At 50.1% G+C, this 251402-nt stretch overlaps 11 protein-coding genes, 2 long non-coding RNA genes and 1 pseudogene across 24 annotated transcripts; 9 read left to right on the top strand and 5 right to left on the bottom strand.

Moving 5' to 3' along the window:
- Positions 1-35674: 35674 nt before the first annotated feature.
- On the bottom strand, positions 35675-41441 carry C5H16orf54 (chromosome 5 C16orf54 homolog). The gene is made up of 2 exons (XM_007989926.3): positions 39117-41441; positions 35675-38146 (listed from the first exon to the last, which is right to left on the bottom strand). The coding sequence occupies exon 2, from the start codon at positions 38144-38146 to the stop codon at positions 37472-37474; it is 675 nt and encodes a 224-aa protein (XP_007988117.3). The 5' UTR covers positions 39117-41441; the 3' UTR covers positions 35675-37471.
- A 12497-nt stretch (positions 41442-53938) lies between these two features.
- Positions 53939-54730, top strand: LOC103230832 (elongation factor 1-beta pseudogene; annotated as a pseudogene).
- An 18590-nt stretch (positions 54731-73320) lies between these two features.
- On the top strand, positions 73321-74538 carry ZG16 (zymogen granule protein 16). The gene is made up of 3 exons (XM_007989914.3): positions 73321-73377; positions 73556-73688; positions 74134-74538. Exons 1-3 carry the CDS (start codon positions 73323-73325, stop codon positions 74447-74449), a joined length of 504 nt encoding a protein of 167 aa, XP_007988105.3. The 5' UTR covers positions 73321-73322; the 3' UTR covers positions 74450-74538.
- A 9611-nt stretch (positions 74539-84149) lies between these two features.
- Positions 84150-99361, top strand: KIF22 (kinesin family member 22). Of its 2 annotated transcripts, XM_037989642.2 has the most exons (15): positions 84196-84274; positions 85888-85936; positions 90608-90803; positions 92094-92221; positions 92313-92467; positions 92693-92902; positions 92979-93209; positions 93343-93496; positions 93628-93763; positions 96445-96613; positions 97129-97297; positions 97666-97733; positions 98789-99001; positions 99091-99150; positions 99239-99361. In XM_037989642.2, exons 3-15 carry the CDS (start codon positions 90742-90744, stop codon positions 99284-99286), a joined length of 1803 nt encoding a protein of 600 aa, XP_037845570.1. In that variant the 5' UTR covers positions 84196-84274; positions 85888-85936; positions 90608-90741; the 3' UTR covers positions 99287-99361. The 2 variants fall into 2 exon arrangements, with proteins under 2 accessions (XP_007988077.2, XP_037845570.1); XM_007989886.3 differs by lacking the exon at positions 85888-85936 and having other exon boundaries at positions 84150-84274.
- On the bottom strand, positions 91328-98878 carry LOC103230809 (uncharacterized). The gene is made up of 3 exons (XR_496702.3): positions 98772-98878; positions 96006-96808; positions 91328-92218 (listed from the first exon to the last, which is right to left on the bottom strand). It is a non-coding gene; the product is annotated as an uncharacterized lncRNA (long non-coding RNA).
- Positions 99362-100062: 701 nt separating the features above from the next.
- On the top strand, positions 100063-105150 carry MAZ (MYC associated zinc finger protein). Of its 4 annotated transcripts, XM_073015305.1 has the most exons (7): positions 100063-100149; positions 100789-100875; positions 100958-101808; positions 102204-102267; positions 102545-102716; positions 103521-103744; positions 104060-105150. In XM_073015305.1, the coding sequence occupies exons 1-6, from the start codon at positions 100114-100116 to the stop codon at positions 103721-103723; spliced, it is 1413 nt and encodes a 470-aa protein (XP_072871406.1). In that variant the 5' UTR covers positions 100063-100113; the 3' UTR covers positions 103724-103744; positions 104060-105150. The 4 variants fall into 4 exon arrangements, with proteins under 4 accessions (XP_072871406.1, XP_072871407.1, XP_072871404.1 ...); XM_073015306.1 differs by lacking the exon at positions 103521-103744 and having other exon boundaries at positions 100065-100149; XM_073015303.1 differs by lacking the exon at positions 100063-100149 and having other exon boundaries at positions 100518-100875.
- A 1057-nt stretch (positions 105151-106207) lies between these two features.
- Positions 106208-108728, top strand: PRRT2 (proline rich transmembrane protein 2). Of its 3 annotated transcripts, XM_007989819.3 has the most exons (4): positions 106208-106316; positions 106978-107921; positions 108320-108452; positions 108616-108722. In XM_007989819.3, the coding sequence occupies exons 2-4, from the start codon at positions 107043-107045 to the stop codon at positions 108624-108626; spliced, it is 1023 nt and encodes a 340-aa protein (XP_007988010.1). In that variant the 5' UTR covers positions 106208-106316; positions 106978-107042; the 3' UTR covers positions 108627-108722. The 3 variants fall into 3 exon arrangements, with proteins under 3 accessions (XP_007988010.1, XP_007987993.1, XP_007988000.1); XM_007989802.3 differs by having other exon boundaries at positions 108320-108728; XM_007989809.3 differs by having other exon boundaries at positions 106248-106344; positions 108320-108728.
- Positions 108729-110057: 1329 nt separating this feature from the next.
- PAGR1 (PAXIP1 associated glutamate rich protein 1) lies at positions 110058-114717 on the top strand. Its single transcript, XM_007989825.3, has 3 exons — positions 110058-110919; positions 111122-111204; positions 114217-114717. Exons 1-3 carry the CDS (start codon positions 110438-110440, stop codon positions 114414-114416), a joined length of 765 nt encoding a protein of 254 aa, XP_007988016.1. The 5' UTR covers positions 110058-110437; the 3' UTR covers positions 114417-114717.
- A 283-nt stretch (positions 114718-115000) lies between these two features.
- MVP (major vault protein) lies at positions 115001-143182 on the top strand. Its single transcript, XM_007989792.3, has 15 exons — positions 115001-115108; positions 125424-125583; positions 125791-125986; positions 128884-129007; positions 129086-129217; positions 130864-130958; positions 131860-132096; positions 135317-135598; positions 136733-136977; positions 137052-137249; positions 139182-139568; positions 140581-140697; positions 140879-141005; positions 142346-142534; positions 142910-143182. The coding sequence occupies exons 2-15, from the start codon at positions 125459-125461 to the stop codon at positions 143135-143137; spliced, it is 2682 nt and encodes an 893-aa protein (XP_007987983.1). The 5' UTR covers positions 115001-115108; positions 125424-125458; the 3' UTR covers positions 143138-143182.
- Positions 143183-153808: 10626 nt separating this feature from the next.
- On the bottom strand, positions 153809-158722 carry CDIPT (CDP-diacylglycerol--inositol 3-phosphatidyltransferase). 2 transcript variants are annotated; one of them, XM_007989761.3, is made up of 6 exons: positions 158270-158716; positions 158041-158175; positions 156581-156734; positions 156058-156139; positions 154892-154973; positions 153809-154784 (listed from the first exon to the last, which is right to left on the bottom strand). In XM_007989761.3, exons 1-6 carry the CDS (start codon positions 158310-158312, stop codon positions 154639-154641), a joined length of 642 nt encoding a protein of 213 aa, XP_007987952.1. In that variant the 5' UTR covers positions 158313-158716; the 3' UTR covers positions 153809-154638. The 2 variants fall into 2 exon arrangements, with proteins under 2 accessions (XP_007987952.1, XP_007987956.1); XM_007989765.3 differs by lacking the exon at positions 158041-158175 and having other exon boundaries at positions 158270-158722.
- Positions 158723-158996: 274 nt separating this feature from the next.
- On the top strand, positions 158997-163473 carry LOC103230741 (uncharacterized). The gene is made up of 6 exons (XR_005237685.2): positions 158997-159144; positions 159707-159794; positions 160130-160277; positions 160546-160579; positions 160780-160828; positions 163279-163473. It is a non-coding gene; the product is annotated as an uncharacterized lncRNA (long non-coding RNA).
- Positions 163474-166284: 2811 nt separating this feature from the next.
- SEZ6L2 (seizure related 6 homolog like 2) lies at positions 166285-195474 on the bottom strand. 4 transcript variants are annotated; one of them, XM_007989705.3, is made up of 18 exons: positions 194868-195474; positions 193760-193891; positions 192722-193021; positions 191647-191786; positions 191185-191386; positions 184324-184509; positions 183439-183607; positions 181366-181529; positions 175523-175723; positions 173621-173759; positions 172675-172871; positions 172158-172352; positions 168650-168841; positions 168352-168543; positions 167807-167845; positions 167511-167628; positions 167316-167412; positions 166285-166839 (listed from the first exon to the last, which is right to left on the bottom strand). In XM_007989705.3, the coding sequence occupies exons 1-18, from the start codon at positions 194944-194946 to the stop codon at positions 166810-166812; spliced, it is 2772 nt and encodes a 923-aa protein (XP_007987896.1). In that variant the 5' UTR covers positions 194947-195474; the 3' UTR covers positions 166285-166809. The 4 variants fall into 4 exon arrangements, with proteins under 4 accessions (XP_007987896.1, XP_007987908.1, XP_007987919.1 ...); XM_007989717.3 differs by lacking the exon at positions 167807-167845; XM_007989728.3 differs by lacking the exons at positions 191185-191386; positions 191647-191786.
- Positions 195475-196312: 838 nt separating this feature from the next.
- On the top strand, positions 196313-201892 carry ASPHD1 (aspartate beta-hydroxylase domain containing 1). Its single transcript, XM_007989698.3, is given in 4 exon segments — positions 196313-196964; positions 196966-197855; positions 200735-200848; positions 201656-201892. Coding segments are annotated over 4 exon segments (1170 nt in total). The 5' UTR covers positions 196313-196908; the 3' UTR covers positions 201766-201892.
- A 318-nt stretch (positions 201893-202210) lies between these two features.
- Positions 202211-223101, bottom strand: KCTD13 (potassium channel tetramerization domain containing 13). 2 transcript variants are annotated; one of them, XM_007989747.3, is made up of 6 exons: positions 222658-223101; positions 219762-219931; positions 208090-208179; positions 207945-207997; positions 207117-207312; positions 202211-202965 (listed from the first exon to the last, which is right to left on the bottom strand). In XM_007989747.3, exons 1-6 carry the CDS (start codon positions 222899-222901, stop codon positions 202729-202731), a joined length of 990 nt encoding a protein of 329 aa, XP_007987938.1. In that variant the 5' UTR covers positions 222902-223101; the 3' UTR covers positions 202211-202728. The 2 variants fall into 2 exon arrangements, with proteins under 2 accessions (XP_007987938.1, XP_072871403.1); XM_073015302.1 differs by lacking the exons at positions 202211-202965; positions 207117-207312; positions 207945-207997; positions 208090-208179 and adding an exon at positions 215320-218533 and having other exon boundaries at positions 222658-223080.
- Positions 223102-251402: the final 28301 nt, after the last annotated feature.

The following is a 251402-nucleotide window of genomic DNA, read 5'->3' as shown; positions in this document are numbered from 1 at the left end:
CCTAGTCTACTGATGTTTAGGGATGGTCTCGGAGATTGGGCCTACTAGAATAAACTGAGCCCGATACCTCTACACAGTTATGTTTAACTGGGCTCTCTGATACCAGAAGTAACGTGACAGGGTTTAAGGTGTTGCAAACTTCAATGATTCTGTGGGGATTTTCACAGAGCAAGCTTTGGTATCTAGTTAGTCTAGCATTCATTAGCTAATGATGTCCTTTGTTATTTATTAAAGTCGCCACAGCATGGGGGGACTTTATGTGTAGGTTTTTCTTGTTTTTTTGTTTTATTTTTTGAGACGGAGTCTCACTCTGTCGCCCAGGCTGGAGTGCAGTGGCCGGATCTCAGCTCACTGCAAGCTCCGCCTCCTGGGTTTTTACGCCATTCTCCTGCCTCAGCCTCCCAAGTAGCTGGGACTACAGGTGCCCGCCACCTCACCTGGCTAGTTTTTTGTATTTTTTAGTAGAGACGGGGTTTCACTGTGTTAGCCAGGATGGTCTCGAACTCCTGACCTCGTGATCCACCCGTCTCGGCCTCCCAAAATGCTGGGATTACAGGCTTGAGCCACCGCACCTGGCCTATGTTTAGGTTTTGCCTAAGAGTTAGCTCATCTGCTTCTTGTGCTAACAGGGCCATTGCTGCCAGGGCCCTTAGATATCGGGGGCCAGCCTTTGGAAACCCTGTCTAGTTGTTTTGAGAGATAGGCCACTGGCCTTGGCCAGGATCCCACAGTCTGGGTTAAAACTCCAACTGCCATTTTTTTTTTTTTTTTGACACATGGAGTGTAAAAGTTTTGTCAGGTCAGGTAGCCCCAGGACTGGGGCAGACCTGAGTTTTTCTTTTAACTCATGAAAAGCTTGTTGCTGTTGGTTGTAATAGATGTAGCTTATCTGATTTACATTTTTATTAACTGTTACCTACTAAAATATTGACTTAAATCCTGTAGCTATTTGATTTCAAACTTTAAATTGATCTGGTATTCCTCATGGACTCCAATTGCTTCTAAATGGACGTAAGAGTTGAAAGACCTAAAAGGGGCTTCTCTCACTTTACGATGTCTTGTTTTTCATCCCTCTTGTAGATGAAATGCCAGGGTGAAAGGGATAGCCAATTGGACTAAAGTATAAGCGCCACTCCAGTTACTTGGCAGAGTGCCCAGTAAAGGTCCACCACAATACCACCACACATCCGCTTGGGGATGAACAAGTGCTGACTGATTGATAAATTCTTGAAAATTCTTAAGCTCATCACATCCCTTCAGGTCTCCAAGGAATGCTAAGTTTCCTCCCTGTCGTGAGAGACATGAAGTGAACTTAGTGTTGGGAGATGAATTCTGGATGGCCCTTGGGGTCTGACCCACAGGGTACTGGACTTTGGGATATAGCAGAGAGAGCTTGGCATGACTTATTACTCCAGGCTGTAGAATCCTGGAAAAGAGCTACCATGCAGCCCACGCCTGGTCGACTGGAGGACCACCTTAGTGGAAAGGGGGACAATCAGACCCTCTGGCTGCCATGTGCACAAGCATAACAACTGCTTTTGTTTAACGTGCGGGTGGAATATTTGATCCATTTCAACCAGGCATTTGCATCTTGGTATGCTGTCTTAATTGCCAAAGTTTATTTTAAGTTTTTAACTTTTATGATCTTCTAGTAAAATGAATGTTTCCTTTAGCACCTATTTTTATTAGTTTTTAAACCAGAGAAAGTAAAATACCATTTTACATATAACAATGCTTTTTGTATGATCTTTATACTAGACAAGCTAAATTTTACCTTTATATTAGTGTGTTATTAATGTTAAATTTAATTTTAATAAAACCTTGTAGACATATTTATCTAATTTTTAATGTTTGACCATAAGGTAAGATTTTATAGACTCTTTTTAACCTTTTATAATTTTTGTTAAAGAGCAGGTTGGTGCTTTAAGAAAAACCTGTTGCGTTTTGACTTTAATGTCCAGTTCACAGAAAAACTGGATATATCTTTTTAACTTTAGCTAATATGTTTATACACAGAATTTACACGCAATTAATGGTTTTAAAACTTGCTTAAACTTTTAAAACAAAATATACATATTTTTAACATTTTAATGTAGGTAAAAATCCACATTCTTATGCCTCCTCATAATCCTTTTATCAAAGGTATACTTTACTTTCCTTATACACCTTGCACATAAACTGTCTCTTCAATAGTTTTACATTTAGGAGGCCTAATTGCTTTTAAATTATACAACATTTCTTGCATAAATTATTTTTTAAGACACTTTTTTTAATATAACTTTTTTTTTCTTTCATGACTTTTACAGGCAATTTTTCGACATGCCTTAACTTTCTGAGTTACTACAAACATTTCTTTCTTTAAACAATCAGTTAATTTATTTATTTCAGGACAAGAATTTACCATATAACACTCTTTTTATATAAATCCCATCCCCCCCTTTTTCCCCCTTTTTTTCGAAGATGATAACCATTCTTTTCTAAAGTGAATCTTTTTTTTTTTTTTTTTGTCTGTGGACTCGACTGTCTAAGGCCACAAGAATAGAAGTTACTATAATACATGTTGCACTGTTAACTTTTACCAAACTTTACTTTGGTTGAAAACCTTACAAGTTTGTGATTTTAATCATCCTTTGCTATTAATAAGACCTTGTTTTGTCCAAATTAACTTAGAATTGGTATATATGGCCTTTTTTTTTAAACTCCTCGTGTATCTCTTTCTCTCTTTTTTTGTCTCTGACTTTGTCTCCCTCTCTGACTTTCCTTTTGACTCTGTCTCTTCCTCTCTCTCTCTGCCTCTCTCTTTCTCTCTCTCTCCTTGAGTCTCTCTTTGTCTCTTCCTCTCTGTCTCTTTCTCTCTCTTTGCCTCTTTTCCTCTCTGTCTCTTTTCTTTCTCTCTCTCTGCTGGTCTTTCCTTGCCTTTGCCAGCCGCTTATGCTGCTGTTCTCTCAACCACTGTGTGTTGGGGGCCGGGGGTCTAAATCCAGCTGTAACCAGTGTCTATGCATAGGAGCTGGTCTGGGTGCCCTGGCTTACAGGTTACCTTGTGCCATACCTTTGAAACAAGGGACCTGTCTAGGCTTCCTTTTAATGGCCAACCTATCTCTAATGCTGGCCAGTCTATCTTACACAAAGTTTTAAGTTTTCCTGGTGTCATAGTACTCCATAGTCTCCCTTAAATCCTTTTTTGAAATTTTTCAACATAGTTCCTAGGAGGGTGGGCTTATTTGTGACTGACCCATGCTTTTTCGAGACAAAACACCATGCTCACATCACATGCACAGCACAAAACAAAGAACGGGTGAAAAAGGCACATGCATACTTTTGCAGTTTACACCAAACAAAAATCAAAACTAAAATAAGAGTATCCAGAAATCTAAGCCAGGTCAAAACCAAAACCAAAGTATCAAGCAATCCAAGTCAAGTCAAAAACAAAAACCAAAGTGCCAGTACAGGCGCACCATGGGTGATCAGGCCACGCTTCCACTCAAATGGAGTGGGCAAGTTCCTAAGACCGGTCCTGTCAAGCAATTCAAACCAAGTCAAAACCAAAACCAAAACCAAAGTGCCAATAAAGGCATGCCGTGGGTGATCAGGCCACGCTTCCACTCAAACGGAGTGGGCAAGTTACAAAGACTAGTCTTACCAAGTTTTAGATGTCCAGACTCCTGGTGCCCATTCCTTCCTGGTGTTCAGCCACTGTGTTGATCCTCCATGGGGACCTGCCACACACTGCTCTGGCGAGGCGTCCCACTGGGGCAAATGCCTACCCGGGAGCGCTCTCAGGATCCGTGTCGCTCCGGCTGGTCAGAGTCCCCCACAGGGATGTTCCACAGGGCAGGCTTAAGCTGCCTAAGGAGCTGCCTTAACCATCGCCAATCACCTCGCTTCCCGATCAGGGAACCAAGAAATATAGCAGGACAAGCCACAGACAAAACTCCTCAGACATCGAGTTAAGGAAGGAAGAGGTTTATTCGGTCACGAATATCGGCAGGACTCAAGAGTCTCAAGAGTCGAGCTCCCCGAGTGAGCAATTCCTGTCCCTTTTAAGGGCTCCCAACTCTAAGGGGGTCTGCATGAGGGTCGTGATCAATTGAGCAAGCAGGGGGTGTGTGACAGGGGCTTCATGCACCAGTGGTCAGAGTGAAACAGGACAGACCCGGAAGTTTTACAATGTCTCTCTATAATCTATAGATAACATCAGTTGCTAGGTCAGGGGTTGAATTTTAACTACCTAGGCTTAGGTCAGGCAGGCCCAGGCCTGGTTTTGGGTCTGGTTCCTTGGTTTTGGGTCCGATTCCTAGACGCCAGGCTACCTGCCTTTAGTTTTGCTTCTCTTTCCTTTTCTGAGTATAAAACAATATGAGAGGGTCTCTCTCTTCCCTCAGTATAGTAACTTCCCCAATGGATGTAAAATTTTGAGGACTAAACCAAGTCCTGCACTTTCCATTCCAACCTAATTAATTCCAGTGAATGAAACGTTCATTGGGGAAAACATAGAAGATGCAGAAGAGTTGCTTACATGACCTGAGTCAACAATTCAGTGACGCTCTGCATATAATAATCAAAATAGGGCCAGGTGCAGTGGTTCATGCCTGTAATCCCAGCACTTTGGGAGGCCGAAGAGGGCGGATCACAAGGTCAGGAGATCGAGACCATCCTGGCTAACACGGCGAAACCCCGTCTCTACTAAAAATACAAAAATTAGCCAGGTGTGGTGGTGGGCGCCTGTAGTCCCAGCTACTTGGGGGGTTGAGGCAGGAGAATGGTGTGAACCCGGGAGGCGGAGCTTGTGTGAGCTGAGATCGTGCCACTGCACTCCAGCCTAGGCGACAGAGTGAGACTGTCTCAAAAAAAAAAAAAAAAAAAAAGTAATGTTTTACTTTTTCAGGAACTGCCACACTGGCTTTCCAAGCTGCTGCTTTGTACATTCCACTAGCAATGCACAAGGGTTCCTATGTCTCCACATCCTTGTCAACACTTGTTATTGTTCATCTTTTTAATTATAGCCATCCTAGTGAGTGTGATGCCGTATCTAATTGTGGTTTTGATCTGTGTTTTCCTAATGATTGATGATATTGAACATCTTTTCATGTACTTATAGAAGTTATTAAAAAATTACTTTAGGTAGATGGAGAGAAAAAGGGGTCCTTGGAAACTTGTTTATTTTAAATCAACTCCAGAAACATTTCTGGTTTACCAGGAAAGCCCCGGCTCTTAGAGCCCAGCCAGCAACCTTTGATATGCAAATGCAGGCCGTTAGAAACTGGGTCCCCCCAAACATGGCGATTCCCACCTTGGTCCTCTTGCCCTTGCCCCCACATGTGCCTGGCAACAGGGCTGCCCCCACTTATCCCCACCTGTGTAAAACATCATGGTGCCCTGTATTTGCATATTAAAAGGCTAGGGTGAGAGGGCCAGTTTTTTCGTGGGCTATGTGAATGTCATGTCTGGTTAAACCAATCCCTAAGCCCTATGCAAATTAGGCACCACCTCCTCCAGCCTCCTCATACACCTGGCTGGTATCCCCGCACTTGGGGTCTCCTCTCTTGGCTTTGGAGCCCCCCTCCCCCTCTCTCTGTACAGGAGACCTTCTTCCTTTTTTCTTCTCCTTTCTTGCCTATTAAACTCTCCACTCCTTAACACCACTTCACGTGTATCTGTGTCATTTCATCCAATGTGTGTGAGACAAGAGCCCTGGTGTTCCTCCACTTATCAGAGCCGTATCATTTTGGTGCATGGGTCAGGAAAATGCAAAGTATAGCCTTCGTTGGAGTGGTGAGTTTGGGAGCAATCCTAAAATCTGTTTTATCATTGCGAGGCGCTCTTAGCCTCTATATTAAAATAAATTAAACGGACGTCCGTCAGCCTAATATATACGCTTAGCATTGGCTGCAGTACTAAAGACTCGGATGTGAGGCTTGCTGGGGAGAACATGAAGAACCCCCCCATTACCCACAGGTACTGGGAATGTTGGCCATGTTTGAACTAGCTTCTTTTGTTAGGGATAATGCTCAAAATCCTAAGGAAATTGAACACTAGAACAAAGGATTCTTAGCAAAGCAATTTTACTTCTGTGCAGAGGGTTGCCTCCTTGGCCAGTTGCCATGAGAGCACACCTGAACAAAGGGTCATAAGAGCCTTTACTCCTGACGCAAGTCCTGCCCCTGTACCCTTTCCCCATTGGCCGGGATTGGGTCATACAGTCTAAACTGATCCTGGTTGGCTAAACATTACTTTTTTTTTTTTTAGACGAGTCTCGCTGTCTCCTAGGCTGGAGTGCAGTGGCGCGATCTCGGCTCACTGTAAGCTCTACCTCCCCGGTTCACACCATTCTCCTGCCTCAGCCTCCCGTGTAGCTGGGACTACAGGCGTCCGCCATCATGCTCGGCTAATTTTTTGTAATTTTAGTAGAGACGGGGTTTCACTGTGTTAGCCAGAATCGTCTCGATCTCCTGACCTTGTGATCCGCCCACCTCGGCCTCCCAAAGTGCTGGGATTACCAGCGTGAGCCACCACCGGCCCATTTCATTTTTTAAGATAGGGTGGGCTCCCAAAATCAAGTGGAGAGGAAGGGCAACGGGTGTCTGTAATGAGGTAGAAAGTTAGTCCTCTTTCCAAATAAGGAAAGGAATGTGAGCTGGTACTGATAATGCTTGGTACTGTGGTGTGTCTGGGCATCTAACAAAGGCAAAAAGGAAAAAAGGAAAAAAAAGGCGGGGAGTACTATGAATTAAAGAATAAAAGATTGATCAGATTATGTGAAGAGAAACCTCATCATATCCCACATTTTCGCAGGGACACGTTGCCATCATGTGAGGCTGGGAAAAGTTCTGAGGCAACTGGGAATTTCTGGCCAGGGCACATCCTGGCATGATTCAAAGGCCTCTGGACCGGACGCAGCCTGCAACAGCCGGGTGTTGGCAGAGAATCTTCAACTATCCTGTGGCCAAACTTTCTGTCTCTATCCATGGTCTCTTACCCTCTGTGTGTCTAATGTGCAGGAGTCTTTACGGTTCAGGGAAACAGGTCTGTTAGAAGAGATCGCGAATCACGGCAGCCAGTGACTCAATAAACGTCTCTCTACGGTTTCTCTGGCAAGCACGTGGTATTTCTAAGCCACCTAGTGGAAATAAAAATCCTCTTCATGAGACACATTGCTGGTTCTCTATGGTACATTGTAGCTTCACAACTTTTCCATTTTGCGCTTTTCTACTGCTACTTCTGTGAACGGGAAAGCTCTGCTTTTAACAGTTAGGAGTAAAATGTCTTCTGCAGCCAGATGTTCGTCCTGATATTGTCCCATCAATAGAAAAATGGTCATTTGGTTCCTACATTCTTTTAAGGCACCTATTCTGTCTCCAGTTAAGATGGTACTTCATTAGTAAGGAAATTTTAAATCTGGAAGTTAACCAGAACCATTTTCCTATGGGTAAATGCTTTATCATAGGCCGTAACAGCAGGATATAGAGTTCAATCTAGCATGCCCTCTCCATTAAAGGGTTCTTGCCCAATTACATGATTTTTCTTGAAATGCATTTTTTTTAGGAAGGCACAAAGACCACACCAGTCTAGGAGGTCAAAGGGAAACAAAAGGCAGAGGACTGAGACTGCTTGGGGAAAGCATGACTAAGGCCCAAAAGTTGACTTCCTCTGGTGTCATGGCTTGGAGGGTCACATCTGCAGTCACAGGTCACAGGCAGCACATTTAAAGAGGTGCTGGGAATCCAGAAACCGTGGAGAGAAGGTAGTTGGGGGAACGCCCCCTACTGCTTTTGTCTCCATCCTGGATCACATACCGAAAGGAAGGAGACCAAAAGAACGCTTTTATTCTCACCTTTCTTTCTAGATGGGAAATAGATCGTGTATAACATGCACTCCCTTGAGTGTATTTTAAAGCACTGGGACTCCTTTGACCCTGAAACTTTGAAGAAAAAGTGGCTTATTTTCTTTCACACAGGGCATGGCCTTTCTTTTTTTTTTTGAAATGGAGTCTCACTCTGTTGCCCAGACTGGGCGCAATCTCGGCTCACTGCAACCTCCGCCTCCCAGGTCCACGCTATTCTCCTGCCTCAGCCTTCCAAGCAGCTGGGACTACAGGTGCCTGCCATCACGCCCGGCTAATTTTTTTTGTATTTTTAGTAGAGACGGGGTTTCACCGTGTTAGCCAGCATGGTCTCGACCTCCTGACCTCGTGATCCACCCGTCTTGGCCTCCCATAGTGCTGGGATTATAGGTGTGAGCCACCGCGTCCGGCCAGGCATGGCCGTTTTACTAAACTTTTGCAAATGTTGCAAAATCAAGCCAGCTCTTTTAGCAATCACATCAGGCGGGCCCAAAGAGAATAATTACCCAAAATTAGAGAAGCCAGTTCCAGGGGAACCATCTGAGGATTCCTTTATTTGGGGCCCCTTCAAGTTCCCTTCTCATTATAGGACCTTAGGCAAGTAAAGGGAGACTTAGGCCGATTTTCTTTTTCTTTTTTGAAACATAGTTTTGCTCTTGTTGCCCAGGCTAGAGTGCAATGGCATGATCTTGGCTCACTGCAACCTCTGCCTCCCGGGTTCAAGCAGTTCTCCTGCCTCTGTCTCCCAAGTAGCTAGGATTTACAGGCATGCGCCACCATGCCCAGCTAATTTTGTGGGTTTTTTTTTTTTTTTTTTAATGGAGACGGTTTCACCATGTTGGTTAGGCTGGTCTTGAACTCCTGACCTCAGATGATCCACCTGCCTCGGCCTCCCAAAGTGCTGGGATTACAGGTGTGAGCCACCACGCCCGGCCAATCTTCTAATGACCCTGATAGGTATACAGAAGCTTTCCAAAATTTAACTCAGGTATTTAACCTCTCATGGAGGAATGTTATGCTGCTCCTAAGCCAAACCCTAACTGTAGCTAAAACAGGCAGCACTGCAAGCAGAAGAAAATTTTGGAGATAAGCAATAGGCCTCCTACAGTAGGCCAAAAGGGGAAAGAAAAAATAGGGAAGGCGAAGAAATAGGGGAAACAGTATTTCCACAGGAAAAGAGGCAATACCTCTTGGCAACCCTAATTGGAATTCCTTTCTATGGTATTTTTCCTTCTTTCATGGTTTAAAATGGCCTCTATCTCTTTTTTTTTTTTTTTTTTTTGAGATGGAGTCTTGCTCTGTCGCCCAGGCTGGAGTGCAGTGGCCGGATCTCTGCTCACTGCAAGCTCCGTCTCCCGGGTTTACGCCATTCTCCTGCCTCAGCCTCCCGAGTAGCTGGGACTACAGACGCCCGCCACCTCGCCTGGCTAGTTTTTTGTATTTCTTAGTAGAGACGGGGTTTCACCGTGTTAGCCAGGATGGTCTCGATCTCCTGATCTCGTGATCCGCCCGTCTCGGCCACCCAAAGTGCTGGGATTACAGGCTTGAGCCACCGCGCCCGGCCCTATCTCTTTTACAATGTTCTTCCAACCTGGGAAAAGTTAATTTTCCAAACGTTAAAATGCTTGGCTTACAGTTGAGCTAGGGGGAAGGGAACACAGAAGCCTGGTATGCTGGCAAAAGGGTAAACGTTTTTTATCAGATGGGCTTTTGGCTTCTCTCTGTGCAAACCGGTAAAAGGGATAATAAGGATCATTGTTTATAGTCTCTGTACATTTATAATTAATATAAAAGGATTTGTGAGGTTGGTCTTAAGCTGTAAACCATCTGGTGTGCTTTTCATGTCTTTCTGTATAGTTCTGTCAAAGAGAGGGTATCTTAGGTTAGGATGCAGGCCCAGGACCCCATAAGCCTGGTGTTCGAGCTAGCCCAACAATACGGTCACTAACACACTTGGTTACAGGCCTTCATCTTGTTTCATGTCCTTGGAAACATGACCTGTGACCACATGGCAATACTTTGTTTGAGTCTCCGCCATTTTACAATGGTGGCTGTCTTCTGGTGCTAAGTCAGTTCCTGGGTGAGGCCCACAAAATCAGATAAACCAGTTTGTCAGTCTGGGTGGTGCCAGCTTATCCATCAAGGGCAGGGTTTACAAAATGTCTTAAGCACTCATTTTAAGAGTAGTTTAGGGAGTGTCAAAATCTTGTAGCCTCCAGGTACATAGTTTTTTTTAAGATTGAGTCTTGCACTGTTGCCCAGGCTGGAGTGCAGTGATGCGATCTCAGCTCACTACAACCTCCGCCTCCCAGGTTCAAGCGATTCTCCTTGCCTTAGCCTCACAAGTAGCTGGGATTACAGGCGCGCACCACTACACCTGGCTAACTTTTGTATTTTCAGGAGAGATGGGGTTTCACTATGTTGGCCAGACTGGTCTCAAACTCCTGACCTTGTGATTCGCCCGCCTCGGCCTCCCAAAGTGCTAGGATTACAGGTGTGAGCCACCATGCCCAGCCCAGTTTTTAATCTTATGGCTAGTTTCTTGGTCTGGTCCCTAGGCGAGAGGGAAGTATATCTTTAAAAGGGGCCGTTATCATCTTTGTTTCAAGCCATAGACTGTAAACTCTCCCCTCCCAAAGTTGGTCTAGCCTATGCCCAGGGATGGGCAAGAACGGCTTGGGGGCTGGAAACAAAATGGAGTTGTTTGGGTCGGATCTCTTGCACTGTTTCAGTCACAATTTTGCAATGACAATTTCAAAAGCTGCCTATCACTCCTTTGAAAATACTTGTACACTTGTGGTTAAGTCATAACCTAATTAAGGCTCATTAGTTTCACCTGTGAGGTTACTTTTTGTAAAGTTCAAAAGCCAAAAATCTTACTGCTTGGCATGGTTAAAGTCAAGTAACGGGATTTTGAAGGCTTTTCTTAGGGTACTTAGCTTAATTAAAAGTGGATATTCAAGTTTTAGGTATACTTAAAAGGCCTTTATGTTTTTCTCTTCTTGAATCTTGTTTTCTGGAAAAAGGCTCTTCTCAGTCAGCTGAATTATTTTTCTCCATTTTTATCTTAACTACTCTTAATGCATACATGGGAGTCCCTAAGATAAATTCTGACAGCATGGGACTCCTTGGGAAAAACAGAGGAGGTGCCATAAATCCCATTTTGGAAAAAAACCTGTTTTTCTCATGAAACCCCCAAAATTAAAAGCAGATAGTTCTCTCTCAAAATCAAAGGCTCTGTTCTGTTATATATTGTGTTATCTAACGTTCTGAGTTTTGGGGGTATCAAATTACTTAACATTATAAAAGAGCTTTGATGTGTAATAACTAGGTAGAAAATACACCGTAAAGGATGCCTAATAGTAGTTATAAATCAGAAAAGCATGCTCTTGGGCACCTAAAAAAAATGAAAACATCCCCACCCCCCTTAAGAGATGAGACTTCCATGAGGAATGGACTGATTACCAAAATAAGCCAATTGGCTTTGGGTTGCCTTGTAATGCAATGCATGGTAGAAGCATTACGCTGTCTTCTCTCATAGTATCTATATGGTCTTTTCATAAATTGAGCATTGAAAAGCATAGCAAGGAGGTCTTAAAACACTAATCTGTCCTTTGGTAAAAAGGTTATAAAAGATTTGTAAAGATTTAACTGTAACTATCCTGAAAATTTTGTCATTTGCTAACAATTGTCTTGCTTTCTCCTTCTCAAGAAATGATTTATAATCGAGCTATATTAAGGACTTTAACAGGTGTTCTCAAATGCAGGTTTTTAATAGCTTTGAAGATTGTAACATTGGAATAAAAAAAGTACGGGACTCATAAAAAATGGACGTATTCACAAATATCAAGCAAAACAAAAGTTAACTAAATGGACTGCACTCAAAAAGTTAAAGCAACTTTTTTTTTTTTTTGGTGATAAAGTCTCGTTCTGTCGCCCAGGCTAGAGTGCAGTGGTGCAATCTTGGCTCACTGCAAACGCCGCCTCCTAGGTTCAAGCAATTCTTCTGCCTCAGCCTCCCAAGTAGCTGGGATTACAGGTGTCCACAACCGCACTCGACTAATTTTTGTATTTTTAGTAGAGACTGGGTTTCACCATGTTGGCCAGGCTGGTCTTGAACTCCTGACTTCATGATCCACCCGCCTCGGCCTCCCAAAGTGCTGGGATTACAGGTGTGAGCTGCTGCACCCGGCCAAAGCAACCTTTTTCACTTTTGCTTGGAATATTGCTGATCCTTGTTTTGTTTTTCAGAGTCAATACAACTTATTTTGAACTATTTATGGCCTTCAGTAATTAAGTAAGGTGCCGGGTGCAGAGGCTCACACGTGTAAAACCAGCACTTTGGGAGGCAGGTGGATCACCTGAGGCTGGGAGTTTGAGACCAGTCTGACCAACTTGGAGAAACCCCATCTCTACTAAAAATACAAAATTAGCCAGGCATGGTGGCACATGCCTGTAATCCCACCTACTCGGGAGCCTTAGGCAGGAGAGTTGCTTGAACCCAGGAGGCGGAGGTTGCAGTGAGCCGAGATCTCGCCATTGCACTCCAACCTGGGCAACAAGAGCGAAACTCCATCTCAAAACAAAACAAAACAAAACAAAACAAAATAAAATAAAATAAAATAAAATAAAATAAATAAGTAAGGTATAAGCCTGTGAACAAAATTTGGAGCATGTTTGTTTTTCTCTGCCTGGTTCCTCTAGAATGTGGAGACTATCTGTGAGTCCTCTTAACTTATGGCAATAAAATTGTTTGCATCAGTGCAATAAGAGTCAATTTTCTTTGTCAACAGGACACAATTGGAAAAGCTGGTTATTTTACCAAGGCTTTCACTGAAAGGGTGTGTTTCCCTTTAAGGAATCAAGCTTGACATGCAGACCCAATAAAAGCCCATTGGAGAGAACTGGCCTGATACCTAGTCTACATTCTCCCTTCACAGAGTTCCTAACCTATGGTCAGTAAAGAATGTCACTTTCTAACAGGCCTGGGAGCTCCAAGTTTATCTTGGAACCTCAAGAGGAGAGGATCACCCAACTCACAGGTATTTGAGGATACAAACCCATAGCTGGGCTCGGCTTTAAAGGTCTTATCTGAAATTCCTTGTGGAACAAAGTTTCATCAAAGCCAATCCAAAAGGCCTATGTAGAAATAATAGAAATAACCATTCCTGGCTTGGCACAGTGGCTCATGCCTGTAATCCCAGCACTTTGGGAAGCCAAGCTGGGAGGGTGAATCACCTGAGGTCGAGAGTTCGAGACCAGCCTGACCAACATGGAGAAACCCTGGTCTCTACTAAAAATACAAAATTAGCTGAGCATGGTGGCGCACGCCTGTGACCCCAGCTACTCGGGAGACTGAGGTTTCGGTGAGCCAAGATTGCGCCATTGCACTCCAGCCTGGGTAACAAGAGCAAAACTCCATCTCAAAAAAAGAAAAAGAAAAGAAATAACCATTCTTGCTGAACTTCATGCAAATAATCAGGCCAAGTATAAACCTAAAATTTATTCTACAAACAACACACATGGTCCTATCATAATTTGTTTTTATCAAAAATGAGACCTGGAGAGAGAAACTGTGCTCCAAAGCTAATCATACATTTGTCATTAAATCCTAGTCTCATTCATTGTTTTTAAGCGTTTTGCCTACATTTTAGACTAACCCTGTTTATTCCTGTAAATCAAGTGGTGATCTGCAGCTTGGAAGAAAAAAAAAGGAATGGAGAATGTAAAACTCTGAATCAATATACTAGTTCTGGGCAATTATCCTATAAATTCTGCCAGGTAATAAAAGTGAGTAGGGGCCAGGCATGGTAGCTCACACCTGTAATCCCAGCACTTTGGGAGGCCGAGGCGAGCAGATGACCTGAGGTCAGGAGTTTGAGACCAGCCTGGCCAACATGGTGAAACCCCATCTCTACTAAACACACACAAAAATTATCCGGCCATGGCGGTGGGCGCCTGTAATCCCAGCTACTAGGAAGGCCGAGGCAGGAGAATAGCTTAAACCCAGGAGATGGAGGTTGCAGTGAGCCAAGATCGCACCATTGCACTCCAGCGTGGGTGACAAGGCAAGACTCCATCTTTAAAAAAAAAAAAAAAAAAAAAGCCGGGCACGGTGGCTCATGCCTGTAATCCCAGCACTTTGGGAGGCAGAGGCGGGCGGATCACGAGGTCAGGAGATCGAGACCTTTCTGGCTAGCACGGTGAAACTCCGTCTCTACTAAAAATACAAAAAATTAGCCAGGCATGGTTCTGGACACCTGTAGTTCCTGCTACTCGGGAGACTGAGGCAGGAGAATGGTGTGAACCCAGAAGGCGGAGCTTGCAGTGAGCCAAGATGGTGCCACTGCCTCCAGCCTGGGTGACAGAGCAAGACTCTGTCTCAAAAAAAAAAAAAAAAAAAAAAAAAGTGAGTAGGGTGCCCATAGCCTAGAGGTTTCTTTGTTTGGGAAAATAAAACCAAAGAACTTCATAAACCCCCAAAGGGAAATTCTATATCTTGGCAAGTGAAATTTTAAATGGAAATTATCTACTACACCACACTTGTGGGAATTGCTGTACTCACCCCACTATTTTCTTTCTTTCTTTCTTTCTTTTTTTTTTGAGACAGAGTCTCGCTCTGTCGCCCAGGCTGGAGTGCAGTGGCCGGATCTCAGCTCACTGCAAGCTCCGCCTCTCGGGTTTACGCCATTCTCCTGCCTCAGCCTCCCGAGTGGCTGGGACTACAGGCGCCCGCCACCTCGCCTGGCTAGTTTTTTTTTTTTTGCATTTTTTAGTAGAGACGGGGTTTCACCGTGTTAGCCAGGATGGTCTCGATCTCCTGGCCTCGTGATCCGCCCGTCTAGGCCTCCCAAAGTGCTGGGATTACAGGCTTGAGCCACCGGGCCCGGCCCACTATTTTCAATAGGGTTATACATGGTAGCACCTTAAAACTGAAATATTGGACAGAGTTTTTATTGCTGCATTGCTGTAGTATTCTGCTTAATTATTATCCTTATAGCTGGAATAATAGTTACTAACGAAAAGGAAGCATAAAAGTTTTACTATCACCCGCTGGGCGCAGTGGCTCAGGCCTGCAAACCCAGCACTTTGGGAGGCCCAGGCTGGCGGATCATGAGGTCAGGAGACCATCCTGGCTAACACAGTGAAACCCCGTCTCTACTAAAAATACAAAAAAAATTAGCCGGGCGTGGTGGCGAGTGCCTGCAGTCCCTCCAGCTACTCAGGAGGCTGAGGCAGGAGAATGGCTTGAACCCAGGAGGCGGAGCTTGAAGTGAGCCGAGACCGCGCCACTGCATTCCAGTCTGGGAGACAGAGCAAGACTCCAACTCAAAAAAAAAAAAAAAAAAAAGTTTTACTATCACTGAATCTGCTAGGACTTTTTACTGGGTTTAGTTATGCACTTTTAAATGAAACATGCTGCTTCTGTATTAAAACCTCTACTAAAGTAGAGGAAAATCTACAGGTACTTAAAGATGAAATAAAAATCATTGACAGGCTCAGGGAAAATGCCGACTTCAGCCCTGGGTGGCTACAATCCCTCTTTAATGAATTCCTGTCTTCTTTATGGAATCGGTTAATCCCTTTATTAAGCCCTCTCTTGTTTATATGTCTTGTATTAATATTTGAACCCAGTATACTCAGTACTGTAACTCAAATTGTTTCCTCTTTCCTAGAAGCCATCTAACTCCAAATGGTGCTGCAAACTGAACCACCCAAGGACATGCCCCCACATGTGCCTGGCAACATGGCTGCCCCCACATATCCCCACCTGTGTAAAACATCATTGCACCCTGTATTTGCATATTAAAAGGCCAGGGTGGGAGGGCCACTTTTTTCAAGGACTGCATGAATAAAATGCCTGGTCAAACCAATCCCCTGAGCCCTATGCAAATCAGACACCACCTCCTCCAGCCTACTCACATAACTGGCTGGTATTCGCCGCAGTTGGGGTCTCCTCTCTCGGCTTTGGAGCCCCCCTCCCTCTGTCTCTGTACAGGGAAGCTTCTTCCTTCTTTCTTCTCTCTTCTTTCTTGCCTATTAAACTCTCCGCTCCTTAAAACCACTCCACCTGTGTTATGTCCGTGTGGGTTTATCCAATTCCCATGAGACAGGAGCCCTGGTGTTCCTCCACTCATAGAAGCTTTATTACTCATATATATTCTATATATCCACATGCATCCTACAAAGTCAAAGTAACTTTTTTCTTTTTTTTGAGACAAAGTCTCACTATGTCACCCAGGCTGGAGTGCAATGGCACGGTCTTGGATCACTGCAACCTCTGCCTCCCGGGTTCAAGTGATTCTCCCACCTCAGCCTCCCGAGTAGCTGGCACTACAGGCGCGTGCCACCACAGCCAGCTAATTTTTGTATTTTTAGTACACAGGGTTTTACCACGTTGGCCAGGCTGGTCTCGAACTCTCGACCTCGTGATCCGCCTGCCTCGGCCTCCCAAAGTGCTGGGATTACAGGTGTGAGCCACCAAGCCCAGCCAAAGTAATTTATTAATTCTGATAATTTTTCCCTCCCTCCCTCCCTCCCTCCCTCCCTCTCTCTCCCCATCTCTCCCTCCCTTCCTTCCTTCGTTTTGTTTTGTTTTTTGAGATGGAGTCTTGCTCTATCGCCTAGGCTGGAGTGCAGTGGCATGATTTCGGCTCACTCAACCTCCTCCTCCCAGGTTCAAGTGATTCTCCTGCCTCAGCCACCCGAGTACATGGGATTACAGGCGTGTGCCACCACACTCGTTTTTGTTTGTTTGTTTGTTTTTAAGACGGAGTCTTGCTCTGTCACCCTGGCTGGAGTGCAGTGGCCTGGGATTACAGGCGTGAGCCACCGCGCCGAGCCTACACACTCAGTTTTTGTTTTTGTTTTTGTTTTTTCTTAATTAGCTGGGCCTGGTTTGGTACGGTGGCTCACGTCTGTAATCCCAGCACTTTGGGAGGCCGAGGCTGGCGGATCAACTGAGGTCGGGAGTTAGAGACCAGCCTGACCAACATGAAGAAACCCCGTCTCTAAAAATACAAAATTAGCCAGGCGTGGTGGCGCAAGCCTGTAATCCCAGCTACTCCAGAGGCTGAGGCAGGAGAATGGCTTGAATCTGAGAGGTGGAGGTTGCTGTGAGCCAAGATCGCACCATTGCACTCCAGCCTGGGCAACAAGAACGAAACTCCGTCTCCAAAAAAAAAAAAAAAATTAACTGTGCCTGTAGTCCTAGCTACTGTGGAGGGTGAGGCAGGAGGATTGGTTGAGCCCAGTTCAAGGATGCAGTGAGCTATGATTGCACCATTGTACTCCAGTCTGGGCAACAGAGTGAGACACTACCTTAAAAAAAAAAAAAAAAAAAAAAAAGGCCAGGCATGGTGGCTCATGCCTGTAATCCCAGCACTTTGGGAGGCCGAGACAGGTGGATCACGAGGTCAGGAGATCAAGACCATCCTGGCTAACATGGTGAAACCCCGTCTCTACTAAAAATATAAAAAATTAGCCAGGTGTGGTGGCGGGCACCTGTAGTCCCAGCTACTTGGGAGGCTGAGGCAGGAGAATGGCGTGAACCCTGGAGGCGGAGCTTGTGGTGAGCCGAGACGAAGCCACTGCACTCCAGCCTGGGCGACAAAGCGAGATTCCGTCTCAAAAAAAAACAAAAAGAAAAGTACAGTTCAGTGGTTTTTAGTATATTCACAAAGTTGTGCAACCATTGCCACTATCCAGAACATTTTAATCAACTCAAAAAGAAAGTCTATGCCCAATAGTCACTGCCAATTCCCTTCTCTTCCCTAACCATGCCAACCACTAATCCACTCTCTTGCCGGGCGCGGTGGCTCAAGCCTGTAATCCCAGCACTTTGGGAGGCCGAGACGGGCGGATCACGAGGTCAGGAGATCGAGACCATCCTGGCTAACACGGTGAAACCCTGTCTCTACTAAAAAATACAAAAAAAACTAGCCAGGCGAGGTGGCGGGCACCTGTAATCCCAGCTACTCGGGAGGCTGAGGCAGGAGAATGGCGTAAACCCGGGAGGCGGAGCCTGCAGTGAGCTGAGATCCGGCCACTGCACTCCAGCCTGGGCGACAGAGCGAGACTCCGTCTCAAAAAAAAAAAAAAAAAAAATCCACTCTCTTAACACCCCTCCCTTTTTTTTTTTTTTTTTTTTTTTAAGAGATGGGGGTCTCATTATGTTGCTTAGGCTGGCTTCAAACTCCTGGGCTCAAATGATCCTCTTACCTCAACCTCCCGACTAGCTGGCACATGCCACCACTTCTGGCTTTTTTTTTTTGAGACAGAATCTCATTCTCTTCACCCAGGCTGGAGTGCAGTGATGGTGTGATTTTGTCTGACTGCAACCTTGACCTCCCCGGTTCAAGCGATTCTCCTGCCTCAGCCTCCCAAGTAGCTGGGATTACAGGCGTGCACCACCACGCCCGGCTAATTTTTGTATTTTTAGTAGAGATGGGGTTTCTCCGTGTTGGTCAGGCTGGTCTCAAACTCCCGACCTCAGATAATCCTCCCACCTGGCCTCCCAAAGTGCTGGGATTACAGGTGTGAGTCACTGCGCCTCGCCTAATTCTTGTATTTTTAGTAGAGACAAGGTTTCTCCATGTTGGTTTTTAAGATGGAGTCTTGCTCTGTCGCCTAGGCTGGAGTGCAGTGGCGTGATTTCAACTCACTCAACCTCTTCCTCCCAGGTTCAAGCGATTCTCCTGCCTCAACTACTCGAGTAGATGGGAATACAGGCGTGTGCCACCACACTTATTTTTTTTCTTCTTTTCTTTTTTTTTTTTTTTAAGACGGAGTCTCTGTCACCCCAGCTGCAGTGCCCAGACTGTTGTTGGGCCCAGCCTAGGATGGTCGTGATCCTGTTGCCCAGACTGGTCTCAAACGCCTGGCCTCAATGATCAACCCACCTCGGCTTTCCAAAGTGAAGGGATTACAGGTGTGAGCCACTGCACTCAGTCTATTTTTTTTTTTTTGTAAAGACAAAGGTCTTGCTACATTGCCCAGGCTGGTCTTGAACTCTTATCTTGGACTCCCAGAGTGCCAGGATTACAAGCATGAGCCACCGCACCTAGATGCTTGCTACTTTAAGATATTCACTTTATCACTGGTTTTGAGCAATTTGATTATGATGTGCCTTGGTGTAGTTTCTTGCGTTAGAGAATTGTTGAGCTTCTTGGATGTGTAGATTTATGATTTTCATCAGATTTGGAAACTGTTAAGCTATTAGTCCTTAAAGTATATTTTCTATGCCCCTCTCTCTCTCCTTTCCTTCAACTCCAATTACTCACATATTAGCCTGCTTCAAGTTATTCCACAGCTCACTGCTGTGGTTTTCTTTTTATTTTCCAGACAGGGTCTCACTCTGTCACCCAGGCTGGAGTGCAGTGGCACAATCATAGCTCACTGCAACCTTTGCCTCCTAGGCTCAAGACAACCTCCCATCTCAGCCTCCTGAGTAGCTGGGACTACGGGTGCACACCACCATGCCTGGCTGATTTTTTCTTTTTTGTAGATGTGGGGTCTCGCTGTGTTGCCCAGCTCGGTCTCAAATTCCTGGCCTCAAGTGATCGTCATGCCTTGACCTCCCAGAGTGTTGGGATTACAGGCGTGAGCTACTGTGCCCAGCCATGCTTTTCATTCTTTAACATTGTTTTTTCGGCCTGGCCCTGTGGCTCACGCCTGTAATCCCCACTCTTAAGAAAAGATTACCAGGCAGGCAAAGAGGCAGAAAACGTGATTATATTAAGAAGTTAAACCAATCTCATCTTTTGGGTTAAAAAGAATTTTTTTGACATTGAAGTTCACCTTCATATTCTAATTTTTAAAAAGCATTCTACAAATTTTAATCATGTACAATTATGGGGTACACCATGCTGTTATGATATATAGATACAGCATAGAGTAATTGAATCAAGCTAATTAACATGTTTATCATCTTAAATACTCATCATTTTTCCTGTCTGGCTGCAACTTCGTACGCTTTGACCAAAGTCACTCCATTTCCTCCCCAACTCCAGTTTCTGCTAACTACCATTCTAGTCTGCTAGTTCAATTATTTCAGATTACACATTTAAGTGAGAACATGCCGGAATGCGGTATTTGTCTTTCTAGGCCTGGTTTATTTCACTCAGCCTAATGTCCTCCAGGTTCATCCATGTAGTTGCAAATCACAGGATTTACTTCTTACTTCTTTTTAAAGTTGAATGGTATTCTATTCAAATGTGTATACATATACATTTTCTTTATCATCTCCTTTTTTTTTTTTGAGACAGAGTCTTGCTCTGTCACCCAGGCTGGAGTGCAGTGACTCGATCTTGGCTCACTGCAACCTCCGCCCCCCTGGGTTCAAGCAATTCTCATGCTTCAGCCTCCTGAGTAGCTGGAATTACAGGCGTGCACCGTACCACACCCAGCTAATTTTTATATTTTTATTGGAGACAGAGTTTCACCCTGTTGGCCAGACTGGTCTCAAACTCCTGACCTCAGGTGATCTGCCTGCCTCAGCCTCCCAAAGTGCTGGGATTACACGCGTGAACAACTACGTCCAGCCTCTTTTTTGTTTGTTTTTTGTTTTCGAGATGGAGTCTCACTCTGTCAGCCAGGCCGGAGTGCAGTGGTGCAATCTCAGCTCACTGCAGCCTCTGCCTCGTAGGTTCAAGTGATTCTCGTGCCTCTACCTTCCGAGTAACTGGAATTACAGGCGCCTGCCACCATACCCAGCTAATTTTTGTATTTTTAGTAGAGATGGGGGTTTCACCATGTTGGTCAGGCTGGTCTCAAACTCCTTACCTCAAGTGATCTGCCTACTTTGGTCTCCCAAAGCGTTGGGATTACAGGCATGAGCCCCAGTGCCTGGCCACATTTTCTTTATCCTTTCATCTGCTGATGGATGCTTAGGTTGATTTCATGATTTGCCTGTTGTAAATAACACTGCAGTGAACCTAGAAGTGCAGATATCTCTGACACACTGATTTTTCAATTCCTTTGGATATATACCCAGAAGTGGGATTGCTGGATCATTTGGTAAGTCTAATTTTAGTTTTTAGTATTTTGTTTTGTTGGTTTTTTTTTTTTTTTTTTTTTAAATGGGTCTGGCTCTATTGCCCAGGCTGGAGTGCAGTGGCACTATCTTGGCTTACTGCAAACCTCCACCTCTCCCCTGCTCAAGCAGTCCTCCCACCTCAGTCTCCTGAGTAGCTGGGACTATGGTGCGTGCCACCATGCCTGGCTAATTTTTGTATTTTTTGTAGAGACGGGGGTTTTACCATGTTGCCCAGGCTGATCTCAAACTCCTGGGCTCAACTGATCTGCCCACTTCAGCCTCCCAAAGTGCTGAGATTACAGATGCAAGCCACCACACGCAGTCTATATTTTGAGGAACTTCCATATAATTTTCCAGAATGACTGTACTAATTTACATTCCCATGAACAGTGGGTAAGGGTTCCCTTTTCTCCATATCTTCACCAACACCAACAGGTGATATCTCATCGTGCTTTTAATTTGCATTTTCCTGGTGGTTAGTGCTGTTGAACATTTTTTCATATATTTGTTGGCCATTTCTGTGTCTTTTTTTTTTTTTTTTTAATATCTATTCAGGTCCTTTGCCCATTTTTAAATCAGCCTATTTGTGTTTTTCACTCTGAGTTTTTTGAGTTTCTTATATATTTTGGGTATTAACACCTTATTGGATGTATTGCTTACAAATGTTTTCTCCCAATCTGTAAGTTATCACTTCATTCTGTTAATTTTTTCCTTATGCCTGGTAATCCTTGATTGCTTATCAGACATTGTAAATTTTACCTTGTAGAACACCAAATATTTGTGTAATCTTTATGATTTGTTAGACAGGTCCAGACCAATGCTCAGTGTAAGCTTAATTTTTTTTTTTTTTTTAGATAGAGTCTTGCTGTCGCCCAGGCTGCGGTGCAGTTGTGTCATTTCGGTGTGCTGTAGCCTCCGCCTCTGGGGTTCAAGTGATTCTCCTGTCTCAGCCTCCTGAGTAGCTGGGACTAGAGGCACACACCACCATACCCGGCTAATTTTTGTATTTTTAATAGAGAGTGGGTTTCACCACTTTGGCCAGGCTGCTCTTGAACTCCTGGCCTCAAGTGATCTACCCACCTTGGCTTCCCACAGTGTGATTACAGGCGTGAACCACCGTGCCTGCCCGGCCTTTTTAAGAGATGTGGTCTTGCTGTGTTGCCTGGCCTTGTCTCAAAGTCCTGACCTCAAGTGATCCACCCTCTCAGCCTCCCACAGTGCTGGGATTACAGGCATGAGCCACTGCACCAGAAGTCTAGGTTTAATTATTCCCCAGTACCGAGACAAGACCTTCCTGAGCGCTCCACCCCATGCCTAGCGAATGATCAGTTTTTCCAGCTGGCTGGTGGTAAGAGGTCCTGGCCCTGCCTTGTGTGAATCTTGGGCATTGCTTCCTCAAATCCTTTCAGCTGGTTCTTTCCCTGGCCTTGAAGAGTTTCTTCACACACGTGCTGATTAGTTCTTTGCTGAATCCTCTGAAGTTCTCTGGGGTTCTCTGTGCAGCTCTGTCTTGTAGGTGTTCCATTATCTAAGCTGTAGCTGCTGTGGTCTCCTTGGACTCAGCCACTCCATTTCCTCCACTTTGCAAATTCTCTGGGCTCCAATCCACATCCCCCTTGCCCTGCCCCACACTTTGGAAACGCTCTCGAAGCGGTAAGCCGCGCAGTCCTAAAAGCGCTGTTGATGTCTTTTCTCTCTAGGATTTCATCGCTGTTGTTACTTTCTCTCATTGCTTGATATTCAGCGTTTTGAACACCGTTGTTCCATGTATTGGGTCTGTTTTTGTCACTGTGGTGGTGATGATAGTTTCAGACAGGTGGGCAGACCCAGCCCCTGTGACTCCATCTTGGCTGGAAGCAGGAAAGATCAGTGGTTTCAAAGCTCCTCAGGTGATTCCAGGGTCTGCTGAGGTGAGGACCACTTGCAGAGACTCCTCTGCTTGAAATATCTCTCAATCAAATGGAATCTTCTTTCGTTGTTCCCTCCCCTTCATTTTCTCTGTTCTCTCTTTCTGAGTTTTGTCTTTGTTTTGAATTTTTGAGACAAGGTCATGCTGTGTTGCCCGGGATGGAGTGCAGTGGTCCCATCACGGCTCACTGTAGCCTCAACCTCCCAGGCTCGAACAGTCCTCCTGCCCCAGCCTCCTGAGTAGCTGGGACCACAGGCACGTCCCATCACGTCCAGCTATGTTCTCTCTTTCTGGAACTTCTGTTAAACAAATATGGATTGAATTGATCCTCCATCTCTTTTCTTTCATATTTTCCTTTTTTTTTTTTTTTTTTTTGGCATTTTGCTCTACATCCTGAGAGGTATTTCAAAATTTTTCTACCCATAACTTCCTTTGATTACTTTTTTATTTAACTTAATGAATTAATTTTTGAGACAAGGTCTCACTCTGTCACCCAGGCTGGAGTGCAGTGGTGCAATCTCAGTTCACTGCAGACTCAACCTCCTGGGCTCAAGCGATCCTCCTACCTCAGCCTCCCTAGTAGCTGGGAGTACAGATGCACTCCACCATGCCCGGCTAATTATTTTATTTTTTGTAGAGATGGGGTTTTGCCATGTTGTCCAGGCTGTGATGGATTTTTTAATTTGGTCAATCATATTTGTAACGTCCAGAACTTTGTCTTGTTCTCCAATTGCAGCATCTTCCCGGAAGCCTCTTCTTGGTTCATGGTGCATTATCTTATTCATTCCTTTCCTCCAGGGCTAGTGTTCTGCTATTCTTCTTTCTTTCTTTTTTTTTTTTTTTGAGACGGAGTCTCGCTCTGTTGCCCAGGCTGGAGCACAGTGGCGTGATCTCGGCTCACTGCAAACTCTGCCTCCTGGGTTCACACCATTCTCCTGCCTCAGCCTCCCAAGTAGCTGGGACTACAGGCGCCCACCACCACTCCCAGCTAATTTTTTTGTATTTTCATTAAAGATGGGGTTTCACCATGTTAGCCAGGATGGTCTTGATCTCCTGACCTCATGATCCGCCTGCCTTGGCCTCCCAAAGTGTTGGGATTACAGGCTGCAGCCAAGTGATCTTGGCTCCCTGCAACCTCTGCCTCCTGGGTTCAAGCAATTTTTGTGCCTCAGCCTCCTGAGCAGCTGGGATTGCAGTCACGTGCCACCATGCCCAGCTAATTTTGTATTTTTACTAGAGATGGGGTTTCACCATGTTGGCCAGGCTGGTCTCAAATTCCTGACCTCAGGTGATCCACCCACCTCAGCCTCCCAAAGTGCGGGCATTACAGGTGTAAGCCACTGCACCCAACCATCTGCTATTAATCTTACTCCTCTCTGGTGGCATTGAAATGAAGAGGAGACCCAAGTGGATCTCTCTGGCAGCCGGGTGGGTCTGGTTCCCCAGGAGGCCTGTTCCTGAACTGGCTGCAAGCTCCATGGGCAGGTCTGTTAATTGGTTAAAATGCTTCATTCAGATAGGTGGGTTTTGTTCCTTTCTCCCCCGGCCCCAGGGGACATTTGGGAATGTCGGGAGATATTTTTGGTTATGGCAGCTAGGGGGATTCTTCTGACACCTAGTGGGTGGAGGCCAGAAATGCTACTAAGTATCCTGGGACATGCAGGAGAGCCTCTTACGATTGAGAATCAGCTGTCCCAACATGTTAATAGCACAGCTGTCCCAACATGTTAATAGCACGTAGGTTGGAGACACCCTGATTTAAAGCCATCTGAGTACAGGCTCCCCAGCTCTCACCACCAAAGGCCAAGATAAGGATGGTCCCTCCACAGCCACTTCAGGAAACTTCCAAGGGAGCTTGTTCAATTGTGTTTATTTATTTTATTTTATTTTATTTATTTTTTTGAGACGGAGTCTTGCTGTGTTGCCCAGGCTGGAATGCAACCTCTGCCTCCCAGGTTCAAACGATTCTCCTGCCTCAGCCTCCCAAGTAGCTGGGATTACAGGTGCCTGCCACCACACCCAGCTAATTTTTGTATTTTTTTGTAGAGAAGAGGTTTCATCATGTTGCCCAGGTTGGTCTTGAACACCATGACTGCCCCCAGTTGTGTTTAGAAGACATCTCCAACAGGCCGGGTACGGTGGCTCATGCCTGTAATCCCAGTACTTTGGGAGGCTGAGGTGGGTGGATCAGGAGGTCAAGAGTTTGAGACCAGCCTGGCTAACACGGTGAAACCTCATCTCTACTAAAAATACAAAAAGTTGGCCAGGCATGGTGGCACACGCCTGTAGTCCCAGCTACTCAGGAGGCTGAGGCAGGAGAATCACTTGAACCCAAGAGGTGGAGGTTGCAGTGAGCCAAGATCACACCACTGCACTCCAGCCTGGGCAACAGAGCGAGACTCCATCTCAAAATAAATAAATAAATGAATAAAATAGGCCAGGCGCAGTGACTCATGCCTGTACTCCCAGCACTTTGGGAGGCCGAGGTGGGCGGATCATGAGGTCAGGAGATCAAGACCATCTTGGCTAACACGGTGAAACCCCCTCTCTACTAAAAATACAAAAAAATTAGCCAGGCGTGGTGGCAGGCGGAGCTTGCAGTGAGCCGAGATTGTGCCACTGCACTCTAGCCTGGGCGACAGAGCGAGACTCAGTCACAAATAAATAAATAAATAAATAAATATACACATAAAAATACAAAAATTAGCCAGGCAAGGTGGTGAGCACCTGTAATCCCAGCTACTCAGGAGGCTGAGGTAGGAGAATCGCTTGAACCTGGGAGACGGAGGTTGCAATGAGCCGAGATTGCGCCACTGCACTCCAGCCTGGGTAACAGAGCAAGGCTCCGTCTCAAAAAAAGAAAGACACCTCCAGGTGACAGATCATGAGCCACATGTAGCCACATGTGGCCCAGGCTTGTCTTGTTTGGCTTTTATACGTAGAGATATATATATATATATATCTAGAGAGAGAGAGAGAGAGAGAGATTTATATATATTTAGTTTTTAATTTGTTCTGGGTCAGGCGTGTAATCCCAGTAGTTTGTGCAGCTGAGATTGGAGGATCGCTTGATCCCAGGAGTTCAAGACCAACCTGTGTGACATAGTGAGACACTCATCTCTACAAAAAATTAAAAATTATTGGGGCATGGTGGCATGCACCTGTGGTCCCAGCTGAGATGGAAGAATTGCTTGAGCACACGAGGTCAAGGCTGCAGTGAGCCAAGATCGCACCACTGCACTCCAGCCTGGGCAACAGAGCAAGATCCTGTCTCAAAACAGAAACAAAAACAAAAGTAAAACTACAATGTGAATGCAAGTTTTCTCAGAAAACACATCCTTTATTATTTTGATCTTTGAATTTTCCATCAGTATCTACCACAGAATGTTCCCTTTCCAAATTACAACTAATTTATAACTTGGTAAGGAACACTCTGGGACAAGTTCTTTTTTTTCTTTCTTTTTTCCAACTCCAGATACAGATTGACAGACAGCAGTCTCGAGAGCTTGTTGGGAGGGTCTAGCAGGGGAGCACAGCTACTTGTATGCCCTTGACAGAAGACTGGTTCTCGTCTATCGGGGATGGTTGTCCTCTTCGACTGAGCACACAGCTTCAGGAGGTTGCACATGGAGCGGTGAGGGAGGAAGAGGACACCCACCTAGCTAGCCAGGTCAGCTGAATAAACCCTGGCGATCAATGGGGTAACAGATGTTGCAGCCAGATCGCCCTCACATCCAGGAAGCAGTCTTTAGTGAAGTGCTAACATTGTTCAACAGAGAAACACCCAATAGCTGGGTTGGAGGTAGGCAGAGAAAGGGAAGTCATAAAACTCACCAAGGCCGGGCACGGTGGCTCAAGCCTGTAATCCCAGCACTTTGGGAGGCCGAGATGGGCGGATCACGAGGTCAGGAGATCAAGACCATCCTGGCTAACCCGGTGAAACCCCGTCTCTAGTAAAAAATACAAAAAAATAGCTGGGCGAGGTGGCGAGCGTCTGTAGTCCCAGCTACTCAGGAGGCTGAGGCAGGAGAATGGCGTGAACCCGGGAGGCAGAGCTTGCAGTGAGCCGAGATCCGGCCACTGTACTCCAGCCTGGGCAACAGAGCGAGACTCCGTCTCAACAAAAAAAAAAAAAAAAAAAAAAAAAAAACTCACCAAATATTTGGCTAACATCAAATCAAAAGGAGTATTCTCATTTTACTTGAAATGCCCACATTTGTTTTTGTTTTGTTTTGTTTTGAAACAGAATTTCACTCTTGTTGCCCAAGCTGGAGTACAATGGTGCGATCTTGGCTCACTGCAACCTCCGCCTGCCCAGTTGAAATGATTCTCCTGCCTCAGCCTCCTGAGTAGCTGGGATGACAGGTGTGCCCCACCATGCCCGGCTAATTTTTTGTATTTTTAGTAGAGATGGGGTTTCACCATGTTGGCCAGGTTGGTCTTAAACTCCTGACCTCAGGTGATCTACTTGCCTTGGCCTCCCAAAGTGCTGGGATTACAGGCGTGAGCCACCGCACTCGGCCCCACATTTGTTTTTATGATAGAATATTTTCATAATTTATTATATCACTAAGTCGTGTTTTAGATTTTTCAGTTTCAAGTTTGGTTTCTAAAATAAATGAGTACAAACGACAAGCTCAGTTTCACCTGAAACTCTCACAGCCTGCTTCTGACGTCAGATGTGTGTGGGTTGCACACTGCATTAGTCCATTCTCACACTGCTATAAAGAAATACCTGAGACTGGGTAATTTATAAAGAAAAGAGGTTTAATTGGCTCACGGTTCTGCAGGTTGTAAAGGAAGCATCTGCTCAGCTTCCAGAGAGGCCTCAGGAAACTTACAGTTATGCACTCCAGCCTGGGCAACAGAGCGAGACTCTGTCTCAAAACAACAACAACAAAGGAAACCAAAGTGATCCACCCACTTTGGACTCCCAAAGTGCTGGGATTATAGGCATGAGCCACCATGCCCTGCCTTTTTTTTTTTTTTTCCCAGACAGGATCTCTCTCTGTTACCCAGGCTGCAGTGAAATAGTGTGATAATGTGATCACAGCTTACTGCATCCTTGACCCCTCAGCCTCAAGTGTTCCTTCCACCTCAGCCTCCTGAGTGGCTGGGACTACAGGTGCACGCCATCATGCCTGGCTAATTTTTGTTTTTTTCTTTTTTTAGAGATGGGGTTTTGCCATGTTGTCCAGGTTGGTCTCGAACTCCTGGTCTCAAGTGATCCTCCTGCCTCAGCCTTCCAAAGTGCTGAGCTTACAGGCTATGAGCCTCTGTGCCTGGCCCCTAAACTTTTTCCAACCCACCATTCCACCATGCTCCATGTATCAGCTCTCCACACTTTATGACTTCATTACGTTAGTCATTGTTCTGCTACTTGCAGCCTAGGGCATTCATAATGACACAGGGTCCACATTAGACTTTACAGATAGCCTCATTTTCTACTAGTTTTGACTATAAGGAAGACAGCCCTAGAAAGTGACAGCTAGGTTGAGACCTAAAGAGTAAGAATTAGCCAAGACAAAGTAGTGGGAGGGAGGAAGATGGATGTTCCAAAAGGAAGAGAGTGTTTGTTGAAATGATCAGGAGCTGGAAAATCTTTTAAGTATTTTTCTTTTCTTTAGAGATGAGTTCTCTGTCACCCACACTGGAGTGTAGTGGTATGATCATAGCTCAGTGTAGCCTTGAACTCCTGACCTCAAGGAATCCTCCTCTTCAGCCTCCTGGAATTACAGGCATGAGCCATCATGCTTGGCTAATTTATTTTTAATTTTTTTTTGTATAGACCTGACCAGGTGTGGGGCTCATACCTGTAATCCCAGCATTTTGGGAGGCCTAGACGGGTGGATCACCTGAGGTCAGGAGTTGGAGACCAGCCTGGCCAACATGGAGAAACCCTGTCTGTACTAAAAATACAAAAATTTGCCGGGTGTGCTAGTGCACACCTGTAATTCCAGTTATTTGGGAGGCTGAGGCAGGAGAATCGCTTGAACTCGGGATGTGGAGGCTGCAGTGAGCCAAGATTGCACCACTGCACTCCAGCCTGGGTGACAGACCATGACTCTGTCTCAAAAAATAAAAATTAAAATAAATAAAATAAATAAATATAAATTTTTTGTAGAGACCAGGTCTCGCTACGTTGCCTAGGCTGGTCTCGAACTCCTGGCCTCAAGTAATCCTCCCACCTCAGCCTCCCAAGTAGCTGGGATTACAGGTGCGAGCCACACATCCAACCCTTCTAAGCATTTTTTTTTTGAGGCTTACTCCAGGTGCAATGTGGAAAATGGAGACAGGGACTATTTAGGCGCACTTTAGGAGCAATGGGTGGAGCAGAACCAGGGTGGAAGAAGTAAGCACGAGGAGAAGCAGGCAGAAGCTAGGGGTGTTTGGAGGTGCTGACGGGGCAGAAAGGAGCCGAGGAGAAAGGAGGGGATCAGGCTTGGTGGGGGTGGTCACGCATCCTAAGATAATTTTGAGGTCTTCACAGGGGGATATTGAGGCGGCTGTTAGAGAGATAGGGTTTGAAGTCAGGAGACAGACACAGGTTAAGATGTAGGTGTGGGTTGATGTTACAGAGACCCAGGATGACAGTGATTTATACAAAAGAAAGCGTTAGTTCTCTGTTGTGTAATTACACTGAGGCAGGCAGTTTAGGGCTGCTGTGCTGGCCACAGGGATTCAGGCTCCTTCCATCTCCTGGCTCAGCCAACCCTGGGATGTTGCCCTTGTCCACGATATCTCACCATCCTGTCTGGATTCTAAATAGCAGGAGACAGAAAGAGGAGTGGGGAAGAGGGGCCAGAACCAGTCATATGGATGCCCTTAGCCACAAGGGGGTCTAGGAAATGCAGCTTTTCCTCTGGGTGGCCACAAGCCCAGTTAAAAATAATGGTGCTGGCATTGTGCATGGCACACAGCTGGAATCCCAGCACTTTGGGAGGCTGAGGCAGGTGGATCACTTGAGCCCAGGAGCTCAACACCAGCCTGGCCAACATAGTGGGACCCCATCTCTACAAGAAATACAAAAATTAGCCAGGTGTTGTGGCACATGTCTGTAGTCCCAGCTACTTGGAAGGCTGACACGGGAGGATTACCTGAACCTGAGGAGGTGGAGGCTGCAGTGAGCTGTGATTGCACCATAGCGCTCGTCTCGGCAACAGAGCAAGACTCTGTCTCGAAAAAGAAAGAAACAAAGAAGAGGTTGTATTAGTCTATTCTGATGCTATTAGTAAAGATATACCCGAGACTGTGTAATTCATAAAGGAAAGAGGTTTAATTGACTCACAATTAAGTACAGCTGGGGAGGCATCAGGAAACTTACATAGTCATGGCAGAAGGGGAAGCAAACACATCCTTCTTCACATGGCGGCAGCAAGGAAAAGTGCTGAGCAAAAGGGGGAAAAGCACCTTATAAAACCAGCAGATCTTGTGACAACTCGCACTATCACGAGAACAGCATGGAGGTAACCGCCCCCATGATTCAATTGCCTCCTACAACACGTGGGGATTACAGGAACTACAGTTCAAGATGAGATTTGGGTGGGGACACAGCCAAACCATATCAGAGGTAGTGCTGTTCCTTTAAAATAATGGGAGAATAGATCTAGGAGGACCACATCTGCCACCGTTGGAGATGGAGACATGGGGATCATCAGGGTATGAGATAGCAATTGGGGTCAGGTGCAGTGGCTCACGCCTGTAATCCCAGCACTTTGGGAGGCTGAGGTGGGTGGATCACTTGAGGTCAGGAGTTCAAGACCAGCCTGACCAACACGGTGCAACCCCATCTCTAGTAAAAAAATACAAAATTAGGCTGGACGCTGTGGCTCACGCCTGAAATCCCAGCACTTTGGAAGGACGGGGCGGGCGGATCACCTGAGGTCCAGAGTTCAAGACCAATCTGGCCAACATGTTGAAACCCTGTCTCTACTAAAAATATAAAAATAACACGGGTGTGGTGGTGGACGCCTGTAATCCCAGCTACTTGGGAGGCTGAGGCAGGAAAATTGCTCAAACCTGGGAGGTGGAGGTTGCAATGAGCTGAGATCATGCCATTGCACACCAGCTTGGGAGACAAGAGGGAGACTCCATCTCAAAAAAAAAAAAGCTGGATATGGTGATGTGCGCCTGTAACCCCAGATACTTGGGAGGCTGAGGCAGGAGAATTGCTTGAGCCCAGGAGGCGGAGGTTGCAGTGAGCTGAGATCATGCCATTGTGCTCCAGCTTTGGCAACAAGAGTGAAACTCCATCTCAAAAAAAAAAAAGAGAGATAGCAATTGGAGCCTTGGTCCTGGTTGAAATTTCCCAGAAGGAGTGCAGAGGGAGGGGAGAAGCAGCCCAGGACTGACCTCTGAGAAGGCATGCTGCCAGCAAAGAGAGTCAGGGAGGACGGCTGGGGAGCAGGGAGGGAAAGCAGGTGTGTGTAAAGCCACAGAGCCATGGGGAGAGAACATTTCCAGAAGCGTCCAATGTTGTCTGCAGGAGGCTTGAAAGTGTCCTTTGATTAAAATAGGAGGTCATGATTTTAATGGCAGTCGTTTCTGTAGAGTGCTGGAAGCCTACAACCAGTTGCAGAGAGAGGGGAAAATGAGAAAGTGTAGACTGCTGGGACAGATGGCTCTTCCCAGACATTTGGCTGTGAAGGAGGTGAGAGGTCGTGCTGTGTGTGAGGGGTAGGGAATGAGTTGCTGGAGCTGGACACGGTGGCTCACCCCTGTAATCCCAGCACTTTGGGAGGCTGAGGAGGGAGGATCGCTTGAGGCTAGGCAACATAGTGAGACCCTATGCCTACAAAAGTCAAAATACTAGCTGGATCTGGTGGCATGTACCTGTAACCAGGTACTTGGGAGGCCAAGGCAAAGATGGCTTGAGCCTACGAGGTTGAGGCTGCAGTGAGCCGTGACTACACCACTGCACTCCAGGCTGGGTGACAGAGTGAGACCCCATCTCTGGAAAAAAAAAAAAAGAGTTGTTGGTTGGCTGGTTGTTTTAAGGTGGGAGAGATATAAACTTATTTATATGGGGAAGTAGCTTTTTCAGTGATATTGTGAATGGAATAACCTGATAAGCATGTCCTCAACACTATGCATCTAGAAGCGCTGCATAAAACCAAACATCCTTTAAAATGTGCAGCTTAGTTGCAAGAAAGAAAGGAAATCCCCATGAGGCATGAAGAGGACATCAAACACTAGAGCTGTGCAAGCTGCTGGGTGGCTGTGATCTTGGCATTGAAGGGCCTAGGGCTTTACACCTACCTAGAGATTGGAGATGAGGCCTTGTCTGGGGAACTGAAAACATAGACACTAATAGAAAGCTTGTACCCTTAAGGGGTGACATCCTTGATGAAAGAGTAAACTAGGAAAAAAATCTGCCTCCAGTTCAGGAAGCATAAAAGGACCTTGTCTGTTTCACTCTGAGATTTGGTGACAATAAACAGTCTCTTTTGAGAATTCATAACCAAAGGCTTGACCTCACTTGGATTTGGGGTTCAAGTTTACATCATCTGCATGGTCTGGGAAGCCCAAATGTCAACAAATAATATAGTCCAGGCCAGGTGAGGTGGCTCGTGCCTATAATCCTAGCACTTTGGGAGGCTGAGGCGGGCGGGTCACCTGAGGTCAGGAGTTCAAGACCAGCTGGCCAACATGGTGAGACTACATATCTATTAAAAATACAAAAATTAGCTGGGCATGTTGGTGGGCACCTGTAATCCCAGCTACTCAAGAGACTGAGGCAGGAGAATTGATTGACCCTCGGAGATGGAGGTTGCAGAGAGCTGAGATCGTACCACTGCACTCCAGCCTAAGCAATAGAGCGAGACTCTGTCTCAAAAAAATTAAAAAATACATAATAATAATAATAAGAATAATGCAGTCCAGGGTTGGTAACACCCATGAAGAGCTCTTGGCAGAAGCAGATATGAAACCTCTTCGAACCTTGGCGGGCATGTACGTTCCCACTGATAACGCCCTGCTGAAGCTGAATTCACAGCTCAAAATTACAAAACATAAGAGGAAACAATCTTCATGAATGACAGTAAGCAGACACAGCATATAGCAGGATTAGCTCCAATTCCAAAACTCCAGAGAATAGCATTATTTGGTAAAGAACCATACAGCAAGTGTAGTTTAAATTTCTAAAGATGTAAAAGAAGGCATCAATATGAGAAAGAAATAAGATGGTGTTAAAAATAAGCGGGATTCTGGTCATTGAATACATCTAAAAAAAGTGATAGGAGCGGTTTAAAATAAAAAGAAGAAAGAGTAAAACGAATGCATCTGTTAATCTATGAACTTATTCATTCCCCATTCATTAGGCTCCTATTATGTTTTAGACCATGTTCTGGGTCTGGAAATATAAAGATGACTCTGCAGATAGCAAGTTAGACTCTGCCTCAGGAAGATCTCATGCACAAATCCATGTATCGATGCATCCATTATCTATCCATCCATTCATCCATCCATCCATTTATCCATCCATCCACCCATCCATCCATTCATCCATCTATTTATCCATCTATCCATCCATCCATTTATTCATCCATCCATCCATCCATCCATCTATCGAGTCATCCATCCATTAATTTATTTATCCATCCATCCATCCACCCATCCATCCAACCATCTTTCATTTTACTCATTGTGGGGGAAAGAGAGATCAGACTGTTACCGTGTCTATATAGAAAGAAGACATAAGAAACTCCATTTTGTTCTGTACTAGGAAAAATTATTCTGCCTTGAGATGCTGTTAATCTATAACCCTAGCCCCAACCCTGTGCTCACAGAAACATGTGCTGTGTTGACTCAAGGTTTAATGGATTTAGGGCTGTGCAGGATGTGCTTTGTTAAAAATGTGTTTGCAGGCAGTATGCTTGGTAAAAGTCATTGCCATTCTCCGGTATCGAGTACCCAAGGACACAATGCACTGCGGAAGGCCACAGGGACCTCTGCCCAAGAAAGCCTGGGTATTGTCCAAGGTTTCTCCCTACTGAGGCAGCCTGAGATATGGCCTTGTGGGAAGGGAAAGACCTGACTGTCCCCCAGCCCGACACCCATAAAGGGTCTGTGCTGAGGAGAATTAGTGAAAGAGGAAGCCTCTTTGCAGTTGAGATAAGAGGAAGGTATCTGTCTCCTGCTCGTTCCTGGGAATGGAATATCTCCGTGTAAGACCCGATTGTACATTCTATTTACTGAGATAGGAGAAAGCCGCCTTATGGCTGGAGGTGAGACATGCTGGCGGCAATACTGCTTTTTACTGCACTGAGATGCTTGTGTAAAGTCAAACGTAAATCTGGCCTATGTGCAAATTGAGGCACAGCACCTTTCCTTAAACTTATTTATGGCACAGAGGCCTTTGCTCACGTGTTTTCCTGGTGACCCTCTCCCCACCATTACCCTATAGTCCTGCCATATCCCCCTCACTGAGATAGTAGAGATAGTGATCAATAAATACTAAGGGAACTCAGAGACAAGTGCCGGCGCGGGTCCTCCGTATGCTGAGCACCGGTCCCCTGGGCCCAATGTTCTCTCTCTATACTTTGTCTCTGTGTCTTATTTCTTTTCTCAGTCTCTTATCCCACCTGATGAGAAATACCCACAGGTGTGGAGGGGCTGGCCCCCTTCACTCATCCTTAAATGTCACAGCTAGAAAAGTCCCAATAGAACATCTTGTTCAACTTTCAGCTCTCTTTTTGTACATGAAAAAAGCACATGAGGCCCCATAATACAAAACTCTCGTTTCTGAAGTCTCTAAGTGAATAAAGTGATGGAGCCAGATCATGAACCGGGGCCTTGTCCCTGTATTTCTTCCACACTGCAGTGCCTTTCCGGAGCCCATAGCATGGAAGCATCTAACCTCTGAACTCCTGCCTATATCTTCTGTTTCTCTGAGGTCTCTTCACTTCTCGTGGGCAGAGTCCCTACAACCCAGTGCTGTCAGCTGATGGTGATGATAAGGGATGTTGTTACCCAGCTCATGAGTGATAGAGATGGGACAGGGCCCTGGTCTCTACCTGGTGTCAGTTTTGTGTCCATATCTTAGCTCACCCCTACCTTTGTCCCCCACTCTGCTGCTAGAGACTGTGAGCTCCTTGAGGGCAGGGCCCAGGTCTGATTCCTCCCCTCCCAGTGCCCAGCTCAGAAACAGTACTTAGGATGCTGGCCAGTGAGTACACCTGGGGGAAGAGGTTGGACTAGGCTTTCAGTCCCTCTGCCTGGGGCTTCTGGCTGCTCCATCAACTTCCAACATCCCAAAAATCAGAGGGGAGGTCAAGGGATTGGATGAGAGGCTCCAAGCGCTCCTTAGCCCGCTGTGCAGGAAGAAGCGAGCGTTTCCTGGCTATGGGTGAACTTCCCGGCCAGCATTAAACAATACAGCATCCCGCCCCCTGTGCAGGGCTGTCTGTCTGCCTCAGCACTTCCAGAAGGTCTCAGTGTGGTGCTAGAGTACCTAACACTTTCTGACTTGCAGATCATCATTCCCTTTTCTTGTTAACAAAGAGCAGTGCTGGGCGCCGTGGCTCACGCCTGTAATGCCCACACTTTGGGAGGCTGAGGCGGGCAGATCACCTGAGGTCAGGAGTTCGAGACTGGCCTGGTCAGCATGGTGAAACCCTGTCTCTACTAAAAATACAAACATTAGCCGGGCGTGGTGGCAGGCGCCTGTAATCCCAGCTACTCGGGATGCTGAGGCAGGAGAATCGATTGAACCTGGGAGGCAGAGGTTGCAGTGAGCAGAGATCATGCCATTGTACCCCGGCCTGGGCAACAGAGCGAGACTCCATCACAAAACAAAACAAACAAACCAAAAAACACAGCTGAGTTTTAGGTCAATGCTTCCAGCAGGGAACAGAATTTAGATCTTAACAATTTTGTTTACATTATATTTATTTTCATCTTTTACCTTCTATTGATGGCAAAAGAGACTGATTTTCCATTTACAGAAGTGATACCAAAAAAGAGTCCTGTTACAATAATTTTAATAAGTGAATACTGAGCCAATTTAAAGAAAAACATAAAGCAAATAATAGTACAGGTGGTAAACTAATATGGCAAAATTACTAATATTCAAGGCTGAAGTTTGGCCGGGCATGGTGGCTCATGTAATCACAATACTCTGGGACTTGGGGACGAGTGGCTCTCTTGAGCCCAGGAATTCAAGACCAGCCTGGGCAACACAGCAAGACCCCATCTCTAAAAAAAAAAAAAAAAAAAAAAAGCCAGGTGTGGTGGTACATGCCTGTAGTTACACCTATTGGGGAGACTGAGGTGGGAGGATCACTGAAGCCCAGGAGTTCAAGGTTGCAGTGAGCTGAGATTGTGCCACTGTATTCCAGCCTGGGCAACAGAGTGAGACCCTGTTTCAAAAAAAAAAAAAAAAAAGTGGCCGGGTGCAGTGCTCATGCCTGTAATCCTAGCGTTTTGGGAGGCTAAGGCTGCTGGATCACTTGAGCCTAGGAGTTGGAAACCTGCCTGGGAAGTATGGTGAGACCCTGTCTCTACAAACAAATCCAAACATTAGCTGGGCGTGGTGGTATGTACCTGTAGTCCCAGCTATTCTAGAGGTTGAGGTGGGAGGATTGCTTGAGCCTAGGAGATCCAGGCTGCAGTGAGTTGAGATTGCATCACTGCACTCCAGCCTGGGTGACAGAGTTGAGATTCTGTCTCAAAAAAAAAAAAAAAAAAAAAAAAAGGTGAAGTTTGGAAAATTAGACCTCCGGGGAAATGGAAACTACATCTGCTGCTCACCCACCTGCCTCTCCTAAAGGGAAGATCGGGTACTTGGGGTCCCATTTCTATGGGGTGGAGCATTATAAGTAAGCCTAGCTTGTGGCAAATCTGTCTCTCTGGACACTCCAGCAAGCTGGAAGGGACGATGATCAGAGGGCACAGTTTGGGAGCTGCCCTGCTCTGGGACTCCTCTCCACATTGGATGAAACTCAGTTCTCCCTGGCCATGGCGTTCCTCACCATGGAGTGGTGAGGGTCCTAAGCTGAGGCGTGTGCAGATGGAGGAGGAGGGGCAGGGAGCCTGTGGGTTTTCTCTGACTCCAGGTCCCCACTCCAGCAAGACAGCGCCGCTCCAGCTTGGCCCAGCACAGTTCCTCCTTGCACTTTGGGGGTCAAAGCCGCAGTTCATTTGAAACAAAATGCTCCTCTGCCTGGTCTGGTCCTCTCTTTGTGTATTTTCCTAGAGGACCTCACAGTGGGTGAGTGGCCAAGAAGAACAGGATTTGTGCCTCTGGGAAACTGGATTCCTGTCATCTCCTGCCAGCTGTCATCGCCACACCGAGGCTGTTCAGCACCGCGGGACCCTTTCTCTTTGGTATTGGCGGCTTCGGTAAATACTGAGGGAAGGTGGAGGTGGTGGTCGATGCCTTTTCCTGCCTATCTGGTACCTTGGGTTCTTTATCTTGATGCGATCTTGAAGGCTTCTGGCCTGGTGTTGGCTCCACCCCCAGGTCTCTGAACCACAGCTGAGGCAGCTGAGCAGAGGCACTGCTCGGCTTCCCCTAGTCCACACAGCCTGGCCACCACCCCGACCTGGGGAGGGGGACTCTGGTGGAAGGGGCCTGGGAGGGGCATCTTCCCTGGGGCAGTCTCAATCCTAATGCTGGACGCTGGGGTCCCTGGTCCCACTGAGGCAGGGCCTTCCTCAGGGGTCTCTGGGGAACCCTGGGAATTCAGAACCCCACACTGGTCCGGCCTTCACGCTTCCAGAAAGCTGAGATCTGCTCCAAGGTGACCCGTGGCTGGAGGCCCCACTCGGGATCCGGGCTCCATGGCCGCTGCCTCCTGACCTGGGGACTCCCAAACTGGGCTGTGGCCTCTGGCCTCTGCTCGGGTTCAGCCCAGCTCACCAGGCCCATGCCGGGGGGTCTCCCCTCCCAGGGCTGGGGACCCCAGAAGGTGCTCCGGGCTGGGACCTCCGGTGGAGTCTGGGGGCCCAAGGAGCTGGGAGCAGAATTTGGGGCTGAGGGGGCATGTGGGGCAGTTGCTCGGGCCTCCAAGACGCCCACCGGGGTGGGAGGCTCAGGGGCCCGGTCTGTCAGCAGGGGGACCGCAGAGCCATACCAGTCCTCAGAGCGCTCTCGGGGGGTGCCCATGGGCTCAATCCACAGCTCTCCTCCTGGGCGCCACACCAGGGTGGGTGCATGGTGGCTGGGGTCTGGGTGGAGAGCGCGGCGGAACAGGCGTTCAGACAACACAGCGGTGGTGAGGATGAAGAGCGCAGCCAGGGTGGCCAGGGCCAGCATGATGGGGATGCAGGGCCCACAGGGCAGTGAGGGCCATGGGGCTGCCTCCCACGTCGGGGGCCCCTCCACCCGCCCAGAGGGCGGCTCTGGAGTCGACGGCATCTGGGAGACATGGGGTGAGAAGAGGAAGTAAATGAGGCAGGGGGGGCACAACCAAGATGAGAGAGAGGCAGCAGGTGTCCAGGAAAGCCTGGGAGAGGGGCTGGGCTCGGGGGCTCATGCCTGGAATCCCAGCACTTTGAGAGGACGAGGCAGGATGATCGCTTGAGCCCAGGAGTTCAAGACCAGCCTGGACACACAGTGAAACCTCATCGCTATAAATAATTTAAAAACTAGCTGGGCATGGTGGCTCACACCTGTAGTCCCACCTACACAGGAAGCTGAGGTGGGAGGATTACTTGAGCCCAGGAGTTCGAGACTGCAGTGAGCCCAGATTGCACCACTGTCCTCCAGCCTAGGTGACAGAGCAAGACCCTTTCTCAAAAAAGAAAAAGAACATTCTGGAGAGACAGAGGAGCAAGGGGGACCAGAAAGGGTAAGCGTGAGCCAGGTGGGGCGGGAGGACAGGCAGCCTACCTATGCGCACAGCCAGGCCCTCTTGCCCAGCTCTCCAGGCCTTTCCAGAAGCCCCATTTCCCTCCCAGACCCCAGGGTGCCTCAAACCAGAAAGGTCTTGAGGGCCTCTTTCCTTCCCACTCGGCCCCCTCAAGTCTTGCTCAGGCCTAGAGAGGAAGTGGCGGGTGAAGAAATGAGAACCTCCCCTCCCACCGGCTCCCCTGTGTGTGTCTCCCCTACCGCCTCCCGCCGGCCACCTCTGCTGGCCCCTTAGGGCTCCTTCGCCCCTCACCAGTCTCCTTGGACTTGATCTTGTTCTCATAGGCTCCGTGGAATGATGGAATCTGCTGCCGGGCCAGGCCAGGCCAGGCCTCCGGAGGCGCCTCTGCACCCCTCCCAGGCTCCCCAGCTTTGCCCAGGCTCTGGCCTGTCTCTATCTCTCTTGTTTGTCTCCGCATACCTCTCTCTGTCCCCCACATCCTCCATCTGCAGGGGCCTCCTGCACCCCTCAACTCACCTTGGGTCAGTCCCTGGGCGCCTCTCCCTCCTAGAGCCGCTCTTCCTGGTGCCGCACTAAGAGATGCAGGCTCGGAAGGTGCAGGGCAGTCCGCCTTTCAGACATAGAGGCCGGGCCTCAGATGAAGGCGGAAGGGAGGGCACCGCCTGTTGCTGGGCAACTGTGCCCCAACTCGCCTGCCCCCGGGGAGTGTTTGTTTCCAAAGCAACCCAAGGGGATGTGGTCACTGCGGTGAGGAGGCTTTTCCTGGGGTAAGGTGGGGCTGGAATGGGCAATGGCTCTGTTGAACTTAGTGTCACCCCATAGTCAGGCCCTGGGCCCCAGAACATTCACCCAGAAGCTGAGAAAGAGGACGCAGGGGCTAGGCACAGTGGCTCACCCCTGTAATTCCAGCATTTTGAGAGGTCAAGGTGGGCAGGTCACCTGAGGTCAGGAGTTTGAGACCAGCCTTCCAACATGGCGAAACCCCATCTCTACTGAAAAATACAAAAATTAGCCAGATGGGGTGATGGGCACCTGTAATCCCAGCTGTTCGGGAGGCTGAGGCAGGGAGAATCACTTGAACCTGGGACTCAGAGGTTGCAGTGACCTGAGATCGTGCCACCACACTCCAGCCTGGTTGACAGAACGAGACTCCATCTTAAAAAGAAAGAAAAAGAAATAGGACACAGGTAATCTAGCCCATACATTCATAGAGAACCATGGTGCCTCCCCCTGCTCCTCCTGGGAGGATGCCCCACCCCATCCTGCCTTGTCCTATCCACGGTGCCTCCCCAGATCTGCTCCTGCCATCCAGCCCCCACAGGCACCCCCTGCTTGACCAACTTGCTTCACACTTTTTTTTTTAATTTTTTTTTTTTTGATAGAGATGGGCTCCTGCTATGTTGCCCAAGCTGGTCTCAAGCTCCTGGCCTCAAGATATCCTCCTGCCTCAGTCTCCCAAAGTGCTGCAATTATAGAGAGCTACCACACTGGCTCCTGCCTCATACTTTTAATTAACATAAGTCTCTCTCTCTTCAGACCATTTAGCCCCCATTCTGGTTGGAAAATATCAGTGAGGTGAGGCTTGGGTAACAAAAATGTCAGGCCTCTGGGAGGAGTCCAGGGTATAAAAACAGGCGTGGGCTTGTTTCCAAAACACTGACTATCCTCATGTCTGTCCCTCTTTCCTGGGGCTGAGGGTGGGAGGAGTCTAGAGCAGAGTGTGACGAGATGTCATCAGGCTTTGGAGTCCAGGAGACTTTCTGAGATTCTCTAGTTTGACTCACTTATCCACAGATGACAAAGTTAAGGCCTAAAGAAAGCAGATGACATGACCAAAGTAACATGACCAATGTATGTGTGGGTCAGCGTGTGGCGGCCGGGGTGGTGGAAGAATAGTTAGAAATCCCTGGGCTGGGCGAGGTGGCTCATACCTGTAATCCCAGCACTTTGGTGGGCAGATCACCTGAGGTCAAGAGTTTGAGACCAGCCTGGCCAACATGGCAAAACCCTGTTTCTACTAAAAATACAAAAATTAGTCAGGCATGGTGGCACGTGCCTGTAATCCCAGCTACTCAGGAGGCTGAGGCAAGAGAATCGCCTGAACCTGGTGCAGTGAGCCGAGATCGCGCCATTCCACTCCAGCCTGGGCAACAGAGCGAGACTCCATCTCAAAATAAATAAAATAAATGAATGAAAAGACATTATCAGTCAGACTGCCCCGTCCTGGTGATTTTGAGCCCTGGTGGGAGGAGGTAGAGATGGAGAGTTCGGGGGAAACCACCTTTGCAAAATTAGGACTGAGACTGTGAAAGAGATCTAACTTAACCGACACCATCTTGCTTCTAACCTCCAAGCTGTCTTTGTTTATTCCTGGGCGTAGGCTGAACTAACTTTGGGAGAAACTTAGTTTGTAGTTTATAGTTTAAACAAAGAGAGTAACAGCCCTTTCCCAAAGCATACCTCCTTCTTGCCTGGGGACTAGACTAACATTAGCCATTGGATTAGAAATTATGGTTTAGGAGTCATGCAGCTGCAGGCTAAAAGATTCTGACCCTCCCTACTGCTCCTAAGATCAGTGCTTGAGATATTTTGCAGACCCTGCACTTGATGGATCAGCTGGCACCGCCCAGATCAATAAACTGGCTCATCTGGTCTTGTGGCCCCCACCCAGAACTGACTCTGCAAGAAGACAGCTCCGACTCTCCATGATTTCATCTCTGACCAGTCAGCATTCCCAGCTCACTGGCTCCCCACCCACGCACCAAGTTGGCAGTGGCTCACGCCTATAATCCCAGCACTTTGGGAGGCCGAGGCGGGCGGATCACAAGGTCAGGAGATTGAGACCATCCTGGCTAACACAGTGAAACCCCGTCTCTACTAAAAATACAAAAAATTAACCAGGCATGTTGGTGGGCGCCTGTAGTCCCAGCTACTCAGGAGACTGAGGCAGGAGAATGGCGTGAACCCAGGAGGCGGAGCTTGCAGTGAACCGAGATCGCGCCACTGCACTCCAGCCTGGGCGACAGAGCGAGACTCCGTCTCAAAAAAAAAAAAATGTTTAAGAAGCCAACCAAAAACATTTATGTTCAGCAATTTGTTTCAGTTATTTCTTCTTACTTGGAAATAATCCACACATCTAATGAATATCTAATAGTTAATTTAATAGAACATAATAGAATAAAGTTACATGAAAAATTTATTTATAAGAAATTATCCATTACATAGTTTATTTTTAACAGTTTCCCTAGATTATTTATGAAAACTGAGATATTAGGCAAGGATAGTCATTATTTCAAGTTACTTCCCTGTTAATCATTTTTATAGCCTGTGACAATCAGGTGTTCACCTAAGTAAGAAGCTTAAACATATGAGTAATTTCTTGATAACTCAGGAGACACCGAATTTTTTTTTTTTTTTTTTTTTTTTGAGGAGGAATCTCACTCTGTCTCCCAGGCTGGAGTGCAGTGGTGTAGTCTCAGCTCACTGCAACCTCTGCCTCCCAGGTTCAAGCAATTCTCCTGCCTCAGCCTCCTGAGTAGCTGGGATTACAGGTGCACACCACCTGTATTTTTAGTAGAGATGGGGTTTCACTATGTTGGTCTCAAACTCCTGACTGTTTTGTTTCGTTTTTGGTTCTCTATTATTAATATTACTAGACGCAAAGACTAAATATCAATAAAGGCCAAAATGAGCGAAGAAAGTGGCAGCCGTTTTATTTGCAAATATGCACGCACTCTCGGATGAGGTTCACTGGTCCGCGAGAAAGGGCCAGGGAAGTCGCGCCGGCGCTCTCGGGTGATGTTCTCCGGTCCACGAATGCAGGGGGCCGAAGAAGTCACGCGGGCTCCTGCCGGCGGCGGACTTTTATGCCTGGGAGCTGGAAGGGGAGGAGTTTGGGGCGTGTGTGTAGGAGTGGCTTCTTGAATTTCGGTGTCCCCGGCTTGACGTCATTCTGCGCATGCTCAGTTGATTTGGTTCTTTTCCCGGGCGCGGGAAAATCTGTGATGAAGAACCCGGAAACAGTAGGGACTGCTCCATCTTGTTCACCTTCCTCCATCTTGTCCCTTTTCCCTCACCCAAACAGTCCAACCTCTTATTGATTATAAGAATTTAGGGCGCCGTGGTCTGTCTGGCTGCTTCCTGCTGTTAAGGGGCGTAGTTAGGGTCTGAGGTTGGCAGTTGGGTGTAGGGATGCAGGAGCATTTGGTTGAAGGTGACTCGGGTGATCTCTTGGACCCTGGCTCGGAGAAATTTTATTAGAATGGGAGCAAGACATAACATAAGACAGAGGATTAGTATGGGAATTAGGAATGGAAGCATCTGCTGTACTACAGGCAGCAGCCATACCGGTGGTCCGGGGGTTAAGGGGGTGTTAAATTGTTGAAGCTCCTTTTTGATTTTGTTTAATGTTTTGACATTGGTGTCAACCAGGCCTGATTCATTTACATAGTAGCAACACTCCTCTCCTAGGAAAAGGCACGTTCCTCCTTTTTCAGCAGTAAGAAGATCTAATGCCCGTCTATTTTGTGCTGCTACCTGGGCCACTGAGGTGATTTGACGTTGTAAAGAGGCTAAGCTTTCAGCTGAAGCCTCTATGGCTGCCTGAACCTGAGTGGAGAGGGTCTGTGTGGATTGAATCGAGTGGGTGAGGGCCCCTGTTCCAAGTCCTGAGGCTACTAGGGACGATGCTAGGGAAACCCCGATGATTAAGGGAAGAAAAACAGCCCGCTTTTGGATGTTATTGCTGGAGCTGAGCTGGGAAGCTAGTTCAGATAATTCTCCTTCACTATATAGGGTTAAGCTAGGAACTAAAGATACCGGAACACAAAGGGACTGGGTGATGGAGGCATGGTTAAGAGTTTTAGATAGAAGGGCCGGGCGCGGTGGCTCAAGCCTGTAATCCCAGCACTTTGGGAGGCCGAGACGGGCGGATCACGAGGTCAGGAGATCGAGACCATCCTGGCTAACACGGTGAAACCCCGTCTCTACTAAAAATACAAAAAACTAGCCGGGCGAGGTGGCGGGCGCCTGTAGTCCCAGCTGCTCCGGAGGCTGAGGCAGGAGAATGGCGTAAACCCGGGAGGCGGAGCTTGCAGTGAGCTGAGATCCGGCCACTGCAGTCCAGCCCGGGCTACAGAGCAAGACTCCGTCTCAAAAAAAAAAAAAAAAAAAAAAAAGAGTTTTAGATAGAGTTTGGTTACACCAAAAGTAGCCACCAACGGGGGCCGTCTGGGTCCTGCTGGGAGCTTGTGTGCGATCACACCACGAAGAGTTTGGAGTAGAATAGCAAAAAGGAAGGGTTTGACTCTGTGGATTACGGTATAATGGGACTTGAGGCAAGGATGTTGCTTGAGAAGAGCTGGTAGAGTCAGTGGTGGTGTTGAAAGCGGTTGGTAGTGGGACTGCCACTAAGGGAGCTTTTCCGAGTGCAGCACAAAGGAAGCAGTGGGAGAGGTTCCTTACTCCAGCAGCCTGGGTTAAGTTAAGTCCCTGGTGAATAAGTGTTAGCCATGAGAATGGGTCCTCATTGTTAGGGGAGTTTGGGGGGCTTAACAGCTTCTGTATTTTCTGTTCATGAGATTTTACAACTGAGGTTAAATTTTGTAGGGCCTGTACACTCTTAGGAGGATATACTTGTTTACTCTTAGAGGCGGGTACTTGTTGTACGTATACTCTCTTTATTTGGAGGGTTGCGGTGGGATATGAGGACCAAGATGTTGCATATAGTCCACCTTTAACTCCCTGAGCCCACCGGGGGTCCCAGGGATCCTTAATAGTAAGAATATATCCTCCTGATGTTCTATTTCTTACAAAAGGTTGATCATTGGGGGTGCAAATGCCATTTGCACACATTAAACCTATCTCATGCATGTTGCAATAGTTGTATGGACACCCCAGGTTGGTTTCTTGCCAGTAGTTCTTACAGTTATACTCTGTTTGGTCGTACAAGAAACATATGACTGGGTGGTCATAGTCGCCGACAGAACTCAGGTGAAAGTTAAGGAGGAGGGCATCTTGACAGCCCTGGGGGGAGCAATCTGCAGTACCTTGCATTTGTGAGTGAGCCTGGTTGCCAGTAGACCAGGTTTCAGTTATAGAAAATCTCCATACAAATTTAGGATTAGTAAGGCTAGCAGGAATAATTAGAGTGAACCATAATAGTGGTAACAAAGGTGTAGAGGGTAGGTCTAACATTGCTGAAATCATAAAGGGCACCTTACCAAGCTAGGTCTTCTATGAGAGTAAAAAGTTGGGAAACCTACTGGTCAGGGGAAGGGTCGGGAAGGAAGGTTTCTAGAGGGTCTATGAGGGGAAATTCAGTTAAGTTGAGATGGAGAATAGTGAGAAAGCGTGAGAATTTCAGAAGAGCGTAGCTCATTTAGTTTGTATTAAGTCTGGTTATTCTCAGACGGGTGGGTGACAGTTCGGTGGACTGCCACTGAGTCTGAGGGGGCGGGGCTCTTTTTAGTTGAGTAAGGTGGACCCAAGAACTGTGGCCTAAGAGTTTGGCTGCTGTGGAAGTGGTAAGGATTACTGTGTATGGACCTTTCCACTTAGGGGTAAGGCCTTTTGCGTGCAGGTCCTTGAGTAAAACCTGGTCGCCTGGTGAAAGGGCTGAGGGGGCTTCCGAATTTCCTTGTGTAGGGTGGGGAAGTGACCTCTCAGCGTGTTCTCTAAGTAATTGTCTTAAGAGAGAAAGGTATGGAAGGTAGGGTGCCAATGGCGTGGGGAGGCTAGGGAGTTCTTGTAGTGCGAGGGGGCGCCCGTATACTAGTTCAAAAGGACTGAGGCCTGTGGGGCCTCTAGGTGTAGCTCGTAGCCGGGTAAGTGCAAGGGGAAGCAAGGTTACCCACGATTGACGTGTCTCTATGGAAAGTTTGGTCAGTTGTTGCTTGATGAGTCCATTTGCCCGTTCAACCTTTCCAGATGACTGGGGATGGTATGGAATATGTAGCTTCCAAGTAATGTTGAGAGAATCTGTCACTAGCTGGATCACTCTGGAAATAAAAGCCGGGCCGTTATCAGATTGGATTGACCGGGGAAGCCCAAAACGAGGAATGATTTGTTCTATGAGAATGGAGGCTACAATGGATGCACTTTCTCCTGTGGTGGGGTAGGCTTCTATCCATCCTGAAAAGGTATCTACCAGGGTGAGTAGGTAACGAAGCTTTTTGTGCCTAGGCATGTGGGTGAAATCAATCTGCCAATCCTCTCCGGGTTGATGTCCTCTAAGCTGATGACTTGGATGGGCGTTGCATATTCCCCCTTGAGCATTTGCTTTTAGGCAGATTAAACACTGTTGGCTAATTCTCTTGAGGTGAGAAAGAAGGGATGGACACTCAATGATGGGGTTTAGAAAGTTGTATAGGACCCGGTGTCCAATGTGTAAAGAGTTGTGAATATCTCTTAAAATGTGTTGTGTTTGAGCTTCAGGGAGGACGACACGGTTATGGATAAAGATCCATTGGTCGGGGGTAATAGTTGCATGTGGGTTCTGTAAAAGCTTGTTTTTTTCTTCTGAGGAATAAGAAGGGGTGTATTGAGGAGTTAAGAAACATAAGGATTGAGGTTTTTCTGTAGATAGTGCTATGGATTTTGCAGTGGTATCGGCCACCAGCTGTTTTGTTTCGTTTTTGGTTCTCTATTATTAATATTACTAGACGCAAAGACTAAATATCAATAAAGGCCAAAACGAGCGAAGAAAGTGGCAGCCCTTTTATTTGCAAATATGCACGCACTCTCGGACGAGGTTCACTGGTCCGCGAGAAAGGGCCAGGGAAGTCGCGCCGGCGCTCTCGGGTGATGTTCTCCGGTCCACGAATGCAGGGGGCCGAAGAAGTCACGCCGGCTCCTGCCGGCGGCGGACTTTTATGCCTGGGAGCTGGAAGGGGAGGAGTTTGGGGCGTGTGTGTAGGAGTGGCTTCTTGAATTTCGGTGTCCCCGGCTTGACGTCATTCTGCGCATGCTCAGTTGATTTGGTTCTTTTCCCGGGCACGGGAAAATCTGTGATGAAGAACCCGGAAACAGTAGGGACTGCTCCATCTTGTTCACCTTCCTCCATCTTGTCCCTTTTCCCTCACCCAAACACTGACCTTGTGATCCACCTGCCTCAGCCTCCCAAAGTGCTGGGATTACAGGCGTGAGTCACCATGCCTTGCCTCACTTTTTCTTTTAATTAATTTTTTAAAAAGTTTTTTTAGACAGAGTCTCGCTCTGTTGCCCAGGCTGAAGTGCAGTGGCTCGATCTCAGCTCACTGCAATCTCCGCCTCCTGGGTTCAGGTGATTCTCCTGCCTCAGCCTCACAAGTAGCTGGGATTACAGGTGCGCACCACCATGCCTGTCTATTTATTTATTTATTTATTTATTTATTTTTGAGACGGAGTCTTGCTCTATTGCCCAGTCTGGAGTACAATGGCATGATCTCGGCTCACTACAACCTCTGCCTTCCAAGTTCAAATGATTCTTCTGCCTCTGCCTCCCAAGTAGCTGGGATTACAGGCACCTGCTACCATGCCCAGCTAATGTTTGTATTTTTGGTAGAGATGGGGTTTTGCCATGTTGGTCAGACTGGTCTTGAACTCCTGACCTCAGGTGATCTACCCGCCTCGGCCTCTGAAAGTGCTGGGACTACAGGTATGAGCCACCATGCCCAGCCTTTTTAATTTAAATAGAGATGGGGTCTTGCTATGTTCCCCAGGCTGGTCTCAAACTCCTGGCCTGGAGCAGACCTCCCACCTCAGTGTCCTGAAGTTCTGGGATTATAGGCATAAGCCACCATACCTAGCCTAATCCAAACACTTTGGGAGGCAAGAGGATTGCTTGAGGATAGTAGTTCAAGACCAACCTGGGCAATACAATGAGACTCCATCTCCACCAAAAAAAAAAAAAAAAATTAGCTGGGCATGGTTCCATGTGCCTGTAGTCCTAGCTACTCAAGAGGCTGTGGCAGAGGATAACTTGAGCCCAGGAGTTCGAGGTTACAGTGAGTTATATCATGCTACCTGGACAGCAGAGCAAGACCCTATCTCTAACAACAACAAAAAATTATACAAACACAGGTCATTTTGTTTGAAATTTGATTTATAGTCTTATAACCCATGTGTCAGACCCTGAAACCTTAAAACATCTAGTGGAGATAAATATAAAACTGTCTGACCAGTGAACCCAAGCAAAAATGTATGCTGACAATTCTGAAGACATTTCTATTTTTATTTTACCAATACTTTCTTTATTTTATTTATTTATTTATTTATTTATTTATTTATTTATTTATTTGAGAGAGAGAGCATTTTCCTCGGCCACACTGGCTGGAGTGCAGTGGCATGATCTCAGCTCACTGCAACCTCTGCATCCCAGGTTCAAACAATTCTCCTGCCTCAGCCTCCCAAGTAACTGGGATTACAGGCACTTGCCTCCACACCCGGCCACTTTTTTTGTATTTTTAGTAGATACAGGGTTTCCTCATGTTGGCCAGGCTAATTTCAAACTCCTGACCTCAGGTGATCCACCCACTTCACCCTTCCAAAGTGCTGGGATTACAGGTGTGAGCCACTGAGCCCCACCTATTTTACCAATAGTTTTAAAACCAGCTTATTTATTAAAGATTAAAGATTTACTTAAGTCACAGGAAGTAAAAGACATCTGGATTAATTACTCTCTCTATATATATACATAAACACACAGATACACACACACACATAGTAACTTGTATATATTTTCTTTTTTAACAGACAAAGGGAATCTTACTCTGTCACCCAGGCTGGAGTGCAGTAGCACAATCATAGCTCACTGTACCCTCAGACCCCTGGGCTCAGGTGATCATCTCACCCCAGCCTCCTGAGTAGCTGGGACTATAGGCACAGGCCACTATGCCCAGCTAATTTTAAAATTTCATGTAGAGTTGGGGTCTTGCTATGTTGCACAGGCTGGTCTTGAACTCCTGGTCTCTAGTGATCCTCCCACCTTGGCCTCACAAAATGCTGGGATTATAGGTGTGAGCCACTGCACCCAACAATATTTGCAACTATATGAGCACCCAAATATATAAGTAGAATTTCTTAAAGGATTTCTGGCCAACTATGTCAGATATTTTGCATAATACACGTACATATGCATAAACACATCTAAACACACATACAGGCCTGCCATGGTGCCTCATGTCTGTAATCCTAGCACTTTGGGAGGCCGAGGCAGGAGGATCGCTTGAGTCCAGGAGTTCTAGACCAGCCTGGGTAAACAGAGAGAGACCCCGGCTGGGCATGGTAGCTCATGCCTGTTAATCCCAGCACTTTGGGAGGCCAAGATGGGCAGATCACCTGAGGTCAGGAGTTCCAGACTAGCCTGGCCAACCATGGCCAAAATGATAAAACTCGTCTCTACTAAAATACAAAAACTAGTCGGGCACAGTGGCGGGTGCCTGTAATCCCAGCTACTCAGGAGGCTGAGGTGGGAGAATCGCTTGAACCTGGGCGGTGGAGATTGCAGTGAGCCAAGATTGTTCCACTGCACTCTAGTCTGGGTGACAGAGTGAGACTGTGTCTTGAAAAAAACAAAAACAAAGAAACCCAAAACTAAGACACACATCTGTACTTAAGAAATAAAAATTTAAAAAACACAAAAAGCAAAAACAGAACAAAACAAAACAAAAACGCATATACACACACATAAAGGTCTTATAACTTTCATTTTAGAATGTAAGTCATGAGTTAGTAACACAAGTTCACCAGTTTATTTTATTGGCTCACTGCAACCTCTGCCTCCCAGGTTCAAGCGATTTTCCTGCCTCAGCCTCCCGAGTAGCTGGGCTTACAGGAGTGCACCACCACGCTCGGCTAATTTTTGTGGTTTTTAGTAGAGACAGAGTTTTGCCTTATTGGCCAGGCTGACCTCAAACTCCTGACCTCAGGTGATCCACCCGCCTCAGCCTCCCAAAGTGCTGGGATTACACACGTGAGCCACTGTGCCCTGCAAGCTCACCAGTTTATAAAAGACAGTTGGATCCAAATTATACTTCTGATAAAACTGGACCTGTTCACATGGCTATTTCCCCCAATAAATAATCTGATGAAGGCTGCAGACCAAAATTTTGGGTAAAGCAGTTCCAAGGCAGTTTAATTTTTTTAAAAAACAAAAAACAAAAACTTTTTTACACATTAAAAAGAATTTTTTTTTTTTTTTTTTTTTTTTTTTCAGTTTCGGCTGAGTGAGGTGGCTAGTGCCTGTAACCCCAGCACTTTGGGAGGTTGATGTGGGAGGATTGCTTGAACCCATGAGCTCAAGACCAGACTGGGCAACAAAGTGAGATCTCATCTGTACAAAAAATGAGAAAATTACCTGGGCGTACTGGTTCATGCCCGTAGTTCCAGCTCAGGATTCAACTGGGGAGGTTGAGGCAGGAAAATTGCTTGAGCTCAGGAGGTTGAGCTGTGTTTGTGCCAGTGTACTCCAGCCTGGGCATGAGAGTGAGACTGTCTCAAAAAACAATTTTTTTCTCAGTTTCAAATGAGTTTAGTGTTAAATTTTCAATTGTTTACATTATAGCCAGGATTGGCTAAATTACATAAGAAATACAACATATCTAAGTACCCTGGAACTAGTAACACATCTGCCTTTTGTTTGCTGGTCTGGTTTGATTAGCAAATGTGGGCAGGAAAGAATTTTAACAGGTGTTTTGTTCTGTTTTGTTTTTGCTTTTGCTTTTTGGCCTCTGTGTGGCAGAAAAAGTGACTTGTTTTGCTGGACAGAGATACCTTACATTATTGCTCTGAGCTCAAGGTTTCAACTTCTTTGATCTGAGAGAGTCTAACTTTTGTAAACTTCTTTTTTGGTGTTTTATTTTATTTTATTTTATTTGAGACAGAGACTTGCTCTGTTGCACAGGGTGGAGTGCAGTGCCGCGATCTCGGATCCCTGCAACCTCCGCCTCCCGGGTTCAAGAGAGTCTCCTGCTTCAGCCTCCCGAGGAACTGGGACAACAGGCGCGTGCCACTGCACCTGGCTAATTTTTCATATTTTTAGTAGAGGTGGGGTTTCACCATATTGGTCAGACTGGTCTCAAACTCCTGAGCTCGTGATCTGCCCGCCTCAGCCTCCCAAAGTGTTGGGATTACAGGCGTGAGTCACTGCACCTGGCCTTATAAACATTTGTCTAGCTATTTTTCTTTCTTCCTTTCTCTCTTTCTCTCTTTCTTCTTTCTTTCTTTTTTTTTTTTTTTTTTTTTTTTGGATATAGAGTCTCGCTCTGTCGCCCAAGCCAGGGTGCAAAGGCCAGGGTGCATGATCTTGGCTCACTGCAACCTCCGCCTCCTGGTTTCAAGCAATTCTCTCACCTCTGCTTCTTGAGTAGCTGGGACTATAGACATGCACCACCACACCTGGCTAATTTTTGTATTTTTAGTAGAGATGGGGTTTCGCCATGTTGAGCAGGAACATGGTCTCCAACTTCTGACCTCAAGTTATCAGCCTGCCTCAGCCTCCCAAAGTGCTGGTATTACAGGCGTGAGCCACCACGCCCAGCCTTTTTCTTCAGATTATTCATTTTTCACTTAAGTGTTTCACACTCTAAGCAATTGTTAGGCAAACCTAATTTTATGTTTTTAAAAAATGGCTAGCTGTCATGCCTGAAATCCCAGCACTTTGGGAGGTCGAGGTGGGCAGATCACGAGGTCAGGAGATTGAGACCATCTTGGCCAACATGGTGAAACCCCATCTCTACTAAAAATACAAAAATTATCTGGGTGTGGTGGCATATGCCTGTAATCCCAGCTACTCAGGAAGCTGAGACATGAGAATCACTTGAACCAGGGAGGCAGAGTTTGTAGTGAGCCAAGATCACGCCACTGCACTACAGCCTGGTGACAGAGCGAGACTCCGTCTCAAAAAAAAAAAAAAAAAAAAAAAGGCTAACTGGTCTGAATACTGTGCAGCAGTTAGTACTAGCTACTCGGGAGGCTGAGGCAGCAGGATTGCTGTAGCCCAGCAGTTTGAGGTCACAGTGAGCTACGATCATACCACTGCACTCCAGCCTGTGCAACATAGCAAGATACTATCTTTTTAAAAAAGTTGTCTAGGTTGTTGGTTACCATGGAGTTGTAACTCAAAAGCCCTTTAAGACTTTTATTTAACCTTGACTTGAATGCCATAAGCAGTGAGTTTTATCTCAACACTGGGGGAAAAGTTAGCAGATTCAAAGCAGGCAGAAAAAAAATAAAATAAAATAAAAGGGAGAGAAAGAGAACTTAGAAGGCTCTTCATGCTAACTCTATAGTTGTAGGTTTTATGAATAATGACCATTTGAGCTCTGAATTTTCCTTGATGTAATTTTGTTCATCAGTTTTAAAATGTACACAAGAATGAGCCATAATATGTAGCTAACTGGAGTCCTAGAAATCCTGGCATTGACCAGGTGTGGTGGCTTAAACCTGTAATCCCAGCACTTTGGGAGGCTGAAGTGGGAGGATCACCTGAGGTCAGGAGTTTGAGAGCAGCCTGGCCAACATGGTGAAACCCCGTCTCTACTAAAAATACAAAATTAGCCGGATATGGTGGTGCATGCCTGTTATCTCAGCTACTCTGGAGGCTGAGGCAGGAGAATCACTTGAACCCGGGAGGCAGAGGTTGTGGTGAGCCAAGATGGCACCATTGCACTCCAGCCTGGGCAACAAGAACGAACTCCATCTCAAAAAAAAAAAACCAAAACAATAGCAACAACAAAAACCAGAAATCCTGGTATACCTTCATGTTTGAGAATTCCATTCCATTTCTTTATCTTTTTTTTTCTTTCTTTTTTTTTTTTTTTTTTTGTGAGACAGTGTCTTGCTCTATCATCCAGGCTGGAGTGCAGTGTCACGATCTCAGCTCACTGCAACTCCCACCTCCAGGGTTCAAGTGATTCTTCTACCTCAGCATCCCAAGTAGTTGGGATTACAGGTGCCCGCCACCATGCCCAGCTAAATATTTTTTTGGTATTTTTAGTAGAGATGAGGTTTTATCATGTTGGCCAGGCTGGTCTCGAACTCCTGGCCTCATGTGATCCACGTGTCTCGGCCTCCCAAAGTGCTGGGATTACAGGTGTGAGCCACCGCGCTGTCCCCATTCCATTTCTTATTTATGACTTGAGAGCAAAGACAACCCTATAAATGCTGTAATTTATGGGATATTAGGAGTTCAGTCTGGTGTTTTAGACAGCAGGAACTACCCTAGTGGCTTACGTTAGCCATCCTGAACCCACTGGTTGGAATGTTTATTTTTGCTCTTGGGAGATTTTTAGAAATAAGCAGGAGAAAAGAGTCAAACCAAATCCAAAGAAACCAAGATAAGAGTGTTCCCAAAAATGTTAATCCAAACTGGGCACACAGACCAAAGCAAAAGTAAATTTACCAGAAGACATCCCTCACAAACAGAATGTAATTTTTTTTTTTTTTTTTTTTTTTTTCTGAGAGGGAGTCTCGTTCTGTCGCCCAGGCTGGAGTGCAGTGGCATGATCTTGGCTCATTGCAACCTCCACCTCCCAGGTTCAAGCAATTCTCCTGCCTCAGTTTCCCAAGTAGCTGGGACTACAGGCGCCCACTACCAGGCCCAGCTAGTTTTTGTAATTTTTAGTAGAGACAGGGTTTCCCCATGTTGGCCAGGCTGGTCTTGAACTCTCAGCCTCAGGTGATCCATCTGCCTTGGCCTCCCAAAGTGCTGGGATTATAGGCGTGAGCCATGGCACCCAGCCCAGAATGTAAATTCTGTATAGATCAGAGTACTCAACCCAAAGGACACTTGTCTTTACATCAAAAAGGATTTATCAGAAAAGACAGAAAGTCATTTATCAGTTGGGTGGCGTTGCTTATGCCTATAATCCCAACACTTTTGGAGGCCGAGGCAGGATAATTGTTCGAGCCCATGAGTTCAAGACCAGCCTGGGCAACATAGCAAGACCTCATCTCTACAAAAATAATAAAAAATATTGTCTGAATGTGGTGGCACACACCTGTAGTCCCAGCTACATGGGAGGCTGAGGCAGGAGGATCACTTGAGCCCAGGAGTTTAAGGCTGCAGTGAGCTGCGATCACACCATTGCATTTGGGCCTGGGCAACAGAGCAAGACTGTCTCAAAAAAAACAAAAATATTTTATCATCCCAGGAGAGATGTATATTCTTTTATTAAGGCAGTCTTATCCAAATCAGATCCCAAATAAAGTTATGAGCTTCTATCAAAAACAGAGAGGTGGCTGGGTTTTGTGGCACATGCCTGTAATCCCAGCACTTTGGGAGGCTGAGGCAGGTGGATCACAAAGTCAAGAGATCGAGACCGCCCTTTTTCCTCTCTTCAGTGCGGGGCGCCCACAACTTGTGCGCTGTTTTTCTGCTGCTCCCCAGCTCTCGGATGCAGCCGACACCATGGGTTTCGGAGACCTGAAAAGCCCCGCCAGCCTCCAGGTGCTCAACGATTACCTGGCGGACAAGAGCTACATCGAGGGGTATATGCCATCACAAGCAGATGTGGCAGTATTTGAAGCCGTGTCCAGCCCACCACCTGCTGACTTGTGTCATGCCCTACGTTGGTATAATCACATCAAGTCCTACGAAAAGGAAAAGGCCAGCCTGCCAGGAGTGAAGAAAGCTTTGGGCAAGTATGGTCCTGCCGATGTGGAAGACACTTCAGGAAGTGGAGCTACAGATAGTAAAGATGGTGATGATATTGATCTCTTTGGATCTGATGATGAGGAGGAAAGTGAAGAAGCAAAGAGGCTAAGAGAAGAACGTCTTGCACAATATGAATCACAGAAAGCCAAAAAACCTGCACTTGTTGCCAAGTCTTCCATCTTACTAGATGTGAAACCTTGGGATGATGAGACAGATATGGCAAAATTAGAGGAGTGCGTCAGAAGCATTCAAGCAGACGGCTTAGTCTGGGGCTCATCTAAACTAGTTCCAGTGGGATACAGAATTAAGAAACTTCAAATACAGTGTGTAGTTGAAGATGATAAAGTTGGAACAGATATGCTGGAGGAGCAGATCACTGCTTTTGAGGACTATGTGCAGTCATGGATGTGGCTGCTTTCAACAAGATCTAAAATCCATCCTGGATCATGGCATGTAAATAAAAGCTTGAAAGATTAAAAAAAAAAAAAAAAAAAAAGAGATAGAGACCACCCTGGCTAACATGGTGAAACCCCGTCTCTACTAAAAAGAACCCAGGAGGCGGAGCTTGCAGTGAGCTGAGATCGTTCCGCTGCACTCCAGTCTGGGCGACAGAGCAAGACTCTGTCTCAAAAAAAAAAAAAAAAAAAAAAAGTTTGCAAAATTTTTAACACTCCTCCTATTGAAAAGATTAAGTCTAATTCCCCTCCTCTTGAATATGGGTTAGCCTTAGTGACTGAATCCTTGCAAGCAGAATGCCTTGCAAGCAGAATGCATCAGAAGTGTCACACTATGACTTCCAAGGCTAGGTTGAAAATATAAAAGAGGTAAAGCTCTCTTTCCTCTGTCTTTCTCTTTCTTTCTCTTTCTCTCTATCCCCACCCTTTTCCCTCTCCTCCCTGTACTCACCCTTGGAACCCAGCCACCATGTTGTGAGGGAGCCCGACACACATGGAGGTGCCCTGGTTAAAGTCCTAGCTAGTGACAGCATCAACTATAACATGTAAAGGAGCCAATCTTCAGATCATTCCAGCCTCAGCCTTCAGGCCACTCAGCTGGTGCCAAATAGAGTAGGGATGAGCTGTCCCCACGGAGCCCTGCCCAATGCAAATTGTGAGAAGGATAAGTATTGCTATCTGAGGTCATTAAGTTTGGAGGTGGTTTGTGGCATAGAAAGTGGTAGTTGGAGGACTCGACTTCAAGGGTTCTCACCGGGTGTGTGAGGGTGAGGGTGGCCCTGTGGAGTGGCCTGTGGGGGCTGGTCATATTTCATCCCTAGGCTCCCCCTACCCCGATCTGCCAGATTCTTACGAGGATGAGGGCATGGACTGGGGAGGAGGAGGGGGAATGCAGCAGCAGCAAGGGCACGGAGTTGGCTGAGAAATTCCACAGGAGGCCAGTGCGGTGGCTCACACCTGTAATTCTAGCACTTTGGGAGGCCGAGGCAAGTGGATCTGAGGTCGGGAGTTTGAGACCAGCCTGGCCAACACGGCCAAACCCTGTCTGTACTAAAAATACAAAAAAATTAGGCAGATGTGGTGGTGGGTGCCTATAATCCCAGCTACTCAGGAGGCTGAGGCAGGAGAACTGCTTGAACCTGGGGGGCGGAGATTGCAGTAACTGAGATTGCACCACTGCACTCCAGCCTGGGTGAAAGAGAGAAACTCCGTCTCATTAAAAAAAAAAAAAAAAAGAGGCTGGGCATGGTGGCTCATGTCTGTAATCCCAACACTTTGGAAGGCCAAGGCGGGCAGATCACTTGAGGTCAGGAGTTCAAGACCAGCCTGGCCAACATGGTGAAACCCCCATCTCTAATAAAAATACAAAAATTACCCAGATGTGGTGGTGCTGGCCTGTAATCCCAGCTGCTCTGTAGACTGAGGCAGGAGAATCTCTGGAACCCAGGAGGCGGAGGTTGCAGTGAGCCGAGATAGCGCCACCGCACTCCAGACCAGCCGACAGAGCCAGACTCTGTCTCAAAAATTAAAAAAAAAAAGAACAAAAATAAACTAGGAAACTGGCAAGAGTTATTTCCAGGTCCCAAAAGGATAAGGTGAAAAAACTGGCAGGCCAGCAGATGGCCAAAAAAGCCATCCCTAGCTGCCCTCATTGCTCATTAGCTTAAGACACTCTCACCAGAGCCATGACAGTTTACAAATGCCATAGCAATGACCCAGAGGCTATTGTCCTTTTCCATTCAATGACCCAGAAATTACCACCCCTTTCCTAGAAAGTTCTGAATAACCTGCCTCTTGATTTGCATTAACCCACCCCTTAATTTGCATGTGATTGAAAGTGGGTATAAATACAGTTGCCACCAACCCACAAGCCTGGTTCTGGGCACCCTGCCTATGAGTTAGCCTTGCTCAGCAAGAAGCAGCTCCAGTTCAATAAAAGATTGCTGAAGATTTCACCCTTGAATTTTTTTCTGGGCAAAGCCAAGGACCCTCTTGGGCTAAGCCCCGGTTTTAGGGCTTGCTCGCCTGCCTGCATTTATTCCAGAAAGTTCTGTTGGACATTGTTGATGGGTAGGACGTTGGGCACTATCCAGAATGTGGTCTTAGAATCAGCAACATCAAGGCCAGGTGTGCTGTCTCGCGCCTGTAATCCCAACACTTTGGGAAGCCAAGATGGGTGGATTACCTGAGGTCAGAAGTTTGAGACCAGCCTGGCCAATATGATGAAACCCCATCTCTATTAAAAATACAAAAAAAATTAGCCAGACATGGTGGCGGGTGCCTGTAATCCCAGCTATTTGGGAGGCTAAGGCAGGAGAATCACTTGAACGTGGGAGACAGATGTTGCAGTGAGCCGAGATGGCACCATTGCACTCTGGCCTGGGTGACAAGAGCGAAACTCTGTGTCACACACACATACACAAAAAAAGGAATCAGCAACATCAGGATCTCCTACCCCCCACCCCTGGCAATTACCTGTCTATTTTCTGTCCCTGTGACTGTATCTATTCTAGATGTGTCACATGAGTGGAATCATGCCCGCCCTGTAATTCTTTGTGTCTGGCCGGGGTCAGGTGGCCTGATGCTTCATGGTTCACCCATCCCACTGCACGGTTGCTTGTCCGTGACATGGATAGACTGCATTTTGTTCATTCATCAGTTGATGGATATGTGGGTTGTTTCTACATTTTGGCTGTTACGAGTAATGCTGCTATGAAAATTGATGTCCCAGTTTTTGTGTGGACATATATTTTCAGTTTATCTTGGGTATATACCCAGGAGTAGAATGCTGGGTCATATGGTAAGTCTATGTTTAACTTTTTGAGGAACTGTGGGTGGCCCAATTTACAACTGCTAAGTTCATCCACTTCTTACTTTCTCCTCGGAACTCACACTTCTACAGCAGTGATAGCTTTCACACCTCCCTCGTCCACACTGTTAAGCACTACCACAAACCAGGCTACTGGGAAAAGCCTGGAGGCCACGAGCCTCCTGCAAGAAAAGCACCAGCAGGCTGGGCGCAGTGGCTCACGCCTGTATTCCCAGCACTTAGGGAGGCGGAGGCACGTGGATCACCTGAGGTCAGAAGTTTGAGATCAGCCTGACCAACAAGGCGAAACCCCGTCTCTGTTAAAAATGCAAAAATTAGCCGGGCGTGATGGTGGGCACCTGTAATCCCAGCTACTCAGGAGGCTGAGGCAGAAGAATCGCTTGAACCTTGGAGATAAAGGTTGCAGTGAGCCAAGATCGCGTCATTGCACTCCAGCTTGGGTGACAGAGCAAGACTCCCTCTCTCTTAAAAAAAGGAAAATGGGGCCAGTCTCGGTGGCTCAAGCCTGTAATCCCAGCACTTTGGGAGGCGGAGACGGGCGGATCGCGAGGTCAGGAGATCGAGACCATCCTGGCTAACACGGTGAAACCCCGTCTCTACTAAAAATACAGAAAACTAGCCGGGCGAGGTGGCGGGCGCCTGTAGTCCCAGCTACACAGGAGGCTGAGGCAGGAGAATGGCGTAAACCCGGGAGGCGGAGCTTGCAGTGAGCTGAGATCCGGCCACTGTACTCCAGCCTGGGCGGCAGAGCCAGACTCCGTCTCAAAAAAAAAAAAAAAAGGAAAATGGAAAAGCACCAACAGGCATGGGGGAGACGCAGGTCCTCCAGGAGACCATATCTGGTTCTCTTACTGCCACACTCATGCCACTCATGCCGCTGAAGCCAAAACACCTCCTCCTATGTGACCAGAATTCTAGGTCACTTTTTGCTTTCTTTCTTTTTTTAAATTAAAAGAAAAAAAATATTTTTAGACACGTGATCTCCCTATGTTGTCCAGGCTGGTCTCAAACTCCTGGGCTCAATCGTCCTGCCTCAGTCTCCCAAAGTGCTGGAATTACAGGCATGAGCCACCAAACTAGACCTTTTTTTGTTTTTATTTTTTAGGGACAAGGTCTCGCTCTGCTACCCAAACCAGAGTGCAGTGGTACGATCTCAGCTCACTGCAGCCTTAACCTCCTAGGCTCAAGTGATCCTTCCACCTCAGCATCCCAAAGTGCTGGGATTACAGGCGTGAGCCACCACACTAGATCTCCTTTTCGTTTTATTTTTTTAGGGACAAGGTCTTGCTCTGTCACCCAAGCCAGAGTGCAGTGACATGATCTCAGTTCACTGCAGTCTCAACCTCCTAGGTTCAAGTGATCCTCCCACCTCAGCCTCCCAAAGTGCTGGGATTATAGGCGTGAGCCACTGCACCTGGCCTGAATAATACTAGTTTAGATAAACCACTTCATAAAGTGGGCACGCAATGCTTTGTTTCCTCTTACCTTTACCCAGCATTGCTTGTTATCTCTGAAAGACCACAAAGGGACCTGCCCCTCCACTCCAGGGACCCACTTAAAACCTGGTTACCATCCAGGCTTGCTCTGCCTTGGCCATCAAGTTTCCTAGGCACCAAGCCTCTCCTTTCTCCCGCTCCACCTGCCAGCCCATCTGACAGCACCGAATCCTGCACCCTGGAGTCCGTCTGGATTCACCTGCCCTGACCTTACTTGGCTTTTTCTGTGATGTTGACTTTATCGACCGCTTTTGCCAGCCTGGTATGTCTGCCAAACCCTACCCATAAATCTCCTACCTTGGATCTATACAACTACCTCCCTTTTGTCCTGTCCCCAGGGTAGTGAGCCCTCCAGGTCCTGCAGCCCCAGCTGTCCTGATCCTTTTCTACTGAAGCAAAGGAAGATGTGTTCATTCTGTACCCACTGCTGATCTTTCTCCTCTGTCGAAACGTCTCCAGTCCTGTGCTACTGCCCTGGACTTAATTGTTTTTGTTTTTCTGTTCTTTGACACAGGGTCTCACTTGGTAGCACAGGCTGGAGTGCAGGGGCGTGATCTTGGCTTACTGCAACCTCTGCTTCCCAGGTTCATGTGATTCTCCTGCCTCAGTCTCCCAAGTAGCTGGAATTACAGGCACGCACCACCTCGCCCTGCTAATTTTTGTATTTTTAGTAGAGATGGGGTTTCACCTTGTTGACCAAGCTGGTCTCAAACTCCTGACCTCAGGTGATGCACCCACCTTGGCCCCCCAAAGTGCAGAGATTATAGGTGTGAGCCACTGCGCCCAGCCTTAATCAGTCTTTATCTTGATTTAGTAAACGCTGTACCAGGCAATGGTTGGTTAGCTTTCTCGTTTAACCTTTGCCTTCGGATTTTTTTTTTTTTAATTTTCTTCAAATTGGGGGAAATACAGAAAACTGGTTTGGTGTCCTTTAATGTTGGAAGACCAGAGGAGCTTCTTTTGGCTCACCCAACTTTCAACAGTGGTGTATTAAGACCTTTGTTTTAGGCTGGGCACAGTAGCTCATGCTTGTAATCCCAGCACTTTGGGAGGCCAAGGCAGGTGGGTCATTTGAGGTCAGAAGTTCAACAAGCCTGGCCAACATGGTGAAACCCTGTCTCTACTAAAAATATAAAACATGGTCCAGGCGTGGTGGCTCACACCTGTAATCCCAGCACTTTGGGAGGCCACGGTGGGCGGATCACAAGGTCAGGAGATCAAGAACATCCTGGCTAACATGGTGAAATCCCGTCTCTACTAAAAATACAATAAATTAACCAGTCGTGGTGTCGGGCGCCTGTAGTCCCAGCTACTCGGGAGGCTGAGGCAGGAGAATGGCGTGAGCCCAGGAGGTGGCGCTTGCAGTGAGCCAGGATCGAACCACTGCACTCCAGCCTGGGCAACAGAGTGAGATTCAGCCTCAAAAATAACAACAACAACAAAAAAAGCTTTGTTTTTTGTTTTTGTTTTTGAGATAGTCTCGCTGTGACGCCCAGGCTGGAGTGCAATGGCGTGATCTCAGCTCACTGCAATCTCTGCTTTCTGGAAAACCCTTTGTTTTAATCCCAATTTCCATTTACTTCTTTTCTTTATTATTATTATTATTATTATTTTTTGAGAAGGAGTCTCGCTCTGTCGCCCAGGCTGGAGCACAGTGGCGCCATCTCGGCTCACTGCAAGCTCCACCTCCCAGGTTCAAGCGATTCTCCTGCCTCAGCCTCCCGAGTACCTGGGACTACAGGCGCGTGACACCATGCCTGGCTAATTTTTGTATTTTTAGTAGAGACAGGGTTTCACCGTGTTGGCCAGGCTGGTCTCAATCTCCTGACCTCGTGATCTGCCCTCCTCGGCCTCCCAAAGTGCTGGGATTACAAGTGTGAGCCACTGCACCCGGCCCTAACCTGATGTTTTTATCAGCATCTGTAAGATAAGGCTTCAGGAACTGGTAGATTCTGCAGGAGTAATATGGGGTGCCCATAGAGAAGGGGCCCTCTTATGACCACAGCATTTACCATAACCTGTGTAATGGGCATATTCAGTGGGTGAATATTCCTGCCACCACAGAGCCAGTTGCACATGACTTGTATACAAAGCATATCAGCTGCTTCATCGGGGTGCTCCAATTGGCATTTATAGGGGAAGTTGGGCAGTTCCCTTCTGAGGGTAAACAGATTTTTTTTTTTTCCGGAAGACAAGGTCTCACACTGTCACCCAGGCTGGAGTACAGTGGTGCGATCACAGCTCACTGCAGTCTCAACCTCTCAGGCTCAAGCGATCTTCCCACCTCAGCCTCCTAAGTAGCTAGGACTACAGGGACTCACCAGCATGCTCAGCTAATATTTGTATTTCTTGTTGAGATGGGATTTCGCCATGTTTTCCAGGCTGGTCTTGAACTCCTAAGCTCAAGTGATCCACCCACCTCAGCCTCCTAAAATGCTAGGATTACAGGCATGAGCCACTGTACCTGGCCAACACACTTGGCAGTGGCTTTTATCCAGTCCACCAGGCTATGAGCATGCTGGCCCTTCATGAATATTCATAGGTCCTCTTACAACCTGTTGAATGCGTACACCTTGTCAACCCATTCAGCATAAATTCCTGTCTCATCTTTCTCTCTCTCAAAATGATCTATGCCAGAGGCTACACTTCCCAGTCTAATGGCCACCTTACCACTGCAACCCCTGATAAGAAATAATGTCTCCTCTCCAAACTTGTAGATTTCCGTGTATGTTGTTTTTGTTTTTGTTTTTGTTTTTTTCCTGAGGCGGAGTCTCAACTCTGTCCCCCAGACTGGAGTGCAGTGGCAAAATCTCGGCTTACTGCAACCACCGCCTCACCGGTTCAAGTGATTCTCCTGCCTCAGCCTCCCGAGTAGCTGGGACTACAGGCACCCACTACCATGCCCAGCTAATTTTTGTATTTTTGGTAGAGACAGGGTTTCACCATGCTGGCCAGGCTGATCTCAAATTCCTGACCTCAAGTGATCTGCCTGCTTTGGCCTCCCAAAGTGCTGGGATTACAGGTGTGAGCCACCATGCCTGGCCAAATCTCCTGATTTTAAGTTGACACCTTAGAATATCACATTATCATATGTTCTACAGAGTGATCACTCTTCTGAGGAGGAAAACAAAGGGAACAAAGGGGAAATCAACTAAACAAAGGTCAAAACCAAAGCATTACAGTTGGGAAGCAATTCAGTAGGAGATGTGGAAATTGTGAAGCAAAAAAACTCCAAAGTTAAACAAAGTTACCATGTAAATTACACCACAATAAAACAAAAACAAAAACAAAAAATTAAAACCAGGAGCTTCAGTTGTCTAAATCAACGTATACAACATTCTTCTTCCGGTCTTATGATGCATTTAACAAGATCTCTAGTATCTACTCAAGCTAACCCATGAAATATAGCTAATGGTAGATGAGTAAGATAAAGGCTGTCCAGATCTTTATCTGAAAGAGGCCAAAAAGAAAGACCAGAGTATTTCATGAAAATCTGAAGGGAGAATAAACATTTCACTCACTACCTACCACGTGCCAGGCCTGTACCAGGGGATTGACAAAAATTGGTGGGTCTTATTATCTCCAATTTACAGATGAAAAAACTGAAGCTCCAGGCTGGGCGCGGTGGCTCACACCTGTAATCCCAGCACTTTGGGAGGCTGAGGTGGACAGATCACCAGGTCAGGAGTTGGAGACCAGCCTGGCCGATATGGTGAAACCCCGTCTCTACTAAAAATACAAAAATTAGCTGGATGTGGTGGCACGTGCCTGTAGTCCCAGCTACTCGGGAGGCTGAGGCAGAAGAATAGCTTGAACCAGGGAGGCGAGGGTTGCAGTGAGCCGAGATTGCACCACTGCACTCCAGCCTGGGCAACAGAGTGAGACTCCATCTCAAAAAAGAAAAAAAAAAAAACTGAAGCTCAGTGGGTTACATGGTAGGTAAGGTCTGGAGCCAGGTGTTAAACCCATGTATCTGTTAAAAGAAAAACTTAAGACAAATTAAATTTAACAGAGTTTAATTGAGCAATGAACAATTAGCGAATCAGGCAGCTCCCTGAACCAGCATAGGTTCAGAGAAATTCTGGGGCTGCCATATGGTTGGATAATAATTATAGACGGAAAAAGGAAAGTGACATACAGAAACTGGAGATGAGGTACAGAAATAGCCGGATTGGTTAAGGTGTGGCACTTGCCCTTATTTGAACATGGTTTAAACAGTGACCACTTGTGATTGGCCAAAACTCTGTGATTGGTATAAGAGGAGGTTATAGTCTATTTACACCTCCAGTTAGGCCACTAGGTGAGGAGAAATCTTTAGGCCTAAATTAAAATATGTAAGGAGGCAGCTTTAGGCTAAACTTAACAATTCTCTTGGCCCGGCGCGGTGGCTCATGCCTGTAATCTCAGCACTTTGGGAGGCCAAGGAAGGCGGATCACCTGAGGTCCGGAGTTGGAGACCATCCTGGCCAACATGGTGAAACCGCATCTCTACTAAAAATACATAATTTAGCTGGCTGTGGTGGCAGGTGCCTATAATCCCAGCTGCTTGGGAGGCTGAGGCACAAGAATGGATTGAACCCAGGAGGGTGGAGGTTGCAGTGAGCCGAGATCGTGCCGCTGCACTCCAGCCTGGGTGATAGAGCTAAGCTCAGTCTCAAAAACACAAAACAAAACAAAGAAAACCAATTATCTCTTTTTGGCCACCTTTGAATTTTGAGGGATTGATAAAAACTTTAGGCATTGATGTCAATCTGTCACTATCGTGAATGGACTTTTTTGGTCTAAAATCCCACTGGGAAACAGAGCAGTGGGTTTTGTAAGGTGGGAATAAGGAAACAGAGCAACAAGGAAAAACCTCGTTATTTCAGGTTACTTTTTTGGGAATAGCTGGAGCAGAGGGGAGTTTCTTATTATGCTGGAATTTCTTGTTTTCAGGAGGAAAAAACTGGTCTGTTTTGGGGTCTCTCTGCTTTCTTTAAAGTTTCTGTTTGCTTATGTAGCATTTAGCATGGGTGACTCCATTTTGGTTTGGTCTTTTGGGGTCTAGTTCAGGAGCTCAGGCCAGAAAAACAGCCTCCCATAACTTTATTTAACATCTCTTTGTAATATAACATTCTGGGCCGGACGCGGTGGCTCAAGCCTGTAATCCCAGCACTTTGGGAGGCCAAGACGGGTGGATCACGAGGTCAGGAGATCGAGACCATCCTGGCTAATACGGTGAAACCCCGTCTCTACTAAAAATACAAAAAAAAAAAAAAACTAGCCGGGTGAGTTGGCGGGCACCTGTAATCCCAGCTACTCGGGAGGCTGAGGCAGGAGAATGGCGTAAACCCAGGAGGCGGAGCTTGCAGTGAGCTGAGATCTGGCCACTGCACTCCAGCCTGGGCGACAGAGCGAGACTCCATCTCAAAAAAAAAAAAAAAAAAAATGCTTGGTACATGGCTATAGGTTTCTGGCTTAAAAAATGATTAACAATGGGCCGGGCGTGGTGGCTCAAGCCTGTAATCCCAGCACTCTGGGAGGCCGAGGCGGGTGGATCACGAGGTCAGGAGATCAAGACCATCCTGGCTAACATGGTGAAACCCCGTCTCTACTAAAAATATAAAAAACTAGCCGGGCGCGGTGGCGGGCGCCTGTAGTCCCAGCTACTCGGAGGCTGAGGCAGGAGAATGGCGTGAACCCGGGAGGCGGAGCTTGCAGTGAGCCGAGATCGTGCCACTGCACTCTAGCCTGGGCGACAGAGACTCTGTCTCAAAAAAAAAAAAAAAAAAAAAAAAGATTAACAATGTACCCTTACCTATCCTGAATCTGGGCCCCTGCAGCCTCTCTCATACTACCATGGCCACCCAAGCTGCCCTGAGGTTTCCCGATGAAGGTGGCTCACATCCGTATTCCCAGCACTTGGGAGGCTGAGGTGGGAGGATCACTTGAGCCCAGGAGTTCAAGACCAGCCTAAGCAACACAGTGAGACCTCATCTCTACAAAAAATAAAAATGCAAAAATTTGCTGGGGATGGTCCCAGATACTTGGGAGGCTGAGGTGGAAGATCAATAGAGCCCAGGAGGTCGAGGCTACAGTGAGCTGTAATAGTGGCACTGCATTCCAGCCTGGGGTACAGAGTGAGACCCTGTCTCAAAAAACAAAAAAATAAATAGAAGTGAATAAGAAAGCAAAGAAAACCCAAATACAAACCCTGCAAGAGGAGAGACAGAGAGGTGTGGAAAGACAAAGGAGGAAGAGTTCGTAGAAGTCTCGTTGTAGCCTGGACCCAAGGTGCTGTATTCACTGGACAATCATCCATGGATGCTTACTCTGTACCAGGTGTGATGCCAGATGCTGAGAATTCGGAGATGACTGAGCCATGGCCCCTGCCTTAGAATGAGCTCTCAGTTTAGTGGAGAAGGCTTACATGTAAACAGATAAATTACAGGGCAGGGTAATTAGAACCATAATAGAGTAATGTAGGAAACACACAGAAGCCAAAGAAAGGAATGATGAATTCTATTTGAAGAGGAGAAGCTGGGAGGAGAAGAGAGCTGAGGGCTTCCTATGAGAAGGGTGGGTGGTGGTGCAGGGTGGTGGTGTTCCCCTCTGAATAACCTGGAGGCTGCCAGGGGGGCAGAAGGAAGAGAGCATTTTAGGCAGCTGGAGTGTGCATGGGCAGAGTTGAAGATTAGCAACTGCAGGCCACTGTGGAGGGAGTGCAGGACTCCCCTTGGCAACCTGGTGACGTCACTTCTGCCCATTACACTTTATTCACTGGAGCAGCTAAGAGTGAACAGAAAAGCAGCGCTCATGCCGTCAGACCCTTCGTCCAAATGAAAACATGCACAGCATGCACCAAGGCCCAGTGTGTAAATAAGAAGCAGATAATTTTTTTTTCTTATCGGGAAACAGATCTCCCACTCTTTGGAAATATATTTTGAAACATTCTCTTTTTTTTTTTAAGATGGAGTTTCACTCTTGTCATACAATGGCGCGATCTTAGCTCACTGCAAACTCCGCCTCTTGGGTTCAAGTGATTTTCCTGCCTCAGCCTCCCAAGTAGCTGGGATTATAGGTGGCTGCCACTATGTCTGGCTAATTTTTGTATTTTTAGTAGAGACAGGGTTTCACCATGTTTGCCAGGCTGGTCTCGAACTCTTGACCTCAGGTGATTTGCCAGCCTCAGCCTCCCAAAGTGGTGGGATTACAGGCGTGAGCCACCGCAACCGGCCAAAACATTCTTTTTTATTATCTCATTTTTATTTATTTATTTATTTATTTTTGAGACACGGTCTTACTCTGTCACCCAGGCTGGAGTGCAATGGCATGATCATAACTCTCTGCAGCCTCAAACTCCTGGGCTCAAGCAATCCTCCCACCTCAGTCCTCCAAGTACTGAGACTGCAGGTGTGCACCACTGTGCCCAGCTAATTTTTTTTTTTTTTTTTTGAGACGGAGTCTTGCTCTGTCGCCCAGGCTGGAGTGCAATGGTGCTATCTCTGCTCACTGCAGCCTCTGCCCCCCGGATTCAAGCCATCCTCCTGCCTCAGCCTCCCAAATAGCTGCAGCAGATTACAGGAGTCCACCACTACACCCGGCTAATTTTTGTATTTTTAGTAGAGACAAGGTTTCACCATGTTGGTCACACTGGTCTCGAACTTCTGACCTCAATGATCTGCCTGCCTTGGCCTCCCAAAGTGCTGGGATTATAGGTATGAGCCACAACGCTCAGCCCTCAGATAATTTTTTTAAATTAGTTTTTTAGTTTTTGTGGGGATGGGGGGGTCTTGCTATGTTGACCAGGCTGGTCTCAAATTCCTGACCTCAAGTTATTGTCCTGCCTTGGCCTCCCAAATTGCTGGGATTACAGGCATGAGCCACAGGTGTCCGAAACCTTCTGGATGGGGGTGGAGAGGCAGATCCCCACCATAGGTCTGAAATTGCATCAAAACTTTGAAAAGAGGGCAAAGCTGCTTCAGCTGAGAGAGGGAGGAGCTTTCAGGGGAATTCTAGAGGGGAGAGGAGAGAGTCACACCACATCTGCCATGGCCTCCTGTCTCCACTCTTACCCTGCCCAAGTCCCTCCTCCACTTTATCAAAATCAGGAGACAGCAATCCTTCTAAAATGCAAACATGAGCATGTACCCCTCTGTTCAAAATCCTTCCATGGCTCCCCTCACTGTGAGAAAAGAAGCCAAACTCCTCCAGGCTGGGCGTGGTGGCTCATGCCTATAATCCCAGCACTTTGGGAGGCCAAGGTGGGTGGATCACGAGGTCAGGAGTTCGAGAACATCCTGCCAACATGGTGAAACCCCATCTCTACTAAAAATACAAAAATTAGCTGTGCGTGGTGGCGCATGCCTGTAATCCCAGCTACTCGGGAGGCTGTTGCAGGAGAATCGCTGGAACCTGGGAGTCAGAGGTTGCAGTGAGCTGAGATTGTACCACTGCACTCCAACCTGGTGACAGAGCAAGACTTCGTCTCAAAAAAAAAAAAAAAAAAAAAAAAAAAAAAAAAAAAAAAAGGCCGGGCGTGGTGGCTCAAGCCTGTAATCCCAGCACTTTGGGTGGCCTAGACGGGCAGATCACGAGGTCAGGAGATCGAGACCATCCTGGCTAACACGGTGAAACCCCGTCTCTACTAAAAAAAAATACAAAAAACTAGCCGGGCCAGGTGGCGGGAGCCTGTAGTCCCAGCTGCTCGGGAGGCTGAGGCAGGAGAATGGCGTAAACCCGGGAGGCGGAACTTGCAGTGAGCTGAGATCCGGCCACTGCACTCCAGCCTGGGCGACAGAGCGAGACTCCGTCTCAAAAAAAAAAACAAAAAAAAAATCCAAAAAAAAAAAAAGCCAAACTCCTGACCACACCTCCCAGGCCCTGCACCCTCTTCCCACTGGCTGCTGCCCAGGCCTCACAGGTCAGCTTCCCTCATTTCCCTCCAGTCACCCTCCTGTCTTCATTATTTCCAAATTCATCACACTTCCAGCTCATTATCTATCGCAGATAACCTCATTAGGGATCTATGGCAGAAAATAAGAGTGAAGAATGCAACCAAACGTAGACAGACTTTTTCACAAGATAGTCGGTCTCTCGGGCTTATTCAAATTCCAAGGGAATCATTTACAAGTTAATTCCTATCTCTCGAGTCCATTCATTTCTCCTTTTTAAATAATTTTTATATTTTTGAGACGGAGTTTTGCTTTTGTTGCCCAGGCTGGAGTGCAATGGTGCAATCTCAGCTCACTGCAAGCTCCGCCTCCCTGGTTCAAGCGATTCTCCTGCCTCAGCCTCCCAAGTAACTGGGATTACAGGCATGTGCCACAACACCCGGCTGATTTTTGCATTTTTTAGTAGAGATGGGGTTTCACCATGTTGGTCAGGCTGATCTCGAACTCCTGACCTCAAGTGATCCACCCACCTCAGGCTCCTAAAGTGCTGGGATTACAAGGTGTGAGCCACTGTGCCTGGCCCCATATAGTTCCCCACAAAATCACATACTACCTCTCAACATTGCTGCACCCCCATTTCCCCTCCCCTATGAGGAAGGAGGCTACATAAGCATCTGGACCACGCTGCGTTATTAGGTCATCATTCTCCTGTGGTTCCCTTGCGCTTGTGCATGTGACATAAATTTTGTACACCTTTTTCTCCTATTAATTTGCCAACTGTCAGTTCCTTTTCGGGGAGCCTTTATAGGGCTAGAGAGCAGAGAGGAAGCTTTCCCTTGGCCCTACAGCTCCTTGAGGTTGGCTGTTGACTCTTTTCCTCATTGCTGTCTCTTCAGCACCTAGAATGGTGCCTCCAATGTAGAGATGCTTGATAAACATGTGTTGAGCCGGGCACGGTGGCTCACATCTGTAATCCTAGCACTTTGGGAGACTGAGGGTGGATCAAGAGATCAGGAGTTCGAAACCAGCCTGTCCAGCCTGTCATGGAGAGAAGGCATGGAGAGAAGGAATATAAGAAAAAACCTTAGGCCAGTTGTGGTGGCTCACGCCTGTAATTCCTGCACTTTGGGAGGTGAAGGTGGGTGGATCACCTGAGGTCAGTTCAAGACCAGCCTGGCCAACATAGTGAAACCCCATCTTTACTAAAAATACAAAAATTAGCCGAGCAGGGTGGTGGGTGCCTGATTCCAGCTACTTGGGAGGCTGAAGCAGGAGAATCACTTGAACCCTGGAGGCGGAGCTTGCAGTGAGCTGAGATCGGGCCACTGCACTCCATCCTGGGCAACAGAGTGAGACTCTGTCTTAAAAAAAAAAAAGATAAAGAAAAGAAAAGAAAAGGCCAGGTGTGGTGGCTCATGCCTGTAATCCTAGCACTTTGGGAGCTGAGGAAAGCGGATCACAATTTCAGGAGATCAAGACTATCCTGGCCAACATGGTGAAACCCCATCTCTAGTAAAATACAAAAAATTATCTGGGCATGGTGGTGCACACCTGTAGTCCCAGCTACTCAGGAGGCTGAGGCAGGGGAATGTTTAAACCCTGGAGGCGGAGGTTTCAGTGAATCGAGATCACACCACTGCACTCCAGCCCAGCTACAAAGCAAGACTCCATCTAAAAAAAAAGGAAAGAAAAATCCTCCTTAGAGCAGGGAAAGATAAAGACATAAAAGGAAGGAGAGTCACTGGGAAAGAGAGAGGGAGAGAGACACAAAACAAAATGGCTGGAATGAGGTGAAAGTTATAGCAGCAGGATGTGCTGACCTTGACCTTGGAGAAAAAGAGAGGGGAAGGGAGGAGTGAACGTGGCATCTTTGGCTGCTGTTCTGTTTCACTCCCAGAACTCATCCCCCTGGAGTCCCCGCCATTTCCAGATCCTCAGGGCGGAACTGCCTTTGCTATCTGGGATGAGTCCTTGGCCCCAGATGGTAAGCCTGTGAGGGGTGGGGCGTGCTGAATGCCTGACTAGTCATTTATAATTGAGAGTACTTATTCCAACCCCTTCCGGTCCTCTATCCTTCCCTCTTCTTGGACCTGCTGAACAGAGAGGTCAGAAGGCCCGTCCAGGAGGGGTCAGGCGCTAGGTCCCTGGAGTTGGTCCTAGGGATTTTAGGCTGAGAGGAATCAGTCCTGAAAGTGAAGAGCCTACAGAGAAAAAAAAAAAAAAAAAATCTATGACATCACCCCTGGGGGTGTTACAGACCTAAGAAAGAAGCAATGGCCTGGGTGGCCTACAGCCCCAGGAAGATTCAGCCATGGTACCCAGGAGACTTGAGAGCCCAAAGCCCAGAATTACCCCCAGAGGGACACCTGTAGACCTTCGGATCCTCAGCTTCGCACTTCCCACTGGACTGACTCTGTTTCCAGGGGGGCAATAGGCACGTGTTCACTGTGCACCTGCAGCCCCAGGCATCCTTCTCAGAGAGATATGGTTTGGGAAGGGTTTGGCATATTGAGGATAAATAGATGAGTGGATAAAAAAAAAAAAATGCAGGCCAGGTGCGGTGGCTCATGCCTGTAATCCCAGCACTTTGGGAGGCCAAGGCAGGCGGATCACAAGGTCAAGAGATTGAGACCATCCTGGCAAACATGGCGAAACCCTGTCTCTACTAAAATTACAAAAATTAGCTGGACGTGGTGGTGCGTGCCTGTAATCTCAGCTACTTGGGAGGCTGAGGCAGAATTGCTTGAACCCAGGAGGTAGAGATTACAGTAAGCCAAGATCGTGCCACTGCCCTCCAGTCTGGAGGATAGAGCCAGACTCTGTCTCCAAAAAAAAAGAAAGAAAAAAGAAAGCAATTACAGCAAAATATTAACCATAGTATAATCTATACGGTGGTTATATGAGTGTTCACTACACAATTCTTTTTTTTTCTTTTCTTTTTTGAGACATGATGTTTTAATCATGGCTCACTGCAACTTTGACCTCCTGGGCTCAAGTGATCCTCCTGCCTCAGCCTCCTGACTAGCTGGGAGCACAGGTGTGCACCACCATCACTAGCTAATTGTTTTATTTTTTTGTAGAGATGAAATCTCCTTATGTTGCCCACATTGGTCTTGAACTCCTGAGCTTAAGCAATCCTCCTGCTTCGACCTCTCAAAGTGCTGGGATTATAGGCATGAGCCACTGCACCCAGCCTCACTATACAATTCTTTCTTTCTTTTTTTTTGAGATGGAGTCTCACTGTGTTGCCCAGGCTAGAGTGCAGTGGTGCAATCTCAGCTCACTGCAACCTCTGCCCCTCAGGTTCAAGTGATTCTCCTGCCTCTGCCTCCTGACTAGCTGGAATCACAGGCACCAGTTATCACACCTGGCTACTTTTTGTACTTTTACTAGAGATGGGGTTTCACCATGTTGGCCAAGCTGGTCTCAAACTCCTGACCTCAGGTGATCCACCTGCCTCGGCCTCCCAAAGTGTTGGATTACAGACGTGAGCCACCGTGCCCGGCCACTGTACAGTTCTTTAAACTTTTACATGTCTTTGGATTTTTCATAATATTAGAAAAAGGAAAGAAAAAAATGTCTGGCAAATAGTCGGCACTCCTAAGTGTAAGGTTTTGGAAAGGGAATATATTCCCTTTCTGGGAGAATCCACGTTTCAAATGCCTGGGAGGGGCTCTGTTTGTCCTGACAGATGGCAGATTTCAGGGGAGGGCATCTACCAAGCCTAGAGGTGATAAGCTACTTTGCCCACCCAGAGCTGCTGGTGGTGACCTTAAGTTTACTATGTTCCTCCTGATATACGGCACTTGGCCCAGAGTGGACTCCCCCTTGCCACCTGTCACCTAGGCTGGAGTGCAGTGGCATGATCTTGTCTCACTGCAGCCTCAATGTCCTGGGCTCAGGCGATCCTCCCCACCTCCCTCCTGAGTAGTTGAGGCTACAGGTGCTCGTCACCTTGCCTGGCTAATTTTTGTTTTTGTTTTTTGTTTTGATAGAGATGGGGTCTCACTATCTTGCCCAGGCTGAGCTAGAACTCCTGGCCTCAAGCGATCTGCCTCTGCCTCCCAAAGCATTGTAATGACAGGTGTGAGCCACCATGCCCAGCCAGGAACTCAAAGAATCTTACCCAATCCTGTAGTATCTGTTAACTATGGTGTGAGCCACCATGCCCAGCCAGGAACTCAAAGAATCTTGCCCTATGCTGTAGTATCTGTTGACTATGGTGTGAGCCACCATGTCCAGCCAGGAACTCAAAGAATCTTGCCCTATGCTGTAGTATCTGTTGACTATGGGGGAGAGGCAGGATAAGGTGTTCCAGACCCCGCCTGACACCTGATCCGAAGAGGTTGCTCATGTTTGCTCAGGAGGTGAGGTTCACACAATAAAGGGCAGGGGGAGGGCTTGGACCTGGTATAAAACATCTGGAAGTTTCCAGGGGGCTGCTTTGCATCTGAAACTGCCAGGTGAGGGGTGGCAAAGATGCCGGAATCTGAGTTGGGGGGGAATTCAAATCTGAGCTGGCGAATAGGATGCCTGGAAGGAGTGGCAGGAAAGACTTGAGTTAATTGGGGCTCCTGGGTCTGCACTAATCTTAGGTGCAAAGCTGTCTAGGTCTCTGCTGAAGGACTGGGGACACCTGGTTCAGGTGTCCAGGTGTTCAGGGGAATGGACATGGCCAGATGTGTGTTAGTGGAGAAAAGAATAGTGACACATAGACTAGGTACCTGGGGTCTAATATCTTGAGCTGGTCCCAACTCCTTCTGCAACTTCTCTGTCTGTCCTAGTTCCACCAGCACTGCTCGGATACTGGTGCTGGCACAGTCCCTTCTGTCACCAACTCTGCTCCCCAGGTGACATAGAGGCACCTCGAAAATTCTTCTTTCCTTGCGACCAGGTGGATGCTAGGGATTTAAACCATGCTCCAGGTGCCCCATAAGTCAGGCCACTTCACCACAGATGGTGAGGCTTTCTTTGCTCAGCCTCTGGGCTTGGTAAACTCAGCCATCTCTTTGCTTGCAAGAGGTCCTCTACTCCCTCCTTAGAAAACTTCTTTCCTGGCTATGGCCACACCAACCCAAATGTACCTGAGTTTGGCTGATTTCAGAAAACTTTTCTGCTTTGCGCCAGGATGGAATAAGGCTTAATCCAGATAGTTAGGGTTCATTTTCAGGCTTGAGAGAAAAGAGGAGGGCTTGGCTACAGCCAGACCAGGGAGAGCTAGAGGGATCAGGGACATAGAAGGTAGCATCAGGGAGGAACAGGACTACAGGCTATGGATAGTCATTTCTAAGCTCAAGACTGGGTCTGCTAGCTCTGAGTTGAAGGACGAAGAAGCCTTGGTCTGAGCCGCAGGTCAGGAGTGCCTGGGTCAATCAAGTCCACAAGGAAAAATGTGAAACTTCATTTGCTCTTTTCTTCCCACTCCAGCCTCAGAATGTTGACAGTCGCTCTCCTAGCCCTTCTCTGTGCCTCAGCCTCTGCCAATGCCAGTAAGTGAGATACCAGAGCCTGGTAATCGGGACATGGGAAGGCAGCCTTGGGCACTGCTGTTGGCCAAGGCTTTTGAAGGCTGGTTTCAGGTGGGAGCTGAGTTGTGGGAGGAACAGGGGTGGTGCAGAGAAACTGAACTGGAAGATTTCTCCCTCCAACTCCTGCTTGCCCCTCCAGTTCAGGCCAGGTCTTCCTCCTATAGTGGAGAGTATGGAGGTGGTGGCGGAAAGCGATTCTCTCATTCTGGCAACCAGTTGGACGGCCCCATCACCGCCCTCCGGGTCCGAGTCAACAACTACTACATCGTAGGGTAAGATTCTTTGAGTTGCTGGCTGGGTGCAGTGGCTCATACCTGTCATTACAATGCTTTGGGAGGCAGAGGCAGATCACTTGAGGCCAGGAGTTCTAGCTCAGCTTAGGCAAGATACCAAGACCCCTCTTGGTATCTCTACCAAACAAAAACAAAAACAAAAACAAAAATTAGCCGGGCATGGTGGTGAGCACCTGTAGCATCAACTACTCAGGAGGGAGAGGCGGGAGGATTGCCTGAGCCCAGGATGTTGAGGCTGTAGTGAGCCAAGATCGTGCCACTGCACTCCTGCCTGGATGACAGAGTCTCTTTGCTGGCAAAATAATTGAACTTCCCTGTAGGATCTTCCAGGGCTCACCCAGGCTTCACAGTCTGTAGGACTAGCAGGAGACTTGTCATCCCTGTCATCACCCTTCTTTCTCCTTCCTCCTCCCCTCTTTCTCAGTCTCCAGGTGCGCTATGGCAGGGTGTGGAGTGACTATGTGGGTGGCCGCAGTGGAGACCTGGAGGAGATCTTTCTGCACCCTGGGGAATCAGTGATCCAGGTTTCCGGGAAGTACAAGGGGTACCTGAAGAAGGTGGTCTTTGTGACAGACAAGGGCCGCTATCTGGCTTTTGGGAAAGACAGCGGCACAAGTTTCAATGCTGTCCCCTTGCACCCCAACACCGTGCTCCGCTTCATCAGTGGCCGGTCTGGTTCCGTCATTGATGCCATTGGCCTGCACTGGGATGTTTACCCCAGTATCTGCAGCAGCTGCTGAGTCCCCTCTCCTTGGCAGGGACACTGTGATGAGGAGTAAGAACTCTTTTATCACTAACCCCCATCCAAATGGCTCAATAAAAAAATATGGTTAAGGCTAGTGTGTGTGGGGGCATATGTGGCTGGGATATCTGCCTCCTGACTCAGCCAGGGACATGCAAATCTCACTTCTGGCTGGCTTTGGACATCTGTCTGGAAGAGTGGGAAGATGAGGGAGAGGTGTGTGAGAATTCTGGGCTTGTACTATGATTTATCAAGAGGAGATGAGATTCTGGCTTCCATCAACGCTCTTCAAGGACAGCTCCTTAGAACATTGATCCAAACTGGAGTCCTGGGTCTAAGGGGAAGGCCTAGTTGTGGCTTATACCAAAACCGCAGATGTCCCACTCTCCAGCTCTCCTCACCCCTGGTCCTCCCCTTGAGAAAGTGCTGAACTCACTTGCTGTGTGTGGGTGGCCAGGACCATTAGCCTTTGTTCTTTCCTGGAACCCACCTAACTCCTGAAACTTAGCTGAAGTCTGTGCCCGAGGACCCTGCCCTGTTGGCAGGCCCAGTTCCTCCTCACCTCTACCCATGAGCCCCAGTGTCCTGCTAAGCCCTCTCAGATCTGGGATTCCTCCTTCCTCAGGAAGCCACCACCTTCTCAACAGTGGAAACCCTGCCCACAATATGCTCTTAGGCTTTAGACATCAGAAGGTTACAGTGGACTGGGGGAGGCTGACACTAGGCTGAACTCGTTAAGGAATGAATGGGAGGTAAGAAAACACAGGCAGCAGGAATTGAGTGTTTCAAGAAGTTTGGCTCTGGTTTGCCAGAAATAGGCAAGTCAGTTATCGGGGGTGTAAGGAAAAAGGGTTTTGTGTCTTTTTAAAATCCTAGACAGGAGAGTCACGAGCATGTTCACATGATAAAGAGGAAGAAAGAGAAAGAGGCTAGAGATTCTGAAAGGAGATCACTGATGAGGTCTCAAAAGAGATGGAAGAGGATGGTTTATGCAGTTGGGGAAAGAAATTTTAAGAAGGGAAGAAAATTAAAATGAGTGAAGGTATGTGTTAGTTTTGTGAAAGTTATCAGTATATGGCCGGGCACAGTGGCTCACATCTGTAATCCCAGCACTTTCGGAGGCCAAGGCAGGCGGATCATTTGAAGTCAGGAGTTGGAGACCAGCCTCCAACATGGTAAAACCCTGTCTCTACTAAAAATACAAAAATTAGCCAGGTGTGGTGGCCCATGCCTGTAATACCAGCTACTTGGGAGGCTGAGGCATGAGAATCACTTGAACGCTGGAGGCAGAGGTTACAATGAGTTGAGATAGCGCGACTGCACTCCAGCCTGGATGACAGAGCAAGACTCCATCCAAAAAAAAAAAAAAAATTAAAAAAAAGAATGTTATCAGTATCAGAATGGAGTCACATATGTCATATCCTAACGAAATGGAACCAAGCTGACACCTAAATTAAGCGTCACACCTGATAACACCTTGGAGGACTAGGTGGAGAATCAGTAGACAACAGCAAGGAGTGGCAGAGTCTGTAGACCAAGGTCAGGTAAAAGGATCACCCATCATGTTGGGCGTCAGATGAGGCAGGTTCACACACTACCTGAGGAAGCTGGTCTTTGTGACAGACAAGATCTGCTCTGCCTCTTGGGAAACACAGGCACCAGTTTTAGTGCCACCCTGTTGCACCCCAATGCTGTCCTTTAACTCATCAGTTACGGTGCTGGATCCCTCATCACTGCCAATACGGGGCTAGCAATATGTCCGCCCCAGTGATTGCAGCCGCTGCGGAGCCCTAGCCTCCTCTCTGGCAGGAGCCCTGTGGTGGGGAATGAGCACTTCTCTATCATTAACCTCCATGCAGTTGACTCAAGAAAAGGATACGGTGGTTGGGCAAGGGGGCTCACGCCTGTAATCCCAAGACTTTGGGGCTCAAGTCGGGAGGGTCGCTTGAGCCCAGGAGTTCAAGACTAGCCTGGGCAACACAGCAAACTGTTTGTAGGCAAAATGAGGAGTTGAAGTTCCCTGTGGGATCTTCTAGGGTTCAATCAGCCTTCATGTGCAGGGGGACTGGCAAGAAATCTGTCATCCCTGTCACCACTTGGAAGGTCTCAGGGTGTATGTAGTTCCTGAAAAGTTCAAGTCCCACCTGAGACTCTGGTCTTTTTAAGGGATAAGGGCTGCTAACTCCCTTTGGGAAAGACGATTGTCAATGCTGGCGTCTCGCAACACAGCATCATGCTCTGATTCATCAGTGATTCCCTAATCAATGCCATTGGCTTGCATTGGGACTGTGTATCCCAGCCTATCCAGTGACTTCAGCAGCTGCAGAGCCCCAGCTTCTTCTTTGGCAGGGGCACTGTGGTGAGGAGGGAGGATTCCCTTACCATGAATCTCCATCCAATTGGTTCTATAAACTGATATGGTGGCCCAACTGTTGCGGGAAGTCAGGGACCCTGAACAGAGGGACTGGCTAGAGCCACAGCAGAGGAACATAAATTGTGAAGATTTCATGGACATTTATCAGTTCCCAAAATTAATACTTTTATAACTTCTTACACCTCTCTTTACTGCAATCTCTGAACATAAATTGTGAAGATTTCACGGACATGTATCAGTTCCCAAATAATACTCTCATAATTTCTTATGCCTGTCTTTATTTTAATCTCAATCCTGTTATCTTCATAAGCTGAGAATTTACATCACCTCAGGACCCTGTGATGATTGCATTAACTGTACAAATTGATTGTAAAACACGTGTGTTTGAACAATATGAAATCAGTATACCTTAAAAAAGAACAGAATAACAGTGATTTCAGGGAACAAGGGAAGATAACCATAAGATCTGACTGCCTGCAGGGCCGAGCAAAAAGAGCCATCATTTTCTTCTTGCAGAGAGCCTATAAATGGACGTGCAAGTAGGAGAGATATCACTAAATTCTTCTCCTAGGAAGGAATATTAAATATTAAGACCCTGGGAAAAGAATTGCATTCCTCGGGGGAGGTCTACAAATGGCCCTTCTGGGAACGTCTGTCTTATGCAGTTGAGATAAGGACTGAAATATGCCCTGGTCTCCTGCAGTACCCTCAGGCTTACTAGGATTGGGAAATTCCAGCCTAGTAAATTTTGGTCACACCAGTTCTCTGCTCTCAAACCCTGTTTTCTGTTAGGATGTTTATTAAGACAATATGTGCACAGCTGAACATAGACCCTCATCAGTAATTCTAATTTTGCCCTTTGCCTTGTGATCTTTGTGACTCTACTCCCTGTTCGTACACTCCCTCCCCTTTTGAAATCCTTAAAAAAAACTTGCTGGCTTTGCGGCTCAGGTGGGGCATTACGGACCTACCGATATGTGATGTCACCCCCCTCGGCCCAGCTGTAAAACTCCTCTCTTTGTACGCTTTCTCTTTATTTCTCAGACCGGCCAACACTTAGGCAAAATAGAACCTACATTGAAATATTGGGGGCTGGTTCCCCCGATACCCAACACCATGGCTTACGGCTGTAATCCCAACACTTCCAGAGGCCAAGGCAGGAGGATTACTTGAACTTTGGAGTTTGAGGTTGCCATGAGCTATGATTGTACCAGAGCACTTCAACCTGGGTGACACAGTGAGAGCTTGTCTCTAATAAGATATAAAAAAAAATGCCATTTTAAAAGTGTACACTTTCATGGTTTTTAGTATATTCACTGTGTTGTATAACCACTACCACTACCTCATTCCAGAACATTTCCATCACCCCCAAAAGAAGGCGGTTACATCTGTTCACTGTAGTGCCAATTACTCAACCCCTCATCATGCCCTGGCAACCACCACTCAGGTGTACTGTCTATGTCTGTGGGTTTGTTATTGTAATTTGAAAGTTAATTGATGTTACTTTGATTTCATTTTGAATATAGTAAATATGAATCAAAACCCATATATACGAAGCATCTTCACAAGCCTCATTTTTTTTTTTTTTTTTTTTTTGAGATGGAGTCTCACACTGTTGCCCAGGCTGGAGTGCAGTGGCACGATCTCGGCTCACTGCAACCTCCGCCTCCCAGATTCAAGCAATTCTCCTGCCTCAGCCTCCCGAGTAGCTGGGAATACAGGCACCCGCCACCATGCCCGGCTAATTTTTTGTATTTTTCGTAGAGACGGGGTTTCACCGTATTAGCCAGGATGGTCTCAATCTCCTGATCTCATAATCTGCCTGCCTCAGCCTCCCAAAATGCTGAGATTACAGGTGTGAGCCACTGTACCTGGCCTGGAAGTTGTTTTTTAAAAATCAATTGTTTCTTTCTCTGTCATCCAAGCTGGAGTGCACAGGCATGATCTCAGCTCACTGCAACTTGCACTTCCTGGGTTCAAGTGATCCTCCTGCCTCAGCCTCCCAAGTAGCTGGGACTATAGGCACACGCCATCACATCTAATTTTTTTTTTTCTTTCAGATGAAGTCTTGCTCTGTCCCCAGGCTGGAGTGCAGTGGTGCAATCCCAGCTCACTACAACCTCCAACTCCTGGGTTCAAGCAATTCTCCTGCCTCAGCCTCCTGAATAGCTGGGATTACAGGCATGCGCCACCATGCCTGGGTAATTTTTGTATTTTTAGTAGAGATGGGGTTTTGCCATGTTGGTCAAGCTGGTCTCAAACTCCTGACTTCACGTGATCCGCCCGCCTTAGCCTCCCAAAGTGCTGGGATTACAGGTGTGAGCCACCTCACCCAATCCTTTTTTTTTTTTTGAGACAGAGTCTTGCTCTTTTGCCCAGGCTGGAGTGCAGTGGTGCAATCTCAGCTCACTGCAACCTCTACCTCCCAGGTTCAAGTCATTCTCCTGCCTCAGTCTTCTGAGTAGCTGGGATTACAGGTGCCCGCCACAGCACCCAGATAGTTTTCTGTATTTTTAGTAGAGACGGGGTTTTGCCATCTTGGTCAGGCTGGTCTCAAACTCCTGAGCTCAAGCGATCTGCCCACCTCGGCCTCCCAAAGTGCTGGGATTACAGGCATGAGCCATCGTGCCCAGCAAATGCTGTCTCGCTTCTAGGAATCAATATAAATCATCTGGCAATTAATTTTTTTAAATTTTATTTTCAGACAAAGTCTCGCTCAGTTGCCCAGGCTGGAGAGCAACAGCACCACCTCAGCTCACTGCAACCTCCACCTCTCAGGTTCAAGCCATTCTCTTGCCTCAGACTCTCGTGTAGCTGGGATTACAGGTTTGCAACACCATGCCTGGCTAATTTCTGTATTTTTACTAGAGACAGGGTTTCACCATGTTGACCAGGCTGGTCTTACACTCCTGACCTTAGGTGGATCACCTCGGCCTCCAAAAGTGCTGCGATTACAGATGTGAGCCACTGCTCCCAGCCTTAATTTTTGTATTTTTAGTAGAGACATCGTTTCCCCATGTTGGCCAGGCTGGTCTTGAACTCCTGACCTCAAATGATCTGCCCACCTCAGCCTCCCAAAGTGTTGAGATTACAGGTGTGAGCCACCACGCCTGGCCAAACCACTCTAATTTCTACCAGCCAGATGCAGATCCTTAAAACAACCCTAGGAGGTATTTCAACCATTATTCCCTTTTAATATCTGAGGAAATGGATGCACAAAGAGGCTAAATCTTTGGTCTGGGTGGCCTGGCACCAAGACCCTGTAACTGAATGATTTATTCAAACAGAAGCCCTATCTCCTTGATCTATGCTCTTTTCACTATTTCTGGCAGGTTTCTTATAAAATATCTGGAGTTAGCAACAAACGTGAAAACTGAACAGCCTTTTCTGACGGACAAGGAAGACCAAACTGCCAATTGCCGATGCCAGAGGTTCTCAAAGTATGGTCCAGAGACTTCTGGGAGTCCCTGAGACACTTTCAGTGGGTCTGCAAGTTCAAAATTATTTTCATAATAAAACTAAGATACCATTTGACTTATCTTGCATTGTTTCTCAAGTATATAGTGGAGTTTTCAAAATACTATATTGTATGTGACATCACAACCGCATGAATGCAGAAGCAGATATGAGAATCTAGTTTTATTATTTGTCTTTGAGACAAGGTCTCCCTCTGTCACTCAGGCCAGAGTGCAGTGGCACCATCACGGCTCACTGCAGCCTCAACCTCCTGGGCTTAAGCAATCCTCCCACCTCAGCCTCCCAAGTAGCTGGGACCATAGGTGTGTTCCACCACGCCTGGTTAATTTTTTTTTTTAAGAGATGGAGGTAGGCTGGGCACAGTGGCTCACGCCTGTAATCCCAGCACTTTGGGAGGCCGAGGCGGGCGGATCATGAGGTCAGGAGATCGAGACCATCCTGGCTAACATGGTGAAACCCCATTTCCACTAAAAATACAAAAAATTAGCTGGGCATGGTGGCGGGCACCTGTAGTCCCAGCTGCTCGGGAGGCTGAGGCAGGAGAATGGCGTGAACCCAGGAGGCGGAGCTTGCAGTGAGCCAAGATCAAGCCACTGCACTCCAGCCTGGGCGACAGAGAGAGACTCCGTCTCAAAAAAAAAAGAGATGGAGGTCTAGGCAGGGCTTGGTAGCTCACACCTGTAATCTCAGCACTGTGGGAGGCCAAGGCGGGTGGATCACCTGAGGTCAGGAGTTCGAGACCAGCCTGACCAACATGGAGAAACCCTATCTCTACTAAAAATACAAAGTTAGCTGTGCACGGTGGTGCATGCCTATAATCCCAGCTACTCGTGACGCTGAGGCAGGAGAATCGCTTGAACCTGGGAGGCGGAGGTTACAGTGAGCCGAGAGATTGTGCCACTGCACTCCAGCCTAAGCAACAGAGACTATGTCTCCAAAAAAAAAAAAAGTGCATACCTCTCTGGTTTTTAGTATGTTTACTACGTTACGCAGCCATCATCACTACTTCATTCCAAAATATTTAACATTTCCATCACCCCCAAAAGAAACTCATTATATGTTGTGGGAAGTCAGGGACCCCGAACGGAGGGACCAGCTGAAGCCATGGCAGAAGAACGTAAATTGTGAAGATTTCATGGACACTTATCACTTCCCCGATCAATACCCTTGTGGTTTCCTATGCCTGTTTTTACTTTATCATTTATTTATTTATTTATTTTTTGAGACGGAGTCTCGCTTTGTCGCACAGGCTGGAGTGCAGTGGCGCGATCTTGGCTCTCAGCCTCCGAGTAGCTGGGACTACAGGTGCGCACCACCACTCCCGGCTAATTTTTTGTGTTTTTAGTAGAGACGGGGTTTCACCGTGTTAGCCAGGATGGTCTCGATCTCCTGACCTCATGATCCGCCCGCCTCGGCCTCCCAAAGTGCTGGGATTACAGGTGTGAGCCCGGCTGCCTGTCTTTACTTTAATCTCTTAATCTTGTCATGTTCATAAGCTGAGGATGAATGTCACCTCAGGGCCCTGTGATGATTGGGTTAACTGCACAAATTGTTTAAACAATATGAAATCTCGGCACCTTGAAAAAAGAACAGGATAACAGCAAGGTTCAGGGAACAAGGGAGATAACCTTAAAGTCTGGCTGCCTGTGGGCCATGTGGAACAGAGTCATATTTCTCTTCTTTCAAAAGCAAATAGGAGAAATACTGTTGAATTCTTTTTCTCAGCAAGGAACATCCCTGAGAAAGAGAATGCGTTCTTAAGGGGAGGCCTCTACAATGGCCGCTTTGGGAACATCTGTCTTTTACGGTTATAGGTAAGAGATGAAATAAGCCCTGGTCTCCCATAGCACTCCCAGGCTTATTAGGATGAGGAAATTCCCGCCTAATAAATTTTGGTCAGACGGTTGTCTGCTCTCAAACCCTGTCTCCTGATGTTATCAATGACAATGCGTGCCCAAAACTTCATTAGCAATTTTAATTTTGCCGGGTCCTGTGATCTCACCGTCTCCATTAGCCTTGTGATATTTTATTACCTTGTGAAGCATGTGATCTCTGTGACCCACATCCTATTCGTACACTCCCTCCCCTTTTGAAAATCACTAATAAAAACTTGCTGGTTTTGCGACTTGGGGGGCATCACAGAACCTGTTGATTTATGGTGTCTCCCCTGGACACCCAGCTTTAAAATTTCTCTTTTTTGTACTCTTTCCCTTTATTTCTCAGACCAGTTGACACTTAGGGAAAATAGAAAAGGACCCACGTTGAATATAGGGGGTGGGATTCCCCCGATAATTATATCTATTGCTGTAGTGCCAATTCCTCAGCCCTTCACCATCGCCTGGCAACCACTACTTAGATGGACGTTTTGTGTCTATGGGTTTGTTACTGTAATTTTTAAATTCATTAATGTCACTTTAATTCGGTTTCATTTCACATACAGTATATATGGTCAGGCCCGGTGGTTCACACCTGTACTCCCAGCACTTTGGGAGGCCAAAGCTGGTGGATCACTTGAGGTCAGGAGTTTGAGACCAGCCTGGCCAACATGGTAAAACCCTATCTCCATAAAAATACAAAAATTAGCTGAGCGTGTTGCTGCATGCCTGTAATCCCAGCTACTCGGGAGGCTGAGGCAGGAGAATCATTTGAACCCAAGAAGCAGAGGTTGGAGTGAACCGAGATTGAGCCACTGCACTCTAGCCTGGGAGATGGAAGTGAAATCCTATCTCAAAAACAAAAAAATAAAAGCCCTCATATACACAAAACATCTTTAGAGGCCTCATTTTTAAAAACTGTAGTGGGATCCCAAGGCAAAACGTTTCAGAAACACTAAGATTTGTGTTTTTTGTTTTGAGACGGGGTGTGCAGTGGCACCATCTCAGCTCACTGCAACCTACATCTCCCAGGTTCAAGCGATTCTCCTGCCTCAGCCTCCCGAGTAGCTGGGATTACAGGTGCGACACCACCCCCGGCTAATTTTTGTGTTTTTAGTAGAGATGGGGTTTCGCCATGTTGGCCAGACTGGTCTCGAGCTCCTCACCTCAGTGATCCTCCCGCCTCAGCCTCCCAAAGTGCTGGGATTACAGGACTGAGCCACCAAGCCCGGCCTGGGTTTTGTTTTATTGTTCAGTAGGGTGGAACATAATATCTAAACCTGGGCCCTACCTACCTGGTGCTCAAAAGTGGAATGACGGTACCTAGCCAACCTTTCACAAAGGACAGAGAGCTACTCAATGGACCGCTGAACCCTTAAAGACTGGGAACCGGAACCGCGGGTGAGTGGGACTGAATCACAGAACAAGCGTTTTCCACGCTTCGCCGACGTGCTGAGTCCCAAGTTATAAAGACAGGAACATCCAAGCTGCTCTCGTGGGCTGACATGGACGCGAAGGGACCTACAGTGGCCTTGGGCCCAGCAGGCAGCGAGTGCAACGTGACTACCCACAGTCCAGCCCCTGGGGCCCAGATCTACAGAACCGACCAGACGTGACAGCCCTTTAGCTGGGGCTGCAGTCCCACGATCCACACAACGACTCTGTCTCCGCAGACGCGCCAACCACCCACGGAGGCAAGAAACTGCAGAAAATGAAACGAAAGGGAGCCCAGTGCCGGGCGGCGCTGAGCAGCTCCCCCAGCGGCCACCGTCGTCAACATCACCGCGTAGGGGTTTGAACCGCAGCGCGCTTCCAGAGGTCAACGGTTGCGCGGCACACGCGCGCGCATGCGTCCTGACCAGGGGAACCTTTTCTTGGGGACCCGGAGGCGAGCGCTGGAGGGCGGGATAGTGGCGAGCCACCCGCAGGAGTTTCCGGCGGCGCGTAGTCGTGATTGGTGGAGCCTGGGAGAGGGGGCGGGGCAACGGGGAATTCGAATGGGAGAGGCGGGCCCAAGGAGGGAGGGGAATGTCGGCGGGGGTCTCGACGCAGCTGAGGCAGCGCGAGATGGCGGCAGCGGCAGCGGCGGCTACCTCAGGTACTTGAGCCCGGCGTGGGCAAGGCGGGCACCGACGTCTGGAGCTTAGTGGGAGTCATGCGTCGGAGTGTGGTCCAGGTTCCGCGGGTTGTCGCGGAGAGGCGGCCACAGCGCAGAGGCGGGGAGAGGGGGGACGGTGAGAGTGTGGGGTCGCGAGTTGGTCGGCCAGCCTGACTCCAGCCTTCTCCCTGTTTCCTGCTCTCTCCTTGGGTCAGTAGACTCGGGTCTGCGGCCCAGGCTCTTGGCTTGAACCCCGCGCACTTTGTGAGCTTCGGTTTCTTCCTCTGTGAAATGGGGATCATGGCCTCGTCCCTGGAGATGACCTGAATAAGCGAGAGAAGAGTGGCGGACGCTCTAGCCACGAGGACGAGAAGGGAGCCGGAGGCGTGTTTTGGGAAGGGTTCTGTGTGGGACATGGTGTTTGGGTGCAGAGACATCCCTGAGAGATGCAGGAGGGCGGATTGAGGATCAGACCCGGCTGCTGCTGGGTTTGAGTTGACAGCGTAAGATACTCTGCGATTACAATAAAACGAAATAAAAGACTGAAGTTTCCTTTCACTCCAGCATGGAAGTGAATGCTATTTTAGGGTTAGAAAGGCTGTTAGGACACCCAGAATCTTGTATGTATTTGTTTACATGTGCCTGTCTAACCCGGAGACTTAGTCCTTGTTAGTGATGATGGTGGACGCCATAGTAATTCATTGGAGCCCTCGTTAGCCTCGTGGGGAAACAGACATTTAGGAGAATGCCTAACATGTAGAGCTCTTGCTATGTGCCAGGCACAGTTGTAGGCATTTTATGGTGGTGAACCATTTATTGTCCACACAATGCTATGAGGTTGTTACTATTACTGTCTTCGTTTTATACAGGAAACTGAGGTTAGTTTGTTCAGATTTAACGCAACTAGTAAATATTGGGGCCTGAATTCGCTCTCAAGGAGTCAGAGTGTAGAGCCTCTGCTCTTCATTATGCCCAAGTACATGCTGTCCCTGCTGGCTGAGCAGAGTCTCCCCTTACCCTGATGCACTGTGTCCGGTGCATGGTAGATATGAAAATGCCTGAATATAATGTCCCTTCCTCGAGGAACTTAAAATCTGTTTGAATAGAGTGTCACATACGCAGATGTAATATGAAACACAATGAGAGATGTGTATACACTGAGTGTGTGGAATCTGAAGTAAACCCTTGGGTATTCTGGGGAGGACTTCATTCAGGGAGTGATACTTGAGATGGGTTTCAAAGGTTGGATAGGAGTTTGCCAGGCTTTGACTAAGAAGACAAGAACAGCAAGTGTTGTTTTATTTATGATGTAAAAGAGGCCAAAGATGCTCAATTTCCTCATGAAGAGAAGGAAGAAGAGTGAGTGAAATTTAGGAATTGTAGAAGAAGGGAAAATTAATAATAATTGCTAGTCTGGTCCAAGCTCCAGGTTGCTTTTATCATGAAAGGGCTAGACTCTTGTGCTGTAAATAATTGTTTACATGTGGCCCTCTCTCTTCCCTCCTCCCCTGGACTGTGAGCTCTGGGGCAGGAATGGCAGTGAGCCACTTTCATGATGGAAATGAACAAGCCAGTGAGTAGAAGTTTATTCACTACATCTTAATTTTTTTCAGCAAATACTTCCTGAGGGCCTACTCCGCGCCAGGTGTTGGGGTTAGAAAGGTGAGCAGGATAAAACTTGTTCTCACAGTTGGCAGTCAGGTGGAGAAAGTGACAAACACGCAATAGTGGGGCGTGACAAATGCTTATGGAGGGGCTAACAAGAGCTGTGGGTGCACCTGATAAAGCCTTAGTGTCTACCAGGAAAGGGTTTTTGGTTTTGTTTTTTAAGAGGAATTAAGATGTGTTTACCTCAGTCACTCCAGGGTGGGGTGGGGAGCAGTGCAGATATTCTAGGGAGAGAGATTAACGTGGACAAAAACCCAAAGGTGCAAGAGAACTTAGAGTTTTGTAGGAAGTGAAGGAAATTCATCATGACTGGTAACTTACACTACAAGGAAGGAAACAGAGGGAATGACTAGAGGGCAGGGAGACACCTTGCTACCATCAGCAAGGAAGGCTGTAAAGACCATGACCTTGGGCAGAGGTAGTGCAGTGGGAGTGGAAAGAAGTGGACTTGTTCAAGAGAGATTTAAAGAAATAGACTTGACAGATGTTAATGATGAACTGATGTGGGAGGTAAGAGTCGTTGGAGTTAAAGACTCCCACTTTTGGGGTTGGTGCCATTCATTTACATCAGATCAAAGGAGGAGGCTGCAGAGAGATGGGGAAGGGAGGGTTCAGTTTAGGACAGGTGGAGTTTAAGAGGAGCCGTCTGCCAGGCTCACGCCTATAATCCCAGCATCCCAGCACTTTGGGAGACCAAGGCGGGAGGATCAAGAGATCGAGACCATCTTGGCCAACATGGTGAAACCCCATCTCTAAAATTAATCAAAAATTAGCTGGGTGTGGTGGCATACGCACCTGTAGTCCCAGCTATTCGGGAGACTGAGGCAGGAGATTGCAGTGAGCCAAGAGCGCCACTGCACTCCAGCCTGGCGACAAAGTGAGACTCCGTCTCAAAAAAAAAAAAAAGGAGCTGTCAGGGCAGCCATTCAGAACGTGGGTCTGTAGTAGAGCGCTCTTGTGCAGAACGTACAATAGTACTTATCGGCTGTAAGATGTTACTGAAGCCAAGAGGACAGGTGACCTGCCTACTGAGTGGTCTCAGCTGGGGGCAACTTTGTCCCTCACAGGACATTTGGAGACGTCTGGAGAGATTTTAGTTGTTACAACTTGAGGGTGAGGGTGGAGAATGCTACTGGCATCTAGTAAGCCTGTGCTAACAGTCTAAATGCACGGGACAGCCCCACAACAGGAATTAGCCAGCCCAAAATGTGAGTAGTGCTGAAGTTGAGAAACGCTGGTCTAGAGAAAGGATAGACAGATCCTAGGAAAAGCACTGGAGACTGGTAGAACTGAGGAGTGAACAGAGAACTGGGTAAGACAACCAGGAAGGTGGGGGGCATGGAAATGAAGGGAAAAGTGTGTTTCCCAAGAGTGTTGCATACTTCTGGGAGGTCCAACAGGATTGAGGCTGAGTACGCCTACTGGATCTAGCATTAGGGAGGTCATGGGTGACCCTGCTGAATGGTGAGGGCAGAAGCAAGTTGCAGGGATGGAGGAGTGAGTAGCAAGAGAAAGGGTGTAATAATAACAGCTAGGGACTGAGCAGTTGCTGCCAGGCACTGTGCTAAACATTGTATGTACATTATTACTTTGAATCCTCACATTCCTATGAGATGCAAAGGTGAAGGGGCTGATGAGCCTGAGGAGGGTTCATATAAAGCACACTGGAGTTAGATCTTCATTTGAAGCTGTCACTCACTAGCTGTTGACCCTGGGCCAGTCAGCTAACCCCTCTATACTGAGGTTTCCTCATCTGGAAAATGGGAGATAGACATTAAAAAGCACTTACTGGCCTTTTACCAAATAACAGATAATGTTCAAAGCACTTTTACATGAATCACCTTAATTACTGTCCTAACAACCTACCAAGGAGGTATTTTTATTCCCATTTTGCAGGCAAGGAAATTGAGGCACTGGGATGGAAAATAATTTCCCTAGGTTACTTAGCTAGCTGTAAATGGCAGAGCTGGGATTTCAACCCAGGCCATTTTACCTTGAATAATGAACCTACCTACTATGTGCTAGTCACTGTGCTGCCACTTTACCTGGCACTTATTTTAATTATCTTTTTTTTTTTTTTTTTTCTGAGACACAGTCTTGCTCTGTCACCCAGGCTGGAGTGCAATGGCACGATCTCTGCTCACTGCAACCTCCACCTTCCGCATTCAAGCAATTCTTGTGCCTCAGCCTCCCAAGTAGCTGTGATTACAGGTGCATACCACCATACCTGACTAATTTTTGTACTTTTAGTAGAGCCAGGGTTTCACCACCAGGCTGATCTCAAACTCCTGACCTCAGGTGATCCGCCCACCTTGGCCTCCCAAAGTGCTGGGATTACAGGCTTGAACCACCACGCCAGGCCAAATTCTCAAAAAACCCAAGGCCCACCCCCAACCTTATTTTACAGACAAGGAAACCTAAGGTCCAAGGTCACAAACTAATAAATGTCAGAGCTGGAATTGAAGTCCAGTTCTGTCTGACCAGCGTCTACACTCTACCTCATCACTGACTTCCCCTTTCCCTTAGATTGATCACTGCACTTCCTTAAGTGCCTCTACATCTGCCATCTTTCTGTTCTTTCTGCTCTCCTGTGAAAGCAGGCAGAGGAGGGTTCTGCACACATTTTTGACAAGTCAGTGCACCGTAATTTTCTGTCTGCACACATGCATCTGCAGGTTTTTACCTGACTTTCAGGATTACCATGAGGAACAAATGAGAACTACATGTCCAAGCGCTTTGCTACCATAACGTGAGAAATGGTATTAGTAGCCCCATTTATCAGATGATGGAATGGAGGTTCAATATTTGAAACAGGCCATCTGCTTATGGGCATGCCTGCCTTACTTAGATGTAAGATTCTTTCTTTTTTTTTTGAGACGAAGTCTCGCTCTGTCGCCCAGGCTGGAGTGCAGTGGCGCAATCTCGGCTCATTGCAAGCTCCACCTCCTGGATTCAGGCCATTCTCCTGCCTCAGCCTCCCGAGTAGCTGGGACTACATGCGCCTGCAACCACTCCTGGCTAATTTTTTGTATTTTAGTAGAGATGGGGTTTCATCGTGTTAGCCAGGATGGTCTCGATCTCCTGACCTCGTGATCTGATCTGCCTGCCTTGGCCTCCCAAAGTGCTGGGATTACAGGCGTGAGCCACCGTGCCCGGCCTAGGCATAAGATTCTTTCTAGGTGTCATCTATCTGCCTTTTCGTCTTGCTGTTTCTGTGTTGGCTACATATACCAGCCAGCCTTTTGCCTTCTGCGAGGCCTATGGCTCCTAGCAACCAGCTGCTACCACCAGCAAGGAAGGGAGAGAGCTGCCAGGAGCTTTCCCAGTTAGTACATAATAGGGAAGCAATACAGCATCCTATTAAAAGAGTTTTAGAGGGGAAGAGATCTAGGTTTGAATTCCACTATGAGCTACAGTATGTTATCCTCCAACGTAAAATAGAGTAATACTCTCCTTAGATGTTTTCAACTCACTTAACCCCCACAAAAAGAGAGGCCTTTTCTTTTTTTAAGTTTTATCTTCATTGTGTTTTCCGATGATACAAAATAATTCAGTTGCCAATTCTTTACAAAAAAAAGACTTGATTTAATCATCTGAAGCAAATTCAGGGATAAGTTTACATGAGAGAAGAATTGCATGTCGGTGGTTTTTGCAGAACCCACATAATTCCCCATGTTAACGAGAAAGATCATTGTTAACAGTTTGCAAGGGGGGTGGGTCTGTGATTGTACATACATCTCAATACATATTAGAAACCCCAGTTAAGAAATGGAGGTACACAGGCTGGGTGGGGTAGCTCATACCTGTAATCCCAGCACTTTGGGAGGCCAAGGCGGGCAGATCACTTGAGGTCAGGAATTTGAGACCAGCCTGGCCAACATGGTGAAACCCTGTTTCTACCAAAGATACAAAAACTAGCCAGGAGTGGTGTTGGGCACTTGTAATCCCATCTACTCGAGAGGCTGAGGTAGGAGGATCGCTTGAACCTGGGAGGTGGAAGTTGCAGTGAGCTGAGATCATGCTACTGCACTCCAGCCTGGGTGACAGAACAAGACTGTCTCAAAAAAAAAAAGCACAGAAAAGTCTGGCAATTCGCTGTCTGGTTTAGGTTTCGGTCAGATGTCAACCCTTTTAATCCTTAGAACAACCCTGTGAGGTGCTGGTCTACTTCACCCTTGGCAATTCAAAACATGTCCTGGGGCAGGCATGGTGGCTCCTGCCTATAATTCCAGCACTTTGGGAGGCTGAGGTAGGAGGATCGCTGGAGCCCAGGAGTTGAAGACAAGCCTGGGTAACCTAGTGAGATTCCATCCCTCTCTCCCTCTTTTTTTTTTTTTTTTTTTTTTTTTAAGTGCCCAGCATCACCTGGGAGCTTGTGAGAAATGCAAAATCTTGGGCGTCACCCCAGGGAGACTGAGACCAAATCCATGTTTTCACAAGATCCTCCAGGTTATTTTGTCTGAGAAGCCTGCTATACACCCCGCTGGACTTGCTTGTAGAGCAGGGAAGGCACTGAGGCCAAGCTTAGGGGTGTCCATAACAAGACCAGGGCAGAATGAACTTCTCTAACATGAGCTGTGGCCCCCAGCCTGCCCAGCAAAGTTGGTCCCTGCTTCTTCTGCCACCACCATACTTCATGCCTAAAAGTGATTTTCTCTCCTCCAGGAGCTGGTCGCTGTCGGCTAAGCAAGATTGGGGCTAGTCGTCGTCCACCTCCAGCTCGCGTAAGGGTGGCTGTGCGACTGCGGCCATTTGTGGATGGAACAGCTGGAGCAAGCGATCCCCCCTGTGTGCGGGGCATGGATAGCTGCTCTCTAGAGATTGCTAACTGGAGGAACCACCAGGAGACTCTCAAATACCAGTAAGGTTCAGGCCACTCCTCTTCCCTCATGCCATCACCTCCCTCTCCTAGGCCTGCCCATGTTATCACTTCCCCAGAGAGTTTCTCCGACCTGCCTCCCCAGGATCCTTGCTCCCTCCTTAACACCGCTTTGTTCCCTGAGCCTTCACTGTTCACTAGGAAATGTTCACAGGTGACCCCCGTGATGGACCCTCTCTGGGATACTGTAGGGAGAGATGAGAGGTTAAATCAGACATATGTTACTGTGCACAGAGAGGGAGTAGCAATGAAGGTGAGCAGGTGAGCCCCACGTAGAGGCTATGGGACACAGGGGGAGGGTTGGGGGAACACAGACCAGCCAGCCAGCCTACCCAAGCTGCAGCTGGGTAGTGTCAGAGAAGACCACCCAGATATGGGGACAGAACTCACAAGGGCAGCTACTTTATAATCCTACTGGGGATTTCAAGTTCAAACTCCTTGGGCTGTTTTTCTAGGTGGGGGCTGGCAAACCATGGCCTGCAGGTCAAATCTGATCAGGAGTAAGATTTTCAGTAAATAAAATTTTATCGTTTATTTACATATTGTCTATAGCTGCTTTCTGACTACAGTGGCAGAGTTGAGTAGTTGTAAAAGGAACACATGGCCCACAAAGCCTAAAATATGTACAGTCTGCCTTTTTACAGAAGTTTGCTAGCTCCCATACTAGACCGTTAACAATTTGGGCTTCAGTTTCTTTCCAGCCTCATTCCCTCAACATATACTAAACTCCCTGCTGTGGCCTAAGTTGCAGCTTCTCCACCAGAACGCAGTGAATATGTGATTGGTATGTGGAGTCTAGTCCAGTCGTAAGCAGCATCCTCTATATTCCCCATTACGGTTTAAAATACAATGTTCTACACATGTGGCCTTGTGAAAAAGATTGGGAAGCCTTGCTTTTGTGTTATTCTTGATTCTTAGAGTTTCTTTCTTTGGTCAAAATCTTCCTTCCTTGAGCAGAATCAGTTACTCCTTCAAGAGTGTGTTCTTATCTTCGTTTCCTAAACCACAGCAGTGTGGATATCTATCCTACCAGACTGCAAAACTCTAAGAGCAAGGATATCAGATCCATCTCTGTATTCCTAACACCAATAGAGAGATGAGGATGGAGTAGGTGTTAGGTGGGTGCTTTTTAAGGTCTTTGTACAAGAAAGTGGATAGAGACATTCTCTTAAATCCAAGATCCATATGAGAGTAGAATCCCTTACTCACCCCCATCCCACTCTACCCCTTACATACACACAGACATACTAATTTCTTTCTTTCTTCTTGCAGGTTTGATGCCTTCTATGGGGAGAGGAGTACTCAGCAGGACATCTATGCAGGTTCAGTGCAGCCCATCCTAAGGCACTTGCTGGAAGGGCAGAATGCCAGCGTGCTTGCCTATGGACCCACAGGAGCTGGTGAGGGAGCCAGAAAAGAAACAGTTATGGGTCAGAAAGGGCTGGGGAACCAGAGAGGAAAATCTCACAGCTTTCTCCACTCTCTCCCCAGGGAAGACGCACACAATGCTGGGCAGTCCAGAGCAACCTGGGTTGATCCCGCGGGCTCTCATGGACCTCCTGCAGCTCACAAGGGAGGAGGGCGCCGAGGGCCGGCCATGGGCCCTTTCTGTCACTATGTCCTACCTAGAGATCTACCAGGAGAAGGTGAGGCCCCGTGCTGGTTGCGAGAGGAGCAACAAAGGGTCAAAGTAAGACCTGGTTCTAGAAAATGAAGCTCTGCTCTAGCAGGGAGGTAAGGTGAGACCTAGAAAGACAGGCTGGGGTAGCAGATGGTACAACTCCGAGAATAGAACAGAGAAAGGAAACTGATCCCCAGAAAGCAGCCGCCTCTGTATAGAGAATTGCCCTTCCCCTTCACTGCTTACACAGGTATTAGACCTACTGGACTCTACATCGGGAGACCTGGTGATCCGAGAAGACTGCCGGGGGAACATCCTGATTCCGGGTCTCACCCAGAAGCCCATCACTAGCTTTGCTGATTTTGAGCGGCACTTCCTGCCAGCCAGTCGAAATCGGACTGTAGGAGCCACCCGGCTCAACCAGCGCTCCTCCCGCAGTCATGCTGTGCTCCTGGTCAAGGTGAGGCCACAGACGGGCGAGGACCTGGGAAGCCCAGGAGCCTGAGCTAAGCATGAGATCTTTGTTCTTACCCCAGGTGGACCAGCGGGAACGTTTGGCCCCATTTCGCCAGCGAGAGGGAAAACTCTACCTGATTGACTTGGCTGGGTCAGAGGACAACCGGCGCACAGGCAACAAGGGACTTCGGCTAAAAGAGAGCGGTGCCATCAACGCCTCCCTGTTTGTCCTGGGCAAGGTGGTAGATGCGCTGAATCAGGGCCTCCCTCGTGTACCTTATCGGGACAGCAAGCTCACTCGCCTATTGCAGGTCAGACCCACCTGTCTCAGGGAAGAAGGGGCTGCAGAAGGAGGTTCTCAGGCCTGCTGTGGGGTGGGGAATAGCGGTTGAGGCATAGGAAGGCTGGGCTTTTGACCCACCCACTGCCTGGTCCCACCCTCAGGACTCTCTGGGTGGCTCAGCCCACAGCATCCTTATTGCCAACATTGCCCCTGAGAGACATTTCTACCTAGACACAGTCTCTGCACTCAACTTTGCTGCCAGGACCAAGGAGGTGATCAACCGGCCTTTTACCAATGAGAGCCTGCAGCCTCATGGTGAGAACTAGGGGAGGCAGGAGTGGAAATGCTGGGTCTGGAAATCAGGGAGTTTGTTGAAACCACCAAGCATCAGCACAGAGGCTGACCACCCCCGATCCCTCTCTCCACCCCATCCTCCAATCATCTAGTCTTGGGACCTGTTAAGCTGTCTCAGAAAGAATTGCTTGGTCCACCAGAGGCAAAGAAAGCTCGAGGCCCTGAGGAAGAGGAGATTGGGAGCGCTGAGCCCATGGCAGCTTCAGCCTCTGCCTCCCAGAAACTCAGGTGAGCAGTGGGCCTTGGGTGTATCCCCTTCCTGATGTGTGGCTTAGCAGCAGAGCTGCAATGCCTGTCAGATCCTTGAGCAGAGACAGCTGTGATCTTGTTCCTCTCCCATTAAATTCACCATAGACCGGGTATGGCGGCTCACTCCTGTAATCCCAGCACTTTGGGAGGCCGAGATTGGGTGGATCACCTGAGGTCAGGAGTTCGAGACCAGCCTGGCCAACGTGGTGAAACCCCATCTGTACTAAAAAATACAAAAAGTAGTCGGGTGTGGTGGCGTGTGCCTGTAATCCGAGCTACTCGGGAGGCTGAGGCAGGAGAATCCCTTGAACCCAGGAAGCTGAGGTTGCAGGGAGCTGAGATTGCGGCCACTGCACTCCAGCCTGGGCAACAGAGCAAGACTCCATCTCAAAGTAAAGAAATAAATTCACCCCCGGCTGGGCACGGTGACTCACGCCTGTAATCTCAACACTTTGGGAGGCCAAGGCAAGCAGATCACCTGAGGTCAGGAGTTCAAGACCAGCCTGGCCAACATGGCGAAACCCTGTCTCTACTAAAAATACAAAAATTAGCCGGGCATGGTAGTGGGCGCCTGTAATCCCAGCTACTCGGGAGGCTGAGGCAGAGAGAATTGCATGAATCTGGGAGGTAGAGGCTGCAGTGAGCCGAGATCAAGCCACTAAATACTCCAGCCTAGGTGACAGAGCAAGACTCCGTCTCAATAAATAAATACATACATAAATTACCCCCAGATTCTACTCCATTGAATCACTAAAGTCTAAGATCAATCTCTCCACAGTGCTGCTGCCTTGGGGACCTAAGGAGGCTTCCTCCTGGGGATCCTTTCCATTTTCCAATCTCTTTAGCCCTCAGCAAAACTTCTTGCTTTGGGACAGCTGTTTCAAGGATGAGCATTTTTGCCTCTGGTTCAAGGAGTGATCTGGATCAGATCTTTCAGATCCATGAGAGGAAAGCAAAGGAGACTTGGAAGAGCTGTCCCCCTGAGACCACCTGGTCTGTGTGTCAGTGCCCAGCTTCTCCACGACTCTCTGGGGAGCCATCTGCTGTCTTAACTGCTTCTACCCTCAATCCAGACAAAGCCTCTAAGTCCTTTGTGTCACCTCCTGACCCAACTCCGATCACTCCATCTCATGGCCCAGTACGTACTAATCCTCAGGTCATCTCTATTCAGAGGTCTTGCTTTCTGTGTCTGGCCACTTAGCCCTTGTGCTGTTCCCTCCAACCCCCAGAAGCCAGTTGCAGTTTTAACTTTGCCCTGTTTCTACCCCTAGCCCAAATAAAGCCTGTGAACTACTAAACAGAGGTGACCTGAGGAGGCCAAGGGTTAGTGCCCACTCTGTCCCAGGGGGCTACTGTAGTTAAGGAAGATGCCACACACAAGAAGATGCTTGTGCACTCATGACCCAATCTCTCAGTCTTGTCTTTCCCAAACCATCTGTCAGCACTCTCCACTGCTGTGTGCACCCAGAAATGTGCACAGGTAAGCTCTCTGTCAGACAGGCACTCTTGAGTAAGGGGAAGCTCAGAGTGGGCACAACAAACCCAGCAGACCCAGAGCTTGGGGGGCTCACAGGAGAGGAAGTTAGATGGGAACGTCAGTATGTGATACCAGGTGGAGAATTTAGAATCAGGAAGGAGTAGCTGCTGCTGCTGTGAGAGCCAGGAAGGAAGAGAGAGGACTTCTAGTGTTTGCCCACATATGTTCTGATCCTTTTTTTCCAAGGCACTGGTGTGGAAAGCACAGGAGTGTCCCTGTCCTCCAGGAGCCAGTTCACAGCATAGGAAGGGAGATGCGAGTGTCATGGGAAAGGTGGCATCAAACTGACCTGGAAAGATCATTGATACAGATGTGAGGAGGTGTGGGGCAAGATTCCAGGCAAAATAAATTAATGTTAGACATTGCTGACTGGGCGCGGTGGCCCACACCTGTAATCCCAGCACTTTGGGAGGCCAGGGTGGGTGGATCACTTGAGCCCAGGAGTTCAAGACGAGCCTGAGCAACATAGTAAGATCCCGTCTCTACAAAAAAATAAAAAAAAAATTAGCTGGGCTTGGTGGCATGCACCTGTGGACCCAGCTACTCAGGAGGCTGAGGCAGGAGGAGTGCTTAAGCCCCGGGGGGGCCAAGGCTGTAGTGAGCTGTGATCTCAACACTGCACTCCAGCCTGGGTGACAAAGGAAGACCCTATCTCAAAAAAAAAAGAAGAATGTTAAGCCTTACCATGCTCAGAGTCAGTCAGGACTGTGCTTGAACAGGCCTTCCCTGCTGCCCACAGGATATAGGCTTGGCAGCTGAGGTCTTCAGTGGATTTCAAAACCCTTCTGAAGATGGCATCTTCTGTGATGTTTTCCCCAACTGCTCCTCCAAATGGTCAGGCATTGCCCTGGCAGTCACCTTATGGTCTCTTGATTTCCTCAGTAGACAGTACTTCCAGGCAGTGTCTTAGATCTCTCATACCTGGCACTGTGATTTCCTGGCATTCCTGAGCAGTCACTTCACCTGATGAAGACACTGCACCCAGAGAAATTGGATGCCTAGCAAGTTAACATTAGGTTCTGGAGCTACAGGATATGCCAAGTTAAGGTGTGGTGAGGGGAGTCCTGCTGCTGTAGGTGATGAGGGAGGAGGTAGGTGGAGAGCAACTTATTTGTCTGCTCAGCCCCCTGCAGAAGCTAAGCAGCATGGACCCGGCCATGCTGGAGCGCCTCCTGAGCTTGGACCGTCTGCTGGCCTCCCAGGGGAGCCAGGGAGCCCCTCTGTTGAGTACCCCAAAGCGAGAGCGGATGGTGCTCATGAAGACCGTGGAAGAGAAAGACCTGGAGATTGAGGTAGGTGTTTTAGGGATGTGGGAGCTGGGATTCCTGTTGGCCTTGAGAAGCAATACTCGAATCTTCAGACAGGGAAGGACACTCAGGCTAGACTAGAGTCCAGTTTTCTCCCAATACCGGAAGTTCTCCAGCTTCTCCTTGAATGTCCTTAACATGGCTGAACTTTGACAGACAATTGAGATCAGATGTGAGGGGCTGAGAAGAAAAAGTTCAAAGTAAAAGCAACAAATGTTAAACATTACATTTCCTAAAGCCCAGCTCAGTTAATGGAGGACTCTGCTTGAAAAGCCTTTTCCTTCAATATTTGCAGAAGCTTATTCCACCTCTGGGTAGCCCCTTGCTCACAGAAAGCTCTTAATTACGTTAGGCTCCACCTGTCTCCTGGTAACCTCCCATTGGTCCTAGCCCTGCCCTCTGGGGCCTCAGAGCCTTGCATACTCACCCTGATAACCCACTGCCCTTCAGGCTGCCCTGGAGTTGGGTCTGGGTCACATCTCCCTGATCCTTTCCAACAGAGGCTTAAGATGAAACAAAAAGAACTGGAGGCCAAGGTGTTGGCCCAAAAGGCTGAAGACTCAAAGGAAAAGGAGAACCATTGTCCCACGATCCTCCGGCCCCTTTTGCATCGCACAGTCACAGTGGCAAAGCCCCTGAAAAAGGCTGTGGTGATGCCCCTACAGCTAAGTAAGTTTGACTCCAGGGGATAGGGGGACCAAGGCAGCTGAGATCCCATAAGGCAGGAAGTGTTAGGAGCAGCTGTCTCCATGTCATTTATGTTCTCCCACCACATACCAGTCCCTGGGAGGGGTGAGGAGGCTCTGCCCTCGGGTGTTTAGTACAGTGGGATGGACAAACAAGTAGAGGATTGAAGACAATGGAAGACTGAAATTACTTTAGATGCGGGTATAAAAAGGGTCATGTGGAAACACAACAGGTTAACTCAGGGTGGAGGGAAGCTGGGGAATCAGAAATGGAAGAACCGAAGGGCTACCAGGGAGGGTGAAAAGTACCCTTTGCCTTGACTCCAATCAGTTCTCAATTCCTACTTTCAGTTCAGGAGCAGGCAGCATCCCCAAATGCCGAGATCCATATCCTGAAGAATAAAGGCCGGAAGAGAAAGGTGAAAGTAGCTGGGGGCTTAGGCTACACCTGGAGCCCAGAAGTAAGGGGGAGTAGGCTCTAGGGGGAGGAGCGTTGGCCTTGGGGTTAAACGAACTGGGTGATGGCCGCCAGTTATTAACAGGCCTCAGCCGGGCGCGGTGGCTTAAGCCTGTAATCCCAGCACTTTGGGAGGCCGAGATGGGCGGATCACGAGGTCAGGAGATCGAGACCATCCTGGCTAACACAGCGAAACCCCATCTCTACTAAAAAATACAAAAAAAAAAACTAGCCGGGTGAGGTGGCGGGCACCTGTAGTCCCAGCTACTCGGGAGGCTGAGGCAGAATGGCATAAACCCGGGAGGTGGAGCTTGCAGTGAGTTGAGATCCGGCCACTGCACTCCAGCCTGGGCGACAGAGTGAGACTCCATCTCAAAAAAAAAAACAAAAAAAAAAACCCGGCCTCAATTGCTTACCCCTGGAATGTGGTGATGAATGGTTCCTTGCAGGGCATTTAGGGTGGAAGGCAGTGATATACATGTACCTCACAGAGCGGATGTTCCACTGTGTAGACTGGCTTCTGCCCTCTACAAGCTTAAGAGGGAAAACTTAGGGAACCTAAGCACTCAAGAATGAAACCACACGTGCACACGCGTGCATACCCAGAATTGAACACCACTAGAACTACTACTGAGATGGTTGGGGGGAGGTATCATTTATTTATTTTCTCCTACGTACTTTTCAAAGAGAGCTTATTCTTTCCATTTTAGAGATGAGGGACCAGATTTAAGAGCTTATTTTGTGCTTTACATTCATTAACTCACTTGATCTCCACAGCAACTCCATGAGAAAGGTGCTAATATTACCACTGAGTACTAAATAGTACCTCTGTTTCACTAGCTGCATAATGAGAATTAACCCAGAGAGTGACCTGAAGGCGGGATTTTGGAAACAACTTGAGGAGGAGAGGAAGAGGCTGCAGCGCAGGAGGTCGCTGGTGCTGGGCTCCTAGTTTTGGCAGAAGAGCCCAAAGCACTTGGCTGCCCTGCGTGTCACTCACCTCCCTTTGTCGCCCAGGTGGAGTCCCTGGATACCCCAGAGCCTGAGGAGAAGGCTGAGGACTGCTGGGAGCTACAGATCAGCCCGGAGCTACTGGCTCATGGGCGCCAAAAAATACTGGATCTGCTGAACGAAGGCTCAGCCCGGGATCTCCGCAGTCTTCAGCGTATTGGCCCGAAGAAGGCTCAGCTAATCATAGGTTGGCGGGAGCTTCACGGCCCCTTCAGCCAGGTAACAGCCCACTGGACTGGGACAGGGCAGGGAGCTGGGGAGACCCGGCACCCCTGAGACCCCGTCCCCCATCCATCCTGTCCCGCCAGGTGGAGGACCTGGAACGCGTGGAGGGCATAACGGGGAAACAGATGGAGTCCTTCCTGAAGGTGAGGTCACGGCCCTGCCCCTCCTCTGCGTGTCCTGCGCCCCGCGTCCCTCTCTAACGTGGCTGCTCCCCTCCCTCCTGTGTTGCAGGCAAACATCCTGGGTCTCGCCGCCGGCCAGCGCTGTGGCCCCTCCTGACCGTCGTCTCTTCACTCCGCCTTTTTAAATCCTTGTATAACCCCGTGTTGTGTAAATACAGTTTTTGCTCTGGTGCTTCCGCCTGATTTTTGGGGCTGTGGGGGCGGGACCGGGGTGTGACCGCCTCGGGGTGGGCCGCGAGCGAGGCCGGAGACTCCACTGGGCGCCATCTTCGGGCAGCAAGTCAGCGCTGGATTGTAAATAAACAGCTGGAGTGGGGCGGGGAGGACGGTGGCCGGCAGGACACAAAAAGCGGAAGCCGAAGCATGAGGCCTGCGACCGTTAGGCGGGCGCGCGCTCAGGGATTAGCCCCGCCCCGTCCGTGCCCCCGGCGCGCGCTCCCCATTCTCCCGCTCGGCAACGACGGCGGCCTTGTGCGCGTGCGCGCGAAATAACGGCCGTTGGCGGAGGGGGGTGGAATCGTTGGAGGGGGGAAGAGGAGAGAAGCCGCCCCGTCTCCCGCGCGCCCACCACCTGCGCCATCGTCAGCCAATCAGCAGCCGTCTCAGGGGTCTCGCGCTTGGGGCGACTCGGGCTGCTGGGTGGCTCCCCCGTCCCTCCTCCCGCCAGAGTCCCTCTCGCGCCCGCCCCTCCCGCTGGCCACGCGCGCGCTCGCGCTCGCGCTCGCGCCCGCTCCAGCCTCTTGTGTGTCCTCGCGCCCCCCGCCCGCCCTCCCCGCGCGCAGTGTGCTCCGCTCCCCCCACCCTCCACCTCCCCCCTCCTGCCCGCCCCGCGCACCTCCTCCCCGGGTTCCCCCTCCCCCACCGCCGCCTCCTCCTCCTCCCGCCCCAGGGTGAGCGCGAGCCACCTCCCTCCCTCCCTCCGCCATGGATCCCAGCAACTGGAGCAGCTTCATCTTCCAGGTAACAACCCCCTCCCCCCGCCCCCACCCCCCTGCCCACACCCCCTCCTGCCCGCCCTCCCTCCCGTCCCACCCCCCCTCCGCGCGCCCGGTGCGCGCGCAGCTGTCCCCCTCCCTCCCTCGCGCCCTCCCCCGCCCTCCCCGAGGCGCCGGCTGGGCGCGCGCGCGGCGGGGGCCGAGGCTGCTCCCTCGCTCCCCCCACCCCGCCCCGCCAGGCTCCAACCGCCGCCGCCGCCGCCGCCGCCGCCGCCGCCGCCCGGGCCCCCGCCCCCGGCCCCGGCCCCGCGGGGCCTCCCGCCCCCACCCAGGGGGCGTCGCCGCCGCCGTCGCCGCGGCGCTCCGCGGCCCGCAAGGCGCCCTCCTTCCCTCCCTCCCTCCCGCCGGCCGGGGTGCGCGGGCGGCGGGGCGGCCCGCGGGCCATGCGTTCGGCGCGGCCCAGCCCGGCCGGCCGGGGGCGGCGCCCCGAGCCCGGGCCCCGCGCGGCCCGCGCCCCCGGCCCCCGCTGAGCCCCGGGGGCCCCGCTGCGGCCGAGGCCATGTTCCCGGTGTTCCCTTGCACGCTGCTGGCCCCCCCCTTCCCCGTGCTGGGCCTGGACTCCCGGGGGGTGGGCGGCCTCATGAACTCCTTCCCGCCACCTCAGGGTCACGCCCAGAACCCCCTGCAGGTCGGGGCTGAGCTCCAGTCCCGCTTCTTTGCCTCCCAGGGCTGCGCCCAGAGTCCATTCCAGGTGAGTAGGGCCGGCCGCGGCGGCCCGGGCTGGGGGGGCGCCCGCCCGCACTCGCGGCCCACTCGGCGCCTTGTTTCCGTAGGCCGCGCCGGCGCCCCCGCCCACGCCCCAGGCCCCGGCGGCCGAGCCCCTCCAGGTGGACTTGCTCCCGGTGCTTGCCGCCGCCCAGGAGTCCGCCGCGGCTGCTGCGGCCGCCGCCGCCGCTGCTGCCGCCGTCGCTGCCGCGCCCCCGGCCCCCGCCGCTGCCTCCACGGTGGACACAGCAGCCCTGAAGCAGCCCCCGGCGCCCCCTCCGCCACCCCCGCCCGTGTCGGCGCCCGCGGCCGAGGCCGCGCCCCCCGCCTCCGCCGCCACCATCGCCGCGGCGGCGGCCACCGCCGTCGTAGCCCCAACCTCGACGGTCGCCGTGGCCCCGGTTGCGTCTGCCTTGGAGAAGAAGACAAAGAGCAAGGGGCCTTATATTTGCGCTCTGTGCGCCAAGGAGTTCAAGAACGGCTACAATCTCCGGAGGCACGAAGCCATCCACACGGGAGCCAAGGCCGGCCGGGTCCCCTCGGGTGCTATGAAGATGCCCACCATGGTGCCCCTGAGCCTCCTGAGCGTGCCCCAGCTGAGCGGAGCTGGCGGGGGAGGGGGAGAGGCGGGTGCCGGCGGCGGCGCTGCCGCAGTGGCCGCCGGTGGCGTGGTGACCACGACCGCCTCGGGGAAGCGCATCCGGAAGAACCACGCCTGCGAGATGTGCGGGAAGGCCTTCCGCGACGTCTACCACCTGAACCGACACAAGCTGTCGCACTCGGACGAGAAGCCCTACCAGTGCCCGGTGTGCCAGCAGCGCTTCAAGCGCAAGGACCGCATGAGCTACCACGTGCGCTCACATGACGGCGCTGTGCACAAGCCCTACAACTGCTCCCACTGTGGCAAGAGCTTCTCCCGGTGTGCACGGGGCCTCGGCCGCCCGCTAGGCCGTGGGGAGGGAGGGACGCGACGGAGGTGGCCTGGCCGTTGCTGGCGGGGAGGGAGGCGGCTGCTGAGGTTGGGGAAGGGGAGCCCCTCCCAGGGCGGAGGGAGGAAGCCTCTCCCGGTTACCAGGGAGCAAGGGGTGGTCCTTTGTCGAGGAGGTGGGCCTTGGGGTTGACGGAAGCTTTGCGTGGGAGGAGGCGGCGGCGGCAGCGGCTGGGTTCCAGGGGAGGGATTTCCTGCCGAAGTGGCGCTGTGACGGCCCGGGCTCCGGGAGGAGGCGCAGGGATCCTCGGAAAGGCCTGTGGTGCAGGTTGGCGGATTTGGGGTCCACCACCTCCACCCTAACCCCAACCCCAACGTGTCCCCAGGCCGGATCACCTCAACAGTCACGTCAGACAAGTGCACTCAACAGAACGGCCCTTCAAATGTGAGGTAGGAAGCCCGCCTCTTCCCGTCCTGGTTTTCATGATTTTGATCCTCATGGTAGCTGTCTGAGTTCAGCCTCTCAGACCCCCTTTTTCTCTCTCTTCTTTTTGCCTTTTCACTCCATTTTCTCATCCCTTCTTCAAGGCCTCATCATGTCACTCCCATTTCCTACAGATCAAAGATCCCCAAGGCTCTGATACCTTTAACCTCTTGCTCCCCCCTCCCCAGCCCGCCAAGCTTTAATTCTCCTGTGACACCCCCCACGCCCCTCCCCCCTCCCCAGAAATGTGAGGCAGCTTTCGCCACGAAGGATCGGCTGCGGGCGCACACAGTTCGACACGAGGAGAAGGTGCCATGTCACGTGTGTGGCAAGATGCTGAGCTCGGCTTATATTTCGGACCACATGAAGGTGCACAGCCAGGGCCCTCACCATGTCTGTGAGCTCTGCAACAAAGGTACATGCCGAGGACTGCCGGGAGGGCCAGGGGCAGAGGGTGGGCGCCTGGCCAGACGCCCTGCCACAGATACGGGCTAAGGGTGCTGTAGCCAAGAGCTCGTGGCGTCTAGAGTCCTCCAAGAGGTCAAGGGAGCAGCGGGGGACACCTGAATGAATGTTGTTAGACTCTTAAGAAGTCCTGGCTGGAGGAGAGATCTGCCAGAGAGGTTGAATCTCCTGGGCATACGTGGGGAGAGCGGGAGTGGAACTTGGCTGCTCTGGGGAAGGGAGTAGTCAAGAAAGCCAGTTCCAAGGGTCACAAGGCAAGGTTTCCGCCGCGCAGCCACAAGGTCTTGTCTCCAGCTCCTGGGGCAGGTGGAGTAGTACACGGGCTGGGATTTACCAGCACGCCCCCTGCACGGGTAGCAGAGAAAGCTGCCTTCAGTCAGACTCACCGGTTAACTGGGTTGAGACCGCGGGGCACTGGAGGGAGGGGGACACAGCCGTCTCTGCTGAGGGTCAACCCTGCCATTGGCTAGGAGTCAGTGTCCTGTCATCCTGGGAGAGGTCTCTCGGCCATGGAGAGTGAGCTCTGTAGGTACCAAGGCTGAGAAGCGGGCACCACGCAAGCCAGGCCCCAGGCTCAGGGAGGGGCTGCTGTGCCCACCAGCCCCAGCAGAGCAGTTAACCCCAGGCTACCAAGGATGCCGTGGGAGGAGGACAGGGCCATCTGAGGAGGGCATCCCCCGCCTAGGAGATCAGCCCCGTCTCTGGGGTCTCCGCCTGGCTGACCCCCGCCCCATCCCAATCCACCCCCCAATAGGCTTCACCACGGCAGCATACCTGCGCATCCACGCGGTGAAGGACCACGGGCTCCAGGCCCCGCGGGCTGACCGCATCCTGTGCAAGCTGTGCAGCGTGCACTGCAAGACCCCTGCCCAGCTGGCCGGCCACATGCAGACCCATCTGGTGGGGGCCGCCCCCCCTGTCCCGGGAGACGCCCCCCAGCCACAGCCCACCTGCTGAGGGGGACCCCACACCCACCAGGCAAGGCGTGGGGCATGGCTGGGGGGCGGGATGGGGGGTGTGGGGGACAAGGGGGCTCAAAGGGCCCAATAGGGGATCTCAGGAAGGTGAGGGATGCCCATGTACCACTCAGGCTAGGGAGATTTCTGGGTACAGGGAGGACCTTTGAGGAGAACTGCTCTGTCTGGGTGAGGATGCAGGCCGAGGCCTCTGGGAACCAGATAGGAAGTGAGCAACGGCTGTGTCCCAGGGGAAGCAAACTGGGAAGGTCTGGGGTGAGGGCAAGGCTTTTGCCATTGAGATCGCGCTGTGATCCGTGGTGTTTTTCGTGTGCAGGTACTGGTGAGGTTTGTCCAATGGCGGCAGCGGCGGCGGCGGCAGCAGCAGCGGCAGCAGCGGCGGCAGCAGCAGTAGCAGCCCCTCCCACAGCTGTGGGCTCCCTCTCGGGGGCGGAGGGGGTGCCTGTGAGCTCTCAGCCACTTCCCTCCCAACCCTGGTGAGCTCCAACTTGGTTGCGGGGGAGAGGGGAGAATGGAGTAGAGTTCCCTGGTACAGGCTCCTCTCCCCCCTCTTTTCCCACCAACTCCTATTTCCCCACCAACCAAGGAGCCTCCGGAAGGAAAGGAGGAAGAAATGTTTTCTTAGGGGAATTCGCTAGGTTTTAACGATTTGTTTCTCCTGCTCCTCTCTTCTATCAGACCTGACCCCACACAAACCTGTCCCCTCGGTTGTGTTGAAGTCCCCTGGACAGTGGGCAGGGTGGCAGAGGACACGAGCAGCCACTGCCCGTACCCCCTCTCCTCTCTGTAAGCCCATGCCCTGTCCTCCCAGGGACTTGTGAGCCTTTTCCCTCGACGGTCCTCTTCTCTCCTTCCAGTCCTCTCCCCCTGCTGTCTGCAGCCCCTCCCCGGGGAGTTGGTGCTTTCTTTTTCCCTTTTTTTTTTTCCAGGGGGAGGGAGGAGAGGAAGGAGGGGGATCAGAGCTGTCCCAGAGGGAAAGCGGTGAGGTTTGAGGAGGGGCAGAAGCAGGGCCGGCAAAGGTTGTACCTTCATAAGGTGGTATGGGGATTTGGGGTCAAGCCCTGAACATCGTCCTACTTGAGAATCTGTCATGGGGAAAAGTCAAGGGGAGCAGAAGGAGGAGCCAGGAGGGCCAGAGGCAGAGAAGAGATGGAGTCTTAGGGGCCAGGGTGAGCGAGGGGTCCAGGGCCTAGAGGTGCTTCCTGGGGCGGGGGAATGCAGCCAGTGTCCCCCTCCCCTTTTCCACCCCAGCTCCAGCCCTGGTCTTGTCTTTTCATCCCTCTTCCCCACGACAGAAGTTGTGGCCCTGGCTATGTCATCGTGTTCCTGTGTCCCCTGCATGTACCCCACCCTCCACCCCTTCCTTTTGCGCAGACCCTATTACAATAAATTTTAAATAAAATCTTGTTTCTGCCTCTGGATTAAATGAATTGCCATCACTAAGCACCTGCCCCCACCCCCAAGGGTTTGTTCTCGGCCAGGTGTCTTATCAGTTCAGCCTTGCTCTACCCTGTGCGGCTGTGGGGTTCTGGCTCCGCCCTCCCCAGGGGCAGTCTTACTGGCGGCAGCACAGATTTAGGGCGGGGCCAAGGCTGTGGCTGTGGAGAGCAAGTTCCAGGTCTCTGGGGAATTCCCTATCGGGACAGGCCCAGAATGGCCCCTGGAGGTTTGAAGAGGCCCCGTTAGAAAACCAAGCAGCTGCCAGACAGGAATGCCGCCATCCCCCGTCCACACCCATGACCGCTGCTCAGCCCCCAGCCGCATCCCTCCCTGCGCGCGTTACATCCCTGAGGCCATGGTGGGTGGATGCGGCTGCGGAAAGGCTGGGGAGTCCAAGCCCTAGGACTGAGAGCAGCGAGGTAGAGAATGAAAGCTGCACCTGTCCCTAATCCTGGGCATAGGCCACCCCGTGTTTACACGGGCTCTTTTGCCCAGCCTCTCCTGCCCCTTGAAATTTCCTGTCCCCGCTCAGTCCTTTCCAGGGCCCCTTTTTCGAGCCTTCCAGCGCTAGTTTCTGCTGCTCCTTTCTGCAGGGTCCATTCTCTCGAAACCCCACCCTGCTGCTCCTCTGCAGCCTCCCCGTGTCTTGCCCCATCTTCCTTCCCCTCCTCCTGCTCGTAGAGGCGCCTCCACCCGGTCCTGCCTGTCTCACTGGTCCCGTCTCCTCGCAGAACCCTCTCCGTTTTCCCCCAACCCCCGTCTCTTCCAGGGACCCCGGTGACCGTTGGCGGGCGGGGCCGGGGACTTAGGAAGGAGGCGGGGGGCCCCGCCTGGAGGCGCGCGTGGGAAGGGGCAGGGAGGGGGCGCGAGTGGTCCACGGGCCGGTTGCCTGGGTAACGCGTGGCTCCCTGGGGCTGGCGGGAGGGGCCGGAGGCTCGCGAGGGGCGGGGGCGGCGCGCGACGGCGGCGGAGCGTAGGGGAGGGGACCGGAGAGGAGGGGATGAGCACACGGGAGGGGAGAGGAGGGAGACCCGCCGCCTCCCTCCCTCCCTAGCTGACTTGCTCTCTCCCGGGCTGCGGCTGCTGCAAAAGCCAGCAGCGGCAGCGGGAGCTGTCCGGAGGCCGGCGTCGAGGTGAGACCCGGGCAGACTGAGGCTGCGGGTAGGAGTGGACCGACCGACGGCCGACGCCGGGCGGGCTGCACGGGAATGCGGGTGTCTAGAGGGCTGGTGGTGCTGGGCGGGCTGAACCCTCGGAAGGAGGCGCCAGCCCACCGAAGGCGAGGGAAGCCCCAGGAGAGGGGCTGACGGGGATCGGAGGAGATAACCAGGTCCCCCAGGGAGAAGCGGGGGCGTCCTCGCCCTAAACGCGCAGCAAGAAAACCCGCACCGCCTGGGCGCCCAGGGAGGAGGGGAGGATGCAGAGGGAGTGGAATGCGAATGTCGGGTCCTCTGCCCAGTCCGCCTGTCGGAGTGCTGTTTGCACAGCTCGTTAATTTTGGGGTGCTGGGATCTGAGAGTCTGGATCTTGTTGGATGGACCCAGGGAGAGACCCTGGAGAAGGTCCTGTTTACAAAAGGGTTAATCTTCCCCAGGGCTCTCCAAGCAGAATACTTTGAGTAGAGCACTCCTCCCCCAGGGATGTCCCACCCTAAAGCAAAGGAAACCCCAACTTTCTTCCTCTCCCTAGAGGCAGTGCAAGGCTGGCCCTGAGACAGGAATGTGGCCCAATTGGGCCTGCAGTGCTGAACACCCTCTTCCCTCCTCACCCCAAGCCTATCTCCTCCTCTTCCAGGGTTTGCCGCTGTCTCTGCTATTCCATCCTTCCCAAAGGGGCTCTCTCCCCTCTCCCATCTCAAGATGGCAGCCAGCAGCTCCGAGGTCTCTGAGATGAAGGGGGTTGAGGAGAGTCCCGAGGTTCCAGGCAAAGGGCCTGGCCATTCTGAAGCTGAAACTGGCCCTCCCCAGGTCCTAGCAGGGGTACCAGACCAGCCAGAGGCCCCGCAGCCAGGCCCAGACACCACTGCAGCCCTTGTGGACTCAGGGCCCAAGGCTGGGCTGGCTCCAGAAACCCCAGAGACCCCGGCTGGGGCCTCAGAAACAGCCCAGGCCACAGACCTCAGCTTAAGCCCAGGAGGGGAATCAAAGGCCAACTGCAGCCCCGAACAGCCATGCCAAGAAACAGTGTCTAAACCAGAAGTGAGCAAAGAGGCCACTGCAGACCAGGGGTCCAGGCTGGAGTCTGCAGCCCCACCTGAACCAGCCCCAGAGCCTGCTCCGCAGCCAGACCCCCAGCCAGATTCCCAGCCCACCCCCAAGCCAGCCATTCAACCAGCGCTGCCTACCCAGGAGGACCCCACCCCTGAGATTCTGTCTGAGAGTGTGGAGGAAAAGCAAGAGAATGGGGCAGTGGTGCCCCTGCAGGCTGGTGATGGGGAAGAGGGCCCAGCCCCTGAGCCTCACTCGCCACCCTCAAAAAAATCCCCCCCAGCTAATGGGGCTCCCCCCCGAGTGCTGCAGCAGTTGGTTGAGGAGGATCGAATGGGAAGGGCGCACAGTGGGCATCCAGGATCTCCCCGAGGTAGCCTGAGCCGCCACCCCAGCTCCCAGCTGGCAGGTCCTGGGGTGGAGGGGGGTGAAGGCACCCAGAAACCTCGGGACTACATCATCCTTGCCATCCTGTCCTGCTTCTGCCCCATGTGGCCTGTCAACATCGTGGCCTTCGCTTATGCTGTCATGGTGAGCCCCATGGGACCCTGGCCCAGGCCTGCTGTGGCTCCCAGCTTCCCGCCAGTGCTGTGACAGAGCCCCAGGAGTAATCATGCCTTCCTTACCCTCTCCTGTCTGCATGGATCCCACCTCCCCAATTCCAGGGCCTTTGTTTGCCTCTCCCTAGGACCTAACCCTCTGAGCCACCACTGCCCTGCCCCCCTTTGGGTGGGAGGGATATGGAAGCACATATGTCACATAGCCTCGCTGACCTGTGCCCTCCTCCCCCTACCCCTCCACTCCTTCCTCCCTTACCCGCCATCCATGGGGCTGGCCTCTCTCTTCTGGATGACTTTTCCACCTGATCCCTTCTGGGCTGGCTTCTCCTGACCCCGGCCATGTGCCTCCACCCCTTGCCCTAATCCCAGTCCCGGAACAGCCTGCAGCAGGGGGACGTGGACGGGGCCCAGCGTCTGGGCCGTGTGGCCAAGCTCTTAAGCATCGTGGCACTGGTGGGGGGAGTCCTCATCATCATCGCCTCCTGCGTCATCAACTTAGGCGGTGAGTGGGGGCTTGGGACAGGCAGGGGAGGAATGGAAGGGTTGGCAAGGGCAGCTTTACTAACCCCTGCCCCTGCTCTCTCCTGTCTGTCCTCCTTACCTCTCCTTTGTCTCTCCTTGTCTCCCCCTCCCCCCTGTCTGTCCTTCCCTCTCCTCTCCCACAGTGTATAAGTGAGGGGCTCTGCCCCACATCCCAAGACTTTTCTTCCTGTTGGGAGCTGCCTTGGGCCCATCCCTCCCCTGGGGGGAGCCCAACTGATGGCCCTGGCCCCCACCCCTAAGGACCAAGGGAGCCTGAGCAGCCTTGTTTACAGCTTCTGTCCTGCTCCTGCATCTTGCCAGGCTCCTCTGCCAACTGTAGGCCTCCTCATCCCTGCACTGGTTCCAACCTCCCTGCACTTCTGCCTGCATCCCCTCCAGCCTCTTGGCCCCCTATCCCTGCACTTCTGGAAACCTCCCTGCACTCTGGAAACCTCCCTGAACACCTCCCCAACTCTGCGCTCTCAGCCTCCCTGCATCTCTCCTGGCCTCCCTGCACTTCTTCCTGCCTCCCAAATTCTCTGGACCTCCACCCTGGCCTCCTCCCAACTTCCATTGTCTTGGCATCTCTCAACCCTCAGTCCTCTCTTCCTTCCCTTATCATCTCCCCCTTCCTCTTCCTGCCTCCTCATCTCCCTTAAGCATCCTCTTCTCCAACCTCCCGTCACCGTTTACTCTGCAAAAATGACAGCACTTAGTTGAGGCTTGGGGGCGGGAAGCAGTGTTGGGAGAGGGCTCCCCAACCCCGGGCTCCGACTGTTCTCTGCTGGGACCACCCAGGGTCGGACACCCAAGGGTGTCTTGCAGGTCGTAGAGCTGGCAAGCCGGGCCTCGTGTGGGGACTCGGGTGAGGGTGGCGAGCACTGGTTCCGAACGCACGCAGGGGAGAAGGGAGGGACGCGGCGACCCCTCCAGGTCAGCTGGAGTTGACCCGCCCACCTGGGCTTTTCAACCCCAGTCCACGAGTTTTTTCTTGAAGGTGTCGGGCTAGATTCATTCACGTGCTTCGTAACGAAAGAATCCAAAAAATAGGACCAAAGCGCCCACTGGCAGGAGCGAGGGCGGGGCGGGGCGCTCTATAATTATTTTCTAAGCTGACGGGGGAGGTTTGTTGCACGCGACAGCCCGCTGAGGAGGCGGGGACCGAGCTACAACGCGGTTCGGATTTGGCGGGGTTTTTTTTCCAAAAAAAAAAAAAACAAATTCTTAAAAAAAAAAAAGAAAAAGGCTATTATCAAACTGATTTCTCCCTTTTTGTATGCCGGATGCTGCATGAGTCTGAAACACCAATAAACGGAGACTGCATGAGACTCGCCTCCAGTCTCGGTTGGTTCCTGCGTTCGTCCCGCCGGCCCGGCGGTGCTGCCTCTCTTCCGGCAGATCCTTATTGGGTGGAATGCGCATGCGCCATCCCAGTGGCCATCTTTACTGTGGGCTGAAGCCTGCGCGCCTACTCGCGCATGTGCAAGCCTTCCCTCGCTTTCCTCTTCCAAGTAGCCTAGACTAGAGCGGAGCCTCCCGCGCCATTTCTGTGCGCCTGCGTAGTGTGACCTTGCGCAGCCTCGGAGGCGGGTCTTAGCTCCAGGTGCGTACGGCGGCTGACTTGACGTGGCCCACAACTGCGAGGTCTGGGGAGAGGGCGCCGCGTCCAGGTGTGGAGAGGGGCGGCGTGGAAGCGAAGAGTAGCCCGTCCCTCTCTTTCCCCTTTCCGAAAGTGGTTTCTGCGGGGCCCGGGAGCGTCGGAGTACCGGACCTCGATCCACGGGGTGGGGTCCTTGGTGGGGACCGAGCGCCCCCTCCCGGGGACTGGCGGTCTGGCCGCGGCGTCCCCTGCGGGAGCCTGATTGGCTGGAGACGGTCCCGAACCCCCCGGGGAGCCCGATCCCTGGGGGACCCTGGCTTCGGACTCCAGCAGCTGTCATCGCAGGGTCCCTGCCCTAGTGGCCTATGTCCCTTGCTCGGGGCCATGGAGACACTGCGGCCACCACGGCGGCGCCTCTGTCTGAAGAAGGGGAAGTGACCTCCGGCCTCCAGGCTCTGGCCGTGGAGGATACCGGAGGCCCCTCTGCCTCGGCCGGTAAGGCCGAGGACGAGGAGGAAGGAGGCCGAGAGGAGACTGAGCGTGAGGGGTCCGGGGAAGAGGAGGCGCAGGGAGAAGTCCCTAGCGCCGGTAGGGAAGAGCCTGCGGAGGAGGACTCCGATGACTGGTGCGTGCCCTGCAGCGACGAGGAGGTGGAGCTGCCCGCAGATGGGCAGCCCTGGATGCCCCCGCCCTCCGAAATCCAGCGGCTCTATGAACTGCTGGCTGCCCACGGTACCCTGGAGCTGCAGGCCGAGATCCTGCCCCGCCGGCCTCCCACGCCGGAGGCCCAGAGCGAAGAGGAGAGATCCGATGAGGAGCCGGAGGCCAAAGAAGAGGAAGAGGAAAAGTAAAGACACACTCTTACACCTTGTCCCGGGGCTGCTTCCCTGATGGCGGGAGGAAATAAGGAGGGAAAATGTGGGACCCTGGAACCTTTGAAAGTGGAGGGAGGGAAGCCAGCGGGGGAGGAGGAACTGGGCAGGGGAGAAGCACAGGTGTGGGTGGGAGGGAGAACCGCCCTCACCCTTCACTCTGTTCACCTGTCCCAGACCACACATGCCCACGGAATTTGATTTTGATGATGAACCAGTGACACCAAAGGACTCCCTGATTGACCGGAGACGCACCCCAGGTACAAACGAGAGGGGACAGTTGGGGGAGGTGAAGGGCCTGGGCTCAGTTACCCAAGATCGGCTCCCCTAGAGGCCTTTGCTTGCTGCCTCAGCTGCCACACAACTTACAGCTTCAGGAGAGAGTATTCACCCAGTAGCACTGTCTTTATGACTTAGATTACTACCTCGTCTTCCTTTTTTTTTTTTTTTTTGGAGACAGAGTCTAGCCTTTGTCTCCCAGGCTGGAGTGCAATGGCATGATCTCGACTCACTGCAACCTCCGCCTCCCGGGTTCAAGCAGTTCTCCTGCCTCAGCCTCCCAAGTAGCTGGGATTACAGACGCATGCAACCAGGACAGGTCAATTTTTGTATTTTTAGTAGAGACGGGCTTTCACCATGTTGGCCAGGCTGGTCTCGAACTCCTGATCTTGTGATCCCCCCACCTCGGCCTCCCAAGGTGCTAGGATTATAGGCATGAGCCAATGTGCCCGGCCTCTCGTATTCCTTTAAGAGACAATTATAATACAAAAAGTTAGCCGGGCATGGTGGCAGGCACCTATAATCCCAGCTACTCAGGAGGCTGAGGCAAGAGAATCACTTGAGCCTGGGAGGTGGAGGTTGCAGTGACCTGAGATCACACCACTGCACTCCAGCCTGAGCAACAGAGTGAGACTTTGTCTCAAAAAACACAATCACGGCCAGGTGCGGTGGCTCACACCTGTAATCTCTACACTTTGGGAGGCCGAGGCGGGCGGATCATGGTCAGGAGATCCAGACCATCCTGGCTAACATGGTGAAACCCTATCTCTACTAAAAATACAAAAAATTGGGCCGGGCACAGTGGCTCACGCCTGTAATCCCAGCACTTTGGGAGGCTGAGGTGGGCGGATCACGAGGTCAGGAGATCGAGACCATCCTGGCGAACATGGTGAAACCCTGTCTCTACTGAAAATACAAAAAAAAAAATTAGCCGGGCATGGTGGTGGACACCTGTAGTCCCAGCTTCCAGGGAGGCTGAGGCAGGAGAATGGCGTTAACCCGGGAGGCAGTAGAGCTTGCAGTGAGTGGAGATCGTGCCACTGCACTCCAGCCTGGGCGACAGAGCAAGACTCTGTCTCAAAAAAAAAAAAAAAAAAAAGCACAATTACAGATAATTCCTTTTTTTAAAAAACAACTAGTCATTGATTGTGGAAAATTACAGATAATTTTATCATGTTTCCCATTCCCAGAAGTCCAAGTCCTGGCCTTTCAACATTATCTAGATCCGCATCCCTGTACCACCATGTACATCCTCTAATTACACCAGTGACCCCATTTCCCACCCCACATGCCTTCCTAGAATTTACCCTCAGTCGTGCCTTTTTTTCTTTTCTTTTTTCGTTTTTTTTTTGGGGTGGGGGGAGAGACGGAGTCTTGCTGTGTTGCCCAGACTGGTTGGTCACCAACTCTTGAGCTCAAGTGATCCACCCTCCTCGGTCTCCCAAAGTGCTGAGATTACAGGCATGAGCCACTGCACCCAGCCTAGAGCCATTCTTTATTTCTCTCTCTTTTACCTGAACATTCACACCAGCAAGTCTTGGTAGCTATAAGATGTACATTTCCAAGTACCTCTGCTACTCTCCACTTTCAACACCACATCCCCATCCAAGCCACTGTCTTTCTTGCCTAGATAGTTACAGTAGCTCTTAACTGGGCTCTCCGCTTCCAGTTTCTGCAATTCAGATGATCCTTTAAAAATATAAATCGTGTCATTTTTTTTTTTTCTTTGTGATGAAGTCTTTCTCTGTTGCTCTAGCTGGAGTGCCGTGGCATGATCTTGGCTCACTGCAATCTCCACCTCCTGGATTCAAGCGTTTCTCCTGCCTCAGCCTCCTGAGTGACTGGGATTATAAGCACACATCACCACGCCTAGCTAATCTTTGTATTTTCTAGTAGAGAGGGGGTTTCGCCATGTTGGCCAGGCTGGTCTTGAACTCCTGACCTCAAGTAATCTGCCCACCTTGGCTTCCCAAAGTGCTGGAATTACAGGCATGAGCCGCTGTGCCCAGCCATAAATGTCACTTTTCTTGTTTTTTTTTTTTTTTTTTTTTTTTGAGACTGAGTCTTGCTCTATCACCCAGGCTGGAATGCAGTGGTGTGATCTCGGCTCACTGCAAGCTCCGCCTTCTGGGTTCACACCATTCTCCTGCCTCAGCCTCCCAAGTAGCTGGGACTACAGGTGCCCGCCACCAGGCCTGGCTAATTTTTTGTATTTTTAGTAGAGAGAGGGTTTCACCATGTTAGCCAGGATGGTCTCGATCTCCTGACCTCGTGATCTGCCCGCCTCAGCCTCCCAAAGTGCTGGGATTACCGGCGTGAGCCACCGTGCCCAGCCTCATGTCACTTTTCTACTTAAAATTTTCCAAGGGATTCCATCTTGCCAGGGAAGAGCATGTCAAAGGAGAATCCAAGCGCTTCTCCCGCCACCTCCAGTTCTCTGCACTCTTTTTTTTTGTTGGAGATGGAGTCTAGCTCTGTCACCAAGGCTGGAATGCAGTAGCGCGATCTCGTCTCATTGCAACCTCCACCTCCCGGGTTCAAACAATTCTCCTGCCTCAGCCTCCCGAGTAGCTGGGATTACGGGTGCCCACCACCACGCCCACGTAATTTTTTGTGTTGGCCAGGCTGGTCTCGAACTCCTGATCTCGTGATTCGTCCACCTTGGCCTCCCAAAGTGCTGGCATTAACAAGCGTGAGCCACCATGCCCGGCCTGCACTCTTTGAACAGAACTCTGTTCTTGTCCTGGGGCCTTTACCCTTGCCATTCGCCTGCCTGGTGTCTCCCTGGTCTTCACATTACCTGTGCCTTCCTGTCATTCAAGATCTTTGCTGCTCACTCTCTCTGAGGTCCAACCCTGAACCTCAGGTCCTCCAAGACAGAGGCCTGGGGACCTGCATGTTTAACCAACTCCCCAAGTGATGAGTGAAGTCCAGGCAGGTCTGGTGCACACCACCTCCATCCCTTCCATGTATCTTACCTTCCCCTTCTCCAGGAAGCTCAGCCCGGAGCCAGAAACGGGAGGCCCGCCTGGACAAAGTGCTGTCGGACATGAAGAGACACAAGAAGCTGGAGGAGCAGATCCTTCGTACTGGGAGAGACCTCTTCAGCCTGGACTCGGAAGACCCCAGCCCTGCCAGCCCCCCACTCCGATCCTCCGGGAGTAGTCTCTTCCCTCGGCAGCGGAAGTACTGACTCCCACTGCTCCTGCCTCTAGGCTGCAGTGTCTGTACCTGCTGGAGCCTGGGCCCTCCTTCCCCAGCCCAGACACTGAGAAACTTGGGAAGAAGAGAGAAACCTCAAGCTCCCAAACAGCACATCACAGGAAAGAGGAAGAGAGAGAGTGAGTGTGTGTGTGTGTTTTCTATTGAACACCTGTAGAGAGAGTGTGTGAGCGTGTGTGTGTGTGTGTGTTTTCTATTGAACACCTATTTGGAGACCTGGACTGAATTTTCTGAGTCTGAAATAAAAGATGCAGAGCTATCATCTCTTAAAAGGAGGGGCTGTAGCTGGAGCTCAACATTTAGGCCCCACTTCAAGGGAGAGGCAGAATTGTATTCACCCAGATTGGAAAATGAATGCCAGATGGGCAGAGGCGCCCTCAGATAGCACCTGCCCCATCTCGGGCCCTCCAACTCCTCCCAGTCCCACTCCAGTGCAGGCAGCTGGCTCTGAGGCAGAAACTCATGAGCACGCAGGGAGCAGTGCGCCCTCAGCTGCAGCAGAGGCAGCCCGGAGGATAAAATGAGAACCAGCTGCACGGGCTCTTTAACTCCCAAGCCCCACCCCTGGGCCTGGCCTGCCTTGCCCTGCTGGGAAGTGATCCCCTAGGCTGGGTGAGAGTTCCCCATCCGAGGCGTTGGTTGCAGCTAGCTGCACTTCTAGATGTGAGTACATTGTACTAGCCCCCCGAACCCCAAATCAGGGGCAGATCTTTGTATCCCTCGAGGCTGTCTTTATTCCTGTCTTGCTTTCAAGGGCCTTGCTTCTGCTGGGGCAGGGAAAACATGTCTGAATCAGAGCAGGGAAGGAGGATGGGCGGTGGCTTTGCTTTGGGAGGTTTCACTTTCCAATAGTTGGGGTTTTCTGGGTTTTGAAGTAAAGGCAGATTAACTCACCAACACCATCCCCCAGCCCCCTGCAACTCTCGGGCCTCTCTCTGACTTCAGGGTCCCACATGGGAAATCAGGTGGGGGACCTTACAGGGTCATTCAGACCCCATCTTAGTGCTAGATCGGTGCTTGCTCTACTTGCCTGCACTGTCCTGGGACCTGGGCTCTGACCTGTCACCTTGAGCTCCAAGAATGTGACCTGTCCCCATTCAGGGCCCTTAACTATGACAGATAAGGGTTTGTTTCTGCTCCACGCAGGGCTGGGCCAGCTGTTGGCCTCCGTCAATCATTCAGGAAGTCATTAGAGTGATTTCCAGAAGGTGTAGAATTTAGTGGCCAAGGTTCTTTTCTTTTTGGGAGGAGAAAGTGAAAACTAGGATGCTCAGCTGGACCCACCAGCCTGAGATTCTGGGGAGCTTAGAGCTGTCCCTTGGGGGTGGGGTTGATAGCGAGGCTGATGGCCCCTGTGTTCTCAGCTCTCTGCCTGGGTGGCCCCTGGGTGATGGGGGAAAGGCCGGCTGTCACGTGGGGTATCAGGTGGCTCTCTCAGAAACTCCCTTGGCACACAGCACTGGGTTGGCCCTGGGGTGTGGCTGTTTGGGCAGGACAGCCCTCTGTAGCCTTGAGCAGGTAGGGGGGCCACCTTGAGTGGGTGGCCCAGAGACAGCCTCGGCTCCAAGGTAACGGGGTGCTCAGGTTATCTTGGGTGGTGCCTTCCCAGGTTGTGGGGGAGCAGAGGCTGGGCGCTGGCCCAGCTTGTAGGAAACACTCACCTTTGAACTGCCATTGGCGCCATCTGGGCAGTACCCCGCCCCACCCAGGTCCTCTAGTCCTTATTCTCGGCTTAGAATCTTCCTGTTTCTGCCTGAGAAGCTACTGCCTCCTAGTTTGTGGTCTCTACAGTCATACCCAGGTTAGACTTCCGGCTCCATCCTTTGATAACTGTGTGCTCTTGGGCAAGTTTTTTTAACTTCCAGGTTCTTGTAAGGATAACATGAGTCAGAGGACACTTAACACTGCCTGGCACAGATTAAGCTCATTGGAAACGGGAGTTGTTACTGGGGGGCGTTTGTCTGGAACACAGGGAAAGAGGCTGTCTCCCGGAAACCTAGACCCAGTGGGTCAGAAGTGAGGCCTGCAAAAAGCAGTGGGAGCGGGATTAAGAATTCCAGCCCAGGGCTGGGTGCGGTGGCTCAGGCACCCAGCATTTTGGGAGGCCGGGGTGGGAGGATGGCTTGAGGCCAAGAGTTCCATACCAGCCTGAGCAACATGAGACCCTTGTCTCTGTTTTGTGTGTGTGGTTTTTTTTGTTTTGTTTTGTTTTTAAAGAATTATAGCTCAGTTCTATGATTAGGCAAGTTTAGAAAATATTAATGAAGATCGGGGTTCTGAAGCCTGGTTCCTGGGTCGCTTCTGATCTAGGAGGTTCTTGCCTCTGGTGACTGGTCTTAATTGGCAGGGGTAGGAGGAGGGAGGACAAGTGGAGGTCTGGGCTGGCTGAGCTGTTCTGTCTCCCCCTCACCTCCCAAAGGCCACCAGGCTGCTCCCCTTCCCACAAAGTGGCCCAGTTAGACTGGAGCTCACAATTTCCTTGGGAAGAATTGTTCCTAAAACTGCTGCTATAAAAAAAAAAAAAATACTTATGTGAGACAGATTCTCAATTTCCATTAATGGTCTCCTAAGCCGGGCGCGGTGGCTCAAGCCTGTAATCCCAGCACTTTGGGAGGCCAAGACGGGCGGATCACGAGGTCAGGAGATCGAGACCATTCTGGCTAACACGGTGAAACCCCGTCTCTACTAAAATATACAAAAAACTAGCCGGGCGAGGTGGCAGGCGCCTGTAGTCCCAGCTACTCGGGAGGCTGAGGCAGGAGAATGGCGGGAACCCGGGAGGCGGAGCTTGCAGTGAGCTGAGATCCGGCCACTGCACTCCAGCCTGGGCGACAGAGTGAGACTCCATCTCAAAAAAAAAAAAAAGGTCTCCTAAAGGGGGTAAACCAGGAAGCCGCTGGGTGAAAACAGGCTGCTGGCAGTTCCTGAGTCATGTGACCCATTCTCTAAAGACTACAATATTTAAATCAGTGAGAAACTCCGTGAAGTTGCATCCTTGTTTATACCAAACTTCATGTGCCTTTTCTTGAACCTGAAGCTGTGGGGAGGTCTGGGGGCGGGACCAGATCACTGACCTCACCTCCAACCTCAGGACGGCCTGGAGCAAGAGCCCTGGGGTTGGAGACAAAGGAGGCTGCTTGGACCTGGGCAAGGGAAGGGGCTGGAGGAGAATGAGTGCAATTCCCTGTCCTTGATGAGCAGCCTGCAATCGGAGCTGTGTTTTTGTTTTTGAGAGAGAGTCTCTGCTCTGTCCCCCAGGTGGGAGTACGATGGCGCAATCTCAGCTCACTGCAATCTCTGCCTCCTGGGTTCAAGCAATTCTCCTGCCTCAGCCTCCTGAGTAGCTGAGACTACAGGTGCCTGTCACCATGTACGGCTAATTTTTGTATTTTTATTAGAGACGGGGTTTCACCATGTTGACCAGGCTGGTCTCAAACTCCTGAGCTCAGGTGATCCTCCTGCTTTGGCCTCCCAAAGTGCTGGGATTACAGCCACAGCGCCTGGCCTGGAACTGATCTTTATCCTCCTCCCAGTTCCTACTGTGCACCAGAAACCTTCCAGTCTCTAATACCTTTGACGAAGCAGTCACTTTTTTTTTTTTTTTTTTTTTTTTTGAGATGGCCTCACTCTTGCTCAGGCTAGAGTGCATTCCTGTGCTCCATTTATGGCTCACTGCAGCCTTGATCTCCCAGGCACAGGCAATCCTCCCACCTCAGCCTCCGAAGTAGCAGGGACCACAGGTGTGCACCACCACACCTAGCTAATATTTTTTATGATTTTTGTAGAGACAGGGTCTCTCTATGTTGCCCAGGTTGGTCTTGAACTCCTGGCCTCAAGTGATCCATCTTGGCCTCCCAAAGTGCTGGGATTACAGGCGGGAGCCACCAAGCCTGGTCAACAGTCACTTTTATTCTCACTTCACTGGAGAGGAAGGCTCAGAGGCTAGTAAGTGGCCCAGGATCATGCTGGCAGTGATAAAACCTGCTGGAGTGACATTTTCCCACTGGCTCTCAATCCCGGATATATATTAAGAGTCAGAGGGAGAACTTTTTAAAATAGCAATGCATGAACCTCACCCGGACCAATTAAACAGAATCACCGGAGACGGGTAGCTTTAAAAAAGATCTCCAGAAGGCCGGGCGCTTGTTAGCCCTTTGGGAGGCCAAAGTGGGTGGATCACTTGAGGTCAGGAGTTTGAGACCAGCCTGTCCAAAATGGCGAAACCCTGTCTACTAAAAAAGTACAAAGTTACTCGGGTGTGGTAGGGTGTGGTGACATACGCCTGTAATCCCAGCTACTTGGGAGGCAAAGGCAGGAGAATTGCTTAACTCGGGAGGCAGAGGTTGCAGTGAGCCAAGATGGCACAATTGCACTCCAGTCTGGGCAACAAGAGCAAAACTCTATCTCCAAAAAAAAAAAAAAAAGATTTCCAGATGACCAGTGTGTAGCCTGGGCCAAGAGTCTCTGCTTTAGACCAGAGTTGCTCAGACTTTAATGTATGTGCAAGTCATTGAGGGTCGAGTTAAAATGCCGACGGATTCAGTGGCTCTGGGGTGGGGCCGGAGGCTGCATTGCTAACAAGCCTCCAGGTGATGCCACTCTGCTCACTACAGGCTTGGTAGGCAGTGTGGTCACTTGGTCAATTGCTATTTAAGACTCACTAGCGGCCGCAAGTGGTGGTTCACACCTGTAATCCTAGGACTTTGGGAGGCCGAGGCAGGCAGATTGCCTGAGCTCAGGAGTTTGAGACAACCCTGGGGTGAAACCCCATCTCTACTAAAATACAAAAAATTAGCCAGGCTTGGTGGCATGTGCCTGTAATTCCAGCTACTCGGGAGGCTGAGGCATGAGAATTGCTTGAACCTGGGAGGTAGGTGGACGTTGCAGTGAGCCAAGATTGTGTCACTTCACTCTAGCCTGGGCGACAGAGCGAGACTGTCTCCAAAAAAACTCAGTATATCAGCTACTCACAGTTGACCCTGAAGATCTCTGGGAAGTAGTGACTCATGACTCATTTATTAGGTTTTGCTGTAGCAGAAGTTTACTTTTGAGCCAAGAGTCTGTGACCCAGTCTCCCTCCCCGCCCCGCCTTTTTTTTTTTTCTTTCTTTCTTTAAAGAGATGGGGCCTTGCTATGTTGCCCAAACTGGTCTTGAACTCCTGGCCTCAAGCCATCCTCCCACCCTCGGCCTCCCAAAGTGTTGGGATGACAGGTGTGAGCCACCTCTCTCAGGCAAAAGCCCCTCTTTTAACTAGACAATGAACCTGGCTTCTGCTTTGGACAGGCTATTTAGTTCCTGTCCATTTACCCTCATGGTGGGAGAGACCCTGGAGGGATTTGGGGTGAAAGCTGGCTGTGGTTCTTGCAGCAGCCTCATGACCCCTGAGGGAGGTGTGATCAGGCAAGACTGGGCATCTACACTGAGAGCCGACTAGGGCAGGTCTCAGAAGCGGGGACTGAAGGAAGATGGGTGGATGAGTGGATCTGGGGAGCAGGGGCCAAGCCTGAGGGCTGGGCAGAGCTTTCCAAAGGTCAACACAATCCTTGCTATTGTCTTTTGAGGGCCCTGATCTATTTTAAGTAAAATGCTCTAACTGCGCATGTCATCTGGAAGGAAACCACAAAAACCTCAATCTGAGACTTGTCACCAACGTGCTGCCTGAGTCAAAGGGTTTCCCTGGCTCACCTCCATGGATGGCGAGGGTAGAAGGCAAGACCTGTCCTGGGTGAACCTGGCGGGTGGTCTAGGCGGAAGGCCCAGGTTTAGGGCATGGCAGGTGGGTGGTCAGGGAGGTTAGGTGGGGTCCTGGTGCTGATGCAGGGGCAGTTGCTGAGGGCTTGGCCTCAGAACAAGCCAGGAGTCCAGCCGTGAGGATGACTCTTGCTGAGTCACTGAGCCGGGCGAGGCGTTCAGCCCACCTGATTGGGTCCAGCTGGGGCGGCAGATGGTGGAGAGGCCTCAGCTGTGGGGGGCGTGGTGGGGATCATCCATCGATGAGCCAATGGAGGGCGTTCCCAGAGCCTGCTTCCAACCTTGCACAGCTTTCTAGAGTTCAAATCTTCCCGGGGGGCCTCAGAGCCCTGTCCATACCTCCGCTTACAGCCCCAGCCCTTCCTCTTCTCCCATCTGGTTTCCTGGCCAGGTTTCTGCCCTGCAGAGAACCCTCCAAGGGAGCAGTGGAAAAAGCTTCACCTGGCAGTGAAAGCCCTACTTGCTGTTCCATCCCTGCAGCTGGGGTGAAACAAGACTTGCCACTGACCAGTAAACAACTGAGGCTTGAACCAGCATGCCAGGTCAGGCAGGGAGCCCCCGGCACTGGTTATATTCCCCAGATCCCTCACTGGATAGGAAAGTTGGGCCTCAGGCACTCTTCCTCCTCTGCAGTCAGAGTGCAGATTAAGAGCCAGGCTGTGTTCTGAGTGCTTTATGTGCTAACTCGGTTGATGATGATATCCATTCTCATTTTGTAGATGAGGAAACAGGCACAGGGTGGTCAAGGGACTTGTTCAAATCACTGATCCCATAAGGTTGAGAACCAAGATCCAGGCATCCTGGCTGGGCATGGTGGCTCCACCTGTAATCCCAGTGCTTTGGGAAGCTAAGGCTGGATGATTGCTTAAGGCCGGGATTTTGAGACCAGCTTGGACAACAGAGACCTTATACCCACAAAAAGTTAAAAATTAGCTAGGCGTGGCGGTACGTACCTACAGTCCCAGCTACTCGAGAGGCTGAGATGGGAGGATCCCTTGAACTGAGGAGTTCAAGGCTGCACAGTGAGCTGTGATCACTGCACTCCAGCCTGGGCAACAAAATAAGACCTTACCTCAAAAAAAAAAAAAAAAAAAAAAAGGGGGCCGAGCGCAGTGGATCACGCCTGTAATCCCAGCACTTTGGGAGGCAGAGCCAGGTGGATCACAAGGTCAAGAGATTGAGACCATCCTGGTCAACATGGTGAAACCATGTCTCTACTAAAAAAAAAAAAAAAAGTTAGCTGGGCATGGTGGTGGGCACCTGTAGTCCCAACACTCGGGAGGCTGAGGCAGGAGAACGGTGTGAACCTGTGAGGCAGAGGTTGCAGTGAGTTGAGATTGTGCCACTGCACTCCAGTCTGGTGACAGAGTGAGACTCCGTCAAAAAATAAAAATAAAAAAAAAAATTCCAGATCTAGGAGTCCCAGCCCTCTGGACTTTCCAGAACAGGGCCCTGTATTGTGGAGCAACTGGGGGGTAGAATCAAAGGTGAGCAGGATGGGGCAATAGGAAGAAAAGACAAGGTCCCCATAAGAATGGAAAGAGGAACAGAGCCAGGAGATCGGAAAGCAAACCCCTGTATTCCCAAATCGCAGAAGAGGTTAGACAAGCCACCCTCCTCCGAGCCAAGGGAAAGTAACTTTGAGCCAAAATGAGCAACAGAAAAGTGTCAAGGTCAGATCCCATACAAAGTTGCAAGATGAAAGAATGAGCAGCAGAATAACCTCCCTGTGATGTGGGAAGTGTGCCAGGAAAACAAACCCAAACTGTAACCTCTTTCAGAATGAGGCAAGGCAGTGAGGAAACTATATAAAAACATGAAAACAGCCGATCAGAGTTGTAAGCCCGGGCAGTCTGGGTCGGAATGGGTGCCCCGAACCACGGGACCGTGAGGCCTCTCTAGAAAGACAGGACCAGGCATTCCACCAGGGTTCTAGTCCCGACAGTACCACTAACTTGCTTGTGGCCTTGAAGGATTCATTGTCCCTGTCTGGGTCTCAACTATTGGGAGCTCCACTGTCCCATATGGGATCAGCCAGCCATATTTGGCAATTTAAATTAAAATTAGCTGGGTATGGTAGCTCACACCTCTAATCCCAGCACTTTACGAGGCTGAGGCGGGAGGATTGCTTGAGCCCAGGAGTTCGAGACCAGCCTAGGCAACATAGCAGCACCTTGTCTCTGCAAAAGAAATGAAAAAATTAGCTAGGCGTGGTGGCACATGCCTGTAATCCCAGCTACTCAGGAGGCTAAGGTGGGAGGATCGCTTGAGTCTGGAGGTTGAGGCTGCAGTGGGCCATGATTGTGCCACTGCACTCCTGCCTGGGCAACAGAACAAGACCTTGTCTCAAAAAATGATTTTAAAATTTAGTTCCTCAGACGCAGTAGCCACATTTTATTTATTTTATTTTTTTCCGAGACAGAGTCTTGCTCTGTCACCCAGAACTGGAGTGCAATGGCGAGATCTTGGCTCACTGCAACCTCTCCCTCCCGGGTTCTCCTGCCTCAGCCTCCCAAGTAGCTGGATTACAGGCATGTGCCACCATGCCCAGCTAATTTTTGTATTTTTAGTAGAGACAGGGTTTCTCCATGTTGGCCAGGCTGGTCTCAAACTCCTGACCTCGTGATCTGCCCGCCTCAGCCTCCCAAAGTGCTGAGATTACAGGCATGAGCCAGCATGCCCGGCCACTAGCCACATTTTAAGTGTTCAGGAGCCACATGTGGATGTGGCTAGTCCAAAGACAGCACAGATTTAGAATATTCCTCATCAGTGGACACTGCTGAGTTAAAGGGGTTTTGTTGTTGTTGTTGTTGTTGTTGTTTTGAGATGGAGTCTCGCTCTGTTGCCCAGGCTGGAGTGCAATAGCACGATCTCTGCTCACTGCAACCTCTGCCTCCCAGGTTCAAGCAATCCTCCTGTCTCAGCCCCGCTAGTAGCTGGGAATACAGGCACCCACCCCCATGACCGGCTAATTTTTATATTTTTAGTACAGACAGGGTTTTGCCATATTGGCCAGGCTTCATCTCGAACTCCTGACCTCAGGTGATCAACCTGCCTTGGCCTCCCAAAGTGCTGGGATTACAGGCGTGAGCCACCATGCCCAGCCAAGTTAAAGGGTTTTTAAACAACAGCCGGGCAGTGCAATGGCATGGCTGTAAGGCAGCAGGGGGTGGTGGGGACTGTGGTAGGTGGGAAAGCTTGTATTCCATCTAAATGGGGCAGCTGCTGCTTGACTGTAGGCTGTATTGCTGGTCTTGTAATTCTTCAAGTGAAGCAGGAATTGGGATTTTGTGAAGACTCACAATTTCTAAACAAAAAAGTTGAAATTTTATAGATTGTGAGGCTTAAGTGTAACTCCTCTTGGGCTGTATCCAGCCTTGATTCTGTAATTTGTGGCTCCTGCCTGTTTGTCCTTGGCCAGGCCACTCCCTTCTTCCCTTCACTTGTATTTTTCACCTGGGGTTGGAGGCCGGGTAGATGGTAGAATTGATGAGGAGCTACTATTTTTTTTTAAGACAGAGTCTTGCTCTGCCTCCCATAATGCTGGGATTACAGGCATGAGCCACTGCACCTGTCCTAGCCAGACATTTTTGAGGCCACCACCAGACAAAAGAGTCTCCTCATCGGCCAGGTGTGATGGCCCACGCCTGTAATCCCAGCACTTTGGGAGGCAGAGGCAAGAGGATTGCTTGAGGCCAGGAGTTCGAGACCAACCTGGGCAACATAATGAGAACTCATCTCTACAAAAAAAAAAAAAAAAAAAGGGCTGGGCGCGGTGGCTCACGTCTGTAATCCCAGCGCTTTGGGAGGCTGAGGCAGGTGGATCACGAGGTCAGGAAATCAAGACCATCCTGGCCAACACGGTGAAACCCCGTCTCTACTAAAAATACAAAAAATTAGCCGGGCGTGGTGGCGGATGCCTGTAGTCCCAGCTACTCGGGAGGCTGAGGCAGGAGAATGGCGTAAACCCGGGAGGCGGAGCTTGCAGTGAGCCAAGATTGCACCACTGCACTCCAGCCTAGGTGACAGAGCGAGACTCTGTCTCAAAAAAAAAAAAAAAAAAAGCCAGACATGGTGGCATGCACCAGTAGTCTCAGCTACCCAGGAGGCTGAAGCATGGCTTTTGTGAGCTATGATCACACACTGCACTCCAGCCTGGGTGACTCCGTCTCAAAAAAAAAAAAAAAAAAAAAAAAAAAGTCTGACCTGAGTCTCTTAAGGATGAGGCCCTAGAGCACCTAGTAAACTTGGTCCCATTTGTGTGACTCAAAGGGACTTGTCCAAAGTCCAAGGGGTGCTGGGGGCAAGGGTGGGGCTTAGGTAGGGCATATAACATTCCTGAACAGGCCAAGCACTGGGTGAAACCACTCAGGATTCAGAAGCAGGTGGGATGGGGTGGGTGGAACATGATAATCAATCATCCCCTTCTCCTTCCTTTCCACCCCACCCTTGCTCACAACTGTAGGAGCTAAGGGCGGGAGAGAACTGAGGAGGAGGAGGCGGCGGCGGCCAGAGTGATTTGCAGTGTTCCTAATGCAGCTGGTTCTACGGAAGCCTCAGTTCCATCTGGGATCCCTTTCATGAGCAGTGGACTAGGTCTTCACATTCAGCCCAGGATTACTACAGCATAAGAACGGGGGAGGAGCATAGACACAGCTCATGCAAACATTCCTTTTGTTTGTTTATGGCTGAATCCTAGCCTCTGGACTACCTGAGGCATACAGATATTCTTTGGCAGTGGGCTGACATTTGAATACAGCTGTGGCCTCAGGATTCTCTGAAATAAAGGGCTGCCTCCCTCTGGAGGAGCCAGCTGCCCATTGCGTGCTGGACAAGGCCATGTCACTGCCTCCATGGCTCCCCAGTCTCCCAGCTTGCTGTATCTCTCCACCTTAGAGATTGGGAGTGCCTTGATCTGAAGCTCTTTGCAGTGCTGGTGGCAGTGTAGGGGAAAGTAGTTGATGGGAGCAAGGGAAAGGAATTGGCAAGGAACCTTGGACCTCTGGCTCACTGCATCAAGCCGTTCTTTACGATCAGGATGGGCTGTGTCGTCTTGGGTGGGGTGAAGACAGGGAGTGGTGGACATGTGGATGTGGACAGGGAAGGGTGCAGTGACCTGGCTGGAGGAGGTAGGGCCGTATCCCACCCAGAGCCTGTCTCCAGACTCATGACTGCCCCATCCCAGGCTCCCTGGGTTCATCCTGTGTCCTCTCTCCCACCTACCAGTCATCTTCTGGTGAGTCCTGGGCTTAGGAGTCACCATGGCAACTGAAGAGTTCATCATCCGCATCCCCCCATACCACTATATCCATGTGCTGGACCAGAACAGCAACGTGTCCCGTGTGGAGGTCGGGCCAAAGACCTACATCCGGCAAGACAATGAGAGGTGGGTGTGGGGGCTGGGCTGTGGGGAAGCCTTAGGGATGTGGGGACCCATTGGTCTGGCTGGCATGATGGTCCTTTTCCTCCTCCCTGTTCCCAAGCAGGAATGGCCCTCGCTTAGGTGATAGAGAGGTTTCTCTCTTATTTGGTGTCCCCTTTGGTAGTGGAGACCTGGTCCCAGGTCCTCACACCTCTTCTCATCTTCCTGCAGGGTACTGTTTGCCCCTATGCGCATGGTGACCGTCCCCCCACGTCACTACTGCACAGTGGCCAACCCTGTGTCTCGGGATGCCCAGGGCTTGGTGCTGTTTGATGTCACAGGGCAAGTTCGGCTTCGCCATGCTGACCTCGAGATCCGGCTGGCCCAGGACCCCTTCCCCCTGTACCCAGGGGAGGTGCTGGAAAAGGTACCTGGCTTCCTCTCTCCCTATGCCCTATCCTGCCTGTCCTCCACCTGCCTTGGGCTCTGTACTGCTGCCACCGCCTCCTTCTTTTTTTTTTTGAGGCAGAATTTCGCTGTTGTCGCCCAGGCTGGAGTGCAGTGGCATAATCTTGGCTCACTGGAAGCTCCACCTCTTGGGTTCAAGTAATTTTACTGCCTCAGCCTCCCAAGTAGCTGGGATTACAGGTATCCACCACCACGCCTGGCTAATTTTTGTATTTTTAGTAGAGACGGGATTTCACCATGTTGGCCAGTCTGATCTCGAACTCCTGACCCCAGGTGATCTGCCCGCCTCAGCCTCCCAAAGTGCCGGGATTACAGGCATGAGCCACTGTGCTCAGCCTGTACTGTTTTCTAAAGGTAAAACAAACCAGGGCAGTGGGAGGGGTGGGGAGAGAGATTTGCTGGCTCTCCCCAAGGGTGGAATTGACTCACTGTACTTCCACTCACCTCCAGCCACCCCCGTCCTCCACACATGCCCCAAACACACCTGCCTCTTTTCTGAGAACTATTGGTCCATCTCACCTGCTAATCTCCCAGGCTCCAGAGCCTACCAGAAGTGCCCAGTCAGTCTGGCATTAAATGGCATGTGCCAAGATTAAGCAGTTCATTCACCCAGTGCCAGACACTGGTGGGCAGTGCCAAAGCAGCAGTGACAAGCCCAGGCCCCGGGCTGTGCCTATTCTAGGAGAAGCCATCGCAGGCCTGAACCTACAGCCAGGCTCTTGTCCCTCTTGGTCTCAGGCCTGGGCCTGAGCAGGTGGACGTCCCACCTTCATTCCCTTACGTATTCTTCTACCTTTACCTTCTGGCCATTTAATGGTTTTTTTTTTTTTACTGACTTTACTGATCAGTGCTGCTTGATCCTGAAAGCATAATAGCAGGACATGGGGAACTTTTAGAGACATTCATGTCCACTTAGGTGCAGGCAGTTTGGGGGAAGTGTGTGGGTAGAGAGAAAATGAAGAATGATTAAGACAATAACCCTTAAGGAATCCAAGTGAAGAGTATATAGGGGTTTTTGTACCTTTTTTTTTTTTTTTTTGAGATGGAGTCTCACTTTGTTGCCCAGGTTGGAGTGCAGTGGTATAATCTCGGCTCACTAGAAGGTCCACCTCCTGGGTTCACGCAATTCTCCTGCCTCAGCCTCCCGAGTAGCTGGGACTACAGGCATGCACCACCACACCCGGCTAATTTTTTATATTTTTAGTAGAGACGGAGTTTCACTGTGTTAGCCAGGATGGTCTCGATCTCCTGACCTCGTGATCCACCTGCATTGGCCTCCCAAAGTGCTGGGATTAGAGGTGTGAGCCATTGTGCCCGGCCTTTTTTTTTTTTTTTTTTTTCTTTTATTGAGACTGGATCTCCCCCTGTTGCCTAGACAGGAGTGCAGTGGGGTGATCATAGCTCACTGCAACCTCAACCTCCTGGGCTTAAACAATCCTTCCACCTCATTCTCCCAAAATGCTGGGATTGCAGGTGTGAACCACCACGCTCTGCCTAAGCTTTCATTTTAAAGAATACATTCGACTGGGCACAGTGGCTCATGCCTGTAATCCCAGCACTTTGGGAGGCCAAGGTAGTCAGATCACTTGAGGTCGGGAGTTTGAGACCAGGCTGGCCAACATGGTGAAAACCCATCCCTACTAAACATACAATTAGCCAGGTGTGGTGGTGCGTGCCTGTAATCCCAGCTATTTGGGAGGCTGAGGGATGAGAATCACTTGAACCCAGCAGGTGGAGGTTGCAGTGAGCCAAGATTGCACCTCTGCACTCCAGCCCGGGCGACAGAGCAAGACTCTGTCTCAAAAAAAAAAAAAAAAAAAAAAAAAATTAGCTGGGGGTGACACTGTAATCCCAGCCACTCAGGAGGCTAAGATGGGAGGATCACATGAGCCTGGGAGGTTGAGGCTGTTGTGAGCCATGGTTGTACCACTGCAGTCCAGCCTGGACGACACAGGGAGACCCCGTCTCCCCAAAAAAAAAAAAAAAAAAGCCAGCCTTTCCTTTGAGCCCTCGTTTCAGTTCAAAGGGTCTTCTCTAACTTCTCCTTCATCTGAACTCCTGAAGACCCTCTTGCCCTGACAGTATTTGTAGTCTACTGGGACAGAATGGTTAGCATCTGTGTGTTATCGCCTTGCTGGAACTTAAATTTCATGATACGTTCTCTCCACCACAACCAGGGTGCCCTGCAGGAAGGAGATGAGCAGGGAAAGTCTCTCTGAGCAGCGAGCCTCCAGCCCTGCTCGCCATCCAGTGTGTGGCCAGCGGGTGGAGTGGAGTCGCTCTGCCCGCTCCTTCAGCCCAGGACCAGCCTCGTCAGAGTCGGGCGTGGTGGGCAGGCTTCACTCAAAACCAGAGTTCAAGACTTGGTTTCTCACTAGCTGTGTGACCTTGGTCATGTCTCCTGATCTTTTATTTATTTATTTATTTATTTATTTATTTATTTATTTATTTATTTGACAGGGTCTTGCTCTGCCGCCCGGGCTGGAGTGCAGTGGTGCAATCATAGCTCACTGAAGCCTTAACCTCCTGGGCTCAAGCAATCCTCCCACCTCAGCCTCCAGAGTAGCTGGGACTACAGGTGTACACTGCCACCATGCCTGGCTAAATTTTTTTTTTTTTTTTAGAGATGGGGTCTTGCTATGTTGCCCAGGCTGGTTCTTGAATGAAGTCAAGCGATCCTCTTACCTCAGCCTCCCAAAGTGCTGGGATGAGTGGTGTGAGCCACTGTGCCCGGCCTCCACCCCAGTCTTATTTCAGGACATACAGAGATGGATGCTGTGGACCCACCTCCAGAGCATCAGGTGTGGGGGGGTCACAGTACTGATTGTTCTGTGTGCCCACCTTCTTCCCCACTAGGACATCACACCCCTGCAAGTGGTTCTGCCCAACACTGCCCTCCATCTAAAGGCACTGCTTGATTTTGAGGATAAAGATGGAGACAAGGTGGTGGCAGGGGACGAGTGGCTTTTCGAGGGACCTGGTAAGTTCTGTCTCCATAGGGCTCCCTGCCTTCCTGCCACAGCCCTGATACCTTCTGACCATTACCTTCCCTCCCCAGGCACGTACATCCCCCGGAAGGAAGTGGAGGTTGTGGAGATCATTCAGGCCACCATCATCAGGCAGAACCAGGCTCTGCGACTGAGGGCCCGCAAGGAGTGTTGGGACCGGGACGGCAAGGAGAGGGTGACAGGTGGGTTCACCAAGGGGCAATGATGGTGGGGTGGGCAGGAGGGGTCCCCACTGCAGGGGAAGCAGGGGATGGTTGGGGAAAGCCTCCTGTAGTCTCAGAGAGGTGCTTTCCTGGTATCTTTTGAAAGCTGTTGAGGGCCACCCACTGTCCTTCCTTCGCCGCCACCACTTCATGCTGTTTCCACTTGGTTTGGAAAATGTGACCATGACCATGAGGATGTGGCTTTTCCTTCCCCCACCTTCACCATGAGCTATGGGCAGTGGCCATGTCTTATCTGATTCTGGATCAACAAAGCAAATGTTCAAATACAGTTGACAAATGTAGGCCAATAGGTATAGTGGCTCACACCTGTCATCCCAGCACTTTGCCAAGGTGGGTGGACGTCTGAGCCCAGGAGCTCAAGACCAGCCTGAGCAACACACTGAGACCCCCTTTCTACAAAGAGTTTAAAAATTAGCCGGGTGTTGTGACACGCACCTGTGGTCCCAGCTACTCAGAAGGCTAAAGAGGGAGGACTGCTTGAGCCCAGGAGTGGAGGCTGCAGTGAGCTGTGATTGCACCACTGCACTCCATCCTGGGCAACAGAGGTACTACCATTACCACTTTCTATATGTTAACACTGGGATACAGAATGCAGGTTGCTTGCCCTGGGGTGTGGCCAGGCAGGGCGAGGGTAGGACCTGCATCCAGGCACTCTGACTTCTCCAGTAAACCAAAGGACATCCACAACTCCAACAGAGGCAGTTCTGCTGCCCATCTTAGCGGAAGGACAAAAGTTGGTCTTTGGAGCTTAGAGAAGGCAGAGCAGGCTGTTGTTATAGCAGCAACTTGGGCATCTTAGGAAGGCTTTTAGGCCGGGCGTGGTGGCTCACGCCTGGAATCCCAGCACCTTGGGAGGCCAAGATGGGCAGATCACTTGAGGCCAGGAGTTACAGACCAGCTTGGGCAACATGGTAAAATACCATCTCTACAAAAAATACAAATATTAGCTGGGCTTGGTGGCACGTGCCTGTAATCCCAGCTACTCAGGAGGCTAAGGCATGAGAATTGCTTGAACCCAGGAGGCTGAGGTTGCAGCGAGCTGAGATCGCAGCCTGGGCAACAGATGGAGACTCCGTCTCAAAAAAAACAAAAACAAAACTGGGGTGAGTTTGTTTTCCTCTGACCTCAAAGAAGTGAATAAGAGGACTGCAGTCAGCTGGGCGCAGTGGCTCACGCCTGTAGTCCCAGCACTTTGGGAGGCTGAGGCGGGTGGATCACGAGGTCAGGAGATCAAGACCACGGTGAAACCCCGTCTCTATTAAATGTACAAAAAATTAGCCGGCGAGGTGGCAGGCACCTGTAGTCCCAGCTACTCGGGAGGCTGAGGCAGGAGAGTGGCGTGAATGCGGGAGGCAGAGCTTGCAGTGAACTGAGATAGCACCACTGCACTCTGGCCTGGACGACAGAGCGAGACTCTGTCTCAAAAAAAAAAAAAAAAAAAAAAAAAAAAAGGACTAAAAGGACTGCAATCAGGACCTTGAGCCTGGGGTCAGTGGTGTCTTTTTGCCTATGAAATCTGTCAATCCCGTGTCTAGGCTGTGGGGGAGGGCAGGTGGGGAGCAGGCTGGGGAACTCTTGTCCCTTACCCTCCACTCTTGGCCCAGGGGAAGAATGGCTGGTCACCACAGTGGGGGCGTACCTCCCAGCAGTGTTTGAGGAGGTTCTGGATTTGGTGGACGCCGTGATCCTTACGGAAAAGGTTGGTGCTTTTGGGGCTGTGGTTTAAGGGACCTGGGGCTAGGGAACCCTCTGAGTGGCAGAGAAGGGTGGCAGAATGGCATGAGAGTGAAAGAGAAGCAATAATTTTAGGGTCACTTAAAAAAAAATTCAGAGATCAGATTGCCTGAGGAGTATTCTGGATCATCTGAAGAGTTAAATAGTCTTTCTGGGGCCGGGTGTAGTGGCTCACATCTGTAATCTCAACAATTTGGAAGGCTGAGGCAGGAGGGGATCACTTGAGATCAGGAGTTTGAGACCAGCCTGAGCAACACAGAACTCATCTCTACAAAAAATTTAAAAATTAGCTGGGTGTAGTGGAGCACGCCTGTAGTCCCAGTTACTCCAGAGGCTGAGGCAGGAGAATCGCTTGAACCCCAGAGGCAGAGGTTGCAGTGAGCCATGATCATGCCACTGCACTCCAGCCTGGGCAACAGAGCAAGACCCTGTCTCAAAAAAAGCAAAGTCAGCCGGGCATGGTGGCTCACGCCCGTAATCCCAGCACTTTGGGAGGCTGAGGCAGGAGGATCACCTGAGGTCAGGAGTTGGAGACAAGTCTGGCCAACCTGGTGAAACCCCATCTCTACTAAAATTACAAAAATTAGCTGGGTGTGGTGTCATGTGCCTGTAATCTCAGCTGCTCAGGAGGCTGAGGCAGGAGAATCGCTTGAACCCAGGAGGTGGAAGTTGCAGTGAGCTGATGTGGCACCACTGCACTCCAGCCTGGGCAACAAGAGCGAGACTCCGACTCAAAAAAATCCCTGGATTGGTAGAAATTGTCCCTGAGACCTGGGAGCATTGGGAGAGTTTGGTGGCCAATCTGGCTTGCAGATCCCCTGAAGTTGGAGGCAGGTCACTCAAATACCCAACACCTTGCTCTGCAGACAGCCCTGCACCTCCGGGCTCGGCGGAACTTCCGGGACTTCCGGGGAGTGTCCCGCCGCACTGGGGAGGAGTGGCTGGTGACGGTGCAGGACACGGAGGCCCACGTGCCAGATGTCCACGAGGAGGTGCTGGGGGTTGTGCCCATCACCACCCTGGGCCCCCACAACTACTGTGTGATTCTCGACCCTGTCGGACCGGATGGCAAGAATCAGCTGGGGCAGAAGCGTGTGGTCAAGGTGAGGTCCCTACACCCCCCACAGAGGACTGTCCTGGGAGATGTATGCCCTCTAGTGGCAGGAGGCCCTCTGCCCTCTCTCCCTTCTCTCCTCCAGAGGCACGTTCTGGGAATACCTTCTGTGCCTTTACACGCTTAGTTCTTACACGCCTGAGACACTGGCCCATTTGGTTCCTGGCAGCCTCTAACTTACCCCTCAGACCTGAAGTTGATTCCCCTTCTGGGAAGGTCTCCTGGCTACCCTCTGCCTGAGACTCTGAAACTCTCTCTGATACAGTCATGTGCCACTTAATGATGGGGATACAGTCTGAGAAATGGTCCTTAGATGATTTTATCCTTGTGCAAGAGTGCACTTATGCAAACCTAGATGGCACAGCCTACTATCACCTAAGCTAGATGGTGTAGCCTGCTCCTAGGCTGCCAACCTGTGCAGCATGTGACTGTCCTGAATACTGCAGGCAGCTGAACACAATGGTAAGTACTTATGTATCTAGCCATAGAAAAGGTAAGGTAAAAACACAGTATGAAAGCTTCATTATCGGCCAGCAAGTGGCTCATGCCTGCAATCCCAGCACTTTGGGAGGCCAAGGCAGGTGGATCACTTGGGGGTCAAGAAAAATACAAAAATTAGCCAGGTGTGGTTGTGGGTACCTGTAATTCCAGTTGCTCGGGAGGCTGAGGCACAAGAATCACTTGAACCCCGGAGATCAAGCCTGCAGTGAGCCGAGATCATGCCATTGCACTCCAGCCTGGGCGACAGAGTGAGATTATCTCAAAAAAAAAAAAAAAAAAAAAAAAAAAACTCCATTATAATCTTACGGGACCACCATGTGCAGTCTGTAGTGGACTGAACTATCACTCAGTGACTATACTTCACATCTTTTATATTCTGGTGTGCACTTTGCTTTGTCATCTTTCGTAAAACAAACCTCTTGGTTTACCCTCTCCCACCCCCTACCTCATCCCCTCTCTGAACTATATGTGGGAATACCAGGAGTTGCCAAACTCATTCTGTAAAGGGGGCTGGATGGTAGATATTCCGGGCTCCGTGAGTCATCGTTTCTGTGGAAGTTCTTCAACTCTGCTGTTATGTCAGGAAAGCAGCATGGGCAGTATGTAAACAAGTGAGTACTGCCATGTTTCTGGAATATTTTATTTGCAAAAACAGGAGACAGAAAAAGTAGAAATAGGCCAGGCACAGTGGCTCACACCTGTAATCCCAGCACTTTGTGAGTCCAGTGCGGGTGGATCACTTGAGATCAGGAGTTGGAAACCATCCTGGCCAACATGGCGAAACCCCTTCTGTACTAAAAATACAAAAAACAATTAGCTGGGCATGGTGTCAGGCACCTGTAAACCCAGCTTCTCTGGAGGCTGAGGCAGGGGAATCGCTTGAACCTGGGAGGCGGAGGTTGCAGTGAGCTGAGATAGCACCACTGCCCTCCAGCCTGGGTGACAGAGAAAGACTATCAAAAAAAAAAAAAAAAAAAAAAAAGTAGAAATAACCCAAATGTACGTATTTAATGAATGGATAAAAAATTGTAGGATATTCATACAATGGAATATCATTCAGCCATAAGAAAGAAATGGCAGGCCACGTGCAGCAGCTCATGACTATAATCCCAGTGATTTGGGAGGCCGAGGTGGGAGGATTGCTTGAAGCCAGGAGTTCGAGACCAGCCTGGGTAACATAGTGAGACCCCATTTTTACAAAAACTTTAAAAAATTGGTGAGGCATGGTGGCACACCTGTAGTCCCAGGTACTTGGGAGGCTAAAGTGGGAAAATTGCTTGATCCCAGGAAGTGGAGGCTATAGTGAGCTAGGATTGTGCCACTGTACTCCAGCCTGAGGCAAAAATAGAATGAGATCCTGTCTCTAGGGAAAAAAAAAAAAAGAAATGACATAGGTGATACAACATGGATAAAATTGAAAACGTTATGCTAAGTGAAAGAAGCTGGCCGGACGCGGTGGCTCACGCCTGTAATCGTAACACTTTAGGAGGCTGAGGCGGGCACATCACCTGATGTCAGGAGTTCAAGACCAGCCTGGCTGACATGGTGAAACACCATCTCTGCTAAAACACAAAAATTAGCTGGGCATGATGGCGGGTGCCTGTAGTCCCAGCTACTGCTCAGGAGGCTGAGACGGGAGGATCCCTTGAACCTGGGAGACAGTAGTTGCAGTGAGCTAAGATCCCACCACTGCATTCCAGCCTGGGCTGCTGAGTGAGACTCCATCTCAAAAAAAAAAAAAAAAAAAAAAAAATCCAGACATCAAAGACCACATATTGCATGATTCCATTTATATGAAACGTCCAGAATAGGTAAACACGTAAAATAGACTAGTGATGTAGTAGAAGTAACCTCTAGGTACAAGATTTCTTTTCAGGGTGATGATGAAAATATTCTAGACTTAACATAGTAGTGATGATTGGACAACTCTGAGTATACTAAAACAGCTGAATTGTGAATTGTATACGCTAGATGGGAAAATTTCCTATGTGGATTATATCTCAATAAAATTAAAAAAAAAAAAAAGGCAGTGCTGGGCATGGTGGCCCACGTCTATAATCCCAGCACTTTGGGAAGTTGAGGTGGGCAGATCACTTGAGTCCAGGACTTTGAGACCAGCCTAGGCAACATGGTAAAACCCCATCTACGAAGCACACAAAAATTAGCCGGGTGTGGTGACGCGCATCTGTAGTCCCAGCTCCTTGGGAGGCTGTGCTGGGAGGATTGCTCGAGCCTGGAAGGTTGAGGCTGCAGAGAGCTGAGATCATGCCACTGCACTCCAGCCTGGCCAATAGAGCAAGACTGTCTCAAAAAAAAAAAAAAAAAAAAAAAAAAACCAGCAGAATCCAGATTTGGCCTGAAAACCAGTTTGTCGAGCCCTAGGTTACACCATCTCTAGAAAACAAAGCCTGGGAGAAAGAAGAAAAAACAGGTTGATTTTTTTTAATGGTTTAGCTTGCGTGGATCCAGGTCCTGACAGTTTATGGAATCTTTCAAGGACACGTTTGAGCAGATGAGATTCGGCAGACGTTTGTGTAGAGCCTCACAGTCCAGACGGTGCCTCACTGTATTATGATGTGGGGGTGGTGGCGGGCTTCTGGGGCTCCTGTCCTCCACACAGGCCGGAGACAGCTCGGGGCTGGGGAGGTGCCATCGGAGGCACCCGCAACCCTAAAGGCCCTGCCCCTAACCGCACATCTCCCCAGTAGGGAGAGAAGTCTTTCTTCCTCCAGCCGGGAGAGCAGCTGGAACAAGGCATCCAGGATGTGTACGTGCTGTCGGAGCAGCAAGGGCTGCTGCTGAGGGCCCTGCAGCCCCTGGAGGAGGGGGAGGATGAAGAGAAGGTCTCACACCAGGCTGGGGACCACTGGCTCATCCGTGGACCCCTGGAGTATGTGCCATCTGCCAAGGTGGAGGTGGTGGAGGAGCGCCAGGCCATCCCTCTAGATGAGAACGAGGGCATCTATGTGCAGGATGTCAAGACTGGAAAGGTAATGGCTGGGGGTGGGTGGTGGTGCTGCCACGTGGCCTTGGCCTTGGTGGTGGCTTTTTCTGGGTGTGTGGGAGAGGTGGGCAGGGACTTCAGCAGCATGGAGAGCCACATCAGGTCGGCTGTCTGGTTGGGGGAAGGTACTATGTGGAGTGTTTGCCATCCTGCCTTAAATATCTCATTTGAAATGTTAGAACCGACCGGGTGTGGTGGATCACGCCTGTAATCTCAGCACTTTGGGAGGCTGAGGCGGGCGAATCACCTGAGGGCAGGAGTTCAAGACTAGCCTGGCCAACATGATGAAACCCTGTCTCTACTAAAAATACAAACATTAGCCAGGCGTGGTGGTGGTCCGAGTAGTCCCAGATACTTGGGAGGCTGAGACAGGAGAATTGCTTGAGCCGGGAGGTAGAGGTTGCAGTGAGCCAAGATCACACCACTGCACTCCAGCCAGGGTGACAGAGTGAGACTCCATCTCAAAAAAAAATTAGAACCTCCACTAAGAGGACAAGCGGGGGTTTAGGAAGGGGACCCTGTCCCACAGCAGACCTGGTTCCCAGCATATAAAGGTCTGATGGGGTGGCCAGGGAACAGGAAGGACCTCCTCCCTCATGCCCATATCCCAGTGGAATCTTTCATTTTTGCTGCTTCACTGAAAACCTTGACCTTGATTTGACCTCAGGCCACATCTCCAACCTTCTCTAAGAATCCAAGCTGAAAGTCCAGCTCGGAATCCGAGGGAGCATCCGTGTACATGACTTACTTCACCGTCCCTGGGGTGCCCTCCAAACTGTCCCATGAAGGAAGATTCTAGAAATAACATTGAGCACCTTCTCTGTGCCAAGAGCTGTTTGAGCTAGACATGTGAGATGTCATTCACCCGTAGACCCTGCAAGGTAACCACCGTCAAGTCCACTTGACAGATGAGGAAACTGAAGCCCAAGGGGTGAGGTAGTTAGCCCACGATGACAGGGCCAACAGATGGCAAACCTGGGCTGGAGCCTGGCCTCCCGGCAGAGAAGGTGTTTAACCTCGCGCCGCGCCTTCCATGGACGGGCTGTGCTTCAGGACAGCTGGGCGAATCTTCCTCCCTTCCACCCTTACGGGCAGCGTCCCTCCCTGTCCTTGTCTCAAGGTACGCGCTGTGATTGGAAGCACCTACATGCTGACCCAGGATGAAGTCCTGTGGGAGAAGGAGCTGCCTCCCGGGGTGGAGGAGCTGCTGAACAAGGGGCAGGACCCTCTGGCAGACAGAGGTGAGAAGGACACAGCTAAGAGCCTCCAGCCCTTGGCGCCCCGGAACAAGACCCGCGTGGTCAGCTACCGCGTGCCCCACAACGCTGCCGTGCAGGTGTATGACTACCGAGAGAAGCGAGCCCGGTGAGCGCTGGCAGGGCAGGGTGAAGGGGGCGGCTCTCCACAGGTCCAACTCTGACTCCTGGCTGTCTCTGCAGCGTGGTCTTCGGGCCTGAGCTGGTGTCGCTGGGTCCTGAGGAGCAGTTCACGGTGTTGTCCCTCTCGGCTGGGCGGCCCAAGCGTCCCCATGCCCGCCGTGCGCTCTGCCTGCTGCTGGGGCCTGACTTCTTCACCGACGTCATCACCATTGAGACAGCGGATCATGCCAGGCTGCAACTGCAGCTGGCCTACAACTGGTAAAAACGGGGACAGGGCTCGGGGGTGCGCTCCTGGAATCCTAGCACTTTGGGAGGCTGAGGTGGGAGGATCACTTGAGCCTAGGAGGTGCAGGCTGCAGTGAACCATGATGGCCCCGCTGTACTCCAGCCTGGGTGACAGAACAAGATCCTGTTTCTAAACAAAAAAAAACCAAACCAGGTAAGCAGTGGGTGAGGGTTCCTGCTGGGTACAGCCTAGGAACCCCAAGAAAAGGAGGTGCCTGCTCAAGTGCTGGGCTCCTCATGAGGGCAGGACACCTCATTCAGTGCCGAGGTCAAGAGGGAACCCAGGAGTTCACGCAAATCCAGGGAAGGTGTGGGCTCACCTCTTGGAGTCAGGACTCAGGGATCCGGTAGCAGGACACTACCCCAGCTAAGCTCCCAGTGTGCGTCCAGCCAAATGCTTAACTGCCAGGCTGTTAAAAGATGCATGGGACACAGCCGGCGGGAGTGGGCAGTGCGAGTGGGTGGCAAGAACACAAGCTCTGAAACTGACCACCCTGGCCTGCGCCCCAGCCCTGCTGTTTGCAGCCTATGGACGTGGACAAGGGACAGGGTGCTTTCCTCAGTTTCCCTATCTGTAACATGAGGAAGACAGCATTACCTCCTTCACAAGGCCATTGAAAGGATGCAATGAGCGTTAGAACAGTGCCTGTATTGGTCAGAGCTCAATAGCAGCTATTAGGATTGGGTAAGATAAGTCATGTACAGAAACAGCGTTCATGACCGGGCACGGTGGCTCACACCTGTGATCCCAGCACTTTGGGAGGCTGAGGTGGGAGGACTGCCAGGAGTTTGAGACCAGGCTGAGTAACATAGCAAGACTCTCTCTACAAAAAAATTTTATAAACTAGCTGGGCATGGTGGTACATGTCTATAGATCCAACTACTTGGAAGGCTGAGTTGGGAGAATTGCCCGAGCCCAGGAATTTGAGGCTGCAGTGAGCTATGACTGTGCCTCCGCACTCTAGCCTGGACAACAGAGACCCACAGACACCCTGTCTTGAAGGAAGGAAGAAGGAAAAAAGAAAAGTCGGGCGTGGTGGCTTATGCCTATAATCCCAGCACTTTGGGAGACTGAGGCAGGCAGATCACTTGAGGTCAGGAGTTTGAGACCAGCCTGGCCAACATGGTGAATCCCTGTCTCTACTAAAAATACAAAAATTAGCCAGGCGTGGTTGTGGGCACCTGTAGTCCCAGCTTGTAGTCGCAGATACTCAAAGGACTGAGGCAGGAGAATCGTTTGAACCCAGGAGGTGGAGGTTACAGTGAACCCAGTTTGTGCCACTGCACTCCAGCCTTGGCGATGGAGCGAGACTGTGTCTCCAAAAAGAATGTTCAACGCTCCCAAGCATGCCCCTCGCCTCTTAGCTTAGAGCAGCCAGTGCCCTGATGGCGGCAGACAGCTGCTGACATATTCCCAGGCACTATAGCACCGTAGCACCATAGTTAAGAGCACAGGTCCCAGAAGCAGGTGCCTGGTTCAGTTTTCTGGCTTGTCACATGTCATATGGCAAGTCTTGGGCCAGCCACTTGACTTCTCTGGACCTCTACTTCCTCATCTGTAAAATGGGGGTGGTGATCATCACCATCTCATAGGGTGGCTGAGCAGATTAAAGGAGAACATGTGTTAAGTTTTTAGGATCTTACCAGGCATATATTAGCACTCTCTATTGTGAGGGACCCTGCCCAGCCACACAGGGTGGGCGTTGAAGCTCTTCTCGGAGAGAGTTGCTGGCTGGGCATGATCACATGTGTAGTCCCAGCACTCTGGGAGGCTGAGGTGGGAGGGTTGCCTGAGCCCAGGAGTTCAAGACCAGCCTGGGCAACATGGCAAGACCTTGTCTCTTCTGAAAAAGAGAGATTCCTGGGTGAAAGCAGCTTCCCCATTCTGGGCCTGTTTGTTCACAGGCACTTTGAGGTGAATGATCGGAAGGACCCCCAAGAGACGGCCAAGCTCTTTTCAGTGCCAGACTTTGTAGGTGATGCCTGCAAGGCCATCGCATCCCGGGTGCGGGGGGCCGTGGCCTCTGTCACTTTCGATGACTTCCATAAGAACTCAGCCCGCATCATTCGCACTGCTGTCTTTGGCTTTGAGACCTCAGAAGCCAAGGGCCCTGACGGCATGGCCCTGCCCAGGCCCCGGGACCGGGCTGTCTTCCCCCAAAACGGGCTGGTGGTCAGCAGTGTGGATGTGCAGTCGGTGGAGCCTGTAGATCAGAGAACCCGGGACGCCCTGCAGCGCAGCGTCCAGCTGGCCATCGAGATCACCACCAACTCCCAGGAAGCAGCGGCCAAGTGAGTGAGGCTGGGAGCTCGGCTGCCCATAATGCCCATGGCAGGCCACTGCTGGGACCTGGATAACCTGGCATCCCCTGTGGACTGCCTGCTGCCATCTCTACCCCCAAGGATCTATTCCCTACCCGACAGATCTGGTGACCCACTTAAAATGTGAATCAGGCTGGGCGCCGTGGCTCATGCCCGTAATCACAGCACTGTGAGAGGCTGAGGCAGGAAGATCACTTGAAGCCAGGAGTTTGAGGCTGCAGTGAGCCATGATTGCACCACTGCACTCCAGCCTGAGCAACAGGCCTGGGAGACTGACCCTATCTCAAAAGAAAGAAAGAAAAAGAAAAAAAAAAAAAGCACGTATCAGATGCGATTCCTGCAGCCTCTCATCTTGCATGTGATAAAACCCAAACTCTGTCCTGCAGGTCCAGCCGACCTCCCCCAATTTGCCTTCTAGCCTCCGCCTTCCATGTTCCTTGCCCCCAGAACTTGTTCCAGCTGACATGTTCCAGCCCCACTGGCTTCCTCTGCTCCTTCAATGCACAGTTTGGACCCACCTGAAGGCCTTTTGCAATGGCTTTTCCTGCTGCCCAGAAAGCTTCCCCCCACCAGCCCCCAGGCTCCCTTCCAGGCAGGCTCCTCCTAGTTTCAGCCCAAAGATCCCCTCCTTGGGGAACCGTTTTCTTTCTCTCACAGCTGAATAGCAACCTCTTTGCCTGGTCTCTCCCACTTTACTACCTTCAAGATACTTGTCACTGTCTGAAATCCTCCTTGTGTACTTGTTTTTTCCCCCACTCAAGTGGCGTGAAAGCAGGGACTACGGTCATGCCTGCATTTGTCGGGCCCAGAATGACACTGGCTTGTGACGCATATACCATTCTGGGTTGAGTTGAGTATCGGGTGCCCTCTAGGGGCCGGGGTCTGTCCCGGGCACCAGTTTCGTTGGTGGTCTCTGCCCTTGGCGCTCCTGTTCCTGCTCCAGCCCCATGCCAGCCTCTCACCTGCACTCCTCCGTCTCCAGGCACGAGGCTCAGAGACTGGAGCAGGAAGCCCGCGGCCGGCTTGAGCGGCAGAAGATCCTGGACCAATCAGAAGCTGAGAAAGCTCGCAAGGAACTCTTGGAGCTGGAGGCTCTGAGGTGGGTTAAAAACTAGAGGAGGAGACTGGCAGGGGCTGAGGGTCTTGGGACGGCAGCCAGTGGGGGCAGTAGGCCAGGGTTGGGGGGTGTGGATGAGACAGTGCATGGCTACAGCATAAGTCAAGGCCGTGGGGGGACTGAGCTGTCTCCCGGGTCTTACCTGACTCTGTCTTCTCTCCAGCATGGCCGTGGAGAGCACCGGGACTGCCAAGGCAGAGGCCGAGTCCCGTGCAGAGGCAGCCCGGATTGAGGGAGAAGGGTCTGTGCTGCAGGCCAAGCTGAAAGCACAGGCCTTGGCCATCGAGACGGTGAGTAGGAGGAGGCATCGAGAAGCGGGTGGCCTTGAGACCTGGAAAAGACCCATTCCCTACAGTCCCTGAGACTGTATAGGACACCAGGTCCCCCAGCATCCTATCCAAGTACTTTGTATTTGACAAAGTCCTTTGCCTTGTAGGAGTCATTGACTCCATCGCTGGAAGGTAAGGATTAGAACACCCATTTTGCAGCTGGGCGCTTATGCACTGTCCACCTTGGCACAAGCGCTGCGTGTGCTTCACACGCATGATCTTATTTAATGCTCGAAATCCCATTAAGAGGCCGGGTGCTCACGCCTGTAATCCCAGCACTTTGGGAGGCCGAGGTGGGTGGATCACCTGAGGTTAGGAGTTCAAGACCAGCCTGGCCAATATGGTGAAACCCCATCTCTACTAAAAATACAAAAAATTAGCTGGGTGTGGTGGCATGCGCCTGTAATCCCAGCTACTCATTAGTCTGACGCAGGAGAATCGATTGAACCCAGGAGGTGGAGGCTGCATATTGCCGACATTGTGCCACTGCACTACAGCCTGGGCAACAAGAGCAAAACTCCACCTCAAAAATAAATAAATAAAAATAAATGTAAAAAGAGACCTGGGCCAGGCGCGGTGTCTCAAGCCTGTAATCCCAGCACTTTGGGAGGCCAAGATGGGCGGATCACGAGGTCAGGACCTCGAGACCATCCTGGCTAACACGGTGAAACCCCGTCTCTACTAAAAAAAATGCAAAAAATGCCGGGCACGGTGACTCAAGCCTGTAATCCCAGCACTTTGGGAGGCCGAGATGGGCGGATCACGAGGTCAGGACCTCAAGACCATCCTGGCTAACATGGTGAAACCCCGTCTCTACTAAAAAATACAAAAAGCTAGCCAGGCGAGGTGGCTGGCGCCTGTAGTCCCAGCTACTTGGGAGGCTGAGGCAGGAGAATGGCGTGAACCCGGGAGGCGGAGCTTGCAGTGAGCAGAGATCCGGCCACTGCACTCCAGCCTGGGCGACAGAGTGAGACTCCATCTCAAAAAAAAAAAAAAAAAAAAAAAGAGACCTAGTGTGGTGCCTCATGCCTGTAACCCCAGCACTTTGGAAAGCTGAGGTGGGAGGATCATTTGAGGTCAGGTCGAGACCAATTCAAGACCAGTCTGGGCAACATAGCAAGACCTCATCTCTACAAAAACAAAATTTAATTGGTTGGGTATGGTGGCATGTGCCTGTAGTCCCAGCTACCCAGGAGGCTGAGGCAGGAGGATCCTTTGAGCCAGGAGTTCAAGGCTGCAGTGAATCCCGATCTGCATTCCAGCCTGGGTAAAAATATAATGCTCTATTTTTCCCCTTCCAGGAGGCTGAGCTCCAGCGGGTCCAGAAGGTCCGAGAGCTGGAACTGGTCTATGCCCGGGCCCAGCTGGAGCTGGAGGTGAGCAAGGCTCAGCAGCTGGCCGAGGTGGAGGTGAAGAAGTTCAAGCAGATGACAGAGGCCATAGGCCCCAGCACCATCAGGGACCTTGCTATGGCTGGGCCTGAGATGCAGGTGAGAGTTGGGGAAGGCGTGTTGGTTTTAGGACCAACCTTGGAACCAGGAAGGCAGAGCCAAGGCGCAAAACACATCTGGAAAGATGGTGGGGAAGGGAGGGGTGAGTGACCTGTCCCTGCATCACAAGTCATTCACGCAGTGTCACGCTGCATCAACATCAGGCACTTTACTAGACCCAGCAGTGAGCCCAGAGCTTGGAGGAGACAGGAAATGGATGGGACACCAGTCTGTGACAAGCGTTTCCAAGGCAGTCAAGCAGGGTGGTCAGATGCAGGGGAGGTGACCTTTCAAATCAGCTGACTTAAGGAGGGTCACTTTGAAGTGGCCAGGGTTTGACACCCATCTAAACTTCCTCCTGTTCTCGCCTTCCAGGTGAAACTGCTCCAGTCCCTGGGCCTGAAATCAACCCTCATCACCGATGGCTCCACTCCCATCAACCTCTTCAGCACGGCCTTTGGGCTGCTGGGGATGGGGCCCGAGGGTCAGCCCCTGGGCAGAAGGGTGACCAGTGGGCCCAGCCCCAGGGAGGGGATGTCCCCCCAGTCTGCTGAGGCCCCTCAAGCTCCTGGAGACAACCACGTGGTGCCTGTACTGCACTAACCCCTGATTAATACAATGGACGTTTCTGGGCATTTAAAATTTCAACGCTTTTCTCTTGTCTGACATTGGTTGGGATCACCAGAGAGCTTAATGGTGGGGAGGGGAGGTGCTCCTGACATCTTTTTTTTTTTTTCGAGATGGAGTCTTGCTTTGTCACCCAGGCTAGAGTGCAATGGCGCCATCTCTTTTCACTGCAACCTCCGCCTCCCAGGTTCAAGTGATTCTCCTGCCTCAGCCTCCTGAGTAGCTGGGATTACAGGCACGTGCCACCATGCCCGGCTAATTTTTGTACTTTTTAGTAGAGACGGGGTTTCACTATGTTGGCCAGGCTGGTCTCGGACTCCCAACCTCAGGCGATCTACGTGCCTTGGCCTCCCAAAGTGCTGGGATTACAGGTGTGAGCCACTGTGCCCGGCCGACATCTTTAGATAGTTACAGGAGACTGTTCTCCATAAAGGGGAGAGGACCCCAAGGCAGGGGGAGGATGAGCTGGAAGTCACCCAGTAGGAATGTGGCCCCAAAGCTTTGTGCACGGAGTGGCTGCCGGCTTCCTAGAGCCCAGATAGGGGCGATGATGCCACAGGTAGGGCCATGGGGCCCACACTGGCAACATCTCACCACCAGTTCTCCAGGAGCCCAGCTCCCCGGTAGCTCTCAGCGTCTAACCCTTCAGCTGTGGCAGATGCAGCCCAGCTTCCCATCGGGGAGGCGCTCTCTGGCGCCACCTGCTGGTAGTGCCCGCAGCGCCATCGGATGTGCCAGGCTTGCAGCCGGTGCTGTGCACTTGTCCCTTCCCAGGTCGGGATGTCAGGTTGGGGAGGAGGACCCTGCCTAGGGCAGTAGAAATTGGGCATCTCCTTGAGCTTCTGGTCTGGGCTCTTTGGGAGCACTGAAGGGGGGTTGCCCTTATCCTACCCTCTCCCCCACAACCAGTAAGGGGTCCTCATTTGAGAGAAGGATCCAGGTGTAGTCAGCCTGGGTGCACCAGCCCTTTGGGGCCAGGTAGAGTTGTAGGTGACAGGCCCGCCCCATCTCTGCCGAGGAAGTAAAAAGATTCTAGGAACTGAGTGTGGGAGCTTAGGCCTGTAACCCCAGCACCTTGGGAGGCCAAGGAACAAGGATCACTTGAGACTAGGAGTTCAAGACCAGCCTGGGCAACATAGTAAGACCCCCATCTCTACAAAAAAAAAAAGGCCAGATATTGTGGCATGCATCTGTGTTCCCAGCTACTTGGGAGGCTGAGGTGAGAAGATTGCCTGAGCCCAGAAGTTGGAGGTCACAGTGAGCTATGATCATACCACTGCGCTCCAGCCTGGGTGACAGAGGGAGACCCTGTCTCTATAAAAACCCCCTAAAAGCCTCCCTAACTCCCTCATCTTTCCCTTCCTGTAATATTTAGTGGAAAAAGCCCTATCCCCACTGAACTCACCTCCCTCCCTCTCTGCCCTGCCCCTGACCAGCTGCATGTTGCTGGAGGAGGAAAACCCCGCGGAGCTGACTGATCTTATTTTAAGCTCATGGGAACAAATATTGAGGGAGGTGCAGCTCCTCTGACTGTGCTGCTCTGTCTTGTGTGCGATCCGCTTCGAGACAACCATTCACACCACCTCTCCTCTCAGCCACCTACACCCCCTGCCCACTTTCTCTCACCTCTTTGAGAAAATAGAAGCAAATTGGGTAGGAAGGCCCTTTCCAGCAACAAACCTAACAAACTGCTGGCATCTGTACTCTGTCCTCCCTCCTGTTCCCACCCTGGGTTCCTCTCCTTGGGCTCTAGGAGGGAGGGCTGCATTCCTTCCCTGATTGCCGTCCTCTCCTGTGCTGTCAATTTTTTTTTTCCTTTTTTTTTTGAGACTGAGTCTTGCTCTGTCGCCTAGGTTGGAGTGCAGTGGCGTGATCTCAGCTCACTGCAACCTCTGCCTCATGGATTCAAGTGATTCTCCTGCCTCAGCCTCCCGAGTCGCTGGGGCGACAGTCATGCACCACCATGCCCTGCTAATTTTTGTATTTTTAGTAGATATGAGGTTTTGCCATGTTGTCCAGACTGGTCATGAACTCCTGACCTCAAGTGATCCACCTGCCTCGGCCTCCCAAAGGGCTGGGATAACAGGTGTGAGCCACTGCACCCAGCTGATATGCCAACAATTTCTTCTCTCCTGCATCATCGTCATCAGGATATAGACATGTCTACTCTGTCCATATAAAACAACTCCCTTAACCCTATGAGCCCGTCTACCTCCCACCTCTCCTTTTTCCATAACAGCTAAATTTTTCCAGAGTTCTCTGTGGTCTCATTTTACATTCCTCATCTCTCATCTCTTCAAACCACTCCAGATAGGGCCAGGTATGGTGGCTCACGCCTGTAATCCCAGCACATGGTAAGACCCTGTCTCTACTAAAAATACAAAAATTAGCCAGGTGTGGTGGTGGGTGCCTGTAATTCCAGCTACTTGGCAGTTTGATGGAGGAGAATCCCTTGAACCCAGGAGGTGGAGGTTGTAGTGAGCGAGATTGCGCCATTGTACTCCAGCCTGGGCAACAAAAGCAAAACTCCAACTCAAAAAAAAAAAAAAAAAAAAACCAAAAAAACACCCCAGGTAGCTCCTGTTTCTGCCCCTTATGTTACGGAAACTGCTCTATTCAGTGTCACCAGTAATGTCCCGTTGCTAAATCCAGTAATTGACCAGTCACTTGGCACAGTTGGCCATTCCTCCCATGCTGAGCTTTCCTGATGTCACCTGTTCTAGTTTTCTTTCTAGCTTCTCTCAGCCTCTGATTTGTGGGTTCCCTGAGGCCCGCTTCTCATGCCGACATTCTTGTCCAGTCGCATGACCTTAGATGATCTCTATACCACTGACCTCCGAATCCATTACTCCAGCTCTGACTTCACCTAAGAGCTCTGGACTCATTTCCAATCCATGCCTTGATGTCTCCACGTGGACCTCAGTTGGTGATCAGGCTTTGGCTCTCCCCAGTGAAATGGGGAGACAACATCCCCATTTCGGGGAATGGGCGAACGACATCACATGCCCGCTCTTCCCTCTTCCGTATAAATGGGTGACCAACAATGTTCCAAGTGGAGGCTGCTCCAACTGCCTGGGTCCCAGGGAGAAAATGGTGTGAGGCACAGCCACGGCTGACCTGCAACAGACATGTGGCAGGAGTGAGAAATGTTTGCTGTATTAAGCAACTGAGACTTGGGGTTTTGTTACCACAGCATAACCTAGCCTATCCTGACTACTTCGTGTACCTCACAGGATTGTAAGATCCCATAGGTCACAGGGGAAACTGCTCTAAATTGTATGCATGGGGCTGGGTGTGGTGGTTCATGCCTGTTATCCCAGCACTTTGGGAGGCCGAAGCAGATGGATCACCTGAGGTTGGGAGTTCAAGACCAGCCTGACCAATATGGTGAAACCCTGTCTCTACTAAATATGAAAAAAAAAAAAAAAAAAAAAAAAAGCTAGGCTTGGTGGCACATGTCTGTAATTCCAGCTACTCAGTAGGCTGAGGCAGGAGAATCGTTTGAACCCGGGAGGTGGAGGCTGCAGTCTGCCGAGATCACACCACTGCACTCCAGCCTGGGAGAGGGCAAAACCTCCATCTCAAAAAAAATTATATGCATGAAGAGGGGCCCAGCACAGGCCATAGAGTGGGGAAGACAGGACTTGCTGGAAATACAGTGAGCCTCTCTCAAAAAATAAATATATTTTTTAGATTAATTTTTTAACTTTAAATTTTTAAAATTAAATTATTAGGCTTAACTTTTTTTTTTTTTTTTTTTTTTTTTTTATATGAGACAGGGTTTTGCTCTGGTATGGTGGCTAAATATTTTGAATTTCATCCCAGGGGCTTGGGGTTGCCTGAAGCAACCTGTTTTCTGAAAGAAGCCTGAAATATAGATTGCATTTTTTTTTTCTTTTTTTTTTTTTTAGAGTCTCGCTTTGTCACCCAGGCTGGAGTGCAGTGGTATAATCTCAGCTCACTGCAACCTCTGCCTCCCAGGTTCAAGCCATTCTCCCACCTCAGCCTCCTGAGTAGCGGGGATTACAGGCATTTGCCACCATACCTGGCTACTTTTTGTATTTTTTGGTTTTTTTGAGACAGTTTTGCTACTGTTGCCTAGGCTGGAGTGCAATGGCACAATCTTGGCTCACTTCAACCTCTGCCTCCTGGGTTCAAGTGATTCTCCTGCCTCAGCCTCCCAAGTAGCTGGAATTACAGGTGCCTGCCACCAAACCCAGCTAATTTTTGTATTTTTAGTAGAGATGAGGTTTCATCATGTTGGCCAGGCTGGTTTCAAACTCCTGACCTCAGGTGATCCGCCCACCTTGGCCTCCCAAAGTGCTGGGATTACAGGCATGAGCCACAGTGCCCGGCCCTAGTTTTTTATACCTTAAAAATTGGGCCCATGTCTAATCCAAAAAAAAGGTTTTTTTAGATTGAATTAGCCAGGTGTGGTGGCACATGCCTGTAGTCCCAGTTACTCAGGAGGCTGAAGCAGGAGGATCGCTTGAACTCAGGAATTTGAGGCTGCAGTGAGCTATGACGGCACCGTTGGACTCCAGCCTACGCAACAGAGTGAGACCCTGTCTCAAAAAACATACATACATAGACAACAGTGTGATCGCTGATGAAGTTCAACACAGCCAGTTTTTGTCTAGCACTAGAACAAATGACTTTTCTTTGGTTGAATACCAAAGTAATTGATGTGTGGAAGGACCCCTTTTATAAGAAAAATCTGTATCTTTCAACAGGAAACACATTCAGCATGGTAAGATGTTGTTTACCAAATCAGTTGCCTCTTCCTCTTAGACCCATAACTAATCTGTGTCCCAGCTTCCCTTGTCCTTAGACGCTGCCGCGTGATCGAGTTGTAGCCAATGGAATGGAATTGGAAGTAACAAGCGCTAATTTCCTGTCTTTCCATAATAACTTGGCTCCTGCAACCTCCAGGCACATCATCTGCCTGTATACATGATGCAAACAAGCTGGGCAGTCCCAGGAGCCACGTGTTGAAAATGGCAGAACCACAGAACAGGAGATGCCCAAATCCCTGAATCACAACTTGCAGGAGAGCTGTCTGCCAGTCGGCAGCATCTGATTAAGATTTCATATGAGTTAGAAATAGTGTTCTTTTTTTTTTGTTTTTGAGATGGAGTCTCGCTCTGCCACCAGGCTGGAGTGCAGTGGCATGATCTTGGCTCACTGCAACCTCCGCCTCCCGGGTTCAAACGATTCTCCTGCCTCAGCCTCCCAAGTAGCTGGGACTACAGGCATGCACCACCACACCCAGCTAATTTTTGTATTTTTAGTAGAGATGAGGTTTCACCATGTTGGCCAGGCTGGTCTTGAACACCTGAGCTCAGGTGATCCCCCGCCTTGGCCTCCCAAAGTGCTGGGATTATAGGTGTGAGCCACCATGCCCAGCCAACTTTTTAACTTTTTTGTAGCGATGGGGACTTGCTATGTTGCCCAGGCTAGTCTCAAGCTCCTGACCTCAAGTGATCCTCCTGTTTTGGCCTCCCAAAGTGCTGGGATTACAGGCCTGTGCCACCACACCCAGTATAGAAATAAACTATCACGTTTGAGGCACTACACATCTTGAAGTTTGTTACAGTAGCTAGGGTTATTTTTAATCACAGAAGGAGAGCCTTGAAGACTGAAGACTCCTAGAGGAACAGCGGATGTACAGGTACCGATCTCCTGCCCTCAGAGGCGGAGTCATTGAGTGGAACAAACAAATGAAACTTCTTTCATAGTGGCGTGGTGATCATTCATTTATTCTGAAGGCATATAGCTAAATTCCAGAAGGCTATTACTGCACATATAATGTGACTCCACTGTGTTCCCTAGATCAAATATAGAGACTTCAGGGTCCAGGTCAGCTCAGCTTTTCCCCACTCCCCACCTCCAGATCAAGGGCTCTGCAGGTTCCTCCTGAGCCCAGGCACCAGACTGACTTCAAGCCATGTCCCTGTAGGCCAAGGGGACTTAAAAGCCCTCCTGTGAGTCTTCAGTGCTACCCTACAAGCCTCAGGATGCTCAGGTGCAGATTCTTTTAGACTGCCATGCTCACACTCTCCTCCTCAACTCTCTTTTTTAAGATCACATATGGCCAGGCGCAGTGGCTCACGCCTACAGTCCCAGCAGTTTGGGAGGCTGAGGCAGGTAGATTACCTGAAGTCAGGAGTTCGAGACCAGCCTGACCAACATGGAGAAACCCCCATCTCTACTAAAAATACTAAATTAGCCGGGCATGGTGGCAGGTGCCTGTAATCTTAGCTACTCAAGAGGCTGAGGCAGGAGAATCGCTTGAACCCCAGGGGCAGAGGTTGCAGTGAGCCAAGATTGCACCACTTCACTCCAGCCTGGGCAAAAGAGTGAAACTCTATCTCGGAAAAAAAAAAAAAAAAAAAAAAAAATCACATATGACCAGGCATGGTGGTTCATACCTGTAATTGCAGCACTTTGGGAGGTTGAGGTGGGAGGATCACTTGAGCCTAGGAATTCAAGACCAACCTGAGCAACATAAAGAGACCCCATCTCTACAAAAAATACAAAAATAATTAGCTGGGGGTAGTGGTGCCGCCTGTAGTCCCAGCTACTCAAGAGGCTGAAGCTGGAGGATTACTTGAGCCCAGGAGTTGGGTGTTGTGAAGAGCCGAGATGGAGCTACTACACTGTAACCTGGGTGACAGAGTGAGACCTTGTCTCAAAACAAAACAACTCAGTGTAGCTGGATCTACACAGTCAGTCTTCTGATGTCACTGTAAATGGTTAGAGCCGAGGAGCCCAGGAGCCAGTCAGGGACATGGGAGTCAGGCAGGCCAAGGGCTCTGTGCTGTGGGGCTGGAGAGTGCTCAGGGGACTCACTGTGCTGGAGGAAGAGCCCACAGGAAGGAGAAAGGGCTGCAGGGCAGGCGTGGGGACAGCCCCTGATCCAGTCGCCTACCTGGACTGCACCAGGCCAGGTAGGGGGTACCTCATGAGCTGGAAACGCACCTCAGTTTTTTCTTTTGTTTGTTTTTTGTTTATTTGAGACGGAGACTCATCTGTTGCCAGGCTGGAGTGCAGTAGGGCAATCTTGGCTCCCTGCAACCTCCACCTCCCGGGTTCAGGCGATTCTCCTGTCTCAGCCTCCTGAGTAGCTGGAACTACAGGCACGTGCCACCACGCCCGGGTAATTTTTAGTAGAGACGGCATTTCACCATTTAGCCGGGATGGTCTCTATCTCCTGAACTCGTAATCCGCCCACCTTGGCCTCCCAAAGTGCTGGGATTACAGGCGTGAGTCACTGCACCTGCCGCACCTCAGTTTTGTGCAGCAATAGCTTCTTGAAGCACAGGTCTGTCCCTGTCACTGTCCTGTTTTTTTTTTGTTGTTGTTGTTTTTGTTTTTTTTTTTTGAGACGGAGTCTCGCTCTGTCGCCCAGACTGGAGTGCAGTGGCCAGATCTCAGCTCACTGCAAGCTCCGCCTCCCGGGTTCACGCCATTCTCCTGCCTCAGCCTCCCGAGTAGCTGGGACTACAGGCGCCCACCACCACGCCCGGCTAGTTTTTTGTATTTTTTTAGTAGAGACGGGGTTTCACCGGGTTAGCCAGGATGGACTCGATCTCCTGACTTCGTGATCCGCCCGTCTCGGCCTCCCAAAGTGCTGGGATTACAGGCTTGAGCCACCGCGCCCGGCCCACTGTCCTGCTTTAAGCCCCTCAACGTTCATCCTATACGTGTCCCCCAAAAAGTGCGAGATGGTTTACCACAGTACCATTCACAGTGGCAGGACCAGGTTAAACTGATTTTTTTTTTTTTTTTTTTTTGAGACAGGGTCTCACTCTGTCACCTAGGCTGGAGTGCAATGGTGTGATCTCAGCTCACTATGACCTCTGCCTCCCGGGTTCAAGCGATCCTCCTGCCTCAGCCTCCCAAGTAGCTGGGATTACAGGTGCCTGCCACCACGCCCGGCCTTCTATGCAACCGTTCAGAAGCCCGCTGGTGTGAAAGTGCTATGTACAGTTAAGTGTTCAGGTACAGGCTCTGGAACCAGACTGGCCAGGCTGCCACCTCTCTGGGCCTGTTTCTTCTCTAGGGAATGAGGACAGTAACAGGGCTGTCGTATTGTGTACAACTGTACGATCGTGAGATAAGATAATGCATGCAAATAGCACTTAGAGCAGGGTAGCTTGTGTTAGCAGAACAGGACATACACAAAGTGAGTGTTAAGATATGGAAATGGGCTGGACACAGTGGCTCGCACCTGTAATTCTAGCGCTTTGAGAAGCCAAGGCAGGAGGATCACTTGAGGTCAGGAGTTTGAGACCAGCCTGTGCAACACAGTGACACCCCCATCTCTACAGAAAAAAATAAAAATTAGCCTGACATGGTGGCACATGTCTGCAGTCCCAGCTATTCAGTAGGCTGAGGCAGGACTGCTTGAGCCTGAGAGGTCAAGGCTGCAGTGGGCTATGATCATGCCACTGCACTCCAGCCCAGGTGACATAGAGAGACCCTGTCTCCACAATAAAATTTTAAAAAGTCCTCTGGGCTCCTAGGCTGCCCCAGCTGGCTTCTGCGTCGCCTCTCACCAGCTCTCCCAGCCCCCAAACCCCAGCACTTAGTGCTCCAGGCCCTGTGATCCAGATCCGTTTCTTTTTTTTTTTTTACCCACCTTGACTGGAGCAGACCAGGTTGGCAGGGATGAGGGGATGTCTGATGCGCTGGAAACACGCCTGCTTTGTGCACCAATATTATTATTATTTTTTTAGACGGAGCCTCGCTCTTTGGTTGGGCTGGAGTACAGTGGCATGATCTCAGCTCACTGCAACCTCCACCTCCTGGGTTCAAGCAATCCTCCCACCTCAGCTTCCTGAGTAGCTGGGACTACAGGCGTGTACCACCATACCTGGCTAATTTTTGTACTTTTTGTAGAGATGGGGTTTCACCATGTTGGCCAGGCTAGTCTTTAACTCCTGACCTCAAATGATCCACCCCTTGGGCTTCCAAAGTTCTGGGATTACAGGTGTGAGCCACTGTGCCCGGCCTAGATCTGTTCCAATTTCTGATGTCACTGTAAATGGTTAGAATCAAGGAGCCCAGGAGCCAGTCAGGGACGTGGGACCCAGGCGGACCGAGGGCTCTGTGCTCTGGGGCCGGAGAGTGCTCAGAGGACCCACCATGCTGGAAGAAGAGCTGACAGGAAGGGGAGAGAGGTGCAGAGTCCAGGGGCCTCTCTGGTCTCCCTGCCTTCCCATGCCATTCCCTTAACTAAGAACCAATCTCCTCTGCACTAACCCTCTCCAATCCCTACCAGCCTTCTACATGGGATACCCAGCCCCTTCACCAAACCCTAGATCAGGTCCTAGGTGTCTTCTACTCCTACCCACAGCGAGCACTTTCCTGTGTTGTTGTAGGGGAAGCCAGCTACGCAGTACCCAGTGAATCCCCTGGGCCTAGCACAGGAATTGAGGCTCAGTACATGTCCGGTAAATTTCCACTCTCTTGGACACGGGCGCCTCTTGGGCCACTTGGCTAAGCTATTATGCAGATAAAATGAGAAACATCTGCAAAGAACCCCCAGCACAGAGTCTGGCATACAGTACACTAGTTTAAAAACCACAGATGGCAGGGGATAGATGCCCAGAACAATGCCTAGTATAAGAGCCCACAAAAAGAGGGAACAGTGTTTCTCAACATTACTGGAAGAATTCCCCGGCATTCACGTTGCAGGCTTTTGGGCCCATCCCTAGAGCCTCTAACTCTGAAGGTTGGCTGCAGAGTCCAAGAAGTTGCACCTATTTTATTTTTTGAGACATCTTGTTCTGTCGTCCAGGCTGGAGTACAGTAGCATGATCATGGCTTACTACAGCCTTGACCTCCCAGGCTCATTCAGTCCTCTCACTGCAGCCTCCCCAGTAGCTGGGACTAAGGCATACACCACCACACTTGGCTAATTTTTTTTTTTTTTTTTTTTTAGAGATGCGGTCCTGCCATGTGACCCAGGCTGGTCTTGAACTCCTGGGCTCAAGTGATCCTCTCACCTCAGCCTCCCAAAGTGCTGGGATTACAGGCCAGGTGTGAGCCTTCAAGATGGGCCAAAGTTGTTTTTTTGTTTTGTTTTTTTGAGACTGCCTGGCTCTGCCTCCCAGGCTGGAATGGCACCATTATAGATCACTGCAACCTCTCCCTCCTGCCTCCCAGGCTCAAGCCATCCTCCCACCTCAGCCTCCTGAGTAGCTGGGACCACAGGCACGTCACCACACCCGACTAATTTTTGTATTTTTTGTAAAGATGGGGTTTCACCATGTTGGTCAGGCTGGCCTCAAACTCCTGCACTCAAGCAATCCACCCAAACTTGGCCTTCCAAAATGCTGGGATAACAGGCGTGAGCCACCACACCTGGCTTGAATTTGCATTTTAAAGAAATATCCAGCCAGGCTTGGTGGCTCACGCCTGCAATCCCAGCACTTTGGGAGGCTAAGGTGGGAGGATCACTTGAGGTCAGGAGTTTGGGGCTACAGTGAGCTATGATTGCACCACTGCACTCCAGCTTGGACGACAGAGTAGGACTCTGTCTCTAAAAAAAAAAAAAAAAAAAAGAAAGAAAAGGAAAGAAAAAAAGAGAAATAGAAATATTCCACAGGCAGTCTAAAGACCACACTCTGAGAAACCAACTCATTGACAGATGAATATTTATTAAGCAGCTACTATATGCCAGGTTCAGGTTGGTCTTATTCTAGGGATACAGAAGGGAACAAGAAAAGTCTGTGTCTTCATGAAGTTTACATTCCAGTGAGGGTAGAAAATACCAAGAATATAAATACATGTAGACGGTCAGTGAGATCAAACAAGTGGGGGACACTGCATGAGCGTGGGAGGCAGGAGGGCCACTCTGTGAGGTCACTGTGGATAGATGGAGAAGCCAGCCAGCAAACTGGAGGAAAAGCACCCAGACGGACATCCTTCCCTAAGCTCCCTCAACCTAGGCCCTGAGCCAAGAATATCTGAAAGGAAAGCAAGTCAAATAGTGAAGTCCCACCAGGACCAGGGTAGGCAGGACAGAGAAGCCAGTGACGGGGAACGCTGTGGATGGCTTCTTCCCTCCAGGCACGGTGCCCCAGACTTGCTCTAGCTGGGGGCGGAGGTCTGACTCCCCTGCCTTTAGGGAAACGCGGCCCTCACACCACCATCTCCCTCACTCAACTGACCCTAGCATCTTGGACCCCAGGGCTGAGCCAGCAGGGCGTGACACTGCCCGGTGCTGGCACCCCAGGAGCACCGCCTGTATGCATGAGGCCTCCCGCGTAACCTCCCTGATTTGAGGCCTGGGTTCTCAGGATCCCAGAGAACGTGACGTCACCAAAGAGAGGCTGACCCCCATCCCAGCAGGTAGAACAACACATGAGGAAGGCGTGAGACTGGGACCTCCTAGCAGCGGGTGGGGAGCTGTGTGGCACAGCAAGACTCCCAGGGCAGGTGGGCAGCCAGGACCCGGGGCTCCTGTGTCACTTCTTCTTGGCGCGGTCTGCTGCGTCTAGGGCAGCCATGTTGCGGGCAGCCGTGATCAGGTGGATGACACTGATGAGCGACTTCAGCAAGGCGATGGGGGCAGTGACCCAGAGGCCCATCCGGAACAGTCCCACAGAGCCAACTGCAGGAAGGCAGCAGGGAAGTTCGGGGCCCGAAGGAGGGGGCCTCCATCTCCCTGGGCAGCCCAGATCCCCCTCCCATCCTCCTGCCCCGCCCCTCATCTCATACCTAAAGGTCCCTCAGAGAAATGGAACAGGTAGAGGAGGCAGTAGAAGAGCTCATTCCCAGCACACAAGGTGAACAGAGCAGGCTGCACACACAGCAAACAGGCCACATTAGCAAGAGGCAGGTGTGTGCCACTCCCTGCCCCCAGCACTAATGAGGGTGCAATCTCAGCAGATTATTATTTTTTTTCTTTTTTAGAGACAGGGTCTCGCTCTGTCATCCAGGCTGGAATGCAGTGGTATGATCATAGCACTGCAGCCTCAAAACTCCTGGTCTCAGCCAGGCACGGTGGCTCACACCTGTAGTCCCAGCACTTTGGGTGGCTGAGTCAGGCAGATCACCTGAGGTCAGGAGATTGAGACCAGCCTGGCCAACATGGCGAAATCCCTCTCTACTAAAAATACAAAAATTAGCCGAATGTGGTGGCGCATGCCCGTAGTCCTAGTAGTCCTAGACTCCTAGTAGTCCTCAGGAGGCTGAGGCATAAGAATCGCTAGAACCCAGGAGGCAGAGGTTGCACTGAGCACACGCCACTGAACTCCAGCCTGGGTGACAGAGACTCTGTCTCAAAAAAAAAAAAAAAAAAAAACCTTGGTCTCACGCAATCTTTCCACCTTAGCCTCCTAAGTAGAGACTACAGGCGTGCACCACTGTGCCTGGTTAAGTTAATTCAAGGTTTGTGTGTGTGTGTGTGTGTGTGTGTGTGTGTGTGTGTGTGTGTGTAAACAGAGTCTCACTTTGTTGCCCAGGCTGGTTCCAAACTCCTGGTCTCAAGCAATCTTCCCACCTCAGCCTCCCAAAGTGCTGGGATTATAGGCATGAGCCACCATGCCCAGCCATTATCTTTTTAAAAATCCTTCCAGAGGTTGCCTGTGTTCCTGAAATCAAGTCTACACTCCAGCCCTGCAAACCTCTCTGGCTTATCTCCCTCTCCTCTTTCAGTCTCTCCTCTTTGCAGGCCTCATTCCCACTTGTTCCCTGGAGTAATTCACACAGGCCTTCCCCACCAATGCTCCTCCTCCAGACCTCAGCTTACAGGCCCCTCCTCCTGGAGTGACTGTGCAGGCCCTGCTCTGTGCCCTTGCCTTCTCCTAGTCTAGGACCTGGGTTCAGCCCAGGGCTTCCCACAGCCAAGAGCCTGAGGGGCGGGGTGTGCAGGAAATGCTTACCCTCGAGGTGTAATAGATCCGAAGCACTGGATTCCCGGACAAGTCGATCATCTTGTGACTCTCACTGCCTCGGACCACAGAACTTGGGGAGAAAACAGGGGAACCCATGAGGTTTCATGACCACTACCGTGCATCCGATCCTCATGTTAACACCTATTGTACAGATGGAAAACTGGGCACGGCTAAGGACCAATATCCTGCCCAAAGCCAGTTACCTATTTCGGGGCAGAGTCAGGATTCAAATACCACATTTGAAAGCTCCTATGCCCCTTCCTATGAGCTATCACCTATTTGGAATCCTAGAACGTCCAGCCAGAAGAGTCCTAAGAATTGCTTAATGCAACTGTAAACATGACTGAAGCTTTAAAGAGAGGCGTGTTTGCCTGGGGTCCTTCTACAAAGCAGAGCTAAAAAGGAGCCCTTCCAGGATGCCTAGTGCCATCCCAGACACCCTTCCATCTACGCTCAGCCCACCCCACTGTAGTGTGTCTAACTGGCCAACGCCCCCAGAATCGCGGCAGACCTGTGGAGGTGCAGCCAGTGACTGGCCACATCCAAACTCATGCTGAGTTGGAAGAACAGCGTGGCTCGAGGGTACAGCAGGGCCAGGTTGACCAACAGGCACATGGTGGAGCAGCGGTCCGTCAGCATGTCCAGCATGGCCCCAAACCGGGTTCCTGGAAGATTAGGTGGGCAGGGGCTATTATGGCACAGAGGATGCAGAAAAGGTGCCCATATTTGGTTTATCACTCTGATGCAGGGTGTAAATGAAGACTGGAAGTGTCCACCTGCCTGGGGAGGAACGCAGGTTGGAAAACAGGCTGTGTGTGAGGTTAGTGGGCAAAGGTCACCATGGCATGAACTGAGAGAGGCATGAGAGTGAAGGGAACAGGGTAGGAGGAAAGGAAAGCTATGTCTGCAGCTCCTCAACCCCAGAACCAAGGCTCCAGGGCTAGAAAAAGAGACTTGATGCCTCAGGGGAAGCCTTAGAGTTGGGTCTGGAGAACAGATTAAAAAATTAGTCAACCCTCCAAGAGCCATCACCCGTCCCTCTCCATCCTCCCTCTAAGCATGCCTTCTGGAACCCCAACTACTTATGCAGGGCACACAGTAGGCCTCCAGGAAACACCTGTTGATAGGACTTTTTTTTTTTCCCCCGAGACAGAGTCTTGCTCTGTCGCCCAGGCTGGAGTGTGATGGCACAATCTCGGCTCACTGCAACCTCCGCCTCCCAGGTTCAAGCAATTCTCCTGCCTTAGCCTCTTGAGTAGCTGGGATTACAGGCACACGTCACCAAGCCAGCTAATTTTTGTATTTTTTGCAGAGACAGGGTTTCACTATGTTGGTCAGTCTGGTCTCGAACTCCTGACCTCGTGATCCGCCCGCTTCAGCCTCCCAAAGTGCCGAGATTACAGGTGTGAGTCACCGCCCCTGGCCTGAATGGACTTGTGTTCAGAGAGACCTCCAGCAGCGCCATGGCCACGTCATGTCTTGCTAATCCACACCTCTCACAAGCAGTGAGTTCTCAAGAGCTAGCTTAAATCCCTTCTGCTACAAAATCAGGCCATTCTTGCTGGGCGCAGCACTTTGGGAGGAAGGCAGGAGGATCGCTTGAGGCTAGGAGCTGGGGACCAGTCTGGGCGACACTGCAAGACTCAGTCTCTACAAAAATTTAAAAATTAGCCGGGTGTGGTGGCACGCGCCTGTAGTCCCAGTTAATCAGGAGGCTGAGGTGGGAGGATTACTTGAGCCCAGGAGATGGGGGCTGCAGTGAGCCATGATCGCACCACTGCACTCCAGCCTGTGACAGCGAGACGATGTCTCAAAAACAAAACACAAAACAAAACAAAAATCCCCAGGCCATCCTGTTCTGCTTTTTTCAGAGATGGGAATGACAGCCCTCTGACTCTGAGGTCCCGAGGAGGCAGGGAAGGGAGCAGGGGGTTGTTGGGCCCAAGGCTGGCTGAGAGGGGTGTCTGTCACCTTGATTAAGAGCGCGAGCAGCGTGTCCATCGAAAGCGTCCAGCAGGCCGCTGAGCAGGTAGAAGGAGGAGGCCGTGAGGGGGCAGCAGGGCATGAAGTAGAAAGAAATGATGGCGAAGACAATCCGGGCATAACCTTGGAATGGGACGCGGGGAAACAGGGCAGGATTAGGGAGCCCGCCAAGGCCCCTCGCCCTCTCATCCGGCCCGGGGCCGCGGGCAGCACTCACCGATGAGGTTGGGCACGAACAGGAAGATATTTTCGTCTGGCATCGCAGCGCCTCCCTTGCTGCCCAGGGCCTGCTCTGAAGATGCCAGCGCTGTCCCAGCCCCGTCGCGCGGCCTCAGCCTCCGGCCCGGCTCATCGGCCGCACCACCTGCGCCCTGGACCCCGCCGCCCCAACCCGGCCCCAGATGCTGAATCCCGCAGCCGTCGGGAGCATGGGCCGGCCCCGAGACGCGCTGGGCGCAGGGGGCGCGCGCAGCCCGCCCGCAACCCCCCTCGCCTCTGCCCGCCCCGCAGGCGCTCCGGGCCTCCAGCTGCGGTCGCCGCTGCTCCAGCTGCGCGTGGCTTTCGGGAACCTCCTCCTCCGCGGCCGTCGTTGCAAAATTGGAGAGAGGAAAAAGTGGCTTAAAAAATAGTTGCGGCCCCTTTAAGGCCTGTTCGTTTCCTTTCCCTTTTCCTCCCTCCGCCCCTCTCCCTTGGCTCGTACCAAGGCGCAGAGGGGGAGAGGGAGGAAAGAACCATTGACATCGAGCAAAGGCAGAAACGGAAAAGGAAAGAGCAAAAGAGAAAGAGGCCGAATAAAAATATCTGCTTTCCTTTTCTGGAGGGTGTGACTTCCTGGAAACAAAAATAAGGCAATAAAATTCCTCCTCCTGAGTCTTTGCATCCCCGAGAGGCCAGGATATTTGGTGCAGTCCTCACTTTTCTCCCCGCCCCCTAAGTCTGCAGCCGCCTTTGCTCTCGCAGGCTCCAGGCGGCTAGAGAGTCTCCAGAGCGCCCTGAAGCCGGCTTGCTTCTCGCGTGCCCCTGCGTCATCCTCCCAAACTTCTCAAGCGTCTGGCGCTTGGGGTCACTGCCCCCAAGGAGGCACCTGGAGGGGTACTGAGGGGAGGCTGGAGGAGCAAACGGGGCCAGCTAGGAAGTTCCTCTGTCTTTAGTTCTAGAACCCCTGATCTCCTAGCAACGAGGCTGCGGAACCTCCGCAGGTTTTATAGCGGCCGGTAGCGACACGGAGCCGGCTCCCCCTTTTCCAGCCTTCCTCCCCATCTCCCATTCCCCGTCCCCCACGACCTATACCAGAGGTCCTTAGGCCTCCACGTCTCCCCTTCTGCCTAGTAGCCCAAGGTTTCCACCCATCTGCCAGGTCTGGGGCGTCAAGTTGTCTGCCTTAGCTTGGGAAGGGGCTTGAGAGAGAAGAAAGGAGAGGCCCACCAGGAAAAGGGGTGAGGGGTGGGGGGTTGCGGGAGTTCCCTCTCACTCCCGAAGATATAAAGCAACGTTTATTATTATTATTATTATTTTCTTGAGAGAGAGAATGAGGCAGCGGGATGTTTCCTCTAAAGGCCTTGTTTAAACCTGGGCCCGGGGAATGGTGGTGAGCTGGGTTCTGGGGTACAGCGGGCCGGTTTCTCAGGTCAACACAGGCCTCGACTGTTCCCAGGGGGATGGCGTCCACTCCGATGGGGAATGAAGGGGAGAAGAAGAGCAGCTGGCCGTCTCAAGCTGCACCCTCCTTGAGAGGAGGTCCGGTGAGCACTGCAGGGGGCCCTAGAGGTAGGAGTGTAATGAAGTGAAGGCCTCCAGGCGGAGGCACCCCGTCCCAGGTCTAAGCCACAAGCCCTGAGACTCTAGCTTCAACCCTGAGTCCTGAAGCCCAGACCCATAGCTCTCAACACTAGGCCCTGACTCTAAACCTCCACCAAACCCCACTCCTCCAGATTCAGAGCCTTCTAGCTAAATCTCAAGGCCCAGTCCTTCAAGAGCAAGCTCCTTGGACCCACAGGCCCCAGCCTGGAAACTCCTACACCCAGCACTTCCATGTGGGAGCTCCCAGGCTGAACCTCTCCGACTTTTCCTTTCCCAGGCTTCGTTGTCTCGCTCTGAGGAATACCTGTCCCGGATCAGTGCAGAACTCACGGAGGAGGCTTTGTGCACTGCTTGTTGCCACTTGAACCCTGTGCCCATCAAAAAAAAACAGACACAAGACCAAGCGACTCAGATATCCAAACGTGGTAACCCCCTGCCTCAGGAACCGCAGCCCCCATCATGCCTGGTTCCAGTCCCTGACCCCTCCCATCCCTAGCTGAACTCTCCAGGAGTCTGTGCCCATCTCAACCATCTCACAGCCAGCCCTAGGACCTGTGAAGTGCCCCTCTTACCCGCTAACCCAGTACCCACTCCTCACTGCTGGCTGAGAATCCCTTTACCCCGTCTGCCCTGGCCACACCTCTTCCTGGCCACGGGGATAGTCCTTTCTCTGACTAGGTCCTCTACTTCCAGCATTCTTCACCAAGACCTGAGGCACAGATACCCGGTGAGTGAGGCTTCAAGGGAGATGCTCTTTGTTCTGGGAGAGAGATGGGGAACCTGGAGGGGAGAGAGCGAGGGTTTCACAACATCCCAGCAGGGTAGGGGAATTTTTGAACCCTGCACTTCTATTCTATTCTGCCCTGATCCTCAAATTCTGAGTTCTCAGCCCTCTCCCCTCTCTTCCACCATCTCCTGCTCCGACAGAAACCGTACCTGCAGCAAGGCACACCCCCTGCCAACTCCTCGTGAAAAGGTACATGCAGGGTCCATGGCTGCCAAGGCTATTCGATATTAACCAAACCTTTTGAGTTTGCACTATATGCTGGTCCCTGTCTTAGGAGCTTGGGACACAGAAATGAATGATACAGTCTCGGCCCTTGAAGAGTTCAGTTCAGTGTGGGGACAGACAAGGAAATGGCCAATTATAATACAGTATGGATAAGTTTCCATAATAGAAATGGACACAGTGGGATATTACTCTCGTGCCAACCTTAATTGGGACAGGAAGGAAAGGAACCATGGAGCTTCTTTTTTTTTTTTTTCTTTTGAGACAGAGTCTTGCTCTGTCACCCAGGCTGGAGTGCAGTGGCACAATCTTGGCTCACTGCAAGCTCCACTTCCTGGGTTCACACCATTCTCCTGCCTCAGCCTCTGGAGTAGCTGGGACTACAGGCACCTGCCACCACATCTGGCTAATTTTTTTGTATTTTTAGTAGAGACGGGGTTTCACCGTGTTAGCCAGGATGGTCTTGATCTCCTGACCTCATGATCTGCCCGCCTCAGCCTCCCAAAGTGTTGGGATTACAGACCTTGGAGCTTCTTGAAGGAGGTAGCACCTAAAGAAATAATTTTCCATAGGGCGCAGTGGCTCACGCCTGTAATCCCAGCATTTTGGGAGGCTGAGATGGGCCGATGACTTCAGGGCAGGAGTTTGAGACCAACCTGGTCAACATGGTGACAGAGGTTGCAGTGAACCAAGATTGCACCACTGCACTCCAGCCTGGGCGACGGTGAGACTCCATCTCAAAAAAAAAAAGAAAAAAAAGAAAGAAAGAATTTTCCAGGAAAAAAGAAAAAAAAAAAGAGGTTGGTAGGAGTCTTTCAAACAGTTGGAGTTGCATGAACAAAGGCAAAGAGCAGTCTTCGCAGAGCCACTGTGAGCATCTGTGTGTACTTAGGGCAGGGAGAAGCAGTTTAGCAGCTGGAGTCTACAGGCAAGGTAAGAGGGGACTCAAGAGACTTCGTGTGCCTTGTTTCGAGCCGTACACACTTTCCTGGCTGGGTGTGGTCGCTCATGCCTGTAATCCCAGCATTTTGGGAAGCTGAAGCAGGAGGATCGCTTGCATCCAGGAGTTTGAGACCAGCCTGGGCGACGTGATACCCCAGGCATGATGGCATGTGCCTGTGGTCCCAGTTACTTGGGAGGTGGGAGGATTGCTTGAGCCCAGGAGTTCAAGAACAGCCTGGGCAACATAGAGAGACCCCATCTCTATAAAAAGTTAAAAAATTAGCTAGGTGTGGTGGCACGAACCTGTGGTCTCAGCTACTCAAGAGGCTGAGGCCAGAGGATCACTTGAGCCTAGCAGGTTGATGCTGCAGTGAACCATGATCATGCCACCGCATTCCAGCCTGGGTGACAATGCAAGACCCTGTCTCAAAAAGGCAATTTTTTTAAAAAGTAAAAAAAGAAAGAAATCGTAGGAGGAGCTGGGCGTGGTGGCTCATGCCTGTAATCCCAGCACTTTGCCAGGCCAAGGCAGGCGGATCATGAGGTCAGGAGTTCAAGACCAGCCTGGCCAACGTAGTAAAACCCTGTCTCTACTAAAAATACAAAAGTTAGGTCAGGCGCGGTGGCTCACGCCTGTAATCCCAGCACTTTGGGAGACTGAGGCGGGTAGATCATCTGAGGTCAGGAGTTCGAGACCAGCCTGGCCAACATGGTAAAACCCTGTCTCTACTAAAAATACAAAAATTAGCTGAGCATGGTGGCATGCACCTGTAATCCCAGCTACTCAGGAGGCTGAGGCAGGAGAATCACTTGAACCCAGGAGTTGGAGGTTGCAGTGAGCCATGATCGCACCACTGCACTCCAGCCTGGGCTGCAGAGCAAGACTGTCTCAAAAAAAAAATTAAAAAAAAAAAAATTAGCCAGGCATTGTGGCGCACACCTGTAATCCCAGCTACTCAAGAAGCTGAGGCAGAGAATCACTTGAACCTGGCAGGCGGAGGTTTCAGTGAGTCGAGATCGTGCCACTGCACTGCAGCCTGGGCCACAGATCAAGACTCTGTCTCAAAAAAATAAAATAAAAATTAAGCACTTATTATGTGTCAGCACTGCTTGAGGGACTGGGGTGTTGCAGTAACCGAAACAGAGTTCCTGCTATCAAGAGGTTTAAAAAATTAGCCGGGCATGGTGGTGCACAGCTGTGCTCCCAGCTACTCGGGAGGCTGAGGTGGGAGGATCATTGCAGCCCAGGTTGAGGCTGCAGGAAGATATGATTACGCCACTGCACTCTAGCCTGGCTGACAGAGGGAGACCCTGTCTTAAGAAAAATAAAAAAGACATGAGCCTTGGGTCTAAAGAGTGAAAAGGCTCTTTCTTGTCTCTTTTATGGAGCTCTTCCTAACAGTCAGTTGGGAAGATGAGCCCGCCCCTCTTTGATGCTCTTGGCTTCTCATGCCTCCCTCCGTTTTTGTCCCTAGAACATGCCTCAAAACTCCTCTTTTGCCACTCGTTAACCACTTCTGTTTGTGGGAACCTCCTGGTCATGAGCAGCAGCATCCCGAAGCCTTCAAAGTGTTCTGGATTCATCACACAACCCTCCAACCTCAGCCAGCAAGGACACCACCAGGAATGAAAGCGCTTTAATAAAGAGACAGGGATCGTTCCCTCCCCCAGCTTGTGCAGTGCTCATGTGTGGTTTCTCTAGGGTGGAGGTGCGGAACAGGGGGCCTTTTTTTATTTTCCTAGATGTGAGTGCTGGATGTGGGCATACATTGGAGTGTTTAGTTTTTTTAAAAAAATTTTGTGGCCAGGAGCGATGGCTCACGCCTATAATCCCAGCACAGATCACGAGGTCAGGATATCGAGACCATCCTGGCTAACACGGTGAAACCCTGTCTGTACTAAAAATACAAAAAAATTAGCCGGGCATGGTGGCACGTGCCTGTAGTTCCAGCTACTCAGGAGGCTGTGGCAGGAGAATTGCTTGAACCTGGGAAATGGAGGTTGCAGTGAGCTGAGATTGCGCCATTGCACTCCAGCTTGGGTGACAGATGGAGACTCCGTCTCAAATTTTTTTTTTTTTTTTTTTTTGTGGAGACAGGGTCTCACTGTGTTGCCCAGGTCTTGAACTCTTGGCCTCAAATGAGCCTCCTGCCTCGGCTTCCCAAAATGCTGGGATTACTGGGATCACTGCACCTGGCCTGTTGACACAGATGAGCACATTGGTCCAAATCCAGCCTCCTGGCCACACTCCAGCACCTTAAGGTCTAGGCCTGTGGCATCTGGCAGGACTCCTCTTACTTCTGAAGAGCCACCTCTGCCACCACTGTTGGGGATGGGGACACTGAGCTACAACCTCTCCCCTCTGATCTTTGGGCTTCATGCCTGCGAGAACATATCACACCCATTACTAGCCAGAAAGCAGTGCATTAGGCTTTGCACAGTTTGCGTTTAGCAATGCAAATGCTAAATTCATTTTAGCATTTAGTATTTGCATTGCTAAACGCAAACTGCACAAAGTTTGGCCATTTATTGGAGCCTCCTGAGGAAGTCAATTCCCATCTCTGAGCCTTAGTTTCCTTATCTGAAAAATGGGATTAATAAATGATCCCTGTCCAGTAGGGTCCTTTGGAGAGTTAAAAGACATAATTCAGTCAGGCGTGATGGTTCATGCCTGTAATCCCAGGGACATACCGGACAGTATGGTGGGAGGATCACTTGAGGACAGGAGTTCAAGACCAGTTTGAGTAACAGAGTGAGCCCCCACCTCTAAAAACGCAAACAAGTTAGCCAGGTGTGGTGGAGCACACCTGTAGTCCCAGCTGCTCAGGTGGCTAAGGCTGGAGGATCACTTGAGCCCAGGAGGTTGAGGCTGCAGTGAGCTATGATGGTGCCACTGTACTCCAGCCTATACTACAGAGACACCGTCTCTAAAGAATAAAACAACATAGGCCGGGCATAGTGACTCATGCCTGTAATCCCAGCACTTTGGGAGGCCGAGGTGGGCGGATCTCTTGAGGTCAGGAGTTCGAGACCAGCCTAGCCAATATAGTGAAACCCTGTCTCTACTAAAACACAAAAATTAACCGGGTGTGGTGGCAGGCTCCTATAATCCCAGCTACTCAGGAGGCTGAGGCAGGATAATCACTTTAACCCAGTAGGCAGAGGTTGCAGTGAGCTGAGATTGTACCACTACACTCCAGCCTGGGTGACAGAGTAAGACTCAGTCGCGAAAAAGAAAAAGAAAAAGAAAGAGAAAACAAAAACAACATAATGCATACAGTTTGCCTCAGATTCTCCTAAAAGTCCACCCCTTTCTGAATATTTCAGCATCCTTTCAAGTGTCCTAAAAATGTTCAATTGCATTTAAATATAAAATTTTAATTAGGCCAGGCAAGGTGGCTCATACCTGTAATCCCGGCACTTTGGGAGGCCCAGGCGTGCGGATCACTTGAGGTCAGGAGTTCGAGACCAGCCTGGTCAACATGGCAAAACCCGGTCTCTACTAAAAATACAAAAATTAGCTGGGCATGGGTGCCTGTAGTCCCAGCTACTTGAGAGGCTGAGGCAGGAGAACGGTTTGAACCCAGGAGGTGGAGGTTGCAGCCATTGCACACCAGCCTGGGTGACAAGAGTGAAACTCTGTCTCAAAAAAAAAAGATAAAGTGGAAAAGGACACCCCCAAGGATATAAAACAAGTTCAAATTGGTAGATGGGTCACAGCAGATACGCCTAAAATGCTAAAAAGATTGGAGTGGGGGGAAGAAATGGTGTACTTGAATAGATACAAAAATCCTCCAAAGGGGGTTGAATTTTAGGCAAACTGGTCATAAGATAAATTGAAAAGTCAATTTAATTTATTGGCTTGGTGGCTCATGCCTGTAATCCCAGAACTTTGGGAAGTCGAGGAAGGAGGATTGCTTGAGGCCAGGGGTTCGAGACCAGCCTGGGCAACATAACAAGATCTCATTTCTACAAAAATTTAAAATTTAGGCAGGCACCGTGGCTTGCACCTGTAGTTCCAGCCACTCAGGATGCTGAGGTGGGAGGATCCCTTGAATCTAGGAGTTTGAGGTTGCAGTGAGCTGTGATGGCACCACTGCACTCCAGCCTGGCCGGCAAAGCCAGGCCCTGTCTCTAAAAAGAAAGAAATTGAAAGCTGTTTGCCTCCTGCCCAGCAGTGAGAGAAGATAGGTGGCTCCTGTCAGTTCTCTTCCAGCTGGAAGAGGCCCACAAGGTCAAACAAGGCCTGGTGGAGAGGCCACTGCGGCCTGGAGTGAGGCTGGTCACAGGGAGGGCTTCATAGAGGTTGAGCCTAAAGCCAGGCTTTCTGACCCCAGGCCAGGCCTCTGGACACTGCCCTCTGCCCACTTTCGCATTTCCTCTTCTTTTTCAAATTGTTCCCCTTTCCCCAGCCCTCTCCCCAGAGAGGTGGTCCAGCGCTTGGTGGCCGCCTCCCCACACCCCACCGGCCCAATTACAAGTCATGATTTTCTGTTTATTGCTCAAAAACAAGAATTCAGAAGCAAAGGTGGAGAGACTGTGGGTTGGGGAGATGGCAGGAAGGGGGCAAGGCCTTGTCCCAGCTCTCCCCTTCATCCTTCTTCTGACCCTTCTGGCTGGAGTCAGGCCTAGGGCCAGGGCATCTGGGAGGGGGGCGCCTTCAAGGGAACAGTAGAGCTATCAGGGGCAGTCCTTGAGGGGTGCCCTGGGCAGGAGGGGCTGCAAGATTTGCAGGGGGCAGAGTTCCCCTCCCAGAATCCAAAAGCCAGTAGGGTGGGGGGCAGGTCCTTCGTTTGGCAACTGAGAAGAGGCGGCTTTGGGCGGCAGGATGCTGGTTTATTTACTGTAGGATCTCCAGGGCCATCAAAGCCCCCTCATGGGACGGGGAGACTATTTACACAGCCAGGGAGGAGGGCAGCCAGGAGGCAGAGACCGGGTCCCGTACTTCCCCCAGCCCGAATGAGGAGGGAAGGGGCGTCCTGGCTCTGCAGCTGTAGTCTTGGGGTTCAGATGGAAACTTCATACTCTCGCGTATCCTGAAGACAGAGAGATCAGGTCAGTTGTTGGAGTCTGATAGGGGTGGAAGAGGCAGTCGAATGGGAGGAGGGGCAATGACCCTGGGTTTTAAAGTAACATTGACCACTGGGGACCGGGGAGCCACAGGGGCTAATCTGGCCAGTGAAAGTGTTTGGTTCATCCTATAGTGTCGTAAAATGACACAAGAATCTGAATTTCTGGCTTGTCTTGAATAATTGGAAGATCTGCCAGTTGTGCCTCAGTTTCGACTATGGGGTAGAGACGTATTCTTCAGATGGGGCTCAAGTCCTCCACTTAGCCACAGTCCTCACTGCTCCCTATTGTCCACACGTGGCTTGCTGTGCTCATTGATATGGCCTCTGTGGGCAGCTGAGTTTGAAATTCCCAAGACAGAGATTCCAGAGACCTTGCGAGAAGGTTATAGAGTCCTGGGAGAGCCAAGTGGTGGCTCTTCAGGGGCAGGGGAGGTGCTCACCCCAGCTTCATACAGCGGGTTGCTGAAGTCCGACTCCACGGTGATGGGGCTGTAGGAGTGGGAGCCCGAGAAGCCGAAAAGGGACTTTCCCTGAAGCCTGGGAAAGGGAGAGGACAGAGGAGCTTATCAACAGGGTTCGGTGCCAGGCCCACAAGATGTCTGCCCTGGCTGGCAGCCCCCAAGCAGGCTACTTACTTGGTGTAGTATATGTAAACGCCACTGCTGAGAACAATGACCAAGCCTAGAGGCAGCAAGATGGCCAGGGCCAGGTTCCCCCCTTCCAGCTGCCGTGATGGATCTGTGGTCTGGGTCACTACAGGAGGAGGAGAGGCCGGTGAGCTGTGGTTGGGCCCGGTCCTGGGCTCTCCCAGCCTCCTGCCCTGGGCCTCAAACCCTGGGCTTCATCCCTCCAAGGCCTGGCCTCCTGCCCCGGCCTCTGCCTTGCCCTCCCGACCTGGCCAGCCTGGGTCTCCACCTGTGCCCTCACTGACCTTCCAGTTTTCGGTTGTCCAGGAGCTCCTCATAGGCAACTGCAGGGAGAGGAGGGGGAGGGGATGGGGTCTGAGCCAGGGAGGGGAGGAGGCTGGGAGGGGCCGGGAGCCCAGTGGGGCTGGGCTGGACAGTCTGGTTCTCTCTGCCCTCTGCTCAACCTCAACTTTCTCTCTCCCTTGGTGGGGAAGAGAGAGGAGTGACCAGCACCGGGCCTTTGTCCTCTTTCTCCAGACCCCTAAAAAGTCAGGGTTCCTGGACAGTCTGAGCCAAACTTTAGAATTTGTCAGAGATAGGGAAACTGAGGCCTATCCAGAGAGAGCAAGGGATTTCCAAGCCAAGGCTCCCTCTACTACACCCCTGAGCCAATCCCATGACCTCACACGACCCAGGGCTTCTGGACACACCCGTGAGGACGCGAGGCCACAGGAGGAGAACCGGGAGCTCTGTAGGGTCACCCATCGGTCTCAAATGTGCTACCTGACTCTCCCAGCCCTGTCACTTCCCAGACACTGGTGTGCCCCTCCTGCCCTGTCTGGCCAGGCACCTTTGCAGAGTGGGGGCTGGCTGGTCCACTGGGAGGGGTGGCCGGGCACACAGGTGATGGTGACCTCGCCGATAAGCTCAAAGCCCTCATAGCAGAAGAAGCGCAGAGACTCGCCCGCCTGGTAGTGGTGCTTGTACAGCGTCTGGTAGCCATTCTCGGGAACCCCTGGGTTCAGGCACGGCTCGTACTTCACTGCGGGGAGCATGCCAGTCACATGCCAGCTGCACTACTGCGCACAGGGCAGACAGGCTCTCCCAGGGCTACCCAGCCACCCTCCCAGGGTGTGCTCCAGACTCACAGGCGCATTTGGGGACCCTGTCGCTCCACTTGGGTGTGCCTGTGTCCCGGCTGTAGCAAGTGAGCATGGCTGCCCCCTCGAGGCTGTACCCTGGCAGGCAGCGGTACTGGACATGGGAGCCAACGGGGAAGCCAGCGTCCGAGGCGGTGCGGTGCCCGTTGGCAATCTCGCCAGGGTCAGCACAAGTCATGACTGGTGGCAGAAGAACAAGGTCACGGAGAGTGAGGGCCTTAAAAAATCAGCCTGGGCAACACAGAGAGACCCCCATCTCTACAACAAATTGAAAAATTAGCCAGGAGTGGTGGCGTGCTCCTGCGGTCCCAGCTACTCAGGAGTTGGAGGTGGGAGGATCGCTCGAGCCCAGTAAGTCGAGGCTGCAGTGAATGGTGAGCGCACTACTGCACTCCAGCCTGGGTGACAGAGTGAGACACAGTCTAAAAAAAAAATAAAAGAAAATCTCCCAGAAGCCTAGGACTGGGAGAGGCCTGAGCCTTAGGCCGTTTCCTCTGAACACCTCTGCACACACACACACTTCCCACCAATTCCTCAGAAGGAAGAGAGCATGAATTGGAAAAACTTAAAATGCAGTGCATTTATTTTCAGACCAGAATGACAGGCTTATTTTTTTTCAAAATTCAATGTATGTTGTATTTCAGGCTTCTTTTAGAAAACAGTTTGCTTGGGGAAATCCCAAGCCCCTATCCTGGGGTGAAATTCAAAATATTTAACCACCATACCAGAGCATATGGGCCAAATCCCAGCAGGGTGAGCCCAACATGGCTTGTCATCTGTGGAACAGTAGCTGCCCTCTTTAAAGGGGGCCCAGCTCTTCTGTCCCCAGTATTCTCATTATGCCCAGCCTAGTTCACTCACATACACTGCCTGCCTGCAGGCGTTTGAGTTTACAACCCTGTTGTGAAGAGTTGTAATCAATCCTTCATAATCATAGCCATTTCTTATATATAAGCCTGATCTAGGTACCCTGCTAAACATTTTACAAACAAATATAATTCTCTGTGTGTATGTGTGTGTGTGTGTGTGTGTTTGAGACGGAGTGTCTCGCTGTCGCCCAGGCTGGAGTGCAATGGCGCTATCTCGGCTCACTGCAAGCTCTACCTCCCGGATTCCCAAGCCTCAGCCTCCTGAGTAGCTGGGACTACAGGTGCCCGACACCACACCCAGCTAATTTTTTGTATTTTTAGTAGAGACGGGGTTTCACCATGTTAGCCAGGATGGTCTTGATCTCCTGACCTTGTGAACCACCAGCCTTGGCCTCCCAAAGTGCTGGGATTACATGTGTGAGCCATGGCGCCTGCCCTTTTGTTTTGTTTTGTTTGTTTGTTTGTTTGTCTTTGAGAGTCTTGCTCTGTCACCCAGGCTGGAGTGCAGTGGCGCATCTCAGCTCAGGGCAACCTCCGCCTTCTGGGTTCAAGAGATTCTCCTGCCTCAGCCTCCCGAGTAGCTGCAGTTACAGGCGTTCGTTAGCACGCCCAGCTAATTTTTGTATTTTTAGTAAAGACAGGGTTTCACCATGTTGGCCAGGCTGGTCTCGAACTCCTGACCTCAGGCGATCCACCCACCTCAGCCTCCCACAGTGCTGGGATTACAGGTGTGAGCCACCACGGCTGGCTCCAAATATAATTCTGTTTTGGAGACGACAACTTGCTCTGTCACTCAAGCTGGAGTGCAGTGGTGAGATCACGGCTGACTGCAGCCTCAAACTCCTGGGCTTAAGCAATTCTCACACCTTAGCCTCCTGAGTAGCTGGGACTATAGGCATATACCACCATGCCTGGCTATATTTTTTATTATTTGTAGAGACAGGGTCTCACTATGTTGCCCAGGCTGTTCTCAATCTCCTGGGCTCAAGTGATCCTCCCACTTTGGCCTTCCAAAGCACTGCAATTTCAGATGTGAGCCACCACCTAGCACAAACATAATATTTAATCCCAATTATCTTGAGAGGCCAATGTCACTGTCATCTCCTTTGGAGCCCAGGGCTCTCAGGGCAGTCAAAGGACTTGGCCTATGGTCACTCAGCCAGGGAGTGGCAGAGCGGGAATCTGCCCAAGGTCACAGCCATGGAGCACTGGACAGGGACTCAGAGATGTGGGTCCTGGCACACCTTCAGGCTCAATCTGCTGCCTTGGGCAGGTTCCCTCCTGAGCCCGAGGCAGCAGGGCCAGCCGAACTCTTAGCCTCATCCAGGCCTAATATCCTGTGAATCCTTCCAAGGGCGGGGAGCTGTGTCCAGCCCAAATCTGGCTACCTGAGGTTTCTCCCCTTGGTCCCACCATTGCTTTCAGATGCCACATGGAACTACAGCCCCACATCCTTGGGGCTGGCTTCCCAAAATTTGAAGAAAGTGACCAGCTGCCATTCCTTTCTGCTCTTCAATTTTCTTTTACTTTTTTCTTTTTTTTCTTTTTGAGATGGAGTACCACTCCCGTGGCGCAGGCTGGAATGCAGTGGCATGATCTCAGCTTACTGCAACCTCAACCTCCTGGGTTCAAGTGATTCTCCTTCCTCAGCCTCCTGAGTAGCTGGGATTACAGGCGTGTGCCATGACGCCCAGCTAGTTTTTTATTTTTAGTAGAGACGAGGTTTCACCATGTTGGCCAGGCTGGTCTTGAACTCCTGACCTCAGATGATCCACCACACCTGGCCCTTTCTGCTCTTCTAAAATATACACACTCCCAGCTCCTTTAAATGTCACCTCCTCTGTGAAACCTCCTGCCCCAGCCCTGAGAAAATTAGCCCACTGCTCTCCCCACAGTCCTTCGTCACACCCAGGGCAGCACGCGCCCTGTGAAGTTTCCATCTGTGCTTCACAACCTGAGTCCTACTCCACCAATGGGGAAACCAAGGTTCAGAGATGCTAAGTGCCTCGCCCAAAGTCACCCAGTGATCACCATCCTGCATATCACTTCCAGATTGTGAGCTCCACAAGAGTATGGAGGGGCTTGAACTCCCTTCTCCTAACCTCAACCCAGCACGGGGCTTCAGTGATGGCATTCAAATAAACCAAGTGCTCTGACAACCTTGATCCTAGCAAAGTGGCTCCCTACAATTTCAACTGAGAGGACTGTGGGATTGGGGCAGGGCGTAGGACAGGAAGGATGGAGCCAAGTGTGGACACGGGGAGCCCAGTGGGAACCTGGTTGGAGCCCTGTTAGGGGCGAAACTCAGACGCCGCAGAGGAGGGATCAGGAGGGGACGGGGCGGGGCCATGAGACGAGGAAACAGGGACCGAGCCCAGGTCGGTGCAAGAAAGAAGAGGGATGCAGCCCAGAGAAGGTGAGAAGGAGACGCAGAGGGGACAGTTTCCGGGAACCGGGCGGAGGAGTGAGAGCTAAAGGGCATGGGGGCAGGGCCTGAAGAAGATCCAGGAAGGACCCCAAGGGAAGGGACGGAACACAGAAAGCAAGGGGGCCGGTACAAGACAGGGCGGGGACGGGGCCCACAGCGAAGGGGCGGGGCCGACAGGACGCGGGCGGGGCCGGCTCACTCTTTTGGCAGGCTGGCGGCGCGGCGCTCCAAGAGAGGTCCCACTGGCAAGTGAGAATGTCGGAGCCTAGCAGCTCGTAGCCAGGCTCGCACTGGTAGGTGAGCACCGTGCCCCGGATCAGGTCCCCGTGGGATGCCGTCCTCCAGCCCCACTCCGGAGGTGGCAGCTCGGGGCACGTGTCGTTCCTTGGGACCTCTGCAGGGGAGGGAGGGCGAGTTTGGAGGCTGCCGTTTTAACTCCGGGCTCCCTTCCAGCCTCGGAGGCTTTGCTCTGTGCCCCCTCCCGGGATCTGTCTCTCTCTCTCTTTCTTAGAGACAGGGTTTCCTCTGTCGCTCAGGCGGAGTGCAGTGGTACAAGCATAGCTCACTGCAGCCTCAACCTCTTGGCTTCAAGCGATCCTCCCACCTCGGTCTCTCCAGGCTCTGGGATAACAGGCGTGAGCCACCACGACCGGCCACCTCCCGGGATCTCTGGCTTGCCCGACCCGTGCCCTTCCCGGGACTCTATCCCTCAGTACCTTTGAAGTGCAATACGAAGCCCTGGCCCAGGCCTGGATTTGGGGGCCCGGGCGGTGCCTGAAACTGCAGTGTGAGGTCGGGCCCAGAGGAGAGGAGACGGCGGCGCGGTTGAGGTCCCCGCAGCTGGGCCAAGACTCGGGCGCTGGGACCGTCCCCGTCGAACAGTGTCAGCATGTCCCCTTCCCGCACATTCAATCTGCAGGGAGTGGGACCAGACAATGGGGTGGGGCTGCGGCTGGCCCCTCCCATCCAGCTCTGCCCCATCCTCAACTCTGCTCTTTGGTAGCCCCTCCTACTCTCCAGCCCCGCCCATAATTTCCTCTATTCTATGGCTCCTCCCATGTCCTACTACCCAATCCCTAACCTTGCTCATTACTAATTCCGCCCACTGTCCAGTCCCTCCTTCATCACCATGGGATCCAAAGCCTAGCCCAACTCCAGCTCTGGCCAATCATAGACCAAATTCGCTTCCACCCTACACAACTCTAGGCTCTGCCTGAGTACCTGCTCTGAAGCCACGCTCACTTCAGCTTCTGTGCAGTCTCAAGACCCTCTAATACCAATTCAGCTCACTGGATTCTCCTCAGCCCTCCCCAACTTGCTGGTGATACCGCAACAGTTTGGGTCTGTGTTCCTGGAAGTAGCTCCATGGGCAGCCTCAGAAACCTCCAAAGAGTGAGAGGCACCAGGCCAGAGCCCCTTGTTCACAATAGCCCCCAAGGAAGGCTGCATTGCCCTATTTATTTGTCCGAGGTTGCCTGGCTAATACGTGATTTGAGCCCAGCTCTCTCACGTCTATCCTGAACCCTTAGTGCACCAGCCTATCCACCGAATTCTGGATAGATACGCAAGAGCCAGGCAGGCTCAGAATGCAGGCTAGTACATTGGCATATCACACTTTGCTGAACCTACACCCGTCGCACCCTCTGCAGGACCCAAACATACATCTCAACTTGGAGCAAGATGCGCTTCTCTTCCTGGACGTGTAGGCCCCACACGCAGTCCTGGCCTGGGCTATAGCTCTGGGGCCAGTCGGGAGAGAGGACCACACCAGCTGGCTCCGACAGCTCCCCTCCACACATGGCTAGGGAAAAAGGGGTGTCAGGTTCGGGACCCAGGTGGGCATGCCGTCTCCATTTCACCATGGTCTTCACCACTCGTGATGCATGCACCACATCACCTCGCTTGTTTCCTATTACCTATGATCCACCTGCTTCTTTTATTCTTTTATTTTTATTTATTTATTTTTTCACTTTTTTTTTGAGACAGAGTCTCGCTCTGTCACCCAGGCTGGAGTGCAGTGGCCCGATCTCAGCTCACTGCAAGCTCCATCTCCCGGGTTCACGCCATTCTCCTGCCTCAGTCTCCCGAGCAGCTGGGACTACAGGCGCCCGCCACCACACCCGGCTAATTTTTTTGTATTTTTAGTAGAGACGGTGTTTCACCGTATTAGCCAGGATGGACTCAATCTCCTGACCTCGTGATCCGCCTGCCTCGGCCTCCCAAAGTGCTGGGATTACAGGCATGAGCCACTACGCCCGGCCCTTATTTTTATTTTTATTTTTATTTATTTTATTATTTATTTATTTTTTTTTTTTGAGACGGAGTCTCGCTCTGTTGCCCGGGCTGGAGTACAGTGGCCGGATCTCAGCTCACTGCAAGCTCCGCCTCCCGGGTTTACGCCATTCTCCTGCCTCAGCCTCCCGAGTAGCTGGGACTACAGGCGCCCGTCACCTCGCCCGGCTAGTTTTTTGTGTTTTTTAGTAGAGACGGGGTTTCACTGTGTTAGCCAGGATGGTCTCGATCTCCTGACCTCGTGATCCGCCCGTCTCGGCCTCCCAAAGTGCTGGGATTACAGGCGTGAGCCACCGCGCCCGGCCTTATTTTTTTTAGACGGAGTCTCACTGTGTCACCCAGGCTGGAGTGCAGTGGCACAATTCCGGCTCACTGCAATCTCCACCTCCCAGGTTCAAGCGATTCTCGTGCCTCAGCCTCCCAAGTAGCTGGGATTACAAGCACGCACCACCATGCCTGGTTAATTTTTGTATTTTTAGTAGAGACGGAGTTTCACTATGTTGACCAGGCTGGTCTCCAACTTCTCACCTCAGGTGATCCACCTGCCTGAGCCTCCCAGAGTGTTGGGATTACAGGCATGAGCCACCGCGCCTGGCTTTATCCACCTTTTTCTTTTCTTTTTTCTTTCTTTTTTTTTTTTTTTTTTGAGAAAGAATTTCACTCTTGTTGCCCAGGTTGGAGTGCAGTGCCGTGATCTCGGCTCACCGCAACTTCTGCCTCCTGAGTTCAAGCAATTCTCCTGCCTCAGCCTCCCGAGTAGCTAGGATTACAGGCATGCACTGCCACACCCAGCTAATTTTGTATTTTAAGTAGAGACGGGGTTTCTCCATGTTGATCAGGCTGGTCTCGAACTCTCGACCTCAGGTGATCTACCTGCCTCTGCCTCCCATAGTGCTGGGATTACAGGCGTGAGCCACCGCACCCAGCCATGATCCACCTGTTTCTTGCCACGTCTAGGTCCTTTTGTGTTCAATATCCAGTCCTGCTCTTAACAAACCCCACCCACTCTCCACTCCAGCCTGCCCAATCTGTGACTTAACCCAACAGCAGTTACTGCTCTTGAAGACATTTGGGTTTGTGACCCCTGCATTCAGTAACAAGCCCACCAGTCATTCAGCTAAGAAAACAGTCTCTGAAGGGACAGGGATTTACCCAAGGCTTGGATCGATTAGGTCTGGATATGCAGCCTTCCTTTCTGAATGGCCTTGCTGGGATTTCCAGTTCAGGGGGCATCATGGACTGAAAGACCTGCCTGCGAAGAGGAAGGCTCACCTTTGCAGGCTGGCTCTGTGTCGTTCCAGTGGGGTTCTGTGGGATCCACACATTCGATGGCATTGGGGGGTCCAGGGGGCTCCAGGGCATATCCTGGGAGGCACGAGAAGGTTGCCAGTGCCCCAGGGCGATACTCAGGGTCCGTGGTAGTGACGTTTCCATGTGCCAGGAAGGGGGCGAAGCAGCGATCCTCCTCAAAGGCTGGGAAGGAGTCAGTCATAACAATTAAGCATTAGGGCAGGCCTCAAGGGATCTCAAATTGGGGATGTGAGCTGAATTGGGGTGTTGTTTGGCCACTCCCTGGGCTTTTTTCTTTTCTTTTCTTTTCTTTTTTTGAAACAGAGTCTTGCGCTGTCGCCCAGACTGGAGTGCAGTGGTATGACCTCGGCTCCCTGCAGCCTCTGACTCCCAGGTTCAAACAATTCTCATGCCTCAGCCTCCCAAGTAGCTGGGATTACAGGTGTGCACCACCACGCACAGCTAATTTTTTTTTTTTTTTTTTTTTTTTCCCTGAGACGGAGTTTCACACTTGTTGCCCAGGCTGGTGTGCAATGGCACGATCTTGGCTCACCGCAACCTCCGCCTCCTGGGTTCAAGCGAGTCTCCTGCCTCAGCCTCCTGAGTAGCTGGGATTACAGGCATGTGCTACTACGCCTGCCTAATTTTTTTGTATTTTTAGTAGAGACGGGGTTTCTCCAGGTTGGTCAGGCTGGTCTCAAACTCCTGACCTCAGCTGATCTGCCCGCCTCAGCCTCCCAAAGTGCTGGGATTACAGGCATGAGCCACCGTGCCTGGCCAATTTTTGTATTCTTAGGAGAGATGGGGGTTTCACCATGTTGGCTAGGCTGGTCTTGAACTCCTGGCCTTAAGTGATCTGCCTGCCTCAACCTCCCAAAATACTGGGATTACAGACATGAGTCACTGTGCCCAGCCTGGTTTATTTTTTATTTTTTATTTTTTTTAGAAACAGGGTCTTATTCTGTTGCCCAGGCTGGAGTGCAATGGTGTGATCACAGCTCATTGCAGCCTAGATCTCCTAGGCTCAAGCGATCCTCCCACCTCAGCCTCTCCAGTAGCTGGGACTACAGCATGCACACCCCACCCAGCAGCTCATTTTCCAATTTTTTTTTTTTTTTTTTTTTGGTAGAGATGGGGTTTGACCATGTTACTCAGGCTGGTCTTGAACTCCTGACCTCAGGTGATCCGCTGGCCTCGGTCTCCCAAAGTGCTGGGATTACAGGTGTGAGCCACTGCCCTGGGGTCGGTGAGTTTTTAAAAACTGAATGCCACTGGGTTTAGCATTCACTCTCCAGATTGTCAAAAAATTTCTAACACTCCTCATTCACATATTTATATTGCCTCCCTGGCCTCTTGAGGGAAGCCCCTGGGCTAGCCAAATCCCAGCCACCATTCTACAGAGAGGAAGTTCATAGACGAAAAAGCCACTTGCTCAAGGTCACCCAGAAGACAATGGCAAAAGCAGGTCTCAAACCCAGATGGCTTGATTCCCAGCCACAGATACTTGGCTCTGGAAACGGCCAAGACGGGCGGGTAAGGGTAGGGGTGCCTTTGGAGAACTGGCTGGTGTAGGTGTATTCTCTCCCCAGAAATAACAATTGGATTCTGATCATCCATGCTGTTGCTAGAACCCAACATTTCAGCTAATGCAAAAACTACTCAGTTTTTACTAAGTCAACAAAAGTGAACATTTGTAGAGCATTTGAGTTTCTGTGCACCTGATCAGATCTTAGCTGCAAAACTCCCTGTGAGTTAAGATTTAGGTGCCTATGATACCAATGAGGAATCCTTTTCTTTCTTTTTTTTTTTTTTTTTTTTTGAGATGGAGTTTGCTCTTGTTGCCCAGGCTGGAGTGCAATGGTATGATATCGGCTCACTGCAACTTCTGCCTCCCAGGTTCAAGTCATTCTCCTGCATCAGCCTCCCGAGTAGCTGGGATTACAGGCATCCACAACCAACCCCAGCTAATTTTTGTATTTTTTTTAATAGAGATGGGGTTTCACCATGTTGGCCAGGCTGGTCTCGAACTCCTGACCTCAGATGATCCACCTGCCTCAGCCTCCCAAAGCGCTGGAATTACAGGCATGAGCCACCACACCGGGCCCTTTTTGCTTTTTTTTTTTTTTTTTTTAATATTTTTTATTTTATTTTAATATTTTATTTTTTAGTTTTTGAGACCGAGTCTCGCTCTTTTGCCCAGGCTGGAGTGCAGTGGCATGATCTCACTTCACTGCAACCTCGGCTTCCCAGGTTCAAGCGAGTCTCGTGTCTCAGCCTCCCGGGTAGCTGGGATTACAGGCACGTGCCATCACGTCTGGCTAATTTTTGTGTTTTTAGTAGAAATGGGGCTTTGCCATGTTGCCCAGGCTGGTTTCAAACTCCTGGGCTCAAATGATCCACCTGCCTCAGCCTCCCAAAGTGCAGGGATTACAGGCATGAGCCACTGCGCCCGGGCTATTTTATTTATTTTTAAAAATGAGGTCAGACACCGTGACTCACAACTATAATCTCCACACTTTGGGAGGCCGAGGCAGGTGAATCATCTGAGGTCAGGAGTTCGAGACCAGCCTGACCAACGTGGTGAAACCCCATCTCTACTAAAAATACAAAAATTAGCTGGGTGTGGTGGCTAACACCTGTAATCCCAGCTACCCAGGAGGCTGAGGCAGGAGAATCACTTGAACCCGGAAGGCAGAAGTTGCAGTGAGCTGAGATTGCGCCATTGCATTCCAACCTGGGTGACAAGAGCGAAACTCCATCTCAAGAAAAAAAAAGAAAAAAAGGGCCGGGCGCGGTGGCTCAAGCCTGTAATCCCAGCACTTTGGGAGGCCGAGACGGGCGGATCACGAGGTCAGGAGATCGAGACCATCCTGGCTAACACGGTGAAACCCCGTCTCTACTAAAAAATACAAAAAACTAGCCGGGCGTGGTGGCGGGCGCCTGTAGTCCCAGTTACTAGGGAGGCTGAGGCAGGAGAATGGCGTAAACCCGGGAGGCAGAGCTTGCTGTGAGCTGAGATCCGGCCACTGTACTCCAGCCCGGGCGACAGAGCGAGACTCCGTCTCAAAAAAAGAAAAAAAGAAAAACAATGAGACGGGGTCTTGCTTTGTTGCCTAGGCTGGAGTGCAATGGTGGGATCACAACTCACAGCAGCTTTGACCTCCCAGACTCAAGTGATCCTCCTGCCTCAGCCTCCTGAGCAGCCGGGACCATAAGCGTGCACCACCACACCTGGCTAATTGTTTGTTTCGTTTTGTTTTGTAGAGACAAAGGTCTTGCTATGTTGCCCAGGCTGGTCTCAAACTCCCAGGCTCAACTGATCCTCCCATCTTAGCCTCCCAAAGTGCTGGGATTACAGGCGTAAGCCATTTTGCCTGGCCACAGTGAAGAATCTTAAACTCGTAGAACAGCAGTGGCCTACAACTATGGAGGCAGGTCTCAAAACTTGCCATTTTCACTAAAGGACCTGGGCTGTTCATACTTTAACAGAATCTATCCCGCAATTGATTTTTGCAGATCCACTGTTCTATTTCACTATTACTTAACCTGCAAGGTATCATGTCCAAATCCTAAGCATCCATTACAGCCCAGTGTCAATTCCATTTCTTCCATGATTCTCGTCAAACACTAGACCCTCCCATCTCTGAGCACTTCACTTCACGTTTTTGGTCTCTCTCTTGCTACTGTTTATACAACTCCTCTGTTTTCAGCCACAGTGAAATTCTGTTTCCCAAACATACCAGGCATTTCTCTACTTGCTCTTTCCCAAAATTCCTTTCTTTCCTTTCCTTTTCTTTAGTTTTCTTTTCTTTTTTTTTTTTTTTTTTTTTTTTGACAGGGTCTTGCTCTGTTGCCCAGGCCGGAGCGCAGTGCTGCAATCATAGCTCACTGCAACCTCTTGGGTTCAAGTGATCCTCCCACCTCAACCTTCCATGTAGCTGGGACTAGAAGTGTGTGCCACCACACCTGGATATATATATATATATATATATATATATATATATATATTTTTTTTTTTTTTTAATTTGCAGACACAGGGTCTCACTATGTCGCTCAGACTGGTTCTCAAACTTCCGGCCTCAAGCAATCATCCCACCTTGGCCTCCCAAAGTACTGGGATTAGAGACATGAGTCACCACAACTGGCCTTGATCTTCCTCTTTTAAAATATCCTCTGTTGGTTGGGCAGGGTGGCTCACGCCTGTAATCCTAGCACTTTGAGAGGCCGGGGTGGGAGGATCACTTCAGCTCAGCAGTTAGAGATCAGCCTGGGCAGTATAGTGAGATGCTGTCTCTACAAAAAGTTTAAAAATTACCCAGGCATGGTGGTGCATGCTTGTGGTCGCAGCTACTAGGGAGGCTGAGGCAGGAGGATCACTTGAGCCCGGCAGGTTGAGGTTGCAGCGAACCATGATTGGGCCACTGCACTACAGCTTGGGTGATAAAGCAAGACCTGTTTCATAATAATAATAATAAAATACTTTCTGTCCTATAAGGCCAAGCTCAAATGCTTCTTCCTTCACGATCACTTCCTTGTTTCTACTCCTTCACATTCATTCCCCTTCTTCTGGTAACAGCACCCCAATTTTAATTTTGGGAAGCATGCCTACCCCACTCCCAGTCCATGAGGTTGAGTTGAAGCCCACCAGGGGAGGCCACGTGAGGCAGATTAGCCTATCCCAATACTGTCTTCTCCTAGCTCGGTGATTGGCTCAGGCTAAGGCCAACCAGGACCTTAGCCAGGTCAATGAGCGCCTCTCCTGGCATTTTTGCTGAGCTCTCAGGAAATACATGAGTGTTCTCTCTGGTGAGGTTACTAAGTTGGTGGTATGGGCTGGGTGAGGTGGCTCACGCCTGTAATGCTGGCACTTTGGGAGTCCCATGGGGGCAAATCACTTGAGCCCAGGAGTTCAAGACCAGCCTGGGTAACATGGTGAAACCCTGTCTCTACTAAAAACACAAAAATTAGCTGGGCGTGGTGGTGCATGCGTGTAGTCCCAGCTACTCGGGAGGCTGAGGCATGAGAATTGCTTGAACCTGGAGGAGGGGGCTGCAGTGAGCTAAGATCCTGCCACTGCACTCCAGCCTGGGTGACAGAGAGGGACTCTGTCTCAAAATAAATAAATAAAAATGAATAAAAGTTAAAAAAAACTGCCAGGCATGGTGGCTCACGCCTGTAATCCCAGCACTTTGGGAAGCCGAGGCGGGCGGATCACCTGAAGTCGGGAGTTCAAGATTAGCCTGATCAACATGGAGAAACCCTGTTTCTACTAAAAATACAAAATTAGCTGGGCATGGTGGTGCATGCCTGTAATCCCAGCTACTCGGGAGGTTGAGGCAGAAGAATCGCTTGAACCCAGGAGGCGGAGGTTGCAGTGAGCTGAGATCGTGCCACTGCACTCCAGTCTGGGCAATAGAGCGAGACTCCATCTCAAAAAAAAAAAAAAAAGAAAAGAAAAGAAATAAATAAATAAAATAAAAACTAAGTTGGTGGTAAATCAGCAGCTATGTCCATCACACAGGGAAAGCCTGCCTGAGAATGAAGCCAACACAGAGGAAAGAACTGAGATACTGAGATAACTGGTCTCCGGGCTGTGTACCTGGATCCAGGCATGCATGAAGCTTAAACAGAGAAGGCTGCCTCGGGAAAGGAGAAGGGGTCCCTAGAAGAGATCCTTGCAGTTTTGGGGCAGGGAGGCAAGTCACATTTCAGGAATCCCGGCATGGAGATGAACAGGCATGGAGTTTGTGCTTCCAACTATGCCTGGTGTCAGGAAGAGGGGAAGGTGTGGTGGCTGGGGTCCAGTGGGGGAGTGGGTCACTTACCTTCAAATCGGAGGCTTAACAGCAGGGGATTGGCAGGTGTCTCTGACAGCAGCTCCACATAGAGGGACTGGGCGTCACTGATGAGACCCCGCTCAGGGACATCGTCCATGTCTGAATCATAGATCACGGGGGAAAGGGGGCTGCCCCCTGAGCGCACCATCAGCCTGGGATGGACAGAATCGTGACCAGGAGCTCAACCTCCCTCACAAGCTGCCTCACCCTTTGCCCGCTCTCCTAACTTATTTTTATAGCTGTTATCATCACACATTAACTATATGCCACACACTCTTCTAAGCACTTACACATTCTTTCTCATTTAATTTTCACAAGAACTCTTGAGTCAGACACTATTATTATCCCTTATTTTATAGAGGAGGATATTGGGGCATAGAAAGATCAAGTAACCTGTCCAAGGTCACAGAGCAAGTAGTGGCAGGGCTGAGATACCTAGTTGCTAGGTAAAGGACGTTAATGATGATGAAGATAGCAGATGCTTGACCAGGCACGGTGGCTCAGCTCACACCTGTAATCCCAGCACTTTGGGAGGCCAAGACGGGTGGATCACCTGAAGTCAGGAGTTCAAGACCAGGCTGGCCAACATGGTAAAACCCCATGTTTACTAAAAATACAAAAATTAGCCAGGTGTGGTGGTGCATGCTTGTAATCCCAGCTACTCAGGAGGCTGAGGCAGGAGAATCACTTGCATCTGGGAGGTGGAGGTTGCAGACAGCCGAATTCATGCCACTGCACTCCAGCCTGGGTGACAGAGTGAGACTGTCTCAAAGAAAAGAAGAAGAAGAAGAAGATAGGCCACATGTGGTGGCTCATGCCTGTAATCCCAGCACTTTGGGAAGCCGAGGTGGGCAGATCACGAGGTCAGGAGATCGAGATCATCCTGGCTAACACGGTGAAACCCCATCTCTACTAAAAAAAAAAAAGTACAAAAAATTAACTGGACATGGTGGCACGCACTTGTAGTCCCAGCTACTCGGGAGGCTGAGGCCGGAGAATCACTTGAGCCTGGGAGGCAGAGGTTGTAGTGAGCCAAGATCGTGCCACTGCACTCCAGCCTGGGCGACAGGGTGAGACTCCATTTCAAAAAAAAAAAAAAGAAGAGGATAGCAGACACTTTTATAGTGCTTATTGTCTTAGGCGCCATTCTAAGGACTTTATATAACTTCAGCACTTATCCTCACAGAAACCTGAAGAGGGAGATACTGTTATCTCCATTCTACAGATGAGGAAGCTGAGGCACAAAGAAGTTAAGTGATTTGTCTCAGGTTACACAACTACACTTCCTAAGAAAGGCTTAGGACTGGCCGGGCGCAGCGGCTCATGCCTGTAATCCCAGCACTTTGGGAGGCCAAGGCGAGCAGATCACCTGAGATCGGGAGTTCGAGACCAGCCTGACCAACATGGAGAAACCCTGTCTCTACTAAAAATACAAAATTAGCTGGGCGTGGTGGTGCATGCCTGTAATCCCAGCTAATCAGGAGGCTGAGGCAGGAGAATCACTTGAACCCGGGAGGCAGAGGTTGCTGTGAGCCGAGATCGTGGCACTGCACTCCAGCCTGAGCAACAAGAGTGAAACTCTGTCTCGTGGAAAAAAAAAAAAAAAAAAAAAAAAGGCTTAGGTCTAAACTGTGATGCATATCTCAGCCAGGATCCACCCCAGCTGTGTCCAAGTCTCCACTTAGCCTCCCTACTTCCCTGAGGTGGGGACCTTTTTTTTTTTTTTTTTTTTTTTTTTTGACGGGTCTCGCTCTGTTGCCCAGGTTAGAGTGTAGTGGCCCGATCTTGGCTCACTGCAAGCTCCGCCTCCTGGGTTCATGCCATTCTCCTGCTCAGCCTCCCGAGTAGCTGGGACTACAGCTGCCCACCACCATACCTGGCTAATTTTTTTTTTTTTTGTATTTTTAGTAGAGATGGGGTTTCACTGTGTTAGCCAGGATGATCTTGATCTCCTGACCTTGTGATGTGCCCGCCTTGGCCTCACAAAGTGCTAGGATTACAGGCATGAACCACCATGCCCGCCCAAGGTGGGGACTTCTGACCCGAGACCCAGACCCTCACCGGTCATTGTCCTCATCCAGCGAGACCCTCTCGAAGTGCAGGTGCAGCCGGCGCCCCTCAGCTGCTTCAATGACCCAACGGCAGGTGAGGTTGGGCCCTACAGCTCCCCCAGGCTCTGGGGACACGATGCGGCCCAGTGTGGCATTGTGGATGGTGCCACCACAGGATGCTGTGGGCAGAGGAGGGGCAGGTTAAGGTCAGCCTGAGGTGACTTGTCCTCCTCGGGGCCTCGGCCTGTTTTCAGAGCTGTTGCATTCACACCTTTGGCTGGGACCCAGCCCAGGGCTGGCCTCTGTCCCATGGAGTCACCCCAGAGGACGGGACCTTCTCCAAGCATGAGCCAGGAGAGAAACCAGCCCTGATACAGGAGAACTCCAAGATTGACACCTCCTAGGATGGAGACACCACTAAAATGAAGACTCTCCAGCTATGGATACTCTAGGATGGGGAGTTACGAGGATTCCTAAAATTGAAAGCCTTAGCTGGGAAATCTTTAAGATAGGACTTTCAGAGTGAAGATGCCATGGGATGGGAATCCCAGTATGAGGCTCTCCAGGACAGAAGCCCTCTAGACATGAACCCTAAGAATGGTTTCCTCTAGGACGAGGACGCTACCCCAGAAGGGACCTCCAGAATGGTGACTCCCAAAATAAAATCTCTAGTGGAACACCCCCAGATGGAGACCACCCAAGGATGGAGACACCTGAAGGAGAGAGACCCTCTGCATAAAGAGCTCTGGCTGCAGACCCCAGGATGGGGACTCCTCAGGGTAGATAAACACCCCTTCAGAATGGGTTTTTCCCAGAGGTGGACACCCCTGAGATAGGACCCTCCCAATGTGGTTCCCAGGACAGACGGCCCCACCCACTGTGGCAGGCAACTCACCCATGCAGCTGGGGGTTTCGCCATTCCAGGATGGCCGGGTGCCATTGAGGCAGATGAGGGTCTCCTCTCCCTGCAGCTGGTAGCCCGAATCACAGTGAAAGGTGGCAGTGCCCCCAGGGTGCAGGTCCGTCACACTCACGTCCCCATGGGCCGGCCGGGGAGGGAAGCCACAGCTCAGGAGGTAGGCTGCACCAGACAGAGAGGGGGTAGCAGGGCTCACTTTCCCATGCCTCCCTTTCGGACTGATCCCCCAGCACTTCCCCCTCTCCTTTCAGGCCAGCCTGCCAGGGGCACACACTGGCTCTATACTGGCATACATACCGAGAAATAAGAGCTCCTCACACAGGCACCTTGCCTCACGAAGAGGAAATTCCAACATCCCTTATCTCCCCCACTCATTGTAATTCACCCCCGTTGGCCCCCATTTAATAGATGAGGTATCTGAGGTTCAAACAAGTTATTCTGGACCCTGCTATTCATTTGTTGTGTGACTTCAGGCAAATCAATGAACTACTCTGAATTTCATCCAGCTCTGATAACAGATAGTATTTGCAGAGCTTGGCCGGGCACGGTGGCTCCAGCCTGTAATCCCAGCACTTCGGGAGGCCGAGACGGGCGGATCACGAGGTCAGGAAATCAAGACCATCCTGGCTAACACGGTGAAACCCCATCTCTACTAAAAAATACAAAAAACTAGCCAGGCGAGGTGGTGGGCGCCTGTAGTCCCAGCTACTCAGGAGGCTGAGGCAGGAGAATGGCGTGAACCCGGGAGGCAGAGCTTGCAGTGAGCTGAGATCCAGCCACTGCACTCCAGCCCAGGCGACAGAGCGAGACTCTGTCTCAAAAAAAAAAAAAAGTATTTGCAGAGCTTGTTCATCTCCCAGAGTGAGTCCACACAGAGATTTTGAGGTAAGCAGACAAAGATTATGTGACCTGGCTAGGTGTGGTGGCTCACACCTGTAATCCCAGCACTTTTGGAGGCTGAGGCAGATGGATCACGAAGTCAGGAGTTCGAGACCAGCTTGGCCAACATGGTAAAACCCCGTCTCTAAAAAAATATAAAAATTAGCCGGGCATGGTAGTGGGTGCCTGTATTCCCAGCTATTTGGGAGGCTGAGGCAGGAGAATCACTTGAACCCAGGAGGCAGAGGTTGCAGTGAGCCGAGATCGTCCCATTGCACTCCAGCCTGGGCGACAAGACCAAAACTCCATCTCAAAAAAAAAAAAGATTATGTGACCTGTTTAGCAGATGTGAACACTGAGTCTCCAAGTTATTAAATGTTTCTCTTTGCATTTTTTTCCCCTCCACACATACAGTTTTTCTTCCACCAAGGTACCCTGTGGTATATCCTCAGCTTCCATCCAGAAGAACCAATTGAAACTTTTTTTGTTTTTTTTTTTTTTTGAGATAGGGTGTCACTCTGTTGCCCAGGCTGGAGTGCAATGGCACAGTCATAGCTCACTGGAACCTTGACTCCTGGCCTCAAACCATCCTCCTGACCCAGCCTCCCAAGTAGCTGGGACTACAGGTTTGTGCCACCATGCCCCACTAATTTTTAAATTTTTTGTAGAGATGACATTTCAGTATGTTGCCCAGGCTGGTCTTGAATTCCTGGCCTCAAGCAAACATGAAACTTCTTGAGGACATTTGACTATTTTGTCTTTTTGTTTTTGTTTTTGAGGAGGAGTCTCACTCTGTTGCCCAGGCTGGAGTGCAATGATATGCAATCTTGGCTCACTGCAACCTCCGCCTTCTGGGTTCAAGTGATTCTCCTGCCTCAGCCTCCCAAGTAGCTGGGATTACAGGTGTGCACCACCATGCCCAGCTAATTTTTGTATTTTTAATAGAGATGGGATTTTACCATGTTGGCCAGGGTGGTCTCCAACTCCTGACCTCTTCAGATCTCCTGACTTCACTTTCACTGGGGGATTCATTACAGGCCAATGAGTATTAAGGTCTTTAAAGAAAAAATAATCTCTAAAGGCACAGTGGCTCACACCTGTAATCCTAGCACTTTGGAAGGCTGAGGTGGGTGGATCACCTGAGGTCAGCAAAAAGACCCAGGCCTTGTCCTCAGGAGTCCATCGTCTACTGAGATAAACATAAGAACAACCTTCTAGAACACAGTGGTTTCAATAAATGGTAGTCTCGGTAATGGCTGCTGCCAACAGAATCAAGTCTGAATGCTTTAGTTTGACATTCAAGCCCCTTCCACAGTTAAATGCAGCCCAGCACATTCCAGCTTCAGGGTTGAGCTTCCAAGACCAATATAGCCTACGTTTCCACCTCCATATTTTCGTTTGTGCTCTCCCCCTACTTTCTCATGTTTTAAGAGATCAGACTGGGAGGCTTATGTACCACCTCTTCCAGGAAGCCTTCCTGACTCTACATCTCTCCAACAGTTACTTGTTCTCTTACCTATACACAATCCTACATGCATGATTTTGTCATCACATTAACCATTGTCTTTTTTTTTTTTTTTTTGAAACAGAGTCTCACTCTGTCACCCAGTCTGGAGTGCAGTGGCTTGATCTCAGTTCATTGCAACTTTCACCTCCCGGGTTCAAGTAATTCTCCTCCCTCAGCCTCCCAAGTAGCTGGAGTTATAGGCATGTGCCTTGACTCCTGGCTAATTTTTGTATTTTTATTATTATTATTTATTTTAGTATTATTATTTTTTGAGACAGAGTCTTGCTCTGTCACCCAGTTTGGAGTGCAGTGACACAATCTTGGCTCACTCACTGCAACCTCCGCCTCCCAGGTTCAAGCAATTCTCCAGCCTCAGCCTCCTGAGTATCGGATTATAGGCATGCGCCACCACACCTGGCTAATTTCTGTATTTTTAGTAGAGACGGGGTTTCACCACATTGGTCAGGCTGGTCTCAAACTCCCGACCTTGCGATCTGCCTGCCTCAGCCTTCCAAAGTGCTGCGATTATAGGCATGAACCACCGCGCCTGGTCAATTTTTGTATTTTTAGTAGATACAGTGCTTCACTATGTTGGCCAGGCTGGTCTTGAACTCCTGACCTCAGTGATCCACCCATCTTGACCTCCCAAAGTGCTGGGATTACAGGTGTGAGCCACCGTGCCTGGTCTAACCACTGTCTACACTGGCCCAACCCTTATTTATTTTGTGTCCTAAAAGGCCAGACTATGAGGTCAGGAGTTCGAGACCAGCCTGGCCAACATGGTGAAACCCTGTCTCTACTAAAAATACAAAAAATTAGCCGGGTGTTGTGGCACACATCTGTAATCCCAGCTACTCAGGAGTCTGAGACAGGAGAATCGCTTGAACCCAGGAGGCGGAGGTTGCAGGGAGCTGAGATTGTGCCATTGCACTTCAGCCTGGGCAGCAGAGCAAGACTCTGTCTCAAAAAAAAAAAAAAAAAAAAAAAGGCTAGCCTGGCTGATCAATGGGTGCAGCCAAGAGGCAGCATGGAACCACTGGATTTGTCATCAGGCAGACCTGAGTTCCAGTTCTAGCTCCAGAACTTACTAACTACATGACTTTGAGCAGGTGACTTCATCTCTAGGGACCTCTCACCTATTAACGGCAATAATAATTCCTGTCAGGGAAGATTGGCCTGAAAATTAAATAAAAGAAACACGCAAAGCACCTGGCACATAGAAGCTGCTGAGAAAACGTTAATCACACGCCCCTCAGCCTCAATTAATGAATGACTGGGAGCCAGGGACTCGGGGATCTGGTGTCTGGCTGCAATAAACGTGCAGGTGGCTGAGCAATCTACATGACCTTTGAGTCTTTTTCTTCCTTTGAGAGATGGAACTGATAATGGCCACTCTCAGGGTTTCTGTGAGAAGCAAATGAAACTACGGTTGGTGAAAGGGTTTTGTAATGGGAAAGTTTGCTGAACTTGGGGTGAGGGGTGAGGGAGCCTTTGGCTTTTCAGAGAGAAGCTAATGAGGCCACTCTGGGCCAGAGGCCCCAGCTAGTGCAGGTTGGGAAGGGCTGAAACAGGGCCTCGGTCCCAAAGGTGCCTGGCGCAGCTGCGAAGCAGGGAAGACTGAGCAATGAAGGCCAATTTATGCAATAGTCCTGCTTCCCCAAATGTTCCATTTAACCTAAGGAGTCCTATTTTCAGTGCCCTGGGGAAGTGGCTGCTTAAAGGAGCCAATGGGGAACCATATCTTCAGATTTCATAATATCTGAAGTCCAGCACTCGGCCTGGGCCTTCCAGGCATGCTCTTGCTCCCCAGTAACCAGGTCCCTACTGCCAAATACATGTCCCGTAGCTCGCTGGCCCCCCAACGAATAGGCACCTTTGCTATGCACACATGAGCCCCTTGGGCAGGTCCTGAGCAGAGGCTTCAAAAGAGGCTGGAGAGGATGTGAGAACAGGATTCAGGGTGTACCCTGGATGAGGCACACAAGGCGTCTGCGGTCAGCAGAGCTTTCAAGGAGGGCAGAATGCACAACACCAGCCCAGGCCATGCGGTGATGTGAAGGGGGCATTGGCCTGGCACAGTTCTTTCTGTCTCCACGAAGCATAGGAAGACAGTGGTATCTGGAACAGGGCACTGGCTGGGCCCTTTCCTTGTGCACATGTGTATGCTAGAACATACCCTTGTATTGTGGGAAGGTTCCCGCACATACAGGTAAGCGTGGATGTACACACATGTGCAGGTTATATGTCATAGGTCTTAACAAATGCAGTCATGTGTGAATACAGCCCCCCTTCCCTGCCCCCAGATGTCAGAAGGATCTTTCTAAGTTGCAAATCCAAGGCTCTCACTTTCCTGCTTAAAACATTTCAGGCCAGGCACCATGGCTCACGCCTGTAATCCCAACACTTTGGGAGGCCAAGGCGGGAGGATCACTTGAGGTCGGGAGTTTGAGACCAGCCTGACCAACATGGAGAAACCCCGTCTGTACTAAAAATACAAAGTAAGCCGGGCATGGTGGTGCATGCCTGTAATCCCAGCTGCTCGGGAGGCTGAGGCAGGAGAATTGCTTGAACCTGGGAGGCAGAGGCTGCAGTGAGCCAAGATCGCACCATTGCACTCCAGGCTGGGCAACAAGAGTGAAATTCCATCTCAAAAATAAATAAATAAATAAATAAATAAATTTCAAATTAGGAGGCCTGGCGTGGTGGCTCATGCCTGTAATCCCAGCACTTTGAGATTGTTTGAAGCTGGGAGGCAGAGGTTGCAGTGAGCCAAGATCACACCACTGCACTCCAGCCTGGGCAACAGAGTGAGACTCTGTCCAAAAAAAAAAAAAAAAAAAAAATTCAAATTATCTCCCTGTCACACCTGCAGGTTGAAGTAGTCTGAACTCCTTACTGAAGCAGGTAAGGCTCTTTATGGCCTGAATCTGACCTGCCTCCCAGCCTGGTCTCTGGCCCATTTCCCCTTCACCCCTTTCTGTGCTTTGAAGGTAATAGCATGACTGACAGTTTTGAGCTCTCACTGTGTACACACGCTGTTTGTGTTTTTGCTTTTTTTTGTTGTTTTTTTGTTTGTTTGTTTTTGAGATGGAGTTTCGCTCTTGTCACCTAGGCTGGAGTGCAATGGCGCAATCTCAGCTCACTGAAACCTCCGCCTCCTGGGTTCAAACAATTTTCTTGCCTCAGCCTCCCAAGTAACTGGGATTACAGGTGCCTGCCACTATGCCTGGCTGATTTTTGTATTTTTAATAGAGACGGGGTTCCGCCATGTTGGCCAGGCTGGTCTTGAACTCCTGACTTCAGGTGATCCACCTGCTTCGGCCTCCCAAAGTGCTGAGATTACAGGTGTGAGCCACCATTCCAGGCCACACACTGTTTTAAATACTTGACATGTATTAATTCATTTGATCTTCCACATAATAGCAATTATTGTGATCCCTGTTTTTCAGATGACATCATGAGGCACAGAAAAGTTAAGTAACTTGTCCCAGGTCACACGGCTAGGACAATTCTATTTTCCATGCTAAATTCCTTCACCTCATCTGGGGGTCACATCTTCTCTCTCTGGGTCTTGGAGTGTGCTTTTTCATCCACCTAGCCATCTGCCTCCCTCCTCTCCCTCCCTCCCACCCTTTCCCTGGCGAATTTATCCTTCAGGTCTCAGCTTAGTCATCATCTCCTCCAAGAAGATGTCCCCATATTCCTTAGGAGAAATTTAGGTCCCTTGGCTATGTGCTGCCCCCGCTGGTGTTTCTGCCATCATATTCCTTATCTCCTTGAATTGTAACCATCCTGATTACTCATCTGTCTTCCTACCTAGATTCTGAGCTCGTTGAAGCCAGATTTACACCTGGTTTGTTCATTCCACCTCCAAGGCTAACATAGGGCCTGGTATGAAGCAAGCACTTGATCAACATTTGTTGAGTTCAATGGATGAATTGTCCCTTGGATGTGTGCACAGATCTGTGAGTGTGTGAGATAAGTATGCATGGGTCTCCTCTGAGGGCCTGGCCCCCCAGGGTCGCAGTCAGGAGGAAAAGCCCCCCTCAGCACCCTGTGCTTTGACAGTTCTTAAAGATGTCCCCTGTATAGGCCAGGCACGGTGGCTCATGCCTGTAATCCCAGCACTTTGGGAGGTTGAGGGGGTGGATCACGAGGTCAGGAGATCGAGACCATCCTGGCTAATACGGTGAAATCCCATCTCTACTAAAAATACAAAAAATTAGCTGGGCATGGTGGCGGACGCCTGTAGTTCCAGCTACTTGGGAGGCTGAGGCAGGAGAACGGCGTGAACCTGGGAGGCGGAGCTTGCAGTGAGCTGAGATCGCACCACTGCACTCCAGCCTGGGTAACAGAGCAAGACTCTGCCTCAAAAATAAATAAATAAATAAAGATGTCTCCTGTATGCAGTATGGCCCCTGCCCTTCCAGCAGCACCCTCAAACTCCTCACCCTGATAGTGGATCCTGAAGCCACCGCCCCTTGGGACCCGTGGGCTCTGGAAGTGCAGAAGCAGCCGGTTGGTTGGGCTCCGAAGGACTTGTCCTTCTCCAAGCATGGATGAGTTGGCCAGGAGTCGGGGGGCCAGGCCTGGGGATCCCCCACCAGCCAGCACCAGGAGCTCCTCCTCCTGCGACAGGTTCAGCGTCTGCACCTAGAAAAGCCAGACACAGACCTGCCAGGGCAAGTCAGCCAGGGGTTTGACTTCCAAAGCCCCTGTCCTGTGCCTTTTCCCTGTGTGTAGCAGCCCAAAAGGCACCATGCTGCTGCCCAAGTTGTAGAAATCTGGAAGAGCTTTTGAGGTAACCTGAGTCATCAAATAGGTTCTTTGGCTCCCAGGCCAAACCCGTGCACACCTACAACCCAGAGGAAAAGGCTTGGAAGGTGCACAGTCACATGCTTTGGTCCAGTTACCTGGATCTCAATGCCATAGCCAGGGTAGACATGGATGCTGTAAGTGCAGTCCAGGAGCCCCAAGGTGCGGCTGGCGGGGCTCTCCAGATCTGGAGACTCCACATACCCTTCGCCCTCGGAGATGTTGTTATTACATAGAACTGAGGAGATACAAATGGTTGGGATGGAAGGAACACCTGTGCTCTTGCCCTCCCAGCCAAGCAACTCTGAAGGCCTTCATCTGCCTTCTCCTTAGCACCTCTCATTATTTTTTTGTTTTGTTTTGAGAGAGGGTCTCACTCTGTCACCCAGGCTGGAGTGCAGTCGCGCAATCATGGCTCACTACAGTCTGAAACTCCTGGGCTCAAGCCATCCTCCCTCCTCAGACTTCCGAGTAGCTGGGGCCACAGGTGCGCATCACCACGCCGAACCAATTTGTAAAACTTTTTGTAGAAATGGGGTCTTGCTATGTTTCCCAGGCTGGACTCAAACTCCTGGCCTCAAGCCATCCTCCTGCCTTGGCCTCCCAAAGCACTGGGATTACAGGTGTGCGCTGCTGTGCCCCTCATCATCTTTTTTTTTTTTTTGAGATGGAGTTTCACTCTTGTTGCCCAGGCTAGAGTGCAATGGCTGGATCTTCCACCTCCCTGGTTCAAGCAATTCTCCTGCCTCAGCCTTCTGAGTAGTTGGGATTACAGGCATGCACCACCACGCCCGGCTAATTTTGTATTTTTAGTAGAGACGGGGTTTCTCCATGTTGGTCAGGCTGGTCTCAAACTCCCGATCTCAGGTGATCCACCCGCCTGGCCTCCCAAAGTGCTGGGATCACAGGCATGAGCCACTGCGCCCAGCACCATCTTTAAGCATACTCCCTCTCCCACCTGAGCCAGAACTCCCTTTCCTAACTGTTATATAGCTGAAACAATTGGAACACTGCCTGGTACTTAGTAAGGGTACAGAAATGCTACCTTTGTTATTTTTATTCTCCCATCTGTACCCAGGACTCCTTCCACAGTTCCCAGGAGCCTCTTTCCCATCCATCCCCAGCGTGTACCTATCCGGTGCTCCCACCCCCATCCCCTTGCCATCGCCTCACCTGGGCTGGTCACTGTAGTGGTAACAGTTGTCGTGGTGATGATGGTGGTCGTGGTCTCCTCCTCTCCTCCCTCAGGCCCAAGGGGAGGCCCTGGGGAAGCAGGGCTGGGTGGGGGTGGGGCTGTGGTTCCTGGGGGCGGGGTCAGCAACTCTGGCGCGGTGGGGCCTGCCCCCCTGACCCCCTTAGGGGTGACGGCTGTTGTCAGAGGCCCTGTCCCCGGCTCAGTGGCCCGTGGCAGGGAGGGCACTGTGAGAGTCTGGCCGGCCGGAGGGGTGGCTAGCGTGGGGTCCGGATCAGATCCTGGGACAGTGCAGGGAATGTCAGAGCACAGGAAGAGCACACGGAGGACCTTGGGTGGGGAGCAGGGCTAAGGGAAGCTAGGGGTTCCCCTGCCATACCCCAAAAGCCTCCCCCACAAGGTACAGTACCCCCCACCTTTCCCTTCCCCACTCCAGTCCCCACCTCCTCCCAAGGCTTCCACAGCCTGAGTCCCCCATCTTTCTCTTCTGGTCCCTTCTCTCCACCCAGCCCCTTCCACCCTGATACTCCTCTCCCTGAGCCTCTCTCTCGCCTCCTCACTCAGATCACGTTCTCTCTCTGGTTATCTCCTCTCTCCTCTGTCTTGCTCTCTCTGGAACTCTTTATTTCCCCATTTCCCTGTTTAGTATTCTGATTGCACTCTGATTTCATGATTCGAGATCCACTAGTTTTTGTGTTTCATTCTCTCTCTCTTTCTGTCTTCCACCATTTCTCTGACTCTGGTTCTCTGAATTTCCATCTCTCTTTCTATGTGATTGTTTTTCTGTCTGACCGTCTCCTAATCATTCTGTCTCTGTCTCTCTGGTTCTGTCTGTGCCCAGGTTTGACTTCCTCCGATGATCTCGATTTGTGTCCCCTGAATCTCACAGGCCTTCCTGCAGGCTCTTTCCTCCTCTGCAGTATCTCTCTGCCTGCTGCTGTCTAGCCTGGCTCCCCATCTCCCTGAGCCCATTCCCTCCCTCTGCCTCTAGGCCACTCCTGCCACTCTGGGGGCCTCACCCGGCAGGTAGCCCATCTCTGGGCCCCTCCTCAGCAGGGCCCCATGGAGCAGTTCAGCCAGGGCCTCAGAGGCCACCGTGGGGGTCTCACTTCCAGGCTCTGGCAATATCTCCTCCTCCTTCAGGGGCAGACCTAGGAGGTGAAGTTGTGTGAGCTTCTCCACTCCCCCACATCCCTTCCTTCTCCAGAGAGATATTTTCTAGAACTCTTCTTCCCTCCTCCACCAGCTGGGCCTGCAGGGGCTCAGAGGGTCCAAGGCTCAACTGAGGGCCAAGATCGGAGAAGGGGCTCCCAGCTGCCCTCATACTCCCACTCCCACACCTCTTCTCTCCCATCCCCTCTCCCTTCTCCCCGGGCTGTGTGGGCCTTCAGTGAACATCTTAGCTCTTATGAACCCTGGACAGCGCCAGCAAGGCAGAGGGGTTGCCGGTGCTGCCTTCCCTTTCACCTCAATGGTGATCTCCCCCCAAACCTGGGGCTCTGCAGAGGGTCTGGCGGCACCTCCCAGCCCTTGCTTCCGCAGTGCCTGGCTTTCTCTCTGGGCTTCTGTCTCTGCAGTGTGGCTGTCTTTTTTCTCTCCTTCTCCTTCTCTCTCTCTCTCTGTCTCTCTCTCTCTCTCTTTCCCTCCCTCTCTCTGGTCCTCTGCAGTCTCTGCCTCCTTCCCTGGAGTCTGGCTGGGGGTCAGAGTGGGGGACTGAAAATCTGGTCTTTGAGCCCTGCCTCTGCTCATCTGTCTTTGTCCATTCATCCAAGAACATTTGTGTGTACAGCGCCTGGCATCTCTCTCAGCATCTCCATCTCCCACCCAGGTCCCTCCGTGCTTCTACCGCCTCCGCAGACATCCCCCCAACTTTCCCAGCCCTCCTTTGTGGATCTAGGTCCTGAGACACTGCTAAAAGCTTCTCTCATTCATTTCCCTGCCTTCTCAATATTGAGGGTTAAGGGGCTTTGGGTTCAATCCAGAAAGCTCTGGCTCGCCCTTTCCCCATCAGTTGTGCCTCTCCCCTCCCCCATGTGCTCGGAAGACCCAGGATGTTAAGAGAAAGAAGGGTGGAGGACCCCGCTGGGTGCCTTCCTGGGGCCCACCCCCACACTCTCATGTCCTTACCCTGGATCCAGGGACAGCTCAGCAGAATTAGGAACAGCAGCTGGGGAGGCGGCGGGTGCTGGGCCCTGGGAGTCCCCATGGCGACTCACCCCGATCTCTCTCCTCTGTGCCTCTCTAAGTAATCTGGCTGCCACCTTTCCTCCGTCTCCGATTATCTTTCCCTTTAATTCTTTTTTTTTTTTTTTTTTTTCCTGGTAGGAGTCAGCAAAGAAAGACAATTTCTCTGCCCCTTGGGATAGAGGGGCAGAATTGGGCTAGGGGTCGCCTGGAGCCCACCCCCCTTTGCTCAGTCTCCTCTGTCCTCGTCTCCCGGCTCTGTGGTAGAGGGGGCGCGGCTCCGGCTGCAGGGGGTGGGGCCGAGAGGGCCGAAGGGGCCGGGTGGCCTGGGTTACCCTCCTGCTCAGGCGCCTGGGTCCACCGGGCTGGCTGGACCCCAAGTTAAGGGACTGGGGAGGAGAAGGCAGCTTCTGGGGGCTTAGGGTGGGGTCGAGGATCGGGGGGTTCCCCACTGGGCTCTAGCGGGGATTGTTGGGGAGGGGAAGGGGTGGGTTGGGGAACTGGGAGAGCTGAAGCTCGGGCACTGGAGCTGCGGGAGGGAGAAGCTGAGAAAGGTATCAAGCCCACGTCAGATCCTGGGGACGGGCGGAGGGAGGGGCCTGGGATTTATTTGACGGGGAGGGAGGAGGAGGAAGTGCAGATGGAGGAGGGAGGGATCATACGAGCCAGGGCCGTAATCCTCACTCCCGCGGCCCCTAGGGGAGGCAAAGGAAACTCTCTGGTCTCAGCAGTAATTAGCCCCCTCCGCCTGCCATTCCAGCACATCTGGAATCTGAATCTCCTCTTCCCAGGGCGCCGAGAGGCTGCACAGCTTGGTTCGCGCCTGCTCGGCCCCCCATTATGCCCCCTGTTCACATCCAGACCTCCCACGGGGCTTCCCTTCGCCTTTTACAGTAGCTCGGGTGGAATGGGCTCTCCCTCCTCCGGGAGAATGGCGAGCTTCCACGATTGTGAGAAGTCTCGTGAGTGACGGGCCGGGGTTTGGGGAGGAGATACAGACCCCTCCTCTTCCATTAACCGTGACCCCGGCCAGTTAACAGGCGGCCTCGGCTCTGATTTTCCCTCCGCAGCGCCCTTTTCAGCACCAGTGGCGCGCGGACAGCTCCCCTCGCCCCGCCGGGGCGGGCCCGGGCCGGCGCCGCCCGCGATTGGCTGAGGCCGCTTTCGGTGTTTGCCGGGCTCGTGGGCTCCTGGGCTGGCCTAGGGCCAGCGGGAGTCACAGGCCGACCGACCGAGGGACCGGCCGCCCGACAGACTGGACTTGGCATCCTTGCCCGCAGTCTCGGGCGCCTGCCCAGCCATTAGTCCGCGCTAGCCCCGCCCTCATGCCCCGCCCCTCATGCCCCGCCCCCTCATGCCCCGCCCCACGAGACCCGCCCCTTCTTTCGCATTGCGGGACGGCTGGAGGCTGGCACCCCGGCCCCTGCGCCCCACGTGGCGCCCCTTCCGGGCTGGGGGGGGTGGGGAGGCACATCCAGAGACGACTCTCCCCCTCCCCCGGCCCCCGACTGACTTGCGGCGCCACTGGGAGGGTTCGGGGGTGGCTGAGCTGAGAGGGCTCCGGGAAGGAGTGACGTCAGGGTGAGTGGGAGCCAAGGAAGGAGCGAGTAGGAGAGAGGGAGCGAGAGCCAGGCAGGACCGCAGGGTCGGGGTTAGTGAGGAGCGAGGGCAAGGAGAGAGCAGTGAGGCCGGAGAGAAAGAAGCTGCCACGGAGAAAGACAGGCTGCGGGTTCCCGGGACTGCAGGTCCAGGCGGGGTAGGAACTGCTGCCCAGGGGAGCTAGAAGGAAGCGGGAGAGAGAGCGAGCGAAAAGCGGGGGTGGGGAGAAAAGGGGGAGATTGAGGCGGGAGAGAGAAGCAGAACGAGAGAGAGGAGGCTGCTGGAAGGCGAAAGAAGAGGGAGAGGAGGCGACAGAGGGAGAGGAGGAAGAAGAGGTAGAAGGAGAGAGAAGAGGGGAGAGAAAGGAGAGGAGGGTTAGAGGTGCATGAAGGAGGGGAGAGGGAGCTTCAGCGTGGAGAGAGGACCGCGGAAGGAGAGAGAGAGCCCAGAGTGGAATGTGGAAGGGAAACAGTCCAGCGGGGAGCCAGGGGGCAGCCATGGAAGGGACAGGTGGGGAGCTGGGGGGACAGGGGAACTGGGGTCCGGAGGACGCCCCAGGCCTCTTGGCTAGGGCCTCCCTGACCATGCTCCCGTGGCCACTACCCCTGGCCTCCTCGGCCCTCACCTTGCTCTTCGGGGCCCTCACTTCCCTGTTCCTCTGGTACTGCTACCGCCTGGGCTCCCAAGACATACAGGCCTTAGGGGCTGGGAGCCGGGCTAGGGGTATTCGTGGTGGGCCTGTGGGATGCTCGGAGGCCGGCGGACCAAGCCGAAGGGGTCCTGGGGATCCCGGGGAAGGACCTAGAACGGAAGGCCTAGTGAGCCGGCGGCTTCGGGCCTACGCAAGGCGCTACTCCTGGGCTGGGATGGGTAGAGTGAGGCGGGCAGCTCAGGGTGGCCCAGGCCCTGGGAGAGGGCCAGGGGTCCTAGGTATTCAGCGCCCAGGCCTGCTTTTCCTACCAGACCTGCCTTCAGCCCCCTTTGTGCCGCGGGATGCCCAGCGGCACGACGTGGAGCTCCTGGAGAGCAGCTTCCCTGCCATTTTACGGGACTTCGGGGCTGTGAGCTGGGACTTCTCAGGGACTACCCCTCTGCCTCGGGGCTGGTCCCCACCTCTGGCCCCCGGGTGCTACCAGCTCCTGCTGTACCAAGCAGGCCGGTGCCAACCCAGCAACTGCCGCCGGTGCCCGGGGGCCTATCGGGCACTGAGGGGGCTTCGAAGCTTTATGAGTGCCAACACCTTCGGCAATGCCGGCTTTTCCGTTCTCCTGCCTGGGGCCCGGCTCGAGGGCCGCTGTGGGCCCACCAATGCCCGGGTCAGATGCCATCTGGGTAAGTAGCTGCCGCCTACTGACAACCTCCTTGCCTTGATGATTTTCCTCCCAGACCCTTCTCTCCGCCACAGAGCTGTCTGCTCTATAGTTCTCATTGTGCCTCTCTTCTTCCATGGCTCCCTGTTGCCACCCACAGCAGCATTTCCTGAGCCTCGGCTATCTGCACACCATATTCATAAGCTTTGCTGTAGTCATTCCCACCTGTACTGCGTTTCTTCACCTTGGCTCTCCCCCCGACCTTTTGTTCTTCGTATTTAAAAGAAATATTTATAGCACTATCATCAGTATTACTTGCCCTAAGTAGAAGTACTCATAAAAAGCCTGGACAACATAGTGAGACTCTGTCTCTACAAATAATAAAGCAATTAGCTGGGCATGGTGGCCCGTGCCTATGGTCCCAGCTACTGGAGAGGCTGAGGTGGGAGGACACTTGAGCTCAGGAGTTTGAGGCTGCAGTGAGCTGAGATTGTGCTACTGCACTCCAGCCTGGGTGACAAGAAAGTACTCACAAACACAAGCTGAAATTTAAAAAAGAAAGCTTTCAACAGTCTAGAACATTCTAGTTAAGTGCTCTAGTCTCTCTGATCCTGAAGCCTACACTTTTTTTTTTTTGAGAAGGAGTCTCGCTCTGTCGCCCAGGCTGGAGTGCAGTGGCATGATCTCCGCTCACTGCAAGCTCCACCTCCCAGGTTCACACCATTCTCCTGCCTCAGCCTTCTGAGTAGCTGGGACTACAGGCAGGCACCCGCCACCGCGCCGGGTTAATTTTTTGTATTTTTAGTAGACACGGGGTTTCACTGTGGTCTGGATCTCCTAACCTCGTGATCCCCCCATCTCCACCTCCCAAAGTGCTGGGATTACAGGTGTGAGCCACCGCGCCCGGCCTTTTATTTTTTTTTTGAGACAAGCTCTCGTTCTGTCACCCAGGCTAGAGTGTGCAGTGGCACAAATATGGCTCACTACAACTTTGACTTCCTGAGATCAAGGGATCTTCTCACCTCAACCTCCTGAGTAGCTGGGACCAGCCCCGAGGACCAGTGCCCACCACTATGCTTGCCTGATTTTAAAAAAATTTGTGTAGGCCGGGCGTGGTGGCTCACGCCTGTAATCGCAGCACTTTGGGAGGCCGAGGCAGGCGGATTACCTGAGGTTGGGAGTTTGAGACCAGCTGACCAACATGGAGAAACCCTGTCTCTACTAAAATTACAAAAAATTAGCCGGGTGTGGTGGCGCATGCCTGTAATCCCAGCTACTTGGGAAGCTAAGGCAGGAGAATCACTTGAACCCGGGAGGCGGAGGTTGCAGTGAGTCGAGATCACAACATTGCACTCCAACCTGTGCAACAAGAGTGAAACTTCATCTCAAAAAAAGAAAAAAAAAAATTGTGTAAAGACAGGCTGGACCCAAACTCCTGGTCTCAAGTGATCCTCCTGTCTTGGCCTCCCAAAGTGCTGAGATTACAGGCGTGAGGCACCGCACCCCGCACTTTTTGATGTCTTAAAGACTGGAAGAAAATGGAAAGGGAAATAATTTTCTGTTATTCCATACCATGACCTTGTTTTGCCTCAAATCATCTCCTGTGCTGCCAGCTGGATGTGTCCTACACTTCAGGGCACACTGGCCTCAGGATCAGTTCCCGATCCTTCCTCTCCTCCCTCTCTCTGTGCTCTAAATCATGAAAGCCTTCTGGCCAGTCCTGACAGATGCCACACGTGCTGTTCTTTTCAACCTAGAATCCCCTTCCCCCGTACCACCTCCTGGAAAACTCCTACTCAGCCTTCAGGATTCAAGTTTTCAAGTGCCACACTTCCTCTGGGATGCCTTCCTGTTCCCCCATCATTTGACTTGGCGGCTCACTTTCCTCACCGCACTCGGCCATGTGGTCCTTGGGCCAGGATCCTCTTTAATCTTATACCTCGTGGGGAGACAGCACCTATCACACAGTAAGCTCTTGAGTCAAACTGTCAGGAAGTCCAGGAGGAAACGCCATTTCCTCCAGGAAGCCTTCTCTTTTCTCTAAAATGAGAGGTTCCTGCCAGGCGCCGTGGCTCATCCCTGAAATACTAGCACTTTCGGAGGCCAAGGCAGGAGGATTGCTTGAGGCCAGGAGTTCAAGACCAGTGCTGTCTAAGAATAAAATAAAATAAATAAAATGAAATGAAATTAAATGAAAAAATAAAATAAAATAAAATAAAATAAAATGGGTCTGGCCAGGCACAGTGGCTCACACCTGTAATCCCAGCATTTTGGGAGGCTGAGGTAGGCAGATCACTTGAGCTCAGGGGTTCAAGATCAGCCTGGCCAACATGGCAAAACCCCGTCTCTACTAAAAACACAAAAATTAGCCAGGCGTTGTGGCGGGCAGCTGTAATCCCAGCTACTTGGGAGGCTGAGGCAGAATTGCTTGAACCTGGGAGGCGGAGGTTGCAGTAAGCCAAGATCATGCCACTGCACTCCAACCTGGTGGCAGAGCAAAACTAAATCTAAAAAACAAAACAAAACAAAAAATTAGCCCGGAATTGTGGCATGTGCCTGTAATCCTAGCAGCTACTCAAGAGGCTGAGACATGAGAATCACTTGAACCTGGGAGGCAGAGTGAGCTGAGATCACACCACTGCACTCCAGCCTGGGTCACAGAGTGAGACTTTGTCTCAAAAAAATAGATGGGTCACACTACCCACAGCAGCGTTTTGCTAATCTCCCAGCACTTCCCTCCTCCAGGACTGTATTATAATTATACTGTGGCCACTTTCTGGAAAGAAAGGAGGACGACCACAAAACCTGGCATTTAAGACGCTTAGAGCTGCAAACTGACTGGCCAGGATGGGCCCCTGGCTTGGAGGCAGGAGTGCTGGATGCCCGCGTCTCTTCTTACAGGCCTAAAGATCCCTCCTGGCTGTGAGCTGGTGGTCGGCGGTGAGCCCCAGTGCTGGGCGGAGGGGCACTGTCTACTGGTGGACGACTCTTTTCTACACACAGTGGCTCACAATGGTAACGGGGTGCCCATTCTGCAGGGGGGATGAGGGACTCAGGAGCAAAGGAGCGTAGCCTAGAGGACAGCAGAATCAGGCCCAAAGGACTTCCTGTCCTACCACCACCATCTTCCAGCTGCATGACCTTGAACAAGTCACACACCTTCTCCAATGCCCTAGGACCACCACCCTCTTCATCAAGTGACTGCAAGGATTAAATGAGATAATGTCAAGTGCACAGAAAAGCGGTTACCAGCACAGGACTCTGGGTTCCTGTCCTACCTCTTGCACTTGGGCAAAGGACTTAACCTCCTTATGCTTGTTGCTTTGTATAAAATAGGGATAATTATGGTAATACCACAGTTTGTTTTGATTAAGAGTTGATACATATCGGCCGGGCATGGTGGCTAACGCCTGTAATCCCAGCACTTTGGGAGGCAGAAGTGGGCGGATCACCTGAGGTCAGGAGTTTGAGACCAGCCTGGTGAACATGGTGAAACCCCGTCTCTACTAAAAATACAAAAAATTACCAGGGCGTGGTGGTGAACGCTTGAAATTCCAGCTACTAGGGAGACTGAGGCAGGAGAACTGCTTGAACCTGAAAGGCAGAGGTTGCAGTGAGCTGAAACCACGCCACTGCACTCCAGCCTGGTAACAGAGCAAGACTCCATCTCAAAGAAAACAAAAAAATTTTTTTGATATATTTAAAGGGTTAGAACAGGGCCTGTCACTTATTTACTGTTTGCTTTTATGGTGTTTGGTGAGTGCTCTGGTGTGGAAATACCTAATGTCAGTGGCTCTGCTATTCCTGTCCCATGTGCCCTAGGCTCCCCTGAAGATGGGCCTCGAGTGGTCTTCATCGTGGACCTCTGGCACCCCAACGTGGCAGGGGCTGAGCGCCAGGCCCTCGACTTTGTCTTCGCACCAGACCCCTGAAGGAAGGTGCTCCCTTCACACACCTGGGCTGGAGAGACACTGCGCTCAGGGACGGCTTGATGGTAGCCAGGACCTCCTCTCTACTGTGGGGGGTGGGTGGGTGCGGAGGGTGGGAACTGGCTAGTGAGCACTGAAATATAAATTCTGAATCCTCTCCTAACTCCTGACTACTTCCTTCCCAGGAAGAGGCTGGGGCAGGGCCTTATGTCTTCTCCTGGTACAATCAGATACCTCCTCTTTTTTTTTTTTTTTTTTTTTTTTTGTAGAGTCATGGTCTTGCTTTGTTGCCCAGGCTGATCTTGAACTCCTGGGCTCAAGTGATCCTTCTGCCTCAACCTCCACAGTCGTTGGGATTACAGGTGGGAGCCACCATGCCCGGCTAGATACCTCCTAACATAGGCATCTCCTCATCCCTCTCCCCAGGGGCCAGCACCAGTTCCTCAACTCATTTCAATAATTTAATAGAAAATTAAAATAATAAATAATATGAAACAGACTGAGAACGCTGAGCTGGGCAGGCCCAGGCCAGTCTAGTACAAAGTTAAGGAGGTAGGGAGGATGGTGGGGAGGAGGGTGCGGACTACCCTGCACGACATGGGAGGTGGCTCAGACTGCGGTGATGTTAGGAAGGGCCGCACACTTTGGCATGGACGATGCACTGAAAAAAGAGAAAGGGAATTCTAAATCCCTCTTAACCAGCTGGAGAGGGAAGGACGCAGGGCTAGGATAGGGACAAGTGTTGGCTTCGGAAGACTCTGAGTGGCAGGGCCGGAATGTACCATGTTGTTAGCAATGGGGTTGGGATGGATGGAGAAGGGCCAAAGTGAGCTGTGCCATGCAATGAAGGGACAGAGGAGGACCCACGACTTGGCCAGCAGAGCCGTGGCAAAGGTCTGGGAAGGGGAGGGAAAGAGAGAGGGACTGGGCCCCAAGGCAAGAGGAAGGCAGGGGGAGGGTCAGAGGTCAGTCCTTGAAGACAATTTGTTGGCCATGAGGACGCTCATCGTGGGTGATGTGCCGCCGGACATGAATCCTCCGGACACGGTGCTCTCGGTTCTCTTCATCCTCCCCGCGGCCAGCCCCACCAGCTCCAGCTGCTCCCCCTGTGGCCTCCAGGAGGGCTGGGTCTGGGCCCCGGGGAGTCTCATAGATCAGGATGTTCAGGGTCTCCTCAAAGATCCGGGCTTCTGGAAATTCCACCTGCAAAAGGCCAACCAGCCCCAGCCCTTTCCTTCTGGTGCAGTCACACAGGGCCATCCCCCTGCCCAGGGCCCCTGCATCGACACACCTCCTAGCCCTGCAGTCAGGTCCTCGGGCCTGGCCTGGCCTCTCTGCCACTCCTTTACTCAGCAAAGTCATATTTCAAGGCTCAGCTCTGAAGCCAGGCAGGCAGAATCAGTTGTTTTCTCTCCTTCATCTCCTTCCCTGTCTAGTCTCTTGGTGTATGTTTTCGTTTGACAAATACTGAGTGAGTGCACTGCACCAGGTATTGTTCTAGGCACTGCAGAAATAGCAGTGAACAAAACAAGGGTCCTGTCCTCAGGAAGTTACATTCTAGTGGGAGGACTCAGTCATACACATAAGAAAATATGAACTAGCCTGGCGTGGTGGCTCACACCTGTAATCCCAGCACTTTGGGAGGCCAAGATGGGAGGACAGCTTGAGGCCAGGAGTATGAGTCCAGTCTGGGCAACATGGTGTGACCCCATTTCTACAAAAAAATTAGCTCAGTGTGGTGGCCCACACATGTGTTCCCAGCTACTCAGGAGGCTGAGGTGGGAGGATCACTTGAGCATGGGAAGCAGAGGTTGCAGTGAGTCGAGATTGCACCACTGTACTCTAACCTGGGTGACAGTGAGACCCCATCTCAAAAAAATAAATAAATAAAATAAAATATAGGCCGGGCGCGGTGGCTCAAGCCTGTAATCCCAGCACTTTGGGAGGCCGAGGCGGGCGGATCACAAGGTCAGGAGATCGAGACCATCCTGGCTAACCTGGTGAAACCCCATCTCTACTAAAAAATACAAAAAAACTAGCCGGGCGTGATGGTGGGCGCCTGTAGTCCCAGCTACTCGGGAGGCTGAGGCAGGAGAATGGTGTAAACCCAGGAGGCGGAGCTTGCAGTGAGCTGAGATCCGGCCACTGCACTCCAGCCCAGGCAACAGAGCGAGACTCCGTCTCAAAAAAAATAAATAAATAAAAAAAAATAATAATAATAATAAATAAATGAAGTCAAATGATGATGTTTAGGAAAAGAAATAGGCTGGGTGTGGTATCTCTTGACTGTAAGCCCAGCACTTCGGGAGGCTAAGGCAGGAACATCCTTAGAGCCCAGGTGTTCAAGTTCAAAGCCAGCCTGGGCAATGTAGCAAGACCTCATCTATTAAAAAAAAAAAAAAGAGAGAGAGATACATTAGGAAAAGGGGATGTGATGGCCAGAGACAGGAGTATTACAAGTTTAAGAGGGACTCCAGGGAAGGCCTCGCTGAGAAGGTGATATCTAACCAAAGGAGTTGGGGAGGGGACCAGGCACACAGACCAGAAAGAGCAGCCTGGGGAGGGCCAGGGCCAGCGTGAGAGCTGTGGGTCAGGAGTGCACCCAGCGTCTTACTGGAAGATCAAAAGGGAGGCCAATGCAATTGAGGCAGAGATGAGAGGGAGTGGAAAGGGATGAAGTCGAAGATGTGACTGGGGTATTCCCTTGTGTGGCCTTGGAAGCATCTAACACAGCTCTTAGCAAACTGGTTTTTTTAATTTTATTTTTATTTTTTATTTTTTCCTGAGACAGAGTCTTGCTCTGTCACCCAGGCTGGAGTGCAATGGCGCCATCTCGGCTCACTGCAACCTCCACTTCCCAAGTTCAAGCGATGCTCCTGCTTCAGCCTCCCGAGTAGCTGGGATTACAGGCATGTGCCACTATGCCCAGCTAATTTTTGGATTTTTAGTAGAGAAAGGGTTTCACCATGTTGTACAGGCTGGTCTCAAACTCCTGACCTCGTGATCTGCCTGCCTCAGCCTCCCAAAGTGCTGGGATTACAGGCGTGAGCCACCACGCCCGGCTTTTTTTTTTTTTTTTTTTTTTTTAATCGTTATTTGTATGTTTCTGAGACAAGATCTCACTCTGTTGCCTAGGCTGGAGTGCAGTGGTGTGATCATGGATCCCTGCAGCCTCCACCTCCTGGGCTCAAGTGATCCCCCCACCTCAGCTTCCTGAATACCTGGGTGTGCCACTATGCCCGGTTAATTTTTTTTTTATTTTTTGTAGAGATGGGGTCTTGCTGTGTTACTCAAACTCCTGGCCTTATGTCATCCCCTGCCTCAGCCTCCCAAAATGTTGGGATTACAGGTGTGAGCCATGCACTCTAATTATTGGTTTATCTTCCTATCTTCCCAATTACAGAGGATGTTTCTTGGAAGCTAGGTCACTGATTCATTCATTCATTCAATAAATGTTTCCTAGCTTCCAATGTGTGAAAAGTGCCCAGCTAATGGGAGATAGGAAAGAAAAAGACACGACCCTGCCCTCAAGAAACTAACAGGCCGCTGCTGATGCAAACCCCCTCCCCTCCACCACACATGACAAAACACTGTCTTTAGCTATGAAGGGAGTGTGACCAACTTTGGGGTTGTTGGATTGAAAGTTCATGAGTGAAGGTGACCCAAAGAAAGTGATGCTTAGCTTAAGTCTTAAGTACAAGTTCATTAGGCAGACAGAAGGAAAGAATTCCAAGAGGCAATGGTGTGTGCAGAGGTAAGAAGTGTGAAATAGCATTGACTGTTTAGAGACGTGCGATGACTGCGGTGTACCTGAGGTATGTGGCTCATGGTAAGCTCAGAAGGGACCAGATGAGGAAGGGCATGAGGCAGGGCTTGTACTTTGCTCAGCACTTCATTCCCCTTGATTTCCAGCCTGGTACAGTACTTAGCACAGAGCAGGGGCTTGGGGAACATCTGCTGATGATTGCTACATTAATGACTCAGGATCTACAAACTCAGAGGATGTTCTAAGAGACACCTGGTCCTGAGGTTTTAAGAATCTATTTTTGGCAATGGGCCTTTCTGAGTTTCCTTTTTTTTTTTTTTTTAAATTAGAGTCGGGGCCTCACTCAGTCTCCTAGGATGGAGTGCAGTGGCATGATCATAGCTCCCTGCTGCCTCAAATTCCTGGGCTAGGCCAGGCCCAGTGGCTCATGCCTGTAATCCCAGCACTTTGGGAGGACGAGGAGGGTGGATCACTTGAGGTCAGGGGTTCAATACCAGCCTGACCAACATGGTGAAGTCTCTACTAAAGAAAGTTCTCTACTACATTTAGTCTCTACTAAAAATACAAAAATTAGCTGGGCATGGAGGCGGGCGCCTGTAGTCCCAGCTACTTGGGAGGCTGATGTAGGAGAATCACTTGAATCCGGGAGGCAGAGGTTAAGTGAGCTGAGATCATGCCATTGCACTGCAGCCTGGGCAACAGAGCGAGACTCTGTCTCAAAAAAGAGAAAAAGGCAGTGGCTCACGCTTGTAATCCCAGCACTTTGGGAGGCTGAGGTGGATGGATCACGAGGTCAAGAGACTGAGACCATCCTGGCCAACATGGTGAAACCCCGTCTCTACTAAAAATACAAAAATTAGCTGGGCGTGGTGGCACGTGCCTGTAGTCCTAGCTACTGGGGAGGCTGAGGCAGGAGAACCGCTTGAACCCGGGAGGTGGAGGTTGCAGTGAGCGGAGATCGTGCCACTGCACTCCAGCCTGGTGATAGAGTGAGATTCAGTCTCAAAAAACCATCATAATAATAATAATAAATTAAAAAATTCCCAGGCTCAAGCAATCCTCCTGCCTCAGCCTCCTGAGTAGCTGGGATTACAGGTGCATGTCATCATGCTACCACACCACCATACCTGGCTAAATTTTTTGAGTTCTTACAGAGATCAGATCCCACTATGTTGCCCAGGCTGGTCTCAAACTTCTGGGCTCAAGTGATCCTCCTGCCTTGGCCTCCCAGAGTCCTAGGATTACAGGCATAAGCCACTCTGCTTGGCCCCTTCTGAGTTTCTAATGACAACTATGGACCTCCTATGCAGAAACACGCATACGTCCCCATTTCAGGAGTTGCAAACAGCCTTGAAACACATTCAACAGGCCTAGGCTAAGCACCCTGCTCTAACCCATGACCCCCATTTCACAGAGAAACAGAGACCCACAGGGATAGGGTGGCCTGCCCACTGCTGCGCACCCCAGACCCCAGGATCTGGCTCCTGCCTCCCGGGGGTGGGCTCTTTCCCCTGCCAACCTGCTTTTGTCCAGGGTCCTGGTCCTGGCCACCCCCAGCCCCCCACATAGTCTCTGGAACCCCTCTGACCTTGGTCTGCTTCTTCTCCGTAGCATAGACAATGGAGGTACAGCACACCTCGGCGATTTTGCGGCCCTGCCCGTAGAAAGACCAGCAGCAGATCTCGTCCCCCAGGACATCCTTGAGGAAGAGCAGCCGCCCGTGGAAGCGCAGGGCCAGCTTGTCGAACAGCTCGATGTTCTTAAGTAGGTTGTCATCTGAAGTGCTGAGGACCAGGGGACCAGGAGGCCTCAGCGTTGGCACCCCTTCCTCTATAACCCCAGGACAGGGGCCTGGATGCATTCCTAGTCCTCTGCTCCTGCCCAGGGTTTGGTGCTCAACAGGAAGCCTCCTCTGCCCCGGGGCCAGGCTAAACAGGCCTCAGAAGGGAAGCCACATGCACCGAGCAAATCCCAGCATAGCAGAGCAGCTCCCGTGCGGGACCTGGAGCCAGGCTGCCTCCCTGGGGGTCCTGGCACCCCACTTTTTAACTGGGTGACACTAGGCAAGTTACTTCACCTCTTGGTGCCTCAACCTCCTCATCTGTAAAATGGAGCTTACAACAGTACTGACTTCAAGGGGGAGGACTCTGCCAGTTCCTAGAGAGAAAGCACTTGGGACAGGCTCACCATTATCACTTCATCCTCACCCAAACCCATTTACTGATGACTAAGCTGAAGCTGAGAAGCAGAAAGGACCTGCCCAGAGTGCCAGGGGTAAGAGGCAAAGCTAAATCTGCGAGCAGGCAGGTAGATGTTCTTGTAGGCCCTCTGTGTGGCCTTGGCCCTCGCCTTGGGCAGGAGCAGGGCTGTGCTGCATCCCAGGGTCCCGCCCAGTGCCCCGCACCCTGGTGGTCACCTGGTGTAGGAGTACTTGTTGTTACTGCGGTTGTGCAGGAGCTTCACCACGGGCTAGCAGGGGAGAGAGGACGGAGGAGAGGAGTGAGGCTGCAGGGAGAGGCCCCCGCAGTGAGCCTCCACCCTGCAGGGCTTGGGGGCCTCACCTTGGAGGTGCTGGCCAGGAGCTGCTGCTCCTCCCGGGGAGATGTCACCGTGGGGATGAGGCACAGCGGGGACAGCGTCTCCCTTTTTTGCTGGGGAAGAAGCGGAAGGTGGTTAACAGCACAACCAAAGGCCACATACTCCCTCACTTAAAAGCCTTCAAAAGCTGGTTGGGAACAACTCCAGACTCCTCAGTGGTCCGCAGGGCTCTGTAGGCTCCAAGCTCCGCCGACCTCTCTGCCACACTCCCTTGGCTTGCTGGGCCTTGGTCCCATGGACATCTTGCTGCTTTACACATCCAGCTCGTGCCCACCCCGGCTATTGGCTGTGCCCCTGCCCGGGATGCTTCCTTGCTCAGCTGTCAGCGTTGCAGCTCTGTCATGCCATTCAGATCGCAGCTCACACAGTGCCTCCTCAGGGCCAGCCCTCCCCAGGCCCACTGGCTAAACAGCCTCCTCTATATCCTGCCTTTTGTGTTATCAGTTCATTTTCTTTTCTTTTCTTTTTTGAGACAGAGTTTCACTCTTGTTGCCCAGGCTGGAGTGCAATGGCGCGCGATCTCGGCTCACTGCAACCTCCGCCTCCCGGGTTCAAGCAATTCTCCTGCCTCAGCCTCCCGAGTAGCTGGGATTACAAGCATGTGCCACCATGCCCAGTTGATTTTGTATTTTTAGTAGAGATGGGGTTTTTCCATGTTGGTCAGGCTGGTCTCCAACTCCTGACCTCAGGTGATCCCCCCCGCCTCTGTCTCCCAAAGTGCTGGGAATACAGGCATCAGCCACTACGCCTTGCCTATCAGTTCATTTTCTGTACGGCACTTAGTGCCTGACTTTTTCTAATTTTTTGTATTTGTTTATGATCTGTCTCTTCCCACCTAGGAATAACTACCTAGTATACAACTGATGCTCTGTATTTGTTGAACAAATGAACGTATTTGTTGAGTGAATGAACTTCATTGGCTGGGATGATGTTGCAGAAAGAAATCAGAAGCAAATGCATGGGCTTCTTTCTCTTCTGTCTTCTAGAATCTTCATGCCAAAATCCCTCTCACTTCTCCCAACCTTGAAAACCCAATGTGCAATTCTAATACAAATTCCAGATTTGTTTTTTGTAGAAACTCATAAGACCCTCTAAAATTAATATAGAAGAATAAAAGTCTACAATTACTTAGGTCTTTTTTTCTTCTTTTCTTTTTTTTTTTTTTTGAGACAGGGTCTTGCTGTCACCCAGGCTGAGTGCAGTGGCGTGATCACAGCTCACAGCAGCTTTGACCTCCTGGGCTCAAGCCATCCTCCCATACTTAGGTCAGTTTTTAAAAAGAAGAGCAAAGAGGAAAGGCAGACCCTGCCAGACATGAAGATAGGCTTCAAAGCCACAACAGTGAAAACGGTGTTAGTTCGGGCACAAAAACAAAAACACCCGAGAAACACAACAGAGAGATCAGAAACATACCACTGTGTATATGAGAACTGGTATTTTTAAAGACACCACAAATGTACGAGGGGAATTATGGAGTATGAATTCGTTATCTATCACTGTGTAATGAACTGCCCCCAATTTAGGAGGTTAAATTAACAATATTTATTACTTCCGTTTCTGAGGGTCAGGAACTCAGCAGTGGCTCAGCTGGGTGGCTCTGGCACAGGGTCTCTTGTGAGGCTGTGGCCAAGATGTCAGTGGGGTTGTGGGCATCTAAAGGCATGATCGCCCCTAGAGGATGCATTCTGAGAAAGCTTGTTCATGTGGCTGGCAAGTTTGCACTAGCTGCTGGCAGGAAACAGCAAATCCCTGCCATGTGGATCTCTCCACAGGGTTGCTTGAGTGTCCTCACAGCATGGCAGCTGGCTTCCCAGAGCAAATAATTCCAGAGAGGAGAAGGTAGAAGCCTCGTTGTCTTTTTTATTTTTGAGATAGAATCTCACTGTGTCACCCAGGCTGGAGTGCAGTAGCGTGATCTCGGCTCACTGCAACCTCCACCTCCCAGGTTCAAGCGATTCTCCTGCCTCTACCACACAAGTAGCTAGGATTACAGATGTGTGCCATCACGCCTAGATAATTTTTGTATTTTTAATAGAGATAGGGTTTCACCATGTCGGTCAGGTTGGTCTCAAACTCCTGACCTCAGGTGATCCGCTCGCCTCGGCCTCCCAAAGTGCTGGGATTACAGACGTGAGCCATGGCGCCCGGCCCCTCCATTGTCTTTTACAACCTAGGTCTGTTGGTCCTATCCAGTGTGGAAGGAGATAACACACGGGAACGAGCACCAGGGGACGAGAATCATCAGGCTGCCTTGGCGGCTGGCTCCACAGGCCATCACTGGCCCTCAGTGATTTCCTCCCTCCCACATGCCAAATATACTCACCACCTCCCAGGATCCCCCATCATCCCATTACAGCATCAGCTCAAAGTATAGAATCTCGTCATCTCCATCAGGTCCAGGTGGGGATGTGGCTCTAGCATGCAGTTCCTTAACTACGGGTCCTTAAGTGCATTTCTTTTTTTTTTTTTTCAAAATGGAGTCTTGCTCTGTCTCCCAGGCTGGAGTGCAGTGGCACCATCTCACCTCACTGAAAACTCTGCCTCCCAGGTTCAAGTGATTATCCTGCCTCAGCCTCCCGAGTAGCTGGGACTACACGCATGCACCACCGCCCCAGCTAATTTTTTTTTTTTTTTTTTTAATTCTTTTTTTTGAGACGGAGTCTCGCTCTGTCACCCAGGCTGGAGTGCAGTGGCCGGATCTCGGCTCACAGCAAGCTCCGCCTCCCGGGTTCACGCCATTCTCCTGCCTTCGCCTCCCGAGTGGCTGGGACTACAGACGCCCGCCACCTTGCCCGGCTAGTTTTTTGTATTTTTTAGTAGAGATGGGGTTTCACCGTGTTAGCCAGGATGGTCTCGATCTCCTGACCTCGTGATCCGCCCGTCTCGGCCTCCCAAAGTGCTGGGATTACAGGCTTGAGCCACCGCGCCCGGCCCCCAGCTAATTTTTATATTTTGAGTAAAGAAGGGATTTCACCATGTTGGCCAGGGTGGTCTTGAACTCCTGACCTCAAGTGATCCAACTGCCTTGGCCTCCCAAAGTGCTGGGATTACAGGCGTGAGCCACCGCATCCAGCCCTTAAGTACATTTCCTATTTGCAGACCTGTGAACTAAAGAGACAGGTCATTTCCTCCACACTCCCAGCGTGCAGTGGTAGAGGCAGGCACAGGATAACCAGTAACGACACTCTTGCTCAAAAGCAGGGGAAGCTGGGTGTGGTAGCATGTGCCCGTCATCCCAGCTACTTGGGAGGCCAAGGTGGGAGAATTACTTGAGCCCAGGAGTTTGAGACCAGCCTGGACAACATAGCAAGACTCTGTCTCAAAAAAAAAAAAAAAAAAAAGGGGGCAGGGGACAGCAGGCACATATAAGTCACTAGTCTGTAGAAATTCTGTAATCCAGTTGGAGAAATGCTAGGAACTCTTTGATGCCTACTCCTGTTCAGGAATGATTCTCCATGGCTCTCCCTGAGTCATCCCACCTCTTCCATAAAAGATGTTTGCAGCTTCACAGTTTCATCTGCCTGCTTCCTGCCTGTAGAAGTTTGGGTGTGCAAAGGCCTCTTGTCCTTTTGCACTGGCTCTGTCCCTTTCGGTCCAAGCTGGCAGTGTTTCTGCCAATATAATTCTCTTCATAACTTACTGGGTATCTTGCATGTCTTAGGGTTCACTACATTAGAAAAAAGCCACACCTAGAAATATCTGCAAGTGGCCAGGCACAGTGGCTCACGCCTGTAATCCCAGCACTTTGGGAGGCCAAGGCGGGTGGATCACCTGAGGTCAGGAGTTCCAGTGGTCTTACCAACATGGTGAAACCCCATCTCTACTAAAAATAGAAAAATTAGCTGGGTGTGGTGGTGGGCACCTGTAATCCCAGCTACTCGGGAGGCTGAGACAGGAGAATCACTTGAACCCAGGAGGTGGAGGTTGCAGGGAGCTATCTCAAAAAAAAAAAAAAAAAATCTCTGCAAGATAAGCCCTTCTCTACTTTGGGGTTGTGCTGAGATGCTGAGAGACAACACCTTTAACCTTCTCAGAGGTGCGATTATTATTTGATTCGACTGGAAGATCCCTCTGAAGCGTATTATTGGTATTTCTGAGGTCTTAACAAAGGACTTTTTCATCACATCCTCAGCTTCACCTTTAGACCACATTTTCCTGTATTTAATGCCTTGTATTTAATCTTTGCATGGAAGCCATTTGATTTTAACATCACTTGTTATCTGGAAAGGCTGGGGATTTTCAAACCCAACAATTTCAGGCTCCTTTTCATTCAAGTGGTTTTTTCTTTAACGTACTCTCTCCTCTTCAATTTTACTATCAGCAGCAAGAAGCCAGGTGGCACCTTCAACATTCTGTCTGGAAAGCTCCTTAGCTAGACCATCTGTTCATTAGGTATGTTTCCTACCCTCCACACTAATGCAGGAGACAGCGTTGCTAAACTTTCTGCCGCTACACAAGGATGTCCTTTCCATCAGTTTTCCTAACTTTTTTTTAAGCCCTTATTGCAGCTTTCTTTTTTTTTTTTTTTTTTTTTTGAGACGGAGTCTCGCTCTGTCGCCCAGGCTGGAGTGCAGTGGCCAGATCTCAGCTCACTGCAAGCTCCGCCTCCCGGGTTCACGCCATTCTCCTGCCTCAGCCTCCCAAGTAGCTGGGACTACAGGCGCCCGCCACCACGCCCGGCTAATTTTTTGTATTTTTAGTAGAGACGGGGTTTCACTGTGTTAGCCAGGAAGGTCTCGATCTCCTGACCTCGTGATCCGCCCACCTCGGCCTCCCAAAGTGCTGGGATTACAGGCGTGAGCCACCGTGCCCGGCTTATTGCAGCTTTCTTAAAGGTCACTAGGCTCTTATCAACAGAGTTTCTTACCTTTCTTCTTTTAATTTTTTTAGAGACAAGGTCTCACTATATTGCCCAGGCTGGTCTCGAACTCCTGAATTCAAGTGATCCTCCCACCTTGGCCTCCAAAAGTTATGGTATTACAAGCGTGGGCCACTGTGCCCAGCCAACACTTTTTAACACTCCTTAAGCTTTTACTAACAATCTCCTCAAAGTCCTTCCAGCTTCTTGCCACTTCTCAGTTGTAAAGTTACTTCTACATTTGAGGTTTCTGTTATGACAGACCCCCATTCCAGAAACCGAAGTCTGTTCTCTGTTGCTGGGTAACAAATTACTACAAGCTTAGCAGCTTAAAACAATAGTCCAGGTGTGGCGGCTCATGCCTGTAATCTCACCATTTGGGGAGGCCAAGGCTGGAGGACTATTGGAGGTCAGGAGTTCGAGACCAGCCTGGCCACATAGCAAGACTCTGTCTCTATTTAAAGATAAATAAATAAAAATAAACATTATCTCACACAGTTTCTGTGGGTTAGGAATTTGGGATGGGCTTAGCTGGGTGGCCCTGGCCCAGAGTCTGTCACGAAGCTGCAGTCTTGATTTTGGCTAGGGCTGCAGTCATCGGAAAGTTTGCCTGGGCCTAGAAGCTCTGCTTCTGAGACAGGTCACCAGTATGGCGAGGAGTCTGTGCTGGCTGTTGGCAGGGGCTTCAGTTCCTCACCAAGTGGACCTCTGCTTAGGGGTGCCTGAGTTTCCTCACATAGCACTTTTCAGAGTGAGTGACCCCAAAGAGAGGCAGAAGCTGGAATGTCTTTTATGACCTAGCTTCAAAGTCACATGCTGTCATTTCTGCAATGTCCTATTGGTCATACACAAGAGCCTCCTTGGTCAGGAACTGAAAAAGTCAGTCCTATTTCGTGTGGGAGGGGATTAAACAAGAGCCTGGAAACCAGGAGGCAAGAACCCCTGGTGGCTGTCTTGGGTGCTGGCTACCTCTGGACTGTTTAAATAGCTGGCAGTGGGAAAACTACCTAACCCTACAGAAGACAAAAATGAGCTAAATTCCTTCACAATTCATATTTACAAAAGTGAGCTCCACTTAGATTAAAATACCCATACATGAAAAAAATCCATATTTAAAACCACAGGCCAGGCATGGTGGCTCACGCCTGTAATCCCAGCACTTTGGGAGACCGAAGTGGGTGCATCGCTTGAGCTCAGGAGTTTGAGACCAGCCTGACCAACATGGCAAAACCCCCTTTCTCCAAAAAATACAAAAATTAGCCGGGTGTGGTGGCTCATGCTTGTAATCCCAGCACTTTGGGAGACCGAGGCAGGCAGATCACAAGGTCAAACACAAAAATTAGCCAGGCATGGTGGTGCACACCTGTAATCCCAGCTACTCAGGAGGCAGGGGCAGGAGAATCGCTTGAACCCGGGAGGCAGAGGTTGCAGTGAGCCAAGATCATGCCACTGCACTCCAGCCTGGGCAATAGAGTGAGACTCCGTTTAAAAATAAAAGAAAAAAAATCAGCCGGATGTCATGGTGCATGCCTGTAATCACAGCTACTCGGGAGGCCTGAGACATGAAAATCGTTTGAACCTGGGAGGTGGAGGTTACAGTGAGCCGAGATGACACCATTGCACTGTAGCCTGGGCAACAGATCAAGACTCAGCCTCAAAAAATAAAAGTTAACAAGAAATAGAAAATTAGAAAAACATTTTTAAACAAGAGCGTAAGGATACAGCATCAGGCAAAAAATGATGAGGAATTGGTGGACCACATCGAAATCAAGAATTTTTCAAGTTGACAATGGAAAGCATGACTTTACAAATAATCTCATGTAATACTGTTGAAGAGATAAGACTTATAGGTATTCTATGGCACAAATGTAATTACTGGTTCAGGTAAAGATGATCAATTTGTATGTCATTGATAGGTAATTGCCTTAATACAGTGGCCAAATGATACCATATGCATTATTTTATAGTTGGCAACAAGGAAATGTAATGATGATAGATAAATCAAACCACCATCCCCTAGATCCAGGGGCCAATTATGAATGTCATTAATGACGAGTCATGCTAACAATATTACAGGTTGCTTGATGTGGCCCAATGTGAAATACATACATAATATTACCTAAAATGTATTCTAACCAAAATGTTTAATATCATTTTATTTTATTTATTATTTATTCATTTATTTTGAGACGGAGTCTTGCTCTGTTGCCCAGGGTGGAGTGCAGTGGTGAGACCCTGACTCACCGCAACCTCCGCCTCCTGGGTTCAAGCAATTCTTCTCCCTCAGCCTCTTCAGTAATTGGGACTACAGGCACCCGCCACCACTCCCAGCTAATTTTTATAACTTTTCTTTTTTTTTTTTTTTTGAGATGGAGTCTCGCACTGTCGCCCAGGCTGGAGTGCAGTGGTGTGATCTCGGCTCACCGCAACCTCCGCCTCCCGGGTTCAAGCTATTCTCCTGCCTCAGCCTCCTGAGTGGCTAGGATTACAGATGCCCACCACCATGCCTGGCTAATTTTTTTGTATTTTAGTAGAGACGGGGTTTCACCATGTTGGCCAGGCTGGTCTTGAACTCCTGACCTTGTGATCCGCCCACCTCAGCCTCCCAAAGTGCTGGGATTACAGGTGTGAGCCACCATGCCCAGCTTAATTTTTATATTTTTAATAGAGACAGGGTTTCACCACATTGACCAGGTTGGTCTTGAACTCCTGACCTTGTGATCCGCCCGCCTCAGCCTCCCAAAGTGCTGGGATTACAGGCATGAGCCACTGCACCCGCCCAATATCAGTCATTTAAAATCTACGGTCTGGTTTATAGGAAATTAAGGATAGGGCTGGGTAATAAACGAAATGATACTGGGAGTAAACAACCAGGCAAAGTTGGAAAGCGGGTCATTGTGCAGGAAAACTGGCAGTCTCTTTAACAAGCCAGCATCGTGAGGACAAAGAGACCCCTTGGATTGTAGTAAAGTAATGCACGTGGTATTATTTCACCACTGTATTAAGGCAGTTACCTATCAATGACACACCAATTGATAATCTTTACCTGAACCAGTAATTACATTCGTGCCATCGGATACCTATAACTCTTATCATCTCTTCAACATTCTTCCATGAGATTATTTGTAAAGTCGTGCTTTCCATTGTCAATGTGCAGATAACCAGGAGCAACATGAAGATCTAGACTGGGTTCTGGTTTGATGAACCAGCTATAAAAACACATTTCTGGAACAACTGGAGAAACCGGAGTATGCCCTGGACTGGATATTAAATAAAAATTTATTGACATGTGAAGATGGCAATTATTAACAACAAAAAAGCAGATTATAAAACATTTCATACAACACGATTGTATTTTGGCAAGCAAGCAAACACACACACACACACACACACACATATACTCTCACACAGGAGAAGACCTGGAAGGATATTTGGTGCTTTTATTTTTTAGATTATTTGTGTTTCCAAAATGTCTACAATTAATAAATGCTGCTTTAAAATAATAAATGATTATTTGCAATTTTAAAAAATCAAGGATTTCCATTCAATGCTAGATGCCACAAGCAGGTGACATTCTAAGAGAAAATATTAGCGATATCTACATTGACTAGAAATTTTTACCTAGAACAGGCTTTTTCAACTGGAGTTCCTCATCTGAATCTCAAAACCCAGCAAATACGGCCGGGCACAGTGGCTCATGCCTGAATCCCAGCACTTTGGGAGGCCAAGGCAGGAGGATCACTTGAAGTCAGGAGTTCAAGACCAGCCTGGCCAACATGGTGAAACCCCATCTCTACCAAAAATGCAATTAAATTAGCTGGGTGTTGTGGTGTGCACATGTAGTCGCAGCTACTTGGGAAGCTGACGCAGGAGAATCACTTGAACCCCAGAGAGGGAGGTTGCAGTGAGTCAAGATCGTGCCATGGCACTCCACCCTTGGCAACAGAGTGAGACTCCATCTCAAAAAAAGAAAAACAAAAACAAAAAAACAGCAAATAATTCGAGTATTTTCTGAACTTTGCTGAGGATGGTAGGTAAATAGTCCCATGATACAGGCTTAGAGGTTAATTTGTTATGTACAATCCATGTTCCAGGGCATGTATAAGACATGCCCATATGCAATAAGGTTTAATTATCCCTAGGAACTGAACTAAAATATGCAAGGATCTCTTGCTAAGCAACATGAAAAAGAAAAAAGCAGAAAATCTGGTAAAGAACATGAATAAGCAATTCACAGGAAGGGAAACAAAAAAACACTAGTGAGTATAGGAAAAGATGCTGAACCTCATTAGTAATCAGAGACATGCAAATTAAAATGAGATCACGCTACATTCATCGGATTGGCAAAATTAGAAAGCTGGATGATGCCATGTTTTGATGAGGACATGCAGAAATGGGATCTCTTATGCACTGCTCATTATGAGGATAAAGTACTATAACCATTCGGGAGAGCAACTGGATGATATTTACTAAAACGCCGTTTGCAGGTGTCCTGTTATCCAGCAATTCTACTCCCAGTTACAATCACGGGAGAATGGCACAGAACCAGAAGGGAACATGTACCAGGATGCTCATGGTGACACAGTTTGTAGGGGCAGGAACTGGAAGGCAATCTAGGTCTCCAACCTCACGGGAATGTATGAACAAAATATGGTGAATGAACACCATAGATTCCTCTGCAGCTGTCAGAAGCAAAGAACGAGATGTACTTGGAGCAGCATGAATAGATCTTGAAAAAAGTGCTGAATTTAAAAAACACAATGCAACAGAAACTGATTCACAGTTTCAAGGCCATTTATGGACATTTAAAATGCACACATATGCAGAACAATGCTTTAGCTTTTCGAGCATATGTATCAAAACATCAAAACTGGATGGGTGCCCCTGGGGAAAAGGAAAGTAAGCAGGGGATTGGGAATGAAAGGAAAGAAATAAAATTAAAAGACAAAACGTTTGCATAGACCAATACTGATGAAGTGCCACACACTGAGGAGTGTGCTGAGCTGTGTGAGGTGCAGAGGGAACCTGGAAAGGAGAGAGCAGGAGTACAGAAAAGTACTGCCCTTGGGAGGCTGAAGGTTAGATAGTCAGATAGCCTGGGGTCAAATCTGAGCTCTGCTGCTTCCCAGCTCTTTGACCTTGGACGCATCATCTAAGCTCTCTCACGTTTCTTTTTATGTCAAACAAGGGTACAAGACGTATACACAAGCAGATAGCAGAATTGCTCCTGACACACAGTGGGTACACGATAACATTAGTAAATTTAAAACTACACGCTGGGTACAGTGGCTCAGGCCTGTAATCCCAGCACTTTCCGGGGGCCAAGGCGGATGGATCACGTCAGGTCTGGGGTTCGAGGCCAGCCTGGCAAACATGGTGAAACCCTGTCTCTACTAAAAATACAAAAAAGTAGCAAAGCGAGGTGGCGAGTGCCTGTAATCCCAGTTATTTGGGAGACTGAGGCAGGAGAATTGCTTGAACCTGGGAGGCGGAGGTTGGGGTGAGCCAAGATCACACCACTGCACTCCAGCCTGGGCGACAGAGAGACTCTGTCTCAAAACAAAACAAAACAAAAATGCTACAGAGCAGGAATGCACTTCCAAGATCTAGTCCAATGAATGTTTCTCAAATGCAAGTGGTAATTTATTAATGGGTCATGAAATAAGTAACGGGTCCCAAACAGCATTAAAAAGAAAGATTATCAGAGTACATTTCACTAAAAGTATCTTTTTATAGAACTGTTATTTCAGTTATATATAGTGAGCACTAAAATGCATTTTTTCCCTATGGGAGGCAATTGAAAAGTTTGAAAAACATGGATATTGTCCAAAGGAGATCTACACCTTTGGGTTTCAAGAACCAGTAAGCATTCCCTGAGACAAAAGTTGTTCAGAGAGGCCACCTTTTAATCTATAAAGGGCATTCGAAAAGAAACTTTTATAATCTCCTCTTACTACTGTATCATAAAAGAAAGGACATTACACTGTAAAAATAGAACAGAATAACAGGCTTTATGTAAAACTCACTACTTTGTACTTATTTTTCTCCCTTCCCTATCTTTTGGAACATAAGGACAGGATCCCAGAGGTAGGAATGGACTCACTGAAGGTCACTGAGTCAGCTGTGACAGAGGTGACACGGAACCCTTATGTCCTGGCTTCACTTTCCAAGCTCTGCTCCTCAGAACCCTAAGGGGTCTACAAAACTGGAACCCAGCAGGTAGGGTCTCTAGAATCCCCAACCCTGTTTTACTGGGAGTGGCCCGGCTTCTGTGAGATTTCATTTGAATAAAGAATTTCACCGTTTAAAAAAAAAAAAAAAAAAAAGAAAGCCCATGGGGGGCGGAAGCCATGGGAGAATGCTGCCTCCCAGGATACCAGATCACAGAGGTTATTATATTTCAATTTAAATTTAGATGTTTTTCCCTAGTGACATGAGGGAGCTATTTAGGATTTCTGAGCGAGAGAGAGAATAGATCAGGGTTGTGTTTAAAGATAATTACTCAGGTGCTAGTGTAACAGCTGGACTGGCTGCATAAGAAGAGTGGGAAGCAGAGAGTAGCTATTTAACCGTTGCAAATGTCCTGGCATGAGGTTGGGGTGAGGATGCTGCCTGAGGCAGCAGGGATGCAGAAGATGGCACCTCAAATTCTCTGGGGTTATGGCCAGTCAGAACCAGGCTCTCCAAGCCATACCCCGTATCTCCTTTTTTCTGCCCTAATACCTGCTTGGGCAGCTCTCCCAGGAACATAGGCACAGGGACTCGGAAGGCCCTCACCTGCAGCGCCAGCTGGCAGTCCTCAATCAGGCCCTGCACCAGGTAGTAGCGTGCTTCGCCCAGTAGCTCCCCCAGTTCTCTGGTACTCTCCGGCAGTGGCACAGACCCATCCCGCAGGTAATTGAGGATTGTACCAAAGTGGCGGCCGCTCCGGTCAATCAGCACCCAACCTAGTGGGGTGGGGAGAAGCAGGGGGAAAGATGGCTTTGCTGAGTGACCTGGAACTACTAAATTAAAAATTACTTTTTTGTAGAGAGAGAGTCTCACTATGTTGCCCAGGCTGGTCTCAAACTCCTGGGCTCAAGTGATCCTCCCATCTCAGCCTCCCAAACACTTGGATTATAGGTGTGAGCCACCAAACCTGGCCTAAATTATAAGAAAAAAGGATTCCAGCCAGGTGTAGTGACTCACACCTGTAATTCCAACACTTTAGGAGGCTGAGGCGGGCAGATCACCTCAAGTCAGGAGTTTGAGACCAGCCTGACCAACACGGAGAAACCCCATCTCTACTAAAAATACAAAATTAGCTGGGCTTGGTGGCGCATGCCAGCTACTTGGGAGGGTGAGGTGGGAGAACAGCTTGAACCCGGGAGGTGGAGTTTGCAGTGAGCCGAAATCGCGCCATTGCACTCCCTGGGCAATAAAACGGAAACTCCGTCTCAAAACAATAAAAAGAAAAAAGAAAAAGAAAAGAAAAGAAGGCCAGGCGTGGTGACTTACGCCTGTAATCCTAGCACTTTGGGAGGCCAAGGTGGGTGGATCACCTGAGGTCAGGAGTTCGAGACCAGCCTGACCAACATGGAGAAACCCCGTCTTTAATAAAAACACAAAATTAGCCAGGCGTGGTGGCGCATGCCTGTAATCCCAACTACTCAGGAGACTGAGGCAGGAGAATCGCTTGAACCTGAGAGGCGGAGGTTGTGGTGAGCCGAGACAGCCTGGGAAACAAGAGCGAAACTCCGTCTCAAAAAAAAAAAAAAGAAAAGTAAAGAAAAAGGATTCCAAGGCCTGGCACGGTGGCTCAAGCCTGTAATCCCAGCACTTTGGGAGGCCGAGACGGGCGGATCACGAGGTCAGGAGATTGAGACCATCCTGGCTAACACGGTGAAACCCCGTCTCTACTAAAAAATACAAAAAAAAACTAGCCGGGCGAGGTGGCAGGCGCCTGTAGTCCCAGCTACTCAGGAGGCTGAGGCAGGAGAATGGCGTGAACCCAGGAGGTGGAGCTTGCAGTGAGCTGAGATCCGGCCACTGCACTCCAGCCTGGGCGACAGAGCAAGACTCCGTCTCAAAAAAAAAAAAAAAAAGAAAAAGAAAAAGGATTCCAAAGCCACAAAAAAGTCTGAATACTGATCTGTCTCAAGCCTGTGCCACAGCCAAGAAATCTCTTTAAAACATCTCCAGCGAGTTCTCTCATAAGTTTATACACATCCAGCCAGAAAATTAATTCATCCAAATCTGGTCTACAGTCAGAAGACTCTCACCATGAGAAAGTTCTTGCAGAATTACCTTATCAATAAACCGCTAACCCCCGATGTTAATTCTCACCATTCTATTTAATTAAAATGTCTACCTCCCCTCATCCAGTTCACTGCCATTTTAACTTTTATTTCTTCATAGAACTTACTATCAAAAAAAAAAAAAGAAAGAACTTACTACTATCTGCAATTGCATATGCATATACATTTTGTTTAGTTGTTTATTGGTCTTCTGATCTCCCACCTCCCTAAAAAAAGGGAAGTTACATAATTTTGTCAGGTTCATTTACCTATCTCCAGCACTAACTGATATTTTACAAATACTCATTGGACAAATGAATTCTTCCTTTTTTTTTTCTGAGACAGAGTCTCGCTCTGTCGCCCAGGCTGGAGTGCAGTGGCGCCGACTCGGCTCACTGCAACCTCTGCCTCCCAGGTTCAAGCGATTCTCCTGTCTCAGCCTCGCAAGTAGCTGGGCTACAGGCGCACACCACCACGCCCGGCTGATTTTTGTATTTTTAGTAGAGACGGAGTTTCACCATATTGGTCAGGCTGGTGTCAAACTCCTGACCTCTGGTGATCCACCCGCCTTGGCCTCCCAAAGTGCGGGGATTATAGGCGTGAGCCACCGTGCCTGGCCGAATTCTTCACCTTTGATACCTGAAGGCAGATCTCCGCCTCCCAAATTTTTATTCTCCTGTCTCACAGTCCTTGTTAACCCCTCCCTTAAGACTCTCCCACTCCCAAACTCCAAAACTTCAAGGTCTCACTTGGGCACGAAGGGTCCAAACTTGAATACAACACTCCAAGAAGGTAAGGTTCACCTGCCAAGGACACCTGTCCACCCTCCACTCTGGTGTCCCTGGCAAACCCAAAGCAGCCTCCTTCTGCAATGTGTATATACAGATGGATTCCTAGAGTGGACAGGGACCTGTGTCAGGGGAACACAGAGGCAGACAAGATCTCCCAGCTCTCCTGGCTGGTTGTTAGCAGTTCTGAAGCAGAGTGGGAAACAAAAGGCTGGGAGGTCGGAGGAAACTGATGAAGGCTGCCAGGAGTAGTACTGCAGGCAGCAGGGCTGGTTCCCAAGTCTTGAGCTGAGGCGTGAAGGGTGGGAGAGGTAGTCATGAGGATTATGAACTGACACGTTCAATCACTTACCACAGCGCCTGGCAGAGTTAGGGGTTCCATATAAGTGTTGGTTATTGCTGGGGGTAAAGGATTGGGGGAGGAGAAGAGAAATTATGAATGAGAAAAGGCAAGGAGATGGGATGTCGGGGCTGGAGGGAGCTGAGAATGAGTTGACTGGACAGCAGCGGGCAGAGAGAAGGGGCATGAGGAGCCCCGTTGGTGAGAGACTGAGGGGAACGGGAGTTGGGGATCTGGGGATGGGGGCTCGGTGGGGACGCCGCTAGTACCTCCGGCATCGGTCAGCACCTCCACGCGGCCGCTGAACATGGCCTTCAGCATGGTGTCCTGTCCCGTGAGGGTGCGCAGCGTGGTGTAGTGCAGCGAGCCGCCCACGTTCAGCTTCACGTATTTGCTGTTCGGGGTCAGCGGCTTGAGACCGTAGGCGGCGGGGCCAGGCTCGAGACCCGAGGGCTTGGGGGCTTCTAGGGACGGGGCCGCGGGGGCCGCCGGGCCCGAGGCCTCCGCCGACATACCGGGTAGCAGCAGCAGCAGCAGACGGCGATCCCAGGCTCTCTCCGCGCCCTGCGACCTGCTCCCGAAGACTTTCGGCCGGCCCCTAGCCCTCGGGCCAGACCGCTCCGCGCACACGCCCACTCACCGCCTCTACTCAGCCAGACCGGCCCTCCACCCCATCTCGCTCGCCCCACCCGGAAGCCAGTGCCGGGTAGCTGCGCAGGCGCGGCCCCGCCCCTGAATGGGGGCGGGGCTGGAGTATGGAGCATGCGCAGTAGGCTTGCTGGGGAAGCCGGTGGATGGGTGGTGTGTGGCCCTAAGGTTCCCCGGGCGGGTCAACGTGCTCTCCCCTCTGGTCTCGAATCCCCAAGACCAGATCGAGGATGCAGCCGAGCCGCTGCCCGATGTGGAAGGCTAAGTCTCCGCCTCGTGATTGGGTCTCTGCTGTCAGAGAGCTTCACGAGCTTGAGGGGAAACAGACCGTGAGGTCTGGGCATTGGGCAGTTTCCCGGCTCCCAACCCCGCGCACTGAACAGACCGTGACGAAAACTGGAACAAAGCGCGGAGGGAAGCTCTTAAAGGAGGCCAAAGCGGCCGGGCGCGGTGGCTCACACCTGTAACTCCAGTCTGTAAGCCTAGCTACTCGGGAGGCCGAGGCAGGAGGAACGCTTGAAGCCAGGAGTTGGAAGCTGAAGTTAATACATGATCGGACCACTGCACTCCAGCTTGGGCAACATAGCATCCTTTAAAAAAAAAAAAAAAGAAGCCAAAAGGGGTAGCAGTGGTGCCCGGGCACCAAAGATAGAAGGCCTCTCTGAGGAGGTGATGCCGAGCTGAAGCTAGGAAGCGGATGTGAGGGAAGAGTTCCAAGCAGAGGGAAGGCAAATGCAAAGATCCTCAAGGCAGGAACACGCTCTCCGTATTTGAGGAGCAGAGTGCGTGTCAGTGGTGGCAGCAGCAGCTGAGCAAAGGTCTTAGAATCCTAGCTAATGTCATGGGACCTAGCACCCAATCCCAAAAGAAAGAAGAAAAGATAGGAACCCACTGTTGACAAGAAGGTGCACTGAGAAGTGTTTTTATCTGACCCGATCTGCATCCAGTTTAGAAGCCAATACATCAGGGATTTAACAATGCGCTTTGATGTCTAGCAAGGGAAGTTGCTAGAGGGAAAACACAGAGTCAGAGTTCTATCTTCAGCCCTGCCAGCAGGTCCCTGGGAGGTGCTGGACGAGTGACTTTTCTCTGGGCGTGGTTGGTGCAATCACCAACCTCGCAGGAGAGAGGTCAGAGTGTAAATGAGTGACGTAGGCCCGTTACTGGGTATAAGTGGGCTTATAGTGACCGGGAGCTCATGTTCTACCAAAGGGGTTGCCAATTCTGATTTCGAGTGTGGCGGTGTAAAAGAGAAAAGCAACTGCTGCCAGCTGGGAGCTGGTTTGCACCCTCACTCCAGAAGCCTTGATGTTGCTAGGAGATGGCCTGGCACCAACAGTGAGGCCATGGTGGTGTCCTGTTGAGCATAATTTCACAAAAAACATCAGACAAGGTCCCTCTTTGACTGATGATAGAGAAAAAGACCATTCCATAATTAAGCCTCAACACAGAAACAAGAACATTGTCCAAACCACGAAAATTACCAACACAATCCTCACTCCCACAGGATAAGTCACTGCTGCTGCTTTTTTGGTTGTTGTTTTTGTCTGTTTTGTTTTGTTTTTGAAATGAAGTCTTGCTATGTTACCCTGGCTGGAGTGCAGTGATGCGATTTTGGCTCATTGCAACCTCTACCTCCAGGTTCAAGTGATTCTCCTGCCTCAGCTTCCAGAGTAGCTGGGATTGCAGGCAACCACCATCATGCCCAGATCATTTCTGTATTTTTAGTAGAGATGGGGTTTCACCACGTTGCCCAGGCGGGTCTCGAACTCCTGACCTCCAGTGATCTGCCCGCCTTGGCCTCCCAAAGTGCTGGGCCTACAGGCATGAGCCACTGCACCTGGCCACTGCTGCTGCTTTACTAAGTACAGTTTTAGCTTGATTCATTCCTCCCATCTGCTAGATAAGAATTATTAAGATAACCAAAAATAATTATCCCTACCTCCTGATAGCATCCAACCCAGAGCAAATGCCCCCCTTTTTGAACCTGCCTAAGAAGTCCCCTAACGAAAGCTCCAATCCTGTAATAAGTCCTTTCACACATGCTCTTGCTGAGATATCCGTGTTGTTCAGCCGCCGTTGTTCAACTACAGGTACTTCCTGGTGGTCCTTGGTTGGAAGATACTATCAGAAATGGAGGAGCAACAAAGATTCAGCTGAAGCCCTCACTGCCTGGGACTGGGACCCTTGACTCATCATTGTATGTACACCTGAAACTGCTTATGTCTCTGAGGTGCCATCCTACTGATGGTTCGGAGCTAATTGAATTGCGTTCTGATATTTTGTTGATATCCGTAAGCATTGGGTTTACTTTTTATTTTATTTATTTATTTATTTATTTATTTCTGAGACGGAGTTTCACTCTTGTTGCCCAGGCTGCAATGGCACGATCTCAGCTCACCGCAACCTCCACCTCCCAGGTTCAAGCGATTCTCCTGCCTCAGCCTCCTGAGTAGCTGGGATTACAGGCATGCACCACCACGCCCGGCTAATTTTGTATTTTTAGTAGAGATGGGGTTTCTCCATGTTTGTCAGGCTGGTCTCGAACTTCTGACCTCAGGTGATACACCCGCCTCGGCCTCCCAAAGTGCTGGAATTACAGGCGTGAGCCACCACCGTGCCTGGCAATGCCAGTTAATTTTTATATATTTTTTTATAGAGATAGGGTTTCGCCATGTTGCCCAGGCTGGTCTCAAACTCCTGAGCTCAAAGTGATCCTCCCACCTTGGTTTCCCAAAGTGCTGGGCTTATAGGCATGAGCCACCATGCCCTGCCAAGCAGTGGGTTTATTTGGTTTTTCAGTTTTTTTACTCCTGGAATAAGGCCCCCACGCTGGATTTTTGGTTATCTGATCAGGTATTTATTTTGTCCTTGGTGCAATTGTTTTCTGTCCTTCTACACTCATTTCTACGGTGTCTTCTTGTCTAGTATTTTGAATATCATTTGTCTGTAAGAGGCAAAGTCAATATAAAAAGGATGGATGTAGACCAGGCGCGGTGGCTCAGGCCTGTAATCCCAGCAACTTTGGGAGGCCGCAGTGGGTAGATCACCTGAGATCAGGTGACCTGGCCAACATGGCAAAATCCCAACTCTACTGAAAATACAAAAAATTAACTGGGCATGGTGGCAGGCGCCTGTAATCCCAGCTACTTGGGAGGCTGTGGCAGGAGAATCGCTTGAACTTGGGAGGCGGAGGTTGCAGTGAGCTGAGTTCGTGCCATTGCACTCCAGCCTGGGCGACAGAGCAAAAAAAAAATCTCTGTCTTGGAAAGCAAAGGAGAAGGGAGGGGAGGGGAGGGGAGGGGAGGAGAGAGGAGGGGAGGGGGAGAAGGGAGGGGAAGGAAGGGGATGGGGAGAGGAGAGGGGAGGGGAGGGAGAGAGGGGAGGGGTGTGAAGGGGAGGGAAGGGGAGAGGGGAGGGGAGGGAAGGGGAGGGGGAAAGAGGAGGAGAGGGGAGGGAGAGAGGGGAGGGGAGGGAAGGGGAGAGGAGGGGGGAGGTGGGGGAGGATATGTAACCTCGGATTACAGGCATGAGCCACTGCACCTGGCTTAATTTTTGTATTTTTAAAATAGAGACAGGGTTTCACCGTGTTGGCTAGACTGGTCTCAAACTCCTGACCTCAGATGATCCACCTGCCTCGGCCTCCCAAAGTGCTGGGATTACAGGCGTGAGCCACTGCACCCAGCCAACATCAACAGTTTTGTAGAACACCATGACAGAGACAAGGCCACTCTATGACTGTGGTGGATCAGACAAAAACAAGGCCACTGTGTACTCATGATGTCTGAACACAGACAAAAACAAGAACATTGTCCAAACTATTTAGTACTGCTCCTTTCTCCCACCTTTCAGTTGAAAATTAAGATACTCAGACATAGAATTACTCCTTCCTGGCTGGGCATGGTGGCTCATGTCTGTAATCCCAGCACTTTGGGAGGCCGAGGTGGGCGGATCACGAGGTCAGGAGATCGAGACCATCCTGGCTAACATGGTAAAACCCCGTCTCTACTAAAAATACAAAAAAAAATTAGGGGGACGTGGTGGCGGACACCTGTGGTCCCAGCTACTTGGGAGGCTGAGGCAGGAGAATGGCGTGAACCTGGGAGGTGGAGCTTGCAGTGAGCCGAGATTGTGCCACTGCACTCCAGCCTGGGTGACAGAGTGAGACTCCGTCTCAAAAAAAAAAAAAAAGAATTACCCCTTCCTTCGTGATGCATCTAAACCAGAGCAAACCCTCTTGCCTCGAATCCTCTCCTGAAACATGACATGAGCATAAGTCCTACAATAAGTCTTTTTTTTTTTTTAATTAGATGTGGGATTTCACTATGTTGCCTAGGCTGGTCTTGAACTCCTGGGCCTAAGCAATCTTCCTGTCTTGGTATTCCATATTGCTGGGCTTACAGGCGGGAGCCACCGTGCCCGGTCTAAGTCATCTTCAACACCTCTTTCTGAGATGCCTTGTGGTTCCCCATATTATGTGGTCTCCTTCATTGCAATGAGTCCGTAAAACTGACTTTTTTTGTTTTGGGTTTTTGTTGTCATTGTTTTGGGTTTTTTTGTTTGTTTGTGTGTTTTGTTTTGTTTTGTTTTTTTGAGATATGGTCTCATTCTCTTGCCCAGGCTGGAGTATAGTGCTGCAATCATGACTTACTGCAGCGTCAACCTCCCAGGCTCAGGTGATTCTCCCACCTCTGCCCCCTTGAGTAGCTAGGACTACAGGCACATGCCACCACGCTTGGCTAATTTTTTGTAATTTTTATAGAGATGGGGTTTCACCATGTTGCCCAGGCTAGTCTCAAACCCCCACGTTAAAGCAATCCTCCCACCTCAGCCTCCCAAAGATCTGGGATTACATGCATGGGCCACCACACGCAGTCCCCCAACTTTGTTTTAAAACTTTCTTTTAAGTGTGTTCTTGGTAGCCCTTAACAGAAGGACATTGACACTGGAATCTGGATGTTTGTTTGTTTGTTTGTTTGTTTTGGAGACAAGATCTCACTCTGTTACCCAGGCTGGAGTGCAGTGGCACAATCTCGGCTCACTGCAACCTCTGCCTCCTGGGATCAAACGAATCTTGTGCCTCAGCCTCCCAAGTAGCTGGTATTACAGGTGCATGCCACCATACCTGGCTAATTTTTGTGTTTTTAGTAGAGATGGGGTTTCACCATATTGGCCAGGCTGGTCTTGAACTCCTGGCCTCACGTGATCCACCCACCTCGACTTCCCATAGTGCTGGGATTATAGGTGTGAACCACTGTACTGGGCCTGGATTTTTTTTTTTTTTCAGTGAAAGATACTGATTTTTTTAAAGTTGACTCAAAACAAGTTTTAAGCACTCTGTGTCCACTTCATGTTGCTATCACAGAATATCACAGTCTGCGTAGTTTAGAAACAATAGACATTTATTTGACTTATAGTTCTGGAGGCTGTGAAGTCCAAGATACAGGAGCTGCCTCTGGTGAGACATCATCATGTGGCAAGAGAGCATGAGAGAGAGGGAGAGGGGCCTGAACTTGCTTTTATAACAAACCCATTCCTGAAATAATGGCATTAATCCATTATAATGGCTTCTTGAGGATCCCACCTCTCAACAGTATTACATCAGGGATTAACTTTCCAACACCTGAGCTTTGAGGGACTCGTTCAAACCATAGTACTCTGAAATTGGATAAATAGGTCTATGGGTGAGATTCCGGCTGAGGGTTGCCAATTTGCAACCTTTCAGTTGAATGGTCTCCCTTCTGAATGTCAAGGTTAATACTGCTATGAACAGCTATTATGCACCTAAGTTGAACCAGGGAGAGAACACATCCTTCCACATGTACCATTTTATTTAACGTTCTTTTCTACTAAGTCTTTCAGAACTCTCTGGACTCTCTTTATGCTGTGTCATTTGCAAGGTTGCCTGCTGCATGTTTGGTTATAAATGAGGTCAAATCCCAATTTTGCAGGAGGACGTGGATGTATGCCCATTCCCTTCACACTGTGAGCCGGTAGCCATGGGAACTATGATCAAGTACACAATAACTCCCCCACGAACAAATCCTCAGGGAACAAGGTTCATTTGAATGAAACTGGCTTGACCACAAAGGAATCTGGAGGACTTTCGGAGCTTCGCGGCCTTGTGCCACCTCCTGACTTTAAGCTGGCTCTGGAGGAGGAGGAAGTGGAGATATCTCAGGTATGGACCTCTTTCTGGGAGCTGGGACTTGAACCAGGCAAAGAAAGGAGGCGGTGGGGAAAACTCCCCCAGAGGAGGCAAGAGTGGGCCCTGCATACCAGGTCCTCAGGTCTCTGAGGGCTTTACTAGTTCTGGGAGTGTGTGGATCGAGCCTAAAGTCTAGGAGGAATTCCAGCATTACCCAGGGCGTTGGCTGGAATATCTTTAAGGACCCTTCCAGCCCTGGAATCATAGCAGCAAAGGACCCAGTTGTATGACAGCTGCTTTGGCCAGTGAAGATGGAAAGACCAGGAAAAGCTTTAGGCTAAGCGATGGAGTTTGTATCCCACTAATTCACCTCCCTTGCCGCATCCCTGACATTTCCCACACAATATGTCCTTCACTCTGTTCTCCAAAAAGCCATTGCCTTCCTCTAACTGCCGAGATGAGCCCTGGAAACCCTGATGCCCACCAGACCCCTGCCTTTCCTCTTCTCTGCTCTGTTGGCCAAGGTTTCTGCCTCAGTTGCCCTGTCTGACAATATAGTTTCCCTAGGAGTGGAGCTAGCCCTGGCATGCCAGAATCCCCAACAGGTGCTAGCCCCTGGAGTCAGGACTGTCTTCCTGTGCCCCTGTGCTTGCTGCAGAAGAAACTGATGACTTGTAACTGCCATTCTGAATATAGTCACTACCAGGAACCGCTGGCTACCTGTGACATACCATCTAGCATGGTACCACAGCACCTGGCCCAGCACCTTGGGAGGCCAAGATGGGAGGATCACTTGAGGGCAGGAGTTTGAGATCAGCCTGGGCAACAACATAGTGAGAACCCCACCTCTACAAAAAATGTAAAAATTAGCCGAGTGCGATAGCACATGCCTGTAGTCCCAGTTACTTGGGGAGGCTGAGGCAGGAGGATCGCTTGAGCCCAGGAGGTGGAGGCTGCAGTGAGCTATGATTGCGCCACTGCACTCCAGCGTGGGAGACAAAGGGAGATTCTGTATGTAAATAAACAAATGAATAAAAAACAAAGGAGATGGATTTTTCTACAAGAGAGTTAACATGCAGGGTGCTATGTACTGTGAGGGGCGGAGACTCGCTGAGGTTCAGTGGGAATGGGAGCTCAATCCTGAGAGTGGGGGAAGGCATTACAGACGCTGTGACCTTTGAAATTGGTCTTGAAGAAAGAGAAAATGTGTACAAGGCAGAAAGAAGAGAGAGCTGGACCAGCCAGAAATATGGAGGTATGGAGTAGGTAGAATTGTGAGACATTTATGTGACTGGAATGAAAAATGAAAGCTGATGCTGGAAAGGAGGGTTAAGGTCAGGTTTTGAAGGATCTCTTAAAAAAATAGTAGGCTGGGCACAGTGGCTCACATCTGTAATCCCAGCACTTTGGGAGGCCGAAGAGGGCAGATCACTCGAGGTCAGAAGTTCGAGACCAGCCTGGCCAACACAGCGAAACCCCGTCTCTACTAAAAATACAAAAATTAGCTGGGCCTGGTGGTGCGCGCCTGTAGTCCCAGCTACTAGAGAGTCTGAGGCAGAAGAATTGCTTGAACCCGGGAGGCAAAGGCTGCAGTGAGCAGAGATTCTGCCACTGCACTCCAGCCTGGGCGACAGAGCACGATTCTGTCTCAAAAAATTAATAATAATAATGCATTAATTTTGAGACAGGATCTTGCTCTGTCGCCCAGGCTGGAGTGCAGTGGTATAATCACAGTTCACTGCAGTCTCAAGCTCTTAGGCTTAAGCGATCCTCCTGCCTTAGCATCCCAAGTTGCTGGGACTATAGCCATATGCCACTGATGGAGCAGGAGCACCGTCATCTAGGACAAACACCACCACTTTAAGTTCCAGCTCCCTTTCTAGCCTCATGCATTTCAAGGAAATCACTTCTAACTACAAGCAGACAGAAAGAGCAGACAGTAAAACACAGATAAGACAGTTTGGGTACAGAGGGAGGTGGAGGCAAAGTCTCTTGGGTACCTGCCAAACTTCACTCTCATACAATGGGCCCCAGTAAAACAGTGGGCCTTAGGCCGGGCGCGGTGGCTTATGCCTGTAATCCCAGCACTTTGGGAGGCTGAGGTTCCAGACCAGCCTGACCAACATGGTGAAACCCTATCTCTATTAAAAATACAAAAATTAGCCGGGCATGGTGGTGTGCACCTGTAATCCCAGCTACTAAGGAGGCTGAGGCAGGAGAATCCCTTGTATGTGGGAGGCAGAGGTTGCAGTGAGCTGAGATCACGCCACTGCACTCCAGCCTGGACGACAGAGAGAGACTGTCTCAAAACAAACAAACAAACAAACAAAAAATAATGGGCCTTAATAAGCACATTTCCTTCCCTTCAGGTGAACTAAGATATGGAAGTTAAAAGCAGACTCAGGGGATATGCCTGTAGCTGCAGAAAAAAGATAAACACAACATAAGTACAACAAAGAGACACAGAAGCAGTCCAAGCCTCTGATAAACTCTCCCACCCTGAATCCTTACAAACTCTTAGTCTGTAAGAGAGGGTGGCTCTGACCTAACCCTGCCAGCTACCCCTCTCAGGTTTATTCAAAATAAACCTATCCCTGATGACTGTCAAGCCACCCTTCATGTTTCTCTTCTCTTTCCTTAATTCTTACAGCCACCACGCCTGGCTAATTTTTTTGAATTTCAGTGGAGGTCTTGCTGTGTTGCCCAGGCTGGACTTGAACTCCTGAGCTCAAGTGATCCTCTCACCTCAGCCTCCCAAAGTGTTGGGATTACAGGCTACGGCGCCCCAGCTGGAGGATCATATCTGTTTCAAAAGATGGAGCTTTCACCATGCGCAGTGGCTCACGCCTGTAATCCCAGCACTTTCGGAGGCCGAGGTGGGTGGATCATGAGGTCAGGAGATCGAGACCATCCTGGCTAACATGGTGAAACCCCATCTCTACTAAAAATACAAAACATTAGCCAGGCATGGTGGCGGGCGCGTGTAGTCCCAGCTACTCAGGTGGCTGAGGCAGGAGAATGGTGTGAACCCAGGAGGCAGAGCTTGCAGTGAGCCTTGATTGTGCCACTGCACTCCAGCCTGGGCAACAGAGCGAGACTCGGTCTCAAAAAAAAAAAAAAAAAAAAAAAAAGGTGGAGCTTTCTGCTGGAGGCAGCAGAGTTCTTCAGGCAGAGCAGCTGAGTCTTGAGGTTGCTCTTTTAGGAAACAAACTCAGGAGGCAAGGTGGAGGGTGCATTGAATGGAGGAGAAAGTGGAGGCAGCGAGAAGGGTGAGGAGACACTGCTGAGTCCTGGTGAGAGACAAAGAAAGCCTGAAGGAAGCAAAGGGAATGGAGAGGAGGGGAAGGCTTCTGGAAGACTGTGATGCATGGATTGCATGGGATAAGGGCAGAGGGTGGAGTCCAGGCTGACTCAGAGGTTTCTTGCTTGGGAGACTGAGTAGATGATCACGCTGTTACCTGAGATGAAGACACAGTAAGAGAAGTTAAATGAAGAAAAAGTAGGCTGGGCACAGTGGCTCACACCTGTAATCCCAGCACTTTGGGAGGCTGAGGTGTGTGAATCACCTGAGCCCAGGAGTTCCAGACCAGCCTGAGCAACATAGCAAAACCTCATCTGTACTAAAATTCAAAACAATTAGCCAGGTGTGGTGGTGCTGGCCTGTAGTCCCAGCTACTTGGGAGTCTGAGGTGGGAGAACCACTTGGGCCCAGGAGGTCGAGGCTGAAGTGAGTCATGATCGTGCTACTGCACTCCATCTTGGACAACAGAACAAGACCCTGTTTCAAAAGGAAAAAACAGAAAAAATAATAAGCTCAGTTTTTAAAAAGAAATTGTAGTAGAATAAACACAATGTAAAACTTACCATTTAACCATTTTACAGTGTACAATTCAGTGGCATTAAGTACATTCACAATGTTTGCAAGCATCACCTTGATCTAGCTCCAAAACATTCTCATCACCCCAAAGGGAACCCCCAAACCCGTTAGGCAGTGATTCTCTATTCCCCTGTGTGCCTAGCCCCTGGCAGTCCCTAATCTCCCTGTAGATTTGCCTGTTCTGGACATTTTATATGCATGGAATCATATGATATGTGACTATAGTTTATGTCTGGCCACTTAGCACAATGTTTTCAAGGTTCATCCATGTTGTAGTATGTATCAGAATTCTTTTTTTTTTTCTTTTTTGGAGACTCAGCCTAATTTTTTTTTTTTTTTTGAAGACTCAGAGTCTCATTCTGTCACCCAGGCTGGAGTGCAGTGGTGCAATCTTGGCTCACTGCAACCTCAGCCTCCCAGGTTCAAGTGATTTTCCTGCCTCCGGAGTAGCTGGGATTATAGACACACGCCACCACACCTGGCTAATTTTTGTATTTTTAGTAGAGATGGGGTTTCGCCATGTTGGCCAGGCTGGTCTCGAACTCCTGACCTCAAGTGATTTACCCGCCTTGGCCTCCCAAAGTGCTGGGATTATAGGCATGAGCCACCGTGCCTGGCCCCTTACCCATTTTTCAATTGGTCTATTTGTCTTTTTCTTATTGAATTGTAAGAGTTATTTATATGTTTTAGGTACAAGTACCTTATCAGATGTAGGATTTGCAAATACTTTCTCCCATTCTGTGAGCTGTCTTTTCACTTTGTGGCTGGTATTCTTTGAAGCACAAAACTTTTTATTTTGATGAAGTCCCATTTATCTATTTTTACTTTTGTTGCTTGTGCTTTTGGTATCATATCTAAGAAATCATTGCCAAATACAATATGATGAAGATTTTCGCCTATATTTTCTTCTAGGATTTTTATGGTTTTTGCACTTAAGTTTAGATCTTTGATCCATTTTGAGTTAATTTTTTGTATGTGAGCTAAGCGTTCTATGTGGGGTACAGAAAAGGTCTAACCTCATTATTTTGCATGTTTCCCCCATTGCCCACCAACATTTGTCAAAAATACGAATGCTTTCCCCATCAAATAGTCTAAAAAACTATCTTCAACAAGGGAAAATAGTTGAAAATCAATTGTTGAAAATCAGTTAACCATATATGTGAGGGTTTTTTTCTGGGTTCTCTATTCTACTCCATTTGTTTCTCTATCTACCCTTAGGTCAGCATCACACTGGGTTTTTTCTTTTGTTTTAACTTTTTAAATTTCTTGTTTTTAATTTTCGTGGGTACATAGTAGGCATATATATTTATGGGGTACATGAGATACTTTGCTACAGGCATGCAACACATAATAATCACATCATAATAAATAAGCATTTATCTTTTGTGTTACAAATAATCCGGTTATATTCTTTCAGTTATTTAAAAATATACAATTAAATTATTATTGACTGGCCTGGCACAGTGGCTCGGGCTGTAATCCCAGCACTTTGGGAGGCCGAGATGGGCGGATCATTTGAGGCCAGGAGTTCAAGACCAGCCTGGCCATGGTGAAACTCCATCTGTACTAAAAAGACAAAAAAAGTTAGCCAGGCCTCAGACTACCTGTAGTAGTCCCAGCTACTCGGGAGGCTGCGACAGGAGAATGGCGTGAACCCAGGAGGCAGAGCTTACGGTGAGCTGAGATCGCGTCACTGCACTCTAACCTGAGTGGCACAGCGAGACTCCATCTCAAAAAAAAAAAAGTTAGCCAGGTCTGGGGGTGCATACCCGTAGTCCCAGCTACTTGAGAGGCTGAGACAGGGTAATTGCTTGAATCTGGGAGGCGGAGGTTGCAGCAAGCCATGATCATGCCACTGCACTCCACCCTGGGTAACAGAGCTAGACTCCGTCTCAAAAAAAAAAAGAATGGCCGGGCGCTGTGGCTCATGCCTGTAATCCCAGCACTTTGGGAGGCCAAGGAAGGCAGATCATGAGATCAGGAGTTCAAGACCAACCTGACCAACACGGTGAAACCCATCTCTACTAAAAATACAAAAATTAGCCAGGCATGGTGGCGTGTGCCTGTAGTCCCAGCTACTCAGGAGGCCGAGGCAGAAGAATCGCTTGAACCTGGGAGGCAGAGGTTGCAGTGAGCCAAGATGGCACCACTGTACTCCAGCCTGGGGAACAGAGTGAGACTCCATCTCAAAAAAAAAAAAAAGAAGAATCATATTGCTAAAAAAAACCATATTCATTCTGTCTATATGTCATAAGTGAGATGACTTGAACTTCCTGAGCATATGTGTCCATTATTTCCACCATTAAAATGAATTAAGGTGCTTGGCATGACTGTCCCCCATTTATTAGTTCTAATAGTTTTTTGGTGGAGTCTATGTTTTTTTCCAAATATAAGATCCTAGCATCTGCAAACAAGAATAATTTTTACTTCTTCCTTTCCAATTTGGATGCCCTTTGTTTCTTTCTCTTGTCTAATTATTCTAGCAAAGGCTTCCAGCTTGGGAAGTGACAGTGTTGTTGAGTAACAGTGGTGAAAATAGGCATCCTTGTGGTGTTCCAGATCTTACAGGAAAGTCTTTCAGGTTTTTCCCCATTCAGTATGGATCTGTCATACATGGTTTTTATAATGTTGATGTATGTTTCTTCTATACCCAGTATTTTGAGGGTTTTTATTATGAAGTAGTGTTGAATTTTATCAAATGCTTTTTCAACATCAATTGAAATGATCGTATGGTTTTTGTCTTTCATTTTGTTGATATGATGTATCACATTAATTGATTTGTGTATGTTGAACCATCCTTGCATCCCTGGGAGAAACTCCACTTCGTCATGACGATCTTTTTTTCTTTTTTTTTTTGAGACAGAGTCTTGCTCTGTCACTCAGGCTAGAGGGCAATGGCATAATCTCAGCTCACTGCAACCCCTGCCTCCTGAGTTCAAGTGATTCTCCTGCCTCAACCTCCCTAGAAGCTGGGACTACAGGTGCATGCCACCACACCCAGCTAATTTTTTTTATTTGTGGAGTCAATATTTTGCCATTACCCAGGCAAAATAAGTAACATTTTGAACTCCTGGGTTAAAGTGATCTTCCCGCCTTAGCCTACCAAAGTGTTGGGATTATAGGCGTGAGCTACCATGCCCAGCCAAATACTATGTTATTACCCATTATTTTAAACTGATGACAACTTAACACTGGCTGCATAAACAAACAAGCAAAATGAAAAATAATAAAAACTCTACACTTTAACTTCATCTACTCTGTTTTGCTTTTTTTTTTTTTTTTTTGAGATGGAGTCTCACTCTGTCGCCCAGGCTGGAGTGCAGTGGCATGAGCTCAGCTCACTGCAACCTCTGCCTTCCATGGTTCAAGCAATTTTCCTGCCTCAGCCTCCCAAGTAACTGGGACTACAGGTGCGCATTATCACGGCTGGCTAATTTTTGTATTTTTAGTAGAGACGGGGTTTCACCATATTGGTTACGCTTGTCTTGAACTCCTGACCTCGTGATCCACCCGCTTTGGCCTCCCAAAGTGCTGGGAATACAAGCGTGAGCCACCGTGCCCAGCCCCCACTGCCTTTTTTTTTTTTTTTTTTTTTTTTTTGAGGCGGAGTCTCGCTCTGTCGCCCAGGCTGGAGTGCAGTGGTATAATCTCGGTTTACTGCAAGCTCTGCCTCCCGGGTTCATGCCATTCTCCTGCCTCAGCCTCCCAAGTAGCTGGGACTACAGGTGCCCGCCACCAAGCCCGGCTAATTTTTTTTGTTGTTGTTGTATTTTTAGTAGAGACGGGGTTTCACCGTGTTAGCCAGGATGGTCTCGATCTCCTGACCTCGTGATCCACCCACCTCAGCCTCCCAAAGTGCTGGGATTACAGGCATGAGCCACTGCACCCGGCCCCCACTGCTTTTTAATTTGGTTCCCTTTATGTCTTATTGTACTATGCCTTGAAATGTTGTAGTTATTATTTTTTATTGGTTCATTTTTTAGCTTTTCTACTTCAGATAAGAGTAGTTGACCGGGCATGGTGGCTCATGCTTGTAATCTCAGCACTTTGCAAGGCTGAGGTGGGCGGATCACCTGAGGTCAGAAGTTCGAGACCACCTGACCAACATGGAGAAACCCTGTCTCTATTAAAAATACAAAATTAGCTGAGTGTGGTGGTGCGTGCCTATAATCTCAGCTACTCGGGAGACTGAGGCAGGAGAATTGCTTGAACCTGGGAAGAGGAGGTTGCAGTGAGTCAAGATTGCACCATTGCACTCTAGCCTGGGCAACAAGAGTGAAACTCCATCTCAAAAAAAGAAGATAATGGTAGTTTATATACCAAAATTACAGTGTTATAATATTCTGTATTTTTCTGTGTGCTTACTATTACCAGTGAATTTTGTACCTTCAAATGATTTCTTATTGCTCATGAACATCCTTTTCTTTCAGATTGACGAACTCCCCTTAGCATTTCTTGTAGAACAGGTCTGGTGTTGATGAAATCCTTCATTTTCGTTTGTCTGGGCAAGTCTTTATTTCTCCTTCATGTTTGAAGAATTTTTTTTTTTTTTTTTTTTTTTTTTTTTGAGGCGGAGTTTCACTCTTGTTGCCCAGGCTGGAGTGCAATGGCACGATCTCAGCTCACCGTAACCTCCGCCTCCCAGGTTCAAGCAATTCTCCTGCCTCAGCCTCCCTAGTAGCTGGGATTATAGGCGTGTACCACCACGCCCAGCTAATTTTGTATTTTTAGTAGAGACGGGGTTTCTCCATGTTGGTCAGGCTGGTCTCGAACTCCCGACCTCAGGTGATCCACCCACCTCGGCCTCCCAAAGTGCTGGGATTACAGGCGTGAGCCACTGCGCCCGGCCTTTTTAAAGAATATTTTTACCAGACATACTATTCTAGGGTAATTTTTTTTTTTTTCTTTTAGCACTTTCAATATGTCATGCCATTCTTTTCTGGCCTGTAAGGTTTCCACTGAAAAGTTTGCTGCCAGATGGGAATTAGAGATCCATTGTTTTGTTTGTTTGAGATGGAGTCTTGCTCTGTCGCCCAGGCTGGAGTGCAGTGGCACAATCCCAGCTTATTGCAACCTGCACCTCCCAGGTTAAAGCGATTCTCCTGCCTCAGCCTCCTAAGTAACTGGGACTACAGACATGCACCAATATGCCTGTTTGTGTGTGTGTGTGTATTTTTAGTAGAGATGTGGTTTTACCCTGTTGCTCAGGCTGATCTCAAACTCCTGACCTCAAATGATCTGCCTGCCTCGGCCTCCCAAAGTTCTGGGATTACAGGTGTGAGCCACTGCACCCAGCCTCCATTGTATGTTATTTGGTTCTTTTCTTTTGCTGCTTTTAGGATCCTTTATCTTTGACATTTGAGAGTTTGATTATTAACCACCTTGAGGTAGTCTTCTTTGGGCTAAATCTGGGTGGTGTTCTATAACCTTGTACTTGAATGTTGATTCTCTAGGTTTTAGAAGTTTTCTGTTATTATTCCTTGAAAAAAGTTTCTACCCCATCTCTTTCTCTACCTCCTCTGGTAAGGCTAATAACTCTTAGATTTGCCCTTTTGAAGCTATTTTCTAGATCTCGTAGGTATTTTTCATTATTTTCTATTCTTTTTTCTTTTGTCTCTTCTGCCTATATATTTTCAAATAGCCTGTCTTCAAGCTCACTAATTCTTTCTTTTGCTTGATCAGTTCTGCTATTAAGGGACTCTAATGCATTCTTCTTTTCTTTTTCTTTCTTTCTTTTTTTTTTTTTTTTTTTTTTTTGAGACAGGGTCTCACTCTGTTGCCCAGGCTGAAGTGCAGTGGTGAAATCTCGGTTCACTGCAACCTCTGCGTCCCAGGCTCAAATGATTCTCCTGCCTCAGCCTCCTGAGTAGCTGGGATTACAGGTGTGTGCCACCATGCCCAGCTAATTTTTGTATTTTTACATGAGATGGGGTTTCACCTTGTTGGCCAGGCTGGTTGCAAACTTCTGACCTCAGGTGATCCAAAGTGCTGGGATTACAGGTGTGAGTTACCGCACTTTCTAATGCATTCTTTAGTATGTCAATTGCATTTTCCAACTCTAGAATTTCTGCTTATTTTTAGTTATTTCAATCTCTGTTAAATTTATCTGATAGAATTCTGAATTCCTTCTCTGTGTTATTATGAATTTCTTTGAGTTTCCTCAAAATGTCTTTTTTGAATTCTCTGTCTGAAAGGTCCCATCTGTGTTTCTCCAGGATTAGTCCCTGGTGGCTTATTTGGTTCATTTGGTGAGGTCATGTTTTCCTGGATAGTCTTGATGCTTGTGGATGTTCATCGGTATCTGCACATTGAAGAGTTAGGTATTTATTGTAGTCTTTGCAGTCTGGGCTTGTTTGTGCCCATCTTTTTTGGGAAGACTTTCCATGTATTCAAAGAGACTTGAGCTCCAAGCCCAATAACACTGTGGTTCTTGTGGACTCATGTAAGTACCACCTTGGTAGTCCTAGATAAGATCCAGAAGAATTCTCTGATTACTAGGCAGAGACTCTTGTTCTCTTTCCTTACCATCTCCCAAATAAATGGAGTCTCTGTCTCTTTGCTGAGCTTCCTGGAGCTAGGGATGGGGTCACTGGGACTGTGCTGGGTCATACCTGAAGCCAGCACAGCAGTGGGTCTCACCCAAGGCCCACTGTAACCACTACCCGATACCACCTGTGTTCACTCAAGGCCCTAGGGCTCTACAATCAGCAGCTGGGGCCACCAGTCAGCTTTCTATCTTTCCCTTCAGGGCAGTGAGTTTCCCCAGGCCCTGGGAGGGTCCAGAAATGCTGTCTGGGAACCAGAGATTAGAGTCAAAAACCTTAGAAATCTACGTGGTGGTCTATTCTACTGCAGCTAAGCTGGGACTCAAACCACAAGACAAAGTGCCTCCCACTCTACCTTCCCCTTTCCATGGACAGAGGAGCCTCTCCCAGTGGCCACTACCACCACTGGCCCACAGAGAGTTCTGAACACTCACTTAAAGCCCAAGGGCTCTTCAAGTCAACTTGTGGTGAATGCTCTCAGGCCTAGGACTCACCCTTTAGGGCAGTGGGTTCCCCTCTGGCCCACGGCAGGTCCAAAAATGTTGTCCAAGAGCTTAGGTCTGGACTTGGGGGCCCCAAAAATCTGGTTGGTACTCTACCCCACTGTGGCCGAGCTGGTACCTAAGGTGCAAGACAAAGTTCCCTTTACTCTTCTCTCCGCTTTTCTCAAGCAATAGTCTTTCACCAGAGCCACCACAGCTGGTAATGTGCTGGGCCTTACCTGAAGCCAGCACAACTCAGACTCTTATTCAAGGTCCACAGATACTACCTGGGTATCGCTGTTGGCTATTCAGGGACCAAGGGCTCCTTAGTCAGCAGGTGATAAGTCCTTCCAGGACTGGGTCCTTCCCTTCAGGACGGCAGGCTCCCTTCTGGCCCAGCATGTGTCTAAAAATGTCATCCAGGAGCTAGGACCTGGAATGAGGGCCTCATGACTCTGCCTGGTGCTCTATCCTATTGTGGCTGATCTGCTATCCAAGATGCAAGACAAAGCCCTCTTTACTCTTTGCTTTCCTCTCCTCAAGCAGAAGGAAGGAGTTACTTTCGTTGCTATGAGCTATGCCACCTGGGATTGGGGGAAGGGTAGTACATGCACTCCTTTAGCTGCCCCAGCTAGTGTTTAGCTAGGTCATGTGCCTTCCTAGTCCACTGGCTCTAAGGCCAGCCCAGCACTAGGACTTGCCTAGAAGTTGCAGTCCTTGTATCCTAAAATGCCTTTCAAATTTATCTAGGACCCCAGAGCACTTTAGCCTGCGGTGGCAAGGCTTGCCACAACTTGAGTTCTGACCACTAGGATGGACAATTCCCCTCTGGTTCAGGCTGATACAAATGCTCCTTCCTTGGGAAGGCACTGGCTGAGTCCAGCATGGCTTTGCTCTCCACTGTGACAGGGCAGCACTGAGTTCATTGCCAAGTCCCTCAGTTCAATGTGCCAAATCCCCCAGTCCATGTGCTCGCTCTCCTCCAAGTGCACAGTTTCTCTCTGTGCCATGCAGCTACTGCTAGGGGGTGGGGGAGGAGTGGTGTCAATGATTCAAGACTGTCTTTCCTGGCTGGCGCAGTGGCTCACACCTATAATCCCAACACTTTGGGAGGCCAAGGCAGGCGGATCACTTGAGGTCAGGAGTCACTTGAGGTCAGATCACTTGAGGTCAGGCCAACATGGTGAAACCCCATCTCACTGAAAATACAAAAACTTGCCAGGCATGGTGGCGCATGCCTGTAGTCCCAGCTACTAGGCAGGCTGAGGCAGGAGAATAGCTTGAACCTGGGAGGCAGAGGTTTCAGTTAGCTGAGACTACACCATTGCACTCCAGCCTGGGTGACAGAGGGAGACTCTGTATCCAAAAAAAAAGACTGTTTTTCCTACCCTCTTCAGTGCCTCTTTCAGTGATATGAAGTTAAAATCAGCTACTGTGACCACTCACCTGATTTTTGGTTCTTATGATGGTTCTGAGGAGGCTTCTATTCTGCCATCTTGCTCTGACCTCCCACTACATTGTTTTTTGTTTGTTTGTTTGTTTGTTTTTGCCACTCTGTCACCTAGGCTGGAGTACGGTGGCCAAATCTCGACTCACTACAACCTCTGTCTCCCAGGTTCAAGCAATTCTCGTGCCTCAGCCTCCCGAGTACCTGGGATTACAGGCGCTTGCACCCACTCCCAGCTAAATTTTTGTATTTTTAGACTGGGTTTTACCATGTTGCCCAGGATGGTCTTGAACTCCTGGCCTCAAGCAATCCTCCCGCCTCGGCCTCCCAAAGTGCTGGAATTACAGGCATGAGCCACCACACCTGCCCCCACTACAGTTTTTGTTGGTTTGTTTGTTTGAGACAGAGTCTAGCTCTATCCCTCAGGTTGGAGTGCAGTGGCGCAGTCTTGGCTCACTGCAACCTCCATCTTCCGGGTTCAAGCGATACTCCTGCCTAAGCCTACCGAGCAGCTGGGATTATAAGCACTCGTCACCCAGCTAATTTTTGTATTTTTAGTAGAGATGGGGTTTCGCCATGTTGGCCAGGCTGGTCTCAAACTCCTGACCTCAGGTGATCCACCTGCCTTGGCCTCCCATAGTGCTGGGATTACAGGCATGAGCCACTGCACCCAGCCCCTACACTGTTTTGATTATGATAGCTTTGTAGTAAGTTTTAAAATCAGGAAATTGAGTCCTTCGATTTTTTTTCAAGACCATTTTGGCTATTGAGGATCCCTTTAGATTCTGTATGAATTTTAGGATGGGTTTTTCCATTTCTTTAAAAACCATCATTGGGATTTGATATGATTTGTTAGGAATTTGCATTGAAACTGCAGATCGCTTTGGGTAGTATTGCCATCTTAACGCTATTAAGTCCTTCAATCCATGAATGTGGGATGTTTTCTCTTTGGGGGGTCTTCTTTAATTTATGTCAGCAGTATATTGTAATTTTCAGTGTACAAATCTTTGAGCTCCTTGGTTAAATTTCTTTCTAAGTATTTTATTCTTTTGATACTATTGCAAAGCAAATTATTTAAATTTCCTTTTCAAATTGTTTGCTCCAAGTGTATAAAAACTGAATTGATTTTGTGTCCTGCAACTTTGCTGAACTTAATTCTAAAATTTTTGTGTGGATTCCTTACGATTTTCTATATATAATTATATCATCTGTGAAAAGAGATCCTTTTATTTCTTCCTTTCCAATTTGGAAGTCTTTTATTTCTTCTTGGCAAATTGCTTTGCCTAGAACTTCTAGTACTATGTTGAATAGAAGTGATGAGAGCAGGCATCCTTGTCTTGTTCCTGGTCTGAGGGGACAAGCTTTTAGTCTTTCCCTGTTGAATATGATGTTAGCTGTGGTTTATAGCCTTTATCATTTTGAGGACGTTCCTGGGTATTTCTAGTTTATTGAGAGTTTTAATCATGAAAGGGTGTTGGCCGGGCACGGTGGCTCATGCCTGTAATCCCAGCACTTTGGGAGGCCGAGGTGGGCAGATCACTTGAGGTCAGAAGTTCGAGACCAGGCTGACCAACATGGAGAAACCCCGTCTCTACTAAAATACGAAAAAATTAGCCAGGTATGGTGGCGCATCCCTATAATCCCAGCTACTCAGGAGGCTGAGGCAGAATTGCTTGAACCTGGGAGGCAGAGGTTGTGGTGAGCCGAGATCACGCCATTGCACTCTCAAAATAAATAAATAAATAAATGAATAAATAAAATCATGAAAGGGTGTTCATTTTTTCAGAGCCTTTCTGCATCAATTGAGATGACCATGTGTTTTCTCCCTAGTTCATTCTATCAATGTGGTGTATTACATTTTTTTTTTTTTTTTTTTTAAGACGGAGTCTTGCTGTGTCACCCAGACTGGAGTGCAGTAGCTTGATCTCAGTTCACTGCAACCTCTGCCTCCCGAGTTCAAGTGATTCTCTTGACTCAGCCTCCCAAGTAACTGGTATTATAGGCACCCGCTATCACACATGGCTAATTTTTGTATTTTTAGTACAGTGAGGGTTTCACCATGTTAGCCAGGCTTGTCTCGAACTCCTGACCTCAGGTGGTCTGGCTGCCTCAGCCACCCAAAGTGCTGGGATTACAGGTGTGAGCCACTGCACTCAGCCACGCTTCGCATATTTTGAAGTACATCTATTTACTTAGCATTCATGACTTGAATAATTTCACCAAATGAATAATTTTGGGTAGTTTGAAATTCGTTCTTCCAATTGTTACAGTTTGGTGTTTGTAATAAATATGCAAAGGTAAAAGAAACAGTTTTTCTGTATTCTGCCAATCATGTTTTTATATAATAAATGATCCATTTTTTTTTCCCCAGGAAAAAAAAAAGTTATTGCTTAATGTTACAGAATTTCTGTTTGGAGTGATGAAAAAGTTTTGAAAATAGTGGTGACAGCTGCACAAAATTGTGAATATAATTAATACCACTGAACTATGCGCTTAAAAGTAGCTAAAATGGCCAGGCGCGGTGGCTCACGTCTGTAATCCCAGCACTTTGGGAGGCCAAGGCGGGTGGACCACCTGAGGTCAGGAGTTCAAGACCAGCCTGGCCAATATGGTGAAACCCCGTCTCTACTAAAAATACAAAAAATTAGCCAGGTATGGTGGCAGACGCCTGTAATCCCAGCTACTTGGGTGGCTGAGGCAGGATAATCACTTGAACTCAGGAAGCAGAGGTTGCAGTGAGCCAAGATTGTACCATTGCACTCCAGCCTGGGCAACAGAGTGAGACTCTGTCTCAAAAAAACAAAAAACAAAAAACAAAAAAAGCTAAAATGGCAAGTTTTATATTATATATATTGTTTACCACACACACACACACACACACAAAATCAGGCAGATATTCCTCTAATGACACAGTCTATTAAGTGAATGTGGGCATTTTAAAGAAAAAAAATAACTATATGTGGTTACAGAATCAGGATAGTAGTTGCCTATGGACACGGGCAGTGGGGACTGACTAGAAAGGGGAGGGAAGGAAGTTCTTGGAGTGCTAGAAGTGTTTTGTCTTTTTTTTTTTTTTTGAGATGGCGTGAGCCACCACGCCCAACCTGTGTTTTATGTCTTGATTGGGGTGTTTAGATAAGCATTACATTTGTCAAAACTCAAGAAATTTTATACTTTAAGATCTGTGCATTTCACTATATGTAATTTTTTTTTTTTTTTTTTTTTTTTTTGAGACGGAGTCTCGCTCTGTTGCCTGGGCTGGAGTGCAGTGGTGCGATCTCGGCTCACTGCAAGCTCCGCCTCCTGGGTTCACGCCATTCTCCTGCCTCAGCCTCCCGAGTAGCTGGGACTACAGGTGCCTGCCACCACGCCCGGCTAATTTTTTGTATTTTTAGTGGAGACGGGGTTTCACCGTGTTAGCCAGGATGGTCTCGATCTCCTGACCTTGTAATCCGCCCGCCTCAGCCTCCCAAAGTGCTGGGATTACAGGCATGAGCCTCCACGCCCAGCCTATATGTAAATTTTACCTTAGTAAAAAACAAAACAGGCTGGGCACGGTGGCTCATGCCTGTAATCCCAGCACTTTGGGAAGCCGAGCAGGTGGATCACTTGAAGTCAGGAGTTCAAGACCAGCCTACCAACATGGTAAAACCCTATCTCTACTAAAAATACAAAAGAAATTAGCTGGGTGTTGGCAAGCGCCTGTAATCCCAGCTACTTGGGAGGTTGAAGCAGGAGAATCGCTTGAACCTGGGAGCCCGAGGTTGCAGTGAACTGAGAGGGACCCACTGCACTCCAGCCTAGGTGACAAAGTGAGACTCCGTCTCAGAACAAAACAAAACAAAAAATGTTAGCAGCTTCTAATCCCTTGACGGTTTATATAGACTGCAGCGATTTTCTCCAACTTCTCATTCACATGGTGTCTTATTATACAGAGGTTTTAAATTTTAAATAATTAATCAACCTTCTTCATTTATGGTTTCTATATTTGTGTGTCTTGCTTCAGAAAGTTTCTCTTATTCCAGGTAATCATATTATCCTATTTTTTAAATTCTATTTTGGAATAAGTATTTCTTATTACAGGCAATCATATTAGCCTATTTTTTTCAATATGTTTATTGTTCATTCCTGTGTGGGACATGTAGCTGGTGGGCTAGGTGGAGACCATGGACAAGTTTGCTAACATTGCTGAGTCTTGGTTTTCTCATCCATAAAATAGGGATAATAATTTGTTTTGTTATTGACATAATTCAAAAAAGTAATATTTATTTGTTTATGTATTTATTTTAGAGACAGGGTCTTACTCTGTCACCGAGGCTGGAGTGCAGTGGCAATCTTGGTTCACTGCAGCTCAAGTGATCCTCCCGCCTCAGCCTCCAGAGTGGCTGGGACTACAGGTGCACGCCCCCATGCCCAGCTAACTTAAAAATTTTTTTAGACTGGACATAGTGGCTCACGCCTGCAATCCCAGCACTTCAGGAGGCCGAAGTGGGTGGATTAAGAGGTCAGGAGTTCGAGACCAGCCTGGCCAAGATGGTGAAACCCCGTCTCTACTGAAAATACAAAAAATTAGCCAGGCGTGGTGGCGGGCACCTGTAGTCCCAGATACCCGGGAGGCTAAGGTAGGAGAATCGCTTGAACCTGGGAGGCAGAGATTGCAGTGAGCTGAGATCGTGCCATTGCACTCCAATCTGCGCGACAAGAGTGAAACTCCATCTTAAAAAAAAAAAAAAAAGGCCAGGCGCGATGGCTTATGCCTGTAATCCCAGAACTTTGAGAGGCCAAGGAGGGCGGATCATGAAGTCAAGAGATTGAGACCATCCTGGCTAACATGGTGAAACGCTGTCTCTACTAAAAAATACAAAAAATTAACTGGGTGTGGTGGCGGGCGCCTGTAGTCCCAGCTACTTGGGAGGCTGACGCAGGGAAATGGTATGAACCCGGGAGGTGGAGCTTGCAGTGAGCAGAGATCACCTCACCACACTCCAGCCTGGGCGACAGAGTGAGACTCCGTCTCAAAAAAAAAAATTTTTTTTTTGACCAGGCACAATGTGTAACACCTGTAATCCCAGCACTTAGGGAGGCAGGAGAATCACTTGAACCCAGGAGGCAGAGGTTGCAGTGAGCCAAGATCGTGCCATTGCACTGCAGCCTGGGCGGCAAGACCAAACCTCCATCTCAAAAACAAGACACAATAAAACAAAACAAAAATTGCCTCACTATGTTGACTAAGTTGGTCTTGAATTCCTAGGCTCAAGTGATCCTCCCACCTCGGCTTCCCAAAGTGCTGCAATTACAGGCGTGAACCGTGGCCGGCTTTGTGTCTGCCTGTTTCGTTAAGGCTTTTCCGTGGTAGGAAGTGTGGCTTCCCACAGTGCCTAACCAAGTGCCTGGCATTTAGCAAACGTTTAAATGTTTCTTGAATGAATGAACTGGTTGACAGAATGGATGAATAACACATGATAAAAACCAAATTGTAAAGGGGAAAGGAAGGAGTAATTTCTTTTTTTAGAGATGGGGTCTTGCTATATTCCCCAGACTGGTCTCGATATCCTGGGCTCAGACAATCCTCCTGCCTCAGTCTCCTGGGTGGCTGAAATTGTAGGCACTGGCCACCACACCTGGCTCAGGAAGGAGTAATTTTATCAGTCGGTTCTACTATGAAACTAAACACAAAACTAAGGCCCAAATAGGGTAGAGAGAACCATATTAAATACATTATTTAATATCTACATTGTATTCTTATTCAAGGATGGGCTCCAAGAGGACTGAACTTCCACTGATTGAATATGCATGTAAAACTTTAGGTGGATGGCTGGGCGCAGTGGTTCACGCCTGTAATCCCAGCACTTTGGGAGGCCAAGGCAGGTGGATCACTTGAGGTCAGGAGTTCGAGACCAGCCTGACCAACATGGTGAAACCCCATCTCTACTAAATACAAAAGTTAGCCAGGCATGTGGCATGCCCCTGTAATCCCAGCTACTCAGGAGGCTGAGGCAGGAGAATTGCTTGAACTCAGGAGTTGGAGGTTGCAGCGAGCCGAGATTGCGCCACTGCACTCCAGCCTGGGTGACAGAGTAAGACTCCATCTCAAAAAAAAGTTTAGATGGGGCCAGGCAGAGTGGCTCACACCTGTAATCCCAGCACTTTGGGAGTCAGAGGCAGCTGGATGGCTTGAGCTCAGGAGTTCGAGACCAGACTGCACAACATAGTGAGACCCTGTCTCCACTAAAAATACAAAAAAAAAAAAAAAAAAAGCTCAGCGTAGTGGTGCACACCTGTGGTCCCAGCTACTTGGGCGGATGAGGTAGGAGGATTGCTTGAGCATGTGGGGGAGGGAGGTTGCACTGAGCCAGGATTGTGCCACTGCCCTCCAGCCTGGGCAACAGAGCAAGACCCTGTCTCAAAAAAAAGAAAAAGAAAAAAAAAAGGCCAGGCTCACTGGCTTACACCTGTAATCCCAGCACTTTGGGAGGCTAAGGTGGATGGATCACTTGAGGTCAGGAGTTTGAGACCAGCCTGGACGACATGGCAAAACCCTGTCTCTACTAAAAATACAAAAAAATTAGCTGGGCCTAGTGATGCATGCCTGTAGTCCTGGCTACTAGTGAGGCTAAGGCAGGACAATTGCTTGAACCCAGAAGGCAGAGGTTACTGTGAGCTGAGATCACGCCATTGTACTCCAGCCTGGGCAACCAGAGTGAAACTCTGCCTCCAAAAAAAGAAGAAGAAAAAAAGTTTAGGCAAACATGCACTTTTCTTGTTGCCTTTTTTTTTTAAGATGGAGTTTTGCTCTTACTGTCCAGGCTAGAGTGCAATGGCATGATCTCAGCTTACCACAACCTCTGCCTCCTGGGTTCAAGCGATTCTCCTGCCTCAGCCTCCCGAGTAGCTGGGATTACAGGCATATGCCACCACGCCCGACTAATTTTGTATTTTTAGTAGAGACAGAGTTTCTCCATGTTGGTCAGACTAGTCTTGAACTCCCCACCTCAGGTGATCCTCCCACCTTGGCCTCCCAAAGTGCTGGGATTACAGGCGTGAGCCACTGTGCCCAGCCTGAATGTGCCGGATTGTAGTTCCAGGAGGCCAGAGATCATGAATACTTTGTCTACCACTATATTCCCAGCCCACAGAATACACAGCCTGGCAGCCAACAGATGCTTATTGAATGAATGAGCCTCAACAGGGCTTTCTCATTCCCACATGCCATGCTGTGGTCAGGCTTAAATCATAACCCAACTTCTGCCACCTAATATATGTATGACCTTGGTTAAATTAAACCAGCAGTCCCCAACCTTTCTGGCACTGGGGACCAGTTTCATGGAAGACAATTTTTCCACTGGGGAAGGAATGGTTTCGGGATGATTCAAGCACATTACATTTATTGTGTACTTTATTTCTATTATTATTACATTATAACGTATAATACAAATAATTATACAACTCATCATAAAGTAGAATCAGTGAGATCCCTGAGCTTGTTTTCCTGCAACTAGATGGTCCCACCTGATGTTGATGGGAGACAGTGACAGATCATCAGGCATTAGATTCTCATAAGGAGCAACCTAGATCCTTCGCATGCGCAGTTCACAATAGGATTCATGCTCCTATGATAATCTAATGCCGCTGCTGATCTGACAGGAAGCAGAGCTGAAGCGGTAATGTAGGCAATGGGAGCAGCTGTAAATACAGATGAAGCTTCGATCACCAGCCATTCACTTCCTGCTGTGCGGCTCAGTACCTAACAGGTCACGGACTGGTACTGGCCCCACGGCCCAGGGGTTGGGGACCCCAACTTAAACTAAGGCCCAGGTTTCCAGAATAACATCCACTTGGAGGGCTTGTTGAGTGGATTAAGTCATAAATGTTGGTATACTTGGCCGGACATGGTGGTTCATGCCTGTAATCCCAGCACTTCCGGAGTCTGAGGCGGGTGGATCACTCGAGGTCAGGAATTTGAGACAAGCCTGGCCAACATGATGAAACCCCATCTCTACTAAAAATACAGAAAATTAGACCGGGCGCAGTGGCTCATGCCTGTAATCCCAGTACTTTGGGAGGCTGGTGGGTGGATCATTTGAGGTCAGGAGTTTGAGATGAGCCTGGCCAACATGGTGAAACCCTGTCTCTACTAATAAATACAAGAATTAGCCAGGTGATAGTGGCATGCACCTGTAATCCCAGCTACTCGGGAGGCTGAGACGGGAGAATCCCTTGAGCCTGAGAGGCAGAGGTTGAGGTGAGCTGAGATCGGGCCACTGCACTCTAGTCTGGGTGAGAGAGTGAGATCCTGTCTCAAAAAACAAAACAGAATAAAATTAGCTGGGCGTGGTGGTGGGCACCTGTAATCCCAGCTACTCAGGAGGCTGAGGCAGGAGAATCACTTGAACCCGGTACGCGGGGTTTGCAGTGAGCCAAGATTGCGCCATTGCACTTCAGCCTGGGCAACAAGAGCGGAAACTCTATCTCAAAAACAATGCAAAAGAATAAATGTTGGTATACTGTTGGAGCATTATAATGCACAATTAATTTTGTGTCCTCTCCTGCTCCCCCACCACCACTTTACTTTCTCTATGTAAGTCGTTTGTTCTCGGGCCTCAAGGCAGTTCCTTGCTCTAACCAGTTTGCCTCTACTAGTCCATAGAATTGCTTGGTTTGGCTGAATGAGTAAATCAATTACGGTCATTTACAAGAACCATTGCCCAAATATGCCCACTTACTCTAAAGCCCAAGAATCATGAGTGGCAGTTCACATTTGTTGACCTCCCATGATGTACAGGTCCTATGCTGGACACTTTCATGCCTTATCCCACAAATTAGGCTTGTCCTTAAGTAGAAGCATTGACAAAGTTTTTGCTACATGGATATTTTGTGCCCGGATCATAGCATTTTTTAAAAAATTGTTGACTGAATAAACTCTGTTTTAGTTGTTTTTTTTTTTTTTTTTTTGAGACGGAGTCTCACTCTGTCACCCAGGCTAGAGTGCAGTGGCCCGATCTCAACTCACTGCAAGCTCCGCCTCCTGGGTTTACGCCATTCTCCTGCCTCAGCCTCCCGAGCAGCTGGGACTACAGGCTCCTGCCACCTCGCCCGGCTAGTTTTTTGTATTTTTTTTAGTAGAGACGGGGTTTCACCGTGTTAGCCAGGATGGTCTCGATCTCCTGACCTCGTGATCCACCCGTCTTGGCCTCCCAAAGTGCTGGGATTATAGGCTTGAGCCACCGCGCCCGGCCTTTTTTTTTTTTTTTTTGAGATGGAGTCTCACTCTGTCTCCCAGGCTGGAGTGCAGTGGCACCATGTCCGCTCACTGCAACCTTCGCCTCCCCAGCTCAAGCAATCCTCCGAAGTCTCCGAAGTAGCTGGGACCACAGGCATGTGCCACCATGCCTGGCTAACTTTTGTATTTTGTCATATTGGCCAGGCTGGTCTTGAACTCTAGAGCTCAAGCAATCTGCCCGCCTAGGCCTCCCAAAGTGCTAGGATTACCAGTGTGAACCACCACACTGGCCTATTTTTTACTTTTTTTTTTTTTTTTTAAATACAAATTGCCGTACTGTTTTCCATAGCAGCTGCACTATTTTATTTTCTTTTGAGACAGAGTCTTGCTCTCTCCCCCAGGCTGGAGTGCAATGGTGCGATCTCGGCTCACTGCAACCTCTGCCTCCCAGGTTCAAGCGATTCTCCTGCCTCAGCCTCCAAAGTAGCTGGAATTACAGGCACCTGTCACTGCACCAGGCTAATTTTTGTATTTTTAGAAGAGACGGGGTTTCTCCATGTTGGCCAGGGTGGATTCAAACTTCTGACCTCAGGTGATCCGTCTGCCTCAGCTTCCCAAATGCTGGGATTACAGGCGGGAGCCACCGT

The sequence above is a fragment of the Chlorocebus sabaeus genome, chromosome 5 (assembly GCF_047675955.1).
Source record: "Chlorocebus sabaeus isolate Y175 chromosome 5, mChlSab1.0.hap1, whole genome shotgun sequence".
NCBI lineage: Eukaryota > Metazoa > Chordata > Mammalia > Primates > Cercopithecidae > Chlorocebus > Chlorocebus sabaeus.
The sequence above is the reverse complement of the archived record's forward strand: the minus strand, read 5'-3'. Positions and strand labels throughout refer to the sequence as shown.

What these genes read in the sequence shown, in the direction of transcription:
- C5H16orf54 (XM_007989926.3), bottom strand. Translation starts at nt 38,146, where the DNA reads ATGCCGTCGACTCCAGAGCCGCCCTCTGGGCGGGTGGAGGGGCCCCCG.
- ZG16 (XM_007989914.3), top strand. Translation starts at nt 73,323, where the DNA reads ATGTTGACAGTCGCTCTCCTAGCCCTTCTCTGTGCCTCAGCCTCTGCC. An exon ending in CTCAGCCTCTGCCAATGCCA is followed by an intron (nt 73,378 to 73,555) that starts GTAAGTGAGATA and finishes TTGCCCCTCCAG; the next exon opens with TTCAGGCCAGGTCTTCCTCC. An exon ending in AACAACTACTACATCGTAGG is followed by an intron (nt 73,689 to 74,133) that starts GTAAGATTCTTT and finishes CCTCTTTCTCAG; the next exon opens with TCTCCAGGTGCGCTATGGCA.
- KIF22 (XM_007989886.3), top strand. Translation starts at nt 84,205, where the DNA reads ATGTCGGCGGGGGTCTCGACGCAGCTGAGGCAGCGCGAGATGGCGGCA. An exon ending in AGAAAGACCTGGAGATTGAG is followed by an intron (nt 96,614 to 97,128) that starts GTAGGTGTTTTA and finishes CCTTTCCAACAG; the next exon opens with AGGCTTAAGATGAAACAAAA. An exon ending in GGTGATGCCCCTACAGCTAA is followed by an intron (nt 97,298 to 97,665) that starts GTAAGTTTGACT and finishes TCCTACTTTCAG; the next exon opens with TTCAGGAGCAGGCAGCATCC.
- MAZ (XM_073015303.1), top strand. Translation starts at nt 100,684, where the DNA reads ATGTTCCCGGTGTTCCCTTGCACGCTGCTGGCCCCCCCCTTCCCCGTG. An exon ending in TGTGGCAAGAGCTTCTCCCG is followed by an intron (nt 101,809 to 102,203) that starts GTGTGCACGGGG and finishes ACGTGTCCCCAG; the next exon opens with GCCGGATCACCTCAACAGTC. An exon ending in CTGTGAGCTCTGCAACAAAG is followed by an intron (nt 102,717 to 103,520) that starts GTACATGCCGAG and finishes ACCCCCCAATAG; the next exon opens with GCTTCACCACGGCAGCATAC.
- PRRT2 (XM_007989802.3), top strand. Translation starts at nt 107,043, where the DNA reads ATGGCAGCCAGCAGCTCCGAGGTCTCTGAGATGAAGGGGGTTGAGGAG. An exon ending in CCTTCGCTTATGCTGTCATG is followed by an intron (nt 107,922 to 108,319) that starts GTGAGCCCCATG and finishes CCCTAATCCCAG; the next exon opens with TCCCGGAACAGCCTGCAGCA.
- PAGR1 (XM_007989825.3), top strand. Translation starts at nt 110,438, where the DNA reads ATGTCCCTTGCTCGGGGCCATGGAGACACTGCGGCCACCACGGCGGCG. An exon ending in AAAGAAGAGGAAGAGGAAAA is followed by an intron (nt 110,920 to 111,121) that starts GTAAAGACACAC and finishes CACCTGTCCCAG; the next exon opens with ACCACACATGCCCACGGAAT. An exon ending in TGACCGGAGACGCACCCCAG is followed by an intron (nt 111,205 to 114,216) that starts GTACAAACGAGA and finishes CCCCTTCTCCAG; the next exon opens with GAAGCTCAGCCCGGAGCCAG.
- MVP (XM_007989792.3), top strand. Translation starts at nt 125,459, where the DNA reads ATGGCAACTGAAGAGTTCATCATCCGCATCCCCCCATACCACTATATC. An exon ending in GTGGCTTTTCGAGGGACCTG is followed by an intron (nt 129,008 to 129,085) that starts GTAAGTTCTGTC and finishes TTCCCTCCCCAG; the next exon opens with GCACGTACATCCCCCGGAAG. An exon ending in TGGCTGGGCCTGAGATGCAG is followed by an intron (nt 142,535 to 142,909) that starts GTGAGAGTTGGG and finishes CTCGCCTTCCAG; the next exon opens with GTGAAACTGCTCCAGTCCCT.
- CDIPT (XM_007989761.3), bottom strand. Translation starts at nt 158,312, where the DNA reads ATGCCAGACGAAAATATCTTCCTGTTCGTGCCCAACCTCATCG. An exon ending in GTTCGTGCCCAACCTCATCG is followed by an intron (nt 158,176 to 158,269) that starts GTGAGTGCTGCC and finishes TCCCATTCCAAG; the next exon opens with GTTATGCCCGGATTGTCTTC. An exon ending in TGCTCGCGCTCTTAATCAAG is followed by an intron (nt 156,735 to 158,040) that starts GTGACAGACACC and finishes CTAATCTTCCAG; the next exon opens with GAACCCGGTTTGGGGCCATG.
- SEZ6L2 (XM_007989705.3), bottom strand. Translation starts at nt 194,946, where the DNA reads ATGGGGACTCCCAGGGCCCAGCACCCGCCGCCTCCCCAGCTGCTGTTC. An exon ending in CTTCGTATTGCACTTCAAAG is followed by an intron (nt 172,353 to 172,674) that starts GTACTGAGGGAT and finishes CCTCCCCTGCAG; the next exon opens with AGGTCCCAAGGAACGACACG. An exon ending in ACCCGCTGTATGAAGCTGGG is followed by an intron (nt 166,840 to 167,315) that starts GTGAGCACCTCC and finishes CTCTGTCTTCAG; the next exon opens with GATACGCGAGAGTATGAAGT.
- KCTD13 (XM_007989747.3), bottom strand. Translation starts at nt 222,901, where the DNA reads ATGTCGGCGGAGGCCTCGGGCCCGGCGGCCCCCGCGGCCCCGTCCCTA. An exon ending in ACTGCCAGCTGGCGCTGCAG is followed by an intron (nt 208,180 to 219,761) that starts GTGAGGGCCTTC and finishes CTTCTTCCCCAG; the next exon opens with CAAAAAAGGGAGACGCTGTC. An exon ending in TCCTGGCCAGCACCTCCAAG is followed by an intron (nt 207,998 to 208,089) that starts GTGAGGCCCCCA and finishes CTCCCCTGCTAG; the next exon opens with CCCGTGGTGAAGCTCCTGCA.